Here is a 288,358-nt window from a genome sequence, read left to right as displayed (position 1 = left end):
ACTCGACCACTGAGCCCCCCAAAGCCCCCTAGAAAACTGGACAAGTTTTATGAAGGAAAAGTAGACATAGGAAAGGCAAAAGACTGCAAAGGGGTTTACTCTGAAGTTTGTTTTTTGAAAAATAAGCTAAGACCAAAAAGGCAACAGGCAGGTCTGCGGTAATGAATGAACACATTATAAGAAAATACATTTTACAATAATTTTTAAAAAGTGCATTGAGGATTACAAATTGGCGAAAATATAAAGGGGCAGCTACAGTAATGCCATTCTCGGGCACAATTTAGTGTAAGGATCTCATTAAGATTCATGTTCTGAAAATGTTTTATTTCTGAAACAGGCTCGGGCCTTTTATGTATAATTTAACGCCGGAAACCATAACAACAATAATAATGTATGGATAAGGAGAGTTTATCCTCTTGAACGAACAAATTAGGTCACCGCCAAGCAGTTTTATTTAACGGGAATCCCCCCGAGGTACTTTCATACTGAGAAGTGGCTCTTCTCCTGCTCAAGCAGGATGCTGATGAGGACATCCTCCTCTGCCTCCCACCTGGGAAGTGGACCATGAGTGGGCGATGAGACCCAGGGACCTGCTAACCCCCACCCACACCCCACCCCAACCACCACCTGCTGGTGTTGGCAAGCACCACCCAACCCAGAGTCCACCAGCGGCAGCCACCCCTTGTTCCAAGCCAGGCCAGGTCTCCAAGCTCTGGGTTCTGCAGCCTGTGCGGGTATCGGAGGCACACAGGCCCCCCCCCCAGCTCTCTGCTGTGCCACTAGGCCAGGTAAGTGGGGGGGACCTCCCGCTGGCCTCTGATTTATCAGGGGCCTTTAATAAGCGTCCATAGTAAGATCTCCGGTCTAAAAGCATGAACGCTGGGTATGCCTGAATGTAGGAATCCTTTCCAGGAGGGCAATAATACAAAGGAAACTGAAGTTCTCATTTTGACTCCCTGTGGGTGGGGGGTGCCTGGTCTTAGAAAAACCGGCCTGGTGCGGAGGGCTGGAGGCCTGGCTCCGGGAAGAACCTTGGAGGCCCTTCAGGGAGACCCACCTCTGACACCTTTGTCTTTCTTTGGAGCCTGGGCCTGGAACAAGGTGTGTGTGTGTGGGGGGGGGGGGGGCGTTGTTGGTGACGGTTTTTGTTTTGTGTTTAGATTTTATGTATTTATTCGTGCGAGACCCAGAGAGAGGCAGAGACCCAGGCAGAGACCCGGGCAGAGGGAGCCCGATGCGGGGCTCGATCCTAGGACCCGGGCATCACCTCCCCAGCCTAAAGCCGAGGAGGGAAATCCGCACTCGAGCTTCTTTGGAGCGGCCGTAACCCTCCTCACTGGCACCATCATCAGCGACGGCGATTCTTTAAAAAACAAAAACAAAAACAAAAAAACCAAAAAAGTGCATGAATAAAAGTCGCACCGAAAACAGCAGCGCCGCACGCATTCCTGCAGCGGGAACCGGTTCTTCCAGGCCAGCGGCTTTGCTCATTTTCGGTTTTCCTTTTGCAAGAGCTCGCCCCCCCACCCCCACCCCCCGACCCCCCCACCCCCGTCCCCGGGGCAGCTGCGGGGCTGAGCGCGCGGGGACCCTGCAGCCCCGGGGCCCCCCCGCCCTCCCCCCCGCCCCGCGGCTCGGGGCTCCCTGCAGGGCGCGCGCCCGGGGACCTGCGGACCTGCGGCCGGGAGTGCGCGGAGGGCGCGGGGGGCGCGGGGAGGGCGCCCGGGGGGAGGGCGCGGGGGCGTGACCGGGGCGCGGGGGGGCGCAGAGAGGGGCGCGGGGGGGGCGCGGGGAGGGGGCACGAGGGGGGGCGCGGGGGGTGGAGGGCGCAGAGGCGCGGGGCGCGGGGGAGCGCAGAGGGGCGCGGGGGGCGCGGGGAGGGGCGCGGGGGGGTGCGCAGGGAGGGCGCGGGGGCGCGGGGGGAGCGGGGAGGGCGCCGGGGGAGAGGGCGCGGGGGCGTGACCGGGGCGCGGGGGGGGCGCAGAGAGGGGCGCGGGGGGGGGACGCGGGGAGGGGGCACGAGGGGGGGCGCAGGGGGGGCGCGGGGGTGGAGGGCGCAGGGAGGGCGCGGGGGCGCGGGAGGAGCGCAGAGGGGGCGCGGGGAGGGCGCGCAGGGAGGGCGCGGGGGGTGCGCAGGGAGGGCGCGGGGGCGCGGGGGGAGCGGGGAGGGCGCCGGGGGGGAGGGCGCGGGGGCGTGACCGGGGCGCGGGGGGGCGCGGGGGGGGCGCAGGGGGGGCGCGGGGGGGGCGCAGGGAGGGCGCGGGGGCGCGGGGGGCGCGCAGAGGGGGGCGGGGGGGGCGCGGGGGCGTGACCGGGGCGCGGGGGTCCCGCGGCACTTTGCAGACCCTCCCGCGGCGGCCCCCCCGTCGTCCCCGCGCGCTTCTTACTGAGGACGCATCGCGGTGTCCTTTTGGGTCTCAAGTAGCCTCCCTTGGAAGGGTTTGGGGGACGCGGTGGTCGGTGGGAAGGACACGCCGCCTCGGGGCTCGTCCTGCGGCCCCCCCCGCCTTCCCGGCGTCTGCACCCCCACCCGACTGCGGGGCGCCCGGGGAGCCGGGCCCAGAGCCCGAGCCGTGGTTCCAGGCGCGGCGGCTCCGCTCTCCTGCCCCGGGCCTGCAGGGCGAGGGCGGAGGGAACGCACGTTCCGGGGCCTGCCCCCTGCCCCCTGCCCTCCGCCTCCCCCCCGCACCCCCCTGCAGACCTGCCCAAGGACCGTGCGGGGGGCGGGGGGGCGCCTCGAGGCTCGGTCCCGCTCCGCCTGGGCCAGGCCGTTAACTGCCGGTGCCTCAGTTTCCCCCCACGTGAAATGAAGATAACAGGGTGGCGAGGAGGATGGAGGAGGATGGAGGAGGATGGAGGAGGATGGAGGAGGATGGAGGAGGATGGAGGAGGATGGAGGAGGATGGAGAGGATGGAGGAGGATGCCTGGGAGCCTGCCCGGAGCGTAGCACCCCGAGGGCGAGGGCATTGCCGGTTGTTGTTACCTCCTGCGGAGACCGAAACGGAGCGGTTTTGGTTCCGGATTCGGATGCTGATGGTTCCAGAAGAGAACTGTTGGATTCGGCCTTTTTTTTTTTTTTTTTTTTTTCTGTCTTACTGTTCTGCTGCTCACACCTCGGTTTCTTCCTTCCTTCCTTCCTTCCTTCCTTCCTTCCTTCCTTCCTTCCTTCCTTCCTTTCTTTCTCTTTCTTTCTTTCTTTCTTTCTTTCTTTCTTTCTTTCTTTCTTTCTTTCTTTCTCTTTCTTTTTCTTTCTTTCATTTTCTTTCTTTCTTTCCTTCTTTAATTTTCTTTCTTTAATTTTCTTTCTCCTTCCTTCCTTCCTTCCTTCCTTCCTTTCTTTCCTTCTTTAATTTTCTTTTTTTCCTTCTTTAATTTTCTTCTTTCTTTCTTTCTTTCTTTCTTTCTTTCTTTCTTTCTTTCTTTCTTTTTCTTTTTTTAGATTTCATTTATTTATTCAGGAGAGACAGAGAGAGAGAGAGATCAAGAGAGAGGCAGGGCCCCAGCCAAAGGCAGACACGCAACCACCCAGCCATCCAGGTGCCCCCCGCACCTCCGGTTCTTTTCCCTTAATATTTACCTTTACATAAGCACTGACACTCTTTCACATCTTTTTCTTACTGGGTCCCAGATATTGCTCTATAATGTCCTTCTATCTCTTTTTAAAAATTTTTTTAAAGGTTTTATTTATTTATTCATGAGAGACACAGAGAGAGAGGCAGAGACACAGGCAGAGGGAGAAGCAGGCTCCCTGCAGGGAGCCCCATGTGGGACCCAATCCTGGGACTCCAGGATCACACCCTGGGCCAAAGGCAGGCACCAAACCACTGAGCCACCCAGGGATCCCCTTTCTGTCTCTTTTTTGACTGAGGGAGACACTGAAAGGCTGACTTCTATTGTGTTCACTCACCATCATAGTGAGCCAGGTGCTGTGTGTGTGTGTGTGTGTGTGTGTGTGGAGGGGGGGCAGCTCGCAGGGATCCAGACACCAGAAAGAAGCTGTGCCTGTCCTCAGGGAACTGCGAAAGATGGAAAGACAAGGAATAAGTATTAGAAATCCCAGGCAGGGGGTGCTCAGGTGGCTCAGTCCATTAAGCCTCCTGTTCTTGATTTCTGCTCAGGTCACTGATCTTGGGTTGTGAGGTCAGGCCCCCGTCAGGCTTTGTGCTGGGTGTGGAGCCTGCTTAAGATTCTCTCTCACCCTTTCCCTCTGCCCCTACTCTTCTCTAAAAAAATTGAGAAAAAGAAAGAAAGAAAGAAGAAAGAGAGAGAGAAAGAAAGGAAAGAAAGAAAGAAAGAAAGAAAGAAAGAAAGAAAGAAAGAAAGAAAAAAGAAGGAAGGAAGAAAGAGAAAAGAAATCCAAGGCACAGTGGGGTGAGTGCAGGTGGGGAGCTGGCCAGGTAGGCTGTTCTGGGAGATGTCAGAAATGTGGGGTCTGGAATGCACAGACTCCCTGGGAATGCGGCTGGGCGAGAGACCTGGGAGGGAAGGGAACAGCAGCCCGAGCAAATCTGTGGAGGGGGACAGGGAGCCGACGGTTGGGGAAGCATGTTTTTTCCTTTCAGCGCTGGTTTCAAGCCTCCTGTTGCTGAACAGTAGAGGATGGAGCCCCGCCTGATGCTGAGTAAAGGGCACTGGTGGTGGGGTGACCGTGAACAGGGTGAGGTTTCCCAAGGTCTGGTGAGCATCAAGAGGGGTTTTATTAATGTTTTGGTGGGCGCCTGGGTGCTCGGTGGTTGACTGTCTGCCTTTGGCCCAGGGCGTGACGCGGGGGTTCCGGGATCGAGTCCTACGTCGGGGTCCCTGCAGGGAGCCTGCTTCTCCCTCTGCCTGTGTCTCTGCCTCTCTCTCTCTCTCTGGGTCTCTCATGAATAAATAAGTAAAATCTTTTAAAAAAATGTTTTGGTAAAGTGTGAGAGGTGAAAGGTAGGGAGATTGTGGCTGCCTGGGCTCTGGGTGGGGGACTGAGGTTGCAGAGGGGACCCAGGGGACCGCTGGGGTGCTGCTCCCCCTGGGTTGTGGCCGAGTGGGGTGATGATAAAGGGATGAGACAGGGAGAAAGGGAAGAGGGACTTGTGTTTTCATTGCCTCTGGGCTTCCTGTTCCCTGGAAACTACTTTCTCATAGAATTGGTATCAGACAATGTGTCCAGGTTCTAAAGTGAACTCATAAAGTCCATTTAATCCACGGCGTTTCCCATCGCATCATAGCACATAAAGCCCGTTAATCCACAGCGTGTCCGAGCATACCACAGTACAATTGGTATGAATTACCAAGACCGTGTCTCAGAATTTAATGTCTGTGGGAAAATTCATTGCAAATTCCGAGTAATGGGCTAGGACCATGATGGTCAGCTGGGGACTGTCTGCTGTGAAACAGTTACACGGTGTGCCCAGGGAATGTTTACCTGGGGAACACCTGTTCTGTTGCAAATGGCCAGGTATCATTTGAGTTGGCAAATGAGAAAGGAAATTTCTTTCTAGTAGCTTATGTTCTATGCTTTTTATGGTTTAGAATTTAAAAGACAAAGCAAAAAAAAAATAAACAAAAAAAAAATAAAAGACAAAGCAAATATTGTTCTTCTGTTACGTTGGCAGATAGTAAATTGTTACCCTTAAAACTGAAGAGGGAATATACTTCATTGTCAGCATCTGTTTCAGTGGCAGTTGCTGATCGTCGGCCCTTTTAAACTGGTCCTGGGATGGTGTTTCCGTCCTGGGATTTTTAGAATCAACGAGTAGTACAGCTCTGAGAGGTCACTCTTAGACATTTGTCTGGATAGGAACTGCAAAGAGCTCCATCATGGAGTATCTTAAAAAGCGAGTCCTTGGGACGCCCGGGTGGCTCAGTGGTTGAGCATCTGCCTTTGACTCAGGGCCTGATCCTGGAGTCGCGGGATCGAGTCCCACATGGGGCTCCCTGCATGGAGCCTGCTTCTCCCTCTGCCTGTGTCTCTGCCTCTGTCTCTTTGTCATGAATAAATAAATAAATCTTTTTGTAAAAAAGGCGAGTCCTTTTGAATAGATACAGCATGTCATTTCTTACATCATCATCACCTTTGTGGTTGTCATTATAACCAGCAGTAACATCGAGCCCAACATTTATGAAATGCTTACTGTATGCCCAGGACACCATCTGAGAACCTCTACCTTAGGGTACCTATTACCATTTTGTAGCAAAAACTAGTTTCTGCCAAACAATGCCTGGGAGAACTGCATTAGCCATCATCTAAGATTTTTTTTGTCAGTCAACAAATGTGGACCAAATTCTGCCAGACACTGCGTAATCAGTTCTGATTAAAATCAAACCCTGGAGGCCCCTGGGTGGCTCAGTCAGTTAAGCTTCTACCTTGGGCTCAGGTCATGATCCCAGGGTCCTGGGATTGAGCCCCGCATCAGGGCTCCCTGCTCAGCGGGGAGCCTGCTTCTCCCTCTCCCTCTGCTGCTCCCCCTGCTTGTGCTCTCTCACACGCGCTCTCTCTCTGTCAAATAAATAAATACAATCTTTAAAAAATTAAATAAATAAAATGAATCTCTGTTGTCCTAGACCTTAACATTGAAAAGGTACATATTTAAGCTAATAATTTAGTGAATCATTCCAGGTACCCAAAGGGCTATACAGGGGTCGTGCAGAGTACAGCTGCATATGGTAGGGGATTTGTTCTGAGGGGAGAGCGGGCAAGGAAGGTTCCTCCAGACATGATGGACAAGGCAGATGAGCAGGAGGTAGCCAGGTGAAAAGACGGAGCATGAGCTCCCCGAGGGAGTAGAGTGTATAGAGGTTGAGGGGTGGGTGAGAGCGTGATGTTTGAAGAACTGAGAGGGGTCAGATACAGTTGGAGGTGAGAAGTTCCTGAGAAGCTGCTGGAGGTGATAGGAGGCTGGAGAGATGATAAGCGTCCGACTCCCTGGAGGAGCTGGATCTCAGTACTGAGGGCCTGGGGAAGCCATTGCAAATTTTGGAGCCGAGAATAATCAGATCTGCATTGTCTGATCAGATTTGTATTGTAAAGATTGTCACTTTGGCAGTGGAGAATGGACTGGAGGGGTCAAGAATAAAGGGGTAGATGTGTCCGGGTGAGATATAAGGGGGTCTGGACTAGGGTGGTGACACTGGGATCAAAAGGAGCTAAGATTCACTACATACCGCGTTACACCAATTCTGAAATGTGTATGTGCATACAGGTCATATTTTCGTATCTGAAATTGTGATTAAGGTTTAGATTTGGTGAAAGTGTCTCTTCTTAGAGGTACACAAGACAAGGGTGCATCCAATAATCAATGGCTTCCCACGTTAGATGAAATACGGTGTGCAGGAGATAAAACCTGCTGGGCTTGGTGGTGTCATGGAGCCCAAGGGGCCAGGGGTGTGAGCAGCCAGTTGAAAGGTGGGGTTGCAGTTCCAGGAGAAAGGGCTTTAGGGGAACGGTTTTATTCTTCAGATTTTTTTTTTAATTTGGCAAAATCCAAATGAGAAAAGCCATTGGTTAATATATACCAGGAGTCGAGTTCACGATTTTAAAGACTATGAAGTAGGAGGATGTCTAGGTTTTAATTGTCAATCCTAATTGTTGATATTAAATTGCTTTTGTTAATATTATTAAATGCTGTTTTACTAATTGCTAATATTACATCGGTTTCGTGTCTAGACCTACCATTTCCCAACTTGATTTCTCTTGATCTCCCTTTAAGGCAGTTTATTTACATTTCCTGCTGTAGTTAGTTAGCATTCCTTTCTATCAGTTTTGCTATCTGTCTCTTGAGGACAAGATAATTTGTACATGACAGACCACGTCATGTACACCAAATATTTGTTGTGTTGGTGTCTTTATGGCTCAGTTGTTCTGGAATGTCCTTCCAGACAAAGCAACCACATTCAATATAATATTCGTAAGGAATAAGGGCTCATAGCAGGTAAACCTTGAGCAGATTTAACTGTCTTCCAGTTTCTCCAGCTTGAAGGACATTTTTAGCTGAAAAACAACTGCAGGTAATAGTTGTTAGTAACCTGACTAGGGAGTTTAGAAATTCTGGAGGCCCTGTCCTCGACTTGCCTATGGCAAAATTTTAAACATTGATGGCCAATGTCTTCCCTGCCTTGTACATGGACCTGATTGTACAGCATTAGACCGTACCTCTGACCAAACAGTTTTAATTTAATGGTTAGAAATTAAATGTCTAATATTGTTGTTTTGAAGATGATCATATGTATTCACTTTTTTTTAAATCTATTTTTTTAAATGCATGTGGCATTTTGGACAATTTCCAAGTGCTTTCCTTAGCTATGGGACTGGCCTTACAGTAGACCTTGGAGGTTAATCTATAACCACTGTGGGCATCTGTGAAAGGACATTCTTCTGATCTGTGGCTCCCGTTTGGGGAGGATCATCGGATGAGTCTCTTACATTGTCATTTATTTGTGGGGACTGGAACTTGGGAACTACAGCTGCATGTTGCCTGGTCTTATCCTGCTCAGGGGGGCAAAGCAATCTATGGGAAAGGGTAGAGCAAGGGGAGCTCTACTTGGAGGTCCATCTGAGTGAACAGAGTTCATTTGTCTCACTTGGCTGGAAACTGAGTGGTGTCTGACTTTGCTAATTCAGGGCATGGTTCAGGCTCTCTGGCTATTGGAGGAGTGGGGCAGAGGGAGAGGAAGAGAATCTCAAGCTCCACCGTGGAGCTTGACGAGCAGCTCGATCTCACAACCCTGAGATCATGATCTGAGCCGAAGTCAAGAGTAGGACGCCGAACCAACTGAGCCACCCGGGTGCCCTGAGAGACCAGGGACGTTACAGAGTAAAGCAGTATGAACTGCTGAGAGTGGTCAAAGCAGGCAACACGCCTCCTCTGATATGGCTCTTTGGCCCGTGGCTATCGATAATAATTCAGCAAATCCTGTCTTTGTTCAGATGCACACCAGTATGTGTTCTTAAGGGGAATAACCAAGATTAATTTATTTAGAACACAAGGAGTCATTTTATAAGTCAGATGATAATGTTTATTTCTTGAAACCCGGCGAAGGCTGATCAGATCAGTCCCTAGATGCACTGGGGGGGGCGGGGGGATTACACATCACATTGCATGTCACTCTTTTTATCTATAGCTTTAAAACAGAATATTATTGTGCTGGCGATTTCATATGCTGTGATAGGCAGAGTGCCTAGGCAATAAGCCTTCCTGTGATTTCTACTCCGGCACTTGCTTTTAGGATCTAGGAGAATGGGAGCTTTTGGCCTCTGATACATTATCAAGCTTTCTGATTGTGATCATTAATAATAAACATCTTGGGCTTTTATTGGATAATTTAAAAATATATAAGTACTTGAACACTGAATCTTTATCTTGGCTGTTTCTTGAGAGTACTTACCTCATTGATGGTGATTCATGTTTATTATTAACTAAGTAATAAAAAATTAAAAGCATTTTATAATAATGAATAAATTATTTTTAATGAATGTATAAAAGGGATTGATGTTTGCAGTAGACAAAGAATTATGGCTTGATATGGTGTACAGGTGGGAAAAAACAGTCCCAGGATGAAAGGAGAGAGGCTGCCAGGGGTTCTGCTCTAGTTTCTTGGTGACATTACCAAGATGATCCTCCCTTTGACACTGGTCTAGCCTCTGGTTCCGTCAATCGCAAAACAGCCGTGGAGCAACTCTGGTGGCTACGTAAAGCATTTGCTAGTTCAGGGAGGCAGATCCAAGGACCTTCACAAGGGACGCAGGGCGTGACCCCGGGCTCCTGGAGAGGGGCGAGTGTATACACTCTGCCACAAATACGGTACCTTGAGTGCGTAGACAAGGAGGCCCTGCAGGTACACATAGCCTCTCATGCCTAGTGTGGTGGACAGGCTCAGATTTTGTGCTAAGAAGCCCTTTCCCGTGCACGGGCCCAGCTCCCATCAGGTGACACACAGAGCTCAGGCCGCGTTTCAGCTCCTACTTTTCTCCTGCCCAACTTACTTTGCAGCTTTAGAGATGGGGAGGGACAGAAAAGGAGGGAGAAAGAGAGTCCCAGGCAGACTCTGCGCTGAGCACTCAGCCTGATGCAGGCTTGCTCCCCATGACCCTGAGGTCATGACCTGAGCTGACACCAAGAGCCAGGTGCCCACATGACAAAGCCACCCAGGTGCCCCTGGAATCACATCCTTGATATTAAAGGTATGTAAAGTTGTTTTATTTTATTTTATTTTTTAAGGCATAGCCTTTTTTTTTTTTTTAAGATTTTATTTATTTATTCATGAGAGACACAGAGAGAGAGAGAGAGAGAGAGGCAGAGACACAGAGGGAGAAGCAGGCTCCATGCAGGGAGCCCGACGTGGGACTCAATCCCAGGTCTCCAGGATCAGGCCCTGGGCTGAAGGCAGGCGCTAAATCACTGAGCTACCCAGGGATCCCCCTGTAAAGTTGTTTTGAAGCGGACACCAGCATGGTTTAATGCAGGTCCCTTGCTGCTAGGATTAAACCTACTTTTCTTAACTTGATGATATGCAAGTACCTTTTTTCTTTGGTCTTCTGTTCTTAGGCTTTTCCTCAGCTAGTCCTTCCTGGGGTGCATGCCACCCTCTCACCAAAATGCGCAACCTGAGGTTCTCTACACCCTGTGGTTTATGTTCAAACAGTGCAAAGTGTATCAATGCCATGCCATGCCTTCCTTTTTTTTTTTTTTTTTTAAGATTTTCTTCATTTGGAGAGAAACAGACAGAGAAAGCACAAGCAAGGATGAGGCACAGGGAGAGGGAGAAGCAGACTCCCTGCTGAGCTGGGAGCCCGACGTAGGGCTCAACTCCAAGACCCTGAGATCATGACCCGAGCCAAAGGCCGACGCTTAACCATCTGAGCCACCCAGGTGCCCCTCCATTTTCTCCTTTCTGAATGGCCCAGTGCCAGTACTACTTTCTCTCCCAAACGTCTTATGCCTTCACCCTGCTGTGATTTCCCTCCTCTGCATTCAGGTAGTTTATGGTGTGTATAATATATTAAAATTATTTATATTTCTTTTTTTTAATGCTCAATGAGGATAATGATTTTTTTCTTGCTCATCTTTCTATTTCCCACAGTGCTATGTTCTTTAAATATCATAGAATTCAATGTGCTAAGAAAATGTGTCCTTCAAGGAGGGGGGGGGGGGTCTTCTCTTTGCCTGGAATGTCCCAAGCCACTAGCTTCCTCCAGACAAGCAAATTCCTACTCAGCTTTTTCTGTTCTCATATTTTCCCAAATATGAAGCCCACGATATCAGCCAGCTTTGCCTATGTTTTGCTGCCATAACAATTCCAAAAATCCTAATGGCTTACAAGAACAAAAACTTAATTTTTAGGGGATCTAATTCAGAATTCTATTTGAATCTGTGTCTTCTGAATTGCAATCCCAATTGCCCAAGTAAATGTTGGTTTGCTTTAAAAAAAAAAAAAAAAGAAAAGGCTTATTTTTTCCTCATATTATGTGCATGTTTTCTTCTATTTGCTCCACGTAACTTCTTCATTTGGGAAACTTAGTTGAAGGACAAAGGGCCTTAACTTTCCTGAACAAACTTCAAGAGATGTAGCTGCCGCTGCAAGTAATAACTCACTTGCTTTTTCATGCATTCATTTAATAACCGTTTTTGGAACATTCCACCGTAAGTCAATCATTGTGGAATTCAAACATGGGTAAGGTACAGTGCCTTCCTTCAAGGAGCTCAGAGTCTAGAGGAAGGAAAGGACAAATAAATGAATAGTGATGGAATATGAGTAAGGTTTTGGCTTGGTGGTGAGCAACAGAGGCACATACGAGTGATTTAAGGCAAGTTGAATTCTTTTTCTTGGGTAGTCTTGGCTGGTAGGGCAACGTGACTCCATGACACCCTCACGACCCAGGCTTCTCCAAATTCCCTGCTCTGCATGCCTAGGTGTGGCCTCTATCCTCGTGCTGCAAGATGGGCCTGGGGTTGCAGCAGGATGAAGGAAGGGACAAAACAGAAGGGAGGAGAGTGTTGTTTTGTTTTGTTTTCAGGTTTCTGTTTACATTCCATTGGCCAGAGGGTAAGCACATAGCCACGACTCATGGGAATATGGGGAGGGAAGGGGCATATCTTTTTTATACACTTTTATATATAAAAATAAAATTTGGTAGCAAACCTTTATGTCCATAAGACAAACCTATTGTTAAGCGTTAGCAAGTTCCTCATTTTCTAGCAAAGAAAATTTGAAACAGACAACAGCTGCCCAGTTACTGAATGGTCGACTTAAAATGAGAAATACTAGTATTTTTCATTACACCATGTCATTTCTCTGTTTTTTAAAAAAATATTTTATTTAAATTCAATTTGCCAACATATAGTATAATCCCCAGTGCTCATCCCATCACATGCCCTCCTCAGTGCCTGTCACCCAGTCACCTCATCCTCCCACCCACCTCCCCTTCTGCAGCCCTTTGTTTCCCAGGGTTAGGAGTCTCTCATGGTTTGTCTCCCTCTTTAATTTTTCCCACCTTTCCCTCATGGTCCCTTTCACTATTTCCTATATTCCACATATGAGTGAGACCATGTGATGATTGTCCTTCTCCGACTGACTTATTTCACTCAGCAGAATAGCATCCAGGTCCATCCACATCAACTTAAATGGTGGGTAGTCATCCTCTCTGAAGCCTGAGGAATATTCCGCTGTACATATAGACCACATCTTGATCCATTCATCTGTCGAAGGACACCGAGGCTCCTCCCACGGTTTGGCTGTTGTGGACATTGCTGCTGTGAACACTGGGGAGCAGGTGTCCTGGCGTTTCACTGGATCTGCCTCTTTGGGGTAAATACCCAGTAATGCAATTGCTGGGTCATGGGATAGCTCTATTTTTAACTTCATAAGAACCTCCACACTGTTTTCCAGAGTGGCTGCACCACCTTCCTCGGCCCATTTTTAAATTAACATCTTAATTTTCTTTCTTTTTGTTTTTAAAACCATCTTAACCATTTTTTTAAAAAAAAGATTTTATTTATTTATTCATGAGAGACAGAGAGAGAGAGAGGCAGAGACACAGGCAGAGGGAGAAGCAGGCTCCGTGCAGGGAGCGTGACATGGGACTCGATCCCGGGTCCCCAGGATCACACACACCCTGGGCTGAAGGTGGCGCTAAACCACTGAGCCACCGGGGCTGCCCCATCTTAACCATTTTTAAGTGTACAATTTTAGTGGCATTTAGTTTGTTCACATTGCTGCATTTCTTTTCCTTTTAATCAATTGGTAAAATTGCTTTATATGTAAAGCACTCTAAAAAATATTTGGCTCAGTCGGCTAAGCGTCCAGCTCTTGGTTTCGGCTCAGGTTGGGGGCTGTGGGATGGAGCTCCGCTCAGGGGGAGTCTGCTTGAGATTCTCTCCCCCTCTCTCAGTCCCTCCCTCTAACTGCTCTCTCTCTCTTAAAAAAAAGAGAGAGAGAGAGAAAATTATGGTATGTATTTTCCTGGTCTTTTGTATTCAGTTAATTTCCTTTGTGATTCTTAGATTTAGAAAGGATTCCCCCACTTGAGATTAGGTAAATTTTCATGCACTTTTTTCTCGAAAATTTTTGTTTCATTTTAAAATTTCCTTTTATTTTTAAATTTCACTATTCAAATGATTTATTTTGGCGTGCAGTGAGAGTCTAAGTGGATTTCTTTCTTGGCATAGAGTAGGTGCCACTCGGTCCTGTGCATTCTAACGAATGGGTTAGAGAAGGATGCATTTCCCAATAAGGGCATTTTGGACATTTGTAGGGGCATTTTTTGGTTCTCCTGATGATGGGGGCAAGGACTGCTGGCATTTGGTGGGCAGGGAATGAGGATACTACACATCTTGGCCTTTGTGGGACAGTTTCAGAGTCCACTGTCCTTTTGAACATCCCACTGGATTGAACACATTATAAGTATAAACCAATAGTACTTTAGTATGTAATAATACTGAAAAGTCTCACAAAATTATGACAATGGCCAGTAATACAATATCGTTTTATTATGCGGAGGGATGATTACATGAAATAAAGACATTTTCTTCTTTCCACCCTCAGCTTTATTGAGGTATAATTGACAAATGCAATCGTAAGATATTTATTTATTTATTTATTTATTTATTTATTTATTTATTTATTTATTTATTTTAAAGATTTTATTTATTCATGAGAGATGCAGATAGAGGCAGAGACACAGGCAGAGGAAGAAGCAGGCTCCCCACGGGGAACCCAATGCGGAACTCGATCCCAGGACCCCAGGATCATGCCCTGAGCCAAAGACAGATGCCCAACCACTGAGCCCCCCAGGTGCCCCCAATCGTAAGATATTTAAAGTGTACAGTGTGGCGATCTGATATACATGTACATTGTGAAAACATCCCCCCTCGTGTCAATGAACACACTCATCACCCCACGAATTTACTTTTTTGTGTGAATAAAGACATTTTCTCAGTATCGTTGAATAATACAATGTGTGCATCCTGCTTGTTCAACGCAGTCTAGCGTTTCTAACTGCATCATTAGTTGTGAGAGTTTCTTTCTTTCTAAAAGATTTTCTTTCTTTACTTGACAGACAGAGAGAGAGCACAAGCAGGGGGAGAGGCAGGCAGAGGAAGAGGGAGAAGCAGGCTCCCCGATGAGCAGGGAGCCTGACTCGGGGCGCCATCCCAGGACCCCACGATCACGCACCGAGCCAAAGGCAGACACTTAACCCGCTGAGCCATCCAGACGTGCCTGTGAGATTTCTTTATTTTTTTATTTTTTTATTTTTTTTGTGTGAGATTTCTTTATAAGCAAGGACGCTGACTGTAAATGTGCAGCAGAGGATTGTGATTCCTTTAAACGTTCTTACAACCAAATGATTAAATTCGTGGAGACACGTGAATTTCAGGGATTGTATTGGACTTTATTAATAACTTGTTTTAAAGTATTTCATTTTGGGCAGCCCCGGTGGCTCAGCGGTTTAGTGCTGCCTTCAGCCCGGGGCGTGATCCTGGAGACCCAGGATCGAGTCCCACGTCGGGCTCCCTGCATGGAGCCTGCTTCTCCCTCTGCCTGTGTCTCTGCCTCTCTCTCTCTCTGTGTCTCTCATGAATAAATAAATACAATCTTTAAAAAAAATAAAATAAAATATTTCATTTTATTGCCATGCTATGTTACATTTCCAGGGGGAGGGGCATTGTCCAATGGTAAGAAACCTATAATTGTGAAAAATTTCATAATGAAATTATGAATATCGAAGTTGCTTCTTCTTTTTTTTTTTTTTCTTTTTAATAATTTCAGTCTTTCCCTGATACAGTGCCTGGGCGTCTGTATCACACCACCCTTCTGCGGGCTCTCACATCCATCTTCCCTTTTCCACGCCACTCTCCACACGGAGGATCCCTAAGCTCTAGCCACTGCATGTAAGCCTTGATATGTGGTGGGATTTCACGAAAGGACACATGCCTGCTATGATGCCTCGTCACTTCCTTGCCCCGTGTCAGAACAGAAGTGGTCACTTGGGTACTGCACCTATAAACTAGGTCCTATTCATTTGCGAGAAGATCGTTACCAACTCCTTTTTCCTACTCGGGTGGTTTGAGATTTGTCTTGGCAGGTTTTTTCTCCTCTATTTGAGACCATCCCTCTCTTCCTCTTAGCATATACAGATTTAAGTTTGTCTGTTACCATGTGTTCAGACACTCGATTTTATTCTAGTGTCACCTATCTCTGCGTCTTCACCATCCTGTGTCTTGTATCAATTGGCTTTTTATGCTTTCTCGCTCTTTTTTTCCCCCCAAGTAAACTCTATGCCCAACGTGGGGCTTGAACTCACAACCTTGAGATCAAGAGTCAGATGCTCAACCAACGGAGCCAGCCAGGTGCTCCTTCTTATATTCTCTTACATCCAAACTTACTCGGTTTAAGTAGGGGCAAGCATCGGACTCATTGTATCTTCTCATGTAGTTATGCAGCTCTGCATTTTAATACTAAAATATATTTTATTTTGTTCTAAGTGCTTTAGGGTACTATTGGAACAGTGTATATTTTTCTGAAATTATGTGTATAGGTTGGCTATTTTATCCAGGAGTTGCATTTGAGGATGATATGGAGACCTAAAAATCTTTGTTATCTTAAGAGATTAGGTTTGAAATGGTTGGGATCACTAGGGAAATGACAAACAGAGATTTTTTTTGGTAAGTGCATAGGTTGCTTGCCCATAATTAAAAAGAAGGAAAGTCATAGCTATCACTTTTGTGGCACTTACTACGTACCAGGCACTGCTTTGTTTTATGTGCATTAACGCACATCTCGTAACAACCCTATGCAGTGGGTGCTATTATTATCCACATTATACAGAGAAGAAAATTGAGGCACAGAGAAATTAAGTGACTTGCCCAAGGTCACAGCTGGTAAGTGGCAGAGATGAGATGCATTGAGGGATTATTATTGATCACAGTATGATCAAGCAGCTTGCTCAAAATTACACACTTTGGCAGATCCTGGATTCAAACTCAGGCTCTTAGCCCCAGAGGTTATATTCTCAATTACCACACTGCTTGGTCTCTGGCCAAGCTCTACTTTATGTTTTTTGTTGTTGTTGTTTTTTAAAGATTTTATGTATTTTTGTTGGTTTATTTGAGATGTTATGTATTTATTCATGAGAGACACACAGAGAGAGGCAGAGATGCAGGCAGAGGCTCCCACAGGGATCATGATGTGGGACTCGATCCCAGGACCCCGGGGTCATGATCTGATGAGCCAAAGGCAAATGCTCAACCGCTGAGCCACCCTGGCGTCCCAATTTTATTTATTTAAAAGAGAGGGAAGAGAGAGAGAGAGAGAGAGAGAGCCCAAGCTGGAGAGGGGCAGAGGGAGACACAGAGAGAGAATCTCAAGCCTCCTTTACACTGAGCATAGAGCCCGATACGCGGCTCGATCTCACGACCTGACATCATGACCCGAGCTGCGATCAAGAGTCAGACACTTAGCTGACTGACCCCCCAGGAGCTGCATCTGCTTTCTAGCTTTTTGCCATCAAGCTACACTAACTTTGCAAACAAACAAAATTCTCTGGATAGACAACCAAAGAGGTGTCTTTTAGAGAGATCATATTATGTCATAAGAAATCTTTGATTTCTTCTTTTTTAACTATTGTCACCGTTGAGCTATTTTTGGAGTTTCTAGACTGCCTGGGAACTTACAATAGTATAAAAGCTGTAGCAGCAGCTTGAAAGGTCTTGTAGTAAGTTTTGAAATTTTGCAGCGAAGTTCAGAGAGAGAGAGAGTAAGGAAGCGGTCGGACATGGGTTCCCCAGTAACGGGACACCTGGGGACCTGGACCGTGGTCCCTTTGCCGCCGTTCTTCTCTCAGGCTGGCGGCTACAAGCAGGCGGCTCGGAGCAATAGCAGAGACGGTGATAAGCGAGGAGGAAGGGCACGTTGCCATCGACGGCCAAGCTCTTTTCCGTCGTCATCGGAGAAACCCAATATTGGGAGGCACATGACGTTGACCTTCAGGTGTGTCCCTGACATGGCAAAAGGGATGCTTTGACGTTTTGCTTCAGATTTTGAGCTTAGGAAACTTCCTCCCACATCTTCCTTCCGCTCCATTTTTGAAGCCACCTGGAGGGGGATCCTCTGCCCCTCGTCCTCTTGTCCAGGGCATTTGTGCATTTGTGAGCCTGGGTTTCGTCAGGTGCCCTGTGACGCCGGGCGTCCTTCCCAGGCCTCCAGTGGCACCTGCGCCTCCCCCGAGCCCTAGGCTGGTGCCCCCTCCCCTGACGCCACGTTCTGCACCGCCCTCCCCCGATGGCCCAGTAACAGAGCGTCAGGTGAGAAGTGCCTCAGTTTCCCTTCCTTCCACTTGCAAACATGTGTTTTCATCTATTCATCCCTCTCGGCTTCCCCTCCTGTTGCTGAGAGAGCAGTGGCCCTGGACCCTTCCAAGACACATGACTCCCCCCTGCAGGCTGTCAGTCGGCTTTTGCCGTGGTAACGGCAACCTGCAATCCGACGCCACAGTTACAACCTTCATTTCCCTTTCAGGGTTTTGGGCCTGGCCGGGCTGGGCTCCAGGCTGCGGCTCTGCTCAGGTCTGTGCCACTGGTCTCGCTGGGGTCCCAGGCTGACGGGCACCTGCTACCAGGGCCCCAGTGTTCTCACGGCGGAGGGCAGATGTGCCAAGGGAGCAGTCCCTCCACGTCCCTCCAAGCCCCTCCAGGTCCCTCCATGTCCCTCCAAGCCCCTCCAGGTCCCTCCATGTCCCTCCACATCCCTCCAGGTCCCTCCAGGCCCCTCCAGGCCCCTCCATGTCCCTCCAAGCCCCTCCAGGTCCCTCCACATCCCTCCAGGCCCCTCCAGGTCCCTCCAGGCCCCTCCAGGCCCCTCCAGGCCCCTCCAGGCCCCTCCATGTCCCTCCAGGCCCCTCCACATCCCTCCACGTCCCTCTACATCCCTCCAGGCCCCTCCAGGCCCCTTCAGGCCTCTGCTGAGAGCGGTGCGTAGTCACTGTCCCCACATTCCCGGGGGCGCAGCAAGTCACGCCCCAAAGCCAAGGGAGAGGACGCCACCTCCGCCCACGGGAGCTGCTGCTGGCCCGGGAGGCAGAGGGCCGCCGCCTCCTCTGGGATCTGGGCCCCCCCCACCCCATCCCCTGGGCACGGACTCTGACCTGCCTCCTGCCCCTTTGCGTCTCTCTCTCCAACCCTACGCCGCCTAAGTCACTCCTCGGCCTCAAGGAAAGATTCCTGGCTTTTATTTATTTATTTTTAAGATTTTATTTATTTATGCATGAGACACACACACACACAGAGGCAGAGACACAGGCAGAGGGAGAAGCAGGTTCCATGCAGGGAGCCCGATGTGGGACTTGATCCTGGGACCCTGGGGTCATGGCCTGGGCTGAAGGAAGGTGCTACACTGCTGAGCCCCCCGTGCTGCCCGATTCCCCCTGTCCCCCTGCCCTGCTGCGGTGCGTCCGTGGGCCCGTCCTCCGTGGAAGGCGCCCCTTTGGGCCCTGCGTCCCCCACCCCCCGGGTCTTGCCCCCCTGGCGCCGCCCCGACGACAGCACACAGTGTTCTGAAATCCTTGGATACAACTGCAGATGAAGATCTTATGATCCTTTATGTGCCTCCCCCCACCCTCCTCCCTGCCACTTACGAGTCTAAAAAGCCAGAAGTCAGTCTGGGGTGAAACTGGAGTAATGAGGGGGGCTGCGGCTCTGGAGCTTGGTGGATGTGGCCTTGAATCCCAGCCCCACCTTAGTGTGAGGGATGCACTCAACCCTTCTATCCCTCAGCTTCCTCATCCAATCAGTGGTAAAATATTACTTCGAATGTTTGTGTTGAGTGCCAAGTAGGACTTTTATAAAGTGCCTGATGAAGAGTAGATTCTTAACAAATGAGACCTCCCCCCACCGCAACCCTTGCAATCCCCGCCCCCTGCTCTCTGTGCCCTGGTTGGCCGTAACAGTTTTCCAAAGTCAGATGTCCTGAGAGTTTGAAAAACCTGGAATTCCTTATTTTCTATTAATCCCTCAGTAGTGTTTTTGAAGTACTTGAACGTTGTGCTGCTGTTATGCTCAGTCAGCTAGAGAGTGATAGTTGGAGTGAAATGGGAGTTTACTACGGAGATTAATGCAGCTGTTGGAACCAACAGATTAGGCCTACGGATTATAACACTGACAGGTCTCAGACACACAGAGCATAGTAAAAAAATAAGAAATAGAATGTAGTATATAACCTAATGCTATTTATATAGGTAAAAATACATGCACGTTGCTAGGAATTCATGCTATAGAAATAGAAGCACCCGTATGTTGGATTCATGCACACAAATACTCTTTGCAGCTTCATTTGTCATAAAAAGTCATAAAAAACAGCACAGGGGTACCTGGGTGGCTCAGCAGTTGAGAGACTGTCTTTGGCTCAGGGCGTGACCCCGGGGTCCCGGGATTGAATCCCACGTCGGGCTCCCCACAGGGAGCCTGCTTCTCCCTCTGCCTGGGTCTCTGCTTCTCTCTCTCTGTGTCTCTCATGAATAAGTAACTAAACCTTAAAAAAAAACACACACACACACGCAAAAAACTGAGCACAACCGAAATGCCCATCGGTAAAGAATGGTTGAATGAATCCCTGAACACCTATCCCATGAAGTATTACGCAGCTATTAAAAAGAATGCATCACAGCTGCATCTACTAACTTGGAAGGATGACCACCACCTATTCTTAAAAAAAAAAAGCAAACTACAGGGAGGTGGATTTTGAATCCATTTTCATTAAAGTTAATCTCTCTCTCTCTCTCTCTCTCTCTCTCTCACACACACACACACACACACACACACACACACACACACACGCATCCACTAGTGTAGGCTTTTGAATAACCCTGGAGAAATACGTGGTGATAGACCCTATCCCTGCTGTTAGCAGTCATCACCTGCTGGGGGTGCAGGGAGATAAGAAAAAAAAAAAGACTATCAAAGACTAGGAAAAAAGTTCCATCATAAAAATGTCAAATAAAAAGTTAGGACACAAAGACTATCTCTGAGGTCACTTCCAAGGTGCAAACAATGAAAATGCAAATGGACAAAGACCAGACTGTGACTAGGATAGAAGAAAATCTGGGTGAGGGGATTAGGAGCAAAAAGAAAAGAATCCGGACACCAAACAGCAATATTTCGATATCCAAGCGCAGGAAATAAACAGGGAGCAGCTTCGGCTCGCTGCCTGCGGGCGGGAGGAGCGGAAGGTGGGGGCGAGCAGAGAGGTCCGGGGGGATTTACAAGAATTGAGGAGAGGGCACGGGGCTGGGGCCAGGGATGATGATGTGCCGTAAACTGAGGCTGAAGGTGAACTCGACCCTCTGCACCTGGGGTCAAACAGTCAAATCAGAACTTGCCCCCAGAGTGGCTGATGGGAAGAACCCACACGATTAGGCTCCAATCCTGGACGTGAGGGTCCACGTTCCCACGGAGCATAATTCAAAGTTGGCCTCAGGGAGCCAAAGCCCCAGACCAGTGGGGCCTGAGGTTCAGGAGGCGTCTGAGTGTCGCTCATATCCCGGGCACGGAGTCCCCAGCCTCGCGCCAGGGCCTGGTCCGCTCGTCGTGACCAGGGGGGACGGAGCCCTCAGCCCCTCGGCGGCCGGCTCTCCCGAACTTTCTGGGCGATCACTCTGGGAAGGATATTAGCTATTGATTAGTGCCCTTAAATAGTGGCTTTGAACTTTTGGAATTCAAATTAACTGACGGTCGAACAGAAGGCCGCCACGGAATTTTTACAGCACCGAGTCGCCTTGTCCCTAGGAGTAACCTAACTTCGTCCTTCCCGTCATGTTCCCCGGCCGCGTCTTTCCCGCAGCCCCGACCGCACTTACCTTTTGGGCTTTGAACCATGCCCCAGCGGATCAGTAGTTTCATTTAGGTAAACAGTTTCCAGAAACAGATTGAGCCGCGAGCAGACAGCTTGTTTGTGATAACAGGCCCTGCCTGCCGGCCCATGTCTGAGCCTAATGCTCTCACGTCGGCGGGCGCCGGGAGCCGACGTCCCCCCTTTGTCAACTGTCCCACAGATGCGGTGCCTCGTCTCAAGGTACAAGTCAGGTCGTGCACACGAACGGGGTTCGGCCAGGCCTGATCGGGGGGCGGGGAGGAGTCACACCTGCCGCCGAGTGGTTGGTCCCAACCCTGGACCTGAGCTCCCCGGGTCGCTGCAAGACCAGTTGACACAGTTGCCATCCCTCTGCGGGACCGCGTCCTATGCGATGGCCCTCATTAGAGTTAATGAGCTGTTAGCATTTCCATTATGGGATTTTTTTTTTTTTTAGGGTTTATAACCTGGTAATAACAATAATTTGTCTCAGCCTGAAACTCCGGTAACAGGCGACAGCCCCGCCAGTGCTTTTGCTCTAATGTTGCTGGGGTGGGCCGGGGTGGTGCTGCCCATGCGGGTGGCAGACCCAAGGGAACGTGTTTAGGAACTAGAAATCCTCTCCTTTTCTTCCTCTTCTCCTCCTCCTCCTCCTCCTCTTCCTTTCTTCTTCTTCTTCTTCTTCTTCTTCTTCTTCTTCTTCTTCTTCTTCTTCTTCTTCTTCTTCTTCTTCTTCTTCTTCTTCTTCTTCTTCTTCTTCTTCTTCTTCATCAAATTGGGGGCACCTGGCTGGCTCAGTCAGGCGAACATGTGACTCTTAATCTCCAGGTGATGAGTTTGAGCCCCACGTTGGGTGTAGAGATCACGTAAAATAAATAAATAAACTTAAAAAAATTCAAATTGGGCAATAACTCTAATTGGTGTCAGTAAAACATTGCCAGAGATGAGAGGATCCCTGAGAAATGCAGATGAGGTGGGGACGCTGCAAGGGGGAGACCTGCGGGCACGTTGGGACCGGTAGTCCGAGGGGCAGAGGTAGAGGACGCAGCTCGGAAGCCCCAGGGCCCCCATGGGCTCTGCAGTACCTGGGCCTGGCTACTGGGGGGCAGACAGTCCCCTAGACCTTCTTAGCTGCCCAACTCACAAGGGCAAGGTAGCCGGGAAGCCCCGCATTTTCCAGTGGGGTCCGTGAAGGATTCCAGTTCATCCCAATACCTAAGGAGCCTGGGCTCGGAGAAGAGCCATCAGTATCCTCCAGGCCCCCGGCGGGTTCTGTTTGTCTTCCTGGCCTGAGGGGCTCGGCCTGAGAGGCCTACACACCCAGGCGGGCTTTCTGCTTTACAAGGTTGCAGGGGCGCCTGGGGGCGCAGCGGGTGAGCGTCTGCCTCCAGCTCAGGCCGTGACCCCGGGTCCAGGGATCGAGTCCCACGTCAGGCTCCCTGCAGGGAGCCTGCTTCTCCCTCTGCCTGGGTCTCTGCCTCTCTCTGTGTGTCTCAGGAACAAATAAATATCTTCAAAACTAAGTAAATAAAAGAAAAGAAGATTACAAGGACACCTGGCTGGCTCAGTCAGTATAGCATGTGACTCTTGATCGTGGGGTTGTGAGTTCGAGCCCCACATTGAGGGTAGAGTTTACTTAAAAAAAAATCAATGAAGGGGGCTCCTGAAAATAAATAAATAAATAATAAAAAATAATTTTAAAAAGGGAGGGAGGGAGGGAACCTAAAGGGATTATGAATATGGACACACAGGGACGCGAGAACTCTATGGAGTTCCCCCTTGAAGTTCTATGGCAGTGAGAGGCCCAGAGTCCTGTGGTGCCCAGACGATGAGGGGGTGTCAGCAGCCCTGGCGGGCTGAGGGGTCCTGGGTCAGCCTGCAGAGGAGGGCCTGACGAAGGAGCGGCGATGGCCTGTCTGGGCCGTGCAGACCTACGCTAGGTCTGGGAGCTTCTGAGACTGCAAAAAGAGAAAGATGATGCTGTCAGGACCGGACTCCTCCTACCACCTGCTAGCTTTTTGGGGTAAGAGGTGCTAGAGTCAAAACGGAAACCTGGAATGACTGAGGACCCAAATCCCAGGCCCAGGTTTGGAAGGACCGGGAGGTTAGGTTGCTCCTTTGCCCGTTCACCGATGTCCTTCTGAGGAGGTGCTGGTCTGGCTCCCGGGGGGGACGCTCCCGGTCCCTTGCGCGTCCAAAGACATGGAAGATGCCCTTAGCAGGAGGGTCCCAACCTGACTGAGAGTTTAAAGTCTAAATCTGAGTGTTGAACAATCTCGTGTGGAAGAAGCATTCTAGTACAGAAAGAAGAGTCACACAGTCATTTATTCGGGAGCACCGGCTGCTGCCATTCGGAGCCCTCGTAGAGAACACATTTATGTTCTCCGACGTCCTTTGCTTACGTTGTCTTGGTCGGTTCAGAGGGTGATGCAATATATGATAGACTGGGAAATAGCAGACATCCATCTCCACGGGGCCGGGGCCGAGAGGTCCCAGATCGACGTGCGGGCGGATTGAGGGTCCGGTGAGCCCCCCTGCTGCCTCTCGCTGGGCCCCCCATGGGGCAAGCAGGGGGATTCTGGCCTCCTGTAGCAGGGCCATCAACTCCACTGTGGTGTCCTACCTCGGGACTTCAACCTCCCACAGGCTGCACCCCAAGGACCATCACCCTGGGGACTTAGGGCTTCGACGGATGGATTCTAGGGAACGTGAACATTCAGCCCATAACGTGTACGTGCTAATTACATTTTCTTTCTTTTTTTTTTAAGATTTTATTTATTTATTCATGAGAGACAGAGAGAGACAGAGAGAGAGGCAGAGACACAGGCCGAGGGAGAAGCAGGCTCCATGCAGGGAGCCCGACGGGGGACTCGATCCCGGGTCTCCAGGATCACGCCCTGGGCTGAAGGCAGGCGCTCAACCGCTGAGCCACCTGGGCTGCCCTGATTACATTTTCAAGTAGCTTCCACTTCCCAGTTTTAAAATACATGCTCCTCCCCCAAAAATAAAATAAAATAAAATAAAATAAAATAAAATAAAATAAAATAAAATAAAATAAAATAAAAAAATAAAATAAAATAAAATACATGCTCCCCATAGAGCATTTGGGAAAAAAACAGGTGACGATGAGAAGGAAGTAAAAAGAGCTCACTCTCTGGCCTTTTCCTCTCTCGTAGCTGCAACTACGGTTAATCACTTGTTATATTTCTTTCCCTATTGGGCGTAGTTTTAGATGACATGAGATACTATCTTTATTGCAGTTAACTTGGGATAACCAGAAAAGTACAAAGAAAATGATGCTCGCTTTTAATGCCGGTACCGCTGTCAATGCAGTCTTTCAGTTTTCCCTATGGAAGATCTCAGGCATATATGACCTGTTGATGTTCCGGGGTGCTACGGGGCGGCCGGGCCTCCGTGTGTGGGTGTGGGCCACTACGTATGTGTGTGTGCTTCTGTCTATACATACACAGACACGGGTGGACACACACGGGTACCTATGGGCAACACTGGGATTATCTTACAAATTGAACATTTTGTGTGCTGCTTCTGCTCCTTGCAATGACCTTGGGACGTGTTCCTATCTCTGTAGACGCTTTGAAACTTCTGAAGAAGGAAGCAGAACAGTCTCTTAGGTTGCCCTCAGCTGTCAGGTCTCTAACACATAGTAAGCACTCAGGACATACTGTTGGGGGGATGAATTATTTGTCCAAGAGAAGTAGACCTACCACGGGGGCAAGGAATTATAAACCTTACATCTCACGGGACTTGACCTTTTAGGCCATGGGATTTATCATTTTATTTTCTTATTTTTTAAATATTTTATTTATTTATTCATGAGAGACACAGAGAGAGAGGCAGAGACAGGCAGAGAGAAGCAGGCTTCATGCAGGGAGCCCGATGTGGGACTCGAACCCAGGACCCCGGGGTCATGCCCTAAGCTGAAGGCAGACACAACCGCTGAGCCTCCCAGGCATCCTGGGGTTTATCATTTTAAACCTAAAAAGGGAGACAGGCAAAAAAACCCACCTTTTGGTTAGAATGTAGGTTCCTGATGATCAGGTGCACTGTCCTTCTCACCTGCTGCAGACTTTTCCTCATTTTCTGTTACTCTGGTTTGTCTGCCCAAAAGGCTGCCTTGGTCCATGGCGAGCGCCGATCATTCTGGACTACCAGGCTCCACGTCAGGAACGTGGGAAGGAACGCTTAGTTGTCTTGGGCATGGCCTTCTGGGCGGAGGACTATAAAATGCTGGCGTAAGGAAATTGTCTTTGGGGCGATGTGGCCCAATCAGTGTGTTGGGGGGTGGGGTGGAGCTGTTATTTTGTTCCCTCCTTTTCCCCATCCAACATGTATTGAGCACTTACTGTGTGCGAGGGCCAGAGGGTGTAAGATGGAAAAGGCAGATTTCTCCCTCAAGGGTGAACATTATCCATCAGAGGTGACAGAAGTAAAAACCAGTAACTGCAAAGCCCAGGAAGCAGGTGAATATGCACCGGGGCAGAGAGGAGAGAATGATGAACCCTGCCCGTGTCAGGCGGGGGGCAGCCTCGAGCTGTGGGGAGGACAGCTCAGAGTGTGCTCGGGGCGGGCTCAGTCTCCGTCTACCTCCCGGGGACTCGGGGACTCGGGGACTCGCTGTGTAACCAGGGACAGGAGCCCGGGCATCCTGCTGGGTCCCCACTCCCCATCTCTGTCTGCATCCAGCAGGGATCCAGCCCTGTTACTCCTGGGATCCCGCTATGTTTTCCTTAAGTTTTAAGATCTACCTCATATCTTATTATTTTCCTTAGAAAATGACGAATATTCACAATTACCTTTAAGAGCAATGGCTAATACTTCCTTTCCTTTCACAAATTTTGGGTGTTAACCTTCTTCAAAGGTTTTAAATTGCATTTACTCATTTAATATTTCCTATGTATATTAAGTATCTTGATCAATGGATGAATAAAGCATTCCCGAGGGCCTAAACATTAGATATATCATTAGATATATTGGAAATCTCCAGAGAGAGCTCAGTGTAAAAGGCCCGTCTCCCCTGGTGGCCGCTGCCAGGACACCAGCAATCTTCAGGGTAATTAACTTTCTTTTTTAAAGCTTTATGTTAGGCCGCCTGGGTGGCTCAGCGGTTGAGCATCTCCCTTTGGCTCAGGTCATGACCCTGGGGTCCCGGGATCGAGTCCCACGTCGGGCTCCCCACAGGGAGCCTGCTTCTCCCTCTGCCTGGGTCTCTGCCTTTCTCTGTGTGTCTCTTGTGAATAAATAAATAAAATCTTAAAAAAAAAAAAAAAGCTTAATGTTAGCCTGGGGAGGGGGAAGCACCGTAAGGAAGGATGGAGGGAGCTGGGAAAGGCTGGAAAAGTTACACTGAGATGCTGGGGGACGAGGAGGAAGGGCAGGAAGGATGAAGGGAAGGAAGAGAGATTATAAGCTGCGGTACAGTTTTAAGAGTTTTCCCTGTCAGTTTTCTAGGGAAAATTAGTATCATTTTCCCTAACAGCCCTGCCTTAGTATCTCCTTCCCACACCCACCCTCCCAACGTCCCCAACATAATCCCTGGGTGGGAGCAGCTCATGGGAAATGCAGCCCAGACACACTCAGCAGGGATAGATTCAGGGGATAGCAGCTGGGATCATGGGTCAGTCACCTCTCTGGGATCATGGGTCAGTCACCTCTCTGCCATCGGAGATCCAAGAGACACATTCTCTCTGCCACCACCTCAGCTTTTCGCTTCCCATTTATTTTGTTTGTTTACCTTTTATACAACAATCCGTATTGTCCTCGTACCTGCTCTTTCCTTTCATTTTGCTTTCTTAAAATATAATCTCAGTCGGTATTTCCAAGACCTCAGGACTTTCAAACCCATTTCACAGTTTTCCACATCCCCTCTGGAATTTTTTAATGGTGTCCCCTTTGTGAGAAATCTGATTAAGGAGAGATTTTTAAAAAATTTTTTTTTTTTTAATTTACGATAGTCACAGAGAGAGAGAGGCAGAGACATAGGCAGAGGGAGAAGCAGGCTCCATGCACCGGGAGCCCGACGTGGAATTCGATCCCGGGTCTCCAGGATTGCGCCCTGAGCCAAAGGCAGGCGCTAAACCGCTGCGCCACCCAGGGATCCCTAAGGAGAGATTTTTAAGTAAGAAAAAAATATTTTGTGTTGGTTAGGGATTACTAAAGAGTATTTAAACATTATATGTAAAGATATTCATTATGTAACTATAAAACTTGACATTTTCCCATTAATAAGTCACATGCTTAACTTACGTTGTTAAAGCACTTATAACGAAAAACGTGATTTGATGACAAAATTTAAACTATCGATTTATGTTTGATTTGGGGACAAAATGTACATTAGATATGATGAATAAACTTAACCACACCTAATACAGGTTAAAAACTGCCTTCGAGGCCGGATGTTTGGAATTCTTATAGTCTGCACTAAAATTAGTTATTCTTATCATCTGCTTTATTTCTGAACGACAAGCTAAGAAAGAAAGTTTCACGCCACTGTCTGCGAGGGCTTCCACGGGGCCCACGCGGGTAGTTTTAATTCTCCATAAACGGAGAGCTAAATTGGATACCATCACCTTTCCCTCTTTTGCCACTGGCTTTTGAAAACCGGAAGCATCTTGGTGTGTGTATTAGAATTCCGATCAGATTAATGCAATTTACAGATTTAATGAAGAGCATCTTGAGATAAATCAGCAGAATTAGTATCATTTTTGTGCTTTCTTACCATCTTCCTTTTTCCAGAGCTGCTCCTTCTGCCTCCCCCCGCCTCTCACTCCCCAGGGGGGCCACAGCGGGTGCCCAGCTTGCCCCCCAGTCCTGGGCGCCCTTGGATGCTGCTTCTCCTGCCGTTGCATTTCAAAGAGGGCAATTTGGAAAACTCATTTTCATTACTAAGGTGGTAAAAGCCGGTATTGAAAGCGGGTGCCCCGCCACCTCTCAGGTGGTCAACTCCCGCGACCCGCAGGGCCACATGCCCCCATTCCCTCCCAGCCTTCACGCTGCCCGTCCTGGGCCAGCAGAAGTGCATGACTGGCCTGAACCAAGGATGGGGGTAGGTCCTTCCCCACGCTAATATTTCAGATCAGGCGAAGCTAAGGTGGTGTGTGAAACCACAAGTGGTTAAGCTCAAAGCCGGGCAAGTCTAGCTCCATATCCCATTACTGACTTCATTTATCACATGACTTTCTTCCAAGTAGAGACCTGGATGTTGGAAAAGGCTCTATTCCTTTAAACAAGCTATTCAATGTCACTGTTGTGTCCTTACAGATAACAATGACAGCGACCATAATACCTTTAATAGAGGATTTGCAGGCAACCTTGCAATAACTCCACGCTCCCCCAGGGGTCTGGAAGACAACAGGTTGGCGATGACTTATCTAAAAAATGGATGGACAGCAAATACTTCAGGCAATGCTCCATAAATATTGTTTCTCTCTGCAGAGCTTGCGAAAGGTATTAATGGCCGTGAGTCTGAGATGATATTTCCTGATAAGAACCTGGAAAGCAGCTCTTCCAGGTAGCTGGGTAAAAGCAGAAGAGTTGCCAGATGAGGGTTACCTGGATGTGCATGTGCATATTAAACAGGCAAAAATACTTGGAAGGTAATTCGGAGTAATGCAGCATGCCTTCTTTCCCTTTCTGAATTATCACAACCACACCTCTTTCTACCCATTAATATTGCTAATCAGCTAAAATAACCACTCATGCATAACCTACTATGAGGTATGACATGCAATTTTGAAAATTAAATGCACATGCTGATACGTAACATGAACTCCTGTACACTGTAAAATAGTAACAGATGGAATCCTACAGGATTCAACATTTGAAGTTCAAAACCAGTGATGTTGTAAGCAAGAGCAATATTTCACCATACTATTGGTAGAGGCTCCCAGTGTTTTTAAAAAGTCGTTCCTCTGGTAGTCAAGAAAATTAATTTCCAGAGACGGCCAGTCTGCACAGGGTGCCTCAATCAACCCGGGCAATCGTGGCCTCCTTCAGGCCAATAGTTGATTATAAGCAGTTCGCACCTCCAGATGCCAGGGGCTGACTCACTGCCCTCACTCACTCTGTGATGGACACAGAAAGGCTAAATGGGATGGGGCACACGCGTCATGCAGGGAGGCAAGAAGGCATGCAGGGAGGCAAGAGCGTCATGCAAGGAGGCATCTTCTGGTTCGTAAAAGACCAGAAGATGAACCCCAAAGGGCTTTGTCTCCTCAGCGGGGTCTCAGGTCCATTCACAGTCTGAGACTGTGAAGTTGGTCAACTCAACCCCAAGAAAGTGGTTCCAGCGTCTGAGCGACAAAAACTTCAATGTGAAAAAAGAGGGTTGTTACACCACGGCCTGTACTCCAAGCCTCCTTCATCTTCTCTTTAAAGAAAGATTTCTGCTAAATGTCTCCTTTGGTTTTCTTAATTTACATTAGCTCTTTCAAAAGAGAAAAACAAAGAGCTATTTGTCTCTGAAGGAATGAAACACCCAGGTAAGCCCAAAACCAACAACCGCACCAACATCTGTGAGCTGCATAATCGATTCTGTGATTAGGCGGAGGAGAGCTCTGCACCCACATTGATTTTAAAATGCAAATCTGAATACAGCTAATCTTCACATAAATATAATAGGGATCGCATCGATTTTTTTCCCCTCATGATCATACGAAAAAATTAACTAAAGTGATGGTAAAGAAGTAGCATAATGTTATTTTAAGGTAGACGGTGATAAGTTAAAATTGCATATTATAATCTCTAAAATGAACACACGTACACACACACACACACACACACACACACACATGCAATGAGGGAGAGCTACAAGTCAACAGAGGAGACAAAATGAAATACTAAAGAATACTCAATTGAGCCAAAAGAAGGCAAGAAAGGAGGAAGAAAGGGACAAAGAACAGGTGGGACAAATAAAACAAAGATGGGAGACTTGAATCCAATCATACTAAAAGCTCCAATCAGGGTCATAGTAGAAATTCATGCGAAAAGTTTAAGTAACAATGACACTGACCGCCATTTAACGTGTTTCTATTTATTATTGTTTTTTTTAAAGATTTATTTATTTATTTTAGAGAGAGAGTGTGTGTGAGTGGGGCAGAGGGAAGGTAGAGACCTCAAGCCAACTCCAAGCCCAGAGCAGAGCCCGATGCACGACTCGAATCTCAGGACCCAGAGATTATGACCTGAGCCAAAATCAAGAGCCAGACGCAGGTGCCCCTTTATTTATTTTTAAGTTTGTTTGCTTGTTTATCTGTTTGCTCTCTACACCCAACGTGGGGCTGAGACCCACCACCCTGAGATCAGGAGTCCCATGCTCTTCCAACTGAGCCATCCAGGCGCCCCTAACATGTTTTTATTTAAAATAGATAGTTTTAAAAAAATAGGTTGTTTTTATTACATTTTAATGTGCAGTTGTCTCACTTTCACATGTGTCACTTGATAACTGACCCCACATTGAAGGAGAAAAATCATTGTTTTGGTTTTTTTTTTTTCATTTGTTTATATTTAAGTTCGATTTGCCAACTATAATATAACCCCCAGTGCTCATGCCATCGCGTGCCCTCCTCAGTGCCCGGCACCCAGTCACCCCATCCCCCCACCCGCCTCCCCTTCTGCAGCCCTGCGTGTGTTTCCCAGAGTCAGGGGTCTCTCATGGTTTGTCTCCCTCTCTATTTTTTCCCACTCAGTTTCCCTCCTTTCCCTTATGATCCCTTTCACTCTTTCTTATATTCCCCGGGTGAGCGAGACCATGTGATGATTGTCCTTCTCCGATTGAGAAAGTCACTGGCTAATTCTCATCTCTGGCTCCATCGGCAAAGTCGCTCAGTTTTGAGTAACAGGGTGGGTGCCCCCATGCCGAGGCCACCCGTAGAACTGATGGATTATTTGGCTAATGGGTGCTGCCTTCATCAGGACGCTAGGAACTTGTAAAGATGTGCACCGGCCAGATGTGCACCGGCCAGAGCAGAGATAAGCGATGCTTGCATATTCTTTTCGTCCTTCAGGCTAACTGCCCCCCTGAGTCTGACACACCGACTTCGTGCTTCCAAAAAGGAAGATTAAGCAAAGAAAGGCCAAGACGTTAGTCACACACACACGCCCATAGAAACCTCAATAAACTGGACGTGAGCGAGAAAGCTGAAACGATGTCTGTAGACCCATACCTATGCATATTTCACAATCGGAGCTTCTGGATCTCAGGAACACAATAGCACAGCAGCATTTTTATGGCAAAGCAGCCTGAATTCCTGTGATAAATAATTCTCAGTCCCACACAGCAGGAGTCTTTCAGAATCTCTGCTTTAATAACAGGAGAGTTTAATTACAAAGCCAATGAGTTATGATCGACGCTCCCAGCCTCCTCCACCCCAGCTCCCAACACCCGACACCGCAGCTGCATACACAAGTACGGACAAGTGTATTTCCCTCTTGTTTTGAAGGGACAGGAGAGGGACGGGAGAGGGACGGGAGAGGGACGGGAGAGGGACGGGAGAGGGACGGGAGAGGGACAGGAGAGGGACGGGAGAGGGACGGGAGAGGGACGGGAGAGGGACAGGAGAGGGACGGGAGAGGGACGGGAGAGGGACGGGAGAGGGACAGGAGAGGGACGGGAGAGGGACGGGAGAGGGACGGGAGAGGGACGGGAGAGGTCAAACACTGTGCGGCTCAACGTCCTCGGAGAACTAACACTTTGCCCAGGGAGGACCTTTGGCTGCAGAGGTTTTCGCTAACAAGTAATCTAACCTCGAGATGTAAGAGATACTTTATTAATCAGTTAGTGATACGGAAATGGATTTTCCTCCTAGGGCTGTGACATTCGCGACAACGTGTGTGCCATATGAAGCCATCGCCCGGCACCTCAACTTTGAAAAGAAATGGGATTTTAGAGTTATGGCTTCAGTACCGGGGTACCCTTCCCTCCTCACACCCCCTAGGCTAGCCCTTTGGTCCAAACCCCTGCTGTCCCCTGCCTAGATTCTTGCCATCATCTCCTCACAGATTACACCGCTTCCACCCCTTCCCCTCACACAGAATTCTTACCCCAGGCCCAGAGTCAGCCTCTACAAATGTCAAGTCAGCTCGTGACACTGCTAGGCCCTGCGCTTCACGCAGTCTTTAAGTGGCCTATGAGGTGCCACAGAGTGACCTCACACCCTACTTCTCCATCCACCACCCACTCATTCCAAATATCCTAGCTGCACCAGCTTCTCTGCCAGTCTTTGACTGCATGGACGCATTCCCACCTCAGGGCCCTTGCAGAGGCTTGTCCTCAGATACCCATATGACTCATGCTCTCACCACTTCAAGTTTTTATGTCAAATGTCTCCCTCTCAGAGGCCTACTATAACTTTCTTAAATTGCACAGCAGCCTTCTGCTGATTTATCATTATAAATCATGCATATAAGAAATAAACCATATTTAATTTGTATAATATTTTTTTTTTTGTTTGGTTTGACCCAACGAGTTCCTGATAATCTTCATAGGACTCTTGGCCGCTTGATCTTCTGCTTGCTGGAAATAGCGTGGGAAACGGGAGGCTTACTTGCACCTGGCCCTTCTTACTAGTCCTCTTGGGCCGCCGGAAGACGGTGCCACAAACTGGGTGACTTAAACAAGAGACATTTATTTTGTCCCCGTTCTGGAGGCTGGAGGGCCACCGTCAGAGCGCCAGCAGTGTTGGCAGGCTTCTTCCTAGCTCGTAGATGGCTGCAGAGGGAGGGAACTCTTTGGTGTCTCCTCCTCTTCTTCCAAGGACACCAGTCTCATCGGATCAGGGCCCCTCCCTATGACTTGAGTTAACCCTAATGACTTCTTTAAAGCCTGTCTACAAATACAGTCACACTGGGGGGTTAATGTGCGAATTTTAGGGGGAACACAATTCAGTCCATAACACCTTTTTAAAAAAAAACACACACATTATTTATTCGAGACAGAAAGAGAGCGTGAGAGTGAAGGAGCAGGAGGATGGGTAGAGGGAGAAGGAGAGAGTCCTCAGGCAGAGGCCTCACGGAGCGCAGAGCCCTGCTGGGCCACGTCTCAGGACCCCGAGATCATGACCTGAGCCGAAACCAAGAGTCCGTGCTCAGCTGGCTCAGCCACCCAGGCGCCCCCAGTCCATAACACCTTTTAAATTGAATTTGTATTTTTTAAAATAACATTTTGTTTCTCATTGATTATGATACTGCATCCAAAAAAATTATACTGCATCTACCCCCTCATGATTAAGTGCTTACTATTTTTAAAATATCTATCTATCTATCTATCTATCTATCTATCTATCTATCTATCTATCTATCTATCTATCTAGATATCTTTAAAGTAGGCTCCATGCTGGGCCAACATGGGGCTTGAACTCATGACCTGAGATCAAGAGTCAGGTGCTCAACCGACTGAGCCACCCAGGCACCCCCAAATGACCTTATTGTTCATATCAAGAGCTGAAAAGTCCTCAATGTAGAGGCAAATGCACCATGACGGTGGCAGCACGGTGGTTTAGAGCACAGACTCGAGCCAGATGGTTAGAGTTTCCACCTGACTCTGCCATTTAGTAGCTGTAGGTCTCGGGTCATGTTACTTAACGTCTCTTTGCCTCAGTTTCCTTATGTGCAGTGTGGGGATGCTGGGAGTGGTTCTACCTTATAGGAAGGCGATGGTTGTGACAGTGGAGGTTCAATGAGTTCGTGTGTGGCAAGCACCCGCGTACTGATGCGACGTTCACCCTGGAAATGGCATTTTACGTGCGGGTAGCAGCGTCCTGTGTCTCCATAGCACCCCCGTGAGGCAGGTAAGGGCCGGGAACAGCGGCTGATGCTTCTGTCAGTTGGGAGGGACCGCGCTGCTCTCCAAGAAGGAGCTGGCTGCGAATCCCGGAAGCACCTGGCGGGCAAGGAAGGGTCACAGGCCCCACATGTGTCACCTGTCATGTTCAGGCTTCCTGAGAACCCGGCATGCGGACAATGGTCAGCGTTGAGACAAAAGCCTGCAGAGCTTTCGCTGCGAGCTCGAGGGAGGGCTCAACGGCCCAGCCTGGAGAGGACGGTGGCAACTCGGGGGGCTTCCTGGAAGTGGTGATGTCTGAGCTGAATTTTGAAGGAGTAGAGGTGGGAGAGAAAGTGCTTGTTACCACTGATACCCTGATAGTGTCTTAAAAAGCTTCAATAGTGCTTCCTCGGCAGTGGAAACTCCGGTACTGGAGTTAGCAGTTGTTGAGAACAAAGGATTCCAGCGAACGTGGTGGGCATCATGACGTCGCAGGCTGTCTTAGGGAGTAGGTCAGACGCGTGGCCCTTGCCTTCGTGGGTGAACGAGGAACACGGGACACCAATCAGAAAAGTGGGAGGACTGTTAGGGGAAGCGTAGGGCGCTCTGGTTGCACACAGCAGGGGTAGGTCGTGGAAGCCTTCCTGGAGGAAGCAATGGTGAGTGATGAGTTTCTCAGGAAGAGGAAACCACACAAGCAAACCTAGAGATAAGATGGGACATTTTATTAAAAACAAAAATGTTGATAGTGGCCTAAGGTGGCTGAGAGATGAGGCCGGTGAGAGAGGTAGGCTGGGGCAGTGGAGAGGGTTGTAGGAAACCATCTGAAAGGAGATTGGATTTTAACCCCAGGGCACAATTGGAAGCCTTTGAAAAGTTTTTAGTCTGGCGGGATGGGGGGGCATGATCAGATTTACATATTCACATAATCACTGTGGCTGCAGGCAGGAGAATTGATTGGGTAGCTGGCTGTGCAGGCATGGGAAATGTCTAAAAACCCCAAACCTACCAACCTTTTTTCCTTGACTTGAGACACTCTAAAGCCATAGTAAAGAAAATTTCAAAACAGGATGCTGAAAAGAAACAGTACCTGCAATTTTATCGCTTTAGCTAACGTTCTTCTCTCTTCCTTCTTTTTTTTTTTTGCATTCTTTTCCTCCTTGCATATTCATTTCCCACAGAGTCCCAGTGGTGGTGTGAGGCTTCCTTGGCATTCATTAATCATGGCTTAAATAAATCCCAGCTGTTACTCACCCTGGAGCATGCTAAGGAGTTGCCAAAATGGGAAGCATCTCAACTGTAAATCAATTTTCAGTGGTGGCTCTCATTTGTGACTTTGAATTGGGGGCTTTATGTTTGATACCATTGTTCGCCTTCTCTGTTCGCAGGAGCTTGGTAAGTCCCCTCAAGCTGGGTGGCCCTGGCCCCTCACTTTACCTTAGACCCAATCGCTCTAAAGCACGACCAGCTGTAATAGTTTAAGTGATGGTTCAGCTAGCATTTGCTCCCGCCTCTCCGACTCTGGGCAGAGTGCACCTCCCTATCTCACTGATCCTGGACTTGGCCACGCGACTGGCTTTGGCTGAAGGATCCCTAGTAGATGTGGCACCAGCTGGGGCCTTACGTGTGCCTACACGCCCGACCGGGATCCCAGGCTGCAGAGAGCCACTCTGAGAAGTACACACCCTGGATGACCGCGCAGCTGGGGAGGATGAGACACATGTGGAACATGCCCAACAACAGCCCAGTGCAGGTGACCTGTGGCTCTAGAAGACTCACTTAACGGAGCCTAGCTTAGACTCCTCAAACTCAGCTGTCCTAGGGTCTGTTTTATAGCATTATGGTGACAAGAGCTGACTAAATTAACTGTGCCTGATGGTCCTCAACCAAGGCTCCTCGGAGAGAATGTTGTATATGTCAGAGTCTGCATAACTTTTTTTTTTTTTTTAAGAGAAGGAGCAGGGAGGGGCAGAGGAAGCAGAGGAAGAGAGAGAATCTTAAGCAGGTTCCCGTCCAGTGTGGAGCCTGATGTAGGGCTCGATCTCACCACGACTCTGAGATCATGACCTGAGCCGAAATCAGGAGTCAGACACTTAACCAACTGAACCACCCAGGTGCCCCAATAAGGCTATATTTTAAATTAGTTTAGCCACTTTTTACGATATAGCACTATGCATTTATACAACACATATCATATCAAACCTTCATTAGGGCCAAGCACCATGGCTGTAAGAGTGATAAAAAGCATAGCTCCTGAGCTCTTAAACTTTAAACCCTAATGTGGAGAATGGACTTAAATGACCATATAGGAGACTCTGGGTGGCTCAGCGGTTTGGTGCCTGCCTTCAGCCCAGGATGTGATCTTGGAGTCCCGGGATCGAGTCCCACACTGGGCTCCTTGCATGGAGCCTGCTTCTCTCTCTGCCTGTGTCTCTGCCCCTCTCTCTCTCTCTGTCTCTCATGAATAAATGAATAAAATCTTTTTAAAAAGTGACCATATAAATAAATTGCATAATTACAAATTGAGGTAAAATCCTTTGAACTCAGTTCTGCAGGTGCATAAACAAGAAAACCTGAGCCACACTGCAGGTCTGAAGGTCTACTATGAGAATCATGGACATGAGATCTAAAGGATGAGTGATAACAATAATACTCCTGGTAATACCAATAATAAATATTTCTTTTTTAATATTTCTCTTTTTAAAAAAGATTTTTATTTATTTGACAGAGAGAGAGAGAGCATGCACAAGCAGGGGGAGCAGCAGAGGGAGAAGAAGAGGTAAGCTCCCCACTGAGCAGGGAGCCTGATGATGGGCTCCATCCAGGGACTCTAGGATCATGACCTGAGCCGAGGGCAGGTACTTAACTGACTGAGCCACCCAGGTGCCCCAATAATAAATATTTCAAAAGAGCTCATTTGTGACTGGATCCTGCTGCGAAGGCTTTAGAAATATGGACTTACTGAGTCCTCATGGTTCCTCCTGTTGGTTATTAGCCCAGCAAAAAGTAGGAGTGGTAGCTGTGGCCAGGTCCTCAGACTGAAGAAACATCATGAGGAAGGAAGGGCCTTGGAACAGGTGCGAGCGTGGCACATCTGGGCGTCTGAAAGGCACACGTGGGCAGAGAGCCCCTGGGACGAGATGAGATGGTGGGGTGAAGAGTCAGCTGTGGAGTCCTCTATGGGCCTTGCTAAGGACTTTGATCTTACTGCTGAGAACAACGAGAAAGTCACTGAAGGGTTTTAGGTAGGACGTGGAATGGGTGATATAATCAGGTTAGACTCGAGTACAGAGAATTCCAGCTGTTGAATGAAGAATGGACTGAAAGGGCCTAAGGGTGGGAGGTGGGAGGGCAGTGAAGGGAAATCAGTAAGAGGGGGATCTTGATAAACCAGGTGTGAAATGATGCTAACAGGCTAGAGTGATGAGCATGGACATGAAGAGAAGGGGACATATTTGAGTGATAATAGGGGATAAAATCTGCAGGGTAATGATTTTTTTTTTTTAAGATTTTTATTTATTTATTCATGAGAGACATAGAGAGAGAGAGAGGCACAGACATAGGCAGAGGGAGAGGCAGGCTCCATGCAGGGAGCCTGGCGAGGGACTCGATCCTGGGTCTCCAGGATCACACCCCGGGCCGAAGGCGGCGCTAAAACACTGAGCCACCCGGGCTGCCCAGGGTAATGATTTAATAGAGACCCTTCGTATTATTTATTAGCTTCTCTGTTGAATATCAACATTTCACATCTATCTGTGCAATCCCCGTGTTGGCTTCCCCGTGGAGCCCCAGGGCTCGGAGGAAGGCATGGCCTTCTGGTTCAGCAACTCCTCTTCTGAGGACGGAGAGAAGACTGTTCACCTATGAGTGAAGCCTGGCACCAGAGGCCTTGAAGGAAGTCAGTGACCGGGTGGACCGCATTTTGGGTTTGCACCAGTGGTCACCACTTGGATATAGGAACTTGACAAGTGTTAAGTGTATGACACTTCACAGTTTAGGTATTGAAAGCTTTAACCATCTTTGAAATATTATCATTTAAAATTTCCATGAGGGGCTCGAGGACTTAGCATGGAGAATACTGAATAGGCTTGAAGGATGTCTTCGGTGCCGGGCCCTCCCACGGTGATTGAGGATGGATTTCCTGTTGCTTTTCCAAGGTTTAGGAGGGTATTAGGCCCTTCTCTGGGAACTAAACTTCTGTTCACTTAATTTTCCCTAGTCTTAGAAGCTGTTCTAACCTAGGTGCGTGTTCGACACCCAGAATGAATACAAATTTAAGGGAGTTTAAATGTATTCTGTTCACCTCCTCCACGTAAAGAACATCTGTTTCTGGTTTTAAATGCCTGTGGGGAAATATTAGAATATTTCAGGTGATAAGCAGGTAGGAATACTTTGCTTCTGGTGGGCTTTTCCTGAGCATTTTAAAAACTGAAATTTCAAATGGAGTGATTTAATTGTAATTCAGAGATACCAGTACCACTTAACATAAAACCTTTGAAAAAAGCCTTTTAAGATAAAAAATGGTAACATTTCTAACATATAAGGCATTTTGTGTCAAAAATGTAGTTTTACTCTTAAGGTGGGTTATTATTAAAAAATGAGGCACAACCTTCCAGTTATAAAGTAGATAAGCCATGGGACGTACAGTATGTACAATACAGGGACTATGGTTAATAACACCGTATTGCCAGGAAAGACATTTATTACATATGGGCCTCGTATATTCATGTGCGTATTAGTTTCCTGTGACTACTGTAACTAAGTACCACAAACTTGGTGTTTTAAAAACAATACGTATTTATTCTGTTACGGTTCTGGAGGTCACTGTCTAAAATCAGTTTCACCGGACCAAGATCAAGGTCAGCAGAGTTCAGCTTTCTCCAAGGCTCTAAGGCACCATCCACTTCCTTGCCTTTTCCAGCTTTCTCGAGCTACATTCCTTGGCTCGTGTCCCCCTCCTGGCATCTTCAAAACCAGCAGGACAGCATCCGCGGTCTCTGACTTCGCTTCCTTCTTCAGTCACATGGCTTTCTTCTCGTCTGTGTCAAATTTCCCTTTATCTCCCTCTTAGGAGAACTCTTGTTATTCCATTTCGAGACCACACTCCTTTTTAAAAAAATTATTAGTGGTAAATTATTTCAGATACAACATCAAATTATAGGTTATTTTAAAAATAAACATTGGATATTTATGTATTAATTGACCAGTTGCTTAGTCATTCATTAATTCGTTCATCCCATGGGTATTGAGAACCAACTTTGTGCTAGCTCTGGGCAGTCAGCAGTCAACCAGACAGGCAGAGATAAATAAGTAATAGGCAATAATTGAATGTGTTATTCAGGTTGTGGTAAGAGCTCTGAAGGAAACAGCATGATATAACAGAGAGCAAATGCGCAGGTGAGGGTGGGACGGGCTCCATTTTAGGCACAGCCATCCTGAAACACCCATGGAACCAGTCATGTTTCCAGGAGAACTGCAAACTCCAGTGGTCATGGGGTGGGAGGGAGTTGTGTTCAGATCCAGCCGTTCATCTGTCCATCTCTCTGTACTTTTCCACCGTCCATTTATTTATATACTTTCCCTGTCAAAAATCATTTCGGATGACTTATACATATACACCACAGTATAAAAAGAATACATGAAAGAAGAGAGGGCAACTAGAAAAATAAAATCAAGCTGGGAGATTAGCATGCAAAATGCATGTGTCGTAGTCCATCCACACCCTTGCGAGAAGTAGTCTGCAAATGCAGCTCAGAGCCTCCTGGCAGAGAACAACGATCACTTCAGTGATCCATGGTGTGCACGAGAAAAAGCAAACTATTTCCTTTACTCCATGACATATCAGATAAAGGGCTGGTATCCAAGATCTATAAAGAACTTATTAAACTCAACAGCAAAGAAACAAGCAATCCAATCATGAAATGGGCAAAAGACATGAACAGAAATTTCACCAAAGAAGACATAGACATGGCCAACAAGCGCATGAGAAAACACGTCACTCGGCATCAGGGAAATACACATCAAAACCACCATGAGATCCCACCTCACACCAGTGAGAATGGGGAAAATTAACAAGGCAGGAAACAACAAATGTTGGAGAGGATGTAGAGAAAGGGGAACCCTCTGCACTGTTGGTAGGAATGTGAACTGGTGCAGCCACTCTGGGGAACTGTGTGGAGGTCCTCAGAGTTAAAAATAGACCTGCCCTACGACCCAGCAACTGCACTGCTGGGGATTTACCCCAAAGATACAGATGCAGTGAAACGCCGGGACACCTGCACCCCAGTGTTTCTAGCAGCAATGTCCACAATAGCCAAACTGTGGAAGGAGCCTCGGTGTCCATGAAAAGATGATGGATAAAGAAGCTGTGGTCTGTGTAGACAATGGAATATTCCTCAACCATTAGAAATGACAAATACTGGGATCCCTGGGTGGCGCAGCGGTTTGGCGCCTGCCTTTGGCCCAGGGCGCGATCCTGGAGACCCGGGATCGAATCCCACGTCGGGCTCCCGGTGCATGGAGCCTGCTTCTCCCTCTGCCTGTGTCTCTGCCTCTCTCTCTATCTCTCTGTGACTGTCGTAAATAAATAAAAATTTAAAAAAAAAAATAAAAAAAAAAAATAAAAAAAAAAGAAAAAAGAAAAAAAAAAAAAAAGAAATGACAAATACCCACCATTTGCTTCGAGGTGGATGGACCTGGAGAGTATTATGCTGAGTGAAGTAAGTCAATTGGAGAAGGACAAACATCACATGGTCTCACTATATGGGGAATATAAGAAATAGTGAAAGGGATTATAGGGAAAATGAGGGGGAAATTTCAGAGAGGGAGACAGGACATGAGAGACACCTAACTCTGGGAAACAAAGGGTAGTAGAAGGGGAGGTGGGCAGAGGGATGGGGTGACTGGGTGATGGGCACTGAGGGGGCACTTGAGGGGATGAACACTGGGTGTTATGCTATATGTTGGCAAATGAACTCCAATAAAAAAATATACAGAAGAAAAGAAGAAGAAGAAGAAGAAGAAGAAGAAGAAGAAGAAGAAGAAGAAGAAGAAGAAGAAGAAGAAGAAAGAAGAAGAAGAAGAAGAAGAAAGAAGAAGAAGAAAGAAAGAAGAAGGAGGAGAGGAAGAGGAAGAGGAAGAAGAAGAAGAAGAAGAAAGAAGAAGGAGGAGAGGAAGAGGAAGAAGAAGAAGAAGAAGAAGAAGAAGAAGAAGAAGAAGAAAGAAGAAGGAGGAGAGGAAGAGGAAGAAGAAGAAGAAGAAGATGAAGAAGAAGAAGAAGAAGAAGAAGAAGAAGAAGAAGAAGAAGAAAGAAGAAGGAGAGGAAGAAGAAGAAGAAGAAGAAGAAGAAGAAGAAGAAGAAGAAGAAGAAAGAAGAAGGAGGAGAGGAAGAGGAAGAAGAAGAAGAAGAAGATGAAGAAGAAAAAGAAGAAGAAGAAGAAAAAGAAGAAGAAGAAGAAGAAGAAGAGGAAGAAGAAGAAAGAAGAAGGAGAGGAAGAGGAAGAAGAAGAAGATGAAGAAGAAGAAGAAGAAGAAGAAGAAGAAAGAAGAAGGAGGAGAGGAAGAGGAAGAAGAAGAAGAAGAAGAAGAAGAAGAAGAAGAAGAAGAAGAAGAAGAAGAAGAAGAAGAAGAAGAAGAAGAAGAAGAAGAAAGAAGAAGGAGAGGAAGAGGAAGAAGAAGAAGAAGAAGAAGAAGAAGAAGAAGAAGAAGAAGAAGAAGAAGAAGAAGAAGAAGAAGAAGAAGAAGAAATACTCCATCTTGAGAGCTGAGAAGAACTTCATGGAGTCTGTCGTGCTTTGTGCTTGCGTCATCTTGGCGAAGCCGGCGTCCTCTTCCCTATGTGGCTCCAGGTGGAACTGGCTGAAAGTGGTGCGAGATTTTCAGGGTAAAAGTGAACCAACCGCCCTTACCCCTGTAGGTCAGCAGAGCCGGGTGCGGGGAGGGACGCGCTTGTGTCTCCGACCAGCTGAGAGGACAAGAACGGGTCCAGGCCGGCCGCAGGGGCAGCGACAGAGGCCTCGTGGGATTCCCCGCCAGCTGCCCTTCCCGCCTGGCTCCGGGGGTGCAGGTGTCTGGCTTCTAGAAGCGCCTGGTGCGGCCTGTCGGCCTGGACTGCGCCCTTGCTGGCTGCCCCGTCAGGCCTTGGCGCTCGTGGCGTCTCTCACCGGGTTGTTTCCTGACCCGAGGCTCACGGGGACGAGCCTGCTACGGGGGCATCGTGTGGCACAAACATCCCACAAACATCCCCCCAGTGGGCGATGGCTGGGGATCCCTCCCGCAGAGTGAAGGCCGCGAGCCACGGTGGCGGGGCCGCCATGGAGGCCCGAGGTGAAGGGCCCACGGCGAGACGCCCCGGCCTGCCGTCGGCGGTCGGGACCTGCTGGCCTCATGAGCTCATTGGGCTCTCAGAAAGTGGCTGTTGTGACTAGAAAACTGAATTTTAAGTTTTAGTTGATTTTAACGGACTAAAATGAAAGTTAGAATTTAAAAAACCGGGAAGGGATCCCTGGGTGGCGCAGCGGTTTGGCGCCTGCCTTTGGCCCAGGGCGCGATCCTGGAGACCCGGGATCGAATCCCATATCGGGCTCCTGGTGCATGGAGCCTGCTTCTCCCTCTGCCTGTGTCTCTGCCTCTCTTTCTCTCTGTGACTATCATAAATAAATAAATATTTAAAAAAATAAAAATAAAAAATAAAAAACCGGGAACTCGAGTCTTACTGGCAAACCTTCCAGTATGGTTCAGAACAACCTGAGTATGTGGATCCACACCTCAGCTTCAACTTTTATGAGACCTAAATACATATGCATAATTTCTGATGAAAGTTGATAGTTCAAGACAGATTTTGAGTCTAAAATACACAACACTGGGCAGCCCGGGTGGCTCAGCGGTTTGGAGCCTGCCTTCGGCCCAGGGCGTGATCCTGGGGTCCCGAGATCGAGTCCCACCTCAGGCTCCCTGCGTGGAGCCTGCTTCTCCCTCTGCCTGTGTCTCTGCCTGCCTCTCTCTCTCTCTGTGTCTCTCGTGAATAAATAAATAAAATCTTTAAGAAGATAAAATAAAATAAAATAAAAATAAAATACACAATAGATTTGGTATAAAAAATCATAAAATACTCCGTGAATTATTTTTAATATAAATCCCTGTTGAAATAATATTTTGGATTAAATAAAATACAATGTAACATCTTGTGTGTTTCTTTTTACCTTTTTTTTCTTTTTTTTTCTTTTTTTTTTTTTTTAATGTGGCTATAAGAAAGTTTAATATTATGTCTGTCGCTGGTATATTTCTCTTGGACAGTGTGGCTCTGGAACTTAAGGCACCAGCACAGCTGAAGGGACTTATTTGTACACCTGGCTGCTAGTGAAAGGGACGGAATTACTTATTGGAAATGTGGCTGGAACGGGTCTGACGTTTTGGAGGCCCACGAACTCCAATTCTCCTGGGCCATCAGTTTATTTTATTTTTTTAAAGATTTTATTTATTCATGAGAGATGCAGATAGAGGCAGAGACACAGGCAGAGGGAGAAGCAGGCTCCATGCAGGGAGCCCGATGTGGGACTCGATCCCGGGTCTCCAGGATCGCGCCCTGGGTGGAAGGCAGCGCTCAACCGCTGAGCCACCCTGGCTGCCCAGGACCATCCAGTTTAAACCAGACATTGTCATTACACTGTGAGGAATTCTTTTTTTTTGCTAAATCTATGACACGAGCGAGAGACCAAAATACAGGAAACACAGCAAACAGTGGAGGCCAAGACGGATATCGACCCAGCTCACTGTTTTTTTAGGAGAAATCTTGCTGGAGAATCTAGATCTTCATATTCCTTGCCGTTTCGGGCAATCTGCATTCGGAGCAGTCGTTGCACTTGGACCTCCGATTGATCAGGTCTCCAGGGAATCTCTCAAAATTCTGGGTGTAAAAAGCCTTTCTTTGTTGGAAAGAGAAAGAGGCTCAGGACGTTTTGATGAATGCTGATATGAAGCAAGCACAAGTTACATGCAGGTAGAGCTCCTCCGGGCCTGTGGTATTGACTAGAGTTAGAGCAGCTTCGGTAATGTCGCTACTTTAATTGGCACTTGCGAGGGTCAAACTAAGGGACTTATGAATAAGCACATAGCTGGTGCGAGCTTCCAAAACTTCCTGCGTTCATCAACAAAGATGCTTTTTTCGGCCCATCCGGCGCCGAGCCCTACACGAGGTGGAAGCCGGAGGGAAGGGGTGAGGGGTGGCGGGTGGGTAGGGTCTGCTGTCTGCTTGAGTTCTCCGTATGGTCGCTGGGTTATCAATCATTGAAGGGAAAAGCTCAGTCCTTATGGTCCCAGCGGAAGCGCAATAAATAGGAGCCAAAGGAGAAACGTAGAGGAGAGGAGATTACAACACCTACGAGGAGTAATCTAGGTGTTCCCTGACATCACTAATCTTTCATTTGGCCTCTTTACGGTGCTTCTCATTAAAAGAAAACCATGAATAAGAGCGAACTAGGACTTGACCGTCAGACTCGGGGCAGAACCGCTTATGATGAATGGTAGCTCTTTGTGGAAAGTGCTTTATGTTACAATTTTAAACTTACTTCACTGAGGATTTCAAGCCTACAACGTATACTTGATCCACGGGCTTCAGCCTTTTTTGCTCCTCAAATCACCTGGCCCCCTGGGGGCAACAGAGGTCACTCTGAGAAATAGATTATTGACTCGTACTGAAATACTCCTACCAGAAATGGTCAGCCTGGGTCAGCTCCGGTGAAAGGAACCTGGTGTGAATCCCAGTCACTTGGAAGAGTTTTCGGAAACACAAAATTTAAGCAATGCTAGCGTGTTCCCCAATCACTACTAAACAAATGCCTTCAGCAGGAAAATGGTTTTCTTCAATTCACCATGCTTCTGGGCAAGTTGTGGCCTCCTTTCTCTCCTCCTGATAATAAGTAAGTCTACCTACAAAGGCGCTGTGTACCCTTAAGGAGGCAGAGGACTGGCTTGAGCGTTGGCTGGTAGCCGTAGATGATGCCAAGTCTTGCATTTTCTGTCGGCAGAGGAAGAAGAGCTGTGGGACTGGTTCCGGAGCCCCGCCTTAGCTCGTCCTGCTCGGGTAGTTTCCAACTGTGCATATGCCCTTGTAGCCTTCCTGGGACAGGGGTCTGCAGCCATCGGCTGGTCTCCCACGTGAAGAGTGTGCGGCTGCGGGCCTGCGAAAGGAACATGTGAGCTTCCTTTTCTATTTTTGTCTCTTCCCCATTTTATATATTTTTGCTTGCTTGTGTTTTAGGCCGTACCTAGCCTCGTGGTAGAGGTTCGCCATCCCTTATCCACATCTCTGGTGTCCAGAAAGCTCCGAAATCCAGAAGTTATTTTGTAATTCAGTTGAGGACTCAGCCCGCACTGACCTGAATCCATAGGTGGCCATGTATAGCTCATATTTAGCACAACGACTTCAAATCATCATCAGATGAGCCATTCTGTGCAGACGTCTTGATGTGTTCCCCTATGGGGTGCTGTCCTAGGCCCTCCACTGGGGACGTTACACAATGTAGGTGTGTGTACTTTAGCACCTTGCCAAAATCAGACAAATCCAGAAGTGCATTTGGTTCTGAGGATGTTGGATGAGGATCTGGGACCCATGGTCGTATGTGATTTATAGACGAATAAATATACATAAGTTGAGGGTTTAGGCTCAAAAGTGTTTTCCTGATAAAAGCTTGCGATCAGAGGATTTGGGAATCCACCACATCAGGCCATAGTGACTCTGACATTGACCGGGTCAGGATGTGGGCCTCCTGACTCACCGGGCAGGTCAGGGCAGGTTCCACGTGGGGAGACTTTTTCTGAGCTCCCTTGACGACCGCCCTAGGTTAAAGAGAGGTGGGGAGAAGGACAGATGTGACATACAAACCAGACAGAATGAAAGGTTCTATTTCCTTTTGGAAGAAAAGTCTCATGGCCTACAGCCCCAGTAGACATTTCTTCGGATGTGGAACTAATGGCAGAAATCTAGAAATTTGTATTTATTTTTAGCCCTGTAAAATATACTTTTTTGATAATAAAAATTTTTAAATCACATTTTAGGGGCATTTGGCTGGCTCAGTCCGTAGAGTTCACGACTCTTGATCTCAGGTTCCTGAGTTCAATCCTTAGGTGGGGGGGCAAGAGAGTTCACTTAAACACATTTTTTATTTAAAATAAAGAAAAATCATGTTTTCAATAATGATTGTTTGACAATCAATGGAAGCAGTCATTCATATATTGGTTATGAGAAAGGACACGGTGAGAGAGAAGCGTGGGTCTGAACACTAGGAATTAAGTCGAGATTTCCCGTCTATTCACTGACACCACGTAATGATGAAATCACAACTGTGGGGAGAACCCAAGGATTGAAAGACGCGCGAACAAGTGGGACAGCACCCCAGACGTTTTGAATTGGGCCCCCTCCGCTTTCTCGTGAGTCCCCGCAATACTCAGTCGTGCACCCCGCGCCCCGCACGAAGCCTGGTGCCCTCGGGGAGGTGTGGCCCTGAACTGCTGCATCTGCCGTGATGCAAAGGTGCGAGGGTGCAGCGCCCTTTCCACCAGGCCGGGGCCTGTGGCCCGGGATTTGCTGCACGACAGCAGAAGGGCCCAGGAGCCCGCGCTCGCCGAGCGTTTCGGTCGACTCTGGGGACACCGAGTGTCACTGTGACTCCAGTAAGTAATGCCGGTGGCACAGGTAGATGGATCGGACAGGCCGAGGACCGCGAGCGGCCGGCCGCTTTCCCCGACGACGGCCATCCATCAGCGCCCGGGCCTGCCGAGCCGGAGAGGCTGACAAGGGAATAACATCCCTTTCTCTTCCATCGACAGGGGCAATAACTCCTCGCTCCCCAGGGACAGATTGTAAAAGCCAATAGCCAGGAGCTGTGAAGCAGGGAGGGTGGAAGGATGGAAAATTAAAGAGGGAGGGGAAATTTTGCGTAAGGCTCCGGCGAGATGGAATAAACCATCAAACGTCAGGCTTTTAATTGCCTCGCGTTGGCTCGGGGCTTCGCGGATGTTCGTCTGGAGCCGGAGGATTTGAAGGTGATTGTGGAGCCCGCCCGGCCCCGTGGCCGCGTGTCTGTCTTGGCAGCAAGGGCAGCGGGGCAGCGGGGCGCCGACCCCTGGCGACCGGGGAGTTCGGAAGTCACCGTGGAAAAGTCCACGGACAATGTACGTTTAAAGGTCTAGTGACAACGGATTTAAAGGTCTCTCTGAAGGGGGACGCGTGGCCGGGCGGGCGGGCGGCTGTAGGCTGATGTCTCCATCTCCCGCCGTCCCGCTGTCACACGCAGGCCTGGCCAGGAGGCCCCCGGCTGCCCCCAGCGGTCCCCGGTCGCGGCCCCACGCCAACAGAGGAACCTCCGGGGCCCTGGTCTGGCCGAGAACCCAGGAGTCCCGGGGCCCCAAGAAAGGTGGGACTTCTCAGGCAACTCAGGCCCTTGGGGACGCCGCCTGGGACGCCTCCCGCTCCCTCGGGGACTCCCACCCGCACTTGTCTCTGGGCTCAGGCTGGTGTTTAGTTAAATCTCCCGCAGACTCAGTTGGCTGAAGGTGACAGAAGTACTCACTCGGGCTCAATGAGAACTGGAGGCGACAGTAAATTTTTCAGGCAGCGACAGGAGATCTTGTTATAGGAGTCAGAACGGGGGTCAGGGCAGAGCCTGTTGATGATTGAGGAAAAGAGAAGTAAATTCATTCTGCTCCGGGCACTTTGTCAAGTGCCAGTAGCTTACCATTGAGAACTAGTCACCCGTTCTAGTCTTATGGCCCTAGAGGTCACTCGTTGGGTATAAATCACAGCACCGCATAGGCGCAGCAACCTATTGCCACTCGGGATGAAATAAAAAAGAGGGATGCTGCTCTCGGGATGGAAATGACTGCGAATATCCCACCACATGTTGCTGTTTAATGCAATATGTGGTTAGATATTGATCCGCCGAATCAAGTCATTAAAATGTGCAGTTTTTGTTTATTGGAATGAAGCAATTAAATGGTCCAGTTATGCCAGACCTTACCTTTTCTGATGAAAACTATTGATTTCTTGCCACAGCTTTATAAGCGACAATGTTTTTGATTACTCTTGACAAACCTCCTTGGAGTGTTAATTAAAATTGTACCAGATGAGCAGGTGTGGGAGATCATTAGATCGCCCGGATCACACGTCTACACTTCATATTCTGCAGCCTTGCATAATGAATAGGGCACAAGAGGGGAAAAACAATATCTTCATCAGCAGAATTAGCATCTTCACTTTTTAAAAAACTAGGTGACATTACATGTTATAGTACAGATGCTTCGGAATTATTGGCTCCCTCCCACCACCACATTCGATCAAAACGTGCTTCTTATGTTTTGCTTTGATTTTTTTCAGTACCTAATGAGTTGCTGTTTTTGTTTCCGAGGCAGCAAATACTTAAACACATATTTATACGGAAAATTGAGGAATCAAATAAGGCTCTTCCAGTGCTTATGCAGATGAGGCCATGAATATTAATACGATTCCATTTAACACTTTAGAAATCCCCTCAGAAAGATACCTTCAACACGATCTGAAGAAACATTTTACTACTTGTTTTTGGGACCCGTATGAAATACGACCGCTTAGGAGGAATATGCTCTCTCGAAGCCTACAGTCTGTTAATTTATAATCGCGATTGTAAGATTGCTATATTTTAAAAATTAAAAATACCCCGTGGTAATTTACAAAACCGAGGTCAATAATATTCATGTTTTTTAGAAACAGATGATCTTTACATGAATGCTGTTTGTTACGAAGCTTGATTTAATTACTATTATTTCATCAATATAGGCATTGAGGCGGAGCTTTTCCATTTTTGTTGTAATGCACAGAATTTAAGTCATTGAAATTAGATTTCAAATACTCTGGGATCTGGCGTCTATATATAGCAAGGCAGCTTGTATTTCTCAGATTCATAGGCCCTGAAAAGAACTTTAAAAGGTCATCTAATCCAATCCCCTGCTGCCAAAGTAGCTGTTTAAAAATGCACTATTTTTCATTAGTCTGGAATTTTAAAAAGGATTAATGAATTTATAAATGTATTATTTAAAATGTTCTGATCATGTATATCTAACTGGAGCTAACCGTTAGGCTTTGAAATGATGTGGGTTGTTGTTGTTTTTTTTTTCCTTTTAAATCTCAACCTCTCGCCATAGAATGCTTCAGGGTTTACAAAGCGCTTTTCTGTTTATATTTTTTTCATTTGATCAACAACCAAGTTTTATATCTCAGGAAAATGTTTTATAATTTTTTAAATGAATCTCTGGCTCAGTTTACTCAACTGACTTAATAATATTTATATGTTTTAATTCTTTGAAGCTATGTTGTTGTTTCCTAGCCCGTTATGGATAGCTTCTGGAAAGCATAGGTAAACCCTAAGCTATTCCTTGTATTTTGTAGATTTGGGGAGGGGGGCGGATATGAAGTGCATATAAGAGCTTCGATATAGTCCATTAGTACTAAAAACCCCAATCCACTATTTCTAATAAGTCGCACAAATAGTAACTATACCAACCATTTAAGCAAAATACTATGAATAATAAATATGAAACAGCATTGCAGGATCTTAGAATTCTAACGTTAGAAAAATACCTGCTTATTTCTACATAATAAGCTACCCCCAAACCTAATGGTCTAAAACAAAGAAATTACTTATTTCTACATAATAAGCTACCCCCAAACCTAATGGTCTAAAACAAAGAAATTACTTATTTTGTTCATGAGTTTTCAGTTTGAGAGGCGTGGGTTCATCAGCCAGGGCAGGTGGCCTTAGGAGCTCGAGATTTTCTTTCTTTCTTTCTTTCTTTCTTTCTTTCTTTCTTTCTTTCTTTCTTTCTTTCTTTCTTATTTTATTTATTTATTCCTGAGAGACACAGAGAGAGAGGCAGAGACCCAGGCAGAGGAAGAAACAGGCTCCATGCGGGGAGCCTGATGTGGGACTCGATCCTGGGACCCTGGGGTCATGACCTGGGCCCAAGGCAGATGCTCAACCCGTGAGCCACCCAGGCGTCCCAAGGATCTGCTCTCCAGATGGCTCACGCAGACGGCTTGTGAGGTGGCACGAGTTGTCATCTGAGGAGCTCACTGGGGGCCTCGGGCCAGAGGCTTCTCCCTGTGGACCTCTTCGGAGCCTGCTTGGGTCACCTTCCAGCATGGTTGCTGGGTCCCATGGGCAGGTGTCATGAGACAATAAGGCAGAAGCACATGGCATTTAAAAATTCTATCCTAAAAATAAATTAAAAAATAAAAAATAAAAATAAAAATTCTATCCTTAGAAGTCACATAGTGTCACTTCCACCATATTCTTGGCTGAGGTAGTCAGAGGGGTCTGCTTAGGTTCAAGGAGAGGTTTGCTGAGGTTCCCTTGAAGCGAAGAGCATCAGAAGAGCTTGTGGAATGAGAGATGTGGCCGTCTCTGGAGGATGCAGTTTGCCACAGAAACCACTTGTTCAATCCCTTATTTGTGACAGATACGATTTTGACTATGGTCTGACCGATAAAAAGTAAATGGAAAATCCAACAAGAGTCTAAGAATTTATCTGTAGTTATGCCTTAAACAATATGCTTTGTGTTTTATTTCAGAGAAAAGAGCATAAGGAAGGAAATTATTTTTAAAAGACTTTATTTATTTATTTAGAGACAGAGAGTTGGTGTTGGGGGGGTGGACAGAGGAAGAGGGAGAGAGCAAAGCTCAAGCAGACTCTATGCTGGGCATGGAGCCCAACACGGGGCTGGATCTTATGACCCAGAGATCATGACCTGATTCGAAATCACAAGAAGACACTCAACTGAAGAAGCCACCCAGGCATCCCAAGAAGTATACTTTTTAATGATGTGATAGAATGAAAGCACTTTGAGGGACGCCTGGTGGCCCAGCAGTTGAGCGTCTGCCTTCGGCTCAGGGCGTGACCCCGGGGTCCTGGGATCGAGTTCCACATCGGGTTCCCCATGGGGAGCCTGCTTCTCCCTCTGCCTGTGTCTCTGCCTCTCTCTCTCTGCATCTCTCGCAAATAAATAAATAAAACCTTCAATAACAAAAAAAAGAAGAGAAAAAGAAAGCACTTTGAAATCTATAATCTCTAATGACGGACACAATGGGAAAGAAAAAGCACAGATTAAAAAGATAACAGTAACAATAATGATTTTTTCATTAATATCTGCCTCACCATCCTTTGAAAATCAGTTAAGTTCTGATGAAAAGGAGCCTCCCTGTTTCAGAAAATTCTAGCTATTTGGTCCATTCTCATTGCTGCTGTTGCTTCCTTAGAAACTCACAGTGTCCCTTGCCGTGGCAATCGTACTCGATGTTTGCTGAAAGTTGAGATTGCTGTGTGCTGTGGAATTCCGTGTTCGGGATCTTCAAGCCTTCTCTCCTTCATTCAGTGAATACTTACTGTGCTTCCATAGCAACGTGCCAGGCACTGCTCTAGGCACTTCAAGATGGTTTTCTCAGACTGTTACCTGTGATGTACACGGTTACGTTAAGTATAGATTTTATTTAACTAACGTAATACACTTCTCTGTGATCTTTTCCTTTGAACTGTTGAAAAGGGTCCCTTTGTTTATTTATTTATTTATTTATTTATTTATTTATTTTTAGAAGATTTTATTTTATTTTTATTATTTTTATTTATTTATTCATGAGAGGCACACACAGAGGGAGAGAGGCAGAGACACAGGCAGAGGGAGAAGCAGGCTCCATGCAGGGAGCCCGACGTGGGACTCGATCCCGGATCTCCAGGATCACGCCCTGGGCCAAAGGCAGGCGCCAAACCGCTGCACCACCCGGGCTGCCCAGGTCCCTTTGTTTAATTTGTAATCATGAAAAGAATTAGGAGGTTAAGGCAATTTTTGGAAGATACTGGAAGTTTTATCTTGCTCTTGTGCATAATGAACCCATAAAACATAATAATAATGAAACTTAGAATGTTTGGTATGAATTGCTCACTAAAACATAGTGATCTCTGTCCAAAAAAAATAATGTGTTTAGCCCTTTATTAACGCATGTTTAAAACTCCTGTTGTGGGGTCCTTATTTGCCAAGATAGCAACCCCATACTGTCAATTTTTCAGAAGAGGTTTTCGAAGGATGGTTTTCCAGCCACCATTTGTTGAAATACGTTGCCTTGGGGTGGGCATCGTTGCAAGCGTGATGCCCTTTAGTCCTTAGACAAACTGTGCCGATGTGTTACTTCCCCATTTCGCAGGTCAGCCCGTCTCTGCTCATCAGCATTTCTTTTGCTACAGGCTTCTCCCTACCTGTATCGCGCCCCGTAGGAAAGTGCAGCCTCTGTGGAACTTGCTAGAACCCCGTGTTATCTAGATCATGTGTCCCGGGTTATAGAAATTATAGATTTAAAAAAAAAAAGAAATTATAGATTTCACTTAAACGCATAGAATTTCTGCCCCTCGTTTCTCCTGTTCACTGCACTCTGGCAGTACTCCACACGTGAGAGGGGATTTTTTTTTTTTTTTGCTTGTATTTTTTTTTTTTTTTAAAGATTGTAATTGGACAGAGAGGAAGAGAGTGTACACAAACGGGGGAGTGCAGCCAGGGGTAGGGGGAGAAGCAGACTCCCCGCCGAGCAAAGCAAAGCAAGGAGCCCGATGTGATGCGGGACTCGACCCCACGACCCCGGGATCCCAACCTGAGCCGGAGGCGGACGCCTGACCAACTGAGCCACCCGGGGGGCCCCGAGAGGGCATCCGTAGGTGTCCAACGGGAGCACAGGAGATCAAGTCACGACGCCTACATTATCTGGTTTCTGTGTCATCTGCAGGGACGTGAAATTCCACTCACCAAACCGTTTTAAAGCGACACGGTCCAAACGAACAGCAACGCTGAAGCAGAGTTTTGACCTGTGGCCCGTGCAAGGCCGTGGCCACGGCTGCAGGGGTGCAGGGCTGCGGGGGCTCGGGGCTCGGGGCCCGGGCTGGGGGGGTCTTGGGAAGGGCTCGCCCAGGGCGTGTGTGCGGTGGCACGTGGCCCCGCGTGCGCGGGCTGTGTGTGTGCAGGCCCGGCCCTGCAGAGGGCCTTGGGGGCAGGTGCAGGGGGCTTCTCGCGTGGGGCTTTCCCGGCTTGTGGGCGGCCACGCGGCCTGTGAGCGGAGCCGAGCCCGCGGCCACCTCTCTTGTCGCCTCCCAACCGCCGAGCGGCTGCCTGCGGGGGCTCCGGCATAGCTCCCCTGACCTTTCAAACAGAGCAAAACTCTCCTTTGATTTAAAAAGAAAAAAGCCGGAGGCCTTTGGCGCGGAGCCACGAAGGATGCAGGCGCCCGGGCTGCGATCTCACAAAATCTTCCACTGAGCACCCGCGGCCGGGAGGCCCGAGCGGCCCGCTTGCCCGTGTCCCCATCGATCAGCTGTCACCGGCGGCAGGCAGCGGCGGGCCAAACACAATGGGACATCCAGATGGCCTAAACAAAGCGAACAAATGTTCGCTGCTATTAAAAGCTGTTTGCATCAACTTCCAGGATTTCATGGAGTGAAGTTTATATTGTGTCACCGGCGGAGGTGCTGGGCCCCGGCCTCCCAGAACCGCCTGCTGCCCGGCGCTGTGGCCCGGCCCCACGTCGCCCCACGTCTCGAGGCCGAGGCCTGCAGCCGCCGGGCCCTTTCGGGCCTTGCAGGGCGTCGCCCCCAGCCCCGTGCTCCCGATCGCCCCTCGCAGCCTCGGGCCCAGACCCCATAGACCCCAAGCAGCCCCTCCTGTTGGCTGGGTGGCCCTGCAGGGACGGTCGTGGGCTCCTGCCCGGGCCGGGCCTCCGCCTGGCTGGCTCCTCACTGCGGCTCTTGTGCTTTCTTCCTCTGGGATGCTGTGGTACCGGGTCCTGATTAGGGGGATTAATACTCCCGAGGCGTAGACCAACAGTTCTCCGTCTTCTTCCTTTGACCTCTTGACGGCATCCCCCTTTACAGATTCCAGACGCGCCGCCCGCCTCGTTGACGATTGTTGTGTTGCCATTAATAATGGTGCTAACATGAAGCATGTCCAGCTTCTTTCTTGTTAAAGAAGAATCTGGGAAGACTGTCCCGGTGTTTAGGTTCGTTCATCACTACCAATTTCTCTTGTCATGACATAGCTAAAACATAAGCAAATCCTCAAACCACGCCGCTTAGTAATTTGCCTTAGAATTCAAAGCATAGAAAGGCCTGAAAAGACCCTCACACGGGCAAGCTCCGCGATGGATTCAAATAATCGTTTTCACATAAGCGGGTGATCCTAACACAATCTGATACTGTGTTTGGCTTCAGTTTTATACGTTTAGAAAATAGTTAAACATCGTTTGTTGTGTCATCTCCAAGTTGCCGCGCCTCAAAGTTTCTGATGTATTTTTAAAGACGAGCGAGCTCATAAATGATTAAACTCAAGTGTTTAAGAAAATATGACTTGTTGGCCTATTTCCTTCAGAAATTAAGATCAAGATGAGTTTCAAACGCTGTCATGTGGCATGACACAGGACTGAATTTTACTGATGGCATGTAACGTCCTCAAAGAAAGATTGATACGGGGCCATTACGGACACAGGAAAGATGGGTTCACCTCTGCTGCGTGGAAACGCTTTTCTCTCCACGATTGTCCTGGTAAATCAGATCATTTCAATAAATTTGATAAGGAACAGGTTTTGATCTTCTGTATTTTTATGGGGTTATAGACCTCCTTTACACGATCACATGAAATTCAAAGTTTTGGCTCCCATGTCTAAGTGGAAAGAAAAATATATCGCCCATAAAAAGTTAATGTGGAACAGTATATTTCACGTACACGGTGACACAAACACGCAAGACACGTGAAGGCCCTCCTCTGGCGAGCTCTGAAGAGTTGGAGACTCCTCACTGACAATAGTGTTGCTAAAAGCTGTGTCGAGGGACACCTGCGTGGCTCAGCGGTTGAGCATCTGCCTTCAGCCCAGGGTGTGGATGATCCTGGGGTCCCGGGATCGAGTCCCACGTCGGGCTCCCTGCATGGAGCCTGCTTCTCCCTCTGCCTGGGTCTCTGCCTCTCTCTCTCTCTGTGTCTCTCATGAATAAATAAATAAAATATTAAAAAAAAAAAAAAAGCTGTGCCGAGAAGGCAGCTTGAAAACAACGAAAAATATCATCGGCGCCTCTATAACTTGGGATTCGAAGGCAGTTTTAGTGGCTGTCGGGGCGCACCGTGTTCCTCGCGGATGTCTGGGGGTGACTGGATAGGACTCTGAAAACTACGGATGGGGCAGATGTGAAGATAAAAAGTGTAACAAAGCAAGAGCTTCGGCTTTGCCAAGGGTCAAGCACCTTGCCCACTTTGAACGAGCCACTCGGGCCTGCCTGTCAGTCCAAAGGCGAGCTGCTCCGTTTCCTGTTTATGCGTGTGCAGAGCTCCACATCCGGGAGCTCGCCTCCAGCGGCAGGTTTTTCCGCACCCCCCAGGAGATCTTTTCCTTAAAATGGCTCATTATTTATCATTTAAGTAAGCCATTGGAATTTTGTTAATTCCTGTTTTACTCAGCACATGCAAAATGCTATCATTATCTAGGAGAAGGTAATGCTCACTCGTAGCTGTTGCCCACACTACTAATTAAGTGACCTTTGCAAAACAAACCTGGTCAGGAGTCTAGGAAATAGCAAAGACGGGTGCCAAGCTTGTCAGCTTCCAGGCCTGGGGTGAGCAGCGAGGAGAACCTGCCCGGCTCCTTGAAGAAACTCCACTCCCCTGGTCAAAATCGAGGGGTCTCTGTAGCTTCAGCCAAATCCTGAACCAGCTGCAGCTTCGCTCGCATCATCCTCATGGGTTTTGCCACCTTCTACCTCCCCCGTGTCCAGAATCTTCGCTATCCACCCCCATCTGCGCTTCTAGTGTGACCGTAAACTAGTTCACGTTCCGGTATAAACGACAGTTGGCATAATAGTCGACCTTTCCAAAAAAAAAAAATAATAAAAAAAAAATAGTCGACCTTTCCTAGGGCTGTTTGTATTTTCACGAAAGCTAAGATTCTAAGCTAAGGAAATACAAATCTGGAATTTTAGGCTTCAGCTAACCTTGTGGGAGAGAGATTTCCGGGGGCATCCAGAACCTCCCCAGTGCCCTGTCATCGTGTCAACCAAAACATTGTTTCTCCACAGTCAGATCTATTTTGTATTCTCTTGTGTTTAGCAGGTCGTGCGGTATACTTTTTTAAAAAAAAAAAATCCAATTTAGATGCAAAGTTTAGACTTCTGTACTAAGAAGTCTATTTTTTCCTCTGTAAATCTGGAGACCTTATTTCTTAATTCTATCACAACAGAAAGGACGTCTTACTTTCTTTTTCTTCTTATTCTTCCTAAAACACACATATCTTTTCCAACATGTTAAAAATCGTAAAACCACTTCTGTGAATTTTATATTGTTTGAAATGTTACTGACTTTTAAAGAAGCCCCTGTGTTTAAGCAAAAAAACTTAAGTGCCGCCGAGTTCCCAAATTTCCCCGGTTCATTTATTAGGCCCGTCAGCGGGCCGTCGGTGTCAAGGACATCAAACGTCACTCAACTATTGGAGGAATAAAAGTATAAAATGTAGAAAATAAGTGGTGATAGGTCTTGTTGAAAAGCTGACACACATGAACATTCTAGCTGAAGACGGTTGCTTATTAATGCTTTTGATTCTATAACATTTGCAACAGTTATTTGTAGCTTCCGCCTTCGTTATACACTAAAGAGGAATAATTTTGCGTTATAGTAATTGATGGAGAAATCTTTCAACACGTTGCACTCTGATTTATAAAAGAGCACAAGATTAAAGTTGGAAGATTGGATTAATCTGACACTAGGTTTCCCTATAACACACCTGATATATGGTGTGATACCAGTAAACATGTAATAAAAAGTCAAGGGAGTATACCCCAGTGTAATTTAAAAAAAAAAAAAAAAGAAAGAAAGACTTTGTGGCTTTGTAAAGAATTAAAAATCAGCACTTACTTACCTGATTAAGGCTGACACAGATCCAAATCTAAACCTAAGACTTTACAGGATTGAAAAGCTTGTAGCTGGAATATTATTGCACTTCGTCATGGATTTTACGGGGCCTTGGGAGCACAGTAATCAAAATCTGGAGATCTGTAAGGGGTCTTCTGGTTCTAACATCGTGTGACTTGGTTACTTTCTCAAATTTCTTCTGCTTCATCTTCAGATATACACAGTCTCTTCCCATGTGTCCGTGTTGGACCAACTTTTCCTCATTATCAACAGCTTGAAGCTATTGACGTTTACAATACTGGACACTCCTGCCTACCTGTGCTGCCCGCCCCCTCCCCCTTTTCTTTTCTGAACGAAAAATTTCCTGAATTGTTCCAGTTCTGTGTGATATGGCTAACTGATGAAGAGGCAGTAAAAATTCAAGAGCTAAGCTCGTGCTTCACAATCAGCCATATTTATAAACATAGCTTTATAAAAATAGGGCATGATATTCCGTTGGCCATAGAATGACTAAACACTTAAATCCTTGGAGAATCGTGCTCGGGTTGTGCGACGCATCAGCACACATGTTTTATCTATCACTGAAAGAACATCCCATTTAAGGCTTTTCCCCGTGGTAATCAAGGTGAAAGTCAGAGAAAAATTATATTCCCTTCAGTGGGTCCATCCAGATGAGCTCAATAGTTTTAGAAGAGTAACCTACTGGATCAGTTCCTTTCTATGATAATATCACTTTAACTAAATTTGACTTTCCCGATTCACTGCCAACATGCTTGTTGACTCTTTTCTTGAGAAAATCTTGACTTCTAATAACTTTTGCATGAAGGCAGCAGTCTACTATTTCTTTTATTATTATACATTATCTTTTTTTCAGTTGCTTATTATAAAGATTATTATAAGATTTAATTGGTTCAGGACTCACAATTTCCACAGATTTTTTTTTTTTTTTACTGATTTGCTAATGTGTTAGAAGCTGTAAAATAATTTTAGCATTCAGAGGTCAATTCTTATGAATGCTTGGTTCTCCTACCCTTGCTTGTAACATGGGGCACTCTTTGCCCTTTGGACAGCCCCGCATTTTGATGAATTCATGTGGTCCACAAGTACTTATTTAGGCTTATTCTGTGCCATTCGTTGGGGACATGGGGTATGTCACAGTTTAGGGAGCCTAGTATTCCATAGGGAGGCAACGAACATTCATATTATAGTGTGAAAAGCAAGATGAGCTAGAAAGGGCTGGCTTTTAATATCTGGAAAAGTCAGGGAGAAAGCGAAACTTGGCTGAGTCTTAGGGTATGAAGGTGAGAGGGCAGTTTAAGGAACGAACCACAGTGCACGTGGGAGAGGAGGGAGAAAGGGGTCGGCCAGTATGGGGGGGCCTGGACCGTGAAGGCTATTTAGGCAAAATACACAGCTTCCAAAGGGTTTTAGGTGATCACATGACATGATTAGAAAGGTGCAGAAAGAACTATACTCCGTGGGTTTGAGTCCTTTCCTCGTCACCTTGAACGCCTCTGTTTTCCTGTCTAGGAATAACTCTGACTCAAAAGGTTGTCGTGAGGATTAAAGGAGTTAACACGTGGAACATGCTTTAGTAGTTCCTAGTACACGTGCTCAATACATGCTCAGGATTTGTTATTGTTTTAACTCTGGATTGGATGGGGACAACTGGGGGCAGGAAGCTAACCACTCTTTTATGTTAATCCAGGGGATAAATGATGGAGGTATGAATTAAGGCAGTGGAAGGGGAAGGAAGAGGGGTACATTATGGGGATTTGGAAGGAACAGCAGCAGGATATGGTGACCGACTGAACAAGGTAAGAATGAGGCAAGGATCTCCTGGAAGAGAGGGAGGGGACGAGGATGGCTCAGAATTCTGGCAAAGCTGTTTGGACTGGTAGTGGTATTCAGCAACTGAGATGGAGAATATGGGGGTGGGGGGCAGGGGTTTGAAGGAAGTTAGGGAATCCGATTTACCTTTGAAGCATTGGTGGTGCCTCATTAAGCATCCAGACGTGTGGGTCTAAGCATAGGAAGGAGTTTCTTGCTGAAGAGAGCAGTTGGAGCTTCTAGGTGGCAACTGAAAGCACACGGGGAAGTTCAAATACTTTGGGCTGCAAGTAACTGCAGAAATCCAACTCAAAATGACTCAAAACTCAGAAGAGATTTGTTAGCTTGGAAAAGTCAAAAAGTCCTAAAGGAGGGTGAGGTTTGTTTCGTGTGAGGCTCCAAACTGGCTTCTCTGACATGCTGTGGCCTCTGCCTGCTTCCACATGGTCTTCTCCCCTGACTAATGGCCAAAGGCTCCATCGGCTACGGGCCTCATTCACGGCCACATTCAACAATGTCCCAAAGGGGCACCTTGGGGGGCTCAGTGGTTGAGCATCCCAGGGTCCCGGGATCGAGTCCCGCGTCGGGCTCCCTGCGTGGAGCCTGCTTCTCCCTCTGCCTGTGTCTCTGCCTCTCTCTGTGTCTCTCATGAATAAATAAATAAAATCTTTTAAACAATAAAATAAAAATGCTGGTCAGACACATGGACTCACAGACTTCTCATAAAAATGTCTCCCTCAAGAAGTCCAGCGTCTGGCCACGTGAGTGTGGTTTCTGTTGTGATTGAACACATGGAAACAAATCACAAGAGACTCTGAAAGCCACACACCATCCTTCTTTGGCCAACGGTTTCTCTCTCCCCGTTGACCGACGTAGGAGCTGTGCGGAAAAGAAGGACGCCTGGCAAGTCCCCCAGCAGGTGGTCATCAGCCCACATACTCTAAAGTTGGCTGAGGGCAAAGTCCCCGGAGGAATCAGACTTAGTAAGATGCAGGCGATCCTAAGGGGCCTGGACCTACCTCAGGAGTGCTGAGGAGCACGTGCTGGCGGCCGAGAGACTTCGGCTCAGGCCCCTGTGTGCCACTTGCTGAGCGCGAAGCCTCAGGGAGCCTTAGCCTCCTCACCTGTGGATGGTGACACTCGTCAGGGGGCGTGACCCACAGCGGCTCCTGGGCAGCCTCCACCGGAGCCTCACACGCACGGGACCCAGCATGGAGGGAGAGCTCAGTAAATGCCGATTAGCTTTAACACGTGACCTAACAAGATTTACGTAGCTGCAGAGCACGAGGACGGTTCGACTGAGTTTGGACACACTGATTTGGAAGAACCCAGCGGGCAGCCAGGTGGAGGTGACCTGTGGGCGGCTGGTACACAGGCCCGGGCTCAGGGCAGAGGGCAGGAGAGACAGCACTGGGCCTGGTGCGTCCTACACGGCGAACCAGAGTGCGATGGGGCCGTCTCTGACACTAGCTCCTGCTCAGGTCTTGAATTGGGCTTAAGGTTTTCACTTTAAAATTTCTGGAACCTGGGCAGCCCCGGTGGCTCAGTGGTTTAGCGCCGCCTTCAGCCCGGGGTGTGATCCTGGAGTCCCGGGATCGAGCCCCACGTCGGGCTCCCTGCATGGAACCTGTTTCTCTCTGTCTCCCATGAATAAATAAATAAAATCTTAAAAAAAAAAAATTCTGGAACCTAATGTGGTGCCGTTTGGGGAGCGAAGCCGAAGAAGAGAATGGGTTGCGTTGCTGGTTGGCGACGTGAGGAGGCACCTTCTGGCATTGCTTTAAAAATGTGAATCATGACAAAAGCCCCGACGAGGAGGTGGTGGGTGAGGAGGTTGGGAACACGTGTGTCTGACCTGCTGAGGGGGGCGTGTCGCTCGGGCACCGCGACAGCTCCTTTCTCTTCTGGACGCAGCTGTGCAGGCCTGTCTGTCTCTCGAGCTGCTCGGCGGCTTAGGCCTGGAGGCGTCCTGGGTCCTCTGTGGTCCAGGACCGATGCATCACTCTGGGCAAAGCCAACGAGAACGACAGCAACAAGACAAATGATCAAAGGCTCACTCTTTTGTGTTCCTTCTAGGCTTCTGTTCAAAAGGTTGCAATTCTCGAAATACCATATTTTAGAAAAAAAAAAAAAACCCGGGAATTTCCTATTCATTGCACCTTAGCTTATAAAATGAGAAGAACTTCTTGCAGTTCAAATGTCTCTCATCAGATTTGGGCATAAATAGACTTCTCCACTCCCCACTGACGACTGTGTGAGGAACAGCCCCATGATGTGATGGAACTCCATTGATTTTTCATAAAAGTTTAATAAGACGATACAGGTCAAAAGCTTTGCAAAGTTTGCTATAAATTTTAGTGAGGAACTGAGCAAGATGTAATTGGATAAGAAAATGGGAATGAGACTTGTATCGTGCCGCGGAGATAATGGGAGAATAATGAGAACCAGTACCCCCTTCACCATTCGGGTGGCATTTTCCTAAGTAGACAGCTGACCCCCTAGTCAACCCCTTGTCACTGAGGACTGAATACATTCTGTGAGCCACTGGTTATTTGAATACCATTTAAGTTGATCAGATACATTTTAGGAATGCGGGTAAGATAGGACAATCGGTGCGCTTTGTATCTGCCTCCACTTCCAGGTCGTGTTTTGGGTTATGTTGTTTCATATCAAAATGAAGGATACTGTAGGTTATCTTTCTTTTCTTTTCTTTCTTTCTTTTTTTTTTTTTTTTTGAAAATCAGCTGCTCAATTTCCAGTAATTTATGTAGTATTGATTTACTTTAAATTTTCTAAATCAATGCAAATTTATTTCATTTTTATGTGAGATGCTATCTCTCTCAAATGATGGCTCTGCTTTTTCACTTCATTTAAGATTTTCAAAGTCTGTGTTCCTGCAGTAGCTTTAGAAATGATACCAACTCTAGCATCATCATCATCATCATCGTCACCGTCATCATCATTATTAAAAAGCGATGATCTCCTTAAAGACCTCTGGATAGTATCTGCCATTGATTTAAATTTTCTTGCTCAACAGTGCACACTCCATCTAATCAATCTGTTTATAATCAATTGAACGTCATGGAATATCACAAACTAACGATATTCCTTACGACTATGTTTCTGAAGAGGCCCAGAAAACACAGACTTTAACATTAGAATTAATTTAAGGTTCATTTGGCCCTATTACTTTCTCAATTGCCACGAGAATTCTTCCTTTCCCTTGTGGACGAAATTTAGGATTGAGTTAGATGGATGATTTTAGAAGCTTGTCTCTGATATGCACAAAGCAGCTAGTTCCCATTCTGGTTTAAGAGACCCGGACCTAAATGAGACCAAGAGGGAAAAATGATGCAGGCAAAAACATTTTCAGAAAGCAGCCTTATAATTTAGGATACCAGTAAATTACTAGGAAGTTGTGCAACCACTATTTAATGGACACGAACTAATTATAGCCCAAGAGTGGTGAGTCTCATCCTGCGGATATACAATATAATTCCTTTTAGAGAAGCAATAACATGTTGTTAATACCATGCCATATTAGCTTATATACCCAAAATTTCAAAGAGGTTTCTTAAAAGGGGGCATGGCAAAGAACCAGCATGTAGCGATCTGAGCCTTGGACTTTGAACTATCCTGTGCTAACCCTTTTGTAAATGGATCCACGTAACTAAAAATTCTGAGCCACAATTCCCTGCCTTGTGACATTTGTATCCCTGTAACAGCCACTTTTATTTACTAATGACAATAATAGCGACAAGAGCCAATCATTACTGAACCTTCTCTTATTGCGCAGTGCTTTATATAGCGTAGCTCATTTAGCCCTGCCCGAAATTTTGAGGTACTATTAGTCCATTTTTTTTAGAGATTTTATTTATTTATTCATGAGACACACACACACACACACACACACACACACAGGGAGAGGCAGAGACACAGGCAGAGGGAGAAGCAGGCTCCGTGCAGGGAGCCCGACGTGGGACTCGATCCTGGGTCTTCGGGATCACGCCCTGGGCCGGAGGCAGCGCTAACCCCCTGAGCCACCCGGGCTGCCCTAGTCCATTATTTTTTAACACATGGAAAAAACAGCAGCTCAGAGAGGTTAAGGAAGTTGCCCGAGGCCACACAGTTAACAGGTGGGGGAGGCTGGATTCCAACCTAGGTTGGCCCGTGCAGTCTCCCTCGTCTTCGTCTGCGATGCCTAAGACATCCGTTGTCAGTTTGGGGGCTCAGTGTGCTGTGATTTCTCCCGGACCCTGGAGCTCTCAAGGGTATTCCGTGATCCCAGAAGGCCGGAGGCACGATGCCTCTAAGCTCTAAAAGAGTGTGTTTTGCACTTTTGATCGAAGGGTGTCCTGAGAGCAGGGGTTTCGCAGCAGTGCGTGTGCTTAGGCCCCGCAGGTGATCCTGGGGTTCCCTCAGGTCTGCCTCGCGGGAAGCCTATTCATTCGGATGTCGGGTTTCTGCCTCATTAGCTCCAGGAAATGGCTGAGGTGCCGAGACCCGAACGTGCCGGGGATTCCAGGCGCCGTGGAGAACTCCAAGTCCCCCTGGGTCTCCTAAGAACTCGGCCTCTCGTCCGGAGCTCTTTTAGCCGAGACCTTCTTGCCCGTCGTGGGTGCTGATCGCCTACGGAAGCGGGAGCTGCCTCACGCCGCTGGGGCCGCCCCCCGGGTCGTTCTGCGCGCAGGTGCAGGTGCAGGTGCAGGTGCAGGATCCCTTCTCCAAGGAGCGCTCCGCCTCCGCCCGCCAGCTCCTGGACCATCACCTGTACGTGCTGAGTGTCACGTCGAGTCTGTTTCCTCCTCCCGGAGTGTCATGCCCTGGGGTAGTCCAGGGTGGTTGGGCGAACAAAAAACACAAATGAATGATGTGTCGATCAGTAGTAAGTAAACCTAGCGATTTTTCTAGCTGATTTATTTTTATTTTTTATTTTTATTTTAAGATTTTATTTATTTATTCATGAGAGATACACAGAGAGAGATAGAGGAGGAGGGGGAAGCAGGCTCCCTGTGGGGAGCCAGACGCGGGGCTCAATCCCAGGGCCCCGTGGTCACGCCGTGGGCCAAAGGCAGCCGCTCACCCACTGAGCCACCAGGCGTCCCCCCACCTTCAGCCTCCAGTGTAGGAATTCATCACCCCTCATCTGTGTACACAGCAAAATACGTAGACATTTAGACGACGTATTCACTTGCCCATTCCGCAAAGGTGTGGTGAGGCATCTACTGTGGGCCGAGCGCTACTGGGGGCCGGGTGCGCTGGTGAAGAGGATGGAGCGCCCGTCTCGGTCTTGGGAAGGGGCCTGGGGAGGACACAGACGTTGGAGCACCGTGTGGCCAGTGGTGTGACGACGGGAAGCGCAGCAGGCGGTGGGAACACAGGGAGCAGCGTGTGTCCTAATAACAGGCTGGGCCCTCCCAGGGGGCTCTGTGGGGTAAATGAAGCCTAATTTGAAATTCGAGGTACTATGGGACGTCTGGGCGGCTCAGCGGTGGAGCATCTGCCCTCGGCCCAGGGCGTGACCCCGGGGTCGCGAGTCCCAACTCGGGCTCCCTACAGGGAGCCTACCTCTCCCTCTGCCTGAGTCTCTGCCTCTCTGTGTTTCTCATGAATAAATGAATAAAATCCTAAAAAAGAAAGAAAGAAAGAAATTCGGGGTACGAGCAGCGTCTGGCCAGGCAAAGGTTGGTAGGAGGCTGTTCCAGGTGCCGGGCCTCGGGGACGGAAGGTCGGGAGTCGCGGGACAGCGAGGCTTGGCCGGGGCTGCACGTCACTGTGTTGCTGCGACAGCCCGGGGGGAGCGGGATGTGCCCCACGACCCGGTAAAGCGACGCCGACTCTGTCCTGAAGCTCGGCGCTCCCCGGCCCCGTGTGACACGGGAGCTTCAGGCAGGTGGCCTGGTGGCATTCGTGCACCTTGCAAATGCTCAACACCAAGGGTCTAGTTCATTCCCGTCACCTGCACGGAGACGTTTTCAACTTTGAGAAACAGCCTAGGGGATGTCAGGAAGGATTAGGGAACCGGAGGGGAAAGGAGCGTGCAATCGGGCAGTTTTATCCCGATTGCACGGCGGGGCGGGGGCGGGGGCGGTTACTGTATCCGAGGGGCCAATGTTTAGGGTCGGAGGGAGGGCGCCGTGGCTCCCGGGGGACCCTGGCGCTTCCCGGGCCTGTGGCCCTTGTTTTCAGTAACTGATCGCGGCGCTTCTGTAAACAAGTTATCTTGGTAACAAAGGACACCAGGGCCGCAGGAAGGAAGGTCAAGGAGAGACTAGCGTGGCCGGGGAAACGTAGAGGGCCTGACCACATCTCTTTTTTCCTGGGGACAAGTATTGTGCCTCAGGAAAGCGTCACGTGGCTGTGCCCGACCCCAAGCGCCGGGGCTGCTATTGTTTGCTGGGCCACGCGGTGGGCGGCGGGCGGCGGGCGCTGGGCCGGCTGGAAAGTGAGAAAGGAAAGGGATCCGCTCCTCGCACATGGGGCGAAAGGCGACATCCTGACCCCGACGGGAAGCCCGTGTGTGTGTGTGTGTGTGTGTGTGTGTGCGTGTGTGTGCGTGTGTGCGTGTGAGTGTGTGAGCGTGTGTGTGCGCGTGTGTGTGAGCGTGTGTGTGTGAGCGTGTGTGTGTGCGTGTGTGTGTGCGTGTGTGTGAGCGTGTGTGCGTGTGTGTGTGCGTGTGTGTGTGAGCGTGTGTGTGAGCGTGTGTGCGTGTGTGCGTGTGTGCGCGTGTGTGTGAGCGTGTGTGTGAGCGTGTGTGTGTGAGCGTGTGTGTGAGCGTGTGTGTGTGCGTGTGTGTGTGTGAGCGTGTGTGTGAGCGTGTGTGTGAGCGTGTGTGTGTGCGTGTGTGTGTGAGCGTGTGTGCGTGTGTGTGTGCGTGTGTGTGTGAGCGTGTGTGTGTGAGCGTGTGTGTGTGTGTGCGTGTGTGCGTGTGTGTGTGAGCGTGTGTGCGTGTGTGTGCGTGTGTGCGTGTGTGTGAGCGTGTGTGTGTGAGCGTGTGTGTGTGCGTGTGTGTGCGTGTGTGTGCGTGTGTGCGTGTGTGTGCGTGTGTGTGCGTGTGTGTGCGTGTGTGTGTGAGCGTGTGCGCTGTCCTCGTGGAGCCTGAGTGCGGGCGACCAGGCCGGGGAAGGCGGCCCAACGGGCCCAGTGGAGTTAGGCCGGGCGCCCGCTTCCTTGTGCATCTGGCTAGATGGTTTCTAACCTTCTAGAAACAGGTGACAGGTTCCAGTGGAGTCGCAGGGGACCCTCCCTGAGATGTCCCCGCCTGAGGACGCGGTTTGGCCGCGTGGATGCTGAGTGGCCAATGCGTCCTCTCGCGCCGTGGAAGTTCAGCGGCCCCCGGCCCAGGAGGCCTTGGGGAGCTCGAGGCCCAGCGACCTGGGGAGGCAGCGGGGGTCGGGCTGCGTGCGGGGCGCCAGACGCTCGGGAGGCTGCGCGACAAGGGGGCTCGGTACAGATTCCGGTGCATCCCTGATTCCTAGACATCTTTCTCATAAGAATCCAGACGAAAATGACCCAGTGTCTCGCAGCTGTTATCTGTGCGTGTGTTTCACGCCGTGTGCGGCCTTGACGCGCCGGGGGCTCGGTCGGTGAAGCGGCGGCGTGACCCGGGTCCCGGGGCCGAGCCCTCCTCGGGCTCCCTTCCCAGCACAGGAGCCTGCTCCCCCTGCTGCTCCTCTCCCTCCCTCCCTCTCAAACAAATAAAATCTTTTTTTATTATTTTTTTATTTTATTATTTTTTAAATAAAATCTTAAAAAAAAAAGAACCCCAAACGTGTGCAGGTCTGTGCCGTTAGGAGACTCTGCACATACCTTTCTCAGCGTGACGACCACTTCATACTGTCTAACCCCATAAGAATAATACTGTTACTCTATTGATTCAACTCAAAACATTAGAAGAAATGATCACTGTGGGCTCGTGGAAAGAGCCTGATTATTTCATTGCCTGATGAGGGGCCTGGGTAGCAGAGCTGCCTCGTCTGCGACCCACCGGCCTGGGCCGTGCATGACGTCAGGACACCGGCGATGCACGTGTGGCCCGAGACCATCTTCGATCTTCACAGCCCATTAGGCTTTCCACCGTCGATCAGCCGTGCTGTGGAAGGTTGTGCAAGAGAAGCTCAGGCTCCCCGTGGGGACGGCTCCTGGGCCCCAGGCTCTGCTGTCGCACCCACCCCCCCAGCTCCCGCGGCTACCCGGAGCACATTCAGATGTGCCCAGGGGGCGTCCGAAGTTCCTGAAGCTGAAGTTCTCGGGCAAACCTTAGAAAGGGCGAGTGACAATGCGAAGTAGCAAGTGACAAAAGCCAAGGGAGAGTCAGCATCAGGTGAGGGAAAATCACCACAGGCTGTGGGAGGTCAGGAAGGCTTCCTGGAGGAGGGGGAACTTGGGCTTTTATTTTATTTTATTTTATTTATTTTATTTTGGGGGGCTTGGCTTTTTTTTAAAATTTTATTTATTTATTCATGAGAGACACAGAGAGAGAGGCAGAGACCCAGGCAGAGGGAGAAGCAGGCTCCATGCAGGGAGCCAGACGCGGGACTCGATCCCGGGACCCCGGAGTCACGCCCTGAGCCAAAGGTGGATGCTCAACCACTGAGCCCCCCAGGTCTTGGCTTTTAAAGAAGCAGCAGGACGTGGCCCCGCGGCCAAGATGAAGGGGAAGCCAGTCTGGGCCGAGGGGCGCCCCCCATGCGATAACGAGCCCCTCCCAAGGTGCTCAGGAGCTGCAGGCACTGCTTGGAGCCTCATTCCTAAAACCAGGGGTCGGTCTCTAACCTCTGAGGCCCCCGGTAGCTCGATGGTTAATTGTGGTTGATGAGTACCCAGGCTCCCTTTCTCTAGAACAAACTACAAAAACACATTTGGTCCAGGCTGTGGTCAGCGCAATCTTATCACAGATCTCACACTTCTGAGCGGCGGATCTCCGTCGTTCTTCCCCTGTCCGGTGCGAATCTTCTCGTCTCTTCTCCAGGCCTTTTCTTTCTCTATCTGCTGATTGAGACGAAATGATCATTTAGCGCAGGGCAGGAAGCGGCAGCTGCTGACTCATCGTTTCGGGCCTAATCTGTCCTCCCGCAGCTGGCGCCCTCGCAGGCCTTCAGCCGGGATGAAGAGAGAAAGCGCATTCAAACCCGGAGCCAGGCACTTGAAAGGAGAGAAGGCCTTCCTGCCCGAGAGGTGCTCCGAGGGCCTGGCAGGACAGATGGCAGCCAGGGCTGTGTAAGGGGCAAGAGCTCCCCTCCGCAGAAGCGGACCGGATGCTTCTAGATTTCACGACATGCCAAACACTGAGAGTAGAGAAGTGGATTTGAGAAATTTCAAAAATATGCCCCCACCTCAGCCCAGACCTGAGTTTCCCCTCTCTATAAATGACATCAGTTCTGGAGTTTCTTAAGGACTGAATTTGAAACGTTGAATTCAAGGGCCTGTGGGTATTAGAGTATCAGGGTCCACTTAAGAAGGTCTGCTTTGGGGTCAGCTCTTCGGTTCCAATGTCTTATTCCCCCGCTGTGTGTGTGTGTGTTCACATAAGGGCATGTTTGCTCTTCAGACCAATCCCAAGTGAGCAGAACTCTTGGTAGAGAGTTGGGATTTGCCATGAGGCTCTGGATTAAAAGATTTTCTGGTTATCGATTCAGTGATTGTTGCAATGGGCACACTTACGCTACTCTCACTTCTTTGCCAAACTCATTGTGCTAAAAAAAAATAGTGAAGGCCAGCAAGGCGGCCAGGTGGAAGTTTTGAGATTTAGATTTCAATCCCTCTGACGTGTTGGAACTGTCTCATGGAGAACCTACGTCTTACATGCAACAACAACAGCAACAACACACACACACCCTGAGGAGGAGGAGAAGGCAGAGATCCAGGCCGTTCACACGTCATGTTTAATAAAGTGAACTTGCCCATAAGTTTACTGAAGGACAACAAAGTGCCCTGGGGTGGGTCTAGGATTCTTAGGAAAGTTGGGTAGAAAATGCTTGAATGGCCATTAGGAAAAAACAACAACAACAACAACAACAAAAAATAACTAAATGCCAACAAACCAACCTACACGTGTGCAATTATAACGTTAGACTGGAGATCCTTGCAAAACTTACAGAATCGTGCATTCGGCAATGACATAATTTTTTGTGAGATTTGGATAAGGCACTTTAACTTAGGAGCAGGGCGTATAGTAAATAGTGGAGGAAGGACAACCAAGGAAACATCTTGGGGCTTATCAGGAGAACTTGCATCCTCGTATTTCCTTTAAACACATATTTTACTGTGGAAGCCTAAAAAAATCGTATTTACAGAGAATAAGTTTAAAAAATACAAAACTTATCTTGATCTTTCTAGCTGTTGCTATGGTTTGGAGTAATACATCATTAAAGCCATGGCACTCCAATGATGTATTAAAGTAATATATCATAACAATGCCACGGCTTTGATGATATATTAATGTAATACATCGTTAAGGCGCCATTGGCCCCATGATGTATTACTCAAAACACTACCAATTGGTTAGATCAACACACAGGGACTTGTGTGTTAGGGACAGGAGAATGGCAAATGATTTTGGACCAAAACGCAATTGAACTTCTCAGAGATGTCTCACCCACAAAAGCAGTTCTGTAAGATTGGAGAGGCTTCAAAGGTTCACTCGAGAGTGGTGGCGGTGAATTGCAAGTGAAGGGCAGTAAAGACATCTGCTCTGCCTACATTAGGAACCTGCGCCCGGGGCCAAGTTTTCACAGGGGGGAAGAGGAACAGGCCTACGTTTTGCCTAGCAACTAGCCATGTGCTTTCGTTGCATAATCTCATTTAATCCCCACTGAAATGCTATAGGATATTATTAACTTGATTTTAGAGATCAGGAAACTGAGGTTAGGGAAGCAAAGTGAGGTCACATAGCGAAGAGGTGGCCGAGCCAGGATGCGAGCCCATGTCGGCCTAACTCTAGAGCTGGGTTGGGTGGGTTCATTCTGATTTTGCAGGTTCGGCTCAGGGCACTTATTTTTTTCTATTTCTAAAGGGAAATTAGAGCATGAGCTCTCTTCCCATCTTCCCCTTTCACCCTCCTTACCCTCCATCCCCCTGTCTCTCCAAGTTCGAGACAAGGCATTTGGAAAGGCTTAGGCAAGGCTTGATAGGCCCTTGGCAGCTGTCTTTTTTCCTCAGGGTCCTGCCAAATGGCTGATCCATGGTGGAGGGAGGAATGGCCCGGGAGGGTGGTTCTGCTAGTGACCAAAAGCTTGGCTTTGCCCCTTCGTTCTACTCGATAGCCTCCTCCCCGGCTTCCAGGCTTCTACTCTTGCTCCCACTACAAATCCATCCTTTACGCAGTAGCCAGAGTGATTACTTTAAAATGCAAACCCTATCACGTCACCGTTTTACTTAGTTCTCTGCAAGGGCTTCCCTCTACTCTTAGAATAAAATCTGAACTCATAACCCTGGGTCCTGAAGCCCGGACACTGGTAGGGCTGCACCGATCTTCTTTCTCTCCTTGATGGACTTGGTGCTGCCTTAGCTGATCTTAACCAGCTTGGAATGGCTGGTTATTTCTTGCGAGCTGCCACCTTAGAGACAGGCTCTCTCAGATCAGCCCGTCACCCTTTACCACATTTCCCTACCGTTCCCATCTTCTCACACCCCAATATTTGATTGTTTACTTCTCCGTTTATTGTCTCTCTCCTGGAACTCCCCCGTGGAGAAAGTCTAGGCTTTGCTTCTTGTGTTCCTGGCTGTAACCCCAGCCAGGAACCCAGAGCCTAGGACAGAGCTTGGCATACAAGAAGTGTTCAATAACAATGACCCAAACCAAAGACTGCACGGTTATTGATGGATTAACCCACAGGGAAGACACTATTGGTGAGGAGTTTCAAAGATGAGGTGGTACAGGTCTAAGGGAAAAAGAAGTAGATCATAACAATACATCAAGGGGCTGAGGGAGACTCTTGAAACAACCCAAACAACTCTTGAAACAACAACTCTTGAACTAAGAAATGGGCCCTTTGTACGGCGGTTAGGAAAAAACGCTGGACTAGTATTTGGTGAAAGTCAAGGCAGACCATCCACCAAAGTGCAGGCCTTCGTCCATGCATGATCCACTCCGTGACTCCGGGAGGCATGTGTCACGTGTCATACGGGATTATACTACGTTGGGTTCAGACGGTCATATATTTGTGCAGAATTTGGAAAAGTGAGAAATTTTAACTGCCACCACTCACACTTCTCAGGTTGGATGATGTTGGAGGAGCTGTAGATATTTCCTATTTATAAGAATCAGGGGTGTTCTGTATTTGTACGTTTACATGCTCGTCTTAAATAAGAGCCCCTAAGCTGTGTCAACTTTGGGCTCCCAAAACGTAGATCCACCTCTGGCTGAAAGGATATCATAGAAAAGTTAGAATGGGAAAGAAGAGTATGGTTGTATATGGATATCTTGACCAGTCCAGATGGTAGAAAATAATTAATGTTAAGTAATCCTTTCCTTTTACAATGGAAAGGAATGGTTATGGGGTTTTTCTGGTAACTTATTATAACTATTTCTTGTTAGAGAAAGAGGTCAGAGCCTGTGGAAAAAGTAAGAAGTTTCTGGAACTTTCTTCTTCTTTGCAAGTCATCTGTCCCTTGTCCTATTTTCTTGGGGTCCTGTAAGGCAATCCACTTTTTAATCTCGGATGAATGAACTCACATAAGATGTTACTGATATAGTATATCACCCTTCCCAGAAGTATTTGTGGTTAGGGCAGTCCTCAAGGGGTGATCATTAGAAGGGGAACGCAAGAAGCAGTCAGACAGCCCTCAAATTAAGGCAGGTCTTGATTGAACTGGCTCTTCATTAATAAATTAACTAATCAAGCCAATATTTGTTGAGTGTCTTCCATGTGCTAAATTTTGGAGATTTAATGGTGATGCACATCCGAAGCCGTCTCTGTTCTCATGGTACCTGCCGTGAAATCCCTCCCCCCGCCCCACCTCTCCCTCTGCAGATGAAGGACCAAGATAGTGCAGACCTAGACACAGCTTGGCAGACAGAGTGCAGACAAGATTTCCTTTGTCAGGGGCCCTGGGCCAGGTTCCTTTGTGCACAACACAAACACAGTAGCAGTGGCTCCGTTCACAGCTACACAAAGCACATGAATCAAACAACTATACACTGAGCCAAGGCTTGGAGGCAAAGGTAGAGGTTCATGTGACCAAGAACCTTGCCTGCACCGGGGCATCAGTAAGGGCTCCCTGAAAGGCCGACCCTGACACTGAGATTTGGAGGATGAGAAAGGGGGAGAGCCTGAGGGGCAAGAGGGCAGATCTGGGGTAGGTGTGAGACTTGAGAAGGGCACCAGACAGAGAGCACAGAGCATGTGCAAAGGCCCGGAGGTGGGAGGAGGCATGGCAAGCTTGGGGATTTCAAGAGAGCCCGTGTGGCTGGAGGGCATGGAGACGACCCGGCAACCGTTGTAGAGTGGGGCTGTGGGAGAAGGCAGGGCCAACGTGCTCAAGGCTTGGGGGGTTCATCTTGGGAACAAGGGGATATTTTATGAAGAGTTTTAAAGCAATGATGATATCATACGATCTGAATGTCAAAAAGTTTGTTCCAAGTTCAGTCAGAACATACGGGGGACGGAGAGGTCATAGGGAGACTAGATGGAGGCTCCTATTGTAGTTTAGGTGATAGATGACACTGGCTTGTGCTAGGAAGGTGACTCAGACAACCCCTTTCTCTTCATTTTGTTACACGTCACCGTGTTTCTGTGTGTCCTAGACTCTTTCCTAAACCTGACAGTCAGTAACCCTAAAATAGTGAGGATTTGAATACTGTTTTCTTAACCAGAATACTTCTGGTTAAGTGTTATAATATTTTCTCCATATTTCAAATAAAGTTCATTTGACTTATCTCACTTTTCCCCACACAATATCTCATCTTTTAATATGTACTTACAATCGCCTGGTTAATCATAGAAATTCTCTTTTTGAGGCACCTGGGTGGCTCAGTTGGTTAAGTGTCTGCCTTTGGCTCAGGTCATGATCCCGGGGTCTGGGGATCGAGTCCCATGTCGGGCTCCCTGCTCAGCAGAGTCTGCTTCACCCTCTCCCTCTGTGCTCTCTCTCTCTCAAGTAAATAAATAAAATCTTAAAAAAAAAAAAAAAAAAAAAAAGAGGAACTCCTGGGTGGCTCCATGGTTGAGCACCTGCCTTCAGCTCAGGGTGTGATCCTGGAGTCCTGGGATCGAGTCCCACATTGGGTTCCCTGCAGGAAGCCTGCTTCTCCCTGCCTGTGTCTCTGCCTCTCCCTGTGTCTCTCATGAATAAATTAATAATATATTTTTTAAACAATTTTATTTTTATTGTTTATATTACGTAAAAATGTCCATGTTAAGATGTATTAGTTATACATACTGACACATAACAAAATCACCCCAAAACTTGGTAGTTCAAAATAATAGAGCATTTGTTATCTCTGATAGCTTCTTACAGATTAGGAACATGGGAGAGGCTGAGGTCCTGGCTCAAATTCCCTCAAGGAATTGAAGTCAAGATGTCAGTTGGGCTGCAGTAGCTGAAGGCTTGACTGGGGCTGGAGGAGGGAGGCTCAGTCCTTGGTCACATGGGCCACCCTACAGAGCGGCTGGAGTGTCCTTACAACATGACAGCTGGCTGCCCCCAAAGTGAATGGTCCAAGAGAACAAGGGGTAACTGCAGTGTCTTACAATTTAGCCTGGCAAGCCTCACGCCTTCATTTCTACAATGTATTTCTACAATAACCTACTGGTTGCACAGTTGAGCCCTGTCAATGTAGGAGGAGACCAGAGACTCCCTGGAGCTCGAGACCCAGAGGCAAGAATCATTGGGCGCCATCCTGGAAATCGGTAGCCATACAAGGTGGAGACATGACGTGTACACCTCACACGTGCACGGAAAATGCGATTGGGCAACTTACCTATTTTCCTCTAAAAATTATGTCTTTAGGAGTCACACTTCAATTTCCTAGTTTACTACTGGTCATGGTTAAATGATCATGTTTTATGTGTCGTTTACAATTATTGCAAGATGTAGAGAAAAGGCTTGACTTTTTTGTAAAATAAGAGAGTCACAAAATTCTAGTGTGCTTTGGAAAACCTAGCCAGCCTTAATTAACAATGAATAGCAATTGCTTGTGCAATATATACAATTGGAGTTCACTTTGGTAAATAAACCAAATGAATAATTATTTGTGGTTATCGAGGGGACTATTTAGGAGCTCAGAGGTGGTGGGGGGTTGTGTGGGGTAAGGGCATGATTCCTGAAGAGATAAAGCATAAAACTCATGGAAATAGAAGGAGAGTGCAAGAAATATGGCAAAAGAATTGAATGTCGTGGTTAGCTGCTAAATGACTTACACAGGTAATAGATGCTGGGGGCTTCATAGGAGGAGAGGATGTCTTTTTCCTTTTTTCTTTTCTTTTCTTTTTCTTTTCTTTTCTTTTCTTTTTTTTTAGGATTTTATTCATTTATTCCTGAGAGACCCAGAGAAAGAGGCAGAGACACAGAGGGAGAAGCAAGCTCCCTGCGGGGAGCCCGATGTGGGGACTCAATCCTAGGACCTCGGGGTCACACCCTGGGCCACACGAAGACGCTCAACCCCTGAGCCCCCCGGGCTCCCCGAGGAGAGGATTTCTGTAGGAGAGAAGGCTGGGGGGCTCGATGGAAGTGATAGGCTTTGAGCTGTGTCTTATGGGACTGAAGACAAGTGATCAATTCAAGTAATCATCCACTATTTTATAGGCCACATGTTTATATTTTATCTAGCATCAGGCTACAATGATAGAAAATGATTTCTGCCTTCAAGATACTTTCAGTCTAACAGTGATAGAAATAAAAGTCGAGCAAGTTTGGCAGAAGATGGAATAGTACAAACCGTCGTGCTACTGAGGGAGCCAACTGAGCCCGTTTGCTTAGAATGGGCAGTTTTGTGAGTAATAAGGAGTCCGGGGAGAGGAGGGCTAAGCGGCTTCTAGGTTTTTTTTTTTTATCCTGCAGACAGTAAGGAATCATTCGAATAGTATAAATACATATATATGTTCTTTTTGTGCTCTCACCACGGCTGCCCATCATCCTAAGCCCGCATTTAGCTTTTGAGGAAGGTTAGGTGATTGATTCTAAGTCTCGCTGATTCCAAATCCCACGGACTCGGGGAGTGGCTGTTCAGGTGGGACGGAGTGGGTGGGCCGATGGGAGGGAACCCGGGCAGCAGGGGGTCGGGGCTACACGGTCGGGGCCGCGGGTTCAGGGACCATCAGAGAGAACCCAAGGAAACGTCGCTCTGAACCACACGGCCCTCGTGAGAACCAGACCACGAGGTCCACACGGTCCCCGACGCTCCTCCTTGGGCTCCTTGGGGCCGTGGGGCTGGCAGGGATGTCGCGGGCAAGAGGAGGAGTGTCAGCAGGGCCGCTAGTGCTACTTTTCTTCTGGGTTTTCCGATTCCTTCATTTTGCACCTGCCGTTGAGGGTACACAGGCCGCCGGGTGCGACCCGGAGCCGCGCAGCCTGCAGGCCCTGAGGTCCCCGGGTACCCGCACGGTGTGACAGCCGGTGCCCCTGCCTCGGTCCCGGCCAGCCGGTCGCTGTGCATGGGTCGTGGCAGGAGGCGTGTCCGGCCCCAGCGACACGCGGTGCCATTCCCGGGGCCCCGGGCACGCTGCATGCACGGGCCTCGTTGTCGCTGTCACCTTTGGACTCGAGCCTTGTTGGCGGGCCTGAGTCTGTGGCGGATGCAGCAAGGGAGACCGGTGTGTCCTGGGGGAACCCGGGGGGGCCCCCAACTCCCCCAAGGTTTGTGAACTGTTGGAGGAGTGGGGCTGCAGTGCACGTGCAGAGAGCGAGCGAGAGGCCTGCGCAGGATGCCCCGGGCCACGCCGAGTGATGGGGCCCTGGGGTGCCCAGTGTGTCACCGAGCCTTGCGAGTGATCGGTGGCCCGGGGGTCCCTGAGGTCACCTCCTCCGGCCGCACTCCAGGCACACCGGGTCCATGGGTGGGTTAGGAGCTCCCATGGAGTAATGAGCAACGAGCACCCCGACTCGCAGGCAGTGGGGTGATGGGCACCCGCTCAGAGGACGGCCGTGACCCGGGTGCAGAGTCCTGTGTCGGAAGAGGCTGGCTCCTGGGCGGTGACGGCGAAGTGGCCCGAGTGCCACTTGGGGGGCCTCGAAGCGCACTTGCTGTGTGTCCAACAGAGGACCTGAGACGGCTCGTAGAACTGAGAACAGAAAAGGAGACCTTGAGAGGACGAGCCATTGGCACGTGTTTAAGATTCTAAAGCCCTTTAGGCGCTGGAAGTCGCTTAAAGAAGTTAACACATTTTTTTAAAAATGAAGAACAAGAAAAAAAAAATGAAGAACAAGGAAAATAAAGAAAATAAATGGGGCTGATCACTTAATTTCTTTCATCCTTCCAATACCTGTCTTATTCTAGTAAATAGTTTAAAATCAAGTGTTTGAATAACAGAGTTCAGTAAGGGTCTGTGTGGTTCTGCTGTGGAGGTCTGACTGTGGTCTCTTGGGCTTTTTAAAAAAATTATTATTGTTTTTTAAAGATTTTATTTTATTTATTCATGAGAGACAGAGAGAGAGTGAGCGAGAGAGAGAAGCAGACATATGCAGAGGGAGAAGCAGGCCCCCCACAGGGAGCCCGACGCAGGACTCGATCCTGGACCCCGGATCACATTCTGAGTCAAAGGCAGATGCTCAACCGCTGAGCCACTCAGGTGTCCTTAAAATTCATTTTCTAAAAAAAATTAAGATCTATCTATTTATGAGAGAAAGAGAGAGAGAGAGAGAGAGAGCGAGAGAGCAAGCAGGGGTGGAGACAGAGGGAGAGAGAGAGAGAATCCTGAAGCAGACTCTGGGCTGAGCACCAGCCCGAACAGAGGTCGATCCCAGGACCCTGAGATCATGACCTGAGCGGACACCAAGAGCAGGCCGCTTAGCCCACTGCACTATCCAGGCACCCCAATCTTTTAGGTTTTGCAAAAGCCGCCATATGGAGAAGGGTTGGTTGGGGCTCAGGAATCTGTGGTTTCAGGTTTTCCATCCCAAAGTCTTCACCATTGAAGAGGCCCAAAATGCAAGAAAAAAAAAAATGGGCACAAGGTGCTGTCTGTTTTACACAGAGACACTGCTGGGATATTGAAAATTAGAGTGATTGCCTCATGCCCCAGAAATGTCACTGAGCTTCTACTCCCTGCTGGGACAGGGGTCAGAGGATATGGAAATTATAGGCAGGAGAACGGTGAAAAAGAAAAGTAGCGCTGCCTGGGCATGCACACTGCTGGGCACTGGCTTCGAAGGCAGCATGGGCACCGCCGCCTGTTGCAGAGAAGCCTAAGGTGCTTCCATCTGCCAGGACTTTGGGTCGAAACTGATAGAAGCTTAACCGAAATCAGCACGAGGAAGGATGGATCTTATCAGCTCATGGAAAGTCTAAGACTACGGAAAGGCAATTGGAAAGGCTTCTGCGCGCTGGTCCAGGTGCTCGTGTCCACAGGAACGTGTCTCTCATCACAGAAGTTCTGATTTCCTCTGTTTTTGTTTCATTTTTCAGACAAATCTCTACCCAGGTGGTGGCAGCAATGGCCACAGCAGTTGGAGACGTTTGTTCCAGGAGCTCTGCACTCAGATGGGGAAGGGCTGGCCCTCAGGGGCCCTGGCAGAAGGCCTGGGGGATGCTCTCGGGGCCCATGCCTGGCCCAGCGAAGCCATCACGACGGTTCCTGGCCAGGCCAGACTCAGTGTCCACGCTTGGAATTGGAGCCAAATGTCCAGTTCCCCAGCCTGCACCTGCAACGTATGGACTGAGGGGTGGGAGGACGGTGGTCCCCCTTCCCCACAAAGTCCTGCTACCCAAAGAAGGGGAAGGGGATTCTGGGCAGGTGAAAAGAGCAGTCGTGCACCAGCGTCCTCACGTCCACGGGTCCTGTAATCTCCACACCCGCAGCCACGGTGCAGGCTGGCCACGGGGCGCCATCCCCCAGGCGTCAGGCTGCACACACTGCTGTTCCGTGACATTCCTTCCCTACAGTTTCTCAAAGCTATTTCTTGTTTTAAGTAGGTTTGTAAAAAATTATAAATGTAGGGGCCCTTGGGTGGCTCAGTGGTTGAGCCTCTGCTTTTGGCTCAGGGCGTGACCCCGGGGTCCCGGGATCGAGTCCCATATGGGTCTCCCCGTAGGGAGCCTGCTTCTCCCTCTGCCTGTGTCTCTGCCTCTCTCATGAATAAATAAATAAAATCCTTTAAAAAATTATAAATGAAAAAAATTATAAATGTAAATGACCATGATACAACAAATTTATAAAATGGAAGGAAAGATCTGTCTCTCATCCCCTAACCACCAAATCCCTCATCCCTAAGGTGACCCAAATTGTACAGCATTCTAGAGAGTTTCTAGAAAATAGATATACAAATACTGAATTTTTCCTTTATTTTTAAACAAGTTATAGGACATGCATAAGCGTCTCCAACTTGTTTTTTCACTTAATAACATTCTACATCCTTAGCATCTTTCCATCTCAGCACGCAGATTTTTTTTTTAGAGCTGTATAATATCCCATTAAGTGGATGATGCACTATGCATGATTTATTTAACCATTTTCCCTTTAATGGACATTTATGTTACATTCACGGTTGTATTTCAAACAATTCTGTATTGAGCATTCCCGTACACACAGCTGAGCGTGCTTTTGCAAGTATATCTGTAAGCTAAATCCTTAGGAGTGAAATTGTTTGCTCGACGAGTAAATGCACGAAACTGGGTAGGTTTGGCCAGTGATTGGCCGAGTGACTTCTGAGGAGGCTGCACCTGCTTCATTCACACCAACAGCATTAAGAGAGGACCAGTTTCCCGCCACTCAGTCACCCCCGGGTGGCAAAACATTTCATCTTTCATTTTTCCTAATCTGACGGGTGAAAGTGGTATACCGTTGTTTTTATTTGCATCTTAAAATTAGAAATGAAGGGGGCCGCCGGGGTGACTCAGCGAAGGCGGGGTGGTTGGGCGCCCGCCTTCGGCCCAGGGCGTGATCCTGGGATCCCGGATCGAGTCCCAGGTCGGGCTCCCTGCAGAGAACCTGTGTCCCTGCCTCTCTCTGGGTCTCTCATGAATCAATCAATCAATCAGAAATGAAGCTGAGCATCTTTTCCTATGTTTAGCCATTTCTGTTTAATTTCTGTGAACTTAAAATCTGTTCTTTTTGTTTTTTAGAGATTTTATTTATGTATTTATTTGAGAGCAAGCGAGCAGAATGGGTGAGGAGCAGGGGAGCCTCCCGGGGGGCTCCCGGATCATGACCTGGGCCGGAGGCACACGGAGCCCCCCAGGCACCCTAACATCCATCCTTCGTCCTCGCAGGAGAACACGAGTGGTTAGGGGACTTCCGATGCATTTCCCCGTCACCGCTCACTCACTCTGGTCTTGTGACACAATCCGCAGAGCGTCGCCGGGCCCTGGCCCCGGGTTAGAGCTGCCAGGCGGCCGCGATCACCTTGTCCCTCCAGTGTCACCTGCAGGTGAACAAACAGGGCTGGGGATGCATCGTCGCCGACGAGGGAGCAGGTCAACCCCAGAGCACTGGCGCCTGCGGTGTCCCCCAGGTTTGGATCCCGCTGCTGAACCGCGTGGGGCACTCGGTCGTGACCTGAAAGCGCTGGCGGGGATCTATCTCCTAAGGTCCCCATGAGCTTCTTAGGGCTGTAAGCGCGGGCCATCGGCCGGGAGCACCTGACGGGTCCTGGTCCCCGCGGCCGTCCGGGCCTGGCCGTCCGTGGGCCCCAGCGCCGTTGAAGCCTCACAGGAAAACCTGCTCCTGCCAGTGAGCGGCTCAGGGAAGGGGGGCTCCTCGCGCTCGGTGACCCCAACTCCCGACAAAGCAGCTGGGAAAGTCAAGTCTCCCTCCTGCCTTCTCTTACAGTTTTCCTGAATCGAATAATATAATTAAATAGTCACAGGAACAAAACCTTCTAAAACTCTGTAACGTGTTCTCCTCTTTCCAGAGCTATCCCAGATTCCTCATGAAGTTGTACCCCCTTAATTTCCATCTTGGATTTCAAAGTTTATCTTTAAAAAAAAAAAGATTTAATTTATTGATTTGACAGAGAGAGAGGGAGAGCAAGCCCAAGCAGGAAGAGTGGCGGGCGGAGGCAGGGCGAGGAGCGGCCTCCCCGGGGAGCAGGGAGCCCGATGCGGGGCTGCATCCCAGGACCCGGGTATCCTGACCTGAGCCGAAGGCAGATGCTTCGCCAGCTGGGCCACCCAAGCGACCCCAATATTCCTTCTGAGACTTTTAAACAATTACTAAAATCTGAGTTTGTCATTAGGAGAACTTAAAGATGAGAATTGGTCTGGCATAGACTTTAACCTAAAGTACCCTAAGTACATAGGTCCCAGGCTTCACTGTTCCCAGTGAAGTGTACACCACCTTGTTTTTTTTTTTTCCCATATTGAAGAAATACAACTTTCTATTATTCTTATAATTTAGGTACATCTTGGTCTTCTCTTCTTAAATGAATTTTTTTAGGGGCAACCTGGGTGGCTCAGTCAGTTAAGCATCTGCTTTCAGCCCAGATCATGATCCCAAGATCCAGGGATCGAGCCCCACATTGGGCTCCTTGCTCAGTGGGCGTCTGCTTCTCCCTCTCTCTCTCTGCCACTTTCCCTGCTTGTGCTCTCTCTCTCTGTCAAATAAAATTTTTAAAAATATTTTTTAACTAATTTTTTTATTTAAAGAATTTATAATCTATCAGCTATGAAGCTATTGATATAATTTTCCAATTGATGGAAAAGATATGATTTTGAAGAAAAGAATGGAACAAGGCAAAAACAACCGGCAACTATCAAGCGACTTAAACTATGCATTACCAAGTCATCTATATTAGGAAGCAAAAAAAAAAAAAAAGTGAAGTTCAAATATAGAAATCAGATATGTGTGTATTTTAAATACTATAATTAATAGAAAATGCTTCAGTATGTACTCTCAATTTTTTTTTTCAGCCAAATGTCCAAGCTCAGACTGTAGTTCAGCTGGGACTCCATACTGAGGGGCCTAAGTGTACTATTTCTGTTTTTTGGAAGAGTCATTTTATTTTTTTTTTCTCCCTTTTTTATTTCCAGGTTATGTTCAGCTAATTATTGAAATGCTGAACATTCTGTCCTACTGCTTGAAATTTCTTGACTTCTGCGTGGGCAAAGGGAAGCAGGCATAAGGGAGACGAAGGAAATTCTCCTGGCACTCTTTTATTGACCTTCTCTCCAAGTACACTCATAAGAAATTGCATTTAAATAAATTGAATGCTACCTTTGGCTTCAGCTAAATGCAATTTGGAACTAGCTTTTTAAAGGACTAACAAAAAGTGTTCTTGCTTTCAGAAGTTAACTTTCTATGAAAATGGTGGCAAAGATAGGGTGTTTTTTTTTTTAAGATGGGGTGTTTTTAATACATATTCAAGAGAGCTGATTTCTTTTTTTTTTTAAGATTTTATTTATTTATTCATGAGAGACACACAGAGAGAGGCAAAGACAGAGACACAGGTAGAGGGAGAAGCAGGCTCCGTGCAGGGAGCCCGACGTGGGGCTTGTGGGGCTCGATCCCGGGTCTCCAGGATCACGCCCTGGGCTGAAGGCAGGTGCTAAATCGCTGAGCCACCTGGGGATCCCAAGATTGCTGATTTCTGATGAAAAAGCTAAGGCTGAGGCTGGATGAAGCAAGGGAATCGGGCACTGCTCTCCTGGGCTGCTTCTTAGGGACAGAGCCACAAAGACTGAAGAGCTGACCTGGGAATTGTGGTTTCTGCCACCAAAACACTTAAGACAAAGTTGTGGAAATATCCCTATTAGTTACTCTTCCCTCCCTCCAAGAAACACCCAGTGGCCAGATTTATCAAGGTGCTGACAACTGAGAGCTGTCACCGATTGAAGACAATGGGGAAATCCAAAATACGGGGCCAGGGGGGTGGGGGGCTTTGAATCCCCACAAACAGAGGTAAAGCTGGAAGGGAATTATGTACTGTCGGGTAAGTCAAGGCAACCAAGGTGTTGTAGGGGCGCCAGGGGACCCTCATTAAGGGAAATGTATGCTCTTCTCTCTTCTGCAGGCTTTCTTTTCTTTTTTAAAGGCAGGGGCACGGCGGGAGAGTGCTGTTATTTAACTGGAAGTGCATCCAAAAGTTTGTTCTTAAATGATTTTTTTGATCAACAATTATCCGTTTAAAATGTACAGTGTTGTAAAATTAAAAGCAAGTGTGCTGCACCGTATTGCCTGTGGCGATGGTGAGATCAACTAGGCTGAGCCTGACCGTGGGTGGTGTCACTGGAGCCCCAATGGGCAAGGTGTGGAATAGTGGGGTCAGGAATGGATCCAAAGTGACAGCCAAGGGATCCCTGGGTGGCGCAGCAGTTTGGCGCCTGCCTTTGGCCCAGGGCGCGATCCTGGAGACCCGGGATCAAATCCCACGTCGGGCTCCCGGTGCATGGAGCCTGCTTCTCCCTCTGCCTCTCTCTCTCTCTGTGTGTGTGACTATCGTAGATAAAAAAAAAAAAACAACAAAAACAAAACAAAACAAAACAAAACAAAGTGACAGTCAAAAATGAATCTGGGGCACCCCTGCATGGCTCAGTTGGTTAGGGGTCTGACTCTTGATCTCAGCTCAGGTCTTGATCTCAGGGTTGTGAGTTCAAGCCCTGCCTTGGGCTCCACGCTCGGCATGGAACCTACATGACACCTCCCCCCCACCAAAAATAAAAAATAAAAAACAAAAAGTGATTTTGTATGTTTTTTTAAATTTCGAAGCTTATGCTCTTTCTTGTGACTTTTCCATGACTCTGTGTATGTGTGTGTGTAGGTGTGTGCAGAGCAAGTTGAAGTAGGGGTGGTCATATATACACCTTTAATCATCAAAGAAAGTTTAGTAAAAAGGTTAGATGTGAGGAATGCCTTAAAATGTGGACAGGCTTTTTTTTTTTTTCATTTAAGTTATTGTTTTAAAATTATCAAATTTTAAATTTTTTTTTTTTTATTTATGATAGTCACAGAGAGAGAGAGAGAGAGAGGCAGAGACACAGGCAGAGGGAGAAGCAGGCTCCATGCACCAGGAGCCCGACGTGGGATTCGATCCAGGGTCTCCAGGATCGCGCCCTGGGCCAAAGGCAGGCGCCAAACCGCTGCGCCACCCAGGGATCCCTAAAATTATCAAATTTTAAAATTTTAGGGCAGCCTGGGTGGCTCAGCAGTTTAGCGCTGCCTTCAGCCCAGGGTGTGATCCTGGAGACCTGGGATCGAGTCCCACATCGGGCTCCTTGCATGGAGCCTGCTTCTCCCTCTGCCTGTGTCTCTGCCTCTCTCTCTCTCTGTATCTCTCATGAATAAATAAATAAAATCTTAAAAAAAAAAGCCCGATATATTTCTTACTAAAATAATACATGTTCTCTGCAGAAAAATTAGAATTTAATAATAAAAAGGGGGGAAAATCCACCCAGAATTGTGCCACAGAGAGCAGTCTCCTTTTAACAACTTGATATATATCTTTTAAAACCTGATTTCCTTTTTCTAGATAGAGTGATGGGTAGATAAATGGAGAGCGAGAGAGAGAGAGAGAAGAATGAGTATGATTATATCAGTGTATAATATAGAATATAATATTCTTTTTGTTTCTTTGTTTTGTTAACATTACGTCATGGAAGGAGTTCACAGATTTTGACGGGTGGAGAGGGCAGAGAAATTTTCAGCAGAGTAATGGTTTAACAAGGTCATGGATCCAGAAAGGATTGTAGGATCTGACTCATAAATAGTTGTGCACTTTGGGTTCACATTCAGGGTGGGGGTGAGGGGGGGTGGTTTGGAGCCAGACTTGCAGGGCCTGAAACTATCAGACTGAAGAGTACAAAATTTATTTGGTAGAGAAAGTAAAACCATTAAACCATTTTTGAACTCTAAAGCTCTGCCTTGGAAGCTCTGCTTTAGAAAGGTTAATTTGGGGACCATATACCGAATGGTCAGGAATACGAGGAAATTTGAAGGCTGCGACTTGTTAGAGGGCTCCTCCAGGGGAGAGGAAGCGGGAACAAAAACCTCCTGGTGACAGTAGGAAGACAAAAGAAGAGGCCGGAATAGGAGGACCTAAGGGGGTAGCTGGGGAGTGGACTCGTGTGCATGGTGGGGGAGGAAAAAAAAAAAGAAAGAGGGCTGCCAGGGATGGGCTGTCGGGAGTCACAGAGATATGATATGGCAGGAAGAGTTGACCCCAGGAGCAAAATGATTCCATGTTGACTTTGGGAGGCCAGTGAGACACCCCAGGTAGAGGTGTCCGGCAGCGATCACATATGCGGATGTGCGGTGGAACGGCGCAGGTCTCTCCGTTACCCATAAAAAGCTCCTCAAAGCCAAGGGTGGGCGGTGCCTTAAAACCATCGGTTTGAGTCTTCCATGTTTGTTGCGCTTTCTAAAAAGCCGTCTCTTGTGGGGTGTCCCTGCCATCCACACAATCTGCTTAATGATAATGCCCACGGGTCATATTTAACTGAGCTCCGCCCTCACATAAGTTGACCCTAATTTCTAGATCATAATCTCATTCTGAGATTCTTTTCTTGGAGTTAAGTTGATTAATTTTGTTCGTTTTGAAAATAGCAGAGTGGCTGAATCCGAATCGTATACCTAAATGAGAAGGAAATGACATCATTGGAACAAAAAGAGGGGAGGGGTGAAAAATAACTCTGGTTTGAGAGCCAGACGGTCCACATTTGGGAACGATCGTGTCCACTTCTCACTCTTCCTACTACAACATACCTCGGCTAACTATTTGTGAAAATGACAAGAATCCTATTCCAAGTCATTAAAAAGATTTCATGCTATGAACCCAATGTTCAATGGACCATTGTAAGATCTGAGGATGTTTATCGGCGTCAACCAGGAGGATTACGTTAACTCTTGTAAGGCCTGGACTAGCTGAAGACAAGCTGTCAGACGCTTTCATGGTATCTCGGAAAGATGATCCTTCTCCAGGTATTGTTTTCCGGGCTATCAGCTGTGTGTACTCCACCTAAAGGCTGAACCACGGAACCTAGAGACCAGACTTAGACCTTATATTCCAAAAGTCTCTTGATTCTGTCCATCTTCACATTTTCCCATTGTTACTGCTCTCAGATTTATCCCCATGCCCGTGACGCTTCCTGACTTTGACTATTGCAATAGTTGAACTGGCCTCTCTGCCTCTAGTCTCATCTCCGATCCCTCCTCCTTGCTGCCAGCATGATCTTTCTAAGACACAGCTCTAGAGGATCCCTGGGTGGCTCAGCATTTTGGTGTCTGCCTTCAGCCCAGGGCGTGATCCTGGAGACCCGGGATCGAGTCCCACATCGGGCTCCCTGCATGGAGCCTGCTTCTCCCTCTGCCTGCGTCTCTGCCTCTCTCTCTTTATGTTTCTCATGAATAAATAAATAAAACCTTAAACAAAAATAAATAAATAAAACACAGCTCTGGATATGACATTTCCCTACTCAAAAATCATAAACATTATTTATGATAGTTAATATATGGAAGCAACCTAAGTGTGCATTGATAGGTGACTGGATGAAGAAGGTGAAATGTATGTACACATGGAATATTACTCAGCCATAAAAACGAATGAGATTTTGTCACTCACGATAACGTGGATGGACACAGAGGGCGTTATGCTAAATGAAATAAGCCACAGAGAGAGTGACAAGTACCATACGATTTCACTTTTATGTGGAATCTAGGGGCACCTGGGCAGCTCAGTTGGCTAAGTTGGTCTGACTCTTAACCTCAGCTCGGGTCTTGGTCCCAGGGTCATGAGTCCGGGCCTTGTGTTGGGCCCCGTGCTGGCTGTGGAGCCTACTTAAAAACAAGTGAATATTTGACGGGATGAACACTGGGTGTTATTCTGTATATTAGTAAATTGAACACCAATAAAAAATAAATTTATTTTAAAAAAACAAGTGAATAAACAAATAACAAAACAAACTAACAGCAACAACAAAACAGGCTCGTAAATGCAAAGAACAAACTGATGGTTGCCAAAAGGGAGAAGGCAGAGGATGGGAAAACAGGTGGAGGGGATTAAGAGGTACAAACTTAAAAAAAAAAAAAGAGGTACAAACTTCTACTTATAAAATAAGTGTGGGGATGCCTGGGTGGCTCAGCAGTTTGGCGCCTGCCTTTGGCCCAGGGCGTGATCCTGGAGTCCCGGGATCGAGTCCCACATCGCGCTCCCGGTGCATGGAGCCTGCTCCTCCCTCTGCCTGGGTCTCTGCCTCTCTCTCTCTCTCTCTCTCTCTCAATGTCTATCATAAATAAATGAAATAAATCTTTAAAAAAAATAAAATAAGTGTGGTACAGGCAGGAATGAAAAAGTACAGTATAGGAAATAGAGTCAACAATATTGTAATGATCTTGTATGTATGGTGACAGATGGCAACTATAGTCACCGAGATGAGCATTTTGTGAAGGATGTAACTGTTGAACCTCTGTTCTACACTGAAGCCAGTGTAGTGTTGTACGGCAGCTGTATTCCAATTAAAAAAAAAAAAAAAAAACCTTGAAAACCTTTTCCGCCCTTGCCGTGTTTACAGAGGAGAGCACACATGCCCTCGCACGCCAGGACAAGCCCCGATTCCCCGTCCTTAACACCAACCTCGCGAGCGATCACTGCCTCTCACGTTGTCCGCACTCGTCGTACCTCCACGCCCCTGCAAGCACGAGTCCTGCTTGGTGATACCTTCCGTTTGGAAAACTCCTCTTCGTTCCTCAAAGTCCAGTTCGTAGGTCAGTTCTCTGAGTCGGTTTCTTCTTCCTCTCTCCCTGGTGGCTGAATAAAGTCCTCTCCCGTCTCTGTTCACTTCATTATGATCCGCCCCGGGCGGTGGTCCGTGGTCCGTTGTTGCAAGTGTTTGTCTCTGGTTAGGATGTGAACGTCCCAGGGGTACGAACTGTGTCATACTTATCTTTTCACCTTTTCAAGAAACATAAAATAAGGGTTATTCCTTCGGAGTCAGTGTCAATCTCTAGCTTGGGGTTGGCTATTTACAGGGCAAACTGAATGGAAAAGAGAGGAGTTCCGTTTAACAGCGACCACACGTATTTATAACTCTCCTATTTCTGCGATCAAACTGATATTTTACAGACTGTTCAGAAAATAGAAGGTCATAAAATTTTCTTTTTCTCAATTCATTGTTACTTCCAAAGTCTCCCCTCCCTTAACATTCCTTTTAACTTTGTTCTTCAAAATGTCATAAAATATATGGGTACAATTTCATATCTTATTAAACCTAGGAGAGTGAAAGTAATTCAGTCTTTATTTATTTGTTTTTTGGTGATTGGGAATCTGTGATGAGTCAAGAATCTTTAAAATGTTGGTCTCTCTTGCTCTGGTAATCTCTAGTAATCTGAGGAATCAACCTTGAATACGGGAAAATATTTTTTTTGCCGAAAAATGTACAGAGTTTGCCCAGAGATCTGTGGCTGTCGTAGAGGCACGTCACGCCGCGCTCCCTTGGAGAGAGCTCGTTGCAGGAAGAGCAGTTGGCCCACGGCCTCCGGCTGCTGCGCCTTTGGGATCCAACCCAGTGTTCACGCCAAGGCCCCTTTCTCCCCAGATCGCTCGGCCTCGTGACCTGGCTGAGGCTTTCTCGGAGCAGACGCTACACTGCAGTTCAAGGATATTCTTACCCAGTTTTTCCTTCCCTCTGTTCTTCCACAGATGTCAGACCCTTGTTCTGCTCAAAAAGCTTTTCCAGGGCAGCCGGGGGGGTGGGGGGCTCAGCAGTTTAGCACCTACCTTCAGCCCAGGGCGTGATCCTGGAGACCCGGGATCGAGTCCCACGTCGGGCTCCCTGCATGGAGCCTGCTTCTCCCTCTGCCTGTGTCTCTGCCTCTCTCTCTCTCTCTCTCTGTGTCATGAATAAATAAATAAAATCTTTTTTTAAAAAAAGCTTTTCCACTTTATGCCTGCTTCTCTCCCCTTTCTCCCTCACAGAAGCTCCCCCGGGAATCTCCGGCCCTTCCCAATCCGTCTCGGCATCGGCCTCCCTGAGGACCTAAGCAGGCCGACCTGCGGCCCCAGTGGAGGCCACGAAGCCAGGGAGGGAGACGGAGACATTGAGGGAGGACGGATGGCAGGGCGAGTCCCCTCCCCGGGGTGGGGGTGCCAGTGTGTCTGTTGGGCGGGGTGGAAGGGAAGCGCGGGGCCGGGTGACCCAGAGGGGGAGGGAGGGCCTTTTCCCTTCAAAAAAAAATCCACTAAAGGATTTTAATCAGAGAAGATGCTCAGATTTGCATTTGGAAAAGATGATTCTGGCATCTTTGTCTCGAAGGAAGCAGTTTGGCCTGGTCTAGATGCGAGCCTCCGGTCGTCCAAACTGGGGCGGTGGCGGGACACGAAGGTGGAGAGGCACATTTGTGAAATATTTAAGAAAATCTCGGTGATGACCGGAGACACGGAGATGGCAGGGAGGGCGCCTCAGTGCCCTTTCCCCTTTGGCCGCGACGACCAGCTGGGTGGGCGCCACACGGTGGACTGGGAACTCTGGGTGGGAACCCAGGGGGAGGCAGGGCCCCGTCCCCCGGATTCGGGGGTGCTCAGGAGCTGACGGTGCGGGCAGAGGCAGGCAGGCCTGTGCAGCGAGGCCGGGGTCCCTGGGCTGGGCACCCCCAGGCCGGGGTGGCAGGGAGGCCGGCGGATGCCCCCCACCAGGGCTGGGCCGCACAGACTGCATAGACCCGCGCGTGTCTGGGCCCCATATCTTCCTGGTGTGTCTGCACGCGTGACAGGGCCACGGATGCGTCAGCGGTGGAGGTGGCACCGGGCCCTCCCTCCCCACACGGAGGCCCGCGGGGCGGGGGCGGCAAGCAGCACGCGTGCACCTGTACAGGGTCTTTCTCTTTTCTTTTCTTCTTTTCTCTTTTCTTTCTTTCTTTCTTTCTTTCTTTCTTTCTTTCTTTCTTTCTTTCTTTCTTTCTTTCTTTCTTTCTTTCTTTCTTTCTTTCTTTCTTTCTTTCTCTTTCTCTCTCTCTTTCTCTCCCTCTTTCTTTTCTTTTTTGTAGGTTGTATTTCAAGCCTGGCATTTGTAGAGCGGGCTGGCAGCGGGGAGCTCAGGCAGGAGGTGACACTGCGGCTTTGAGGCAGGATTTTCCCTCCTCCCCTAACCTTGTACTTGCAGTTAAGGCCCCTCGCGGTCAGGACGAAGCCCCCCGCGTGGAGGGACGGCGTCCTAACCCCTAGGCTGCTGCTGCTGCTGCTGCACATTCACATCGACAAAGGCCCTTCACAGCCAGCTGTGCCTGAAGAGGGGGACCCCGAGGTGTCCAGGACACACGGAGGAAGGGCTGTGCTAAGTGTGAGGACTCGGGGAGGGCGCTGGTTACTGGCCTTTCTGGAAGGTCTAGAAGAAGGTTTTGCAACCCGGAAAAGCCTGAGCAGAGAAGGACAAGGGCCCGCAGCAGAGCATCTTATGGCTTTGGAGGCCACATGGCCCCCCGCCCCCCCACTTTTTTTTTAAGATTATTTACTCATGAGAGACACACAGAGAGAAGCAGAGACACAGGCAGAGGGAGAAGCAGGCTCCATGCAGGGAACCCAGGTCCCCGGGTTCACGCCCCGGTCCCCCCTTCTTCTGCCACCCACAGGGGAGCCCGAGTCCAGGGTGGCCCCTGGGAGATGGGGGCTGTGTTCAGGGCCCCCTCCCCTGGGGGTAGGGAAGTAGAGCAGTGGGGCCTGGCAGCGGCCCGATGCCCTGCGCTGGGCCACCCCCCAGCCCTTCCGTGTTCTAGACACTTCCACCGGCCTTGCCCTCGTATTTCTGTACTACTTACTTCCTGGCCGGAGGGCTGTGTTTTTACAGTGACTTTCTAAATTGTTCGCCAGCTCTCGCCACCCCTGCTGCGATTCCCAAAGGAAGTGGAGAGTGGAAGCCGCGGGCTGGAAGCAGGAACAGCCACCTGGGGGGAAACACAAGTAAAATCGCCCGGATCCCTGGCCTCTCTGGCCGCCTCAGTGTGCTGATGCTCTGACCGTACCAGCTTGCTCCCGAGTGGGCATCTGCCCCCGGCGTGCAAGGACCAAGTGTCAGAGCCACGAACGCAGGGAATCAAAAAGCAGCACCCTTGGGCGATGCATACACGCTTCTGGGCTTTGGACCTCAGTTTTCCTGTCTGCAAAGTGGGGAGACGACTGCTTCCTGAAGGATTCAGGGTATTACGGGAAGCAGAGCAAAGGAGCAAGAGCAAAGCCATTTACTAGGAGCCGTTACCACAACCTGGGGGGGGGGGGAGGGGGGCCGCTGCCAGAGGCTTGGGATTTTTTAAATTGTCATTCTCCTCCTTTGCGGAGCCTCCAAACGCAGGGCGCCCCGCCCGGTTAGCTGGATGGGATAGGATGGGAGAGGATAGGAGAGGATAGGATAGGAACGCTGCCTTGCCTCGACCCCCCCGCCCTCCGCAGCCTGAGCCCCGCCCTGCTGCACTAAAACCTCCGGGGTGGCCGCTTTTTAGCCACGAGGGCCACACAGCGGTTTGTGACGGAGCCTCGGGGGCTGCTCTCCCTCCAGCACTGCTCCCCTCCCGCGGTGCTCCCCTCCCCTGCTGCTCCCCTCCTGCGATGCTCCCCCTCCAGCGCTGCTCCCCTCCCGCGGTGCTCCCCCTCCAGCGCTGCTCCCCTCCCCCGCTGCTGCCCCTCCTGCGATGCTCCCCGTCCAGCGCTGCTCCCCTCCAGCGGTGCTCCCCCTCCCGCGCTGCTCCCCTCCCGCGATGCTCCCCCTCCCGCGCTGCTCCCCTCCCGCGGTGCTCCCCCTCCAGCACTGCTCCCCTCCCCCACTGCTCCCCTCCTGCGATGCTCCCCGTCCAGCGCTGCTCCCCTCCCGCGGTGCTCCCCCTCCAGCACTGCTCCCCTCCCGCGGTGCTCCCCCTCCAGCACTGCTCCCCTCCTGCGGTGCTCCCCCTCCTTCCGTGTTCCCCCTCCCGTAATGCTCCCCATTCCGCAGTGCTCCCCCTCCAGCTCTGCTTCCCGCGCTGCTCCCCCTCCCATGCTGCTCCCCTCCAGCGCTGCTCCCCTCCAGTGCTGCTCCCCTCCCGCGCTGCCCCCCCGCCCCCCGCTCCCCCGCCCCAGACAAATTGCAGCTCGCCGGTCTGCAGGTTCATTTTACTGGCTTCTCTGCGAACGGAGGCCAAATTGGTCTTTCACTTCCAATTTGGAGGCGGCTTCCGCGTTGGAAATCAGAATTATTTGCCCTCCTGTGCACGCATCACGCCGGAGACTCACAGGGATTCCAACTGCGCCAGAAGCGTCAACAGGGTCTCAGGGCAGCAGGGGTGGGTCCCCGGGGCTCACCTGCTGGCACCTGCCCCCCCTCACCCCCGCCCCCCCGCCCCTGCAGGAGGCAGCCAGGAGGACCGGCTTTGCATCCCCGTGAATTGTTCTATCCGTTTGGAAGTTGTGATTTTTAGGGCAGCGGTGGTTTTGCATTTGGGCCTCACGGTCCTACCGGCGCGTGACCTGCGGCAGCGCGGACACTGTGGTCCTGGGAGGTCAGCGTCGTGGGGGCCCGGGCAGGTGCGGGTCTGCGCCTCCCCAGGATCCCCGATGCCCGCAGGCCTCCCCGTGTGACCTCGGGCTCAGCGGTGGGGCCCCTGCCTTGGGCCCAGGCCGTGACCCCGAGGTCCTGAGATCCAGTCCTGCATCCACTCCCCCTCAGGAGCCTGCTTCTCCCTCTGCCTGGGTCTCTCTCTCTGGGTCTCTCAGGAATAAATACATAAAATCTTAAAAAGAAAAAATGTGTACTTTCAAGTCCCAAATCGGAAAGAAGCTCCCGGGCTGCTGCGGCTCCTCAGAGCCCTGCACCCCCCAACCCCCAGCCTGCCCCCCATGGCGCCCTCCCCCTTCACCTCCACCTCCCCCACCGCCTCTGGCATCCAGTCACCCCGAACAGTTTGCAATTGCAGAGGGATTTACGAGCTACCAGGCCTGCGCTTGTGCCCTGCACTTCCTTCCTTCCAGGACGTCTCTGCTTCTGTGTCCTCTTCCTTGTGTGTACCCCCCAGGGAACTCACAGCTCCCCTCCCCGCCCTTCCTCCGGGTGCCCGAGGGGCCTACGTGCCACTGCACCGTGGCTGCTGTAATTGCTCATTTATCTAGTTGCTCCCTATCAGTCTGGAAGATTCCTCACAAGTGGAGCTGGCTTCCCTCTCTGAACCCCAGCATCGAGTCCACGGTGGGATCCTCTACAAGCCCTCAATGAATGTTTCTTGAATAGACCATTCCTACCTAGTTTCTACACTTGACCTACAGAGGACATCTTCTAGCTCATCGCCTCCTAGCCCAGGTTCTGAGGTGCCAGGGCTCCGCTCCTCGGAGTGAGACCCCAGGGTAGTAGCCCCTGCATCCGCTGGCAGCTGGGTAGAAATGCAGAGCGGCCACCCCATCCCGAACCTGTGAATCGGAATCTGCATTTTCAGTAAGATCTCCAGGTGACTGTTTGCACCTTCGTGTTTCAAAAGCACTGCCCAAGACCACCCAAAGTAGCGCAATTTTGTTTCTTTTAAAACACTCCTGGAATTTAGATTTTTAACCCTTCACCTGGAGTAACAGGATACTACTGTAAGCTATTTTGTAAAAATAGTTTTTTACTAAAGCTGTAATATGCTAAATTTAGGAGTAGTTTTTAATGAAAAATATAGATTATCATTGATAACTGATACTATTGCAGATATAGGAAATCTCTGTCTGTAAAAAAGGACATGAGACCACACGGGTGAGTAAAGTATAACAAATAAACCAAGTTTCTTCCCAGGAGCGGCCTAAAGAAGGCTGCTGATTGGAAAAGGAGGCTAGACAATTTGTCTTGAAATTTTATCTGTATGACAGCACATACTTTTGCTTAGATTATGTTACCAAGTTAGCATATTATTTTTCGAAAGATACATTTATCTACATTTTATAAAGGATTAAGGAAATGTCAGTTGTTCATAACAAGGAATGAGTTAACTTCCTTACCATTTTTTTTTTCCTGTAAAACCTCACATCCAATCCACCATCAAATCCTCCAGGCATTACGTTTGGAAGGTATCCAGGACCTGACTGCGGCTCACCACTTTTCCCAATACTACTTTTTTTTTTTTTTTTTTTTTTTTTTAAGTAACGTGGGGCTTGAACTCATGACACCCAGCATCAAGAATCACTTGGTCTACTGGCTAAACTAGCCCAGTGCCCCTTCTCAGTACTGTTTTTGTGGGGTTTTTAAAAAGATTTTATCTATTGATTCATGAGAGACCCAGAGAGAGGCAGAGACACAGGCAGAGGGAGAAGCAGATGGCCCACAGGGGACTCGATCCCAGGACCCCGGGGGCACAGCCTGAACCGTAGGCAGATGCTCAACCACCAAGCGACCCAGGGGCCCCTCCCAGGACAGTTCTAACCCAAGCCACCTTCTTCTCCTGTCTATTGCTACAATAGCCCCCCCCCAACCCCATTTGCCCACTTCCTGCGACCACCGCCAGTGGGTTCTCCACTCAGCTGTCAGGTCACGCCATCCGCTGCCCCAGATCCCCTGATGGCTTCTTGTCTCCCTCTGAGGGACCCTGCAGTCCCTGGCACGGCCTATGAGACCCTTCCCTGCTGTCCAACCTAATCCCTTCTTGCTCCCTGTTCCGTTCACTGCCTCTGAGCCCAGCCTGCAATGCCTCTGCCTCAGGGCCTTTGCGCGGATCCTTTCCCCGGGGCCGCCTTTCTGGATGGCTTGATCCTGCTCTCCCGGGGTTTGTCGCAAATGGCCGAGTCCTTTCCTGACTGCGCACGGCCCACCTCTCCCACCCTGACCAGTTTCAGCTCAGTGCTCAGCACCATTCCCTGACATAGTACACATTTATCATTTGACCTATTTTTGTCTCTTCCTACTCAAATTCAAACTCCATAAAAGTAAAGGATTTGTTCTGTTCATGGCAATATCCCTCGTCGCTGGAACAGACTAGCACATAATAATTGCTTAGTAAATATTGGGTGAATGAGGGTGAATGACTGCAAAAAGCAGGCATCGAGGGGTGTCATGGGTAAATTATTGGGGCATGGCTCGAGTCCATGGTCATCATACCTGACGTTACCTACGCGTGCTCGACTCTTTCTTTGCAAAATTGAATGCCAGCGTTGCTAATAAACTGCAACATTGTCAGACGATTAGGTCTTTTCTTTCCTTACCAATGTCGGATTACTCAGAAGACCACATGTGAGAAGCGAGAAGAAGAGAGCAGATAGTTCTTAAGTAATTATTTGTTCTCTCTCTCTCTCTCTTTTTTTTTAAGATTTTATTTATTCATGAGAGACACAGAGAGAGAGAGGCAGAGACACAGACAGAGGCAGAAGCAGGCTCCACGCAGGGAACCCGATGCGGGACTCGATCCCGGGACCCCAGGATCACGCCCTGAGCCGAAGGCAGGTGCTCAACTGCTGAGCCCCACCCCCAAGGATCCCCTTGTTTGTTCTCTTTATGATTATATCCTCTGTTTATTCGCTTTCTCTCCCGTTTTCCTTTTTAGACTTTGGAGTCTGTGCCAGCTTGAACTGATGGGATATTTGTTGGAAACGTGAAAGTTGTTTTTTTTTTTTTAAGTGACCCAGGCCTGTGTACCAAACCGTTAGCCTAAACCAGGGATCAGCCAACATCTTCTAAAAGACTAGATGGTAAATGTTTCAGGCCCTTCAGGTAACGTGTGGTCTTTGTTGCCACTACGCAGCCACCGTAGCGTGAAGGCAGGTAATGCCTAAATCTGCGTGGATGTGTCGCAACAGAAGTTTACAAAAACAGGCCTGCTGGATTGGGAGCCGTGGCGAGCTGCCCCTGGTTTAGCCCTAAGTCATGTGCTTTAGACTGCAAGTCCTTGAAGGCACGAGTGGCCTCTAATACATATCTTAGGTACAAAGTAATATCTGTTAAATACAGAAATAAATACATAAGCCCTAGGACAATTCCATTGGTAATTTTATATTGGATGCGGCTCGTGACAGGTGGTGTGCTTGGTGCTTGGTCCTTCCACGGTCCAAGGATTTGGGGTTCCGGCACTTGAATGACAAATCTGTGAGGCAGGCAAGTGACCCTTCATGTCATCACTCCTGAGACATGTCTTCACAGCTAAACTTCTTTCAAGTCAAGATAGTCCTACAGTGATATCGGAGGCGTGTTTCCTTTCCAGTGGTACGTAAAATGACGGTGTGTCTCACAATTCATGTGTGATGATTTGATATTAAATTTGAAGAAATAGGGTATTTCTCACTTGCACGCTCAGGTCATAGAGTGACCAAAGAACATACTCACTTAGGCAAGAGCTGGGTTGCTTAGGATGTGAGAAGTACAAGGGCTCACGAAGCTAATCGCATCTGTATCTTAGGTGCGAGGCTTTAACTTTCAGACGACGCGAACGTTCACGGTGAATTAATAATAAAAAGTCAGGTAAGGGTTTCGTGTTTTGGGTGATAATGGCCTTCAGAAACGTTTCCTAAGTCATATTTTCTTTGTTCCAGATAATCAGGAATCCGTTGACGCTGAAATTATCCGCAAAAGGGCAACTTTTGATTGTTAGACTGTCTTTGAAAGCAGTTACAGGAAAAGCCAGGAGGAAGACTTTCCTACAATCAGGACACGTATTCCTTCTTCAAGGGGAAAGACAGACCATCAGTACTGCTTTTCCAATTATTTGTGTTTTCAAATATACGTCAATCCCAAGAAAAGCAATTAAGTATTTGACTCAATCCAGGAAACGTTTCCCGAGCACCTCCTGTGAGGAGGTACGGAGTTAAAAGAAGCTCAAGCCGGAGCAGGCTCGGGTCCCTGGTGGAGGACCCAAAACTTCTTGATGGAAGACACAGGGAGCCTTCAGGAGGCTTCTCGTTCCTTTTCTATGCACTGGAGCCCTGGCATCACCCTCCCAGGCCGCTGGGAGCTTTGTCACTGATCTTTGGTGAGCTGTTCACTCAGAGAAAGTAAGGAGGGAGGAAGGAAAGATCGCTCCCCTCGGGGCCTGCACCCCCGCACCGCGCCCGCAGCCCCTGCCCCGGGCTGGATAAAGCTCCTACTTATTTACTCTCCTCTGCTCGAGAAAGTGCACGTCTGAAATTGTTCAGAGATGCAGAGCAAGATTCAGCAACTGGGAGCCAGGTCCTAGCTGGTGCAGGGAGCGGGGAAACCTGATTTTCGGGTGGTTGGCAACACAGTGGGAAGTGGGGATGGGCAGCGGGGAGAGGTGGGAGCCTTCCTTGCTGCCCTCTCCCCCCCATCACCCTCCATCCCGGGGAGCCTGATGGTTTTTCTGGGGTGTCCCCAGATATGCAAGTGGCAGACGTGCTCCTCAGCCCATGGTGGCCCCGCACCCACATCCACACTTGGAGCCAGGGGCTGAAGGAAGCCCCGACCCCCATGCCCTGAAGTCACAGACTCCCGTGTAGGCCCTGATGGGATGACAGGAGCTACTGTGACCCCTGACCCCTCAAGAACTCCCTGACGGAGAGATGGGGGTGGGGGGGGGGGACAAGGTGCCTTTATCCTGCTTGGAGAGCTCAGAAGCAAACGTACAGGATTAATAACAAGTATTTTACCAACGGATTATAAAATAAGCAGGCTTTGAGTTTCCCCATTCCCCTGCAATTATGATGAATGACGCTCAAACATAAAAATATCTGTAGTCCCAATTTTCACTGAAGTCCCTTCCTTAAGATGAAAACAGTGCTTACCCACCGTTGTGCTTTGGATCCTTCCTCGAATCTTCACATCTGTTAGGAGGCTTTGTTGCCTATCAGATTATATTTGGGAAAGTTTTCCGCAGCGCTTCAAAAACAGGAAATTGGCATCTCTGTGGATCGTAAATCAAAGTTGGATGGAAACCCCCCTCTTCTGACTTGCCGAGTGCCAGCTAAGCTCCTGCGCACCTCGTGAAAATAAACGCAGGAAGTTCTGAGGATGCTTCTGCAGGGCTAAAAAAAATTACATATATATAAAATCACTTGATATCAACTCCCAACACATTGATACCTTATTTGGCCACAGTTTTCCACAGAATGAGGTAATACAATGACAGCTGTAATGTTAGGAAACGGAATGACACTTCTTATCGTTATCTGGTTGACCCTAGATGACATGTTTTTCTTTATTCAGTGTAAAGGCCTCATCCCACCTCTTTTTTTTTTTTTCTCCTCCTTTTCCAAATCCCTCCATGTTTTGAGCTCGTACTGTTGTCCCTTCGACGCCCTTGTTTTCTGGTCTCTGATGTGTCCTGTGAATCTCCCCTGGCTCACTAGTCGCCACTTCGCACCTGTCAGTAGTCCCCTACTACTCAGCCTCTTAGACCTTTGTAAGTGGCGTCCAAATTTAAATGTTGCCCTTTCCCTAAAATTCTCATCGACTAGAACATTTCAGGCACCAGCATAGCTGGATACGGCGTCTGCCTTGTGGTGTTGAAAATAAACCAGGGGGGCGCCCGGGTGCTTCAGGCCACCTGCTCCCCGCTCAGAGGGGAACCTGCCTCTCCCTCTCTCTCTCCCCCCGTCCCTCTCTCTTTCCCTCTCTCTCCCTCCTTCTCTCTCTCTTAGATTTATAAGAATAAAATATATAGAATAAAATAAATAAATAAGAATAAAATATTCTTATTTAATAAATAAGAATAAATAAGAATAAAATATTCTTATTTAATAAATAAGAATAAAATATTCTTATTTAATAAATAAGAATAAAATATTCTTATTTAATAAATAAGAATAAATAAGAATAAAATATTCTTATTTAATAAATAAGAATAAAATATTCTTATTTAATAAATAAGAATAAATAAGAATAAAATATTCTTATTCAATAAATAAGAATAAAATATTCTTTTTTTTAAAGATTTTATTTATTTATTCATGAGAGACAGAGAGAGAAAGAGGCAGAGACATAGGCAGAGGGAGAAACAGGCTCCATGCAGGGAGCCCGACTTGGGATTCGATCCCAGGACTCCAGGATCATGCCCTGGGCCGAAGGCAGGCGCCAAACCGCTGAGCCACCCAGGGATCCCAAGAATAAAATATTCTTATTTTAAGAATAAACCCCACCAGATCCTCCTTTGACTTCTCTTTACATTAAAATGAAATGAAAAATAAATAAATAAATAAAATGAAAATGAAGCAAAAGTAAACAAACAGAAAACTAGGGATGAGAAGTAGGTACCACTGAGCTACTTTCATTTTTGTGCTTGGTTATGCCAAAGGGATCATTTTCACTTATTTTATTTCATTTTAGTTTGGTAGGCGCCACAGCCAGTGCGGAGCCCAATACCTGGCTTGAACTCACAGCCCTGCCATTGAGACCTGGGTGCAGATCAAGAGTCCAAAGCTTAACTGACTGAGCCATGCAGGCACCCTCCCCTCCGCAAGAAATGATCATTATTATTATTTAGATCTGTATTTATTTATTTATTTGAGACAGAATGAGGGAGCACAAGCACAAATGGGGAGCAGGAGACGGAGAAGCAGGCTCCCCACTGAGCAGGGAGCCGGATGTGTGCGGGACTTGATCCCAGGACCCTGAGATCATGACCTGAGCCGAAGGCAGACGCTTAACTGGCTGAGCCCCCCAGCTGCGCCCCAATGTGATTATTTTTAGAGATGTGAAATAATCACGTGCTAACTGTGTTTCCCTGCCTTTTCTTTATAAATCTATTTCACCTGAAGTTGGGAGAAGGGAGACTGGCCTCAAAGAGTCGGGCGGTTATGCCGATGAAGTCGACACGAACTTCGGCCGTTCCTCTCTCCACATTTTCATAGATTCTGTATGAATCCAAAATAAAATACATGGCTCTGTGGTTGAATGGCTCAGGCGGCGCTGGGCTGGGTCCTGGCGCGGCCACTGGCCAGCTGTGAGGCCTTAGGAGGCGCGCAGCACGCACCCTGCCACCCACTCGGGCCACGCTGCAGGGCTGGGGCGTGCAGACAGGGCAGGTTCACTGGCGAGGGCCCAGCGCTCCTTGGCCCGATTCTCATAATGACACCGGGGGTTGGGGGGTTGCGTGTGGGCAGCCGAGTCAGGAGAGGGGCGGGCTCCTCTTCCTCCCACGGGGGGTCACATCCCACAGGGGTCACACGCTTTCAGGCTCCCTGAAGGGAGGGGGAGGCTGAGGGCGCCCCGGCCGGCAGTGCCCAGGGAGCCTGGCTTGAATCCAGGCCACACAATGGCCAGAGGAACATTTGACACTCGAATAATACAAGGCCACGGGCGGGGGGCGGGGGGCAGGGGGGGCATAGAACCTGTTACGGCAACACCCGGGGGCAATGGCACACGCGCTTCCACACTTATTTATAGCAGCTCACTCCACCTCCCGAGCAGAGAGCTTTTGCTAATCCTGATTTGTTTCTGGGGAAAATCCTTGGACAAGTGTATTTTTTGTTTTGTTTTGTTTTTTTTGTTTTTTTTTAGGGGCAGGAGGGGACGAGCAGATGGGGAGGGAGAATCTTCAGAAGGCTCCACATGGACCGAGAGGGTGTCATGCTCAGTGACATAAGTCAATCAGAGAAAGACAATTATCATTGATCTCACTCATATGGAATTTAAGAAACAAAACAGAGGATCATAGGGGAAGGGAAGGAACAGATAAAACAAGACGAAGTCAGAGAGGGACACAGACCATAAGACACTCTTGATTGTAGGAAACAGGGGGGCGGAAGCGGGTGCCCGTCCGGGAGGGCACGTCGTACAACGGGCCGGGTGCTCGGTGCAAGTGCTGAATCACTGACCTCTCCCTCCAAAACCAATAATACACTATTTGTTGATTAATTGAAGTCAAATTAAAAAATAATAATAATAATGTAAGAAAGAAAAAAAAAAGAAAAAAGAAGGCTCCACCTGACACAGGGCTCAATCTCCCAACTTTGAGATCACGACCTGAGCCGAAACCGAGTCGGACGTTCACCACTGAGCCCCAAGATTTTTTTTCCTTCGTCATAATTTTTAAGTTGAATTTAGTTAATGAGATTTTTTTTTCCCCTTCAATAGTGAATGCTTTTGTAACTGGGCCTTCGGCAGTGGGGTGTGAGTACAAATGTCAAGCACGGAATGTTTTTTGCTTCATAAGCATTATTGCTTTGGAGTCACGCAATCCTCCAAAATGAATGCACACAGGATGTCTTTCGAGTCGTTTTGTGATAAAATAAAGAGGTAAGGGGATCCCTGGGTGGCGCAGCGGTTTAGCGCCTGCCTTTGGCCCAGGGTGTGATCCTGGAGACCCGGGATCGAATCCCCCTTCGGGCTCCTTGCATGGAGCCTGCTCCTCCCTCTGCCTGTGTCTCTGCCTCTCTCTCTCTCTCTCTGTGTGTGACTATCATAAATAAATAAAAAAAATTTTTTAAAAATTAAATAAAGAGGTAAGCTACCAGTGAAATGTTGTTCTAAGAAAATTAGGGTAGCCCTTCAAGTTACAACACGGTCAGGACTAAAATTTGGGCAAGACTTGGTGATTATGAGGAGGTTTCCTGTCAAGGTGGTTTGCAGAATGGGGGCGCCTGGGGTGAGGAAGTGAATACGACGTCTAAATGTCTACGTATTTTACTGTGTACAAACATGAGGGGTGACGAATTCCTACACAGGAGGCTGAAGGTGTCGGGACACCTGGTGGCTCAGCGGTTGAGCGTCTGCCCTCGGCTCAGGGCGTGACCCCGGGGTCCCGGGATCGAGTCCCACATCGGGCTCCCCACATGGAGCCTGCTTCTCCCTCTGCCTGTGTCTCGGCCTCTCTCCCTCTGTGTGTCTCATGAATAAATAAATAAATAAATAAATAAATAAAATCTTTTTTTTTTTTAAACGATGGTGTACAGAAAAAAGTTTTCACCCTAAGTTCTCATTTCTGTGAGACTCAAACAATGTTTAGGTGGAGGCTGTTCCCCAGGCACTGAGCCCTCAACACCTGTTTCAGCTCTCGGCGGTTAGAACCGGGCTTCTTCAGGCTCTTGTTGAGAAAAGAAAAATGTTGTGATTTTGGTGCCATAATTAAAAAAAAAAAAAAAAAGTGTTTGCCACCATTGTTTCTTTCTTTCTTTCTTTTTTTTTTTTTTTTCAAGATTTTATTATTCATTCATCCGTGAGAGACAGAGAGGCAGAGACACAGGCAGAGGGAGAAGCAGGCTCCATGCACCGGGAGCCCGACGTGGGACTCGATCCCGGGTCTCCAGGATCGCGCCCTGGGCTGAAGGCAGCGCTAGACCAGTGAGCCCCCCAGGGATCCCCCCATTGTTTCTTTTGAACGCTAAAGAGAATGCTCGTGTTGTGGGATGAATGTCAATCCTGCAACACGCCTGGGCTGTGCTTTCAGGAAGGCCCGATTGCTAAGAAAGAGGTTCACCGTCGGGGTCCGGCCCCGCAGAGCTGCGTGGACCCCCGCGCTGGCCCTCAGCAGCGTTAGGACTTGGGCCACGCTGTTCAACTGCTGTGAGTTTCAGGGTCCTTGGTCATAAGCAGGGTCGTCCTGAGGATTAAATGAAGTCGTTTTTGTGTGTTAGGGTAAATGTGAAGCTTCTGAAACCAAAAAGACCCCAAAGTATGGTGGCTTAGCTAAGAACAGTGTGTTTCTCTCTTATGTAAGTCTTGTCGCCGGATGCCACTCAGCAGGCCCCCGAGGGACCCAGGTCCTCCTACCCTCTTGCTCCTCGGTCCCCTGGGGGTCAGGATTGCTGCCTCTCCTGGCCTCCAGCTGGGGTTGGGGGGGATGGATAAGGACCATGGATAAAGTCCAGGTTGCGGGGCCACACCTCGCTCAGAAGGGGGGGAAATGTAGCCTCTAACTGGTGGCCACGTGTCCGGGAAGGATGTTGGGGCGACAAGATGGCTCTCAAGTGTGTCATGCCAGGTAGCGTGTAAGCAGAGGCTGCTGTTTTCATGAATTATTCCTTTAAAGAAAGGTGTATTTATTTATTTGAGAGAGAGGGAGAGGGAGGGAGAGCGCTCGTGCACCCAGCGAACTGGGGTTGGGGCAGAGGGCGAGGGAGAGAGGCAGACTCCCAGCCGAGCGTGGAGCCCGATGTGGGGTCGGTCTCACCATCCTGAGATCGTGCCCGGAGCCGAAATCAAGACGCGGACACTTAACTGAGCGAGCACCCAGGCCCCCTCGTATGCGGCCTTTGAATGCATTTCCTTAACTACGTCATTGCCTGCCACATAGTAGAGGCTCAGCTGCTATTTTTCAGGTGAGAACTACTGGATTAATAAATAAACTGTTGGGAGGGGGGCTGGGAGGGTGGGGTAAGTGGGTGCCCGGCAGGCGGGAGGGCTCGTGAGGGTGCGGGCACCGGCTGTTGCACGGGCCTGCAGGGCCACGCAGCGCTGCCTCTGAAACCAATAATACATTCTCTGTGTTAATTAATTGCATTTGAATTTTAAAAAATCAAAAATTGTTTTTCTTCCAGTTAAGGTTCTTTTTTTTTATTTTTATAAATTTATTTTTTATTGGTGTTCAATTTGCCAACATACGGAATAACACCCAGTGCTCATCCCGTCCAGTGCCCCCCTCAGGGCCCGTCACCCAGTCACCCCCACCCCCGCCCTCCTCCCCTTCCACCCCCCTAGTTCGTTTCCCGGAGTTAGGAGTCTTTCGTGCTCTGTCTCCCTTTCTGATATTTCCCACTCATTTATTTATTTTTTTTTTATGGCTGCGCTGGGCCTTTCTGGTGAGGCCTCTGCCATCTGCTCCCTTCGGCCCGATGGCGGGGACAGCGGGGAGCCGGGACGGGGAGCGAGGCCCAGCCAGGCCGCAGGCTGAGCCCCGCTGGCCCGAGGGCCCCTCCGGTGAGGGCACAACCAGCAGCCCCCGGCCACGAGCTCCACGGCAGGGGGTGGAGGAGCATTTCCCAGGCCGACTCCTCCTTCCTCAGTCGCCAGCCACCGCGAGGACGAGCTGGTCTCCCGTGTTTGGCAGCGGATCTCTCGCGGCCTCGGGCCTCAACACCCCAGTGAGCGTCGGGCATTCCCGTGGCCCACGCCGGGCCCGGAGCCGCTGGATCTTGCCCGTCAGGATCTCCTCGTGCGCCCAGACTCCGGACACTCAAGCACGTTTTCCCGGAGCGGCAGGCAGCGAGGGGAAAGAGCCTTCCCGAAGCCCTGGCCGGGCTGTTGCCACGGCAGCCGGATCGCCGCGCTGCCAGTTGTGGAGCGTCCCCGGAGGCCCCGGGCCACAGGCGTCAGGCCAGGGTTGGGGGACGGCTTCTGGGGACGACAGCCCGACGGAGTTGGCTTCGTTTCTGGGAAGCTTTGACTCTGGACCTTTTGCATCCCGCTCTGCCACCGCTACCCGCTCAGCTACCGGGGCCTGCTCCCGGGGCCGCAGGCCGCGCTTCCTCGGCCTCCTGCCGCTCTTCCCTCCGATGCTGCCCACGACCCGGGCGCCTGGGCCGGGGGGTAATGCCAGCTCGCTGCCTCCGTCCTCGGATTGACCACACGCTCGGGGCGGCAGTCGAGGCCCAGTCACACGTGCCAGCCATCCCTGCGGGACACGGAACTCATCAGCCCCACGGAGCTGGGGTGGAAGAGCGTGTTGGAGGGGCCCGGGTGATCTCGGTCTGGGCCCCACCCGAACGCCTGGGGCCAAGGACACAGCCGGGAGCGAGCGGTGTCCCCAGTCTGCCCCGGGCCCCTGGGCGGCCTTGCTCTCTTCTCCGCCCGGCCAGGGGCTTCGAGCTGTTCCAGGCACTGCCCTCGCCCCAGGCTCACCGTGGACAGGGGCGACCCTGGCAGAGAAACGTCAGAGGCGTCGGGCCTAGAAATGGGGTCTCTGGGCTTGGCTGGGGAGGGGCCTCGAAGGGTTGGGGCAGCGGGAAGCTCTCTCCACGCCGCTGGGAGTTTGCCAAGGCTCCGGGGGGCGCCCTGGAAGCTCCCCGGCGGGAAGGAGCAGGCTGTGTCCGGGCGGCAAGTAGCTCAGGGCGGTTGGTGCGCTTGGGGAACACAGTAGGGAAGGGGGTGCCGCGTCCCAAAAGGCCCGAGGGGGGTCTGAGCGGGCAGGCTGGACGTTCTTCCTGCAGACAGCGGGCCTCGGAGGCCTGGAGGGAGGCCAGGGGGCCACGAGCTCGGCCCTGGGGGCGCTGGCGCTGGGGCGCGAGCCTGCAGGGCGTTGAGGGGGGCGCCAGGGGGCCGCGGAGGCCGTGGAGCCCGAGGCCTGACCTCACCTGCAGGGCCGGGAGGAGAGGGCCCATGGGGGGGGGGTCCGGGCAGAGGGGCAGGAGGAGAGCAGGCCTGGCCCAGCTTGTGGGGAACCTGGGCGGCTTCGAGCCCCGCGGCTCAAGTGCTGGAGGCCTGGGCCCCGCGGACCTGAGGCCCCCGGAGCTGAGCCGGGGCGACAGGGGCGCAGGCTGCTGCGGGATCAGGCGAGGCCGGGGTCGCCATCTGCGGCCCATCGAGCTCAAGAACCAGGTGCAAATCAACTCTCAACACATGGTCTCCTTCTGGCCCTTTCTGACTGGGGTGGTCCTTTTTTTTTTTTTTTTTTTTAATTTATTTATTTACAAGAGACACACAGAGAGAGGCAGAGACACAGGCTCTCTGCAGGGAGCCCGGTGCGGGACTCGATCCCGGGACCTTGAGGTCACGCCCTGGGCCCAGCCCCCCGGGGGTCCCTGACTGGTACGGTCCTGAGGACAGTTTCAGATCCGGGGTCCCAGGGCCTCTGGCCTGGCCTCTGCCATCCATCCCGGGCAGCCTGGGGTCTGGAGGACACGGGCCTCGGCTCGAGTCGGTGGACACGGTCCAGCACACCCGAGTCTACCGGTTTCTTGGTGGTTTAGTGTCAAACTCGTATCGGGGACACTCAGTGATTAGTCTAATTACACTTCTTTTTGCCTCTTTTCCTCTTTTCCAGCAACAATCAAACACGCAACATTTCATAGATTGGTTCTTAAGTCTTTCTACAAACCAACCACAATTACTGCCTGACATGTCACCAAATTATTAATTCCTAACTTAACATATAACAAATGCCTATGTGCAGCAGTTAAAGGAGTGCAAGAGTATTTATTTTGAGTGACTCAACTATACACTTCCTGTTCAGTGTTAAGGAAAATTGGTCCTTATTATTCCAGGGAAATGTCAAGATCGCTAAGTATCGTAGCATTTTGACCTGTGTTATGTCGAGCAAACTCTCCACATGTTTCTCATAAAAATATACATCAGAGATGGTTTCAAACTGGATGTCAAACTTAGTTAAAGGTATAAACCTCTTCAAAGTTATTGTGAATATCAAATATAACAATCAGACGCCCATCAGCGTGGGCCACTTTTTTCTTAGGGGCTCCAGCATACTGATGGATTTAGCAACTTCGTGAGTGTTATTCTAGGTGACGGAATGGGGCCTCTGCTCTCATCGGGATGACCTCTGCTGGCTGCTGGATTGGGCTTTGGGGAAACTCCGTCTCCACCAAATTTTTAAAAAGTGTGTATAACTGGGACGCCTGGGTGGCCCAGTGGTCGAGCATCTGCCTTTGGCTCAGGGCGTGACCCCGGGGTCCTGGGATCGAGTCCCGCACCGGGCTCCCCGCAGGGAGCCTGCTTCTCCCTCCGCCTGTGTCTCTGCCTCTCTCAGGAATAAATAAATAGAATCTTTAAAAAAAATGTGTATAACCACTTCTAAAAACATTTAAAAAACTGACGTTCTATTCTTGCTGGACGTGGACCTGCGATGATTACCTGGGCTATGCGTATGTAAGAATGCACCTAAATGTGCACTTTTCTGCATGTAAGTTGTAGCTCAAGTAAACATGAACACGTGTTTTCATATTCCATGGAATGTCAGCAAGCACTTTTTTTTAAATAAAGTTCGTCCTGGTAAGAGGTTGATGAGGGAGATGCATTTTATAGGCCATTCATTAGTTGCTTCAAAGCCTTAGTTCCGTCATCTAGCAGACCCTAAGTGGGGTGTTTTGAATCCGACTCCTTGGTATCTTTTTTTAAATTTTTATTTTTATTTATTTATTTATTTATTTATGATAGTCACAGAGAGAGAGAGAGAGAGGCAGAGACATAGGCAGAGGGAGAAGCAGGCTCCATGCACCGGGAGCCTGATGTGGGATTCGATCCTGGGTCTCCAGGATCCTGCCCTGGGCCAAAGGCAGGCGCCAACCCGCTGCGCCACCCAGGGATCCCCATCCTTGGTATCTTTTTGATGGACCATAAGAAAAATCAGAGCCTTCGTGGCAGAGGGAGGAGGACTCCTGCTTAGCTGGGGACGGCAGACGTGGCGGGAGAGAAGATAGCTTTCCCTGCATCACAGTGTTTCATAAGCGTATTGTCTTGTGGCTCTTGGCAAATTGCAGAATCAAAATATACAATTATATATTATTATTTTCTGGGCAGCCCGGGTGGCTCAGGGGTTTAGCGCCGCCTTCAGCCCAGGGCGTGATCCTGGAGACCTGGGATCGAGTCCCGCGTCGGGCTCCCTGCGTGGAGCCTACTTCTCCCTCTGCCTGTGTCTCTGCCTCTCTCTATGCTTTTGTAAAATAGAGGTATTTATTTATTTCCAAATGGATTTTGTATGTATTCTCTTGTTTTAAACATCCCCAAAGGACTCAATGGTGCTGAAGAAGGCTAATTTCTAGGATATAGACATGTTACTTTTTAGGGTTAAACTCCAGAAAACATAAAAAAGGCTTTTAGGCTTCCATGTTACTGGTATTTGTACACTTAGCTGTGATTCGATGCCTGATTTTATCCACCGTCTTTTCCTTTTGAAGCAAATCCTAAGTGTCACCCTGGTTTAGAGACAGTGTGGTGTAAGCATTTTAGATTGTGGATTCTGGAGCCAAAATACCTGGGTTGAAATCCCTGCTCCATCACTGGCTAGTTTCTCGCTCTGAGCAAGAAACCCTAAGAAGATCATACTAATACCAAATAGAGCTGTTCTGAAGATCCCTCGGTAGTTTTTAGGGCACAGGGTAGACAAAAAGTTGTGTCTTTAAGACTTTCCTGCCAAAAAAAAAAAAAAAAAAAAAATTTCCTGCCAATCCGTTACCACGGTAAATAATGTAAAATGCCTTATTTGGTGTGTAGAGAGAGGATGCACAGACTGTTTAATGCTTCGACTATCCATCCAAGGGCACGACTACCCTAGCTACTATCTAGAGAGGGGAACGTGGCCTGTTCCTGTGGAATCCTGTGGAATTCTTTGGACTCCACGCCTAGTCAAGTATTTTAACTGCTTGGGAGCTTCAGTCTCTCGTAGAATGAGGACAGCATATAGACTTTTAAAAATTATTAGGCTGGGCATATCAATATTTATTGAAATACTGAAAAAAAAAATCCATTTTGTCGAGAAATTCCTGGCAAGAACTGACAATGACAATATGTATTTCACTGATACAGTAAGAAAACGCCAACAAGTAACCGACTTCACACTCTAAACATTGCGTGGATTCAGGTCCAAGGTAGCTGCAGATCTGTAATACAAACGTTCAGACATTACAGATTGTCTGTTTACAAACATAGACCAACTATAATAAACCAGGCTAAGCCGAAAACGCTTCTATCTGAGTCTGCTTTTACTAATAAATCCCGTGATTGATAAGGCAGTTGCTAAAGAAAATGTCTCATTCCAGACTGGTTTAACAATGGACACTAGAGAAATTTCATTTGCCAACTTTGGATGGGCCACAGCCCGGTGGCCGAGGTGCGTTCCTGTTTTTTATCAACTTCCGATCTTGATGTCACCAGGAGTGTGGATGCGACTCTCCGAGTTGCCCGTCTTTCTAGGCCTACTCAGGATGGAATTTGCTGGGTCAACGACATTCCAGTATATTTGACATTTCTTAGGTTTAATATTCAGCGGAGAGTACTACAGTTATTATTTAAAATAAGAAAACACGGACTTTCAGAATCAACCTATTTAGGGGTGGGTTTTTTTTGTTTTTTGGGGTTTTTTTTGCAATGCTAAAGACCCTCCAAATAACTATTCCACGAATCTCATAATTGCCGCCACCCATGTTCCACATAGAGGGCGCCAACTTTCGGTAACTGTTGACGACAGCCATTCCCCTCCACGGGTCTTCTGGCCAGCGCGGGGTTTTAACCGGGGAGAGTAAGGAGGCCGCCAGTCTACTGAAAGCTTTGGACACGGACTCTGATCAGCTGTGTTTCATTGTCCTTTGAGCCACGGTTACAGGTGACTGAGACTTTGCACGAGGAGCTGTGGACACTTCAGCTTAGCCAATGTGTACCCTTCACGCGGACGAATATTAGAGGCGATTAAAAAATAATAATAAAATAATCCTTTTTGTACACACAGACGTAGTAACTAATATCTTTGGTATACAACTTACAACGCTTGTAAAGGAAACCAGGTAAGACTCCACCCTTGGTAAATTTACTTGAAAACAGAGGAAACTCCGAGTCACATAATTTACAATAGATATTAAATAAACTACAGCAAGAATTATGAAGATTTACAGACATTTAATCAAGTGAATGATTCTTTTAATTCATTAAGACCCTTCTCTGTCCCTGAACTATGTTCCACTAACTTGAAGACATGCTACAGTAAACACATATATTTGGTTTCTTCGGTCTTGGCTATATCTTATACAAAGGTGAAACCAAGGAACAATAAATTAGCATCGTAATTGTCTACAGTTGAAACTATGATATACAATATAAATAAACTATTCAAAAGCCCGAAACATTTATGAAAAGAATTAAGGGACTAGGAGATACTTTTAGTTTTTACAGTTTTTACAACAAGTGATTGTGCCGCTGATAATCTCAAAGAAATCAAAGTCTAAATGAGATTCCCGCTGTTGATTTTAGTGTCTCACGACATACAATAATTAAGTACTGTTAAAAATAATTACCGATCAGAAAAATAACATTAAGGAAATTACTGCTTTCGCTATTTTTTGTCATATCACAGTTCCCCGCCCTCCCCCCCCCACCGCCCCACAGGACCTAAAGAATGTAAACACTATCTTTTATTTGACTTTAAAGTATTAATACTTTATTTCAAACCAATGTTGATCCACATCTGCACAGCTACCTCTCGGAATTGTGAAATAAGGCAAGACTTCCATACCTGTGGCATTGCGTGTCAATAATACTGCTAACGTTGTTTTGGAGGATTTGTTTTGCAATTCTTTGTCCTTCAGTGTTTGTTCTAGAGCAGACTTTGGTCTAGGACTCAGGTCAGTATCACGCTCTTCCTTTCCCTTTCGGGGAAGGTGGGAACTGCTTTAGCATCCTTCCAAGTCCATATGTGAGCATCACTGCTGCCGTTCTACGTCTAGGGGACGTTCAATCGCCAACAAGCAAGGAGACTTGGGGCAATTTATTAGCTCACCCTTTCCTTTCCTTTTGCATAGCTTAACATGCTTCAGCTTTAAACTACTTAGCACGGTGACTACTTGACATCCCAGTAAAATACATTTTGGGTTTTCTTTCTAAATGAACTACAAACGTCGATGGCTAAAAAGACGGAGGTACCCTAACAAGCCTTCCGGCAAGAGATTTCTATGAAGTCGGACGACGCCAAAGCCACGTCTCAGTAACAGTAGCAGAAATTAAGGTCTAGCGTGCCTTAGCTATGGAGCATTTGCTTTAGGTTTGTAGTCCTTTCCCTTAATATTGATTAATGCTTCTAGAAGATCAGAAGAGGGATACTGCCTGCTTCTAATTTATTTTTTTTTGACATTATGAACACATGACAAAACAAACCAGAACATATTTAAAATGGCAAGCTAACCTATTCTAGACTGTTCTTATCAGCTGTTTGCAGGTCTAAGACACAGACATTCAAAATTAGGCTTTTCATGATTTGGTGGAGCTACTAGTGGGTGTGGCTGAGCACAAGCCCATGATCACAGGACAGAAGGTGCTGGGTCCTTGAAAGGAAGAGGGAAGGAAGGGCTAGTACAGGTGCAGCTGATGGGTTTTTGAGTTTGGTTCAGCTTAACCATGGAGGCATTTCCGTAAGCTCGAATCCCCTGCTGTATAAGCCTAATTAATAACACAGATCAGTTCCTAAATTTCTTCACAGCGGAGATCGGTTTAAATATACAAGAATAGTTCCGTCCGTTGTTATTCTGCTATGGTGTCGGTATCCACCCGTGAGTTCAATCCACTCCAGTCACAATGTCTTTTATGTGGAATCCTTTGGGGATGTGAAGCCTTTGATTCACAGTTTGCAGATACAAATACCCTGATACGTCATTTACTTGCTATTAAGTATTTGATTATTATGCCTTTTTAAACTCAATATCCTTACACCAAGTCTTTAATTAGCGTTGCTTGGAGCAGTTCAGAGTATTGTTTCCTTCTTTTTTTCTTTTTCTTTTTTTTTTTTCCTTTCTGTCTTTCTTCCTGTTCCTCTTCCCTCCCTCCCAGTATCTTTTTCGTTTTGAAAGCAGAGCTTCGAGGGCTGGCAACCTAAGCTCTTTTTGCATGCAACATTTCAATGAGGAGGTTGTTATAGGGCACATCCCCGTTCAGGTGCTTATAGTAGAGGTATTCTTCAGCCTGCATGCTGATGGCCCGGATTTCAGGTAGTCGAAGAAGTAGCTGCCCAAATTTCTCCGTTTGCTGTGGGTAGTTGCACATTGTATAGTCCAGCAGGGCGGCATTGACTTGTTCCTGGACACCTTCTACCAGCTGGAAGTTCTCAAGGTTTTTGACATCTGGATTTAAAAAAAAAAAAAAAAAAAAGGCACGCTATTTTAATGGCATTTTAATTCCTGTTTACCACAGCAGTGTGTTCAATTAATGGATGTATTTTCCCCCTGACATAAAGCATACTTTATAAGCTGCTGAATATTCAGTAAGCCCCACTCACCAAGCTTCCTGGGAAAAGGATCACAAAAGAGCTTTAGGAGAATGTCTTGTTGAAATTCTGCATATACCTCAAATCAATTAGACACCAATGGATTTCGAGCAAGGTCAACTCTTTTCATATCTTACAAAAGGGAAGGTTTGAGGATTCCTAAAGTAGAGGGATCATAATATATTGCCAGCAAATGAGTCCCTAGAGAAAGACCTATCTTAACCCAGTATATTACACAATTCATATAATTCTGTATTAATTTTTCTGACCCAAGGTGAAATCTGTGTCCAGGGTATGATGTAGTTAATTCTAATAAAAAGTGACAGGGTTCTTGTTTCTGTTTGACATTTTCTAAATGATTCTGAAAGCCTTTGACTTGTCTAGCCTATGCTAATGAACCATCTGGTACACTCCAGTGACTGCCGAAGAATATTCGCTACTGGGAACCCTCTAAAATATATATCTCAGTGACTAATGATCTTTATCAAATGAAAGCCTTGTCCTTTCGCCAGAATCCGCTCCAGGATGGCCGGTGCCCTTTAACCTGAACGGAGGGTCTGACACTCTCCTTTCCTCGTTTTTCTTCTGGTCTGGGGTCCCTCATCCAGAGAAGAGGGACGTGGGCGATTCATTCAGCCTAACTCCGGTGATCATCCAGCTGTTTTAGGGCATCTGCCCTAGAGGTCCTCATAAATATTGAATGAGGGGGAAACACAGAGTCAAAAGCGGACAGACTGACACTTACACAAATCCATACACAGACAATGAACAAGGGAAACCGGTTATGTTGGACCTTTCTCTTCTGGAGTTTATTTAACGTTAACTACGACTTTTACATAGTGTGTATATAGAAGACTCCGGAAAAAAACAGATAGATACGCGTGTTTACATCCATCCATGCTAGGAAAGTAAACAGATGCAGCACCCCTCCGGCCCTGTTTTATTTTCTAATTGGACAAAAATAAATAAGAGTGATTCTGAAGAAAACCACATAATACCATGATTAAAAGGTTAAGTGCACCAAACTCCGTTACTAGTTACCATAGTAACTCACACCCGATACTTCTGGCTCTCAACTTGGCGGTTCAACGTAGCCTGCACAAACGTGCGTGTCCACTTTGGGATCTCCGAATCCTTTTTTTTATTTTTTAAGATTTTATTTATTTATCTACGAGAGTCACAGAGAGGGAGGCCGAGACACAGGGCGAGGGAGAAGCAGGCTCCCTGCGGGGAGCCCGATGCGGGACTTGATCTCGGGACCCTGGGGTCACCGCCTGGGCCCCAGGCAGACGCTCCACCGCTGAGCCCCCACCCCCCGTGTTCCTCTGCAAATACTTTTAGTTGCGCGCCAACTATACTCAAATAAAAAAGTAAAAAAAAAAAAAAAAAAAAAAGGAAACCCACACGAAATGGTTACCTCGCATTTAGTATTTAAACATGTCTGGGATGATTTTAGTGTTTATATTCGGAGCCATAACTTTGCATTAAACACATGTCCCCTTCCCCACCCCCAAGTCTCTGTCCCAAATTAAAAACAGTGAGGAATTCGTACTGAAATAGGTACATTGTGTGAGCACTGGATACCACAATCTATTTCAAAGTGCGATGGGTGAATTAAAAAAAAAAAAAAGTGATGGTTAACGAGCTGTACCAACAGGCAAATGCTGCCTTATGTGGAACCGAGCCTTCTTGCGCCTTTAAACCGGCAGGCAGGTTGTCCACCCAACTTTCTTTCTTTCTTTTTTTTTTTTACATACGTCCCACTTTATGGTTAACACTTTCCATCGGGTTTAAAAGATTTTAAGAATGATCTTAAATTATTTAGAAGTACTGATAGATGTAGTTACATTCGGTTCACAATCACAAAATGTCAGCAATTGGAAAAACAGCACCGCCAGGCTCTAGGACAGAATTTAGCTTCCCGCCAGCTTTGTCCCCCGTGGTGCATGTTGTCTCACGGGCTCACATTCAGGTCCTTCGTAAAGGCTCACGGCAGAGAGCTAATAGAATTTTTAAATAGCTCATCTGGGGGCACCCGGGTGGCTCAGTGAGTTAAGCGGCTGCCTTCGGCTCAGGTCATGACCCCAGGGTCCTGGGATCGAGTCCAGCGTCACATCGGGCTCCTTGCTCCGCGGGGACCCTGCTTCTCCCTCTGCCTGCCACTCTCCCTGCTTGTGCTCACGCTCTTGCTCTCTCTCTTCCCCTCTGTCAAATAACTAACTAAATAAAATCTTTAAAAAGATAAAAATTGTTCATCTGAATTCTGGCAAAATTTCTTGATGCTTTTTCTTTTGACCCTTCATCCAAGCTTGAAAAGATAGAACTCACCTTCCTCTCTGACATACGACTAGGAAGTTGAAAAGGAAAACAAGCACCTTTCTGTATTAGAGTGAATTAAACCCAAATCCAGCAAAACCACTGGAGTGGAGCAGTACTTTATGCTACAGTGAAAGACACTCTCACAAGCAAGGGAAGCCAACAACAGTCATAGAGATTAATAGGGAGGATGTAGGAATTTCCACAGTATAAAAATGGAAGATAAATGAGTAACAGTCTTTTTAGAAAGTTGTTTTTGAAACTTTCTTTTTGCGATAAATGTATTTTTTGAGAACTAGGTTCTACCTTCTGTGGTAAATCATGCCACTCTGTTAAGAAAAAGAAATCTGTTAGAAAACATAAAATAAAGGTTAGATCATTAGTCCTTGTTTATGTGTTTACTGTTATCACAGAATGATCATTTAAAGTCTTCAGATTAGCGTGTGCCGGGTAATTTCTATAAACACTGGCCCAAACTGGTACCTTTCCCCTAAAAGTTTTAAAATATATGCCATTTTCTTTCTGGAATAAGTATACAGGGGTCCCATACTCTGGCCCTATATATCATTTTCCTCTAAAGTTCATCAGAGTTTAATTCACACGACTGATTTAATTTTCCCAAAAGCTATTTTTAAAAAATATTTTATTTATTTATTCATGAGAGACACAGAGACAGAGAGGCAGAGACACAGGCAGAGGGAGAAGCAGGCTCCATGCAGGGAACCCGACCGCGGGACTCGATCCCGGGTCTCCAGGATCACGCCCTGGGCTGAAGGCGGGGCTAAACTGCTGAGCCCACCTGGGCTGCCCCCATTAAGCTATTTCTAAGAATTTCTCACTGAATCTAACAAAAGTTATGCTGCTAATAGACTTAGCGAATGTCTGTTCTGTTTCTCGGTCTATAGAGACAATTTGTAGTAATTTGGTATCAACCATCCTGATATCTAAGCTATATAAGGTTTAAAAAAAAAAAAAAGAAAAAGATTCTTATTGAATTACTCCCATTTACTGACGGATCATTGCTCCGCTAGTTGACTCTACTTTCAGCGCTCAATTCCTCTCGTTGCATTTTGCACTGCTTTAGTCCATTTCCCTAGTAGGCTGTGGGCATCTTGGCGTGAGGACTCTGTATTAGCCAAAGCATCCCCGGAGAGTTCTCCGATTAATGTTTGCTTTATATTATTGATGTATTTGTCCAAGATTGATATCACTGCGACATTACCTATTACATTTAAATTGTTAAGTATCCTATGAGCCAATTCCCTGCCTTTTTCTAATTCAAAACTGGCTTTCAAAAATTGATTTATACAACAGATTTCTCCCTGAAATAAAATATTTAAAATGCAATAGTGTTTTCTATTTAAAGAATCCTGCGTGAATCCTTCTGTGGTCCTAATAATCAAGCCTTAATTTACATATTTTGCTAATAAGGATTTTTACTGGTCAGTTTAGCTTTGAGGGAAACGCGCCCACGTCCTCATATGGATTTGGAATCCTGAGCTCCTGCACTTCTTCATCTTTGGCCTGAGAGGCGGACCTTAGTTTCTCTACTAAGGTCGAGATGGTTCCTAAGGCCCTAAAAGCAATAGAGAAGGTAAGTGCCAAATTCCTCTTTTCTGTACTTCACTTGTATTTACTTTTTAGCAAGAGTCCAGAAATTAAAGTGTGCTCTCACAATACTCATGGAATGCGTTTTTTAACAAGATTTGATTCATTGATTCATTGATTGATTGAGAGAGAGTGGGGGAGGGAGGAGGTCTCAAGCAGACTCCGTACTGAGCACGGATCCCAGCTCAGAGCTTGATCTCACAACCCTGAGATCATGACCTGAACTGAAATCAAGTGTCAGATGCTTCACCAACCGAGTCACCCAGGCACCTCAGGAAACTAGTTTTTACGCTTACTCATGTCCTTTTGTGAAAATTCACGCATGAAATACATTTAAAATCTTAAGCACTTTCTCTGGGATGTTCCTCCTATAAATCAAGCCCTATTCCACAGTAAGTAATGAATGGCGGCCGGCACACTTAGGAGTCTAAACTCATCTATAACACCAAAAATTCAAGAATGAACGGATATTAAATTATATGAGAAATCAGAATTTGGAAAAATTGCTACATGTTCTGGAGCCCTCCATTATCTGGAGATATGTTTTTGAGATATGCTGTTCAGCTCCCATATTGAACACTGTTTGTACCATATTCGGATTTTAGAAAGAGACTCAGCTGGAAGAGGGAAGATTGCCGGGAAACCAAATTTCGCACCAGTTCTTCCGAGGTGTCTTAGGCTGGATCTCAAAAAAGTCTCCTGCATTTGACCCTCCAGATTCTCCGCTGAAATTTATACAAGCTGCATTTTAATGCAATTTTAAAAATACAAGTTAATGAACTCTATCATGGCAAATTCAGAGTCAGAAATTGTAGGTAAACAGACAGAGGCCTCCCCAACCCTTTCTCTATGGCCTTTAAATTTTGATGACCAGCAAAAGCATTTTGTGCTCCTCCTCTAAGTATCAATCTCTTATCATCTATTCTACTTTATTCACTCAGGGACTAATTACCAACTTTTTATATGAAGCAGCATTACGATAAGCTCACAGTGGCATGCTCAGATTTTTTCCACCCTTATTGGAAAGTAAACCCTTAGGTCTTCTTGAATATATTACAGTGCTGGCTTCTCAGTCATACACAACACTCTGAAGCGGAGGATACTGATTTCTGCCTCTCTGGTACCTGCCACATGGCACAGCCTGTAAATCTTCCTGTTCAGCACTTTTTTTTTTTTTTTTTCTCCAAGGGATGGGTCCTTTGCAGAGCAAAGGGGCCGGGGAGTTGGGGGCGCTGGGGGCTCACATGGAGTGTGCTGTCTTTTGCGGAGAAGATAATTACCTTTGTTAATTTTCCACATATGGGAAAACAATTTTATCTTGCCCTTTAAAAGGTACGAATGTGGGGGGAAAAGAGGCACCACTTTGCACCTGGAGAACGCGTCTTTTCCTTGAGGCTTGTGGAAGGAGGACGATCCGTAAATTGGTATACACTTTGTCCTCAGAAGACCCTCCTCCTCTGATAAGCCAGGAACGGAGAAAGGAAAGGATTCTTTCTGTGAGGGATTAATTTTTAAAATTATGCTTTAAAAGGCTCTCTTTAAATAATTTATACGCCTAATTTCGTAAGAACTTTGAGAGCAATCTGCCAATTCTTTTCCCATGAACAAAGTTCACTTGACAAAGAGTGAGGGCGCTGTAGGGGCTGGAGAAGCAAGGACAAGGTGTTTTTAGTGCTGATGTCCAAGATTAAATTCTATCCCGTTTGCAGCAAAACTTCCAACTCAGGATTTTAAATTCATCACCGTCCCCTCCAACAACGTGCTTGTGCGCCTATGCTGATTAACCCGAGAGCTATTTTTAGCAACTAGAATATATATGATTCGGTGCCTTCATATGCAAACTGCTAACAAGAAAATGCAACTCTTTGGCAGGAGCCGTGTGCAGGACTGCGGACAAGTAGCATATGCATTATTTATGTATACACAGAAAGAACAAGCCCTCACAACTCCGGGTGCTTCGGAGCTTCCAAGGCACGCTAACATGCATTATTGATCATCTTACACCTTTATGTATGTGCGGTATATGGATTCATTCATTCACTCATCCATTCATTCACTCATCCATTCGCCGTGACAGCCCTGTGCCGGGTATTGAAGACACAGGAATAAAACCCACGATCTCTGTGTCAAGTAGTTTATTTCATGTACTACAGGGAAGCAGTGGGTGCCCTGGGCACACTCAGGATGAGCAGCTGACCCAGGGCCTGAGGGATAAGAAGGGTTCCCGGGGGGAAGTCGCAACTGAGGGGTCTTGAGAAATGAATCAGAGTGCGTTGGGCAGCACATGGAGGAAAAGGCCAGGGATGTGGGGCAGGAAGTTTCCTACAGACAAAGCTTCAGGGACGGGGAGCGCAAAGAGGTTCTTGGAACACGGTAAAGGGGCTTAACTGCGGGGCGGGAGGAGAGTAGAGGGGCGGGATAAGGGTGGGCCATAGAGCTCCAGACTGAAGGACATCACATGTCACAAAGAGGCTGCATTTTGTTCTGAAAGCAACACAGAAGCCCTGAACGACTTTAAGAAGGGAACGTCAGCCCTCTGATTTAGAAAGAGCGCTCTCCCAGGTGTGGAGAAGGGGTGGGCATAGGCAGGAGGGGAAGGGGCGGCCGTCATGGGAGGGCAGGCAGGAGGCTGTCCCAGGAATCGAGGGGAGAAGCCCACTGGGCCGTGGGGCTGGGATGGACTCGAAAGGCAGCTGCGATGGCTGGTGCACCGGGGCTTGCTGGCCTCGTATTAATCGAGAGTGGGAAGACAGTGAAGGTCCTGGGTGACTTCTGAGTGTCTGTCAAGGGAGGAGGGTGGTGGCTTTCCTTTTGGCAAGAGGCACAAGAGCCTATGAGAGGTATTTAAAGTCTAGGTAAAGGGACGCCTGGGTCAGCGGTTTAGCATCTGCCTTCGGCCCAGGGCGTGATCCTGGAGACCCGGGATCGAGTCCCACATTGGGCTCCCTGCATGGGGCCTGCTTCTCCCTCTGCCTGTGCTCTGCCCCCCACCCCCGTGTGTCTTTCATAAATGAATAAAGACTGATATAAAATTAAAAACATTAAAAAAAAAAGTCTAGGTAAAGCCATGTTGAACTTTAGGCAACTAGTAGATACGGAGGAAACGGCAGGAAGTGAGGGTCCAGATCTCAGCTGAGAGGCCTGGCTGGTGGCCTGGATTCGGGACTCCTCAACGGATGAAATCCTAGGGGTTGGTGAGAAAATGTTTAGAGAGAGAAAGGGGCCTAGTGGTGGGATTCTGGAGAAGGCTAACTTTAAAAAGATTCTTTCTTGAGAAGGTATCACAGGTGATACCTTGATATGAAGACTCAGAGATTAAATAGCTTTTCTAAGATCTCAAGTAAGCCAGACCCGGGGAGGGAGAAGCTACCATTTCCAAGCCCTGGTCAATGTGCACAGGGTTTTCTACGTGTTTCCTCATTTAACACCGTAAAGGATCTTGTGGGAAGGTAGTGTTCTCCTCACTGTCCAGATAAAGAAACAGATTCACACGGGTCACGTAACTCCGTCCTCAGCTACTAAGACGCAGATCCGGAATCGTAACCGGCTCCCTGGCTCTAGAGCTCTCGAACCCTGGGCCCAGTCCGGCCGGGATCTGCCGCCTGCTGAGGATGGAGAATGGGATGTCCTAGTTAATCAAACAGTTCATTTTCTAAAGGGTCTCATAATACACGAGCGGTTTCCAGAGAATTAGGACGAAATAATATGCTATTGACATTTATATCGATATGGCTCATCCCTTAATTTATCCTTGATGATGCTGAAGGAATTCTAACATCTTCAGTGCCACAGATCATTGTTATAAATCGCAGTTGCCACGGAGGCAGGGTACGACCGAGTGTCATGGGGTCTTTTCTGGGCAATCCCTGCGCCGCCCTTTCCACTGGGACTCTAAGGTGGAGGCGCTAAGAAATAACAGTGTCTTTCTGCTTCATAGCTGGCATTTTGGAAAAAGGGTTCAGTAGGGTTCCATTTACATAGTTAAAGAAGCACTTGATTTTGTGATTATAATAATATCATTCAAAAGGAATTTGGACTGATTTCATCTCACTGACCAGCCCAGTCAAGCAAGTCATTCAATCCCTCCATGCCTGTGTTTCTATCTGCAAAATATGGGAAATAATTCTCTTAGGATCCCGGAAAAGTAAAATATGAATTAAACACAAATAAACTTTAGACATGTACCAGTATTACATACTCACACAAGGTATTATTTCTTAACATTTTTGTTTTGTTTGGTTTTTAAAATTTTATTCATTTATTCATGAGAGACACACAGAGAGGCAGAGACATAGGCAGAGGGAGAAGCAGGCTCCATGCAAAGAGCCTGATGTGGTACTTGATCCGGGGACTCCAGCATCATGCACTGGGTCAAAGGCAGATGCTCAACCGCTGAGCCACCCAGGCATCTATTTCTTAACATTTTAATGATAAAATCTGAAAATTTTACCAATAAAACATACTGATAAAATCTTAAAGTTTGCAGATTAATCCATTTGCTTCCAGCCATCTGCTCATTTTCCCTGCCACGAAGTTTCACAGAAAGAACCATCTCTGACACTGCAGTTTTCCAAAATTAATGGAAGGCACAGCGACTACTTGAAAGTTTTTTCCACCCTCAATCACAAAGAATATTCCAGAAAATGGAACCGATTCTGAAATTTCAGATAAAGACTTTTCATTCGGTTGTACTGATCTCGAAGTCCAGTTCCCCCAGCCTCACACACGGCTGCCAGAGAAGCGCAGGCTCAGGAAATATCGTCCCATCAAGAACGTCATCTGGAGCAGTGCCTGCCCTTTTGTCAATTTTTTTTGTTCATGCTATGTCATCCCCAAGAGGCAGAGAACATTTTAATTTCTCCCTAATTAAATGTCTTTATTTTGGGTCTCAATTCTGTCTCTAACTGTGAGATCATGAGTGTGTCACTATTTGGGGCCTCACGTCTTCCTCACCTGAGAACTTCAAGATGGGCCATGGTCTCTACTGTCACCCGCGGCCCTAACAGCCCTAACAGCTCGCAAGTGGGTGACCATAAAAGGAAGATACTGGATCGTCAACCAACAGGCACAGGCAGTACCCTGCAATCACCCCATTAGGCCATCACCAGCTTTTCTGCTCAATGTCTGCAAAGTACATCAATTCTCCAAGGTGGCTTTGGGCCCAAGTGACCAATCATTTCTTTCTTTCTTTTTTTTTTTTTTTTTAAGATTTATTTATTTATGATAGACAGAGAGAGAGAGAGAGAGGCAGAGACACAGGAGGAGGGAGAAGCAGGCTCCATGCCAGGAGCCCCACGCAGGACTCGATCCCAGGACTCCAGGATTGCGTCCTGGGCCAAAGGCAGGCGCTAAACCACTGAGCCACCCAGGGCATCCCCCGACTAATCATTTCAAACGTTGTTCAGTACGCAGCTAGGCTTTGACACAAGGCGCCCAAAGAAACACGGCACCGAACTCATGGACGTTAAAGCAGCCCCCTCCTTGACGAGGAACAACGGAGCTGCTGCACGCATGGGAGCAAAGCTGGCTCAAGTGTGCAACCAACTCCTGCGGCCCGACACGCGCCAGGCGTCCCTCCCTGGGTGCACAGAACATGGAACTGAAGACCAAAGCCGTCACTTACCTATTTTGAACAAAACGCTGGTCCGTGAGTTTACACACAGTTCCTCCTCAGAAGGAAACCGAGATCCTCTATCTTCACCTGCCTCGGGAACCCTCCTTACCTGCCTGCCTCACTCCTCTCCCGCCACACTGGTCGTCTTGCTGTTCTTCAATACCGCGACTTTCTTCTGCCGTAGGACCTTTGCACCTGCTGCTTCCTTATTCTGCGTGCTTCTTCCCCCGGTGCAGGACTTACGGCCTCACTACACTTTGGCCTCAAAGAAGTCTTTGCTGACCACTCCCTCTGCAAAAGCTCTGCCTCACTCTATCACACTCTGTGTCCTCACTCTGCCTTATTTTTCTCTAAAATATATATCATGGGGACGCCTGTGTGGCTCAGGGCATGACCCGAGGGTCCTGGGATCGAGTCCCACACCAGGCTCCCCGCAGGGAGCCTGCTTCTCCCTCTGCCTGTGTCTCTGCCTCTCTGTGTGTCTCTCATGGAATAAATAAATAAAATCTTTAAAATAAATAAAATAAAATGTATATATCAAAGAGATATTTGTATTCCCATATTGGTTCATAGCAGCATTGTTGACAATGGCGGAAAGGCAGAAAGAAGCTTTGGCTGAAGGATGGCTAAACAAGACGTGGTCTACACATCCAACAAAATACTAAGAAGCCTTAAGAAGGAGGGAAATTCTAACAGATGCTGCAAGGACATTGTGCTTTGTGAAATAAGCCAGTCGCAAAAAGAAAAATACCATGTGATTCCACTTGTCTGAGGCACCCAGGAGAGTTAAATTCATAGACGGGAAAATAGGATGGTGATTGCCAGGGCCTGGGGGTGGGGGGTGGGCGGGGGAAATGGGGGTTGTTGCTTATGAAGTACAGAGTCTTGGTTCTGCAAAGGTGAAAAGCGTTGGGGAGGTTGGCTGCACAAGAACTTGCACAAGTGTTAAATGTACTTAACACTCCTGAACTGTACGCTGGCAGGTGGCTAAGATAATACACTTTCTGTTACGTGTATTTCACTGCAATTTAAAAATTAAAAAAAAAATTTAAGATTTTACCTATTTATTCACAAGAGACACACAGAGCGAGGCAGAGTCCCAGGCCGAGGGAGAAGCAGGCCCCCTGCGGGAGCCCAATGCGGGACTTGATCCTGGGACCCGGGGTCATGGCCTGGGCCGCAGGCTGACGCTCGGCCGCGGAGCCCCGGGCGCCCCTCACCACAATTAAAAAATGTTAACTGGAGTATGGGCCGTGAGGGTTTCGACTCGGTACAACGAAGGCTCGGGCAGCAGCACTGAGGCAACAGGCAGGCCACCCGGGGCAACAGGCCGCAGGCTGCCGCGTATCCTCCTGGGACGCCCTGGGACGCCCGCGGCCCGCGGCCCAGCCAGGGCACCGCCCAGGCTCTGCTCCCCTCCCTCCCTCCCTAAGCCCAGCAGCCTCCCCACTGCTCGTTTAGGGACCGGACTGTGGATTCTTCGAATTTCTCAAACTGCCAGCTACCTCCGAGCATCAGGCCCTGGGCCTTCCCCGGCCTCCGAGGCTCTGCTCCGCAGTGGGCCGCGGCCTAGAAGCAGGTGGCTCCTCGCCCGCCGCAGCTCCTGCGACAGCAGTGTCCCCGTGCTGGCCACCTCGCATGTCCCCCCGACACCTGCATCACCCCACATCATCGCGGGAAGAAGGGCGAGCGGAGCTGCAGGGTATTTGGAGGCGGAGGAAAACCCCAGTCACACGACTTTTACGGCAGTGTATTGTTGGAATTATTCTACTTTATCATTAGCTATTGTTGTTTATCCCTTACTGTGCCTAATTTGGAAATGAAACATTATCACGGGTATGCATTTTTGGAAAAAAAATGTAGTATATGTAAGAGTTTGGTACTATCCACAGTTTGCAGCATTCACATCTAGGGGTCTCAGAACACTTCCCCCCATGGATCAGGGGTGGGGGGACCCCGGTAAACATGTGAGGAATGAACAGTTTTCTTGATTAAAAGTCACTTTGCCCTAAACCAAAACTTTTTCTTTTTGTTTTCTCTCTCTCTCTCTTTTTTTTTTTTTTTGCCTTTGACATACTACTCTTCTTCCGTAGCAAATTCACGGCAGACTTTATTTTTGTTTCGCGCGGAATTATTTCACCACAGTGAGCAAAAAGCACCAAGTCCATTATGTATTGTGTTTTCTTGGGAAAGATTCAAAAGGGAATTTTGGCTGCGTGCTCTGACTGTAGTGCCAAGCCTGCCCGTTTTTCTTGAATCATGTGGACTTTTCTATGTGTAGGATCTTTAACTACGTTTCACACATTCGCCAGCTCCTTCAGCGACCCATACTGAGGGCTGCAGAATCGCTCCGGTGCTGTCGACACAGCTGCGAACTGGGCCGCTCTTCCCCGGGGCGAGTGGGCAAATCAAACTCCCCATGTCTAAAACTGAGCTCAGTCTCTCCAGTTTTCGCTTTCTTTATTTTTTAAAAGATTTTATTTACTTATTCGTGGGAGACACAGGGAGGGGGGCAGAGACACAGGCCGAGGGAGAAGCAGGCTCCCTGCAGGGAGCCTAGCGCGGGACTCGATCCCAGGACCCTGGGGTCACGGCCTGGGCTGGAGGCAGACACTCAAGCCCTGAGCCACGGTGCCCCTCTTCGTTCTCCTGGCCTAGCCCTTCTCCTAGGACTTTGCGCTCCTTTTCAAATGTCACCAAGCAAGATAATTATAATGAAGAAGTGGCTGACTTAAAGGTGAAGTGGTCTAAACTTCATGAACAAATTCTAGATTTGGACGTGACGTGGAAGAAGATAGTAAAATTTTTGAATGAAACACTGGAGAAGAGTGAGATACAAAGTGTAAATGAAGACTTAAATGATATATTTCAGGCTGCAAAACAAATAGAGTCTACCAAAGCAATGAAGAATTATGGGGTTGAGACCTGGAAGCATACGTAAACCCAGAAAATGTGATTCTGGTGTTTGGGCCACTTTTTCCTAGAGGTGACTGTCCATTCCAGAAGAGGAAAGCTGGATGGAGAAGAGGAGAATGAGAAGAAGAGAAGAGCTTTTGACAGATTCAGAGCACTAAGATGACAAAAATGACTAAAATTGCCAAAAGAGGAACTAGACAATCTGAATATTTGACTGAAAGAAATTGAATCTGTAATTAAAAACCTTCACAAAAAGAAATTTGTATACCTTGATGGCTTTCCTGGAGTATGTCATATAATGTCATTTAAAGAGACATGAGGTTATTACTGTAGATTAAAGGTTACAAGCAAGCATATAACAATTAAATGTAATGTATTCTCTTTGATTGAATGCTGAATTGGAAAAAAATAAAGATATTTTGGGGACCATTGTAAAAAAAAAAAATTCACGTTTTTATGACAAAAAAAACCCTACGCCGATCACTGGGCCCGCATCTCTCAGGAGCCAGTACATCGCTGCCTCCAGGAAGCCCCCCTGGGAGCCCGTCGGTTGGTCCTGTAGCACACTCCGTTTGCCTATCCCAGAGGTCGTCCGGCGGTCAGTTCTGAGAGCAGGGACAGGTCTACCTTGTTAACGGTGACCCCCACCTCCTGCCCAGGCTTCGCCCAGTGCCTAGACGCTGTTTCACGCTGGTCGAATGAAAGAACGTGCTGTCACACTATCCACACATCAATCTTCCCCTCTGGCTCTGCAAGCTCCTCCGGGCACTGGTGTGCACCCCGCGTGCCCCACTGGGCTGTGGTCCCTCGAAATGCAGTGATCCCGTCCCACGTTTATCTCCCAAGCACGCGAGTCCAGCACCACGCGCACGAGTCGCCCAGTACATGTACTGTTAGGCTTGCTAACGTGAACGAAGCTCCCATGAATATAAAGCGGATGCAACTTAACCCCCAAGAATATACTGAGCCCTTATATGTGCCAACCGTCCCAGCTATTCAACGCTTAAGTAGTTTTAGAGTTCCTCACCTTGTTACATTCGTAACCAACGTCCAACAGGAGAACACATTTCCCATAATTTATGTCTAGAAAAAAGGGGATCCCCGGGTGGCTCAGCGGTTTGGCACCTGCCTTTGGCCCAGGGCACGATCCTGGAGTCCTGGGATCGATCCCACGTCGGGCTCCCTGCATGGAGCCTGCTTCTCCCTCTGCCTGTGTCTCTGCCTCTCTCTCTCTCTCTCTCTCTGTGTGTCTATCATGAGTGAATAAATAAAATCTTAAAAAAAATGTATCTCTAGAAAAAATATAATTTGGGGCGCCAGGGGGGCTCAGTGGTTGAGCATCTGCCTTGGGCACAGGCATCCTGGGATCGAGTCCCACGTCAGGCTCCCTACATGAAGCCTGCTTCTCCCTCTGCCTCGGTCTCTCTCATGAATAAATAAATAAAATCTTAAAAAAAAAAAAGTCTAATTTGATTCAAAATGGAGTTGAAGGACTTAGAAGGGGAACCACGCGGTTTGTCTGTGTTACGGAGCCGTACTCTGCACCTGTCGGGCTGTCCCGTGTGGAGGGGCCGCCTCAGCGGACAGAGGACATCTTCACATGTTCCTCCTAAGTATGAATTTGCAGTTTGTTTTCCCAAAGTCTTGGGGATAAAGACGAGGAAGGAAGGCTCTACTAAAAAGAGTTATTTTAAAAACATGAATTAAAATAGATCCTAGGTTTCATCAACCTCTCCATAGCAGATGATCGCAAAAACCACATTAAACCGCTTGGAGAATGAAAGGCAAAATAGAAGGTCTCTGGCTGGGAACTGCTTGAATATTTGGAGTCAGGGAAACAACATCTGAAGGGGCCTGGGATGAGGCAATGGTCTGGCTCCCCTGCAATTTGAAATGAAGCCGGTGTCACAACCGACTTACTACAAAGGGCAAATATATACAACGTTCGGCAATAGGTAGCTTTTGCAGCGCGTGACACCCACAGGTGCAGCTGCCCCGGCCGGCCTTGCAGGTCAGGGTCCTTCTCTGGTTTTAGGACCATCTGTCCCCTCAGAATATAAAATGTCCACATTCATGAAAAGCAGTGCTTCTGCGAGGAAAGCTCTTCCCTCCGTTCTTGTAGTCACGTCCTGACACAGTTTTTTGATTCCTAAGTTTGCATTTGATTTCCATCCAGGGACTTTTGTGGTTTTTGCAAAGTTTTCTTATTCTCTGAGAATAAGATATGAGGTTCAGTTTGTTCAGGTGGCAAGTGAAGACTATGAATAAACCAACGTTATCATATGAAAGAGAATTAAACAGGCAGATCCAAGTGGGGATATATTAAGCCAAATTTAAGCTCCAGTTGTTGAATTTAGCCCGTACTAGATGTCTGGTTTGCCTCGGGATAAATTCAGCTTTCCAGCTAATCGAATGAGGAAAACTGCCTCAGGTATGATAAAATTTACAAGAGAACGCTGTCGAGCAGTTCTTGTTAAAAATATTAGCTTAAAGGCATTCTTATCGTCTTTGGGATGAAGACTGTATTTGCATTTAATTATTTGACTTCAAACTTTTATGAACTTGGATCAAATATTAGCTTAGCCAATTAAAATATTATTTTGTGTGAGCGTGGCTAAGCGCCCAATGCAGTTCGACTTACTTAGCGTCGGTCGTGATCTACAACTTTCTTATTGACTTTGCCGAGATTATTATTTCTAAGGGGTGAGAAAAAGGTAACATTTACGAGTTTGCATGCACGCGGCGTACACAAGGTACTGTGTTCAAAATAAATAGGTGAAGCCTTTCTCCACGCTGCAGCATTTGTCCAGAAGAAAAAAAAGATATAATCGTCTAGATATTTCCACTCCTACAATCAATACTCCTTCATAATTCAGCATCTGAGATAAATCCTTTTCTTTAAGGCTACGGCTGGTGGTCCACAGGCCGCAGTGCAGTTGCGTTGCCCGGAGCGGCTCGGCGGTCGGCTTTGCTGCCCAGGGAGGCGGGCAGGGCCTGTCCTCCAGGTCCCGGAGGGCACGGGGGGTACTGCTCACGCAGAAGAGGGACAGGGCTGAGAAGGGGAACGGTTTATGGGAAGCTAAAGAGGAGCAGAACACTCTTGAAAACTCTTTTCAAGGGACACCTGGGCACCTGGGGGCTCAGTGGTTGAGCATCTGCGTTCGGCTCACTGGGCCCGGGATCGAGTCCCACATCGGGCTCCCCGCAGGGACCCTGCTCCTCCCTCTGCGTGTGTCTCCGCCTCTCTCTATGTGTCTCTCATGAAGAAATAAATTAAATCTTAAAAAAAAATATTTTCAAAACGGAATTATTGAGAAGAGGCATTCAACAGTCTCTACCAAATGGTCAGTTTATTGTATACAACTTCTAGGACTTATCCCTCGATGCCCATTGTGGATCGGACAGGAAACTCATAGTATCTTTCGGTGAACTCAGTCCTCTGGCACCAAGGCCATGAAATGGTAGGACTCCCTAGTGCCAAAATGACGCCGATGTGGCCATCACTGTCCTGCTGTGCTCCCAATCCCAAATCCCCCAGGTAATGTGACCCTTTGGGGGGGGGTGCAGGGCATCTCTGCAATGATTTGCTTGCAATACCACCTATGGACATGTACCTGGTATGATCAGATATGGATGAAGTCAACAACCGGAGAACCAGGGCCTCTCCGGGTCTAATTTCACTCATTTCAACAGAACTTTGAAACCGAGATAGGAATATAATATGCGTGTCATTTTAAAGAGTAAGTATTGATTATTTGAAAAGAATGAAACACATTATAGTCAAGTCAATACAAGGATGTATACAGAGTATGAAAGTTTGCCTCCCAAGCAGCAAGAAACATCGAATATGGAAAACATTACCACAATGTTCTACGGTGTTTATTGTTGGTTCACTAATTAAAACTCAACACTTGACCACTTGACTTCTAGGCTAACTCAGACACTGTATCGAGGTTTTAGTTTTGATTGGAAGTTTACAGATGTTTGTCTGTTTCACACTCTGAGAACTCATGAGAAATTCTGTCTAAAACCAGCAGCAGAAGCAGAAATTCAGGAAATTAACAGTATTATTAATGTGTCGTTTATTTTAAAGTCCAAGTTTCAGACGTTTTAAGGCCTTTTAAGGCCTATATAATAATGTAGGCTTATTGAATATTACAATTTTAAATACATGTTAAATTCAGCTTTTTCTGTTGCCAAGTTGAATTGTTCTGAATTAGAGAGATTTATTGTAGGCTCTGTGTTGGTCTGTTTCCACTTGTACTAAAATGTAACATCACAATTATTAAAATTCTTGCAGCTCTATGCTCATGAGAACCGTTGGTTATATATGCCTGTTCTAATATCCAAGACCACTCTGCAAGATCTAGATACACTAGTTACTTATTATTACATCATTTCCCTTGGCTTATTAATATCCTGCTCAGTAAGATCAGAAATTGAAATGAAGGGGGAAAAAATCATTCAGATGACCAATACTTATTCTGAATTATTTGGACTATAAAAAGAAAAGGGAGGTCTTTGGGGTGAAGAACTAAGACGTAAGGGAAACTGATGACCCAACAAGATCATTAAAACCAAATACTTATCAATTTGGAGGACATAAATTAATAATTCATCCAATTGCTCAGGGATATGTATTTGTATGTGAAAGACAGAAAATCCATATTACCAATTTGTTTTGTATTTGCTTAACCATGTGGCAGAGAAAATAACAGGAAAGATTAGTCTAAGAACTTTCAAGAGCTTCAAATATTTTGCAAAGGAAGTCATCTTTCTTTGAAGTGCAACTGTGGATTTTGCTAAGTCAGATAGTAATGATACTAAAATATCTCAGATCTGATCCTATTTGTTTTATGAAATGCTATACTCAATTCTAAGCCCTGTGTAGGAAAGGAAAGAGGAATACCCTTTCACACCCAGATATCATTAACTTAGCAGTCAGAAAATGTTTACGCTCTCGCAGTCGCATTATAGCAAACTCTTGATTATTTAGGGGAATTACTGATTCTTGAATTTCCACAGTTGGGAGAAATGAAAAGAGGTGATTTTAGATCTGTGAATACTGTGCTAGTCAACTGACCCTGGAAAGAGGAAACTGCTCTTAGTGTCAGTTTCCTCATCTTTTAAAATGTATTTGGGGGGCGGGGGGAGGAGGCGCATCTCCAAAGGCAAGAGAAACAAAAACAAAAATGAACTATTGCAACTTCATCAGGATAAAAAGCTTTTACACAGTAAAGGAAACAGTCAACTTACTTAAAAGGCAACCTACAGAATGGGAGAAGATATTTGCAAATGACATATCAGATAAAGGGCTGGTATCCAAAATCTATAAAGAACTTATCAAACTCAACACCCCAAAAAACAAGAAATCGCGTCAAGAAATGGGCAGAAGACATGAACAGACATTTCTCCAAAGGAGACAGACACATGGCCAACAAGCACGTGAGAAAATGCTCCGCATCACTTGCCATCAGAGAAACACACATCAAAACCACAATGAGATCCCACCTCACACCAGTGAGAATGGGGAAAATTAACAAGTCAGGAAACAACAAATGTCGGGGAGCATGCAGAGAAAGGGGAACCCTCTTAGACTGCCGGTGGAGATGCAAACTGGTGCAGCCACTCTGGAAAACAACTTGGAGGTTCCTTGAAAGGTTAAAAATAGAGCTACGCTATGACCCAACAACTTCACTACTAGGTATTTATCCAAAAGATACAAACGTAGTGATTCAAAGGGGCACATGCACCTCAGTATTTCTAGCAGTAATGTCTACAATAGCCAAAATATAGAAAGAGCCCAGATGTCCATCAACAGAGGAGTAGATAAAGATGTGGAGTGTGTGTGTGTGTGTACACATATATGATGGAATATTACTCAGCCATCAAGAAAGAATGAAATTTTGCTATCCGCAACAATGTGGATGGAGCTAGAAGGTATTACGGCAAATCAAAGAAAGACAAATACCATATGATTTCACTCATTTGTGGAATTTAAGAAGTTAAACAGATGAACATAAGGGAAGGAAAAATAAAATAAGGTGAAAACAGAGAGGAAGGCAAGCCAATAATATATAGATCCTTAACTCTGGGAAACAAACTGTGGGCTGGCTGGAGGGGAGGCGGGTGGGAGGACGTTCACTGGGTGAGGAGCATTAAGGAAGACGCTTGACATAATGAGCACTGGGAGTTATATGCAATGGATGAATCATTAAATTCTACCCTGAACCTAATAATATACTGTATGTTAAATTGAATTTAAATTTAAAAAATTTGGGACCCCTGGGTGGCTCAGTGGTTGAGCATCTGCCTTTGGCTCAGGAAGTGATCCCAGGGTCCTGGGATCGAGTCCCATGTTTGGCTCCCTGCATGGAGCCTGCTTCTCCCTCTGCCTGTGTCTCTGCTTCTCTCTGTGTGTCTCTCATGAATAAACAAATAAAATCTTTTAAAAATTAATTAATTGATAAATTAAAAAATTTAAAAATGAAGTCTTAAGCTAAATATGTATACACGCGCACACACAGTAATTATTGTGAAGTAGGACAGTGCGTCTGCTTCATGAGTTATCTCATCTTCCTCGGGGGAGGACTTTGTTGAACATGAAATCTCTCCACCCACCTGGTGCTACTGTAACGGAAAGCTCAGCTCTGGTTCTTCCCGGGCACGAAGCCTCTGCGGGGTTACGCACACCCCCGAGGAACAGTGTTAATACCCGAGGCGCCCTGAGAGCACCGCGGCCCTCGGATGTTCCCGCAGCGCAGGGGACCGCTGCATGCCCCCTAGGAGGCCCTCGCTGGAATCTGCCTGCAGGACCCTGACTGTCTCCTGGGGATTTTCAAACTTCAGTATCCAGGACGTGAGACAAAACACCAAATGCCCTTCACGGGAGCCTCACGGTGGCTCAGCGAGGAGACCCACATCAAGCTCCAGAACAGCCCTGGACCTCTCCTACTTTCCCAAAACGCAGTCGGTATTCAAACAGCTGTCATCTTGTGAAGTTGAGGATTTTTAAAAACATGTTCGAAACTGGATTTTTGGATCATCTGTAGATTCAGTATTGTCCTTAAGCTCTCACTAACAGAGTCAGAGATAACTGTTTTAAGCTCCAACACAGTGATATTCGCCAATTTGCAGCAATCGGTCAGCGATGGCTTCAGAGTCCCCCCACTTTTATGGGAGGTTCTTCTGTGGACAAATCAGAGTGAGGCCCCCGTTGTGGTTGTGAGGAAACCAAGGGGCTTCCATTTCCCAAATTTTAAAATAAACATTTCTTCAAAGCATTAAACACATCTTTAAAAAAAAAAAAAAAGATTCTTGATATGCTTGGCTGTCTTTTTCCCAGACTACTGCATAATTAATAATAAGTGAAAACAGTATCTTTTGAGGTTCACTTTAAACTCTATGAATGTCATCGGGATATAAAAATATTTCTATTTTTTAAAAATAAGATTTTATTTATTTATTTGAGAGAGAGAGAGAGAGAGAGAGCTCAAGCAGGGGGGAGAGGGTGGAGGGAGAGGGAGAAGCAGACTGCCCGCTGAGCAGGGAGCCTGATGCGGGCTCGATCTCAGGATCCCGGGATCATGACCTGAGCCAAAGACAGACGGGTAACCCACGGAGTTCCCCAGGGACCCCTAGGAATATTTCTTTTAAAGATGCCTAAATCTTAGATTGCATGAGGTGAACAGAGCAACTGTTTACCCTTCCTGACACTATTTCAAAGCAAACAAGTCCCTCATCATCCAACTGGTACGTAACCAAGAACACTTATTTCTCTGATTAAAACAAAAGTCAGGGCAGCCCGGGTGGCTCAGCGGTTTAGCGCTGCCTTCAGCCCTGGGCCTGACCCTGGGGTCCCAGGATCGAGTCCCACGTCGGGCTCCCTGCATGGAGCCTGCTTCTCCCTCTGCCTGTGTCTCTGCCTCTCTCTGTGTATTCTCATGAATAAATAAATAAAATCTTAAAAAAAATAAGAGTGGAAAGGAAGTCAGCTGGATGTACAAAAATATATGTGATCTTGCAACAGCTGCCTAAGCATTTTGAGTTTGTGAACTAGGGGACATTTATATTATTACTGATGGCCTACTAACCAATAATGTCAGCTAAGACCTTCATTTTTTTTTAAGTAAACTCTATGCCCAATGTCCAATATGGGGCCTTCAACTCATGATCAAGAGTCACAGGTCTACTGGCTGAGCCAGACAGGTGCCTCCGCAATGAACATTTCTTCAGCGTCTTCCTGCCATTTCATTTAGTACATAAGACAATCTGCTGGGGTTGATACTGCTTTTATTACTATTCCCAGTTTTGTGCTGGTTGATGGCAGAACTGGAGACTGGATTAGAATCCAGGTCCACTGGATTCTAAAGTTGTGCTCTCCATGCCCGTAACACCCATTTTGTGTTCTGGAGACTGCACTTTGGGCGGGAGTGGAGGTTGGGGAGAAAGCTCCCAGGCTGCACTTCCTTCCACCCTCATGAAGCTCTGCTGAGTCTCGCTTCCAGAGAGGTGAAGGTACGTATCTCTCTAAAGCCCCGTCTACCAAGCAGGTCCCTCTGAGATGCACAGATGTGCCAACACTGATGGGTCAGTAAAATAAGACATCTGTTTAAACTTCTGAAAAAGCTTCCCACCCCCCAGGCAGAGACCCCGACGGGGAGGGTGTGGGTGCGCTCAGAGACAACCCACGTGGGCATCGGCGCATGGACCAAGCAGCTTCCAACCACATGTCCATGATCATTTCCAGGACCCTCCCTAAGTGTTTCGTTGGAACCGAGTCTTTAATGATCAACTTCCCTATTTCCAAGTGTGGGTAGATCCCTCGAGCTCTCGGGTGTCACCCACTGCTCCGTGGTGACTCACGTGGGCCAATGTTTACTACTATTTGGTAAAACAGTGCAAGGCCAGCAGGTTCCCTCCCACGTTGCAAGGCTTTCAGCTGTTGTGGGCCGGAGGCTGTTACTCTCTGCCTGAGTACAGGCCTGTGCCCTCCCTGAATCTGCCGAGGGAGCCAACAGCCACCGGTGAGTGGGAAGTCTGGGACAGGAAATGCCACCACCCGTGAGGCAGGTCACAGAACACTCCCGCAGCACCAAGGACTCTTCATCGTGCTTCCACACACGTACAGCCTCGGGACTGTGAGACAAAAATGAAGGGACTACACACCGGGGAGCTGAAGGAGGCAAGAGCAGACAGGAGCCCCTGCGGATACAAACGTATTTCTGGAATAATGCAGCAGAAGGTATAAATACACTTGTGAAATAATAAAACTATCCACAATTATGCTTTCTTTAATAATTTGCATCAATAATGTACCCATTTTGGGATGCAACGGGATCACAGAATATTTATTGCCAGTGTAATTCTGGGACAGATTTTTTGACTCATGGACTTCTTTCATTTTTTCTTAATTAGGAAGAAAATTCAAATCTTATATGATTAGAGAAGAAAACAACTGTGATCACAGTTGTCTTTGCTTAGTGTATATTTGATTTTCTGCTACTAACCTTTCTTTTTCTTTCCTTCCTTCCTTCGTTTTTCTTTTCTTTATACTCTCCCCCTTTCTTTTATTTCCCCACACATCGCTACTTCATTCTTCCTACACTCTCAATTCCTGATTAAAATGTATTCGTTCATCATACATATTTAAAGAATGTACTGAACTCCTAGGACACGTATAGATATGTCTGACCAGCAACCTCTTGATGGGGGAGCCGTATGAGTTGACGGGCAAATTTGCTGTCATTCTGGATTTCCCCATTAATTTGACCCTACAGGGCTTAGGATGGCAAGGTTGGAAAGCCCCCTACTGTGCGTAATATCCTGCTCTGGGCTTTCCTGCTGGAGTTCCCGCTCGGTCTGTGGGGTGCCAGGGCAGCACTGGGCCACGGCAATGACCACAGGGCCAACATCCTCCTCGGCAGCTCAGGGAAAGCACCAGGTTGTTCGGCATTAAGGTTCAAAGTGTCACGAAAGGATTTCTTTCTAACTATGTAAGACAAAATATGCGGAAAGAATGCGCTTCTGCTGCCAGATGACAGAGCCATTAAAAAGAACACGAGTGAGCCACACAGGGAAGAGTTAGCTTAGTTCACAGAGACTCTGTAATCATGCCTGGTTGAAAACCATCCAAATGATATCCTATTATTTTTAGACCTCCAATTATAGTTAGGACAACCACATCTGAAGTAGGTTAAAAAAAAAAGGAGGAGGAAAGAAAAGAAACACCTCATGTAAATGATATGCAAAACATCAACCAGGAAAGTGGCAAAAAGAAATAAATGAGAGCAAGGATGTAATTAGGGATTGCCATTCTATGAATTATCTCGACAGTTTTAATCGTTAGGGATATTGGCAAATAAAAAGGCCAACCTGGTGGATGGAGCTGCTGTCTGAGTAGCTGGGGAGAGGCGGATCTTCCTCTGGGGCAGTGGAGCAGAAGGGGAGCGAGCCTGTTGCTCGTTCTCAGTGTCCTCTGGCTAACTAATCTTTTCACAGTCCTCGTGGAGCAAACCTTTCTGAACATCAAACACTGAATGTAGCGCCCGTAGCTGAATGACAGTTCACTCTTTTGTCAGAACGGCAAAGGGAAATTAAAAATGCTTACATCATTCCTGGTTGCAGGAAAACACGGAAGGCAAAAACATTTTTTTTTAAATTGGGAAAAATAGGAAAGAAAACAATATTTGAGAAGCTCGTCATTGAAAGAGTCCTCCCCCAAAACAAAGAAACCCCAAAGAAGTCAAACCACTTGCTCAGATTCATCAGTCTTTTTAACTGGTTTTGTTTGGGGGGGAGGGGGGTATGTCTTGCTGCTCAAGGTTATTTTCTTTGTTTAATATTGTTGTGATATTTCCAAAAATATTTTGTAGTTCGTGAAGACTCTCTCACACGAATGCAAAAATTATCAAGGCCCAAGTTTCTCCTTTCTTGCTAAATATATCACATCTCAAGACAACTTTTATAACTGGGGTTTGGAACTGGATCGTAATAGTGAGCAGTGAAAAACCTTTGCAGGGGATTCCCGGGTGGCTCATCGGTTTGGCGCCATCTCCAGCCCAGGGCGTGACTCCGAGGTCCCGGGATCGAGTCCCGCATCGGGCTCCCTGCATGGAGCCTGCTTCTCCCTCTGCCTGTGTCTCTGCCTCTCTCTCTCTCTCTCTCTCTCTCTCTCATGAATAAATAAAATCTTAAAAAAAAGAAAAAAAGAAAAACCTTTGCAGAACTCTTTACCCTCAGTAAGCGGCCAACACTTTACCTACATACCCGGATACATTTCACCGTGTGTAGGTTTTGGGAATTCAGTGGGATTTACGATCTCAGGTGGTTCGGATTCAGACCTGTTAGGATCCGCGTTGGCAATCTCTTCTTGGCATCCTCCAAATTGATGCTGAAATGCTAGACAAGTCCTGAGGCCTTGACAGCCCCCAGACTATCGGCTCAAAGTTTTGTTTTTCAGCATTCTTGATTTACATGCACTAATTGGTAGCTAATGTGCTCCCAAAGGCAGATAAAGGTATTTGTTGCTTTAAAATCCTGTGTGTGTGTCTTTTTTTTTTTTCCAACATGTGCTTTGAAAGAAAATTAAACTCCGCAGATCTGTGCATCTAGGACTCCTGGGTCTGATGCAGGCTTTGGCTGCGACCCCCTTTCCCGGCCTGGTGGGGAGTGCAGGTGATGGGGGCGGGGGGGGGACATGTTCTGTGAACAGACCATCTAGTAGCTGGGGAGCCGGTGCGACAGTGACCGTCCAGAGGGCCTCGGGAGGGCAAGGGCCAGGCGCAGCGCCCCGTGATCGCTTCCCCGCCTCTGGGTTCTTCCATTTCGCATCGAGTCAGATTTTTTAAACTCCCTACACTTGGTTTGTCGAATTCCACCATTTGTCATTTAGTCTGCAAAGAGCCGGTCACGTGCTGTGCACCTGCCACGGGTGAGCATCTAACAAGGTGCGCGCGGGCCGCCTGGGCTCTTTACTTGATGTACACAGTAATGAAAGCTCCCTATTGATTTTTCTGTAGCTGCTTGTAACTATTATAGTTGATACATCAATAGAAAAGGAAAGCACAATGTTTCATGGGAGGCAGAAAATCAGAGAATACATGATGCCCTGACAGTAAATCATGGCATAATCTTAGGAGTTGATAGATGGTTACTGCTAACTTGAAACCCATGGCTTTCCTGAAAAAGACTGTCCTATAATCGCCCGATATGTCCTAACAGACTGACTGCCCAGAATAGGGCTAAGGGACACGAGACAATGTTTCATCTTCTAAAGAATGCTCCCTCTCTCCCTCTCTCTCTCTCTCTCTTTTTCCCCTCCCAGGGAGGGTGAGCGGGGGACCTTACAGCCAGGTGGTTTGCAGTCAGGAAGACCATGTTCCTCCTCCCTCCTGAAATGTCATAGACTCAAGAAAGCTCAGAGCATAGGTCCTTTCTGAGAACAGCAAACAATAGGGGGAGAAACGAGCTACCATTAACCCTGAACTCCCAAGGGCCTGGAATGAAAGAGCAGACTCCAGGGGGACCTGGGCGTCGGGAGCGGGAGTGCTCTTGGTCTGGGGTCTGGGGTCTGGGGTCAGGGTGCAAACGAGGCCTTTGCCGGCAGCAGTTGCTGCCTTCTAAAAAGTTACCAAGAGTCTACGGCTCGTGGCTGATGCTCTTAGGTGATTAAAGGTTCCCTGAAAAATGTTTCGGGCACCAGGAACGCCGGCAATCTGCCTTACAAAGCCTTTAAAAGAACCTTAAATCAAGAAGTAAGACCTGCCAACTGGCGTGCCATCCTGAGGGGTCTCTCCCTCTCCTCCCACCGCCGCCTTCCTTACCGAGGCCTTCCCCGCATTCGGACCCAGTGTTAACCCTGAAGCAGTTACACCCCTGCCGTACTTCTAGTGTTTAAGCCATTTTACAAGCATCTTATAACCTGTCCATTAATTACTGGAGCTTTGAGCATTGTTGGAAGCTCGCCCCCATCAAATGTATTAATTATTTAACAAGGAGCCATATTTTTAAGTGGTGCTGATGATCATTTAGAGTTTTACTGCTATAAACATAGAGGCATTAAATATAAATGATACTTACTAGTGTCCAGGATTGTTTTTCTCTTTACACCAGACTGATGCTCTAAAAACAAGCTAGCGATGGATAAATCGGTTTATCTATTAACTCTTTGTATGAATAGCACAATTTCATTTATTTCCTCCACTAAGTATCTACCAAAGATGACAAAATGTGGCTTAACTTCTTAGTTTTCTTTAAAAAAAAAAAAAAAGAAAGATTTTATTTATTTATTCATGAGAGACACACACACAGAGAGAGAGGCAGAGACGCAGGCAGAGGGAGAAGCAGGCTCCATGCAGGGAGCCTGATGTGGGACTTGATCCCAGGTCTCCAGGATCATGCCCTGGGCCAAGGCAGGCGCTAAACCACTGAGCCACCCAGGGATTCCCCACTTCTTAGTTTTCCATTTGATTCTGGTTCCCTTTTAGGTGTCATTCTAGGGACTGAGTGAATTGGGATAACAAAAAAAGTATGGGAGAGAATTATTCAAATTGCTTAACAGGGCTTCTAATCAATGAATATTCCTTCTTTCCTTCCATCCATCCATCCATCCATCCATCCATCCATCTGACCATCCTGGGTTGCTTGAATATCTATGGTGAGCCAAGCTTTGGGGTTATGGATTTTAAACAAATGGTGCAAACTCTAGTATAGATAATCACATGGCAATTACTACATGGAGGTAAGCATTAAAACGGCATAGGGAAATGCAGCAAGCATCTTCAAAGAAGCAACATTTATTTAAAAAAATTTTTTTAAAGATTTTATTTGAGAGACAGAACAATCATGAGCTGGGGGTGGGCGGAGGGCAGAGGGAGAAAGAGAGCACACCTCCTGCTGAATAGCAAGCCCAAAACGGGGCTTGATCCCAGGACCCTGGGATCATGACCTCAGCTGAAGGCAGATGCTTAGCTGACTGAGCCACCTGGGTGGCCTGAGAGGCAACATTTAGACAGGCCCTAAATGATCAAAGGAGTTCACAGGTAGAAACAGGTTAAGTTATATAGGCAGGGGTAAGTATCGTATGATTAGTATTATATTAAGTAATAGAGGGAATGTAAAAGCAATGCTGAATGGGCTTCGATTCACTGAGAGGCTCGCGGTATCTGCCCTTCTAGCATTAAGGTACATGCACACTGCCAGCAGGTGTGATTTTCTCAGTATGCACCATCATATTGCTATCAATGGCCTCGGATGCTACTCCTGACAAGTGCCAGGGGCTTCTGAGCATGGACCTCTCCCTCATAGAAAGGTCCTTCTTCCCTAAACTTATCTTCTCTCTGGCACTTTCCGATGTGTTGAAGGAGGGGGTGCTGAGCTGAGGGCTGCTGGGAAATACCCGTGACTCAGTGGGTGACAGATTGACTTGATGGGTCATAATTAGAAATGAAGAGGCTTCACTTCCACTTTCTCCTGTACCTGAAGATCAATTTTTATAGATTATTTATTGAGGTAAATAAAATGTATTAAAAAAGGGAAAAAAATACTCATGCAGAAACTTATTTTAATATACGTTATCAGGAAAAAAATAAAAAATAAAAAAATAAACGTTATCAGGTTTTCATTTTTAAAAATTGTAGGGGTTTTTTTGCTTAACTTTACAGTTCATGTATTTTCTCCATTTTTGATTCAGACCTTTCCCCTTATAGATCAGTGCTTCCGTTTTTTTTCAACTCTATAGTACTGCTTTCTCCCCCCATTTTTGAAAATCCTGTTTTTCTAACATGATTAATAAACAAGTAATTAATCAACTTCTCATTTTTTATATCCAATCAAAACATATATAACTGCCAATCAGATATCTATTCAGCATGAGGCAATTACTGGTAGGTATATTGACTTGTTACAGCTATGTAAAAACTAAAGAAATTTTGTGTTATTTAGCATTTACAACCTTATTGTAGACACATATGCAATTTTAAAAATGAATTTTTGAAAGTATTAACAATATCTTGGGCAGTTTGATCATTAATTGAGTTTCAGCTCCAATTTGGGAACCATGATTCTCAGAGATCCACCAGCAATTTGCATACAGTAGTGACTTAACTATTCCCCAGTTTAATTATATTTGATATCTAAAAGCCCGAAGGATTTTTTTTTATGATTAAAAATTACATCTTAAATAATATCCTAAGTTGCTTTAGAAAAAGCTCTCCTACTTTGAGACAGAGATAAAGAATGGCAGGTGGTTTCAAATACTACCTACTGATGGCTATTTATATAGACTGTTAAAAATTACAGCTGTATCATGTTAAAGCAAACACACAATAGAGCCTTTTGCCTGTCTCCACAGAATATTTCCTAAAGTAGTCTCAGTTAAGTGTTCAGAGCAACAGTCTCCATTGAGGAGGGATTCAGAAAGGCAAACCATTCTTTTCCCTTATTTACATTTGGAGCGCTGTAGATAGCTCATATTGACTGAAGAATTCTCCGTATACCAGTGCAAACCTCACGGATGTATTTCTATAAGTAAATTAAGAACACAGGAAATTCATTGTTAATATTCAGCAACCTTGGTGTGCCTCGGTGGCTCAGTCAGGTCAGCATCTGACTCTTGATTTCAGCTCAGGTCATGATCTCAGGGTTGTGAGATAAGCCCCACACTGGGCTCCATGCCTAGCGCTTAAGATTCTCTCTCTGCCTCTCCCCACCCTCTCTCTCTCTTAAAAAAAAAAAAAAAAAAAAAAAAACGAAAAACAAAATCAGCAACCTTATTAATACACAGTAATATAAAATCTTAGATTTGAGTAAATTTATAATTTCTTTTTTCTTTTTTTTTTTTAATAAATTTTTAAATTTTTTTTTTTTAATTTATTCATGATAGTCACAGAGAGAGAGAGAGAGAGACAGAGAGAGGCAGAGAGAGAAGCAGGCTCCATGCACTGGGAGCCCGACGTGGGATTCAATCCTGGGTCTCCAGGATCGTGCCCTGGGCCAAAGGCAGGCGCCAAACCACTGCGCCACCCAGGGATCCCCAGTAAATTTATAATTTCATTTCATTTATATTTTTATTTTGCTGTTTATTAAAGTACAAGGTTTTGTATGTGGGGTTTACATATAGTATATTCAATAAATTCTTGAAGAATGAAATTATATTTGATAATGATCTTTAGTAAAGCTTATAATCATTTATGCAGTATATTTATCCCATAAATTTATGTGTTTTGAAAGTTCAAACTTCTGAAAGCAGGACAGACATCCTTATCTGTATGGTAAACTGTGTTCTTCTAGTATAGCATATACTAGAAGATATATGCTCAGGCCCTACTTGCAGTCACTTCCATTATTTGGGGCATCAAGTCACTCAGAAACCTGTAACAGGGGGACCTAGTGTGATAAAACATTCCAAATTTCTAGAGGGAACTGAATTTGATAGTGGTCCTCTTAATTTTAAAAGTTAGAGCATCTTCTTAAAAAAAAAAAAAAAGGTCCAAATTTTATTAATGGGCCACCAGTTTAAGACATTTAAATAGTTTAGTATTTTTCAGACAAAGTGTGGTGAAATAACTGCTCCAGACTCATCTGAAAAGTTGTTAAAATAGTGACATTATTCAGGAAATTCTGGCCATTATTATCCACACCACACCCCCTCGACAACTTTAATGAGCCATCTAAGTTTAGAAATTACTTTTAAAACCTAATATGCTGGAGCACCTGGATGGCTCAGTGGGTGAGCATCTGTCTTTGGCTCAGGTCGTGGTCCCAGGATCCTGGGATCGAGTCCCACACCGGGCTCCCTGCAGAAAGCCTGCTTCTCCGCCCCTCTCTCTGTGTCTCTCATGAATAAGTAAATAAAATCTTTTAAAAATAAATACATAAATAAAACTCAACATGCTTGAGAATCACCTAAAGAGATGGTCAAAATGCAGATTCTTGGGCTTTATCCTTAGATATTCCTATTCAGTAGGTCTGAAAGAGGCCCCTGGAACTCGCTCTTTTCATAAGGACCCAGGTGATACTGAGGCAGGTGGTCCATGAACGGTGGCCTAAAGTAACATCGTACTACACATCATAGTAACAAAAACAGCATTTACACAAGTCCTCGGTATACGAAATGTGTGTAACAATGTGGGATGGTGGCTAGAACCTGGGCTATGGAGTGAGCCAGATTGGCCATTAGCTGACCCTATGGAACTTACTCAAGTTCAATTTCCTCAGCTATGAAATGAGCCAGTTTTAGCTCACATCATAATTACTGGAGGAATTGCATATTGATTGCGACGTAACTAAAGTACACAGTGGGCACCTTCTGGCACACAGTAGTTTCTTAAGAAAAAATACTCTTTACTTTAAGTCTTTGAGACTGGGTATGATGTTCTACAATGGCATTTTAGATTATGGCAGATGGACAGTAGAGGTAGAAAAACACAAAGGGGTAATAGGAGAGAAAAATGATTTCCCAAATAGGGAGTTGGGAAAATCTCTCCCTGAGAAAAGAATGGGTTTGTCAGAGCTTGAAACATCAGTGGAAAGCTTTGAATGACATTTCTGGAAAAGGGGAAGAGTAAGACGCAACACAGGTTCTGGGCATATCAAAGGGTCGAGTTTGCTTCAGAAAACAACATGCTGAGGAGGGAGGGAGTAGAGGACGGTGGGACATGAACCGGAAAGGTGAGCCGGAGTCTCACCGTATAGGGCTACGGCTTTCTGTAGCTGTGTGTGCACATGTGCGCGTGCGTGTGTGCAGTGGAGGACTGTGGGCTTGCCAGGATCTTTAGAAAGAGAGGAGATCTGGTGGGCTTCAGTTGAGATGTCTCAGGAGTTAACATTGTAGCACACCCTTTCTGTTCCAAACACATCAATGACAGAAAACTATAAAGAGAGAAAATGATGATAGACCCCAAAACAACATTTGTGCGAGAAACAGGAGATTGATGCAGGGCAGTGGCCAAGGTTGTCATGCTGAATGGGAGCTGGAGTCCATCTTCTAGAGGGTTGTGCATCAGGCAACCAGAAGTAGGACTGGTTTGAAGTCAAGGTAGAGAGCAGGGCTATAGCAAGCATTCTATTCCTCTGCCCCTCTTGTGAAAGAAAGCTACAAAAAAAGAGAAACTATTCCTAATCTACTGTCTGAGTTACCTATTTTTTGTAAACCGTAGAACTAGGGAAGGAGCAGGGCAAACATATATCCCTGGATTGGCACTGAGGCAGGTGGCCTGCTGTCTCTGTGACCTGATCTTACCTATCTCCAAAATCACCACGTGCAGAGCCCTAAATGTCGTTATAAAGGCCTGACTCTGACCTCAGAACCTTGTTGTGTTAGATGGAAGCAAATACCGAAATGCTGAATAAAAAGGAATGAGAACAAAAGCAACAAAACAGAAAGACACAAGGACACTAACAGCCACCAAAAATCTCACCCAATACAAGTTTGCACATCATTATGTGAAAAATCATCAAAATGTATACTGCTAAGGAAAAAGCCAACAGAACAATTAAGACCTCAGTTTACTCCAGAAGAAATAGTTTCTATGGAAGATTTGGATGCAAACTTCAAAATTAGTCTGCTCAGAATATTCAGTATATATATAGGGGCACCTGGCTGGCTCCATCAGTAGAGAACGTGCCTCTAGATCTCTGGGTTGTAAGTTCAAGTCCCATGTTGGGTGTAGAGATAATTTAAAAATAAAATCTTAAAAAAAAATAATGTTCAAGAGATAAAGGGACACCATTCATTAAAAAGAATAATAAATTATGTAACTGCACAAGCAAAAATTAAACACTAATAGGTACACATGACAAATAACCTGATAGAAATTTTTAAAACAAAACAATAATTATTCATACAAAAAATGAATTGATGGGATATATATATATACATATGTAACATATGTTAGACTAGATATATATATATATTAGACTAGATATAGTTGAAGAGGGAATTGGAAGATTTCTTTTTAAGGTACGCTCCATGCCCAATATGAGATTTGAACCCACAACCCTGAGATCAAGAGTCTAATGCTCTACTGACTGAACCAGCCAAGTACCCCTAGAAGATGTTATTAACACAAAAAGCAGCACATTAAGATGAGGGTAGTGGGGTGAGAGGCATAAAAAGGGCACCACAGAAGACAGATTGAGAGGCTCCAACATGTCAAACAAGAGTTAGCAGAGCAGTTCACGCAGAATATGAGAACAGAATAACAGAATATCCCACTACCCTCCAAAAAAATGTGTACTTCTGGAATAAATCTTTACCTAGGCAGCTTGTACTGAAAGTATAAGATATCAGCAATAAAGAGAAAAGCCTAAAAGTCATTGGGAAGAAATGGCAGTAGACATTCAGTAGACCTCTCAAGTGTTCAGAGAAGATACTGTCACCCTGAAGTTTTATACCCAACTAAACTATCATTCAAGATGAGACAAAATTGTAATCATTTTCAAATAAAGAATCAGCAAACAGATCAAACTCGCAAGATGCCTGGGTGGCTCAGTAGTTGAGTGTCTGCCTTTGGCTCAGGGCATGATCCCAGAATCCTGGGATTAAGTCCTCCATCGGGCTCCCTGCATGGAGGCTGCTTCTCCCTCTGCCTATGTCTCTGCCTCTCTCTCTGCATGTGTCTCTCATGAATGAATGAATGAATGAATGAATAAATAAATAAATAAAATCTTTAAAAAAAAAATACCAAACAGATCAAACTCACCTCTTAAAAAACAGATCATTAATATGTGCTTGTTATACCACCATACAAATGCATTCCGGGGCATTTACCCAGAGAAATGAAAACTTATAAAACCTGTTCATGATCTTCATAGAACATTTATTTGTAATAGCTCCAAACTAGAAACAACCCAAATATCCTTCAACAGATGAAGAGTTAAACAAACTGTAGGGGACCCATACCATGGAATACAATACAGTTATAAAAAGGAGAAAACTACAGATACACTCATGGATGGATCTCAAGGGAATATTGTTGAGTGAAAAAAGCCAATTGCAAAAGGTTACAAACTGTATGATTATATATGATGTTCTTGAAATATCAAAATTCCAGAGATGGAGAACAGATTAGTGGCTGCCAGGGGTTAAGAAAGGAGAAAAAGGCTGGTGTGGCTATAAAGAGAGTGCCAAAGAGTTTTGTGGTGATAGACCACAACTGGTGGTTGTGGTCACAGTTGGTGATAGATCAACACCAACTGTGTTGGTAGCTATACAAATCTATACATGTGATAAAACTGTAAGATCTACAGGCGAACACAAGCACAAGTGAGTGCATGTAAAATGGGTGATATAAGCAAACTGAATAATGAGTAAGTTCTATGGATTCTACTAATGTCATTTTCCCAGTTTCTATATTGACTGTAGTTATATAAGACATTACTAGTAGGGAAAACTGGATGAAAGGAATGTGGGACCTCTGTACAACTTTTCTTTTCTGGCAACTTCCTGTACGTCTATAATAATGTCAAAATTAGAAGTTAAAAAGAGATTATAGACTGGATTAAAAGAAAAAACAAACAAAACCCCACACGAATTCTAGTCATATGGAAACCCACCCAAATCATAGAAAACAAGAAACTCAACGGACTCAAGTGAGTAAGCTGAAAATAAAGAGATCAGGAAAAAAACATGCCAATATTCATTTCAAAAAGCTGTTAAAACTCTCTTAATATCAGACAGCCGATTTTAAGATAAGAGAATTAAAAGGGAAAAGAGAGACACTATAGTAATATAAGAAATAATCCACCAAGATGATATTACATTACCAAGAATAATATAAGTAAATAAAACTTGGCTCCTGAGATTGTTTTTTCTTAGTACATAGACCACATTTATGAAAATTAACTGAAGATAACACCACAAAGGAAGTTCTAATATGATTATTTCAAAGAATTAATAATATGCACAGCCTTAAACTGCAATTAATGTAGAATCCAAAAATGAAGATAGTCTAACTGACCAGTTGTTTAGAAATTTAAAAACCCATTAAATTTTAAAACCATTAAATGAATTATGGTTTAAGAAAACTGATCACAACAGAGATCGCAGAATATTTAGAACTGAATATAGGTCACCAAATAGGACTGTTAGCTGTGAACAGCTCAATTTTAAGAGAAAACTCCACTCAAGAAGCTAGAATGAGAAGAGAAAAGTGAGTGATGAAGAACAGCATTTATTGAAATGGAAGGCAAAGAAAAAAATAAAGGATCACCAGGGCCAATAGCTTTTTGTTTAAAAAGAACTAGTTAAAATAGACAAAACTAGTTAAAATAGACAGAACTTTCATAGTAAATTGTGAGAATTTAGAAGAATTCCCATTGGAGATTGGAATAAAGCAAGAGTGCTTGTCACTGCTTCAAGTCAATACTGTCTAGTCAACAAAATAAGACAGGGAAAGGAAATCAGGAAGACAAACGATAAATCTGAATTTGCAACTATGGTTGTCCAAGGCCCAAGGGAAGTAGTTCAAATGAGAGAACTCAGCAAGTTTGTTAAACACAAGTTAAATATATATTCAAAAAATTACTTATATGTATATTAACCAATTGCAAGATATACTAGAAATAAGTTTGCACTCATAACAAATTCTATAAAGTAATTAGAATAAATTAATAACAAATGATATCTCTGGAAGAACATGACAAGGCATTACTGAAGCAGCTGTACCAAAGTGCACATGACTAAAGGAAAGATAAACTACGTTCTTGGAGGGGAAGAACTCAATTCTGTGAAGATAATAATGCTCCCCACACTAACCTCTAAATACGGTGAATTCTATTCAAATCGCCTATTTAGCTTCTTTCTAGAAGTACAGCAAGCCAATCCTAAAGTTCATATGGAAAAGCAAAAGCACAGAAATCATTATTTTGAAATGCAAAGTGGGAACAAATGCTCAACCAGATATCAAGATTTATGAGAATACTTAAAACATGTGGAATGAGCACGGTGACAATCAAATAGACCAGTGGAATAAAATATAGTCCAAGAAGAGACCCACACACATAGAGATGTTGAGTATATACGAAATGTGGCATTAAAGATAGTGGGAAAGACAAGCGCACTGACTACCTGTGAGGAAAATAAGACAAAATAAAAACCACAATAAAATAAAAAGCAGATCTCTCCCTCATAGTAGACACAAAAATAAATTCTGGGCACGTGAATGATCTAAATTTGAAAAGCAAGGTTTTGATATATTTGAAAAAAGGCTACAGGTGGATCTATTTTATGATCCCAAAGATAAGAAAGGATTCCTTAAAGAAGCTACAAATGTAAAATAAATAAGTCCTGGGGATACAATGTACAGCATGATAGCTCTAGATAATAATGCTGTATTGTGTATTTGAAAACTGCTAAGAGAGTAGATCTTATTATAAGTAGATCTTCTTATAAGAAAAATATTGTAACTATATATGGAGATGGATGTTAACTGGATTTATTGTGGTGATCATTTTGCAATATACACATTCAAATCATTATGTTGTGTACCTGAAACCAATTAAAAGAAAAGGCTACTGGGGATCCCTGGGTGGCTCAGCGGTTTAGCACCTGCCCTCAGCCCAGGGCATGATCCTGGAGTCCCGGGATCAAGTCCCACATCGGGATCAAGTCCCACATCGGGCTTCCTGCATGGAGCCTGCTTCTCCCTCTGCCTGTGTCTCTGTCTCTCTCTCTCTCTCTGTGTCTCTCATGAATAAATAAATAAAATCTTAAAAAAAAAATTTTTTTTAAAAGGCTACAAAAAGCAACAAACAAAAAGGAAAATATTGATGAATGCAGCTACTTCTGTTGATAGAAAAGATACATAGGAAAATGAAATGAAAAGCCAATTATCTTTTCTTTCCATCTACCTGCCTACCTACGTAGCTATCTACCTATCTATTGAAGAGGTCCCTTCAAATCGGTAAGAGAAGACATACATCCCAATGGGCAAAGGACATGAATGGGTAGTACTTCAAAGAAACAAAAAAATTCTTAATCTCACTGGTAATCAGAAGGCAAATTAAGACAGAATAATAATGGATTTACTTATAGTATTGATGATGATACTGGGGACCCTCAGTTACTGTGGACAGGAATGTAATTTGGCACAGCCACTGTGGAAAACAATTCGGCTATTTCTAGAATTCAAAAAAAAGGTTACCCAGAAATGTATGGACAGGAAGACATGTAGGAAAATGTTCCCTCAGCATTGTTTACATAATAAATACCCATCGACTGGAGAATGAATCAATACATTGTGGGGTTCATCATATAATGAAATACTACGGATCAGTGAAAATGATGATTCAGGCTCTGGATTTCTTAAGGAATTCAGGGCTACATGAATCAAACTAGAAATCTGGAAAACAGAACATGGAGCAAAGAAAGGTAAATTAAGATGTCTTTTAATCCTGAAAAGCCTTATTCTTAGGTAAGATAAGTTTCTGCAGCTACCTCTTTGTAAGAGGAAGTTCCTTGAGGTTATAATTAGAAATGATACTGTTACAGTATTCATGGGACCCCAATCCCTTTTGATATGGGTCATCCTGGAGAAATGCCAGCACATGTGGTTATCCAATTTGTCCTACAGTTTCTTGTGGTGAGGACTAATAATAACTTTTCAAGTAATTTTAAAAGAAATCGCTAATTAGTAAAACTCTATCTTAACCATGAGTATCAAGAACATACTAAAGCTTACATGCTGAAACTTTTATTTGGGCGTTCCTAAAATACTTAAAAACACGCACAAATTCATCGTTAAATTTGTTCCGTTTCCTATTCTTTCATTATACTAAGCCTCGTCCTTTTAGTTTGAAGCTAGCAATATGAAAAAGGAAAAAAAAATGGAGAATCTGTTAATAATCCAAGCTGAGCATCTCCGAAAAAATAATCAGATTCTGTTCATAGTAAAGATGTGTAAGAAGATAGGAATTTGGACACCAGATGCTTCTTCACATTACAATCTGCATGGAGTCAGCATGAACAGTAAGTACCTATAATTTCAACAGTGCTTTCTGACTTTACGGTGATAAAACTTGCAATCCCATTACCAGTTTTGGGATTGGATGTCGTGGATGAAACCACCCTGGGCAGTCTTGAGTGGGATGCTGGTGAGGGGGCATCGCTGCTAACCATTAAGAAGGGACGTTCAAGAAAGATCTAGAATGATCAGGTTTCCTCCAGCTTCCTCCTAAGAGGTCTACTTAGAATGGGTTGTTTCCCTTATAAATGACAAGCGTCTGTATAGTGCTTGATGGTTTGCAGACTGAATCACTTCATCAAAAAAGCAGCAGTGGGCAGCTGGAGCGGCTCGGTGCCTACCTGTAGGCCACTGCGCATATCGGCTCCCAGCCTTCGCTCAAGAGTGACCGGAGCAGCCAGGTGATACGCTCCTGTTCCTGAAACTAGTTCTTTAGCTGGAGTTTTTCATATGTTAGGTAATTATGGATTTTTTCCCAGAATAAATTATCTTTCTTAAAAAAAAAAAAAAAAAAAGTGGAGTAGTGGAGAACAGCTGGAGTTTGGAGTCGGAAGTGTGGGAGTCCCTGTTCTACTATTTCCTGGCCGGGGGATTTCGTGTAGGTTTGACATCTCTGTTCTCCGAGAAGTAAAATAGGAAGGGCTACCTGCTTGTCTTAAGGTTTGCCCTGTGAGGATGAAGACAACCTGGAGAAGGTGCTCGGCTGAGCCCTCCCCGTGCCTGTTACTCCACTTCTAGGGGGTAGAGCCTAGAACTCTGGACTCAAAGTGCCCCATCTTAGAACTGTGCAAATGTTTTAAACACGCACAAGTTCACGCTTCAGTATTCACTCCTTTTCCCACCTCAGTCCCTTGAGTTTAAAGCCAGTAATAGGAGGGAGGGGGGAATCTGCTAATGTTATTATTATGATATAATTATTAATTATTATTTTAATCACACATCATATTGTTTTGCTGAAAGTGTGTTAAATAAAGTAAAAAATTAATTTCTCTAAAAGTTTGCAGTTCTCACGTTCCAACAATCGCCTTGGAAAAATTAAGTCACCCCAGGACGTCAGTTCCCAAAGAAGCAGACACGTCCTCTGAGTGAAACCTTGCATTCTGGATGTCTGAAGTCACAATTTCTATCTAATCATTAGATTTAGAAACTGTGCATTAGTTTAAAAGTAAAAACTTCAACTTTTTAAGGTAAGGTTAACTCTAGAACATTTACGATTCCAGAGAATTAGAGGGAAAGAGTTGCAGAATTTCTGGCATAAACGTTCTCCAGGGGGCAGGTGTCCACCTGGCCACTCCACCTTGTCAGGTCTTCATCTTCATCTAGGGCCTCCCCAGCCTAGAAAGAAAACTCATTATTTATTATTTGACTTTGGTTTGATCTTGGGATTCGAGGTAGATGAAATAAAGGGAAGTGGCTTGAGTTGGCTTCCTCTGACATATTTCAAGATATCAAAGGCAATAATGGCTCCTTTGGTTAGTAGATCAAAGATTTTAAACAATGACTTGGTACTGAATTAATATAACAGCTATTGCTGACACAAGGAAGGCCTTTTTCGTATAATCTGTACACTGAGGGATCCCTGGGTGGCGCAGCGGTTTGGCGCCTGCCTTTGGCCCAGGGCGCGATCCTGGAGACCCGGGATCGAATCCCACGTCAGGCTCCCGGTGCATGGAGCCTGCTTCTCCCTCTGCCTGTGTCTCTGCCTCTCTCTCTCTCTCTGTGACTATCATAAATAAATAAAAATTAAAAAAAAAAAAAAAAAATCTGTACACTGAAGATCATAACTGAGAAGACATATTTTCCGATAAGGGACCCTCCCTCTAGGACGTCAGCTGATATGAATACGGATGCTTTGAATGATAATAATTTATTGATACCATGTGCTCGATGTCGTGCTAAGTTCTTCACAGCAACTACTGCATGTAACCTCTCCCGACAATCTTTAGGTAGGCCATTATTATTTCAATGTTACTGATGGGAAAACCAAGGTGACCTAAGTTACCTAAGGATGCAAATAGGGAAAAAAAGAAAAAAAAAAAAAAAGCTAAATTCAAGCCTGCCATCTTTGTCGCTCAGCCATATGGACAGTAGGAAACTAGTTCTGAATGCCTCCCCTTTTCCTCTCTCGCTACCATGTATTATTCTTCTAGATCCAAACTCTACGACTTCCTTTCCTGTGTGGTACGGAGAGAGGACAAGTCTGGAATCAGAAAACCCAGCCTGGAGCATGGGCCCAGACTCCTACCCACTCCTTGGACACGTCAGCCAAATTCTGAATCTAGTCATGTTCCGTAAAATTACTGTAACTTTTAAGATTATATGTAAAAAGTATTTTCTTTTCTCTTAAAGATTTTATTTATTTATTTATTTGAGAGAGAGAGAGCGAGTGAGCATGGGAAGGGGGAGGGAAAGAGGGAGAAGCAAGGTCCCCACTGAGCAGGGAACCCATGCAGGGCTTGATCCCAAGACCCCAGAATCATGAGCTAGGCGAAGGTAGACACATAACCAACCGAGCCATCCAGGAGCCCTAAAGAGTACTTTCTAAATAAAAATTTCTACAAAAAAAAAAAAAATTTTCTGCAAGTAAATCAGAGAATGGCAGTTGCAGGGGTATGGGAGGGGATGGAAAGTTATTATTTAATGGGTGCAGTTTTCATGCTGGAAGATGAAAGAAATTCTGGAGATGGATGATGGTGATGGTTGTAAAACAATGCGAATGTACTTAATGTCACTGAGCTGTACACTAAAAAAATGGGTAAAATGGTTTATTTCATGTTATATTTATTTTACTACAACTTTGAAAAATAAATGAAAAAATCTTAGAAAAAGAAGTCGTACATGGATAATAATACCGGTATAATGGTCATTTTCTCTTAGGACAAATAGTAGAGAGAAAGGATTATTTCAAGTACGTTATCAATTCTTATTTATTACCAAGACAGGAACACAGAACTAGAAAGTGGCCGTGCCCCACAGGGATGAGGCCACACTGTCCAAGGTGGGGACGGCATGGTCACTCAGGTCACACTGACCTCTCTGGATGGCACAGAGCACCATGACCCCGGTGCAGCTGAGAGAATCCGAGTGTGAGCAACTGCGGGCCAGATGTCCTCCTCCAAAGTTCAAGGCACCCAGACACGGCACGGGCGGCGGAGCCCTGACGTGCTAAAACGCAATGTGCATGCTTGGCTCTTCTGGGAAATTATCTTTATGCATCACAATGATAACATTTTTAGATTTAGTGGAAAAGGATGCCCAGCCCCTCCCAAACTACATCTAATCTTAAAAGTGATGCAAAACTGCCGTTTCAGTAATTACTGAGATCCACGTCTGTGCTCTGTTCCTGTGTGCGGGGTCTAAGCACTGCAGCGCGAGCCCTGGCTCCACATGACTATGCGCAGGTCACTCGGTGTCTGTAAGTCTCAGTTTCCTTATTCAGAAGCAAGAGGTGGTTGCTAAAATTCTAGGGTTTGGTGTCTGTTCAAGGCTGAGGCCAAAGTTTCTGTCAAAAACCTGGGTAGCAGGCAGCCTGGGTGGCTCAGCGGTTTAGTGCCACTGAATGTCCCAGAATCGAGTCCCACGTCGGGCTCCCTGCATGGAGCCTGCTTCTCCCTCTGCCTGTGTCTCTGCCTCTTTCTTTCTCTCTTTCTGTGTCTCTCATGAATAAATAAAATAAATGAAATCTTTAAAAAACCAACAAAACCTGGGTAGCCCAGGCATGAGGGTTAGGTGCCAGAGCCCCTACCGAGGCTCCTGGTGACCCCACGCACAGTGTCCCAACTCTTTTCATGCCTCTGATCACTGTTAGATTTGTAGAACACGAGGGTAGGGAAGGTTTGTTTTTTTCTTTTCCCCCTAATGTTTACATAATCTCTACACATGGGGCTCGAACTTACATCCCAGAGATCTTGAGTCACACACTCTACTGATGAGTCAGCCAAGTGCCCCAAGAAAGACTTTTTCATTGACAAAATAGGAGAGATGAGACGAATATGTGGACGGAGCATGCTTTGGTTCGGGGGAAAGAGGGAAAAGAAGAGAAAGGAAGAGAAGAGAAGCAGTGGCCTATTCGTCATGCAGCGTTGCAATGGCGCGTCGTGTTTTAGACTCCCTACTTGATGCACTGTACCTCTTCCAGAAGGGTCCTCCGGGTCCAGAGTGCCAAGTGGACACTCAGATGTTGGGGAATTCACTATTTCAAACTGACCCGAAAGGTCTTTAAACTTCCTATTTGTTCCTGGTTCCTGGCATGAATTGGTCTGTTTGGAACGTAACCCTCTTAACCAAACACGGCCAGAACTCAAGACTGGACTCACTGGATTTTACCAGGAAGCTAGAAAAAAGGTGTAACAAATTCCTCAGATTGGAGTCGCTGAGTGACTCCATTCTAGAAAATACCCCGAGGCCCTGGGGTGTCTGTCCAGTTCACTGGTGTGTAGGATCTGCGAGGACTACGTTACCTAACTAGCCTTCTTCTGAGCGTGCACTAGTACAGCCACTTCATTCCACGATGTTAGAGCACCTGGCACTGGTTAAGGCAGGGAGGGGCTGTCAACCAGAGCAGTCAGCAGTCACGTCACCTTCCTTGTTGGCTGGTCCCGGACTGCCAGGCCCATACATCTCTGAAAAACCATCTCGCTAAATAGCAGTAGTTAGCAAAATGACAATATTAGCGTTAACAGCTAAAAAATAATAAATATTTTTCGGCATAAGCTATTCAGAAATACGCCTAAATAAATGCTATTTGGGCAATTATATTCCTGGGCCAGCAGATAACAAATGATAATCACCTCTTCCACTGCTGTAAATACGTATTGATTAAGTTCAAAGTTAGGACTCCAAAATGAATTATATCTGGTCATTGCTAAACTGCTTTGCTCACTGAAAGAAAAAAAAAAAAATCCACACAACACCTATTATACTGCATTTAATTAAGACAAGCATCAACTTTATGTGCCATTATTTGCTTCTGCCAAATCTCTATGGTGTAAATATTGAACGGTGGCATCCCCTGAATGCTAATCAATCTTCTCTGAATTTCAAATGATTACATAAATTTTAGGAAATGCTTATTTGCCGGCATTACCCTCAGCTGCATATATATCAGCCAGGCATTAGTATGAAGATATGCATAGTTTTTTGACAAGTGTCTAGTGAGTGTTTTCCTAAATTAGAATATCATATATGAGGAGGTAAGAGCTGAGACCGCATGCTAATTGTCAGAAGAACCCTGGGATGCCTCTTTTGCTCATCTGACTTCATGAGCAACAATTTAACCAATGCACTTGGGTGAAGATGTGAGATGAATGCACCGCATCCCTAGGCAGGCCGGGGAGCGCGGGCGGGCGGGTGTGCGCGTGTGTGTGGGCAGCACCCGCACCGGTGTATGAATCGGAGCGGCTGCAGCAGGCCATGTGGGGGTAGGATCGCACTGAGAAGAAGGGGAGAACGAAGCAAATACCGTGAGCAATCTCAGGAAGGACAATTACCCCATAATGGGAAGGCCGATGTTTGCGGCGTGAAGACCACCCCTTATGCACACTGTTGTGCTGGTTAAAAACTCGAATTCATATCCGGACACACATCGCCATGCACAAGTACAGTTTCCTGCTAGGGTCCCACCCTTCTGAAGTTTTCCTGGCGGGAGGCGGTCGACTGAGGCAAGGGAACGCCCCTGTCGCTTCTTCAGGTCACCTGTAGGCTTGCGTTGTAGCCACCCGCACCCGCACCCGCGCCCGCGCCCCCATCCTGACTTATAAAGCGACCAGTCAGTCCATTTCGCTTTAGGCGCTGCAAACGCGGCGTCTGATCAGTGACCAGCGGTCTCTGCTCGAATTGGAAGCCTCTTTCATTAACTGGCCTGCACGTTGCAAAAGAGCAAAAGGCAAATTCATTTTTCCCTCTGCTCCCGTTGCTGTCGCAGGCAGCCCCCACCCCTCACACCAACGGGGACACTTGGTCTGATGGCAAGAAACCTCAGACCCGGCGAGTTGCTGGGCCTCTGGAGAAGTGGCGGAAATATTCATCCTTTCTTTTTGTGACATCCTACATTCCCTTCTCCCATGGTGTGTTCTAGGACATCCCTGGGGCGTGTTCTAGGACATCCCCGGGGTGGGTTCCAGGACATCCCCGGGGTGGGTTCTAGGACATCCCTGGGGCGTGTTCTAGGACATCCCTGGGGCGTGTTCTAGGACATCCCTGGGCTCCTGCGGAAGCCGGAGGCGAGGGAGCAGGGGGATGTGGACACGCGCGCTCCCTCTAGGGCTCCGCAGCTCGGGAAGGGTGGGCAGGGGAGTCGAGAGCCCAGGCCGGAGCCCAGGCCGCACCAGAAGGGGTTTCCTTTCACAGGACCACCCCGTAACGGGCCAAACACCAAGCGATCCTGCGAAAGCACTTCGTCGGCACAGGAGGTGGATTCTGAAAGCCCTTGCTGTGATGGGCCCTGCAGAGCCACGCTAACCACTGGCCTGGGGGTCGAGCTTACTGTGGTTTAGGCGCCCAGTTTCCCTTCACCCTCCTGGCGTGACGCGAGCCTTCCCCGGCGAGCCGGGCTGAGGCGGGGATGCACGGAGCAGGCTCCCTCAGCACAGGGCAGGATAGGCCGGGCCTGGCAGTAGCGTCATCACAGTCTTTCCTTCTTTTTTTTTCTTTCTTAAAAGACTTTATTTATCTACTTGAGAGATAGATGGAGAACAAGTGGGGAGGGGCAGAGGGAGAAGCAGGCTCCCCGCTGAGCAGGGAGCCCGATGCAGGACTCACATCCAGGGCCCAGGGGTCAGGACCTGAGCCCAAGGCAGACACTTAACCTACTGCGCCACCCACCTCCCCATCACAGTCTCTCCTGCTGAAAGCAGAGTCTTGCCTTGAGGCACCCTTAAGGCACCCTGACCAAACTGCCATGCTTTCAGGGTTATTTTAACACAGATCTTTTATATGCCATCCTTAATGACCGCGTGTCTAATATTCCTACAGGTCCTTGCTGTCTCTTACTATCGTGAGATGTGAGATCAACAGGTGCTCTGCAATTCTTTACCCATGTATAAAACCTTCATTTTTCTTTTTCTTTCTTTTTTTTTTTTAAGATTTATTTATTCATGAGAGACACAGAGAGAGAGAGGCAGAGACCCAGGCAGAGAGAAAAGCAGGCTCCCTATGGGGAACCCGACGTGGGACTCGATCCCAGGACCCTGGGGTCACACCCTGAGCCAAAAGCAGAACCTTGGCTCAACCACGGAGCCACCCAGGCATCTCAAAACCTTCATTTTTCAAACGAAGTGTATATGTATGTATGCCAGTGCTCACAGCAGAGACAGTTCCCCACAAGGGACTGTTTGTGATCCAGCCTTAAGCTCTGTACAGAGGTGGGAACTTGGGCTTGGTTCACGCAAAGCCCATCTCCCTGTTGCCATTTTGCTTTACCAACTACTCTGCAGTGAACTTTAAGGAAAAAAAAAGATTCACTGATTTATTTGAGAGGGGGAAGAAGAGAGAGTTTTAAGGACACTCTGGGCTGAGTGCAGGACCCCACAATGGCTCAACGTGTGGCTCAATCTCATTGCCCCAAGATCACAACCTGAGCCAAAACCAAGAGTCAGGCACTCAACTGGCTGTGCCACCCAGGCACCTCTGCAGGGAGCTCTGACACCGTGTCTTGGCCAGGGTCTGATACTGAAAGCCAGGAGGAGAAATGTTACACTTAGAAAAACAAGGGACGCCTGGGTGGCTCAGGGGTTGAGTGCCCGGGACCCCAGAATCATGCCCTGAGCCGAAGGCAGACACTCAACCACTGAGCCACCCAGGTGTCCCAGAAAAAAAATTCAAATAAAGAAAAAACTACCGATGATATCAAAAACTAAGCCTATTGGAAAGTCATTTGCTGAAAACAAATTTCATCACCTAGAAGACTAAATTCATCCACATTTTCCAGCCAGTAGACATGGCGATTTTATTTACTATTAACAATGTCAACATCATAATGCATGAGCAGAGTATGGTGAGGTCCTTCCGCAGAGTGGAAAGTTCTACCTGAAGGCAGAATTGACCAACTCTCCCCACCAAGGAGCTTTATCTCCCAGACCTCATGGACACCTTTGGCTCCTCTTTGTCTATCTTAGGGTTTTTATTGCCAATAACCACCAAAAGGGAAGAGGATGGTCATCAAGTTACGTTTATTCATTTTTTTCCCTTTTAACATTATAAAGAGCTCAAATAGATGACAAAACAGGCAAACAAGTAATGAAGGCTTATGATCATTTAACTTTCCTAAAGTCCGGCGAATAAGCCAAAGAAAATGCCAAAACTCACCAATAAACCATAAGGAGGAATTCTTTGGAGAGAGAGATACTGAAGTTATGAGACAAATGCTTTCTACAAACTTCCTAAATCCCTGAAACCCAGAGTTCACGTTGTCATGAAACAAACAAAACCAACTTAAACAACTTATGATATATTTCAAAGCCAAGCAATGTAAAAAGTTTTATAATTAAAAAAGTTTTTTATAATTAAAAGTTTTATAATTAGTATATTCAGTGAAGATTAGAAATTCACATTTGGTGGTTCCTTTTTTTTTTTTTTGGTGGTTCCTATTTTTATCCAAGAGAGTTTGGGTTTTGTTTTTGGGGGGGTTTTCTTGGGTCTATATTCCTCCAGTAATTGTCCTAATTCTCTACATCATTTTGCCTATATAGTATTTATGTAGTATTTTGAAAATACTTGGTTGATGAGTTCAAATGTCACTGAAGAAGACAATGTGATGCCGCAGAGAAAACACAGCCTAGCATTTGGGGATGTTAGTTCTAGATCTGGCGCTGCCTTAAAATGTTGGGCAAATTACCTAGTTTTTACAACTACAAAATGGGAGGGAGACCATCTCTAAGGTTAAGAGAGAAACTAAGGGATTTACCCACCGGCAGATGTTTTATTAACACTATCAAAGAAAGCATTGCTTCCACTTCCTTCTACAGCTTATTTTGGTATCGGACACTCTGAGTGTCTTAATTCAAATAGAACCTAAATGCCTATCATCAGTATCTAATTCCACTCAATATTTCATATTCACTAAGAAAGACTCTGTTTAGTCTCTATTTCTTTATAAGAATCTTTCATAATGTGAGGACATATCCTTACTTTCTTTAAAAAAGATAAATTCTCTAATACCTATCCATAGGATCCATTTGCTAACCTGTTTCTTCAAATTTTGTGCCTGTATTTTTGTTGTTGCTACTAATTTTTCCAGTTCCCATTACCTTTTTCTTAACTTAGAAGTTTGAATGAGAAGCCTTCTTTCATTCATGAATGCAATAAATATTTATTTATTTATTTACTTACTTATTATTACAGGCAGTGTGACCACAGAGAGGTCATATTTCTATTTTTTTTTTTCTTAAGGATTTTATTTATTTATTCATGAGAGACAGAGAGAAAGGCTGAGACACAGGCAGAGGCTCCATGCAGGGAGCCCAACGAGGGACTCAATCCCAAGACCCCGGGATCACGACCTGAGCTGAAGGCAGACGCTCAACCATCGAGCAGCCCCGCAGGTGCCCTGTAATAAATATTTATTAAAAACTTATATGTCAGGTGGTATGCTAGGAGGAAAACATATGGTTCCTGTGTTCATGGACATTCTAGTTTATTAATCTGATAGATAAAAAGCCTTTGCTTCATTAAAAGTACAAGAGCGACCGTAGAGCTTTTTTTTTTTTTTTAAGGTTAAGCCTTAGATTTTTTTTTTTTTTTAAGGTTAAGCCTTAGATATTTAAAGTAGCTACAACAGACACAGGGAAACATACTTTGTTCTGCCTTAGAAGTATTTCATTTTCTCCTTCCAAATCATGATTTCAAATCATGATTTTTAAGGCCTGAAAATGTTATCCTTCCATTTTCAAAACCCCTTCCAGTTTGTGGATCGAGTCACAAATAGACCGTTGTGTCCTGGGACATTTCACCAATTGCTTGGATGTTAATTTACATTGGAGATAACATGTTTAACTTTTTTTAAGTCAAGGAGTTGTGGCCTGACACTGAAGAATGCCTGAACCAAATCTGGAGATGAAATCAAACAACTCTGCAGTGAGTTTTGTTCTCGACTTAATGCCCATTGCACATTCAGCGCTTCTCTATCGAAAAGGCTCAGGTGGCAGTTTGGTAGGGCAGCTCGTAGGCAGCGGTTTTCCCAGTTGAGCCATTTCCCCCAAGGCAAACACCACTCATCTTCCCTGGGTTTGCCTCCATGAGGAGGACTCTTGCCTGGATGTGTGATCAAAATTCAAAATTTGGAAATTTGATGTGAAACAAAGAGCTACCATGATGAACAAAGATCTGATTTTATCCGGCCATTTTAGCGTAGACAGGATTCCACCACTATCAAGAAGTTGTACAACATTCCCCAACTACTATTAGCTCCCAGGGGCTGAAAACCTATGATCTTGCATTCTGCTTGGAACAGACGTGCCATTCATCACCTACTGTTAGTCGTGAATAGTCTTTCTAGTTTTTCTGCAAGTTCACTTTCCCAAAGAGCTAACAAATGAACATCTCCCCTTATACACTGGGAGAATGCAAACTGATAACAGAAATGATTTAATTTTGAGGAAGTATCAGCTAGAGAGTTCTCTGCAAAAAAAACAGCCTCAGAAAACTAACCTGCACTTAAGATACGACAACCTACTATTGACAACCACGTCACAAGCTACTTTGGTAAAAGTTTTGTTTTGAATTTAAAATTAAGTAAATCCATTTATCTATCCTTTCTCATCAGTAAGATTTTGTTAAGCTTCTACTGTGCAAGGTGGTAGAGACCTGGGACACAGAGAAAAGTGAAGGGCAATTTCTAACCCCAACGGAGACCCAGTCTAGAGCACCGTCCGCACAGAAGCAGAGCAGAGCAGCATCTTCCACCCATTTCAGTGCACTGAGAGGGCCTATACTTGGGGCAAATATTAGCTGCTTTTTACTCTGGAAAAATCCCCTCAAAGAGAGTAACAATCTCTTTAACTCAGCTGAATATAAAAGAATGGTTTGAGAAACACTGGCAAGTCAGAGAAGAGAAAAATTTACAACAGATCAAGGACATTCATTAGGAGAAATAAGATACAATATTCCTATAGTCCTTCCTCTTGCCACCTGGGGTATAACAAGTCCAGCGGCATTTGGCCACTGAGTCTGGAGGCTGAGATAATCCAAAGGCCAGAGTCACATCTTAGTTGGCACATTCTCATGACTCGCTGCTTTGAGCACTTAGGCCACACTAACATTCCTGGTGGGCATTAACGTGGAATGACGCTACTCAGGATGCTGCAGCTCAAAACCAGGTGACCACTTCCCAGTTCTGCATTTATTTTCAGATCAAGTTTGTGGGAATGCCGTTCATCTTTTAACGCACGCAATAATGACATTATTTGAGGATCATGATTCCACATACTTCTATGAGATTTATTTCTGCCTTGTTAGTGATAAGCCAATGTAGAATAGATCCTTCTTTACCAAGTTATCAAAGGGCTCAAATTATATATTCTCATAATTAAGAAAAAATTTTAAATTATATATATAAATATATATATATTATAATTTATATAAGTTTAATAGGACTTTAAGAAAATATTACTAACAGACTGGGCCCCCAGAGCCTACTATACTATATACAGAAACATTCTGAAAGAAACTATATACAGAAACTCTTAATGAAGAGGGGACATTTTTCTACTTTTTCTTCTTTTTTACAACCAGCTTAAGCAATTGATATCTGTTCCTGGATACAATTCGAGGAAGGAAAACAAAAAAAAAATCAGGCCACGGAATGGAAAATGTTTAAGTCAACCATATATGTAGTTTCAGTCCTATCATTAGCTTTTCATGGAATCAGAAATCAAGTTTGGAAAAGAATGACTTTTAGGAGGAAAGGGAGGAAGATTGTTACCAGAATTTGATTTGACTCAACTAATGGGCTACTGCGCCTCTAGAGTTTTCTCTTCTGGTTCAAGCACCCAGAAATCTGAGACTCATGCAGGAAGGACCTCTTCCTCCTACCTCTGTCACACCCTGTAGCTTGCATCTTGCATCGTCTGATTTGTTTACGTCAGCACATTCCTATCTCCGTGGAGTGTTAAAACCACCCCAGAACAGAGTTCCCAGCCCTATTCACCTCCAGTCCACTTTCCACATCACTACCACATCACTACCAGAAAAGCAAATCAACTAATGTTACCCGCACCTCACTCCTTTTTAAAAAAGCATCTGGCTCTACCTGCCAAGTGCCTACAGAGTGAAGATCACAGCCGCTCCTCCTGTGAACCACCACATCCCCAGAGCCTCAGCACCCGACACATGGTAAGTGCTCCCTACATGTTTGTAGAATGCCTTGAGGCCCTCCGTGCCAGGCTCCTGCCCACCCCTCCTGCCATCAGGCCACACTAGAGGCTTCCCTCCAACCATGTTGATCCCCTCCTACTCTAGACCTCGTCTGGCTCTCTCCCGCCTTCATGCTTTTGCACCAGCCATTCTTCCAGCTGAGAGTGTTGTCCCCCGAGGGCTCACGTCCTACTTGCTCTCACCAACTCCATCTGTAAAGTAAACATGGTCTCATCTCCCACCAAGAGGACACTGCTACAGTCCTCTCTCATCGCAGCCCCTGATCTCTGATCATCCCACAAGTCCTTATTTCCCTCCAGGATCAAAGAGGCTCAAGGCGGGGGCAGGGATCAGAACGCATCAGTTTTCAAACTTGGAGGGAGATCAGTGCAAAGCTCATGAGCGGTTGAGACAACAGGTTCTGATTCTGGACTTGGGCTCAGCTTTCAAGGGTGGCTGTGCTGTGATTCCAGGTCCATTACAGGCCAAACAGGTGTTTGGGGACCTGATAGTGAATTACCCACATATCTCAATAAAGTTGCCCCCCCAAAGGTTATTTGTCGCTTGGGAGGGGGGTATTTTCCATATGCAAATTGGAAACTCCCTGAACCCAGTTACCATTTCCTTGCTTCTTTAAACATAAACTCTTGATAAACAAACAAACTCTTGGCCCAAACTCTGTTTACCTCTGATATGAAATCTATGTTTTCTTTTTTCCTTAGACAATAAACAGGCGTAGTTGTAAGGGATGTGGAGTTTGTTACTCAGTGGTCGTCCCCAGGCTCCTGACACAGTCAACACACTCAAATAAGAGTGTGCGGTTGAGGAGGTTCTGGTAAATACATGGTTCAGGATGAAATACATGGTTCAGGATGATAATTTGTGAGGTTCACAGATTGAAAGCACTTCAGAACCCCCACCTAAGTTCCTACTTCCATAGTATCGGCAGACAACGTGATAATTTTGAAAAATGACAAAGGGAAGATAAAAGTGATGAAAGCGAAACACGGCCCATGGTTAATGTCTACATCTTCAAATGTAATGCAGTTATCCAACTAATTTAAAATACCATTGAAGTGAGATGGCTCTCTTTAAATATTTTATCACTGAGATGCTGTAAGATTTCTTACACATATATTACCACTTTTTCCATTTAATTACTGATCAAATGTGCCAGTTGAAAAAAGACTAAGGTCTTGCCATAAATCAGAATGATTTTTGAGATTATAGCAAGTAGGTCTGTGCTATCTTCCTCTTGATTTTCTAAAAAACTGTTCATGAGGAAAAGATGTAGACTTACTTGAATAGAACTTTCCTATTTATAGTGGTTAGTACAGAAACCACACAGGATCCAGTCCTGGCATCGTAAACCTTTGAACACTACATCTATGAAATTCTGTTGTCTTTTCAAATTTTCAGTAACATTTCTCTTTGCTATATTTATCACATTTTCCAAAATATGAAAACGTTCTTTTTATTTTAAATGTTGACTACATGTGAAAAATTAACTCTGGTTCTATTACTTCAAACTATCCCTTTATTAGCAACAGTTGTGCGGTGCTGTCAAGAGGAATTTTAAAACGAAAGTACCAAATTTGGAGAGTAGACACATCTGTTTTACTTTGCAGTTTGTTTTATTGTTTTATTTCTTAGGCTATGAATTCACAACTATCTTATAACTGAAGACTAAAGAAAAAACATATGTTGGTAAATCTGATTTCTGCATTTTTTTTTCATTCAGGGGAAGTTGCCTCCCTCAGCTGTCTGCCAATACGTAATAAATGGACTTGGCAAAAAGTTTATTTAAGTTGGCTTTATTAAGCCAACAAAATGCAGAAATCAAGTATGGGACAGGCAGAAAAATCTGTTCCTTTGAAGTCAATAAAAATCCATCTCCTTAATCCTTTTTTTATTCCAAGCAGTGGTGATTTTTCTCAACTGACTCACTGAGAACCTTGATTTAGCCAATCTGTCTTGCTTAGTTATCTTTCTTCTCCAAAGCTTTCCTAAAGAAGCATCCTTTCCCCTTGACAACCATCATCTTTTATACTCGCATAGTGATGCATCTGGTTACAAACATTCTCTGGTTAATCCTGATAGAGATTTAAGAAACAGGTTTTTAATTACTATCCATATTTTACAATAAAAGCAGCAGTAGCTTGCAAGCTCTAACAAAAGAAAAGGCACAGAGAAACCATCAAGAGCAGAAAGGACGGCGACAATTTGATACCATGCGTCTTTCCTAAGTGAGCTCCATTCCCCCTTGGGCTGCTGCCTTCTCATTATGTCCATTATGGGAGAAACTTCAGGACCCCAGGCCAATAACTCCTTTTCCATGGCCCAACCCACGTACTCCTGGGCAATGAGTCATGGCGAAATACATGCGTAAAAATATATTCACATTTGAAGATTCTGCGATTTGAAAAGGAAGGCATTACCTTGGTAGAACAAAAGCACGTATGGACTTCAAGACACTCAGAGTTTGGCACCATCTAGTAACAGTTGGTTGTATATAGTATGAGAAAAGGATTCCTTACCTAAACTAAAGAGCACCAAGAATTTCAGACACACAAACTCTCGTTGATCAAACTGTAGAGAGCGAAGCTTTGCCACTAACTCCTGTGCATGACTCATGAGATTGTTGAGGGTGGCCCCGGCTTGGGATGCTATTATAGAATAGTCCACCTGCAACACAGAATCAGTTTTAAGGACTGTCAGAATCAGAAACGAACAAAAGAATCAGAAACCAATATTTTTATTTGAAACTTTTAGGAATTGTGGGTAAAACCGGATTGCACTTTAGATCTGGAATGGAGGGGATATCCCCCATGACAATAGTTTGAGACATGCTGTCATTCTAAAACGTATCACAATTATTCTGATAAATCTAATCATTTCGATAAGCTGTGTAGGGAACAGATTTTGGCTACCTAAATTTTACAGGTATATGTACCTTCATCTTTTTTAACTGTGAAATCACATTATGGTGTAAGGTTCAGATTTTTAACTCTCACAAGTAAGTTTAAAAAAAAAAACAAAACTATACTATCCATAAGAAGTGAATCCAGAACGGCATTCTCTGCACACATGATGACATCACCTTGTGCGTGAGGGAAGTGAAGGCAGAGATGGGTTTCCATTTTTATTTTCTTAAGAGACCGTATTTTAAAGCAGTCATTGTTGAAGAATGCATGCTTGTGGATGATGAAAGACTCGCATTTAGATTATTCTTTAGCTGGCTGCTTCCTGAAAAGCAACAACTACTAACTATTTTCATATTGATTATTAACACATTTCTCTCGGAAGACAGCAATGATGTTATTAAGAAGAAGAAGAATTTCTCGATTTGGAAAACATAACAAAAAAGGGCTTATTTTCTCCTTCATTTCAAAGAAAAGGTGCTGCAGTGCACCAATCTTAGATTATTCATGGGGACATAAAAAGTTCAGCTTATAATAATAAGTTAAGATGTTGGGATGGCTGTCAATGATGGTACTGGCTTTGCTGCTGCAATTATAGCATAATGGGAAAGCCCAGTTGGTACCTGATGCTCCCATCCTTTTTGTACTGGAGAGCTCTCAGGCAACCAGATACTCTTTTAGGTGCATTTAATATTTGCAGCAGCAGCAAATTTGTCTGGGAGGCAAGTCCTCATCTGCCACTCACCCGGAGCAGACTGTATTAAATTTTTATATTTATTGACATTTCATTACCATAATTGACTGCACTTGCTTCTCTAGGAGAAGGCACAGGGCTGCCTCCTAAGCAGGAGAACTAGTCCCTAGAGTAGAATTTGCAATTAAAAACAAGGCAGAATGGATTTTTTTTTATTGTGTAAATATGATGAGTTGAATTTTCGGCTTTAACTAGAGAATACTGGGTGTACAGAAACCTTTTCCAAGAGTGAGAAAAATTATGAGTCAGTGGAAAGACGACCCCCAAAGGTGTCAATCAGTTTATATAGAGTCAACTATGCATGAAAAAGCCACAGTTAGTGTGTGTTCTAGGTTTGCTCTTGTATCAAGCACACAGCACTGTCCTACCTGCTTTGTCCAGGTGCCGGCATCTGTCCACTGAATTCAAACATCAAGTGCTCTAAGAATGCCTTTGGTTTCTGTTCCAGAATATGTGAAAGAAAGGTCCAATACACAAGCAACCTGACCCCTTGCTGGGGACAAGCAGATGAACACTGTGGGACACATTACGATGGCCCGTGTAGCCCCCAAAGGGGTGTCTCAACTATCCTTTTGCCAGTTCTCTTACAGGAGCACTACCTATGCCAGGTTAGTTCTTCTTAGTTGAAAGTGGTGCCCGAGCCCTAAATTCTTTAGAAACTATACATGTTCTAACTGCCCCCGGATAATAATAATAGAAATCCTACAGAGGCAAACAGGATAGGTAAGTGGATGACAACAGGAAGGCCCTACAGGGTCATGGAGGCGGAAGAAAACTGGGACAACACAGGAGGAGATCTGGGCCAAGGCGGCCACTTACAAGCAGAGCATCTTGGGCAAGTCATGTGGAGTCTCCATTCCTTAGTGCCCTGATCTTTAAATAAAGTAGTTAAGCTAGAGGATAATAAGGTGCCCCCACCCCCCTTCTGGGATTATCAGGAAAGGACAGTACTTGCGATAATACTACCAATTTAAGCTTGGAATCACTTGTTGCAAGCACCGCAGCGGTAGCTTAGAATGCACGCAGGACACGTTAGTCAAAATCAGTGAAGTGAAGCCTTCAACCAGGAAAGTGCACTTAAATAAACCACAAATATGCTGGCATTAATTAATTTGTCTTAGGATAAAGTTAACTGAGTTTTGATATATGTAAAGCTCTAACGGGTATGCAGTAAGTTCAAAAGCTAGAATTTCAGGCTCAAAAAATGTGGTACATCGTTAACCAGAACCTCATGCTTTAAAAGACGGGTTAATTTAAATTCGATATGTATGCGGTTCCAACAGGTGTGTCGTAATAAGTGCAAGTCCTAGAATTTTATACTTGAAAATAGAGTGCGCGATCCCCGAAAGGAACTGAAATTGTTTCATAAGATTCTATTTAGTGAGCTCTCTAGTGAGATGAACTTCAGGAAATCAATTGGCAGACCAACAACTTTATAGCTATACATTTATTTACATGCTAATTTGAAAGCTCAAACATGCTTATTAAATGGGAGCCCCGATAACATTTCCTTCAAGGATAATTTATCAGATTGCATGGCTCTGAAGGAGGATAGGTGATTTATTCCTGATACAGCACACAGATCTGCAACTTCCTTACATTTTATTACAAACATAATTATATTTTCATTGTTGAATGCAGAGTTTGTGCTCATTTCAGGAGCAGCTGGCCTTGTCTTTTATGTACTTAGTAAAATTAATTTATTGCTCTCTTACATGTAATCTTTGTGCCATTAAATTCAAGGCAGATATTGAAGAAATACTATAAGCCGATGTCCCCTTTGGATAAATTTCACTCATCATGAAGGTAGAAACAGTTTTAGCTAAATTGCTTTTAGTTCTAATAACTGAAATTTTTGATGACTTGTACATTGTAAGATGCCTGTCATTTTAATATGATACACAATAATAGGAGATAATGAATAAGTTGCCAGTAGACCTTTCCCTTAGGATGATGTTACAGTGGCTGTTAATTAGCTACAATATGCAAATACTAAAGTGATCCCACTTCAAAACTCTATTGTTATTTTATATGTGTGTATATAGATATATATGTATCTATATAGATATAAATATATATAAATATCTATATATACACATACACACAGATATATTTCATTTTTTTTTAAAGATTTATTTATTTATTTATGAGAGAGAGAGAGAGAGAGGCAGAGACACAGGAGGAAGGAGAAGCAGGCTCCATACCGGGCGCCCGACGTGGGACTCGATCCCGGGACTCCGGGATCGCGCCCTGGGCCAAAGGCAGGCGCCAAACCGCTGAGCCACCCAGGGGTCCCCCACACAGATATATTTCATGTGCATGTTACTTTAAAAATACCAGATAGAAATGAATTCTTGTTATAATTTGAAGATTTTTAAAAATACAGAACCAATTTGATATTCCTAATAATATTAATACTAATTATTAAGTAGGTTACTGATAACACTATTAGTAATATTACTGATAATCATTATTCCCTTTTTGCTTAACAAGATTATTTAACATAGGCTTATACAGATGTCTGATTAAAAGACATAATGAAAGCATTGTAGCTGACCTCAAGTGTAAGTAGGAAATTTGGTGTGAAGCACCAAATCCTCATTTTAATGCTAGGTAGTGGTGCCCCGGGCTGTTCTTTGTAGTGGGATTATTTCAATTACTCTAGTTCTCGATGAACTATGAAGGGACCCAATTCTGCAAACATTTATGGAGCCGACATAATGTGCTGGGCACCACGCTAGCCACTGGACTTTTGAGAAAAGTTGTGCTATTTTGTCTTAACTTTCTTCTTTCTCTTCAAGCTCCAAGTAGCGGTTCCCTGGAGACCCTCCCCGTTTAAAAAAAATTGTGTCTACTCTCTTTCTTCCTTCTCTGTCACAATAAATGCATCACATTATTTACTATGAGCTGCATTCAGGAGGAAAATGTCAAGAATACTGGGCCAAGCAGCACCTGGGGCCTTGCATTCCTTACCCTGGCTAGCAAAGTTGCTCTCTCAAGCATTGTGCGAACACTACGTGCATGCTCAGGCTGACCCTGAGTCAGGACTCTAGTGCTGATAATATGGACTGAAGCATATTTAATATTGCTACTTCGTAACCTTAAAATGCTCAGCATAAACACTCTCATTTATTCTAGAAGAAATCATCACACCGGGCAGTTGAGAAAATTCTATAAGCAACCCTGGAAATTTCTTTTTTTTTTTTTTTTTTAAATTTTTGTTTTGTTTTGTTTTATTCATTTATGATAGTCACACAGAGAGAGGGAGAGAGGCAGAGACACAGGCAGAGGGAGAAGCAGGCTCCATGCACCGGGAGCCCGACGTGGGATTCGATCCCGGGTCTCCAGGATCACGCCCTGGGCCAAAGGCAGGTGCTAAACCGCTGTGCCACCCAGGGATCCCCAACCCTGGAAATTTCTAATGAATGACTGGGGAGTACTGTGTTTTTCTTCTGGTTGAGGCTGAAAAAGGTGGTGGAGTTTAAAGTTTTATCCAGAAATTCCTTGTCCACTGCTCCTCTAAGCCCAGAAGGATTTAAGCACTGGTGTCTGTCTCAACCTGCAAAGAGTTTGGTCCAACACCGTCCCTTTAGAAATAAGGCACTTCCAGGCGGCTGGGGGGCTCAGCGGTTGAGTGTCTGCCTTCGGCTCAGGGCGTGACCCCGGAGTCCCGGGATCGAGTCCTAGGTCGGGCTCCCTGCATGGAGCCTGCTTCTCCCTCTGCCTGGGTCTCTGCCTCTCTCTCTGTCTCTCATGAACAAATAAGTAAACACTTTTTTAAAAAAAGAAAAAGGCACTTCCTTCTAGATATGGAATCTGGGCAGCATGGAATGCCCATCTGACTCCCTTTGCACTTCCTCCTCTGAACCTTCCTTCCACCTTATCTGAACCTGTGTCATGCGGCCTACCTGTGAAAGTGCACAGTGCACAGCACTAGGCAAGGCTCAGTCGTTAGATGATAAATCACTCCTCTTATCACCACTGAGTGCAGGGCTGTGTAGACTGCCCCCCCTCATCTTTGACGTCCCTTCAATGATTAGGCCTTTGCAAATATTGCTAGATTAAATGAATCAGGTTGTTTTTCTCCTCTAGGGGAGCGTTTAGCTGCCATTGGGGTATTTTGCATGTTCCTTTGAAACAATGCTGTTTAATTTTCTCACCATGATATCCACATCATGACTTGAGGCCTCTATATCACTGTCTCAAAGTTCACACGCTGCACAAATCTGTGGTAGTAGGTCAATGTGTTTCGGTGGCAGATGGACTATTTCATTTAGGAAAAAAGTAAGAAAACTCCGCATTTAGGAAGAAAACTCAACAGAAACAGTTGATTTAGGGTGTTGGCATTATGAATGACCCTTTTTCTTCTTTGTAGCATTTTCTTAATGCAGAAATGATTTTAGAACATTAAGTGATAATCACTATCTCTAGTGATTTATTCTTACTATGTGTTTATAATGTCACACCAAAAAATACATATATATCAATAAAACAAAAACATTCGGGCAGCCTGGATGGCTCAGCGGTTTGGCGCCTCCTTCAGCCCAGGGCCTGATCCTGGAGACCCGGGATCGAGTCCCGCGTCGGGCTCCTGCATGGAGACTGCTTCTCCCTCTGCCTGGGTCTCTGCCTCTCTCTGTGTGTCTCTCATGAATAAATAAATAAAATCTTTTAAAAAAATTCATATATATATAGGCTCAATAAAGAAGAAATGAATGTTTTGCTTGGAAGTTCCACAGAAGCTGCCGTGCATAGAAATTATACGTGAAGACCAAACTGGGAGCTTATGGTGAAAGCAAGCTCTGCAGCATCTGAGAGTCATACAGAAAAGCAGTATGGTGCGTTGGTTAAGAACACACACTTTGGGAAGCCCGCATGGCTCAGCTGGATGATCACCTGACGCTTGGATTCAGCTCAGGTCATGATCTCAGGGTGGTGAGATCGAGCCCTGTGTCAGGCTCTGTGCTCAGCGTGGAGTCTGCTTGTCCCTCTCCCTCTGCTCCTCCCTTGGCTCTTTCTCTCTCTCTAAAATAAATAAATAAAGCCTTTAAAAAATGCGAACTTTGGCACCAAGTGGCCTCGATCAGAAAGTTCCACCTTTTTTATTAGTGTGCTTTGACCTTGCCTCACCTACTTCACCTCTCTTTGTTCTCGATTCCTCATCTGTAAAATGGGGATGATAATGGTAATAAACAGCACTTTCTTCATAGGGATGCTGACGTCCTAAATGTCAGCTTCATGTTAGCTTAGTTTTGACAGCTTCTTATCTTCACGTCCGCACTTTACCGAACTATTCCTCGTAATTCCCATCGCACTTCTCAGAGGCAGATTCCCCAGAGCCCTCACTGGAGAGGTGAGGACACTGCAACTTGAAAGGTGAGGGCAGCTCCCCAGATGGCGGAGCTCGTAAGCTGTCGACTGGGGGCTCGGACACAGGTCAGTTCGATTCTAAACTAGACTAATGTGTGTTACACACACACGTGTGCACAGCATTTTCGTAGCAGAGAGCAAGCAGCCTGCACTGGGAATGAAAATATACTCCACCTATAGTTTGATTGTTGTTAGACTATATAGTAAAAGAAAAGTTTGCTCCTTTTTTTTTTTTTTTTGCTTTCTTTAACTACCTTTGAAAAATCATATCTCCTCACCCCCCTCGGGGTGACTGGCAGGCTCAGTCAGTTGTGCGACCAACTCTTGGTGTCAGCTCAGGTCGTGATCTCAGGGCACTGAGATCGAGCCCCACACTGGGCTTTAAGACCAATGCAAAGTCTGCTTTTCCCTCTGCCTCTGTTCCTCTCCCTGCTCTCACATGCTCTCTCTTTCATAAGTAAATAAGATCTTAAAAAAGAAAATCATTCCTCTCCCCCCAGAATATTGCTCTACTCTTACATTTCATACAGTCATTTCTGTCCTCGTCATTATTTTAACCATCTTCCTAAAATTAGCATGCTTCAAATAATTTATTGCTGTTATTGTTGTTTTAACAACAACAAAAATATCTAGGTTTGCCCACACTTGCAATCAGAGAGGTATTTACCATTCTAAGAAGATTATACCTAGCATTTTCACGTATCTCCCCCTGCATCTTGGGGTGGGAAGCAGTAGATGTCTACTGCAGTGAAAAGCAGCTTCTTAATGTGTCTCAGCCTCATGAAAGCAACTGGGAAGGTATAAGAAGGTACAGATGAGATGTAGGAACACCTTGGGGATGAACACTTGGGGTGTGGAGTCCAAGTTAACTTGTTTTAATTAAGCTCTTAACTTAGGATAGGATGGTTCTAATTTAGTATCAGCAACTAATATTTATCATGCGCCTAATATATTCAGCACTAAATAGGGGCCATGGAGATGTAGATGTAAATTTTGTCTAGGACTCCACATTCAAATATCTTTCTCATTCTGTTGCAAAGTTCGCATGCTTTTGAAAGGTCTTCCTTATAGTACTTCTTTCACTTTTATTTAAGAAATTGCAAGATGGGGGCACCTGAGTGGCTCAGTGGTCGAGCATCTGCTTTTGGCTCAGGTCGTGATCCTGGGATCGAGTCCCTGCATCGGGCTCCCTGCAGGGAGCCTGCTTCTCCCTCTACCAATGTCCCTGCCCCCTCTCTGTGTATCTCTCATGAATAAATAAATAATAATAATAAATCTTTTAAAAAAAGAAAGAAAAGAAATTGCAGAATGGGGGTGCCTGGGTGGCTCAGTCAGTTAAGTATTGGACTCTTGGTTTGGGCTCAGGTCATGATTTCAGGGTCCTGAGATCAAGCCTGCTTAATAGTCCCTCTCTCCTTCACAAAAAAGAAAAGAAGAGAAAAGAAAAGAGAAAGAAATTGTAGGAGTATCTCCCTACTTGCTAGATGGAATGCTGCCCAATTCATGAATCACTCAATAAAGCCAATGAAAGAAAGAAAGAAAGAAAGAAAGAAAGAAAGAAAGAAAGAAAGAAAGAAAGAAAGAAAGAAATTACAGGAAGCACAAAATGTTTTGTCTAGCCTATTCCACAAAAGACAATACAAGGTTTGTTCCATCATTTTCATAAATAAGAATGTCTGGTTATAATGCATCATTACTAGGCTAGCCATGGGATTGGAGGGAAAAAGGTAGGGGAGGGGTTTGACCGCAATGAGACTTGCTCTACAAGGGCAGAGGAGGGAGCTAGAAGAGGCTGGGGGGCGGGAGAGGTGTGAGGGAAGCACTAGTTCTCCACCAGGGACTTCTTTATTCTGCTGTGATGGCAAAACATGAAGTAGCAATAATTGATACTAAAGATGATAAATACCATCTATTTCTGACTGTTCCTGGTTTTGAAAATCAGACAGACAAGAAATGCACTTTCTCTACTTTTTAAATGGTAATTACCTTTAGCGGGGGACAGCACTTAAGGCAAAATGAAATGTGAAATAAGGAAGATTTCTAAAGAGCAAGGATGGAAGTGCTTGGAGAAAGAACGGCACAAACCCATTTGATTTCTGAGACTCAGAAGGAAATGAAATCAAATTAATTTGTGGGCTGAGGCTCCTTCTAATGCAGTTCCTCGTTGGGCAGGGGTGGGTGGACTGGGGGAGGGGGCTGGGAGGCACACCAGGGATTAAACTCTAGAAATGGGTACATTTCCTCCCCGAGACTTGGGTCACTGGGCGAAAACACTAAACAAAAATTTGAAAGTACAGGCAGTCAAGCCCATGGGACTTTATTTTCTCATCTAGAAGGCTTTTCTCATGAGATGTACAGAAAGCAGGGACCAGACAGTGATGGCGATGGTTGAATTGATCCAATTTGCAGAAACTCTGCGATCGCACTCGCCTTTAATTTGATTGGGAAAATGTGATTTATTAATAATACAGCAAATGGTGTGGAGACAGCCTTTCATTTTCAAATATGCACTGCTGTGGTTTCACAGCACATAAACATTTACTGCTGGATGTAAAAGACCACGGTGCCCGAGTACTGAAGTACGGGAGTACTGATCGCTGCAGCGATGCCTGAATAGAAATGACCCAATGGACTTAGGGCATCACTATGTTCCATGCATTTATTTTAATAACACATCAGTTATCGAATGAAGGCTAAGAAATGGGACGGACATGCCAAAATCCTATAAAGTTGGACCTAGGCGCATTGAGTACTTTCTGTTCCCCAGCTACCCATGAGGCCAACAACTATCTCTCCTCCTTCAAGTCTTTGCTAAAAGGTCACCTCCTCAATAAGACGAAACCAACTACTCTTATTTACACTACAAAGTCTTGGGTCACAGTGCGACATACACCCGTGGATGTGAGCTGATTCCCTTTTACACGGCACTTTCTCTTTTTCCCTTTTCTTCTTTTCTTCAACAGCACTTTGACCTCTAACACATTATACGTGTCTTATATATAGGTTTGCTATGGGATTATTCGTTACGGTCAGCTTCTCCCTGCTACGATGTTAAGTGTCACGAGGAGAAGCGTCCTGTTCTGTGTTGCTCACTAGTGCACGCCAAAGCCCTAAAATAGTGACGGGCAACACTACTGGATATTCAATAAATATCTGTTGGCTGACCAGATATCTACTCAGAAAGGAGGAGGAACTAACAGTAATTTTTTTTTCTATTTTCCCTTTAAATGATGGCTGGCTCTTAAAAATTGGAACTCTTATCCCTTTTCCCTTGCTTGCCTTGCTGCCAGCTATTTAGTTTATATATGATATTTGAATCGGTCTCTTCCACCACTACGATGCCAAAATAGTAAGGATTCCACAATTTATAAGCTTTTTAAATAGCTGATAAAACAAGTGTGGTAGATGCAGAAACTTGAGGAAAAAACGCTGGGTACTAATCATGAATTCTGATTTAGCGGTTGTTTTGACCCTTCAAAGCACAACTTTCAATCCCAGCAGAGTGAAAGCAGCAGAATGTTTGTGATTATGTTTGCTTTTACAAGTTTAACCGTAATCATCAGTGTAGGAACAGAGTGCACCAAGTCAGCTTTTCTAAATTATTTGCAGCCAATCTTTCCCTTTCAAAGCACCAGAGTGCTTCTGACCTAGTTAAATTCCTGCCATTCTGAACATGCTTAATAAAAAGACATTTTTGGGGGGCGGGGGGGGGGGTCTCTCTACTCACTTGTTGCCCAGTAACCAGGAAGATTGACCCTTCTTTTCCATGTACCACTTGTCGGTAAATGTGGTCGAGAATTAAGAGCTCACTCCAGCAATTCTGGAGCAGCTTCATTTGGTCATCAACCTATAAAAGAAATAGAAATGAATGACACTGTTATTCGCTACATATTTTTTTTTTTTTTGCTTCTGCATAATTTTCTACCTAAGAGTACTCACTATGAGCAAGACGTCTCCGCCAATGGCCGTCATAGCGCAAATGCTCAGAAATTACATCACTGCTCCTGAAAATCATTATTTTCATTTGGAGAAATACTTTTTTAGGCCACATATGAATACTTAAGAGTAGTATTTATAATCAATGAGCTGCTAGGAAAAGGCCCTCCATTAGATCGGTCTGACATTAACAGCGCTATTAGAGTTTGCTTGTGGGAGGTACGGGTGCCTCACACCGTCCTCAGTAGACCCCATTAGAATGACCCCAAATAGCCTGTGCTTATGTATCTAGAGTTGAATCCATTGACCCACAGCTGAAATAGTATATAGATATTAGCAAGCTAGCAAATTGCCAAACTGAGAAGATTTATATAAAAGACAATTAGCATGCCAGCACCGATGGCTTCTAAAGATAGAGGCACATGCCATTATTTGTCATCCGAGTTCACTGGAAGTCCAAACTGTGCTAGACTTTGAACAGAACAATCACCAACCACGGTCTTGAGGCTAATCTACATTTGCTTTATGATTCGGACAATTTTCCCACAAACTCTCTAAACGTTCAATTTCCATAACTGGAAAATGAACCAAGAACATGACCTCCCTCACAGGACTGCCATGAGGATTAGAATGAAATGTGCTGTGCCATAGTGGGCATTTTATTCTTGTGTCATCTCGTTCTCCAGGGGACCACATTCTTCAGTGACAAAAACCACACTCGTTTCACATACAGTTCACATCATCGATGGTCTGAATGTGAAGAGCATATTGATCCATTGCCATGGCTACTTGTAACAACAGTTCGCTCTTCATTTTGTAATAACCACCAGCCAAAGACGCTGTTTTTCTCCACATGCAGTGGCCATATTTAGATTTACGATACGCATTTATAGAAAGGACACCTCATGGTGATATGTTGTGTAGTAGTTTGCTAAATTTTTGTATCTACTCTCTCTCTCTCTCTCTCTGTGACTATCATAAATAAAATTAAAAAAAAAAAAAAAAAAGGGGATCCCTGGGTGGTGCAGCAGTTTGGCGCCTGCCTTTGGCCCAGGGCGCGATCCTGGAGACCCGGGATCGAGTCCCACGTCGGGCTCCCAGTGTATGGAGCCTGCTTCTCCCTCTGCCTGTGTCTCTGCCTCTCTCTCTCTCTCTCTGTGACTATCATAAATAAATAAAAATATTAAAAATAAATAAAATTTTGTATCTTGCCTTAGATTTGTTGGACAGAACATGTCTTTGAAGTAAGCAGAACTGGTACCATTTTTTCCACTTATAGATGAGAAAACAGGGCTCAGGCTAAAAAATTCTCTTTCTCTCTCATGCTCTAGGCTATCTCCAAATTACAAGAGGTGTGAGAATTTTCTAAATGAAATTAATTTGACTTACTTTTAACAAATTAATTTAAGTGGCCATTCCACGGAACTCTGGATAGCTGGCTGCTGCTTAGGAAGTTAGCACGCATCGATCTTTTTTTTAAGATTTTATTTATTTATGCATGAGAGACAGAGAGAGAGAGAGAGAGGCAGAGACACAGGCAGAGGGAGAAGCAGGCTCCATGCAGGGAGCCCGATGCGGGACTCGATCCTGGGTCTCCAGGATCAGGCCCTGGACGGAAGGCGGCACTAAACCGCTGAGCATTGATTAGCAGTGATAGGAGCCTGTGACTAACTTTATTTCCATGAGTCCAGGACATAGTGATCGTGGTCAAGAGAGCATTGAACTCATAGTACAAAGAAGGATTCAAGACACAGTTTTCGACACTTTCCAGCTGTGAGAGCTTGGTCAAAGCACTTAATTCTCTAAGACTTATTTTCTCACCTAAAAATACATGAGATAGGTTTTGTGAGGATGAAATAAAGAGAGTGGATGGGAAATCCCCTCTGTAAAGTAAAAAATAGCACACAAATGAAAAAACAATAAACAGAGGGCCCCTGCCTCGTGATACCACATTGCTTCTGCGGAGAAGGAGAAAAGCAAGAGTATTAAAACTACACAAAACTACAATCAGGCTCTGGGATCAGGAAAACACATCCCCCAACACCTCCATTAGAAATAATGTGAGGGGATCCCTGGGTGGCTCAGCAGTTTGGTGCCTGCCTTTGGCCCAGGGCGTGATCCTGGGATCGAGGATCCAGAGCCCGGGATCGAGTCCCACATTGGGCTCCCGGCATGGAGCCTGCTTCTCCCTCCTCCTGTGTCTCTTGCCTCTCTCTCTCTCTCTCTCTCATAAATAAATAAATAAATAAATAAATAAATAAATAATAAATAAATCTTGAAGAAAAAAGAAAGAAAGAAAGAAATAATTTGAACCAGTTAGTTTCTTCTGACCAAAAGAATTTCAATCATGGGTGCCTGGCTGGCTCAGTTGTGCGGCTGACTCTTGGTTTTGGCTCAGGTCATAATCTCCTGGGTCGTGGGATCGAGCCCCGTGTCAGACTCTGCGCTCGGTGGATGTCAGCTTAAAGATTCTCTCCCTCTGTCCCTCCCCCTACTCTCTCCCTCTGTTTCTCTAAAATAACTGAATAAATTAGAAAAAAAAAAGTATTTCACTCATTAAGTAAATAGATAATTTTTCAGAACTGATTATTTGGTGAGCATGAGTGCCAGCATGAGTGCCAGAACTGATTATTTGAGAACAAGACAAATGCAGGCTCTACATTGTGAAAATTACTCTCCCAGGGGACAATGCTCACCCCAACACTCCTTAGTGGTTTAGTGACAGTAGGAGGTCATGTTCTTCTCTACGGGAACATCTCCAGTGTTGTGCGGTGTGACAAGTCAGGCTTTGGGCAGCAGTTGATGTGAATCCACCTAAATGTGCCCCATAAACTGTTGTCACAAGGTGCTGGGGCAAATGTCCCCAAAACATACATGTTGTAGCACCCAGGGAAGATTCCAGGAACTGTCTCTGCAGATGCTTGGGGTGACTGCTAAACAAAGTATACTTTGCTCTACTGGGTTTTATCATATTTTATTCCAGCAAACACAGGATCAGCATCTTGCTTTAAACTGATCACTCTGTTATGGCAGTTTGGGTCCACTGTACATTTTTTGGGTTTGTGTGTATGAGAGAGAGAAAGAGAGAGAGAGGAAGTTTTGGTCATTTAATTATCACTCTTTTGAGGAAAACCTAAAATCCTCCCCCCACCGAGACTGATCCCAGAAACAATTATTATACACGTGAATGTTGGAAACAATTTCAAAATGGGTGGGGGGGATACAGACTCCTCAAAGTGCATTTACTGCTCCCATCTTTTGGAAAGATGAAAGAGCCGGGGGATTATCTGCTGGCCACACAGAACAGGAGGAAAGGGGAGTGAGAATTAAAAGAAGCATAATTTTGGGAGCTATTTCATTAAGCGATTTCTTCCTCTTCATTTGCATATGATGCACCTTTATTTTCATTTAGAATGTGACAGAAATATCCCAGTTTTCCAGCACCAAGCCATGTTCCAATCCTAAAACAGAATTTGACTTCTCCCGGCCTTCTTCTCTTTGGGGATGTTGAAGATACTTCTTCCAAACAAAGGTTATATTTTGTCTCGTGGTCAGAAAGAGAATGGGGTGTATCATTTTCAGATTTTTATGCCTAACTCAGTGTGTGTGTGTGTGTGTGTGAGAGAGAGAGAGAGAGAGAGAGAGAGAGAAACAGAGACAGAGAGAGAGAGAAAGAGAGAGAGAGAGAGAGACGGGTGCTGGCCAACTGCCAAGGAGGAAATGCAGTTCCTGTTTTCACGCATCCTCTCCACGTTTCTTACTAAGGGGCGGGATATTTTTTCATCCCCCCCTTGTGTCCACTGCTGCCTACATCCAGAGGCAGTAAGAATATAGAAAGGCTTTTAAAATCTGCATATTCCCTGGCTCCTCTGCTGCTTCGGGAATTGCAAGAATGGGTGAACGTGTCCACTTCCCATATTGAGCGGGTGGCTTGTGGCTTCTTATTTTGTACCGTTGTCCGCCTCGTGGTTTCCGTGGTGGCTGATGGAGGACCACGCCTTCCGAGGTGTCTGACGGAGGATCGGGGCTTCCGTGGCAGCTGACGGAGGACGGTGCCTTCTGTAGCGGCTGACGGAGGACGGCGCCTTCTGTGGTGTCTGATGGAGGATCGGGGCTTCCGTGGCGCCTGACTGAGGACTGCGCCTTCCGTGGTGTCTGACGGAGGACGGCGCCTTCCGTGGTGTCTGACCGAGGACTGCACCTTCCGTGGTGTCTGACCGAGGACCGCACCTTCCGTGGTATCTGACCGAGGACCGCACCTTCCATGGCTCCTGACGGAGGACGGCGCCTTCCGTGGTGTCTGACTGAGGACTGAGCCTTCTGTGGTGTCTGAGGGAGAACCCCGCCTTCCAAGGCCTCTGATGGAGGATTGGGGCTTCGGTGGTGTCTGACTGAGGACTGCGCCTTCCGTGGTGCCTGGTGGAGGATCAGGGCTTCCGTGGTGCCTGACCCAGGACCGTGCCTTCTGAGGTGTCTGACGGAGGACGGCGCCTTCCGTGGCGTCTGACTGAGGACCGCGCCTTCTGAGGTCTCTGATGGAGGACCGTGCCTTCTGAGGTGTCTGACGGAGGACGGCGCCTTCCGTGGTGCCTGACTGAGGACCACGCCTTCCATGGAGCCTGATGGAGGACTGCGCCTTCCGAGGTCTCTGACGGAGGACCCGCCTTCCGTGGTGACTGACTGAGGACCGAGCCTTCTGTGGTGTCTGAGGGAGAACCCCGCCTTCCGAGGCCTCTGATGGAGGATCGGGGCTTCCGTGGTGCCTGACGGAGGACCCCTGCTGTGACCTCCCGGTTTTCTCCAAGTACCGTAATCCCTGTGCCTCCTCCGCGCTCTGCGGGGATGGGGTGGGGGGACTGTACAGTCAGAGCTCCCACAGGCCCTCCCACAGCACCCGGCAAAAAAAAATTTTTTTTTAAATATGCTTTTTTAGTCCTGCTTGCTGCCGTCGCGTCTGCCCGCGCCCCCTGAGCACCGGCGCCCGGCCTCCGAGGGGTCAGGCCCGCTGCACTCTGCGGCCCGTGCAGACTCGGGGCTCCGCAGTCCCCCTTCCCGAGGGGCCCGACGGCTGGGGCGGCCCCGACTGCCGGGCGTGCTACCCCTCCTCCCGGGCACCGGATGCCTGGCTCTGACCGTCGCTGAGGGGCTCCCCTCCCACGGGCCACTTCATCAGTCCCCACACTCGGTCATGCCCTGCGTCCTGTCGTCCTGCAACCGGCGAGCGTGCAGCAGCCCGGCCCGGCGCCAGAGGACAGGTGAGGCCGGCCCACCTCGGGAGAAGAGGAGCTGCAACTTCCAAGGTATTTTTTTTTCCCTTTGGAAAACAGAGTTAATGTTGCCATGAGAGGCTGGGCGGTGGCAGGGGCAGTAACCACCACTTCGGAGTGGGCTCCCCAGGTTTGTTTTTTTTTTTAAATTTTTATTTATTTATGGTAGTCACACAGAGAGAGAGAGGCAGAGACACAGGCAGAGGGAGAAGCAGGCTCCATGCACCGGGAGCCCGACGTGGGATTCGATCCCAGGTCTCCAGGATCGTGCCCTGGGACAAAGGCAGGCGCCAAACCGCTGCGCCACCCAGGGATCCCGCTCCCCAGGTATTAGCGCTGCAGGTAAAGCACCTGGGGCGGCCCACGGAGGCGCGTTCCCATCGGGCAGCCACACGGCCTCGGACAGTCCTGCGTTATCAGCTATAATAGGAGGAAGGACTTATCTCAGAAACCTAGTTACTCATCACAGAAACTATTTATCTCGACGTTGCGACGAGCGTGTAAAGGTATACAGGCCCCAGACTGTTGAGGCAGCACACTTCCCACCACCCAGAGTGTGTTAATCATTAGGAGCGCGTGCTTTCTCATCAGAACAGCGAGTGTGAGCAAACAATTAGAAGAAGAAAAATGTGTAGAACTCTCTCAAGCGGGCATTTAACTTATCAAAACCCTTTCTGTTGCCCCCTCCCCTTTAGCTTTTAAGAGTCTGGCCAACTGAACCCGTGACTTCAATCTCCTTCCTGCGGAGAGGGGTGGGGGGATGTGAACAGTTGACATCACGAACCACTGTGGTCAAACTTGAAGACAGACATACTTAGGGACATGTTCTACCGACACAAATGGGTGATTTAAAAGTGGAAGGGAGGGCAGCCCCAGTGGCACAGTGGTTGGGCACCGCCTGCAGCTTGGGGTGTGATCCTGGAGACCCGGGATCGAGTCCCACATCGGGCTCCCTGCATGCAGCCTGCTTCTCCCTCTGCCTGGGTCTCTATCTCTCTCTCTGTGTGTGTGTGTCTCTCATAAATAAATAAATAAAATCTTAAAAAAAAAAAAGTGGAAGGGAACCCATTCCTTACTTCTGATCATGAAGTCTGGGGTTCTTTGTGGAAAAAACTGAGGGGACACAGAGTTCAACTAGGACACAATCCCTGCCTTCAAGAAACCCACAGCCCAGGACAGGAGGCGGAAGTATAAGTCAAGATAAGTCTGTCTAATTGCATGTGCAGAAGAAGCTGGGGAACACTTTACCCTGCTTCACCTCCTAGGGGGTCAGGGAAGCTTCTCAGAAGAGGGCACTTATTTTTTCTTTTTCTTAAAACATTTTTATTTATTCATTTTATTTATTTATTTATTCATTCATTCATTTTATTTATTTATTCACGAGAGAGAGAGAGAAGCAGAAGACACAGCCAGAGGGAATCTGCAGGAAGCCCATTGTGGGACTTGATCCCAGGACCCTGGGATCACAACCTGAGCCAAAGGCAGACGCCCAACCGCTGAGCCCCCCAGGTGCCCTGAGAAGGGCACTTAAATTCAGGACTCAACCTTGTAGAATCACTGAACTCAGGACCTCCTGATAGAACAACTCTCGGAACAAAGTATTCTTAAGTGATGTGAAGATTCTTCACAATCATTACAAATAAAGTCCAGCTATTATTTCGTGTTTTGCTTTGTTTTTTTTTTTTTTTTCTCTTTCTGGCAAAAAGAAAAATAAATCCCTCTAAATGGACCTCCATTTTTTTTCAGCCTCCTTTTATGACAATTGGTGGCATTTATCAAAGCGTATTCAGAAGCACGGAGAGAAAAACCAAAACCAAGACAAATCAAAATCAACTTTCCAAATCTTAATGAGAACCTGCTCTGGGCAAGGCTGACACACAACTACTTTAATCCTTTACTGTTTTTATAAAGAACACTGCTGGTTATCTGCAGCCTGTGTAATAAACTGCTACAAAGTCCAAGAAGAAATGATTTCACATTAGCAATGATTAAACAAGCACTAAAAACAATACTGTACAAGAGAAATAACAGCCAGTAAAACTCCCCTGTCAATTGTTGCAATACCCCACAGATTTATGACCAGGAGCTGCCTCTGCTTGGAGAGAACCAAGCGCTCGGTGCACTTCCTAACTGGGCCGCGGACGCTCCAGGACACAGAGATGCGCCCGCCAGCGCTTAGCCAGGGCTCTCGGCCCCTCTCTGTGTTTCTCCAGGGGAGAGGCCAAGGATTCTGCTCTCCTGTGACCTAACTTTGCAGGTGACGGAAGCAGGAGGCAGAGGGGTTTCACTGTATGACGTCCGCCCCATGCTTCCCGTCCACGCTCGGGTCACCTTGCATCTTGGGCCTGCCCAACGGCCCACAGAGTCCAGGATCTCAGCAAGTCTCCTTGCTCCTCCCTTTTGCTCTAATTCACCATATACACGGTCACCACAGATGCTGCTTTCAGAAAGGGAGAAGCACATAGACACAAATCCCTGGACGTGAACCTCTTCCAAATTCCTCAGATTTCTCCCTTCTGAGATGGCCTCCAAACCTGACCTCCCTAACCGGAGCACGCGGGGAGCAGTCACCGACCAACGTGCCCGCCGATCCTTCAGCCTAGGAGGCCTGGGGTGTCCAGAAACCGAGGGAGTGACGAGAGGTAGATGGCTGTCGTACAGCTGACATCCCTAATCTCCTGGGGAGTGGGGCCGCCTCAGACGCGCCCCACCTCCACATAATTAGGGGTCAAGTGAAAGAGTGTGCGGTTGGGAAATGAGTAAGAGCTGTCAGCACAGGGAGAAGACGGAAAATAAAACAGACCGGCCTCTACTTCTTGACCACTTAATCCGGAGTCACTCCGCAAGGCAGTCAGAGGCCCCAAACCAAAGAACCCCAAAGGGACCCACTCTGTGACCCAGGGTCCAACAGCAGGCCCTCTCAACCACGATGGGTCATTACAAACAGGCTCAACAAATCTGCTGTTTAGGCAGTCAGGGGATGGTGTGGTTTGTGTTAGAGGTCTTCCATCGCCAATTATATTTCTTTCACAGTCTAACGCATCCAAAGGTAAGTTTCATTTATCCAGAACATTCATAGGCCTGGCGTACCTTATTTCTCAGGGATGTCACATGCGGTATTTTTACTTTATTTTATTTTATTTTATTTTATTTTATTTTATTTTATTTTGAGTGAGAGAGGGAGAGATTGAAAAAGAGCATGTGTGGGAGGAAGGGCGGAGGGAGAGGGACCAGCAGACTCCCCACTGAGTGGCACTGGATCCCAGGACCCTGAGAGCAGGACCTGAGCCAAAGGGACACGCTTACCCGACTGGCCACCCAGGCACCCCACATGCAGTATTATTTTGTACGAAGATGTGCTAATGCCAGATAATCTATATGAGTTTTTTTCATTTATATAAATGTGAGCTGATTACATACGTAGGAGACATCTTTGAGGTTTGGAGATAATATTGCACAGTGTATGTACATGTTAAATATCACTTGAATTACATATCGCACTGACAACATAATGGAATCCAGCCAATTTCTTTCACGTGGAACAGTAGCTATAGTCTCAGAATTTGTCAAACCAAAGGATAAAATTTTCCCAGCTTTCATCTCTCGTTTTTTTTAAAGATTCTATTTATTTATTTATTTATTTAATTTATTTATTTAGTATGAGCAGGGGGAGGGAAAGACGGGGAGGGAGAAAGAGAATCCCAAGCACACTCCCCCCTGAACCCGGAGCCCCACTTGGGGCTCGAGTCCAAAACCCCAATATCATGATCTGAGCTGAAACCAGGGGTCAGATGTTCAACCGACTTGAGTTATATATATAACTCAACTTACTATATTGATTTATTATAACTGAGTTATCTTACAGACGTATGCATAAAATGTCACATGTCCTTAAAATATCTGAAGCAGTTTTTATGTACACATAATAAAAGGTGAATGGAATAAATAAGAAAATGGAGATAAGAGGAAAATAAAGGTAAGATAACAAGCTGAAGCCAAGACTAGGCTCAGTCCCTAAAATCAGCTTCATAAAGCTTGTTTCAGTTACTGGAAATGGGCCACAATTTGGTTCCTTGCAGGCAAGGCACCATTACTAACATGATTTGTAGAATGCACGCGATAAAAATCAGTTCCTTGCAAAGCAGCCTATCTTCGTACTGGACCCCGAGAGAAGTTTCTCTGTGGGTATTCCGAGGAGGAATTCTAGGTGCTGCAGTCAGCGAGGCTCCGACAACATCCTCAAGCACGCACAATATTTAGCCTTTCAGAGAGAGTTCCTTTTAAAGCCAATGGCGACGTTAAGAGGCCACAAGAGAGCACAAATTTCTTTTTTTTTTTTTAATTTTTTATTTATTTATGATAGTCACAGAGAGAGAGAGAGAGAGAGAGAGAGAGAGAGGCAGAGACACAGGCAGAGGGAGAAGCAGGCTCCATGCACCGGGAGCCCGATGTGGGATTCGATCCCGGGTCTCCAGGATCGCGCCCTGGCCCAGGCGCCAAACCGCTGCGCCACCCAGGGATCCCCAGAGCACAAATTTCTAATGGTCTGTTTTCCAAAGAGAACCTGAGACAATCCAGAAACGGAGAGAATGTCTCTATTTTAGGCCCCTTCCTTAATAGCACAGTTCAGGACCATCAGACCCCGTGAAGGAAGTGTGTGGGCTTTGCAGCGCGGAAATGTAGGTTCTTCTCTTGGCATTCTCGCCATGAGACTTTTGGCAAAGATTTCAAGCTCCTTAAACCTCGGTTGCTCTCCCAGCCATCGTTTTCGCTAAAAGATAGAGCTGTGAATGTGCCCCGCTCAGGGACTGGCACACGGCAGGCAGACACCTTAAAGACGCTGGTTGGACCCAGCTCTAAATACATAAAAGGAGGCCAACTACAGGAGATGCAAAATGAAGTGCAAAAGAACAAATTTCAGGTGATGGAAAAGGTTGATGAACAAGAAAACTATTTTAAGGCACATTAATGTGAAATATTTTCCAGTGCTTTCTCTAGCTGGGTGTTGTTTCATTTATGATCACAACCTGGTTGCTGTTCTCTAGCTCAGAAATCTCCTCTGTATAATTAAGGCAATGTTCCTCACATGTCCTGTCCTCACAGGCGGGTATTATTCAAGCAATGAAGACAAAAGCCTTGAAGGATGAATATATTTTCTTTTAGCTTGGTTGGAATGTTCAGAAAGCATCCGTGAACAGGATTATCATTTTCGGAATATTCGGATCCTTCATTGTCCAGACGCTGCCTTAAAGGCAACAATGCCACCAGCCACAGAACCCAGGCATGCAGCGGGCCCATTACCTGGACATGGGCGATGAAGGCCTAAGTTGAGGAACGTTGTGGCTGCCCCACACCTTGTGAAACGGGCACGTGTTGAAATCCTTGGCATGAATACGTGTGGGGAAGAAACGGAAAAGCAGAGGATATTCTAGTGACCATGTTCTGTGACTCCCTTAAGGTCTTAAACGTAACTTCTTCCTTTGTAGACTGCATTTCAAAGCCAGAAAAAGAGTTGTCAGAGGCTAAAATGTCCTTGGGTCCTTTGTGGCTCGCTGTTTCAATCAGGCAGTTGGCCAAAGAAAGGAGGAAAGAACCCAAGTGGCCTGAATATCACTCACCAAAAATACAACTGAAATTAGGGCAGAGGCAAAAAGGAGGTCCCTAAGGACCATCCAGTGATGGGAACTCACTGGGCACAAAGGCTCCTGGGAGAGTTCCTCCACCCAGCCCCCCAGCGACATGAGGACAGCATACTCTCTCCACACAATTTACATGCTCCCTTTAGGTCACAGAGCCCAGCGTAAGGTCAATCCACGCCTTCCGAGGTACTCAGAAATGGATTCACAGGATGTGCGGCAGCAATTGAGGAAAGAGCTCCAGGAGTCAAGGGTCAGCCCCCAGAGTGGGAGGGTTATTGCTAGGTAAACCACGTAATTTCTGCTTCGTGAAAAATCTCTCGATAGTGTATATAGGGAAATAAATACTCATTTCAGCATTCCAAACTCAGTGCACCAGCAACACTAACAGTTCCTACCTGATGTCCTGTCTGGGACCCTAGGAGTGGCATCCCCTGGCACTGAGGTGAGGGCACCCCCATACTGATACTGTCTGAATCCTACATGGTCCTAGGAGGACAGTAGGTGCTTAGGTAATATTTGCTTGATCAAGGCTGAAAGGACCTAGCAGCCATTTGTAGTTCAACTACTTTTGTTTTACAGAAGAGGAAGCTCAGGCCAGGTGGGCTGTGATGTAGACAAGGTTACTCAGGTGCCAGAAACAGAATAGGAATCCAGGTATTCTGAATCCTAGCCCAGTGCCCTATGACTATGCTTTCTTCACATAGGAAGGACAATCATATTTTTTTTCTCTGGAAGTTTATTTCTTTAAATAACACTGTCTCAATTTCTTTCTTGCAAGGAAGTAAATTAATGGTGATTTGATTTATTTCAAACTTGGGGCACCTGGGTGGCTCAGCGGTTGAGCACCTGCCTTTGGCTCAGGTCATGATCCTGGGGTCCCAGGATCAAGTCCCGCGTCGGGCTCCCCACAGGGAGCCTGCTTCTCCCTCTGCCTCTGTCTCTGCCTCTCTGTGTCTCTCATGAATAAATAAATAAAATATTTTTTTAAAAATCTTATTTCAAACTTAAATAAGATTATGACTTCAAAAATAAAGGCTTTTGGCAATACAAAAACATAAATAACGAATGATATAACCTTGGAATTGTCTGGACATAAAATCTAGATAGATGATCTTTCCTATTTTGGGGGAACGACTGTGAAGGTGACTTTGATGGAAGATGAGTTAAGATCAGGCATTTACTTAATTCCACGGGGGTCTGTTTTATGCCCCGAATTAGGTAAGAATGAGGTTCTTCTGGGTAAACTAGAATCAAGATAGAGAAGGGAACCAGTGAAATAAGATTACACGCCCTTCATATTTTGGAAAATCTACAAATTATGATACGATAGACTAGATTTTTCTCTCAAGCTGTTTAAGCAAATATTAATTTGATTTGATCCCAAGGCCTTTTTCCTAGTAGCCCACATATAACTTTATCAGGATGTGTCCATTTGGTCACAACAGAATGGGTGGCAATCTGCCAGCAGTCCATGGAAACCACCTTCTCCCAGTTGTGCTTGCTGGAGCGACATTTGGGACAACCTCCCTCAGAACCTTTGGCCCTGTAGTGGTGCACCGAGCTTCTTGGTGCCTCCATGTGCCATCAGCAAAAAGGCTTGGTGACCATTTTCTGCCCTAGCCCCAGGCCCTGAAGACCGAAAGGCCATCGCAAAACTCCTGGTTGCCTGTGTCCTACTACAACTGCCTGCAGCTTGGCAGGGTGGAGTATAGGACTCCTGAGTCTCACTAAAGGGCCGAAACCTAGAAACGAAGAACATTACTGCCATGGAAACACTATTCACCAACATCATACAGTGCTAATTTTGATCAATTGTTTAGTTCCCCAGATCTGGCCATTTAAAAGGGGTAAACATTTGGGGCACCTGGGTGGCATGATCAGTTGAGTACCCGACTCGGTTTCAGCTCAGATCCTGGTTTCATTGGTCGTGGGACCGAGCCCTCCATTGGGCTCCATGCTCAGTAGGAAGTTGGCTTGGGGATTCTCTCCCTCTGCTACACTCTCTGGAGAGCACGTGGGCATTCTCTCTCTCTCTCTCTCTCTCTCTCAAATAAATGGATAAATCTTAAATAAATAAATAAATAAATAAATAAATAAATAAATAAATAAATACAAGGGATAAACATCCTACACAAGCTGCAAGGAAATGTTCCCATGAGGCCAGGACTCTGTAGGTCAGTCCCAAGCCAACCTCTTTCTGTCTTCCCTTGACGTAGTGTTTCCTTTGATCACTCTTAGTAAACTCTACAACTCTGGGGTTTCTATCTGAATATAATGATGAAAGACAGCAAACTGAGATCTCAGAGACTTGATGCCTAGCACAGTTATCCTGACACACAGATTAGAAGTTGCTGCAAAGGTGACTGAGATGTGAAATCCAACTATTGAATTCCACATTCTTCATTACGCTCGTTGTTAAAATGGGAGAAAACCCTTTTGGATTGAAGAACTGCTTCTCTAATGGAGGTAAGAGAGGGTGGGGAAGTAAGCATCCTCAAAAAAGGGAGAATGAGGGAACCCTATTCCATCTCCATTGCCTCTAGGTTTCACAGACTGTAAGTCAAACTAAAACACAAGCAGAATGAATTACTTAAATTGAGTATTAAGTTTGGGTCACAAAGCAAGTGGACAGAATATTTATTTACAGTTCTAGAAAGAAAGGATTTACATTTTCCACACACAACACTGTTTTTTGAGAGAATATTCTTTGGATAAAGAACTGCATCTGCTCGTACAGACCACATTCTTGACGGTTCAAGGACATGCTGTGTCTACGGAGTCAGCTCGTTGACTATTTTGCTGTAGTATAGTAGGCTGGCTGATTCAGATCAAACAAAGTAACTCAGCCAACTCATGAAGTCGATTAATTTTTTAATGAACAGGCCAACAGTTTCCAGATTGTATAGAAAGATACAGGCCTAGAGATGGGTTACTGCAACACATCAATCATACAGCAGTTCTGTTTTCACACAGCTGGTCATACAATTAGTGCCGTATTGTGTTTAGTATCAAGAAAGCTGTATTATGGTGTGGGTGGAGCCCCGATAATTGGAATAATAAAAATGCAGCAACATGAGCATAAGTTTTTTCAATTAGTCCATCACGTGTCCGTCCCTTAATGATGTTGGCCATTATACACAAGTGAGAAAGCAAAGGGTTTCCAGGTCCAACATGCACTGTTTTCCTATTATTTCTTTATGACCATTTAGGACTTTTGCCTGCCAAAAAAATATTTCTAAAAACTTTCTTGAGTGCAATTTGGAAGCTGGAAGATACCAAATAATAATCATAACTCATTCATTGTGCATTCCTAAAATTTTCCACCAATGCAGGGTCTAGCCGGGTGCTCAAGGTTAGCTGGATTTGTGCAGCACTGTCCTATCCCAGTTCCCTGAGGCCCCATTCAACTTGGTCTGCAATGCCTGCTCATTTCTCACTAGCAGCCTACACATGGCATAGTAGTCTGGACGTCTCACTGCTATTTCAATTGCTCAAAAGGAGATCACGCAGAGCCTGCCTAGGGGGTAAAACTGTACCCTCTTCCTTATTGTGACCACCTGGCTTCAGAAAGGAAGGGGGCAGAGAGGTATATCCTAAGATGTGTCATCTTTACAAAGCTCTAAAGAGGCTATTTTTCATAAGAAAAAAATTATTATATTTTAACACTCAAAGTGGTACTTCATAGATGTAAATTTTAGAAAGGCCCACCCCAAGAATGAAGCATAATTCCATTTTGCAAAAGTTTGGCTAAGTCTTCTTCCCTCAGACTCAAGCTTCGCTCTTTCAAGGCAAAATGTGGTTTGCAAATAAGGAAAATGAAGTCTAGGGGAAGTCTACAGAGCGCAAAGCCAACTCTCATTGCTGTGCATAAGCACTGTGCTGGGGCTGGAAGGGATTCAGGGATGAAAAGGAAACACTTTTCAAGGAGCTTACAACCAAGTGCAATGAAAATAATGAGGTCGGGAGCCGTGGGGGCTGCGGTTTTCCCAATACCCACAGTTTCTCTTGGAAACCATGTCTAGAAGTTGGAGGACTCTGACTGTGCTTCTGTCCAGCCTTGATCTGGAATCTACTCGTTTAAAAAAAAAAAGCGAATATTGCTTGTTGGCTTACTTCTACCTCACTTCTAGAATTCGCACGGCCCATTACTTGATGGAGGAAGTACACAAAGGTCACATAGACATTTTATGAGCTGGATTCACCAAGCCCCTACTTCCTCAGTGCTTCTGCAATGAAAGGAGCACCCATATATATATAAAGGAATGGCAGCCAAGTTTGACAAGAAGGAACACAGGGTGACTCCCAGGTCCTAAAGATGACACTGAGCAGGTGTCTTTTAATTCAGAAATGAACTTGGTAACATCACAGTTACACTTTAAAGCAAGGCATCTGCCTACAACCGCATACACGGAATCCCTACGTTGATCACACATGGTTTATAAGAACTACAGAAGGAAAACACCACTCTTCATAGTAGAAAAGCAATCCATTTCTTTTAAAACCCTTTTCGCAGAGGAACTGATAAGCAAGCAGAAGATCCTAACATGAGGAACCACAGGACTCCCTGAACGAGGATGTTCAAACCTCCACCTCTTGCCATGGGTGTGGCCCTGCTGGAATCGTCTGGCCCAGAGAGCTATCCATCTCCATTCACACACGAGCTAATCAGTTCAAGGAGGGAAGCGCCAATGAGCTCTCAGATCAATATGGTGAAGTATGGAGATTGATCTTCTCCCGGAGTGAGTGCATTAACGAGCTCCTCCGTATGACCTTTGCCCAGTGGTACAAATTAGACTCCACCACAAACCACATTCTTGAATGGAGACCTTCAGTCTTGGCTTGCTTTTAATAAAGCACACTGTAGGCAGACCTCAAAGAGGACTATCAAAAATTATAGTGCACTTCTGTACGGAGTAGGAGGTCTTGCAGAATTAGTATATTATGTTTGAAATTATGGAGCAAGACAGCATAAATGCATGCTTTTAAAACAAAGCATATTCCTTTAAAAAGCATGTTTCCTTTCTTCTTTTCTTTCTTTTTTTTTTTTTCTTTTCGCTAACGGTGCTGTATATCTTTCCAAGCAGGATGTCCTACTAATGGCTTCATTTCACCCCCTCTTAAAGAGTTCAGGGAGATACAACTGTGCTCAAGATCTATGCTTCACGAACTTGGAGACGCCTACAATTCACCTGGGAATCTTGTTAAACTGAAGGTTCTGATTCAGCAGGTCTGGGACCAGGATTCTACACACCTAACAAGCTGAGCAGTGAGGCCAACGCTGATTGAATAGGCCACCCTTTCAATAAAAAGCTCTAGAAAATTCCAACAAATATCTATCCCCCCTGCCCAGCACATGTGTATGTGCGTGTGCAGAGACATTGTGTCACTCACACATCAATATTTTAGGCACAGGAATTTGGTATGAGAATAATCATTCTAATGGCAGAGAGTAAGAGCTTTGGAATCAGACAGATTTGATGCAAACCCAGGCCCATCAGAGGCCAAGAGATTAAATGTAACTTTGGGCAAATGATTTAAGTCCTTGAGTCTTATTCCAGCTTCAATCAAATTCTAATTAACATTGGGGCACCTGAATGGCTCAGTCACAGTTAAGCGCCTAATTCTTGATTTTAGCTCAGGTCATGATCTCAGGGTGGACTCAGCAGGGAGTGTGTTTGAGATTCTCTCTCTCCCTCTGCTCCTCCCCTCACCTCTCATGCTGTTTCTCTCTCTCTAATATAAATAAATAAATCTTTAAAAGAAAATTCTGGTTAATATCGACACTTCCTGTTTTTGCACCTTGTTGTAAGAGTTAACCGAGCTAATACACACACAGAACCTAAAACAGGCTTGAATTCAATAAATAATAGCTATGATTAGAGTACATCACTGTTCTTCCATAAAAAGTCAGATGGAGTGTGATAGAACAAAAAAGAATTCAACACTAAAGGAAAATCAAAGCAACAGCTCTAGACTTTTGCTTGGATGTGGTGTCCCTGCTCATTTTTTCTTACCGCTGGGGAGTGACCAGACAGAAACTGTAGCTGCTGGAGGCCCGGAGGGATCCTGACCTCAAAAGATGAGCACAATGATAACCAGCTGCCCTTTTGTGGTGACTTAAAGTGGCCAACAGTCACACATGGGGAAAATGTGTGCCTGTTTGTCAGTGACCCACATATATACATACACACACACACACACACCTGTGCTGCCCCCAGCCCTGCTGATTCCCCACCCCTGCCCAAGGAAGCAACTTCACAACCACTGAGAGTCGGACAAGGGTTTCTATCTTGTGCATCTCTCTTGACACTCCATTTACTTGCTGGTTTGAAAATTCCAATTTGGGAACTGCATTCGGTTGACATTCAAGCTTTAATCCCTATGAAGGAGTAAGTACCCATGAAGGCATCAATATTTAAATCAGTGGTTTTACAAGTGTGGTCAGAGGATCCAAGAGGTTAAAACTATTTTCCCAGTTACACTAAGCTGCCATTTTACCCTTTTGACCCTCTACCTCTCAAAACTGTACAGAGGCTACAGGATGTAATAACATCATCACTTTGGTGGCAAATGAATTGCGTGCTTGTGAACTCTCGTGTTCTACCCACTTCTCCTTTTTAACTCCTGCTGCATTAATGTTGATAGTTAACATGCACAAAAACTATAGGTCTTCAAGAGTGCAAAGAGTCCTGAGATCAAAGTTTTAGAACCAGTGCTTTAAAATCAATATCAATTATATCATATTGAATTTCTGACAAGTTAGCGATTTTATGGAATAACTACTGAGTTCAGAACTCTGTGCTAGGGTTTAGGGAAGAAAATAGTGTTAAGTAAGGGATGGTGGCAAACTGGACAGATAGACACATAAACAAGTAACATGGAGGAAAGAGGGTATTAAGATCAGCATAGGCCCCAGATTTTGTCAGAGAGTCCTAATTTCAAGTTATCCCATGACTACATTTTGACTTCCCAAATCACTGGCTTTGAGTTTGGTGGTGGTGGAATGGATATCTCTCTCTCTACATATAATACATAAATAAATATACATATATATATGCACTAAACTAGAATAATGAACAAAATACTATAGTAATATAGGAAAGAGAGTGATTAATTCTGGCTCAAGCAACTGAGGAAGTTTCTTGGAATTGGTATTTGAGCTCAGCCATGTACGATAAATGTTCTGAAGGGTACCTAAGCAAAGAGAAGAAGGTGAGCCAAAGAAGTGAGGGCAAAGATGAGTTAGTTTGATGTATCTGTAGTCAAGGAGTGGGAGATGAAAAGGTGATGGTGACAGGATACTGTCTGAAGAGTTTTAACTTTTTCTGTAGATGCAGTGAAATGCTGAGAGTGCCTTGATTAAATCAGAAAGCCTAGGGTAACAGCTGGAAGGAGTGTGTTCTAGGAGAATACAGGATAGGAAAAGAAGCCTCTTGGAGGTGATGTTGGTAATGCTGGTGATGGACATCCATGCAATTCAGAATGCTACTGTGGAGTCTGGGGAGAAGGTAGGGCATAATGGTGAAATCTCAAATAATGTATAGCATGAGCAGTGAAGGGAACCAACAGCAGCTAAATTAGAGAAAAATATCATTTAAAAGTTGGGTAGATAAATAAATAAATAAATAAATAAATAAATAAATAAATAAATAAATAAATAAAAAAGTTGGCCAGAGGGAGAGGAGCCAATGAGGGAGCCTTGCATGGAAAAATCAGAAACACGGTATTACTGACCAAAAGTCTATTTCAGAAGGAATGTCAAGGATGCAGGATTGAGAAAGAAGGTGTGGATGAGGTTACTCATAGTGTTTGAGAATCCAAAGAGCTGTTTCCCATGGAAAGTGGGAGTACAGCCTCCTGCTGGCCCCATTTAAGAGCCCCCCATTCCCCACACCCCATCCCCCATCCCCCACACAAGATTGGCCCTGGAGACACCATGAAGAGGAGGTAGAGCAGCAGGCATAGGAACCATGTTGGAAAAAGCAGGATGGTGAAGATGAGGAGACCTGCTTATAGAGGTCATTGGTTTTAACCCTTGTTGGAGGGGAGACTTGCACATCTCTGTGACGGATGGGACTGAGTGGAAAGGGAAGAATAAAATGCCGGCATGGCATGAAAACAATGATAGAATTGAGAAAGCGAGAGGAGCAGTTCAAGGGGGAAAATTGGAAGAGAAGGAAACCCTCAGACTCCATAAGAAGAAGGGCATTATTTCTTAAAAGTAGGCTCCACATCCAATATGGGGCTTGAACCCAAGGACCCCAAGATCAACAGTCTGAACCAGGCAGATGCATCAGAAGGGGCACTGAACTCAGCACAAATCTGGACCTCTTTTGAGAATGGGTCTTGAAATAGAAAAAGAAGAAAAAAAGAAAAAGAAAGAAGAAAAAAAGAGAAGAAAGAAAGAAGAAAGAAAGAAAGAAGAAAGAAAGAAAGAAAGAAAGAAAGAAAGAAAGAAAGAAAGAAAGAAAGAAAGAGAGGGAGGGAGGGAGGGAGGGAATGGGTCTTGAGAGGGTTGTGTGGCTGTGTTACGGCAGGAGGGAGTAGGTGTTGGTGTAGGAGGGATAGGAGTGTGTGTGTACACATGTGTGCGCACATGCATGTGTGTGGATGGAAGAGGGAGTAGGTGTTGATGGCAGGGAGTGTGTGTCTGTGTTGGTGCAGGAGGGAGTGTGTGTTCATGTGTGCATGGGTTATCTGTATTGGAAGAGGAAGGGTATGATGTGGCAAAAACAGAGCAGACACAAGTCAGAGCTCACAGAAATCACCTGACTGAAGCTCCTTCAGCTCCTTCAGAAACTAAAGTTTGCCCAGAATTTGTTTCTTTGTTCCAAATTTTAACCCAGGTCAGGGTTATAGAGAGAAAAGGAGACTCACATTGTTGAGATTTTACTCTCCTTTGGGGACCTCTATTAAGGCACTCATCATATCGTTAATGTAATTGTCTGAGGGTTTTTTTTTTTTTCTAAAAGTTTCTAGAACTCATTCTCTCTCCACTCTCATACCTTCCCATTAATAATAGACATAATTATTTGACATAAATAAGCCTCAGGCAACATAGCAATAGAAGGAAGACAGAGAGTCACTGAACAAACGTGCATGAATTGGACAGGACTCCATCCTGACTCCAACCAGCACTTCAGTGCCCTTATCACAGAGTCACATTAGAGACACTGATCATCTCACAATCTACTCCCTCCTTCCTCATCTTCCGCTGATGATGAGGCATTAAGGGGCCTTACGTCAGGCCCAAGAGAAATGGGAGAGTTATAGAGACTTAAGAAAACTGTGACGGGGTGCCTGGATGGCTCAGCTGCTGGAGCGCAGACTCTATATCTCTGTGTTGTGAGCTCGAGCCCCATGTTGAGTATGGAGATGACTTAAAAATAAAACATCATTTAAAAAAAAAGAAAAAGAAAACTGTCTCATAAAATCCTATTTAACTATAAAGCAAATATCAAATGCACAAGAATAAATTTATTTGTTGGTTTGAACAATGAATTGTGTTGGTCTTTACCAGGTGTTTCTTCAGAGTAGAGTATCTGAAATATAATTCTTGCTTTTTGGTAATGTTGAGATCCAAGTTAAGGAATAGCATTCTAGCATCTTCCCCCCCAAAACAGAATAGTCACACGTATTTTCACACACATGTCCTCCTCTTTGAGAATAGAGACCATTTCTTTTTTTTTCTTTTTAAAGAGAGAGCCAGAGACAGAGAGTGTGCACGTGTGTTGACAGCAGGGGGCAGAGGGAGAGGGAAAGAGAGTCTCAAGTAGACTCTGTGCCCTGTGTAGAGCCCCAAGTGGGGCTCGATCTCACAACCCCGAGAGGCCATGACCTCAGCTAAAATCAAGAGTCAGACGCTCAAGTGACTGAGCTACCCTGGCCCCTTGGGTAGAGACCATTCTACTTTATCTCTTATTAGGTCCTGGGACCATGTATTCTGTAATTATCACTTAATTTTAAAAATACCGTGTAAATTATACATCTTCCCTATTTTATAGACAGGGACATGACAGGTAAGTCACTTTCCTAAGAGCAGTGGCCAGCCAGTAGCCAAGCTAGCATCAATTAAGATAAGAAGAAACTGGTATTTCCTAAACATAGACCCCTGGAAACTTGATTTGTGTTAAATCCTTTACCTCCCATAAAACCTCTGAAAGAAATAAGTGATGCTCTGTTCTACAGATGAGGAGACTGAAGCTTAAAGAAGCTAATAGCATCCAACTGGGACGGGCCCCACCAGCTCTGGCCCTCCTGCCACCCCCAAGAGGGGGGTGTTACTCCCAGGACAGAACCTGGACACTTCCGCCAGCCCATCTTCCTCGTCTTTTGACCTCATGTAAGACTAAGACTGCTCACTGTGTGGCCCTGGGACACAATTCTTAACATACTACATTTGAGCCGTGTGAAACCACAGCATTATTTTGTGGGTAGAAAACTGGACCCTCTTTTGGTGAGTCTATATGTTTTCTGTTACATTTTGTATTCAGGGGTAGAGTACCCTATGACACTTTGTGGTGTTCTGCCAAAAATATTTGCTATCACTGCACGATCAAATCAGTGGATTTGAGAGGTTACTACAGAAGGATTAGTGTATTTTTTTTAATGAAACTGCACAAGATTAACTCATTAATTCCCTAAGATTAAATGGTACATCTATGAAATTTACACACATAGATGAGCTTCACTGAAAATCTACAAATGGGTTATATCACTTAGCTGTAATATGAAAAAGGATTCTTAGAGATTCTATCAAGCCTTAAAATCAGTCTATTCATACGATTTCCACCTCTTCTCCGTGATTAGTTAACCTACATAAGTTACTACCTACATAAGTTTTTGAAAAAAATCATTCTTCTTACTCACATTTGTTCATTTTTTTCTTTGACTCTGAGCTGCAGAAAGGAACACTAATAAAGTAATCCTTGAAGATGACCAGGGAATGGACTTGAACTCATGATATATGTGGAGTAGAACTGGTTAAGTCTCCTGAAGGCTCTAACGGAGGAGGAGCAGAAATATCCCATCACCTGCAGTTTTCAAGGCTAGTTTGCTAAATTACAAATGTTTCCTATATGTTGGCATAATTATTTTAAAAACATTTATAATCACTACAATATATGTAAAATAAAATATTCTCCTTGAGAAAAGAGGTTTTGTCTATACTTGTGCACAATCTCAAGTCCTAAAAGGTTAACGGGCACAGAACTGACACTTGATAAGTATTTACTGAATGAGAGGAATCTTAAAAATACCTGACCAGGGGTCCCTGAGTGGTTCAGCTGGTCAAGCTTCCTACTCTCGCTTTCGTCTTAAGTCATGATCTCAAGTGGTGAGATCAAGCCCCATGTTGGGCTCTGTGCTCGGCAAGGAGTCTGCTAGATATTCTCTCAAACTCTCTCTAATAAATAAACACATTAAAAAAAATACCTGACCAATCCTCTGGTAATTATATTCTATACATATCACATCAACTGCATAGATATAAGGAAATCTAGAGGTCACATTGCTTCAGTAGGTACTCGTGATCACACATGTGACCCAGGGACATTTAAAAGACTATACAGGAATCCATAGAATGCATAAAAATTCTTATCATCTTGTCATTTGAATCCATTTAAAAACCATGTATACTCACATATTTCAATTTTAAATTATTTACAGTGATAAGAAAACTTAAAAGAAATGTCAAATGAGAATCACACTGAGAATTCCTTGGATAACAAATGAGAATATTTGTTACTTAAGGAGAGACAGCTGGTGGGGCGCCCGGGTGGCTCAGTCAGTTAAGTGATTCTTGATTTGGGTTCAGGTCATGATCTCAGGGTGTGAGATGGAGCCCCACTTGGGCTCTGCACTGGGCACAGAGCCTGCTTAGGATTCTCCCTCTGCCCTCCTCCCTCTCTCTCTCTCTCTCTCTCTCTCTACCTCTCTAAAAGAAAAAAAAAAAAAAAAGACGAGACAGCTGGAATTAATGGTTTAGGATGAACCGAATTGATTTGAATTTCATAAATATAGTCAAGTGAACTATTGTGCACATTTCTTTTTAAATTCCTTCTGACTCTGGCCTATCATGGTTGTAGGTAAACCAGTAAAAAATAAATTGTTCAGGCAGTGATAAAATACAATGACAATAAGGTCACAATACCATTGTACGTTGTTTAGCTATTCTGATAACTGTAACCTATTGTCTCATTTAAAGTTACTATTAAAAATCTGGGTTTTGAAAAACATCTCAAGTGGTAGAAAAATTGTGAGTTTTTACCTTTAAGTGAAAACAAGTGCCATTATTTTTAAAATGAGGATTTCACACTCCAAAACTTTCTTGACTGAAAAACTCAGAGACATCTAGTCTGAGTTGAGTTTCTTAGGGCTTATGTTAGAAGGGGCATCCTAATTCCAGAAAAAAAAAAAATAATAATTAATGCTTTTCAGGTAGGTTGAATACATTTTTAGATTAAAAACTGATTAATAAATGTAAGAGTTTTGTAGATTCACAGCAGGTGTTTCGAGGGCTTATGTTGAAAAGCTGACAACTAATTATAAAAGCCTTACTGGACTAATCAATTACTCAGATCAACATTAGGTGCCTATTATGTTCATAAACATGGGAATTATATCTCCCCTAAGTAAATGCTAAAATCACGAGTCTAAAACATTCTAATGTGAAATGTGAAGGTATAGCAGTCTTAATATATTCTTAAAACTCCTTCCAAATAATGAATTGATTTTTCTGTGTACATTAGACACATGAAAGACATTTTTTCTGTTTCAGCTCGAATCCTACTTTTGTCATTTGTTTTATATTTTTACAGTGACAAATGTCAACCACATCATTAACTAATACAAGGGGCCCTGGTACAAAACATCATATATGATATTCTCATAACAAAACAGCCACTTTTTGTTCTTTAAAGAACTTTTAGAATTGTATACATAAACATGATCATAATTTTTAGAGGTGTAAACATGTTGACTTTCTTAAAAGTACATCGGCTGTACCCAACATCATTCCCCTAATCCGGAGATTTTCCTAGACTAATAACGAAAATGTCTTCTTACAAACAGGCTTTTGAGGAGCAGTTGCCTGTCAAATATATGCTATTCCTTCCCTCCAATGAGAGCCCTCCTTCCCGGGCATTTAGGGAAAAGGCGAGCTCTTAAATAGATTCAAACCATAGGAAAACCCGAAATAGATGCAACCAGACACCTGCTGACGAACAGTGACAAATCCCACTGACACTGCAGTGACCCCCAGTTAGTCAAGATTTAATTAAGGGCATAATTAAGTCAGTGGAACAGAACACTAATGAGTGTTTTTTTTAATACGGGTAATTACACGTAAAAATACAAAGTGCGATGGAGACTTAAATATATCATTAAAATGAACGGTATAGAATAGCAAACAGAGAAGTGTGCCTCTTCTATTGCTGTTTAAAAAAAAAAAAAGTTGAATAAGTCTCAGGTTGAATAATACTCAGGCAAGTTTATGTTGGCTTCCCGCTGGGAACATTTGTTATTCTAATTTTGCAACAATAAGCGACTATGTGTATTGAGATCCTGTTTTCAATGCAGATTCCATTGGCTTTGAAGTCTTTCTGCGTTTAGCATTTTGTCCAACTGCAAATGAGCAATTAAGAGACTGTTTGCAAGTATTTGGCTTCCTATGGATCAGCCTCTGGAGGTGTCCATCTGAGCCGGCCACTCCGACAGATGCAGGGGACTGGCAGGGGACTGGCAGGGGACTGGCGTTATTTACTAATTCAGAATGAGCTTCCATTATGTCAGACCCTTTGACTGGATCTTTGCTTTAGGCAAAGATGACATAACCCCCAGGATCCTGGTCTAGTGCCTGGGAAATACCGCAGCAGAAGGGCAAATTCGACCGAAGTATGAAGTTGGGAACTTTTCAAACACGAAGAACGAAGTATTTGGGGGTCACAGGCACAAAGGCCTAAAGCAACCACGTCACGTTCTGGGATTGAAAAGCGTTGCCTGTGTGGTTTGGGACTTGCCCTTCTGCCGGGATGATTTCATCCGTGGGACCCCCAAGTGGGGGCTTGAAGTCCTTGGCAGCCTTTCACCCATTTACCCCAGCAACAAGTGGAAAAGCAGATTCTCCTGCCTGCCAACAGTCCTCACTGAGCTCCCTACAGAGCGAGGCACCGAAGCGTCCCCTTCACGAGGAGCGGGTCCACGTCCTTCCTGCAGGTGTCCGCACCTGGCCCGTCCCCGCTGCTGGCTCACCTTGTGCTTTACAATATTCCAGAGAAAAAGAAAAGGGTGAGCGCCTTTAACGAGCCAATGGCCAGACCCCAGGCCTCCCCGCACCCTCCCGCCAGGGCCTCTCTTGGCAGACCCCACGCCCAGGACCAACTGCTGATAAACACCGACGTGTCCGTGATGATAATGGAAAGTTCCTCCAAGTGAGGAGTCTGCCCTCGACAAGGCTATTCTGGGTACAAGTGTCCACAGGCAGATGGCGGGGGGGGGGGGGGGGGGGGGGCTCCCTGCACGCCAAGGCCCGGGAGGGAGCTCCCCGGCCTCGGACAGGGAAGCACGGGCTCCTCTTCCCTGGGGGCCTGTCAAAAAAACGTCGCATTGTCTCTCGGACCGGGCCGCTGCAACAATGCCCGGGAACCATAAAGTCACAGGTTTCACAAAAACACCCCGAGCCCCAGCTGCGCCCTGACCTAGAACACCTGCACGAGGGCACGTTCGGATGCCGAAGACCGTAACGGATGTTCACTCCACGAACACGTGGAAGCAGGGGCGCGAGGGACGACGTGCGACGACTTTCTAAAGGCCACACGAGGTTCACTCGAGGGGCTGGTTCCACATCGATCTAGTGACCAATTCGATTCATCTGTAACGTCGGAGCCGTGCGACACATTTCTGGTGGCGCTGCCCGGCGGTCCATGTGGGGGCAAACCAATCATCTCCTTCTGCGGAGCTTCTTTCCCCAGCTCTTGGCCCCCCCTGACCCCAAATCACCTCAAACCTTCTGAAGGCGACAATAAAATGGAGTAAGCCATCCCTGCAGAGCTTAAGGAAGGAGGCAAAACACAAAGTCAAGAGCGGTTTGGTGGTGTCTCTCTCTCGTGGAAGCCACTTCTGAAGACCCTACTGAGCTCATCTCACCAGAATGACACACATCTGATTCCCAATATCCCTTTCACCCCCCCCCCCCCCCCTTTTTTTTTTTTTTTGGTGGGCAAGGCCACTCTTATCAACTTAGGTATGAATGAACAGAAGTGTCTTTCATCCCCCACTTGCCTCATGGTTCAAAAGGAACTACTAAAATAGCAGCAACAAAAATCCAACAGCCTGCCAACGGGCTCACACACGTCCCATTCTTAAAGGCATGTGAAAGGTTGGAGAGCTCAGCAAAATTTTTATGTACGGGAGCAGGCCCAAGGAAAACTCACACGCCATAACCAATTGTGGACAGAGGATCATCTATCAGCAGACAAATGCAGGAACTCCAGAATGTCTCTCCTCAAATGAAATAATATATCTTTGAAAGCCAATGCCCGTTTTAGGCCCGAGGCCCATATATCAAGCCTGAGAGGCTTGTGGAATCGCTCCAGGGCCATTAACCCTCCACCTGTTTCCTCTTGTCCTTCAGGATGAGACCCTGCCCTTGATTTTACTCCCTTCCCCTGTTCATCTTCCGACAGAGTGTAAATGTAAAGCAGCGGGCCTGTGAAATAATTCAAAGGCAATGGACCAGGGGCATGGTTACAAATCTCTGCCACTGGCACTGTGACTTATGCAGGCAGTTTGTCACACATGAGCCAGGTGACCTCTGTGACATAACAGAGAAAAATATCGCCAGAGATCAAAGATGGGATTCGGAGCGCTCTAAGTAACTCTGCTCCACAGAGTGTGAGCGGGTTATCTGGTATCCAAGGATTTCCCCTTAATACCAAGAACATTTGTTCTAGTGAAATAGAAAAGGTAGGCCCGGGACTCCCTCATTGAAATCATTTCTGTCAAGTAGAACTGGGGGCTTCCCTGTAACATCAGGATTAGGATTCCTGTTTTCTCGGTAACGCCGTAGAGTTGCTGTGAAGGCCAGAAATGGGCAACAGAAATCTATCTAATTGGACCTTAATACAGAGAGATGAATAGAAAGAGAAAGAGAGCCCATGAAGAATTTCCAGCTTGAGAATTTAAAAGCCCGAAAATTTAAAATTTATGGAGGCAAAAAAGAAATTTTACGAAAGCGCTTACATTTTCTAGGTGAAATAAGTGGTTTCGTAAATTCTTGAGACTCAACACGATTCGTTAAAATGAATCGCACATGTTTCGTTACGTGTTATGCATTAAAAAATGATAGTAACTGAAGGAGCAAATGAGATCCTGTGTAGGAAAGTCCTTTTAAAAATCTAAAGCTTTCTCCAAATGATAATTTAGGAAAATGTAGACTTGCCCATGAATGGTTTAAAAAACACAGAAAGAGAGAGAGATGTACGGGAAGGAAATGAGCCATTCACATATTCTTAAATCTGAATTGGGTTTCTACATCCCTTGTTTGTATTTATTACTTAAATGATGACTTTCTCCCGTCACTTTGTGTATTCCAGTATTCCCCAGGCCCGTTATTATTTCTTTGGGAGGGGTGTTTACTTTTGAATTCTTCACCAATTAAAAACAACAAGAATCACAACAATGACCAGTTTGGGTTTGCTGATGCTAGAAATGCAAGCATACCTTAGTTCCTTCGTTTCCTGTCCCAAAGCAAGGACTCTGGCCAGGATATAGTGGCATCCTTTGTAACCCTATACTCTAGCTGCGCACACACAGTATTTCTTTCAAGCACTCTACAGGTCTTCCGTTGGCCAACTAACGTGTGTTTTCATTCTTCAAGCATGCTGACACCAATGTCGAATTTCTAACTTAGAAAGGTTAGAAGGTAAAAGCCATCGACCTTAGAAAAATAACTGCAAAGTTCAGATGCTGAAGTTTGGAACCATTTTAAAATATGTCTTCAATCGCCACAGAAACATGAGGATACCAATCTTCTTTAGAGAGCCACCGGGTTCTTAACCTGGGACCACCCCCAGACTCCCAGGGGTCTACAAAGCCCTAGGATTGTATGCAAAATGTTCTGTTTATGCGTTTTCCTGGGAAGATTAATAATAGCATCCATCGGATACTCCAAGGTGTTTGTGGTCCAAAGAAATCCCTAACAGTGACTGCTAGAAAGTAAAATTGAAGGTCTCAAAGGTTTTATTACTAAACAAGAATCAAAAACTGTGAGAGCCTCAAAGAATCGTAGAGACCATCCATCCAGCCTGACCCATCATCTTGTAGGTGAGACAAAGAAGGCCAAGCAAGAGAAAAAAGGCACAAACCACAATTTATTAAAGCGATGGTTAGAGGAACTAGAACTCCAGACTCTTGCTTCCTAGTCTAGGAACCTTCCACTACATGTGAATCTTTCCTTTGGCTGTTGTTTAAACGTCAGATTTTGTTTCACGTCTCTTAAAATAATTTTTCTGTGATGTAGAAACCTAATTATAAGAGATACCTGTTATTTAAAGGAACATAAAACATTTTATAATTATGGCCTTAGGCATCTGTTGTTATGAATAAACATTAAAAGACTTTCATTTGTGGATTAAAATTTGTTTTTATAAAAACGGCACTAGAATGATAGATATTATGCTTTGAATTCTTGTTAGGTTTTCTTCCTGAAGAGGATGGTTCGTTTATGTGTCCTATAATACGCTGGGCCTAATTTTTAAGTAGCTTATTGTGCCTATTTCATTGGGAGCACATTTGAAGTTTCTCTATAAATTAGTATTTCATTTGTACATATAAATCCACCGTCTCTTCTATGTTATTGGACTCTCCTTTGTAATATTCATGAAAATTTCAAACCAAGGTCATACACTGCCTATCAATAAATGTTTTTTTTTAATCAATAAGTGTTTCTACTTAATGTTGGATTATTTTGAATTCTCTATGCTTTCCAAATTATGAACAAAAATACTTAACAAGGCATGTCAATCATTTACCTGAATTCTCAACTAAGAGTAAACACTTAATATTTTCAGTAAACCTAAATGAGGCACTCCTTTTAGAAGGAAATGCTGAACCAAAAAAAAAAAAAAAAAAAAAATGGAAAAGATAGTCTAATAGTAAGTTATCCTAAAACTTTTAATCCACTAATGTTCTATGATTTAAAACAAATAAAATATGGTTAGGCCGCAGCCAAAAAAAAAAAAAAAGAAAAAAAATTCCTGGGCATGAATCACTGCTTACATTCTTTTCCATCCACAAACAATTTCGTTTGGGAAAGTTGCCACATAGTATCGACAGTGACAACAAATGGCATTGTCCCGTGAACATCTGTTTCCGACTCCCACACTGATACTGCAGGCTGAGTACTTAGGAGTTAGTTGGTCTTCACAAGTTGCTGAGCCACAAAGGAACTGGAAATCACTGGTACGTTGAGGTTTTATTATTGGAACACAGGAAAACTTTATCATCATGCTGGGAAGTTCTGTATCTTTTGAAATATTGGAACCGGGGTTATGTTAGCACATTAAACCATGCGGAAGACTACTTCTGAAGAAAAGGGAGAAAAAAAAATTGTTTCTTGTCTATTATGTCCTTGGGTTGAGGTTCCCACTCAATCTTCATATAACTTCCTCACCCACCCTCAACTGAAAACTACTTTGTTTCTTAAAGATGTTATTGAGTTTAGTTTCTTTTTAAAATTAAAAGAACTGAATACCAAAGAAATTCTAAGCCAAACACGGTAAATAAACACTATTGTTTCTTAACCGAAAAAAAAAAAAAATCAAATGAAACCAGAAGAGCTTTTATATACACTTGTACTTGTTCTAAATTCAAACTACCATGCTTAGGTTTTCTGAAAATCTGGTTACAGAAGGTTCAAAAAGACTCCTGACTGGTATATCCTCACCTTAGTCCAAAATGATTTTTAAAAAAAAAGGAAGGCAAAGAGCAGCTGGAGAAAAAGCTAATAGGAATGGGATAAATGGGAGAGGTGGACACAGGACATAGACATGGGACTTTTGCCTTTGCAGTGGAACGTATAAGGATATGGTTTATGCTAGCTCATCAATAACCAAGTGCATAGGGCAGATTTCTGCTCTATTTTACACTTTTTCTCTGATTGGCATTTACTTTTAACAAAAGCAATCATGGAAGTGGAAATTACCCACAACAGTAATTCTAAATCAATGTCTGCTCAAATTACTTGCACACTCAAAATTAATTTGCATATTGCTGAAGCAAAGAGGCTTCCCTCTTTTCTGTGGTTAAAAATGGGGTCACATATTTAGGAAGTGCCAGGTGGGATGTGCAATCAACATCTGACTTGCGTGTACTTTTTAAACGTTTCATTCTAAACAGACATTGGAACATATTCTAGAAGATATTGTTTGTCTTGTTTGACATTGCATATAGCAGGCCCCCAAAAACATTGCTAAATGAAATAATCACAGAGCTGTCTCACTGATCATTGGAAAATAATAAATTTCTACTGGAGAGGGGCAATTCTAATACTTATTTTCCCTACAGGATGATCTCTTTCATCAGAATACACCTATAGTTTGTGAATAAGTAATTGATGTTTTTTAAAAAAATAATCTTATTACTAGATACCACTTCTGTGTAATTTCATAACCTGAAAATCACCAAACCATGACTATATTTAAAAAATAATTACTACCGTAACTACTTATGGGAAAAATATTCACATGTGGAGGAGTAAATCTTCATTAATTCTGCTCTCTACCTATTATAAACAAAAATTTGTGTTTGAAATTTGTGTTTCTCTCACTTTCAACTAGAGTTCATAATCGGTTCTCAAATGATCTTACTCATAATTTAGTTCTCAAACAGAAACAAATGAATAAGACAATCAGAAACTCGAAGTAGATCTGTCATGTTCATGCATGTGAGTGCTCTTGTTATAAAAAATAAAATAGAAATGTTTCCCCAATGCCCGTTACACAGACACAACCCCTCTGCCCTGTGTTCTCGCACGGATCAACTCTATGATACATTCTTTGTAAATTCTGATTATGCGTTCACAAGCCTGTCCCTCCTGCCACGGGTGGCTTGTGAGCAGGGACAAGGTACATTCGCTACATTCATCAATCGGGGAACTGCGGCTCAGGGTTATATATAAAAGGCTTTGACCAAAGCCATAGATAGAGCTCACTGGTGGCCCCGGTGAAACTGGGACCAGGCTGCCCAGCGTGTACCCCCCACCTTCCAACTTGAACCGCACTGATTGATCATCCATAGATGTCATCTGATAATAACCAAATAAGTTAACAAAAAGGCAAGCCATCAGTGCTGATTTTAGTAAGGAAGTAAAGATAAAATTCTTCATCACACCTTGTGTCACCCAGAGGAAACATCGGCCTGCCAATTTTACAAACATGCCAGTAAAAGAATTTCCTTGGCAAACAGACAGCATGGAAATGTCCTTTTTAAAAATCAATTAACCCCCTAAATTCATGAGCTTGCTAGAAACATTTCCTATGCCATGGAATACAAGGCTCACTGAGATGCTCTTCCCCTTTCTATTTCTGGAATCTTCTTTTGTTCATACATGCTAATAATAGTGGCAGAGTTGGGGGGTTATTTATAGTCCAGAAAGCAGTATGACTCTGTGAACACTTTATTCATTTATATTTCCTGTGTTTATTGTTACCTTACCTTTTTGGTAATTTAAAGTGTTCCTCCAAGATTTTATTTAGTAACAAATTACCTGTAAATAGATTTTCTTTTAATATATAAAAGCCTATATTTAGGCTTGATAAAATATTTTACTCCCATTTCCGTATTAACTAAAAACAGATTTCGACGTGGGGGAGGGGCATAAAATGTTTCCCCGAAAATTGTATATGAAAACTTATTATTTGACCTTTGGGTGTTTTGATTAAAAGATTTTCATGTGTGTCATGGTTCACACATTCTCAAATCACTCAAATTTCATCTTGCTTTTGAAGGAAAATTGCTATTATAGCTAATCTACCGTTTATTTATTAATCAACAGACTATAATTTTAAAAGGTATCTGATTACTATGCAATATGGTTAGGAACTTTAATACTAAAAAATGCATACTTCGTTCCCCTCATCCCCAAACTGCTTTCTAGAGTAAGTGGTGATACCTAGGAATCTGCTTTGAAGCTAATGGGTTTTCTGGTATAAGAAGCATCCAAAAGTGGCAAGATTAATTTTGCCAGATTTACTTCTGCTATTCCTTCACCTTGATTTTTGATAAGTTACTTACATCCTGTCCCTTTGTAAGTACTTCTTTATCAACAGTTATGCCAAACACGGAGCAAATCTTCCCCACATGTAAGGCAATAAAAAGTATATATATTGTCCAACCTCAACCAACATCCCATATCCATACAGCAGCCTTTTATTACACAGCACATGCTGTTTTATCACAAATTCAAACTGAAGATGGTTTTTTAAACTGATCGACTTTTTTAAGCTGATCAACTTTTAAGATCTTCAGGGAAAAAAATCTGTTAAATATTCTAATCGGCTCCACCTCAGAGTGAGATGCTGAGTAACACAGGTGGTACAGGCACTTCTGCTCTCACTGAATATCAACTCAGCTTTTCATCACAACCTTAAAATCTACTAGAATGGAGATAATTAGGTTTTTTTAAAATCTGAAATCGTCTATTTAGAAAAACAATCAGCATTTAATTATAGCATTCAATCTCAAAAGCTCTCTTTGAATAAAAATATTTTTTATTCCTCTGCTCTACAACTGATCCAACTAAGAGGATCAGGGAAAGTGGGGGCAATTATGTAGATGTTTATTCACTAATTCTCAATATGGGATAATTTAACAACTGGATTTGCCCTACACTCAAATGTAATAGAACAATAGAGTCTGGGCGCCGTTGTCAGTTTAAGTGCCTTTCAATGTGTTTTTACCTAATGTTTTGTTTTGGTAAAGTTAAAGCTAAATAAATACTCCTTACTTCAGAAACCTTTGTGAAATATTGCATCTGTGCAGCAAAGTGCTTTCAAGTCTAAGGTAATTATTGATATATTAAGTTTTTTTTTCTACTTCCTCAGGTGAAGTAGGATAAGGGCTCAAAGCTGTAAAAAAAACCACAAAACTTCAAAAGCAGCTGAAATAGTATTTTGTGGATATGAGTTCCCTTCTCTGAAAGTGTTTTGTATGGTACATTTTATTTAGAAATCGAAGAACAGTAATCAGAGTGGTTCTACATAGGATGCCACTGATCCCTAAACTCTCACCAGTCAGCCATCAGGGTAAGTAGTCCACCTCATCAAAGGATATCTATCTAGGAAAAGTAGGAAGTTTGGTTCTCATTTCAAAAGATAAGTATGCCACCACGTTTCCGTCATTCCCTATAAATTCTTCCAGAATTCTCCCATTTACTTGATGGCCAACACACAGACTGACACTCTGCTGAACCTCATTTCTGCTCATGCTCATACCTAATCGGGCGGGCTGCCTTCTCACAGAGCCAAACCCAGCAATTCACACCAGCTCTAATTCACACTTGTTTATACATTCAATTTTTAGAACACTTTCTATTAAATGTTATGATGCAGAAAGCACCTATGAAATCTCCTGCTTAGGATCCCTGGGTGGCTCAGCGGTTTAGCGCCTGCCTTTGGCCCAGGGTGCGATCCTGGAGTCCCACATCAGGCTCCCGGCATGGAGCCTGCTTCTCCCTCCTCCTGTGTCTCTGCCTCTCTCTCTCTCTCTCTCTCTCACTCTATGTCTATCATAAATAAATAAATCTTAAAAAAAAAAATCTCCTGCTTAATTATTTTATTGAAAGGATATTCTTGACTTGTAGACTACTTAGAAATAAAAACCGCAAGACACTAGCAAAAATACGTCTTGGTTCCTAGAAGTTGTTAGACGGCCTTCTTGCTCTCATTACTTTTCTTTTTTTTTAGGTTTATTTATTTATGAGAGAGAGACGGGGCAGAGACACTGGCAGAGGAAGAAGCAGGCTCCGTGCAGGGAGCCCAAGGCAGGACTCGATCCTGGGACCCTGGGATCACGACCTGAGCCAAAGGCAGCCCAACCGCTGAGCCACCCAGGCATCCCAGCTCTCATTACTTTTCACACCAAAAGTCCGCGCAAAGGTGCTCTCCTGTCCATTCATTTAATTAACACATACTCAGGTAGCCCCGGTGGCTCAGTGGTTTAGCACCAGAGCGTGATCCCTGGGATCAAGTACCACATCAGGCTCCTGGCATGGAGCCTGCTTCTCCCTCTGCCTGTGTCTCTGCCTCTCTCTCTGTGTGTGTGTGTGTGTCTCTCATGAATAAATAAATAAAATCTCTAAAAAAAAATTAATACATACTCCTTTGGTGCCAATATTTATTTATTTATTTATTTATTTATTTGAAAGTGGCTGACATGGAATCATAAAATATTTAAAGTGCATATTGTGATGAGTCAACAAAGATATACGGTATGAAAGAAGTGCATGTATTTGTATATGTGAGCAAATCAGAAGACTTGTACCTGCACCTAATAAGCTTCAGCTACATAAACCTTCCTGTGTTCGGGCACTTTCTAGGCTCTCCATGGATCCAAGCAATTGTACACACAAGATCTGTGTTTGCAAAATGTGCAAAAGAGAAGACATTCATACATTCTCTTTCATCAAGAAAAACTTCCTAGGTGATCCTTGGATGTTTCAGTGGTTTAGCACCTGCCTTCGGACCAGGAGGTGATCCTGGAGACCCAGGATCGAGTCCTCCATCGGGCTCCCCGCAGGGAGCCTGCTTCTCCCTCTGCCTGTGTCTCTGCCTCTCTCTGTGTGTCTCTCATGAATAAATAAACAAAATCTTTAAAACAAAACAAAAAAAATCAATATAAGAAAGAAAGAAAGAGGGATCCCTGGGTGGCGCAGCGGTTTGGCGCCTGCCTTTGGCCCAGGGCGCGATCCTGGAGACCCGGGATCGAATCCCACATCGGGCTCCCGGTGCATGGAGCCTGCTTCTCCCTCCGCCTGTGTCTCTGCCTCTCTCTCTTTCTCTCTGTATGACTATCATAAATAAATAAAATAAAAAAAAAAAAAAAAAAAAAAAAAAAGAAAGAAAGAAAGAAAGAAAGAAAGAAAGAAAGAAAGAAAGAAAAAAGGAAGGAAGGAAGGAAGGAAGGGAGGGAGGGAGGGAGGAAGGAAGGAAGGAAGGAAGGAAGGAAGGAAGGAAGAAAGAAAGAAAGAAAGAAAGAAAGAAAGAAGAAAGAAGAAAGAAAGAAACTTCCTAAACTGTGTAAACTTCAGGATCCACAGAGCTGGAGTCTATCTCTGCTGCAAGTGACCACTGACTGGAGCTAATATATGAACTGGCAAGAAGTTTTTTCAACTGCAAAGATATCAGAGAAAATAATACCACTTTTTTTTTCTCCAATGCCTAGAAGTAAGTAAGGCGCTAAGTAATGGGAAACCAAGACCTTTTGGAATATCAGAAGATTGAAGGATTCTAATAGATAAAGCACTCATTACTATTAACAGGGTGATTAATTCTAGTGTGACATATTCATGATCATCTATAATTTTGTAATGAATCACTGGATTATTTTAAGATTATTTATTTATTTATTTATTTATTTATTTATTTATTCATGAGACACACGGACTGAGAGAGAGAGAGAGGCAGAGGGAGAAGCAGGTTCCCTGCACAGAGCCTGATTCGGGATTCGATCCGGAATCCCAGGATCACAACCTGAGCTGAAGGCACAACCGTTGAGCCACCCAAGCATCCTGAATCCCTGGATTTGTCTGATAATCCAAACACTGCCCACTGCTCTGCACTGGGCAGAGAGAAGCACTGACAAGACCATCCCTTCTGTAGTTGATGTTAATATAGAGAGATAGTTGAAAAGTTTTCAGAAGGACAAAGTCAACTTAAGGATTGGAATTTTATCCTCATTAAAATGGACTATGAAGGAAAACAAACTGGGCCTATGTCCAGGCACTGATTCAAACTTTGGGTCAAATTCTTCTCAAGAATCCATACTAAGGTAAGACAAAATACTTTTAAAGGTCACATTCTACACCTTTAAAACAAGAGATCCAAAGTTCCCATCTTCCTTCAGCTCAGAGCCAATCTTAGAACAAAAAAGTCATGTGGGACAAGCCCTAAATGTTCTCAGCTATTAATTTCCCTGTATGCCACTCAGATCGAATTTTGCAACCTGGTCAGTTTGGTTAGCATAGAGATCCATTTTTTTTTAAAAAAAGATTTTATTTATTTGAGAGAGCGTGCACGCATGCATATGAGCAGGGGGAGGGGCAGAGGGAAAGGGAGAAGCAGACTCCCAGTTGAGCAGGGAGCCCAACGCAGGGCTTGATTCCAGGACCCAGGGATCATGACCTGAGTGCAAGGCAGACGTTTAACCAACCGAGCCACCCAGGTGCCCCAGGGATCCAGTCTTATCAAGTCTGGGGATGCCTGGATGGCTCAGCTAGTTAAGTGTCGACCCTTGGTTTTGGCTCAGGTCATGATGTCAGCTGAGATCAAGCCCTGTGTCAGGCTCCACACTGAGCGCGGAGCCTGCTTAAGATTCTCTCTCCTTCCCAAACCCCTCCTAGGCACTCGCTCACTCTCCCTAAAAAAACAGACAACTGGGGCAGCCCGGGTGGCTCAAGAGGTTTAGCACTGCCTTCAGCCCAGGGCATGATCCTGGAGAGCCGGGATCAAGTCCCGCATCAGGCTCCTTGCATGGAGCCTGCTTCTCCCTCTGCCTGTGTCTCTGCCTCTCTCTCTCTGTCTGTCATGAATAAATAAATAAAATCTTTAAAAAAAAAAAAAAAAAACAGACAACTGTTAACAACAAAACCGGAACAAGACTCTTCTGTCTGAATTACTGAAACAAGTTTGGATCTCTTAATGACAATATTTTTAGGTTTTCATGAAGCAGCTACTCAACAAGTAATTAAATGAAAGGTTAGGATCAAGTGGAGGGTAACCTCATGCTTTGACCATATTGACAGACCCAGAGGGAGTGACGTGATGAGCAAGAAAAGGTTTAAGTTGTATATAAAAGAATGTCTGTTAAGCTCTGAAATAGATTGCCAGGATGGTAGAGAATCCCTCCCTTTCAGAAGAGCTTGAATTCTTATCTGCATAGGGTGGGTTAGCTGTGTTCTCTTGAATAAAAATGGGGATCTGGGGATGTCTGGGTGGCCCAGCGGTTGAGCATCTGCCTTGGGCTCAGGGTCCCTGCATCAGGGTCCCCGCAGGGAGCTTCTCCCGCTGCCTGTCTCTGCCTCTCTGTGTCTCTCATGGATAAATAAATAAAAATCTTAAGAAAAAAAAAAGGGGGATCAGAATAAACCAGTAATTCCCAAAGAGGACAACAAAGGACCAACTCTGGCATCTGAAACTATGTGTTCAGGGAGCTCTCTAGAACATCTGCAGTCCTTGATAATAGAGATTCTGGTTCCCCCTCTCAAGAAAGGGCTCTCAATGGCTTAAGTCAAAAACCGGTATCTTCTTGTCTCATCTTTTCCTCTCAAAACCCTTTTTGGCATGTTCTGGCAGCTTTGTGCCAACATATATCCTGAATCTATCCACTTCTCCCCATCTCCACTGTCACGGCCCTCTCTAAGTCATCATAATAGCTCTCCAGGCCTGCTGGATCCCCTACTTCCCTTTAACCTATTTCCCACCTGCAACCAGAGCACCATTTTTATAATGAGGATTTGATGGAGTCAGTCCATGGCTTAAAATCCTCCTATAATTTCTTGTTCCAAACAGAAAAAAAAATCTAAGCCCTCCATGAGCTGGACCACGTGAAATCGTCTTACTTATCGAGACGAACTTTCCCCCTCAATCACGGATTTCTATGCCCTTTGGCTCTCCTCATGCTTCTTGAAAACACCAAGCTAGTTTCTACCTCAGGGCTTTTGCACTTGCTATTCCTGGACCTGGACTTCTGTATCTCCAGATTTAGCAACATTACTTCTCTACTGCTAGAGATTTTAGCTCAAGTATCAGCTCTTCATATCACTTCTCTGATACGAAGAGCTCCCTCCCTCCCCATGCTCCACTTACTCTTTTACGCTATCAGTTCTCATTATTTTTATTGGCTTGTTTATCATCTGTTTCCCTTCCACGAGAGTGTGAACACTAATAAAAGCGGTGCCCTGGTTGATCTTGTTCACTACAACGTCCCCTGGTCTGGAAGAGGACTTGGCAGTGTGGGTATGTGGTGAACATATGCTGAGCGAAGGAAGGAATGATTCATCAGGCTGGAGCTAGGACCAAGAATAAGGAATTTTAAAAGCTTGTGTGTGATCACTTTAAGTACATTGGGCCAGACAGCCCCTCTTCAACTCTTCAATATATAGTTAAAAAAAAAAAAAATATATATATATATATATATATGTAAACTGGAAGGCTGATTTTGATGCCATTAAATCAATGACTAAGACAGCAACAGATCAGTCTGAGGTTAAACTTCAAAGAAAAAAAAAACAACCACAAAACATCCTGGTCAAAAAAATATGTTATATTGAAGAAATAGTAAAACAGCATGTTTATTTAAATTAAACATGAAACAAAGACCAAGACGTCAAATACAGACATGTCACCAATAACTGAAATTCACCTAGAGGCAAAAGGCCAACTTGAAAGAATAATGAACATAATTAAGTATGTGAAAGATATCAACCATGTACCTTCTTTGCAACAACGACAAGAAAATTTAAGCGACACCAAAAAAAAAAAAAATGCACTACCAACTAAATGCTGGGGAACAAAGGAGAATCTAGACAAAACCAAAATCAGGAAATAACACAGTTCATATATGTCCAACAGTCGCTATGGTGTAATATTTCCAATCTGCCCAGATCTCCTGTACTTAACCTCTGCTGGTGGCTTCCCCGCCTTGAATAAAACCCAGGGAGGAGGAGGACCTGACGTGGGTAGCCCTGCTCACCTAGCGGTAGGGGGTCTGGCTGTACGTCCGGCCACTTCCCGACACACTCAGCCCTCAGCTGCTGGAGTTATTCACAGTTCCCCAGAAGCATGATGCCAAGGCCTCCGATTTTTGCACAAGCTGTTCTCTGCCAGCAACGCCTCCCTGACCCCCTTACTCCCACTTGCTCATCTGGCCCCACTCGGAGACTCCCTCTTAGATGTTACCGCCCCTTCCAGATCATACCCCACCTCCCACCCCAGGCTGGACTTGGTGCCTCCCAAAGAGCTTGCACTACACTCTGGGCAAATCTCTCTCCGTTTCAGTCATTATGGGATTTAAAGCCTGGTTTCTCCAGGGTCGATTTGTTGTCTTTGAGAATTAAATTTTATTTTTCAGTTTAAATAAAATCTTAAACGTTGGTGTAAGCAGAGTCAGGATCATTTGCATGCCCATCACAAGGACTTGCCCACGATTTCCAGGGTAGGATCTGCCATCGTATTTTAGTGCTGTTTTAACACCAGTGAATTCTACTTCAACTGAGAGAAGTGCCCTGGAGGGCTTAACGTGTAACCAGTGAGGACTGCTTTGGTTTTTACCTCTAGCAATTTAGCCTCGATGGACACACAGTAGGGGCTCACTAAATGTTTGATGAATGAGCTAGTGAACAAGTGAATTAATGAATATATAAAACCGGAATCTGACCTAATCCAACATCACAACAAATTATTCATGCCAGACGTGTTTTAGGGGCAGGCTGAGAGTGTGATTCAACCCTAAAGAAAGATGCTAACCTCCTGGTGAGATGCAGACATAGTGTGTTTTGATGCTTTTCAAGAGCTACTACCTCGGTTGCACCCATTCAAATATATGGCTGCAATGAAGTTATGTTTTCAAGACTGCAACATTTCATTGATAAAACCATAAAAGTAATTCTCGATGGTCAAATCAAGGCTCCTTTAAAAACACTCATAACCATGAATCCCAACACACGAGTGCAAAATATGAATGCCCTTAAAGCAAGTCATTCCCCACGAAAGTGAACCGGGGCTATTTTTTTCACTGTAAATGCCTGACTCGACTTGAACCTAATGTAAACAGCAATACGATTGTGCCCAAGCAGCCCCCTCCGCCTTACTTTACGGATCCAGAACGGTTTTTTTTTTTTTTTCTCCAAAGCTGGAGCAAGAATCAATTAAAATATATAATAACGTGTTAACTAGCTAATACAGCAGTTTCCGTTAAGAGGCATTTCAGGCGTCTGAGTTTTTAAGCAGCAGACCTGTTCTTTCATTCGCTCTGTAAGATCTATAATTGAAAGAATGCCATGAGAGACGCCTTTCATCAGCTCCCTGAGTTACATTTCCCACTTTGATAACTGTACAAGGAAAATCTAAGGCACTTCAAGCTACCCAATTACATCTGATTAGCTAGTGAAAATAATGTAACAGCTTTTCATCACCCAAAGGAAAACTTTTGAAGAATTCTATTGCCAACACTTCTGCACAAACACTGATCTCTATCATTATTTTACAAGGGGAAATGGAGTATTTAGCATGTTTCTTTTTTTTTAATTAGGCAACAAGTAAAGCCTCTTGTTCATCACGACTTCAGATCAAAAAAAAAAAAAAAAAGCACAACTGTGATGATCGGATGTGTGTGGTAAAGAAGCATTTGTGGTGATTTCAGTGTAGGCAGGATACAGTGGTCAAAATAAAACAACAGGCCTTCGAATGAGCCAACAGTTCAGAGAACATGTCTGAAAACAGGATATGCCCTCAAAACTCTGTGATATATACACACAAGACCTGCCAGGGAGAACCACTCGGGTGCATGGGATTCTTTTCTAGCGACTGAACGAGGGTGTGTCTTGTATAAAATCAGGAAGACGAACCGAGAGGGCATTTAAAACACCATTCTGAGGATTGTCAGATTACCAAAAACACATATATTTAATGCTGCTTAAAAGTAAAGACACGATGCCTATGTGCTGCCTTCCCCACTGAGGAGTCTGGCTCCCTCCGAGTCTTGAGCGCATTAATTCAACGCATATCCTGTGTCTTTACTACGTTTCATTCCCATAAAAATATGTTTTTAATTTAAAATGAAATAATTGTACTGCTCTCCCAGGTAAAATACTCCGTCAGGAGGGTATTTAGAAACGGGACAGTCAATTCCCAGGAGGGGGTCTTGCTGTAGACTTAAAACCAACACCACGAACCCCTGATGAAAGGCCAGCTACATGCCCGCTCCCAGGCCAGCGCCTTCCGAGGCCCGGGTGGGAGGTTACATTCCGCCTTTGCAAGGCTCTTATTGCACAATAAAGGACAGACTTTGGACCTATTGGCCAATTTTTCTATCTGTCATGTAAAGAAAAGGCATTCTTACCGAATTAGATGTTGGATCCAGTTCGGTTGTAAAGTTAATCCCGAATGTTGTGTAACCCTAGCGACGTTTCTAAATAATTCAAGATAATGTGGTTTTCTTTGAAGTTTTCTGAGAGACGTGAACAGCAGCAGGACCCAATAGTTGTGTCTACCCCAAACGGCACACGGTTTCTGGCTGTGCCTTCAGAGTACACCCTACACGAAAAATGCACAGACCTGGTCAGGGCAGGTCAGAAGCGTCGCACTCGAAGTCGATTTCCAAGGAGGAGGTTAAGAGTGAGGCAAGGACTGGCAACCGTCGGTGGGACCGCGGGGCTGCGGCTAAAACCCAGGCAGAACCGCCTCGCCCTGTACAGAAGCCCTCCCTACTACTAGGCAGCAGCAGAAGCTCAAGCTGTGCTTGTGGCAGAGCCCCAGGGCACACGCACGGGCACACGCACGGGCACACGCGGGCCCAGCAGTCTCTTCTGACCATTTAAGCGGACCTGCTACCCCGCCCCCCCAAGGAAACGCCACCGTGTGGAAGTCACTTTGCACCGTGGGAGGCCCCGAGAGAAGCTCCAACTACTACCAATGAAGACACCCCATTCTAGAGCTATCTACCCAACTCTCTCTGGCTTTCTCTGTCCAACCTTGGACCTTGGGCGTTCAGGTTGTCCTCCTTGCTCCACATTTCACTTGAACGGAAAATGCAGAGGCAGCCCAGGCCAGGGGCTTCGCAACCATATGGTCTCCGAACCACAATCCCGAAAAAGTACAGTAATCCCCCCCTTAGCTATCGTTTTGCCTTCTGCGGTTTTGCTTTCTCCAGTCAACCATGCCAGGATGCCCAGGCCACTGCCCGGACTTCAGCTCATCCCGTAGGCACTTTGTGCTCTCCCTCCGGCCAGTTAAGAGCAGGGAGTACGGCACAGTAAGATTGAGACCACAGTCCCGTGACTTTTATTACAGTACATCGTTGCCATTGTTCTCCTACTATTACTTGTTGTTAATCTCTCACTGTGCCTAGTCTGTAAATTAAACGTTACCATGTAGGAAAAGTAGCGTATGTAGGGTTGGGTACTATCTGCAGTGTCAGGCAGCCACTGGGGGGTCTCGAATCACACCCCCTGCAAGGAAGGGTGCAAGGAAGGGGAATTACCGTAATGGCCCTTAGGAAGCCAGAGGCTCAAGAGAAGGAAGAAAAGTAAATTGCATAAGAAAAGAGAAGAGAGGACGCCTGGGTGGCTCAGCCGGTTAGGAGTCTACCTTGGGCTCAGGTCCTGATCCCGGAGGATCCCGGAGGATCCCGGAATCCAGCTCCGCAGCGGGCTCCCTGCTCAGCAGAGTCTGCTCCTCCCCGTCCCTCGGCTCCTCCCCCCAGTGCATGCTCACTCTCTCTCTCAAATAAATGAATAAAATCTTAGGAAAAAAAAAAAGGCAAGAGAAAAGGAGCCTGGACAGAAAGAAAAGGAGGGATGGAATGAAGGGGAACGGAGAACAAAGAAATGGACACAGAGAGGGAGAGCGTCCCCCGGATGCCGGCCCGGCCCCGTTGGGCTTAGCCTGGTGCCCAGAGAACCTGGAAGTGTAGACGAAATCCGGTTTTTAGTATCGGTCATTTGAGACCCGGCTGCTGGACGAGGCGACGCCGTGAGCGGCGCTGCTCCCGAGTGTGGGAGGTGTTCTTGGGTTACGATGAATGTCTTTAAAGTGAAGAATAGCTGAAATGCCCCATTTCTATGCAGCCATTCTGCAAATGGATGTTGAGCCCTCAAAGCTTTGTATGATCTACTTCCCAAGCTGTAGAAGAATAAGTCAGAGCAAAGTCATTCTTCACTTATCTTGGAAAATAAAAAGACCAATTTTACCTCATAGGTTCAGAGGGCAAAGTCCTTCAAAAGTGTGTTAAGGGGTGTCACACGTGAGTCATGTCTCCGGAGTTTTTTTACCCATTACCTGACTTTGACAGTGGATACCGCGTGCAGAGAGGGCCCCAAGAGGCCCACGGACCAAGGACCAAGGGAGCCCCACGTCCCCGACAATGAGGAACCGACCCTGGCAGACTTTCCACAAGATCTGGGAGCGATTTTTGTGCCCTGCTGGGCGAGGGCAAGTAAGGCGGAGAGCAGGGCCCCGCTGTTCTCCGTAAACAGGGGTGCAGCTGCTTCAAGCCGACAAACTGATGCAACTGTGTCCAGTGATTATGCAGTAGGAGCTGCTGCTGGACACTGGAGGGGGGGCTGGGCGAGCCAACCTAGGACCCCAGGTACCCCCAAGGTGGGAGACCACACTGCCACAGCCTGTCTGACCACCTCATCCTTCGCCCCCTGCAGGCAGGTGCCACAAATGGCCTCAGAGGCCCTGGAGGAGGTCTCTGCCCCCATGGTCAGCCCGACACCCTTGTGGTACCAACTCAGTGAACTGTTCAGTACTTTCCTTCCTCCAATGTCCTCCTCTAATAAAGAAAAAGAAAGGGGAAGAAGGAAGGAAGGAAGGAAGGAAGGAAGGAAGGAAGGAAGGAAGGAAGGAAGGAAGGAAGGAAGGAAGGAAGGGAGGGAGGGCCTGGATGGCTCCGTGGCTGGAGTATGGGACTCTTAATCTTGGTGTTGAGTTCGAGCCACATCAGGTGCAGAGATTACTTAAAAATAAAATCATAGAGGTGCCTGGAGGGTTCAGTGGTTGAGCATCTGCCTTCAGCTCAGGTCATGATCCCCAAGATCCTGGGATCGAGTCCCACTTCGGGCTCCCCACAGGGAGCCTGCTTCTCCCTCTGCCTGTGCCTCTGCCTCTCTCTGTGTCTCTTACGAATAAATAAATAAAATCTTTAAAAATATTTTTTTCAAATAAAGAGAAAGAAAAAAGAAAAGGAATTTATGTATCCTTGGGCCAATTTAAGATAAACTGTTCTGCACAGTTTAAGGGCAAGAGAGATCCTTTAAGACCTATTGTAATGGAGTATACAGATCTGGGCACCATGATAATGGCAATAATCATAAAGTACTTTACAGTTTACCAAAGACTTCCATGTGCATTTGGAAATTTTTTTTTTTTTTTTTTTTTTTAGAGAAAAAGAGAGCATACTAGTTGGGGGGAGCAGGGGAGGGAGGACACAGAGAGAGAGGGAGAGAGGATCTGAAGCAGGCTCCAGGCCCAGCTAGGTGTGGGGCTCGATCTCACAACCCTGAGATCATGCCCTAAGCCAAAATCAAGAGTCAGACGTTTAGGAAGCCTGGCAGGGGGGCTCTGTGGTTGAGTGTCTGCCTTGGGCTCAGGGCATGATCCCGGGGTCCCTGCAGGAAGCCTGCTTCTCCCTCTGCTTGTATCTCTGCCTCTCTCCTTATGTCTCTCATGAATAAATAAAATCTTAAAAAAAAAAAAAGTGGGGTGGGGGAGGTCTGGGTGGCTCCATGGGTTAAGCATCTGACTCGACATCGGCTCAGGTCATGATCTCTGAGTTGTGAGATCGAGCCCCGCGTTGGGCTCCACGCTGTGCCTGGAGCCTGCTTAAGATTCTCTTTCTCCAAAAAAAAGAAGATTCTCTTTCTCCCTCTGCCTCTGCCTCTGCCTCTGCCTCTGCCCCTCCCCACCAAAATGATAAATAAAGGCAGCACATTTGTAGTAATCAAGTAAGCAACTCAATGTCTCCGTGGGCCACTGTGACCCCAAGCACGACAAGGGTTGGGCAGGCACGTCCTCTGCAAATAGCACACTGTGTGACAGCAATAGTCCAAGTCTTTACTCAAACTCTTTGACCAAAGCGAGACCTTATTCTGTGCTCACTTCGCAGGGCCGTCCTAAGGAGCAAACCGGAAGATGGCCTGAAAGCACCCAGGGCTACGGCAGGCGAATAGCGGCACCAGAAAAGGGGCTTCTCTTGGCCTTCACCACCTGACCTGGAGCACAGCAAGGACAGTGTCGGTTTTCTTCCTAGTCTCACGGTTCGTGTTCAAACTCCTGATGATGGCCCAGCAGCTAAGCGTGGGATCTCTCGGGTGTGGTTGGCTATTCTCATGCTCTCCTCGTGATTCTAGGAGGTAAGGAGTAGATTCATAGGAGCAGGAGGCTCATCTGTGTGTGAACAAGCAAACCCGGTACGCAGCTCTGACCGTCACTCCCCACGCTCCGACCAAACACCCTGGCTTCCCGTGGAGGGGGACGCTGGCGTGGAAACTCCAAGTACAACCACCGCCCTGAAACCGAGCTCAGGAACTTAAGAGTCTCAGCGGAGCCTGCAGCTGATAGACGTACGCTCACGGAATAAAGCAAAGTTAATACTTTTAAAAAGTAACTACAAACTGGGGCGCCTGGCTGGCTCAGTCAATAGAGCACGCGACTCTTGATCTCAGGGTCGTAAGTTCGAGCCCCGTGTTTGAGTGTGGAGCTTACTTTAAAAAAAAAAGTCATCACAAACTATTAGGACAGGGATTGGCAGGAACGGGGTAGGGAGAGGCCCTTGACTTCGAAGGACAACAGGAGGATCTGAGAAAGTGATAGATTGTTTTATATTTGACTGTACACTAAAGGGTCAGGGCAGGGAATAGAAATCATACCTTAATAGAAAGAACTAATACAGAGCAGTTTCAGGGTGCCTGGTGTACCTCCAGGACGTCCCTGTAAAGGACAGGGAAGGTAAGGGATACCTACCTCTGCCGTCAGGTGGGCATTTTCAGCCGCCCACTAAAGAACTAGCCATGGCAGTAACAGGTATTGATGGAGAAAAGTGAATTCATCCAGGGCACAGTGAACAAGATTAAAATAATGGATTCCTGGGGCACCTGGGTAGCTCAGCGGTTGGGCATCTGCCTTTGGCTCGGGTCATGGTTCCAGAGTCCCGGGATCGAGTCCCGCATCAGGTTCCCAGCAGGGAGCCTGCTTCTCCCTCTGCCTGTGTCTCTGCCCCTCTCTCTCTCTCTGTGTGTCTCTCATGAATAAATAAAAATTAAAAGAATAAAAAATGGATTCCTGAAGTGACAATAGACAAGGCACCATCAACCAGACCAGGTAGGCCTGGAAAAAGTCATGGAAGCAGATGTCCGACACCCCAAGAGACCCGGCTGTCAAAAGCGCCAAGTCTAATATTCTCTGCAAATTCACAAAGTCAGAAGAAGAGTTCCGGGCCCAGCCCTCTGGTGGAAGGAAGAACACCTGTGGCTTCCTCATTTCCTCGCCCACCCACGGAGGACACAGATGCTATTCTGCTATCTTTTGATGAGTAAGTCACATGGCGATGAACGTTTTCATGCGCCTTCAGAGAGAAAACAGACAGACAGACAGACAGACAGACGACTCTTCTTGAGTGGAAATCGCTTTGCAGTTCCTGCGGGAGTAAGCGCTTTGCATCCAGAGCGATGAGAACCCGGGTTCGTGGAGTGGCCGAGTCCAACTCTGGGAAGCCACGGGAGCATCTGGGGGGGGGGGTGCTGGGCCTGGACAGCAGGGGACACGGGGGGTAGATGGGGGGACACGGGGGGACCCTGTGTAGGCGCTTCCTCCACCCTGCTCCCCCACATAGAACAGGGCCCCGCGAGCTTACTGAAGAACCCTTGAAATTGGGCCAGATCCAATCAAATCTCAGACTACAAACCTGTATTGGCCGGGAGAGGTGAACAAAGGCCCGGGAAAAGGGCTCTAAAATGTTCAAAATACATAAATAAAAACTCTGCCCAGAAAGCCTGTGTGATGGACCAGAGAAAAAGGAAGGTTTAATCCTACCCCAGCCTCCACACGTTAGCCCAAGCCGCGCTCCGAAACCGGCTGCGGCAAGGCTCAATTCCTTTGGCACAAACTCCCTGAGTCTCTGAGACCTATTTTCCACAGAAACGCTAGTTATGTGTTTCAGTCAGGATTAATTTAGATTTTTTTTTTTCTTCCTACATGTATCAGAATCATTCATCGAGGGGAAGTTCTTCTATATCCATTCCCAGAATCCTCTCAAGACATCTGGTCTCATTAGAAGATCAAATAGATCCTCCAGATTCATTAGTTGTTCAACAAAGTGGGAATTAGTTTCTCACTGCTCCTGGGTGTGTGAGATATTGAAGACCGAGATGAGAGAGAAATAACAAAGAAAACCTACGATCGTCTTGGACTCCCAAAGGCAGGCCTTTCAGCAGCGCGAGCAGGTCCTGGATTTGCTCTTCATTTTGGAAAAGACAAGGGAAAAAAAGTCAGGAGTACGGGCCATTAGAAGACAGATTTGGTTTAAGGATGGGAAGGTGCATGGGACTTAGGATACGGCCTCAGAAGACACCTCTAACCCTCTGCCTGGGTCCCTGCCTCTCTCTCTCTCTGTCTGTAATGAAAAAATAAATAAAATCTTAAAAAAAAAAAAAAGGAGACACTTCTAATACCTCCGTAATGAGGGGCTCGTCCACCGCCTGACCGCCCCCCGTTCCCTGTCTCTCTGTCCTTTCACAAATAGACCTAAAAAGTAGCCCAGGCCGCATCCGCCGGCAGCAAGCAGAACCCGAGATCTAATCGTATTTAGCCCCTTAAGGGCGGAGCACAGCTGCTGCTGAACCAGAGTCGGTAGACTCTGTGCAGAGGCCGAGGTAGTAAGGCACGCTCCGGACACGCTTTCAAGGCTCAGAAGTGCTAGCTGGTGGGTCCACTCTCCTGAATGATGCCCCAGCGGCCCGAAAGAATTATTGTAGCTTTCTGAAGTGACTCATTCACTCCCAGGGGGTCGTCTGGGCTCCGAGAAAATCTGTCTCACTGATTATTAGTGATTTAGTAATTGGATGGTAGTGATGGACTTTCTGATAACCTAGAGATTTGCTTTAGCTTCCCTGGCAAAGGCCTGTGTTTTCAGAGTCAAAGGTTACACTGCCTGTTTGTGTGTGTGTCTTGGGGGTGGAGAGGGGGAGTGGACAAAGTACTGCTTTCCTGAGCCTGAATCGGCCAGTCCCCATTCCGACACTTAGCAGTAGCTGTATCATCTTGGGCCAAGTCACAGTTCCATTCCTGCCTCAGTTTCTTCACTATGTAAAAGCAGGAGGTGGGTCAAATGATCTCCACCATGTCTTCTGACTCTGGAAAATCTGGTTTCTGGGAATGGAGTATTTTTCAATGCACACGTGCTGTTTTGAAAGCTACTAGTTTCAAAAAAAAAAAAGAAAGAAAGAAAGCTACTAGTTTCATGGTATCAGTGTCATCTTTCTCAGGCCAGAATTTTGGGTTGGAATTAGAATTGCCCCTTCCGGGTGTACAGAAAAACGAAACAGCTCACTGATGTGTCCTGCATCCCTCCCCCCCAATCATCTTCCAGCTCTTAAACTGCACAGTTCCTAGGAGTGGACTGTCTTTTTTTTTTTTCTTTTGAGCTGTTTATGTGCCATTTCATTAACTGTGAAGTTGGCAGCTGTAATTTCCTTTCTCATTACAATATTTTGAATAGGAACCAGAGTATCTTTCTTGCACTTTTTTTTTGCATGTCAACAACCCATCAAACTCACTCTGGCCTTCTGTTCCCTTCAAAAGTAATCAGATGAAACCTGTATTCTCTCTTTTTATACCTGGTGGAGAGTGTAACTTGTCTACTTGTAACTTGTAGTGTGCAAGGGGTCATTTGCAAAACTGCCTTATTATCCTATTACTTCTCCAGGAACAAATATGGGACTTTTCATCTTGGGGTCACAGAGGTATAAGCAATCTGTCCCATTAGTATATCACTTGGTGGGCATTTTGCTGTGAAGTTAACAAGAAAAAGACAAAGGTTTAAAGGGGAGCATCGATCTTCCCAAATATTTAAAAATCGCCACTTTTGTAAGAAGACAGGGTAAGGACGGGGCTGTAGGTTCCAGGGAGGTGTTGGAGGCCAGGCCAGAGGAAAGAGGCCTTTTCAGGACTTGTTCTCAGCAATGCCAGGTAGGCACGCCCAACGGAGGGCCCACAAACCCTTCTCCGGAGCAATGCTGCTTGAACTGCAGGTCATGCCTCATTAGGGGGTCATGTAACCAATTCAGGGAGTGATGACCGGAAATTTTTTAAAACATGAAGTAAATGAGACGAAAGCAGAATAGAGTAGAAGGTATCAGTGTGCATGGCATCAGGAGGCCACACAATGTCTAGTCAAACTCCGGTTCGGGGTGTGTGTGTGTGTGTGTGTGTGTGTGTGTGTGTGAGAGATAGAGACGGAGGTCTGTTTCGATACACCAAGCTCCAAGGTAAAATACGTTCTTACCCCAGGTCACAGTTTACAAACTTGAAAGCCACCGCCCTGGAGAAGTGCATGGCAATGCCCATGTCTCAGTGTTGCCTTCCAACCACTTGCTCTGTTTTGTGGCAAAGCAAATTTATAAACGAAAGTAAAAGGAATCATGTGAACAGTCACCTTCCAGTTCTGTATTCACACTGCCCCTAAGTTCTTCCGAGCTCTACTTTTTCTTCTCCGAAGACTACGTAGGTTGAATCACGCTTTTCAATGTAAGCGCGAGGCAAACCAGAACGTGGGTCGAGTTTCTCTTTCTTTCCTGGAGGGCACCTTCCTACCCCCTAGAAGCAGCCCCGTCAATGTTTGTACTTTCTTTCCCTTTCCTTTTTTCAGAGTCTTCCCATGACAGGCTGACGAGGGCACTAAGCAGCGATGTAAATGATGATAATGCTTTAATACGCCCCCTTCCCAAAGGATTTCTATTTTAGCCAAATATGAAACCTCACGCCCTATAAAAGAATCTTGTAGAATTTAGCTGCAGGGGGAGGAAAAGAGACATTTGGAGAGGAAGAGGGCTTTCCTAGCACTCTTAAAAATCCTACCTGTGGCTGTCTATGTTCCCCTCAAAAGTTTCCTTTTCGACATGTAAACGATACGCATGATTTCTTTCCCTGTGGATTGATGAAATACAACTTCAGCTGTCTTTCTTTTTTAAATAGATATTTATGAAACTGCCTTATCACAAAATCTTGGAGAGGAAATATTTTTGGGTCTTACTCAACTTTGCATTCCTCTTAGACCCAATTCACTCTCTGGCAAACTTTACCTCCTTAATTTGTAGTAGGTATAACTGTTTATTATATAATTTTATCACTCTTATTAACATATATGATAATATTGTTTCCCCATTGTCAAACTAGGAAGAAAGCACAACTGGATGCTTTTATGCTGACTATCACAGTATCACGTAAGGCCTCTACACACTCGTCATAAAATCACAATAATAATAATTTAAAAATGACACTAGTTGAGTATTAAATAGATGCCAGGCTCCCAGTATATTTTGCCCACATAGTCTCATTTATTCCTTGCAAAACCTCTTCAATGTAAGTATTGTCATGTCCCCCCATGCTCCCTGCACCATAAACACCACAAATACATTTTACAGATGAGAAAATTAAGCCTAAAGATCAACATCCTGCCTATGAAGACACAGTTATTGAGTTATGGCAAAGCTATAAGTCAAAGTGAGTCCATCTGCCTGCAAAGGTCAGTTGTGCTTTTCTCACTTGAACATTTCTTCAACTTTCCGTTGTATCTGGATTTTTATACCATTTTCCGTTCCATTTCAAATGCCTTACCAGTCGGCTGGAAGGACAAAGTTGGGAGTGAAAGAACACCAGGACGTTTTGTTTGTTTTGTTTTCAGTGAAAAAATGCTTTGATTATCATCGGGTGGTTATATGCCCAGAAAATACCTGGCCTGACTGTGCTAACTCGATGCATGCGGCGCATCCCCTGCAGCCCAGTATCTGTCTCCACCCTCAGTCATCTTCAAGTGGAGTGATAAAGGACAAGAGAGTAAAGAGCTGGATACGTTAACAGCATGGTGGTAGTAGTCTATCAACTTATTTGGATCTGTTCAGAGAACATTTTTGTTTCCCTGTACAAATCACGGTGCTTAATAAAGATTGCCGTGAAAAGCACTATCCTCCATTTGCACCCACCTTTCGTGCTCCCCAGTCCACCTACGCGGTTTCCAACAGCCACCCTATACATTTAAAGTCTGCTCTGTATTATTGTCCTTCTCTCAAAGAAGTTTTAAATCTCCTCCAAAAGTCCTAGGTGATCAGAAGCCACAGATCTTTGGCCACCGTGTCTGCCTCCACGACAGTAAAAGGAAGAAACTGATTTTGTAACAGATATACTGAGAAAGCAAATCCAGGATTCACCTTTGCTCTTCAAACAAGAATGAAACCAGTGACCACCAAATATGCTTTGGTAGCTACTCTTAGGTCCCGAACTTCGATATCACTTTCCCATATTAATTCAGTCTTAAGTTTCAGGAAATAAAATAATTATGTAGTTAAACAGAGATCCTTATACAAACATGTACTGTGTTTACAATGTACCAATCCATTAAAATCAACGACAGACATAGATTATGAGAACTAAAACCCGAGCCAAGTAGACTAGCACTCACCATGTGCCCAATCCCCATCCAATGACAGTAAACATCCTATCGGAATCTGCTCCGAAAACAAAGGCTTTACCAACCTAATGTCAAGGTAAACAGGTAGTAAATACCTATTTGACACTGCTAGCCAGTGGTATCATTTTCATTCTTTAGGGTCTAAACACAACTAAACATCGGCATTTTTTCTTTTAAATCGGCATCATTATAATACAGCTTTTTACTTGGCAATTCTTAAAAAAAGTTCACTGGGTGCTGGTTCACACCGACTTAAACTTTCTAGCCGTAAACCACCTGAGTTAAAGGAAGTAAGTGAAGACATTCTACTACTCAGAAACAAAAACAAATTTCCTGTACTTTACATGAAATGCCACACCACCCCCCCAAAACTAAGAGGTACGTAGAATAAAAAACCCCATAAAGTGAAGCTGCAATAGTCCTGAAGTCAAGGTCTTAAGATTCTTCTACTCTGCAAGTCATAGTAAGGAAAACATATTTTTAACACCAAGAACGTATGAAGTAGGAACAGAGTTAGATCTCCCTTGAAAGGGGATTTTAAGTGGTAACAGCTGGTGACATACCTTAAGTTCTCGGAAGAAGATACTACTCCTGGCCCACTCGACGATGGAGAAGAGGGTTTGGTCAGCCATTTTGCACATAAGCCCAAACGTGCTCAGCTTTTCATGCTTGCTTCGGTTGGCCTGCTCTTGCTGCAAATAGGCCATGATTTTGGCCTGGACTTGAGGCTCATCTGGCTCACACTTCAGAAGTTCCAGGATCAGATGGGGGATGCTCGCCGGGGAGCTTGTCTGGTAACTATCCATGTAGGAATAGCCCATTATGGACTCTGGTGAGCTGGTGTAGGGGTCTGGGTACTCAGACTTGATGGCCCGGCTAGGAAAGTGACTGTAGGTTTGGTAACCTTGCAGGCTGCCGTGAGGTGGCATTGTCATGCTAATGGGGGATGTTACAAAGGGACTTCTGTCATAGTCTGTAGGAGGCAAGGCAGCGTGGTTCAGAGGTAGGCCTTTGGAGGCAGAATGGATGTTCTGAATTGCAGAAGAGATGGTGAGCTCAGAGGGCATTGCTTGGATCACCTGAGACATGGCTTCTAGCTTAAGTCCATTGGCTCGGATGAGGGCTTTCTTCTGTTGCTTTAGGGCCCTGTCTCTCTTGTACATTGGCCCAAATTTATTCCTTCCCCCACGCATTCGGTCAGCCCTTACCGCTGTGGGGAAATAAAAAAAATAAAAATAAAAATAAAAATAAAAGGAGTAAGGGTATAAATAAGATGCAAATTATTAACATTCTCTACATCTCCAAGTATCTAGGAATGCTGAAAATTGACCACAGGTGTTAGGTGTGTGGTTGTTTGCATTACAAAAGCCCACAAAGCTTCCCCCTTCTTCCCCAAAAAGCCAAGTCCTCTTTATTAATGAATTCTTTCCTTTGAGTGTTTGTCATCAAAAAAAAAAAAAAAAAAAAATTATTTTGGATGCATAGGGACATAGTAACCCTTTAAATTTCATAAATTCATAATTTCATAAATTTCATAATTCATAATTTCATAAATTTCATAATCTTTCCTACACACAGGAGATAACTTCAGATTGCTAAGAAAGAGTGTCACTTTCTATTACCAGAATTCTCTTTACAGAAACCCAAAGAGCTAAGAGGAAAAAAAGACCAAATCAACCCATTTCTGGATCCAACTGTGAATAGCCTCCCTTAGACTATCTTCCTCCCTCAAAGCTGTTTTGCCTAATTTGCTGCAAAAGGGTTGAATACGTGCTCTTCCTGGAAAATCATTTTCACCTGGACTTGATGAGCACACATCAGATAACCACCAGTTATTGTTTCTAAGGTAAGGAGGACTGGACATAATTAAAGCAATTAATTTCAGAAGCTGTCAAGACAAGCCCACCATCGCAGCGCTGCGTGGACTCTGGGACCATGTCTAATAAGTGAGTTAGCAGTTGTCTCCAAGCCCATAGTGGCCAATGGCAATTAGAAAGAAAACAGTGACTTCTGACAGCTTCTGATGTGTTGAAATTGCTGGAGGTTAAGTTTTTGTGCTTTTTATCTTAGGATTAGTATAGTATTAAAAATTTATTGTGAATGCTAGGTATCTAGGATATTGTGCAAGTTTTTCATCTGGATGATAATTTATCGAATATTCAACTGTTCCTTATCACTGCTAAGGAAGTATAGTTTATAGTTATGCCCCACGAGTGACTTACTAATACTTTTTAAGGTAAAGAAATGCAACCCTTTCCCCTCATTAAAAAAAAAGAAGAAGAAGAAATCAAGTGAGACACCATATGAAACCACATTTACTTGTGTGTGTTTTGTTTTTTTCAGTAGGCTCCCTGCCCAGTGTGGGGCTTGAACTCACAACTCGGTGAGATCAAGAGACCCATGCTCTACCCACTGAGGCATCCAGGCATCCCATATTTATTCTTTGACATTTTACCTTGTGAGTCTCCTACTATAGTATGCATCTCCCACAATATTTGGCTGTTTGGAAAATAATAAAGTGGTTGGTAATAAAGAAATTAATGAGCATTTCTTTCTTGATCTCGTTCTCCATCTCTTCCTAAAGCAAGACACAGTTAACAGTTCTAATCATAACCAAAGTGGCTACTTATATTGGGACATAATCTACAAGCACTTCGGCAGATTTGCCTGAAATCTTTTGAGCATTTCTATCAAGTCTGAGAGCCACATAACAGGAAAGCTCCAAACAAAACTAGCCTGTGCCTCAACGATCAAATAAAATGCACACTTGTATGTGGCAAATAAGTGATGTGTATCCCTGATTATTTTTTATTTGCACTAGAGTTGATCTGTGGAAAGTCAGTAGGCTGGAGGCTAAAAAACAGCAACACACCATAATAGTCCATGAACTACAGATTATTTACAGTGATCACATAATAACTTTACTCCCTGCCAATCTGTACATTGTAAGTACCAGTTCTACTCTCACAACATAAAATTTAACATGGCTTTTGGGGAACCACTATCTTATTCCTGTCAAACCAATGTTACTGATTTAATAGCTCATTATTTTTCATGTTTCCTACTTTTCAACTTCATTTTGCAGCTTTCGTTATTATCTTAAAAAAAAAAAAAAAAAAAAAAACGTGTTTTCCCACATTATCAAAAATGATACTCTCCACACAAGAAACTCCATTTCACAATTAAAGGCTGTAATTCTTGCCCAGGAGTCATGAAATTAATAGTAACAATTGTGACAAGGGAAGAATTTAAAGGATTAAAATCAGACTTCTACTAGATTTTTTACTAGAACATCCTGGTTTGAAAACGTCAAGTATTTTTTTTTTTAAGTTTTGCAAATTTTAAAAATTTGTTCTCAGTTGAATCGCTTTAGTCTTGTTTTTATCTAACCAGGCCTTTTTATTTTTTTAAATATTTTATTTATTTATTCATCAAAGACACAGAGAGACAGAGAGAGGCAGAGACGCAGGCAGAGGGAGAAGCAGGCTACATGCAGGGAGCCCGATGCGGGACTCGATCCCGGGGCCTCCAGGATCACACCCTGGGCCGAAGGCAGGCGCTCAACCGCTGAGCCACCCAGGGATCCCTAACCAGGCCTTTTTAGTGTCAAATCCATCTGCTCCCCAAACTAAGAATTTTTTAAAGGTGGGGGGAGGGAAACTCCAATATTTATAAGTTTTTTTCCTAGTAGATTTCACCAGTGTTTAAATGATCCTCAGACTGTTCTGCTGACAAAACATAAAAAAATATCTTACATTATTGTCCATGGTGTTAAAAGACTAGGAAAATAATGTTACCATATTGGAAGTACAATGTTATTTTAAATCCTATGTCCTTGGAGAATTTTAACAGGCAGTAGTCTCTGGCAGAAACTTACCTTCTAGTTTCATTCCAACACTTAGACATTTTTGAAATCGACAGTAAGGACAACGCTTTCTCTGTGTTTTATCAATTTGGCAGTTCTGGTTTTCTATACATGTGTACCTTTTATTATTTTGGACTGTTCGCTTAAAAAATCCCTACAAAACAGAGAAAATTGTGAGACATATTATAAATCTAACACCGTCTCTTCCATTGTTTCATTTTAAGGAAATCACCAATAAATCTTTTCATTGAACCAATGAGCCCTTCCGTGGCTCTGTGGTTTGTCTTACACTTTAACAAGACCAACCCTCCAAAACAGCACTGGGCCAAAGTGGAGATTTTTCTAGTACTGGAGTTATATTCCTAGAATTACAACAAATCTTAGGAAGATTTGGATACATACCACTTCATCTCAACAGTCAGAGAAAAACACATTCTATATTAACCAGTATCTTTTTAAATCTGTTTTCTTATTAACTTCATATTCCAGAAAGTTGCTCATGGAGATCTGTACTGTTTGTAAGCAGTGTGATAGAATTTTAGTGGCAAACCATTGTAAAATACCAGTGGAAAATCTGAATAGCAAAACACCCCAGATTTTTTTTTTTTTTTTTTTTTTACAAATGTCAGCACTAGATATGTTAAAAGCAAAAAGATTTAAAGAGTAAAATGGGAAAGTGTTCATAATTCCATTGGAATACATTCAAGTTGTAACTCTGTAAAAAAAAAAAAAAAAAAAAAAAGGTGAAACTAATGGCAAAGAAAAGCATGTGTAGCAGAGAGCTAAATTTTAGCAGTGTGCTTTTCTTGTATTGCACCCAAAAGAATTTATCAAAAACAAATTTTTGTTAGCTTCATAATATAATAACAGCTTTACCAGGATGGTACATTCTTTATGTTTATCCTACTAGCCATAAAGTGAAACGATCTTACTTTGTTACAGAGAATGAAGGGATTTTTCCTGGCAAAGGTTTAAGTATTTGTAATTGAGCTTTCTACTTTAAAAAATGTTGAGAAATACCAAGTATCAAGTTGACTGGGAATATATCAAAAAGATCTAAGATAAATTCTTGATCTATGGTTGAGATTATTATGAACAATATAAGTACATTTTACATATTAAAACTTCTTGCATTTAAATAGGTCATATAATTTATTTATGAAAGCCACTCTTACTATAAACTGAGATGTGGTTTCTTATTCTTTATGATATAATTTCAAAAAATCTTAAAAACTGTTTTTGGAATAAATCAGGATAAAAATCACACGGTTGAGAATGTAGACTTTTATCTGTGGATAAAAAATGTTTAGACTCGCAGCACAGAATACCCTGAAGTTAAAATATATTTAGGAAATACTTTGTCATGTTCCCTCTCAAGAACAACGGTGCTTTAAATATATATAAGTCAAGCAAAATCAATATTTAGGACTGTTAGAAAGAGAAGTCTTTCTACAGATACATCACTTTACTACCATAAAATATTTTAAAGCCACGAGACTGGCAAAGTTTTCTAAACAGCATACATTTTTTTTTTTTTTTTTTGCCTTTGGAATTAAATCAAACACATATTTCAAAAAATCATCTCCCTAAGACTAACTCTTTCTCTCATTTTTAATTGAGTCCAAAAAAAGACAGCCTAAATTTAGGTCTAAAAGGTAATCCAATGGTTTATTTTGGTTTTGAACCTTCTATTTGTCACATAGCAACGTGTAAGCAAACCTTGCAGCTTTCACAGGTGAGGAGCCCATAATGGTATCCAGACACTTTATCTCCACACACCGGACAGAGCTCTTCAAGATCTTCATCGTAAGAGTAATTCACCATTTTAAACTGAGACACTGAAACAAAAGAAATGTATACACATAGCTAATTAATTCACTGGGTAGGTTTTAATCCTGCAGTGAGAAAGCATTTTGGTTAATTAACTGGTGGGCAAACATCCCAGGTACAATATAAAATAAAAAACACTTATTTTTAAAACACCTAGGCACCCTGAAAAACTATTTTTATGCAATGAACATACAACATCTTTTGGACTCCACCAGCGTGCACTTCACTTCCTTCTCTCTCTCTTTTTTGTTTTTGTTTTTTTTTTTTACTTAAAAAGAATTCCAACTTCTGTTGTTAAGAATTTCAAACTGCCCACTGTGGAACGCCTCCTTTCACAACCGCCCCAGGCAGCAAATCAGGATGGAAACGCGAAAAGGCAGAAAGGGAACAACCTGGAACTCCTCTTAACGCCTGCTGAAGTCAAGACCCCAAAGTGTCCCCTGCGCCCAGAGGAGGGAAGCGGGCGACACCCGCTCCGGCCCTGCGGGGGGGTCCGAGGCTGCCAGCCCTGGCTCAGCAGGCCCGCGGCTGCGACCTGCAAAGCCTCGCCGCGCGCCCTGAAGCCCCGGGCGCCTGCCTCCCTGCAGCGGCCGCCCTGGAACCACAGCCCGCCGCTCCCCACGTTCCAATCTGCTGGATTAATTGAAACCTTCAGCTCCGCATGGACAGGGCTGCTGTTCTGCATACTTCCATCTCTCCGCATTTGAAAATCTGTAAAAAAAGATAATGCTAAAAAGGAGGAGAAGAAGGGAGGGCGCCCGGAAGACAGAGAGAGAAAAAAAGAGGAGGATGCACAGGAGGGTCTGGTGCAAAGTCCTGCGTCCTGGTCCTGCGTCGCCCTCAAGTCAGGTCCTGCGATAAAGTTCCCACGGTGCGGATCAGCAGTGCAAACCGGCGACACCTCGAGACCCCTGCTACGCAGCGGTGGGGCCTCCGGGCGCGCGCGGCCCGCGGAGGGGACCCAGCGCCCGCCTTCCGCCGGACGCAGCCCTGCCAAGGCGCCTTTGCAGCTAAAAGATGGATAAGCCGCGCGGCCAGGGCAGTGGCCGGGAGACCCCAGGCCAACACCCGCCCCATTCCCCTCCTGGGACCCACGGGGGCCCCGTCTGGGAGCGCGGACGGCAGGCACCTGCGGCTAAGGGCAGGTCCGCGCGCCCCGCCACCGTCCCGCGAAGCCCGGGGTGCACTCGCCTCTCGCCCCTCGCTCCTCGCTCGGCGACACACAGGCGCACACGCACGGCCCAGCTTAAGTTAATCAGTGGCATTTGCAGGGGGCGGGGCGGGAGGGGGCCCGGGGGGAGGGGGAGCCGACGGCCGGACAGAAGTTTCCTCTGATTTGTTTACCAAAAAGGAAAGAGAGAAGTGGCCCCCACCGCATCCCCAAAGTTCCCGGCCACTCCATCACCGTAATGCGGCCTCTTTGCCCAGGACGCCTTCTTTTTCTGTGCCTTTTTTCTTTTTTTTTTTTTTTCCTTAAATAATAATAAAGTTCTTTTTCACTTTATGGATTCTGCAGGCCTCCGGAAGGGGCCCCGGGGGAGGCGAGGTCACCGGCACCACCGGGAGGCTGGAGGCCGCGCACCGACCGGCCGAGTCCAGACGCCTCTTCCCGAGAAGCCTGGGGCTTCAACCCGCGTGAGTGAGCCCGAGTTTGGGGACCCGGGGAGGGGTCCCCCGTGAACGATGTTGCGGTGGAAGCAGGCGCTTGGGGCTGCGAACGAGGCAAGTGCGGGGATGCAAGGAGCGCGCCTGCCCTACGAGGTCGCGCCCGGGGCTGGAGGAGCTCGGGGGCTTGGAGGAGCTGAGGGTTCCAGAACTCGGTGAGCAGCCCCAGCTCTCCCCCAAACTTGCGTGTGTTAGGCTTGGGGTGGAGGGGGGGGACTGCACTCTGTGTCCTTTTCTATTCCCCCTTCGCCCAAGAAAGTAAACTCCTAACTTCGCACCTACGGGGCACAGCGAGGCAAACGTGTGCAGGAGGATGTGGTGCCCACCGCGGGGATCCAACCCCCCAAAGGACCGGGGCTGGAGGCGGGGGACCCTCTGGGACAAAGACAGAGTCCGGGTGGCTGGCTGGGGCACTCGCCGCTGTGCAAGACCCGGGCACCTTTCGGTTCCCCAGGTGCTGTACCCGGAATCCGTCAGGGCAAAGGAGCCCCTGAATTAAGGAACTGGGGGGACGGGGCGCCTCGTAAAGCCAAGGCCGCGGAGAGGCCAGCGGGGAAACCCGCCCCAGCTGCGCGCGCTCCGCTGTCCCGAAACCCAGTGGCGGGTCCTCCTCCTGCTCGGACCAGGGCGCGTCCCCGCCGGAGGCCAGAGCCAGGGTGACGGCCGCGTCCCCAGACACTCTCGGGGTGCAGGCCGCGGGGCCCAGAGGCACGCGCCCGGCCCTCCCTCCCCGCTCCGTTTTCGAACCCGGAGCTGAGCGAGCGGCCGCTGCCTCGTCCCGCGCCCGGGCACCGCGGAAGGCCACCTGGCTGCCCGGGGGCGGGAGGTCGCGTCCAGAACGCCCCTCCGGGACTCTGCAAGGCCACGACTGCGGTGGCATTTCCCTGCCCCCGCCCCCGCCCCCGCGACCCTCGCTGCGGCCTCCCCCACTTCTGGACGCGGCGTCTCTCTGAGCGTCTCTCCCCGAGTCTCTCGGAAACGCGCGCGCGCAGGCAAGAGGAGCAGAAACTTTCCTTTTGGACCCAAGTTCGCGCCGGCCTCGCGGGCGCCCCAGGGCGGTCCCCCCGGCCGTCCCCCTCCGCGGCCGCGGGCGGGGAGTGCGCAGCCCGAGCCCCTGGCGCCGGGTCCCCCGCGTCCCCACGTCGCGGGAACCCCAGGGGCGGGCGACAGTGCCTGTTTGGGGCAGCCGGGTTGCTCCAGCAGCCACGGCCGCCAGCCCTCGAGCGAGCCTCGGGGACCCCGCCGGCCGCCAGCCCGAGCCGCAGCCCCGCGGGGAGACGTCCGGGCCCCGGGCCCGAGCGCTGCAGGCGCGCAGCCCACCCGCGCCGCGGGGCGCACGACCCCAACCCCGGCTGGGGCTCGGCCCCCCGCCCCCGGCCCCCGGCCCTTGCAAGGCGGCTCCGGGGGGTTGGGGGGACGGCAGGAAGCCCCCGTGCGCCCAGGCCGGGCGGCCCGCACATCCTGCGCGCGGGCAGGGGCGAGGATGGAGGAGCGCCGGTGACTTTTCCTAGCATTGTTCCCTCCCCGGCCCGGAGCAACTGCGAGAAACTTCCGAAGGGCTCGGCCTCCAGGGCTGCAGCCGCGGCTCGGCCAGCACGGCTGGCTCGGGGCGGCCGCTGTCCGCGGCGAGGAGGACCGCATCCTCCTCCCAGCTCCCGGGCCGCAGCCGAGGCCCGAGGCCACGCCGCGGCCGCGCCTCCCTCCACCAGCTCGGCCACGCTCGCGCAGGGGGCGCGCCTGGGGTCGCCTCGGTCCCCCAGTTGCCCGAATTGCCGCGCGTCCCGGCGACCGCGCGGGCTCTTGGCGGTGCCCACGCGCGTTCGGGCGCCGCGGAGCCGAGGCGCTGGGGGCCACCGCGTCCTGCCCCTGCGCTCCCCTGCACACGGGAGCCGCCGCTCTCGGTCCCCCTGCGCCCAGAGACCGAGGACCTGCTCGGGGTTCCGGGAAGACGCTCCATTTCTCCGAAGGATCTTCTTATTCCGAAGCCTGCTTAGCCCGAAGCTACCCCCCACCACCACCTCCACCCCTACCCCCGCACCCCGGGTTGCCATAGAGCTCGGAGCCTCGCTTTTTTCCTAATTAGAAGCGGCCAATTAGGCTCGGCTTGCAAAACCTCCGCCCCGCATTGTTCAAGAGCCATAAACTTTTACGCCGGCCGCCGCGGGTGGGGGGCCCGGGAGCGCAGCGCGCAGCTCGGGGGCGCGGGGCGCGGGGCGCGGGGCGCGGCGCCTCCTTACCTTGCATGTTCTCCGGCATCTGCCCCTGCTCCCCATGCGACCGCGCCAGTCCCAGGGCTTCCGTCTCCACTTTGGGCAGCATGACCAGGCGGCCGCGGGCGGGGGCGGGGGCGGGGGCAGGGGGTCGGCGTCCGTCCGGAGGCCCGGCCCCTGGACGCGGGACGGAGGGGCGCCGGGGGTGCTCGCGGGGCGGCCGCTCAGGACCCCCGAGCCGCGTCCAGCCGCGCAGCCCCAGAGCCGCCGGCGAGCTGCCGGGGGGCGCACGGCGGGAGACGCGCCGCGGCGAGGTCGGCGTCCCGGAGCCTCGGTCTGGCTCGGCGAGGGCGGCGGCGAGGAGGGCGCAGCTGCCCGGGGCGCGGGCGGTGGAGGCGGCGGCGGAGCTGCTGCTGCTGCTGCTGCTGCTGCTCCTGCTCCTGCTGCCGCCGCGGCTGCCGCTGCTCCCGGACGGCTCGGGCGCCTCCCCCCCGCGCCCGCCCTGTGGCTCAGGATCGCCAGGGGTCCCTCGCTCCCCGCTCCCTCTCGCCTCCCCCCGCCCCTGCCCCGCTCTCCGCGTCCCTCCCGCTCGCTGTCGCAAGTGTGGAGTTGCGCGAAGTTCCGACCGCCCTCTCCTGCCCCCGTCCTCCTCCCGCGCGCCCGAGAGCGGCCCTCCCAGCCCCGAGGGCAGGGGCGAGCCGGGGAGGACCGGGGAGGTGAGGAAGCCGGGCTGGGGGGGATGCCGGGGAGCGGGGCCGCGGGTTCCGGCCGCGGTCGGACAGCGGCCGCCAGCCAATGAGGACGAGGCGCTCGCTCCCGGCCCCGCGCCGGCCCGAGCTGGGCAGCCCGCCCTGCCCCTCCCGCCCCGCCCTGACCCGGGCGGGGGATGCGCGGCGGCCGGCTCTTCCCGCGGGCGCGAGGCGACCTCTGTCTGAGCGCCGCGGCGGAGGCGGGGAGGCCGGGCCCGCGAGGCTCCCGTGCGCGCGGGGGACGCGGAGGGACGCGGGGCGGTGCGCGCGGGGCGGGGGCTGCAGGGCCGCTTAGACTCCCGCCCGGGGCGCCCGGGGACACGGGGCCGGCCCTCCGCGGGCCCAGGGTGGCCTCTCCAAAGGGCCGGCCTGCTCCCCGGGGTCTCCCGGCTCCGGGACCCCCTGGGCCTTCGGTCCGCAAGGGCCCCGCCGTGGGCGCCGCGCGGCCCGGCTCCCCGAGGAGACCTCAGCCGCGCGGCCGCGAGCCCATCGCCCGGCGGCCGAGGAGCAGCTCGCGCCCTCTCCCGCCCCGCCAGCCCCGCCAGCCCCTCGGCTCCACCGCAGACGCCCCGCCGCCTCCCGCCCAACAGCGCGCCTGAATCTTGCTGAAACTGTGTTTCCACGTTCAATGCAAAGACCGGGGCGCGAGGCTTTCCTCTTTTGCATTCTGGGGTCTCTGGTGGGACAATCCACATGAGGCCCAGAGGCCCAGCACTTTAATAAAGTTTTAAAGAACCATCTGCTCTGTAAGCTCGTGGGCCACCAGCCCAGCCACATCTTCAAAGTTTTCAGATCTCATCCCAACGAGATGAAAAACATTTTTCCCCCCCCCAGCCTCGTGACTGCATATGAAATGCCTCCTATGCAGTGTCTGCTGTGAGATCGGGTAATTATCAGAGTCCACCCACAAGGGGGTGAATTTGAATCTCAAAAGATCTGAATTTATTCTATTTGAATGGCCTAGAGATCACACATTCAAACTGCCCGGTCCAGTATTTGATGAATTGAAAAACACTCCAATCATCGCCATGATTAGTCTACACTTTTATATGAAATGGGTTGTTTGTCACCCACTGGTGTCTGGCAATTCAGATGCTGTTGGCTCTCTAAATTCTTTTTTTTTCCTTTTTTTTTTTTTTTTGTCATTTTGTTCTTCCATATATATTCAGAAGCTAAGTTATTTAAATCTCAGTTTTGTGGCATCATCAAACTTCATAAAAATGTCTCGACTTGGGAGGAGGGGGACTGTCCCTGAGTTTGTAAAGTGCAGTGGGCTGTAGTTGCCAAAATTAGTGACCCTTGAGACGCTGGGATTTCTGTGATAGTACCAAGTAGCATCGTCGATCCATTTTCAATATTACTAGTTGCTTTAAGTACCATCGTGAATTAAGCGTACATACATATACGTACGTAGTTCAGAAAAGGAAAGGAATTAACTCTCAGGGCTAGAATCAGTTTGTGTGCAGTGCACTGTGGATTCGGATGAACTCTGAAAATCAGTTTATTAGAAAGTCTTAGGAGTGCCCTTCACTACAGTCAAAGAGCTTATGGGGACATTTATGTTGCACCCTCACAAACACCAGGCTGGCAGCTATGAGGGACTCCAGACTCTTGGTCCTCAGAAGAAGCTTCAGGCTCTCAGTGCCAGAGGGACAGTCCTCTGGTTGGTAGAGCTGAAGGAAGAAGTTAGGAGAGCTGGAAGTAGACAGGGCCTGACGTATATTTGCAGCATGGTGAAATGCTCGCCTGGACTTGAGGCAGAGCCTGACCCAGCAGGGCCAACTTTGTGATCACCTTCCTAACCCAGCTTCAGCCCCAGAAGGGGCGTTTTTAGACCCTACTAGCGTCCTTTCAGTCCAAGGCCGTCTAGTCTCACCCCACACAACCCAAACCAGGAGTGATGGTGACAAAGGGCCAGCTGACGTTCATTTATCCCCTCCCTAAACCAGAGGAAGGGGGAGGGTGCATAAGGGCTGGTTACAAAAAGCCACCCTCTAAGAAAAGTAATGCTCACTTGTATCACAGAGGACAGGTCCCAGGCGCCTTGCCTTGTTCTGAGACTCTAGTCCAGGCTGTGGCGGGGAACCCAAGGGGCACGGAAAGCGCAGGAGGTCTCAAGCAGAGAGAAAACATGGGTGCTCCCGGCCTCCTGCTCCAGGGAGAGAAGTGTTCCCCAGGGTCACCCTATCCCAGATCCTCTGGGGACGTCCAGAGCCCTGTCTGCGCTGCACAGGGCGGAAAAGCTCCCCCTGGAACCGGTTCTAGTCAGAGACCTGAGGGCACAACTCACCTTTTAGCGGTTTTCTCCTCAAGGAGTTTAGGGGAGCAGTAAGTACCCCCTACTCTGGGGAGGACACAGGGGGCGGGGTGGCGGCACCAAGGCTTCAACACCAAGCTCACTGCCACCCTGCAAGTGCATCCTCTCCCCACCCTCTCAGTCCCCTCGTTTTGAATGTTCTGGGGCCCTGACCCTCCAGTCCTGCTGGGCCAGGGCCGCACCGGAGCCACCGACAGCCTGCCCGTGACCCGGGATGGGCCTGGGCATCCCTACAACACCCTCCCGGAAGGAGAGGGGGGCAGGAGGAGGTGCCCCGGGTGGGCCCCCTGAGGATGGTGCTAGGTTGCAGGGGCAGCAGCGAGGAAGAAGAGCCAAGTGGCGGAGGCAGGGGGGAGGCAGTGGAGGTGGGAGCAGGGAGCGGGGCCTGTGTGGTCTCCACGTTCGAGGCCCGCGGGGGTCCGGACCCACCGACAGCCCTGCGAGCGGCTTGGAACACCGAAGCCCCCCCCTCCGCCTGGGGCATCTTAACCCGGCGTCTCGGTGGGCGCACATTTAGGGACCCCCCCACCCCCTGCGGGGGACTTAGCTGGCGGCTCAGACCACCGAGCAGAGGCCGGGGGCCGGGGGAGGCGGTTGCGGCCGCAGCCACGATGCGCATTCCCGATTGCGTCCCCGCATCCCTCTGCCAACTTCTGGCAAACTTCTCGCCTCCCCCGCGCCTCCCCCCTCCTTCCGACGAGGCTGGTCTCCGGGGCTCGTCCTTCCCGGTCCTGACTTTGTCTTAAAGCATTGATTGACGGTTGCAATTATAAAGGATGATGGCTCGGGGAGGCTCCCGCAGCCTTGATGAGCCCGAGGAGCGCAGTCCTGGCATATTTTATCCAGGCTCAGCGTTACGGGGCCGTGCGCCCCACTCAGCCGGCCCGCACCCCCCACCCGCGGGCGTGTCACCCGCCGCCTCTGCCCCGCGCCTGCATCTCAGAGCGCGCGGGAGCAGCCTGCCCTTGACCTGCCCCGGGCACTGCCGGCGGCCCCCGCGCTTAACGCGTGCAGGCTGCAAAGGGAGCGGGCGGAGGCACGGGGTTTTAGGACTGGTTCAGGTGCCCTGGGCTCGGAAAATACAGGTGCCCACGTAGAAGTGCCAAGTGCCACCCATCCCGCGCGCCCGGGTCGGGGGTGCGGGTGGGGGGACTCGCACAGCTGCATTCTTGGAGGCAATTTCCAAAGGCCTCCTCCTTTGCTACTTTTTGGTGTTTTTAAGAAACCAGCATCATTACTCTTCTCGTAGCGTGTGTCTAGCTCTCAGCCTCAGAAGAAACCTAGATTTTGTTTTTTGTTTTTGTTTTCCGAAAAAGTCTCCACCAAGTGGCCCGGATAGCCGGAGGTGAAAGAGAAGCGAGCTTATCAGCCTCCTGAAAACTCGGGCTCGGCCTCTTTTTCTCCGCCCCTCCCACTCCAAAATCCCATCAGAAGCCACTGTTGCCTTTCTCTGAAAATTAAGTTTAGCAAGAGTTCCAGAGTCCCGCTCCTGAGCCCAGGGCTGGCCTATACACCCCCCCTCCCCTTTCCAGGCTCCCCCAGCCGCCGCCAGAGCACTTTGTTTTAAGATGAGAGGGGTTAAATTTCAGCACAGACCTACAAATTACCAAGGGGCACCGTATTGGCCGAAGCTTTGAAAAAATAAACTTGAATAGGTGAGAAGTCTTGCCTAGTTAAAAAAAAAAAAAAAAAAAAAAGACCCTTTCCTGGTACATGTGTAAGTAACTACTTGAGACCTCATCCACCCCAGCCGGGAGGGAGAGCAGGAGGAGAAACTGCCATCAATTTAGACGCACAAGCCCGGGAAAGACGTGGGTTAGGGGTAGCCAAAGGGGGATTGATTCACGATCACTAGGAGAGGACCCCAATATATCGTGGTCCCAACTTCACTGAGGGGGGAGTGACAAGGTGAAGCAATTATCCAGGTGATCTGGGCTCCTCCGGCCCCTTCCCCCTACCTACCTCCCACCCTTGCCCTAAAGGAAAGGTGAGGTTTTCGGAGGGTTGGGCCTGGATTATCGTAATCTGCATCTCTGTAAAAAAGAAGAGCTTCCCAAGTAGACCTTTTTGGCTTCATTTTCTTTGGAGGCTATTGCCCCAACCCAGGGGTCCAGGCGCGCCCCGCTTTGGTGTAGCCGGTGCCCCTCTCGAAGTGGGCGGGCAGATCCGGTCTGGAGCAGGGCGCTGGCGGGGGAAATACCCTTGGGTAGGTGGTCCAATCTAATCTAGCTCTTCCTCTGTCATTGAAATGGAGATGCGGGTCAGCCCAGCTCCAAACTGCGAGACGCCACTGTCGGAGCCACCCTGTCGGTCCTGGGGACCACGCAGCGCGGGGAGCAGTGTTCTGCAGGTCGGAGGGGTGCATGCAGGGTCCCCCCCCCCCAGCCCCCACCTCGACCCGGAGACTGGGAACTGATCTGGGCCACGGAGGCCTCAGGGCCACCGTTGCAGTAAGCCCCGCCGGATTGCAGGGGACCTGAGGGCAGGGGCTCAGCGCCGTCGAGGCCCTGGCCTTGGGAAAGCCCCCGCGCTGGGGCTTCAGTTCTTGGGATCAATGGGCTCAGGGCTGGGTCTGTCCACCCCTGGTGGCCCGAAAAGAAAGGGGGGGCTCGCGGTGGTCTGCTCGCCCTCCCGCCGGCGGTGCGAAGGGGGCCCCAGGAGGGGGCTAGGCGGTTGCAGGCTTGGGGTGCTGGCGCCTCCCCCAAGCTAAGGCCAGTGTGATGAGTAGGATGCGGTGGCCCGCGATCGCACAGGCTTTGGACCGTCCACCCCCCCCCCCAGGGTTTCTCCTCTGGAGACTGGGGATGCGCGTGGGGCACCTCGTGCGGGCTTCCCACGGGGTTTCTATTCAGTCCAGGGCAGGTGGCCGCTGGAGCAGGTGGGCTTGGGGGCCGAGGCTGTGGACGGCCGGGTCGGGGCACAGGTCAGCAGCCACTGCAGCAGCCGGCGCTGCCTCGGGGACCACCATCTACCTCCTTAGGAACACGCCCCGGTTTGTCAAAAGCACCTAAATACGGGGGGTGGGGGGTGGCTGTGTGTGCTCAGAGTGCTCAGAGCACCCCGTAAAGAAAAGGGCCTTTTCTCTCTGAAGTCGGTCAATCATTTTGAGTGGCTTCTCTGCCCTCCGCTGACCCACCAACTCCATCACAAATAGATGCTCCCCGAATGTTCTCTCAATTCCCAGGTCTGTCAGCGGCTGTGGAGTTGCCAGCATACAGCCCAGAACTGCAAGCGAAACTCCCCCCCCCCCCCTCCCAGACTCCAGAGGTCCTCTCCAGGAACCCAGAGCCAAAGACCCAAGGTGCCTTCCTACCTGCTTAGCTCTGCCCCAAGGCTCTCTTCTCCCACCCTGCTCCACCCTGCCCCCTACGCCTCTCCCCATCCCACCCTTCTGAATTCTGCTGGGATCTGAGGTCCACGGTGCAATGAAAAGAAAGATAAAGAGCCAATTCCAAAACCGTCTTCTTAAACCCAAAATGCCTTTCGGAAGAAAGTCTGAGTAGATAAACATTGTTTTTAATCATAATTCCTTTATGTCAACAAAGGCAAATCATCACAACTTTGAGGAAAGAGCATGGATTTCAGAATCACATCCACGAGTTCTGTTAATAGTTCACTCCCCTGACAGGGCAAGTGATGTTGGGCAAATCACGTGACCTTTCTGATTCACTTTTGTCATCAGTAAAATTGTCAACAAACTTTATAGTTGCATGAGACAGTGCCGGTAAAGCAACATATCATGCTGTTAATAAATATCAGTTCTCCTCTATGTTCATCTCTTTTCCTCTAACTTTACCCACACTCCTCTTTCTGCAAGGAAAATAACTAGGGAGGGAATCGCTAACCATTCTAGAACCATTTAAAATAAGATCCTTCCAGTGGGAAGTACTTGCTAATTTAACTGCAGCGCTTGACATAGTCCTCAGGGACTTAATTACACCCTCAGATAAAGCTGCTCACCAAACTGCTGCTGTTCACCTGTATTCAGATTATTTGGAGTTTAAAAGTTAAGTGTGTCTTTTCTTACTTATTACGTAAAAACACTCATATCAGAGCTTCCCAAAAGACTAAAAAGTGGCAGCCTTTAATAATTTGTCTGGTCAGGTTGAGTCCACCTGGTTCTTCCAGGCCTAACCTCTCAAGCTCACACTGGTTATATTTCAACTCTTCCCCGGGGGCCTCCCCAAACATCAAGGCCCCCACACTCCAAAAGCTCCTTGAAGCCAACTGGATTTCTCACAGAAGTTTTTGTTCCAATAAGGTAGAGAGTGAGGCAGTGCAACCCAAAGCAGTAGCTTTATCCTGAGGTAGGTTCTAGTCTTGGGGAGCAAGATGTCTGACTCCTGCCCTGCATAAAGCATCCCTGGAAGTGCTTGGGGAAGCTGGGCCTCCAGGGGGGGGTCTGTCCCAGAGCCCTTCTCTAGCTCATCTCAAGTTCAATGCTGAATTTAAGATAACCCTAGACGTTGTGTCTTGGGAGAGGCGTTAAGTAAAAGAAAAAAAGCTCCACCAAGCCCCTCTCTCCTCTCTGCCTCCATAAGTCTCTCTTGGTTTATTAGAAGTGATGTAAGGAAATCCTTTGGCTCCAGTTAGAACTTGTAGATCAAGGTCAGCAAGGAGAGTTTGGGAAGCACCCTGTTGGAGCTGGGCTGAGGCAGGGAAGGAGAAGAGGCATCAGAGTTTAGCTTCCTGGAGGGAACTGGCTGCCTAAGCCCAGCAGCAAGAATCAGAACACGGATTTGGGTGACCGACGTTCCTAACAGCACTGCAAATAAAGCCGGCCGGAGTTTGGGGTGGCATAACAGGCATTTTCCACCGCATGATGTCTACTTTCAGAGATCAGTATGGGCACAGAGCTTACTGGAGGTTATTGCTGGAATAAAATCAGATTCCGAGAGTGCTAAAGGGACTAGATAACCAGCTTTATACAGTGTCTCAAGAGCGTTTGCACTGTGTCTCATGTACTCCTAACTATGCAGACGGACGCAACTTCCTGTGGACACTATACAACAGCATCCTGAATGGGTATAATGTCCATAAATGCACTTAATCTGAAGAATTACGTGAATTTAATACAAATCAAAGCAATAATGTTGAGCACGTTGCAGAAGAGTCATTAAATACTTGTTACATGACATGTTTCAGGCCGTTCAGATTTGGCTCTTTTGTTAATATGGACAAATACTTTATTCTTTCTTTTTCTGTTTCTCTCTTGTGCTCTCTTATGTTACTACTGTATATCATCAGTGAAATTGCCCCATTTGGGAAAAAGAAAAAAAAAAAAAAAAACCCACCTAAGCCAGAAACCAAGAACTTGGACAATGTCCCAGAACTAGTTAACTTTAAGGGAACAATCTGGTTATAACCCGAAGTCTGCTGCTTTTACACCACACTGTGACTATTTTGCAGGTAGGCAGAGGGAGCAATGGTGTCTTATTCCCACTTTTCTGTAGGAGTACAGACATCTGTACACAGTTTTCATGGAACCACCAGTGCGCAGAGAAGGAGAATGTCATGGCCACCCAGGACCCACAGAGGCAGCACAGAGGCACATGTGTTAGTACAACACAACTGAATTAATGTGGAGTGGGGAACCCTGAGTGATCTCTACCTGCCTTGGCCTCGGTCTTGTGAACCTCTCCCCACGCCATCCTGATGGGCCACCTGTGCCACTGCAGGGACGGGCACCCTCTACAGCTGCACCTGCGTATTCTTGTCGCCGGGCCTGCCCTGGCCAGTCAGAATCCCAGAGGCAACTCCTCTTAGGGCCGGGGTCAGTCCCAACTGTGCAGACTGAGGGCTCACAACGTCCCCTTTCTCTGGCAGCCCGTTGGGTGCCTGGTCTGTCCAAGAAGCCCCCAGGAATGACCTTGGGGGCCACCCCGGGCGCAGATGGAATCCCAGGTACTGGGAGGGAGAGCGCGGGGCCTGGACCGGCCCGGGCGAGCACCAGCTCCGGAAGGAGGTTTCTTTGACCGGAGAATTGGCTGCGATCTGCTCGTCCCGGGACCTGGGGAGCTTTAGGGTGTGGGGGTCGCCTCGCCGAGCGCCGCACCCCGGAACTTAGCAGGCCCTGGGGGGGCCACGTCGCGCAGGTTCTGGCCCTCTGGGACCCGGACGCCCCACGCCCGTGGGTTCCAGCCCTCCGCGCGCCCGGGGCGCACCGCCCTCCGTCCTCGGCCGGCCCGGCGGCCTGGGGCCCCGCGCGGTGCCTGGGACGCGGCGCGGAGACCGGGGCGGGGTCGCCCTCCGCGGGTCGCCGCGGCTCCGGAGGGGGGGGGGAGTCGGCGGAACTCGACCAGATGCACCACTTCGGGACACCCCAGCCCCGCCCCGCAGCCCCCAGGCCCCCTGCCCGCAGCCTCCAGGCCAACACCCCCTCGCAGCCCCCAGGCCCCTCCCCCCTGCAGCCCCCCAGGCTCCCCCAGGCCCCGCCCCGCAGCCCCAGGCCCCTCCCCCTGCAGCCCTCCAGGCTCCGCCCCGCAGACCACCCCCGCAGGCCCCTCCCCCGTGCAGCCCTCCAGGCCCCGCCCCGCAGCTCCCCAGACCCCGCCCCACAAGCCCCCTCGCAGCCCCCAGGCCCCCCCCGCAGTCCCCCGCCCCCACCCCGCGCAGCCCCAGGCCCCACCCCTGCAGACCCCAGGCCCCGCCCCCGCAGGCCCCAGGCCCCGCCCCCGCAGACCCCAGGCCCCGCCCTCGCAGACCCAGGCCCCGCCCCCGTGCAGCCCTCCAGGCCCCGCCCCGCAGCTCCCCAGGCCCCGCCCCACAAGCCCCCTCGCAGCCCCCAGGCCCCCCCCGCAGTCCCCCGCCCCCACCCCGCGCAGCCCCCAGGCCCCACCCCTGCAGCCCCCAGGCCCCGCCCCCGCAGCCCCCAGGCCCCTCCCGCAGCCCCCAGGCCTCGCCCCCGCAGCCCCCAGGCCCCGCCCCCGCAGCCCCCAGGCCCCGCCCTCGCAGACCCAGGCCCCGCCCCGCCGCTCCCCAGGCCCCGCCCCACAAGCCCCCAGGCCCCGCCCCCGCAGCCCCAGGCCCCGCCCCACAAGCGCCCCCCATCCCCATCCCCAGCCCCCCCCCCCCCCCCCCGGCCCGGCTCCAGCGGGCTCTCGCCCCGGGAACGCGCCGCCAGTCCCGCCGGGAGGGGGTGGGCGTGAGCGCGCGCGGCCGTTTTGCAGGCGAGAAAGACCTGAGATGCTTCGGTCTCTCTGTGACCTGCTTGTGCTCGCTTTTGCTTTTTATCTGCAGAGCAGCCGATTCTCTGTTGCGCTCTGATTGCTTTCCTCGTGTTTTCTTTTTCGTAAGTACAGATTTTTGGGGGCGGGGGTGGGGGGAGTCACCATTTCCTCAATGCATATACTATAGGGTGTAGTGGCCCATAAAAAAGCAATCTCTGCACTCAGTGGAGTCAGCTGGTTATCAAGGGAGAAGGAGGAAAAGCCCAAGCCTTGATTTGGCTTCTTGTCTCAGCAGCGGAGCTGACTCGGGAGCTCCTGACAGGCCCCTGCGAATTCGCAGGGAAATTCCAGTTCCAAAGCCCAAGAAAGTGCTACAGGAAGGGGCACAGGCCCTTCCAACGCTAAGGGAAAGGAAGGAGGGCATGACTGCCAGCTGACTAATAGTTACAGGCCACTGGAAATCACTTCCTTTTAGTCCTTTACTTTTAGGATTAATTGAATGTATTCTTGCTGTAACACTAACATTTTTTGTTCTTCTTAGAAATGAAAATTAGCTTTATTTACCTCCATTTATAAAAGCAACCCACGCCCATTATTTCGAGAAACAGATAATAACCCTTAAATTCTAATCCTTAACGATGGTGTGTGTGTGTGTGTGTGTGCACATGCATATACATACATATATATTTCCATATATATTTATTTATTAAATACATATATTGAAAATACGTGGATTTTGCGTGGCTTTTACTTATCAGAAAAACAAAAGATACTCTATAGTGTCTGCAATCAATGAGACACCATAGTGTGGTATGGCTTGAGGCTTTACGAATATCTGAAGCTATTTGTTAACGTTTGATCAATGATGCCTCCATATGGTTAGCTCGTTTCAAGTTGTTCAAATTGTAGCTTATTATCTCTGATTAGAAATTATCAGAAAATATTACTGATGAAATATATATATTATGCATGTTTGTTTCTGTTAGAGACTAATGAATGGACGTCCAAAAACAGTGGATATAATGAATAATATTGAAATACCCATTTGCTTTTTTTTAACTTTAAGAAAGATAAATGGGGGATCCCTGGGTGGCTCAGTGGTTTGGTACCTGCCTTTGGCCCGGGGCGTGATCCTGGAGTCCCGGGATCAGGCTCCTTGCATGGGGCCTGCTTCTCCCTCTGCCTGTATCTCTGCCTCTGTGTGTGTGTGTGTGTGTGTGTGTGTGTGTGTCATGAATAAATAAATAAAATCTTTTTTAAAAAAAGATAAATGTGTGATACATACATGGGCTTATGTGCTTTTAATAGACAATAGGAGAAGCAATGGCTTATAGTACTAAACATCAATGAGTTTAAATTACATGAATTAATGTAGTAGCAGAATAATAAATGGATGATAAATAGAGCAATTCCTACTTACCAATAGGTGCAAGTCCGTGCTTTAGAGAATCTTGCAAATTTCCAGTATCCGAATTAGACGACATTCTTAGTAAAACTATAGGCGATCCTTTGGTTTAACGCAGAAATCATTGAGTATAAGAAAAAGTGCAGCTTGTAAAATTTTGTAGCCCTTGGGAGGTCACACAAGACTACAGTAACCTTTAGTGAAAGTTAAAAAAGTAGCAAAAAAAAAAAAAAAAAAAAAAGAAATCTAAGAATTCAAAAAGTTACAAGTAAGTCTTTCCCTGGACTCTGTACTTTTTCCAGCATTAGTGGCCTGCTGTAAACCATGTATCCAGTTACATGATGGTTTCTAATCAGAAGAATGGAAACTTTTGATAGGCTTAGATGCATCACATGACTCTATGCTAGTTGATAAGAGGACCCTGTTATAAAGTGACAGCAAAAGAGATAAGAACTCCTGGCAGATAATGGCAAAGAAATGATTAACTCAGAAGTGGAGAGGTGCTATGCAGCACAGAGAGTGGAAAGTTGTAAAACTGAGGGGTCAGAAGATCATACTTGGTGGATAAAACTCCAAACCAACTTAAATCTACTAACTAAACTTAGGCTTGTGTCATACCCTCTTGATGTCATCACCTCTTTGCAAAGAGGAGGACAGGCGTAGCTCTTCTGACCTCTGTAAACATATTTCAGATGATAACATTAGGACACATTAATTCTTTAAATGATGACTAGAGATATGATTGACACTTTAAAATACTACAGGTAGCATTTCCAATCTTACGGTCATTTATTTAATCATGTGTTGTCAACCAACTTTTTAATCACACCTCTTCATTAGCTGCAGAGTTAATCTTAGTTTGTTTGTACACTGGTCAGTTGATGAAAAGGACAGCCTATCTCTTTACTCCAATAAAGTAAAAAACTTATACTTTGAGGTTAGTGCTGGCAAAGTGATGAATGTATAATACATTTTCCATGATTTCAAGTTATTATTCTCTGCTTGAATCCACAGGAAAAAATCTGGATTACTTCGCCATGAAAGAACTATTACTAAAATGACCAACAGTAGTTTTAGGTTCTTGTTAAAGATCCCTATTGTTCTTCAAGGTAATAAACTATGGATTCTTATAATAATGCATATCTTTTCCCATGTTGTGGAGCAGTTTGGTGTTTTCTTGTTTGTTTTGATTTCTCGAATGAAGCAAACATTTTTCCTATTGTATTTAGATTCTAGTTTAAAAACTCAAAATGTTTATGTACAGCATTTTTCTGTTTAGAGATTCTATTTAGAAAACTCAAAATGTTTATGTACAGCATCTTTCCCATCAAAATTATATTTTCTTGGATTAGATTTCACTGCATATAATAGAAAAGTCAGAATAAGGGTGGTTTAAATAAAATCTTAATTTTTCTCTTAGAAGTCAGATGTAGACAATCCAGGGATGGTACAATAGCTCTACAAAGTTGTTCAGAACCTGATTCCTTCCATTTTACTATCTTTTATCTCTTGTCTTCATGTTTCAGAATGGCTGCTAGAATTCCAGCCATCATTCCATACCAGGAAGCAGTATGGAGAAAGGGCAGAGAACGCATACTTCTTTTTAGGGACATTTCAGGAAAGTACCACATAAACACTTTGCTTATATCTCACTATGCAGAAATCAGATACATACTTACCTTTAGCTGCAGGGGAGGCTGGAAAGTGAAGTATTTTAGATGTACAAGCATTTCAAACTAAAAAGGATTTGGCGATTATAATTATCCATGTTAGTTCTTTGCTTTTTTCTTTTTTTTTTAGAGGTTTTATTTATTTATTTGATTAGAGAGACAGAGAAAGTGTGAACAGGGGGAGGGATGGAAGGGAAGGGAGAGAATCTCAAGCCCACCCCACTGTAAGTGCAGAGCCCCACTCGGCTCTATCCCAGGACCATGATCTCATAGTCCTCAGAAACCAAGAGTCAGCTGCTTAACATAATGAGCCACTCAGGCACCACTGCTGTTATTTTTAAATAATCAAACAATAGGGACACCTGGCTGGCTTAATGGGTAGAGGATGTGACTCGTAACGTTGTTGAGTATAGAGCTTACTTTTAAAAAAATAATTAAAATAAAAAAATATTTATAAAAAGTAATGAATAATCAAACAATAATATGGCCTCAATACTAGAAATGTACCTATAATATAGGTATGAAAGGATATATGACTGCGAAACAGCTCTTCTCTTAACAGTTAGGAGGACCCCAAAATATTTTCACTTCTGTGAATTATGAGTATTTACTGTATTCAAAATTAAAATTGAGAAAGTGAAAAGTTATTGATTTATAAATATACTAATTTATTTTTATTAAAACATGTTAATATGCATAACACATGTTAAATTAGAAATAACCGTTTTTCAAAATAAAATAATTCATAAAAAGCATTTTCAGAAGTCTTTTTAATGTCTCTCTATATTTTTTAAGGTTTTATTTATTCATTTGACAGAGAAAGAGGGAGAGAGAGCACAAGCAGAGGTAGGGGCAGAGCTAGAGGGAGAAGCAGGCTCTCTGCTGAGCAGGGAGCCAGAGCAGGGCTTCATCCTGGACTACGGGATCATGACCTGAGCCAAAGGCAGACACTTAGCTGATTGAGCCACGCACGCGCTCCTCATATCTACCTTATAGAAAGTTGGTTCTCATATCTGCTTCTGCGTTCAGCCCTTAGCAATATATTATCTTGGTTGAAGTATATATTTAGAAAATATGGTCTTCAAGATATGAAGTTAGAAAAAGGAGGACTACTACAATAATTGTAATAATTTTTTCAGATAATTATGGATTTTTTTTCTTCAAAACTACACCAAAACTCCACAAGTAATATCTTCTTAAAGATTAGTCGAAATGTGGAATCTGAAACCATATTGTGAACTTTCTGTGCTCTATGACACTAAAATTCATTGACTTATTTTATACTTCAAATACACCCTTTACCTATGCATGATTTTGTTGCATCTTACATTGGTAATTTGGAAAATGTAGGTTCATCAAATCTGACAAACTTTCCAAATGTCAGCACATTTCGTTATAGAGTATCAAAAATTCTATTTGTGATTATTACTACTGATCTCATCAAAAGTCTTTAAAATCCTGCAAAGCTGTCAAACTCACAGTGGAATATACAAATTTTCTTAAATCCAAATTTTCATTTGTAAGCCTGAATTTATCAATGGGGAAAAGTACCATCAGTCTGTTTTGTTTTTTTTTTTCCATGAAGTAACAGGTTCCTTCATATTTGAGAATTTTCTCCAACATACTCATGTCTAAATAACCACAGATTGTCTGTCTCTCATTCTTAAAATGTAAAAATAACATTCCATTTTAAAAAGCAGCTAGGTCAGCTCCCCATTTGAACAATCACATCGGTACTTTTCCTAGAATCAACAACCATGTTTTGACTTGAGCCTTTAATGTTACTTGAAGAACTTGAAGAACTACAAGCAGAACATTAAGGGAGAAATTCACGTCTTATGGCTCAGCTTGATTAGAGATGCGTTTTGCTTTATGAAGTAGCTGTCTTCTTGAAGGGTTACGTGGTAATTGCCTTTTACAACCCACCTCGTATATTCATGCCCTAGTTGTTCTATGGTTAGAATACAACATTTGGAATTTTTCATAAAACAAAATGGTCTGTTAATTTCATCTGTTTAATTTTTTTTAATTCAATTTAATTTTATTTTAAGATTTTATTTATTCATGAGAGACAGAGAGAGAGAGAGAGGCAGAGACACAGGCAGAGGGAGAAGCAGGCTCCATGTAGGAAGCCCGATGTGGGACTTGATCCTGGGACCCCACGGTCACGGCCTGAGCTGAAGGCAGATGCCCAACTGCTGAGCCACCCGGGTGCCCCAATTTCATCTGTTTTAAAAACACACTTTTGTATTTATATTTCTGTGAAATTGTGGGTATGGAAGAAATCAGAATTGAATTAAAATGGATGATTTCTCCTCTTGTCAAATACTATGAGCCCAGGATGCTGAAAAGAGGCACATTGAGATTCTATCTGTGAATAGAAACTTTCCTCTCATAGGCCCTCCCTTCCCCTTCTCCATACCCAACCGGGGGTGCCTGTCCCCAGTGTATTGTGAGGGATTCGCAGGACCTGGGGGAACTGGATCCTTCTCGCAGAAACCTATGCTTTTAGCTGTTCTTATGGCTTTTAATCTCTTTGAAACAAATGTCAAGATTATTTAAAAATATACCTCCACGTACCTTGGGGATACATTGTCAGTGGGTTAGAAGACTGGTTTCTGGATAAACAATTTTATTCATTGTCTTTGTGGCCATAAAGTTGGAAAACTCCACAATGTTTCTCTGAGCTTTTGAAACTCTTTAGATGGAAAGACTTAAAAAAAAAAAAAAAAAAAAGAAAGAAAAGAAAGACTTTGTGTTGGTGAGGGGCGTGCCCACGTAGTTGTATCTCTGGCCCAGGACCCTGGAAGAAAAGGTAAGTGAATAGAAAGGTGCCTACATATATCTAAAGGGACTATGTATGTTCCCTTAATGACCACATTATAATCTAATTAGATCAGTTGCTTAAATCAGAGTGTCAATGATGCGAAAGTCCGAATTTTTCATTCCTATGGAAGAAAAAGTTTCATAAAGGAAAAAGCCATTTGCAGGATCCCCCGGACACCTGTTCTCTCCAGCTAGCAGTGAGAGAGCAGGGCCTCGATTAGGAAGGGACGCCCACCTGCAGTCACTGTATGGTCAGTAAAGAGGTAAGGGACCTTCTCTGAAATCCCGATCGGATTAGGCTACTGGGTCACTTAGAGTATAAACGTATGCCTCTAGCGAGTTTCACTGTTAAATTTTAGATTTTATTTTATTCTTTTAGGTTTCGGGTAGAGAATTTGCTTCTATCAGTGATCAAAGGCCACACAGATACATTTTCAAACCTTCGGGTGGTCTTAAACAGTATTAACATCGACGCTTCTTTTGAACTAAGCAAATGGGGTGTGTATGTGTGTATGCAGGTCGTTTATAACTTCATATGTGGACTTTTGTTGTAACACAATTTCATACATTATGGAATAGATTTAGTAGTCATTGTCTGAAGGTTCACGTTACAGTTTATGATCCCTTTTTTTTCTTTGTTGTTTATTCTGAGTACTGTTATGTTTCCGTCTCTCCCTCTTGCCTTTCTTTATTTCAGTTGAAATATTGGAATATAACTTCCGAGTGAAAAACATGCTTTGTGGGGAGAGACCAGATGGAAGTGAAATAAGAATAAAGAAGGTTTTCTCTCTCTCCCCGTCCCCTGCCTTTTAGCTGTGCTGTTGGCTCCGAACCCGGCCTGATGCAGACTCCCCTCTGTATGGGATTGGGTGACTTGAGGTCTGGGTGAATTCTGGAAGTCAGGGTGAGCGGTGGCCAAAGCCGTGACTGTGCTCCTCAGGGGTGCTGGAAGGGTCCCCAGTTAAATATTCACACAGCCTCATCAAGGTGAGATTTTGTTGAAGAGACCTGCTCATGGAATGTGGGTAGTTTAAAACTGGTGCTGGTTCACACGAAGTGAGGAAATTGGTGACTCTGGCTGCCAGTGGGGCAGGCATTTGGTAAACATGCTGTTTTTTCCTCTGAGCTTTAAGGTCTTTTGTGCACATAACCAACCCAGTCTACTTTGCATTGACACCATGGTAGGCATTATTTAATTTTTTCTGCTAAATATATAGTGAATTTCAAAATATGATTTTTATTGACGCCCATGACTATTAATTTTATTTTGTCTATTTTTTTCCTTAAAATTTTACATATTTTTAAGTAATCTCTACACCCAACATGGGGAACAAACTAGAACCCTGAGATCAAGACTCACATGCTCCACCAACTGAGGCAGCCCGGCGCCCCAACCAATGACTACTAATTTTAGATGAAAATCCAGAAAGGCGGGGGCATCTGGGCGATTCAGTGGTTGAGCATCTCTGCCTTTGGCTCAGGGAGTGATCCTGGGGTCCTGAGTTTGAGTCCTGCATCAGGCTCCCTGCATGGAGCCTGCTTCTCCCTCTTCCTATGTCTCTGCCTCTCTCTCTCTCTCTCTCATGAATAAATAAATAAAATATTTAATAAAAAAAGAAAATTCAAAAGGGGCATATATTTTCATAAGCATATTTTATACCTGTAACTACTTGGAAATATATGGGTCTTCTTTTCTACATGCCAAAATGTTTAACATATTATTCAATTCATAAAATAGCATTGTCCATCAGCTTCTCAACACTCTGAGGATGCAATTGTGTTTCCCTGGGAGACCAAGCAGTTGTGCTTGGTGGATGCAACCTCTCCGAGCATGAGAACACATTCTGAGATCATGATACAAACGAAGGCGGTAGTTAAGAACCTGAGACTTGGGATCAGAAAGTTCACAACTCCTGTCCCTGCTTTGTCCTTTACTCAGGGGCAAAGTAATACTTGACTTCCTTAAGCCTTATAAATTCTTCAGAAGTGAAAATGACAACAGAATCCAATAGTGTTGCTGTGAGAAGTAAAATGAGATCATATGGGAATGCTCAGTGTCCTGACTAGGAAAGAGAAAGAGCTCGATACATATTTAAATGCCCTTAAAAACCAGTATGGACCGTGTGACTTAGAGTCCTAGGGGAGAGACATATCTTTCATTATGGAACTTTATTTTATTTTATTTATATTTTTTAAGATTTTATTATTTATTCCTGAGAGACACAGAGAAAGAGAGACACAGGCAGAGGGAGAAGCAGGCTCCCTGCGGGGAGCCCGAGGCGGGACTCGATCCTGGCACCCGGGATCAACGACCTGACCCGAAGGCAGATGCTCAACCACTGAGCCACCCAGGTGCCTCCTCATTATGGAATTTTTGCAAGTTTCTGTATTCACGTTTTGTCTTTGACACCTGTTCTGTCTGGTCACAGATACTACTTGACTCCCTATAGATCTCATATGATTCTTCTAATTTAATAACATAGAGTGATTTGCTTTGATTCTCTTCCTTTTTGTATGTGGCTCATAAAACATGTAACCACAAAAAGGTTGAATTTTATGATTTGTTGGCACACCTCTGATTGGACAGAATTATTTTACAAAATGTACCCAAAAGTTGAAGGAGGATGGCACCGCTAGGTTCCCAATAACTCCTACAGGAACCTTTAAAAAATATTATTTACTATTTGTCACTCTCTTACTTTTCTGTAGAACTTACTGGCATGCAGAGGAAATATTACATTAATGAGTTACTTTGGCCTTTTGAAGCTTATCTATCTGGTCAATTAAATAGAAATAAATACTCAGTACTTTGTGAGAAATGAACATATTTTTGTGAAGGAGGGAATGGAGTAACACTCGCGTGTGTTACCAATAACAGGTGCTCAGTACTCAGCCCCAGTGACACTTAAGAAGCAATTTACATTCCGACTCTGCTGGGGAAAAAACACAAAAACAAATGAAAACCTCAGTTTGGGGTCATTATTTTTCTCAATCAAGTCCCAGTCTAACCATTTCCTTTTGGCAAATGTGAGCATTTTCCACGATGGCTTTCTGTCTTAACCTCAGTATCCCACCCAACTGGGTAGATGCCACCCCGCATGGCGTACCTATAATGACTCACATTTTCAAAGATACATGTTTATAATGATAAAGCATTATTTGCTAACTGATTTCAGAAAGGATTTGTAAATGATTGACAGATAACTAATGAGTCCCCAGGCATCTTTGCCAAAATCCAAAAGGCATTCAACAATGTCATCTGAACCCATATTGCATGATGATGTTAAAGTTCAGTTAATGAGTTACAGTCTCTGTAAACTTCCTGAATATACTCTTCCAAGCCATTATGACACGTCTGTTAGGAACTGGTATTCTTGTAAAATGGGATTTCTGGTGAGCACTGCACATGAACATATACCAGAAAAGCCCTTCAAGTTTGTTTATGATTTGGGTTTATTAAGAACCAGCACCCGAAATTACTCATTCAAATCATTCAAGTGGACTGAGGCACCAGGTGTTGAGGTGTTTACAGAAGACAGAGATACTGAATGGGGTCGTTCTTGGGAACCAGTGCTTACTGGTACATCGTTGCTTGTATTTGTCACTAACAAAGATATTTGTCACTGATTACATGTAGGATCTGGGCTTGAGTTGGTGCTTTTCTTTTTTTTTTTTTTTTCAATCAGCTTCCTTAGCAACCCCCTAACTCCCAAATTATATAAGACGGTGGGATGGCAGATTTGGAAAAGAAGTGACAAAAGATTTCTTCTCATTATTTTTAATAACTGTGAGAAATGTGGCACCTGGCAGGAAAGATAAGTGACTTTTATGCAGTACTATTATGGCCAGGTAAATATTACTCACTTTTTATAGCACTAATAATTAAACAGAGGCTTAGTCAATCTTTTGGCAATTGAAATGTTTAAGACTTTACTCTTCTGTAGGCTTATGTTGAGTTCCCCACGTTTATCACAATCTGAGATCTATGTCTGATGACTTATGGTTCATATCTTTACTCAGAGTAAATGAAGTAAACTCAGTACCATTTTGTTTCCGTTTAAAACCTTTTAAAACGTTTAGGCAAATAACTCAATTATCTAAACTTTCTAGAAGAGGGATCTGTAGAGCATTTCAAGTGATTTCCCTAGGAATCATGTAATAATTATTTTTTTAAAAGGAGCCACAAAATAGATCTTAATTCATGAACTGAATGTCATATATCACCTAACATTGTCTGGTAGATCACGTGAATGAAATCGTTTTTTTTCAAACAATAGATGTTCCTTAGAATGGAATTTTTAAAAATATTTTATTTTTTTAAGTAATCTCTACACCCAATGTAGGGCTGGAACTCACAACCCCAATATCAAGAGTTGTGTGGTCTACTTACTGACCCAGCCAGGTGCCCCTAGAATGAAATATTTTATATGGCTAAATCTTTTATGTGGCCATATAAGCCTATCTTGATTGTGTTTCGGTTATTTTAATAGACATTGGTTTTTGTCCTCTCAATCCTTTTGTGGAAAAAAAATGTTTAATCAAAAATGATAAGGTAGGGGTGCGCAACTCTTTATCTTAGGGTTGTGAAGTTAAGCCCCTCATTGGGCATAGAGATGACTTTAAAAAAATTTTTTTAAATGATAGAGTGGAAAGGGTGCATAAATGCACGTATGTTATATGTACTTTTTAAGACTTTATTTATTTATTCATGAGAGACACAGAGAGAGAGGCAGAGACCTAGCCAGAGAGAGAAGCAGGCTCCCCTCAGGGAGCCCTATGTGGGACTCGATCCTTGGACTCTGGGACTTGATCCTGGGACTCCGGAATCACGCCCTGGGCGGAAGGCAGGTGCTCAACCACTGAGCCACTCGGGCATCCCACATATGTTATATTTTTCATTATGTTTTGAGCAAGAGAGGGTAAAACCTAAAAAAGAAAAAACAAAAGGATTACTCAAAAAAAGTTGAAGGCTCTTAGAAAGGTCACCTTATTCTCTATGAAACTGCAAAGCAAAAATGAGTTTCAAAGGTAATCTCACTTTTACCTGTTATTTTCATTACCATGAATCTAACAAGTTATGCTCTCGAGCATTATTTATTTACATACTAATACATTTTTAGATTTTTTTTAGTTCTTTTCAATTTCATCATGCCCCAATTGGAACTCCTTATCTTTCATTTCAAATGCCCCACCTTTTTTAATTTTGATGAATGACACCACTACATCAGAAATGTGGGTGTTACTCTAAAATCTCCCTCTGATTTACTTGCTGTGTCTATACAGGGACAAGCTTAGTCCATTCACTTTCCTTAACATCTTCACTGGCATCCCCTCCCCTCTAGGAGCGTCAGTGCTTTTGCTTTGCAACGTCCACAGCGAGAGCTTACTGGCTTTGAGCCAGAGGAACCTGAGATCCGGACAGGGCACATCATTGATTAACAGGGTGACCCTTGGTGAGCTCTCCCCTTTAACATCATTTCCTTAGCACGGGACCAGCATGAACCATGACTCTTGGGATGATGAGAAAATTCAGTGAAAACACATGTGACATGTCTAGGCCAACAACTGGTACCATGGCCTTCATCGTCTCTCACTTTGTGGTTTTCTAATGATTCCTGGTCTTTATTCTGGCTTAATCTAGGCTTTCTTCCACAATCAGCCTGAAGAATTCTTTTTTAAAAAAATTAATGATATTTTGATGCGTCAAATTCTTCGATGGTCATGCTCTTTAGGATAAAGCTCATATTATTTATTTATTTATTTATTTATTTATTTATTTATTTATTTATATTCACGAGAGACACACAGAGAGAAGCAGAGACACAGGCAGAGGGAGATGCAGGCTCCCTGTGGGGAGCCCGATGTGGGACTGGATCCTAGGACCTGGGGTCACACCCTGAGCAGAAGGCAGCTGGTCAATCACTGAGCCATCCAGACGCCCCAAGCTCATACTCTTTAAATTTGTTAGACAGAACTCTTTTTTTTGTTAAGATTTTATTTATTTATTCATGAGAGACAGAGAGAGAGGCAGAGACACGGACAGAGGGAGAAGCAGGCTTCACGCAGGGAGCCCGACTCAGGACTCGATCCCAGGACTCCGGGATCATGCCCTGGGCCAAAGGCAGGCACTAAACTGCTGGGCCACCCAGGGATCCCCAATACACAGAACTCCTTAGGATCTGACGTTAAAAAAAAAAAAGCAAAAATTCTCTGATCTATCTCCATACTTTCACATTCACTGTATGCTCTAGCTACGAAAAACTACTTGTAGTTCCTCAAAGCATCATGACGTTTCATGCCCCTTTTTATTTATCTCTTCATTCGTTCATTCATCCACCCATCCATTTGTTCCATCGACTAAAATATGCTGGAGCCTGTGGTTAGTCCTGGGGATACAGAGTCAAGCTCCCGGCGTTCCATTTGAAGAAAGAGACAAATGATGACAGTTGTTTATCAGAGCTGAACCTAGGACACCGGGGAGCCCCAAGGAGTCACTAATCCATCCTGTGAAAGGTGAGAGGAAGCGCCCCCGAGGAAATGGTGCTTGAACAACTTTGAGGGCGAGTTAGAGTTTGCCAAGTATCAAGGGTATTCCTGGGAGGAGGCCCAGGTAGCATGAGGGGCCAAGGCATGTGCCATGACCTAATCACGTTCATCCTGCTGGAGCTGAGCCAGGCTTGTGTTTTAAAATACAGCCTTGAAGTGCATCTCCAATAGTGGCACACGAATGCAAACAAATGAAAATACAAGGAATGGCCAGCAATTGGGGAATGGCTAACCATATCATAGTATCTCCACTCCGTAGGCTATCATGCAGCCATTAAAACTGGCTCCGCAGAGCCTTATTGGTCGGCTTGGAGGAATTTGTGTGAAGCATTTACTGTTGCATGAGCAGAGAGCAAGGTAGGTGTGTGAGTGGGAGAACCAAGCCACAAAGGAGAAAACAAAGCTTGGGAATATCATCACATTATGCAGTTACGTAAAAATCCGTGTACGTGGGGATATGTATACAAATTAAATAAGGAGGTTAAAACAACTCAGAAAATGCAGAGAGTATACAGGAAAGATGTACAAGTCACCTCTAATCCTGACATCTTGAGATCCTAATTATTATTTTAAATTTTATTTTGAAGTATTTTTTTCATCTTTTCATCTGTCTTGGAGTACTTAAATATAGATAGAGACAAAACTGGTGTGTCGTATTGATAGTTTCATTTTCTGTCCTTTTAGACATTAACCATTATATGATTAATATTTTTCCATCTTGTTATATGTTTTTCTAAAATATGCTTTTTAATTTTGGGCCACTGTCCTTCAGATGGCTCCTTCATGACTTCTTCTCCTGTGGTGGGACATTCAGTTTATATGTATTTTGTTGATTTAAATTAATCTTGTCACTTACTGACTTTGTTCATCTTTTGTGCCTCAGTAAAATGGACATAGTATTAGTATAGGGGAGTTGTGATGAATAAAGAAACTAAACTATATTTGCTTGGGCACCTGAGGGGCTCAGTGGTTGAGCATCTGCCTTCGGCCCAGGGCATGACCAGGGTCCTGGGATCGAGTCCCACGTCGGGCTCCCTGCATGGAGCCTGCTTCTCCCTAGGCCCGTGTCTCTGCCCCTCTCTCTGTGTCTCTCAGGAATATATTTGCTTATAGCTAAGCCTGGCACATCGTGAGCACTCAGGAAATGCTCACTCTTGGGAAGCTCTTTTAAACAGGATGAGCATTTCTTCTCTTCTAAAATGGAGAAATGAAGATGACAACGCCTACCCCCCGTCGCTGTTGTTGAGTAGTAACAAATGTGCTCCAGGGGGCTAACGTGCTACGTGACGCATAGCAGACCCTCAGTCCATTTTCCTGTCTCAATAACGTGCTCCTCGTCTGGTTCACCCAGCACCCAGCATCATAGGACTATCCCTCTCTGTATTGTGATGACGGATTGTCTCCTTTACTTGTTTGCTAGGATGAGAGTCCTGCATGTGTGTGTCCCCAGGACCCAGTGCAGTGACTGTCCCCCGTACCCGATGACTCACACGCTGTTGGCACTCAGCTCATGTCTGGTGAAGGAATAGCAGCAAGAAGGAGAACCTACGAGGCAAGTGCTTCGAGGCAACAGAGAAGAAAAGACCAAAGAAAAATGATGGTGGGGAATAGGATTAAACCGTCAGGGAAACAGAGAAGGTGAAGAAAGCGAAGATAATGTGAAGAAACAGGAGCAGTGAAATTGGTGAGGGTCTCTGTGGTGTGAACTGGGGGTGAGTATGTAGTGGGGAAAAAACATCAGAGGGAGGAGGCGCTCCCTGGCCCGCACGGTGCAAGGTGGGACAGTCTGCATGGCGGCTGGCGGCTAACTTCTGAGTCCCTGCTACTGGACTAAGGTCTGATATGATTTTCATTTAATCATGTCAAGCACCCTGTGTAAGTGCATTTATTCCTCCCTGGGGGAAATATCCCCCCGGACTATTTTAAGGATGAGAAAACTGGGGATCTGTGAGGTTGCGCTGTTTGCCCAGGGCCCATCAGCGGGTAAGGCGTGGGGCCCTGACTCCGGGGCCTGTCTGGTTCCAGGGCCTGCGCACTCATCACTCCGCTTTCCCCAATCCTTTACGGAGCTTGGACCAGACCTGCTTTCAGCGTTTGTCAAATAGGGTCAAGTGCGTCCTGTCAATCACCACGGTGAACTGCACAGCCAGCAGGGCCCTCGGTATTGTCCTGCAGTGGCCTGGCCTACGGTTACTGACGTTCCTATGGGGCCATCCAGTGATCTGTGGGGAGACAAAGCCCTGCAGTAGGAAACCAAGTCGAGAAGGTCAGACTGCCCCTGCGAGATGGTGGGAAGAGCCCAGCTTCAGTGCACCGAGCTGACGGGATGCAGCGGCCATGCCCTTTCTCATCCAGAGTCGTGAGCTTGCACCATCTGCAGTCACATCTGTCATCGCGTGGCTTAGGAGTCATCAGCGAAAAGAAAGGAAAATTGAGGGCCACGAGTAGAGGTGGGATGAGAGATGGCATTTTCCTATGCTCAGTGGTGGAGGGTAGCGCAGTGTTGACAAAATAGGCAGGGAGACTCTGACAAGGGAAATAGCAAAACCAAAATCTATTTTATTTTTAAACGGACTTATGAATCTGGAAATCTTCAAACGTTGAGAAGCTAAAGGTTAAAACACTTGAGAATCTATTTTTGAAATCCCAAATATGTGAGCTTCGAGAAAGCCACAGTCTAGAGTACCAGGAATGAAAGGACTGCTTTAAAATGAAGATTTGAGCTTTTATTTTATTTTTAGAGGTTTATTTATTTCTTTTCGGGAGAGAGAGAGAGAGAGAGAGAGAGAGCGTGCGAGCATGCGTGCACGTGAGCAGAAGGGGCCGAGGGAGAGGGAGAATCTCATGCAGACTCTGCTTTCGGTGTGGAATCTGATGCCGGGCTCCATCTCATGACCCGGAGATCATGACCTGAGCCCAAAACCCACAGTTGGCTGCTTAACCACCGGGACCACCCAGGTGCCCCAAGATGTTAGCTTTGGGCTTGAGGGCACCGAGCTTTCTAACTGCAGGGCCACAGTAACGCCCAGGGGCCGCGCCTTTTGATCAGCTCACTGCGGCGCATCTACAAACACCACATGTTCGTGCTTTCTTGCTGGCCCCGATTCTGCATCGTTTAGCTCTGAATTCCGAGTTGGACATAGAATTTTTAGGGGTTTATCATAGCTTTGCAGCCCTCCCATTTCTGATAAAATTGGGCTTTATTTTTCTTAAGATTTTATTTACTCGTCAGAGAGAGAAAGAGAGAACAGAAGGAGGGGGAGCAGCAGAGGGAGAGGGAGAAGCAGGCTCCTTGCTGAGCAGAGAGCCTGATGCGGGACTTGATCCCGGGGTCCTGGGGTCATGACCTGAGCTGAATGCAGACACTTAACCATCTGAGCCACCCAGGCGTCCCATGACTGAACGTCAGATCCTTGCAAAGAGGTCACCCAACTAGAGAAAGGTTGGAGGAATGTTTTCTCCTTCATTCATCAAAAGCACACACACTTTCACGTTCTCTCCCAAATTCAGGCTCGTAGGCAGTTCCTGTGGCCGGTTTGGGTCGTTTGCAGCTAATCATTGTCAGAGATTTGAAGTGTCAGTGAAGGGCAGCCCGGGTGGCTCAGTGGTTTAGCACCGCCTTCAGCCCAGGGCGTGATCCTGGAGACCCGGGATCGAGTCCCACGTCGGGCTCCCTGCATGGAGCCTGCTTCTCCCTCTGTCTGTGTCTCTGCCTCTCTCTCTGTCTCTCATGAATAAATAAATAAAATCTTAAAAAAAAGAAAAAAAAAAAAGGAGTGTCAGTTCATGGGAACCAGTGGTCTAAACAATTGACATTGATTTTCTTTTCATGGTGAGGCCTAAGGTAAGCTCCATACTTTGTAAGGTGGGATCGATGCCAGATTTGACTTCCAGTTTGACTATCCAGTCAACCTGAGGCATTTGACAAAGAAATTGAAGTGATTTTGGTCTCTGCCATGGAAAAAGGCCACAATTCTATAGTCTGGAGAGCACTAAATATTTTTTTCACACAAAATAAATAAAATAAATAAATAAATAAAAGAATACATTTTCATACAAAGTTTGTCAGCTTTTATGTAGGTACAAGAGTAGGCTCTTCTTACAACTAAAAAATAGATGAAAAATATATCATTAATCATCATTGAGCAACTCCTGTCCTCCTCTCCCTCTCCCTCCTTCCTGCACCCCCTTTTCTCCAGGCATATCTTTAGGTTAGTCTCCTTTTGAAGATTGATTCCCTCGTGATTTAGTTCAACTGCAAGCAAAAGAAAGCCCAGCCTGGGGACACCTGGGGGGCTCAGCGGATGAGCATCTGTCTCCGGCTCAGGGCGGGACCCCGGGGTCCTGGGATCGAGTCCCACATTGGGGTCCCCGCAGGGAGCCTGCTTCTCCCTCTGCCTGGGTCTCTGCCTCTCTGTGTGAGTCTCATGAATAAATAAATAAAATCTTTAAAAAATAAAATAAAAAAAGTATCCAGGGGGAAGCTGGCTGGGAGGAGACCCAAAACGTATGTGGGGCTTTGGTCTGTAGGATGTCACTTGAACATTCCTGTCCATGTTCTATCTCAGCAATAAGAGTAAACATTTAGGTACAAGCCGCCGTGTCTAGACACTGTGATAGGACTTAGTACGAATTAGCTCATTTGTTCAACAAGCTTGTGAGGTGAGCGCTCTTACCACTTCCGTGTCAGAGATGAGGAGCTGACACCTGGTGAGGCTGCGTGAGGCTGAGGACGTTGTAAATGGAAAAAAAACTGTTTCATCGGCTTTGCCCTTAGCCACTACCCCCTCCTGCTTCTGTCAGGAGGCTTGAACCTGCCTCCTCTGATAAAAGTTTTGCCTCATCCAGTGGTTTCACTCAACCTTAGTACCGGGGAACGTCAAAAAAAAATTCTGTGATTATTCATTTTCTCACTAGTGGTTTTCTGTTTGGTTTGGTTTTGATGATTATTTTGCATCTCACAACATCCCCTTCGTTTAAACTGGAAATCCAAGAGAGAGTCTGGTCAACACCTCTGACAAATACAGAGCCAGAAATCACACATGTACGTTGTGTGTGTGTGTGTGTGTGTGTGTGTGTGTGTACTTTCTGATAATGAATAACAGAGGCAATGATGATTATATTTGAGCACTTAAGTCACTGTTTTCCTAGAATACCCTTAAACACACAAATGTGTTTTTATTCTTGTATTCTAAAGATGTTTAATTAGAAAAGGTCAATCTTAATATCTAAATGACTTAGCAATAAAACCGGGCCACAGCCTGGAACCTGGGATGGCTAATTCCCAAAACTCGGGAAATAATGCAGATCAAAATTTGCAAGTGTGATTAAGCATTGGCAGCTTGCTTTATTTGATAGATTTGTTTTAAAAAATATAGGGGCGCCCGGGAGGCTGTGTTGAGCATCCAACTCTTGATTTTGGCTCGCGTCAGGACCTCGTGGGTCGTGAGATTGAGCCTCACATCCAACTCCATGCTTCGTGGGAAGTCGGCCTCAACAGCCTCTACCTCTATCACCAGGCCGCGCGTGCCTCTGTGCGCGTGCTCTCTCTCAAATAAAGAAAGAAATCTTAAAAAAAATTAGATGTAAATCAAATTTAGCAAAATAAAAACGCTGTATTTGCTGTTCAGCGCAAACTTATATTCCTTTCGTAAAATGGAAAGTGTTTTTTGCAGTGTGGATACCCATTCCCCAATTGATCCACTTTGAAGTTTGCCATTTTGCATATCAAGGCTGTGGTGTAGACCCTTTCTCCTCTTTCTCTTCTTCCATTTGCCATCCCTTTCCAACTTACTTTTTCTATGCTCAGTCACACACGTATTCACACAAAGTGCTTATTCAAGTAACTCTTCCAAGACTGATAGCCATACATCTGACACAGGGCAATATTCTAGAAATTTTTAGCTGCAACGGGGTATCTGGCTGGGTCAGTTGGAAGAACATGACTCTTGATCCTGGGGTCATGAGTTTGAGCCCCACATTGGGTATAGAGATGACTTACATAAATAAATAAATAAATAAGAAAAAAATTTTCCAAAACATCATAAGAAATAAATAATGAAAAATTGTAACTACAACAAAAGCAACCCCGTAGTCACATCCTATTTCCTTGGTCCCAGCTTCTCTTGTCCACACTGTGACTGTTATCTGGATTATCTGGCTGGACTCCTAGCAGCCGCAGAAAGTTTCAGCAGTTGGGCTGACTTTTTTTTTTTAAGCCAGGACCACTGGGTGGCTCAGTGGTTGAGCGTCTGCCTTCGGCTCAGGTCATGACCCCAGGGTCCTGGGATCAAGTCCTGCATCGGGCTTCCTGCACAGAACCTGCTTCTCCCTCTGCCTGTGTCTCTGCCTCTCTCTCTCTGTGTCTCTCATGAATAAATAAATAAAGTTTAAAAAAAAAAGAAATATATGTGTATGTGTATATGTGAGTGAGTGTGAGTGTGAATGTAGGCAGTCGAGTGCTGGGGTTCACTGGGCAGGCTCCACAGGCCAACTGCATTGATTCAAGCTCAGCTGACTTTGGGCAAGTTACTTAACCTCTCTATGCCTCAATTTCCTCATCTATGGGATAAGGATATTAATTGCACCTCTATTCTAGGGTCGTTGTGAGGATTAACTGAGTTAATTATGCTGAAAGCCTGGTACATAGTGACAATGTGTTTTAGTTATTACTTTTTCCCCATTGTTTGCTCACCACTCACATCTTCCAAGGGCAAAGTTTTTTACTAGCTCTAGAAAATTATTAAATATTGATTTGAATTGATTTTTTTAAAGATTTTATTTATTCATTCATGAGAGACACAGAGAGAAGGTAGAGACATAGGCAGGCTCCTTGCAAAGATCCTGATGTGAGACTTGACCCCAGAACTCTGGAATCACACCCTGGGTCAAAGGCAGACGCTCAACCGCTGAGCCACCCAGGCAGCCCGATTTGAATTGATTCTAACAATCATTTATTCATCTTGAACCTACGTATATCATGGGGTGCCTGGGTGACCAGTCATTTGGGCTTCTGACCCTTTTTTTTTTTTTTAAAGATTTTATTTATTTATTCATAGAGACACACAGAGAGAGGCAGAGACACAGGCAGAGGGACAAGCAGTCTCCATGCAGAGAGCCTGACATGGGACTCGATCCATGGTCTCCCGGATCACGCCCTGGGCTGCAGGCGGTGCTAAACCGCTGCACCACCGGGGCTGCCCTGGGCTTCTGACCCTTGATTTCAACTCAGGTCATCATCCCAGGGTTGAGGGATTGAGCCCCCATGTGAGGCTCTGTGCTCAGCAGGGAGTCTGCTTGGGATTCTCTTTCTCCTCCTTCTGCCCGTCTCCCCACTCACATGAGCTCTCTCTCTCAACTAAATAAATATTTTTTTAAAAAACCTACATACAGATTTATATTTAAAAAAACACCAAAATCCTAATATCTCCTTGGGTAGATGCTGGGAATTGCATTTGGTAAAAGCTGCTTTGCAGTCCTTCTTTTGACACCAAAGTTGATATGGCATAAAATGAAGTAGGGAGAGCAATGAAGTGGGGCAATTCTAGAAATTTCTTTTTCTTTCTTTCTTTTTTTCTTTCTTTCTTTTTTTGGTGGGTGGTGGGGTCATTGATTTTGCTGATTGGCTTTAGCTTGAGAGAACTAGGTGAGATTGGCAAAGCATAGAAGACATCCTCAGGGATCGTGGGCTTCCATCTATTTTACATCTATAAATACCGTTGTTATGTGTCCTATAGAATGTCCCCATCCTTAATTATGTGATCAATGAAGCATGCGAGATTTACCTAAGTTTAAAAGTGGAAGGCGAAAGGCAGAAAACTCTTTGAGAAATACTTGCACATGTGAGAAGATTAACAATATTTTCTTGAAGAATGAGTTTCAAAGCAACTTGATAACAAATTAAGACATTCTTGTTTTTATCTTATTTGATAACAGTGAAAGCATCATCAAAAGATGCCCTTCCCCCAAAAAACTGTTGGCCCAATTTAGGGATTCACAATACTTTTACCTCATCTTAAGCCTCAGCTGCATGACTCATTGTTCTAGAAGGTGGTTGGACAATTTTGAATTACTAGAAGGATCTGCCTTAGTCCTAAAGTCACTAAGAGGTACAAAAGATCTATTGTGTTGACAACTTTTGAAGTTTTATGGGAATTGCTATTATGTTGACACTTTCTAAATGTTTTATTAGATAATTTCAAATGTAATTTTCACATGCAGCTTCTTAAAGAAATAGAGTTTTCTAAAACCTTTTTGAACCCTGATCTAAACATCTAAAAACCTCTGGTTCAATTTGCAATAAACTTGTCAATTTGAAAGCAAATTCTTTTGTTATGCCCAAATACCGAGGAATAGGATTTCAAGAGCTTGCATATGAAAATTTTTGTGAAGATGTGTTTTTTTTTAAAATTTTTATTTTTTTATTCAACTTTAGTTCTCTCATCTCTAAAAACTGGTTGCAATTATAAACCTACCTTATCAGATCGCTGGAAGGGATGGTAGAGAAAAATGATTCCAGAGCCCATCAGGGAATATTTCATTACCTTTGTGCATTCAACATAAAAGTTATACTTTATAACTTTCAAGGGATGTTTCTTTATAGCTCTTGTAATTTACATTAAATATTTTAATGTAAATCACTTTTTGGTTTAGCTTAATTACATAGCTACAGACTCACACGGGTGTGTGTGTGTGTGTACCGAAAACATTTAAAATACTATCTTGAAATTTTACATTTTTATCACTTTGAAAACAAGCTTGTGTTGAATTTTTATCCTTGCTTTTTCCCCCCTATTTTAAATTTTGGAATAACACCTCACCTAATGTTACTCAGGATGGCTTGTTGATTTGGATTCTATGTGTTGTATATACTTTCTTCTGAGGTGTGTTCCAGGGAGTCTGAGGAACAGCCTTCTTTAGATTGCCAAGATTTCAACACTTCCCTTCCATTCATTGACACTCCCGTCCTACCATGAGGTAACGACAACTATTATTACTATTATTACTTAATGAGGTGGAAAAACTCAGGCATGAGTGGTTGTGTTGTGAAAGTCAGAGTAACAAATCAATAGCGGGTCTGAGATTGTGAAAGTGATGACCCCGAAGGAGGAATGGCCACATTCAGCCACCTCTGAATCTGATCCGGGGAAGACTACCCCCAGGTGACGGCCTCCCAGAAGCCGGCCTTGCCACACGGAAGGCCCAGAGCCTGAAATCGATTTGATCCATGTTTACACTGGCTTAATGTTAAGAACCTGGTTATTGTCTTTTCTTGTTTCACATCGGAAAGCCAGTGAATGCAGGTCCTCTCCTGACATTTTTCAAAGAACAGACAACTCCCATCAAATCTGCTGTTCCAGAACCACCCTGTAAAAACAGAATCCCTCTGCACTGCTAATACATTGAAGCGATTCAACTTCTCTCTAGTAAAAATATCACTTTTATTCCTGTGCTATGGATCTTTTTGGGGTTTTTTTTTGGCTTTGGATCATTGTTTGAGATATCAAGTATTAGGCTTTTGGGAAAGACCCCTCCAATTTGTTAATGGTATCCCCATAGTCCCCAAGTCCTCAAATCATTTTAGCAAGACATTAGCATGGTGTTCCATTTGGTTTAAGATTTCTCCTTTTTGGGCAGCCCAGGTGGCTCAGGAGTTTAGCGCCGCCTTCAGCCCAGGGTGTGATCCTGGAGACCCAGGATAGAGTCCTACGGCGGGCTCCCTGCATGGAGCCTGCTTCTCCCTCTGCCTGTGTCTCTGGCATCTCTCTTTGTCTCTCGTGAATAAATAAATAAAATCTTAAAAAAAAAAAAAAGATTTCTCATTTTCTGGGATGCTTGGGTGGCTCAGCAGTTGAGCATCTGCCCTCTGCCCAGGGCGGGACCCCGGATTCTCACAATCAAGTTCCACATCAGGCTCCCTGCCTGGAGCCTACATCTCCCTCTGCCCGTGTCTCTGCCTCTCTCTTTCTCTGTGTCTCTCATGAATAAATAAATAAAATCTTTTAAAAAAATGATTTCTCCTTTTCATTTTTCTATCATGAAAAGAAACAGAAACAAGAGAAGACCATGTGCCTATTCTTGTTCTTCGAGACCCAAGTGAGTCTTTTGGCACCAGAGACTGGCTAATAGCTGGGCCCATTTTCTCTCTGAGATAAGGCCAAGCTGGAGGGAGATGGCCAGTGCCCATGTTTGTTGTCTGTATAGAGAACAAAGCTCAGCACTGTAGCATATCCGGAACCCTCAATCTTTTCTTTTTTTAAAGACTTATTTATTCATTTTAGAGAGAGAGCAGGGAAAGGGGCAGAGGGAGAGTGAAAGAAAGAGTCTCAAGCAGACTCCCCACTGAGCTTGGAGCCCTGTGCGGGGCTCTGTCTCATAACCCTGAGACCATGACCCTGACATCATGACCTGAGCTAAAATGAGGAGTAGGATGTGTAGCTGACTTAGCCACCCAGGAGCACCGCCCCCCCCCCCCATGTCTCAATCTTCACAATATCTTGATTTTGACCTGATTAGTCAAAAGGTAGGCATAGATAAAATATCCAGAATGTGTAAGCTATTGAAGAATAAGCTATCTGGGGTTGTAAAAGAGGACAGCCTAGTACTGCAGACAAGTAGGCACAGTTGTAACTATATTTAGAATATTTTAAGATCAAAGCCTTCTTACTACTTTAGAAACAGACAAGTGTATTTGGCATAATTAAATGTATTCATAAAATGATCATTTCTGATTTATTTGAAAATGAAAGTCTTCAAAAACAAAGTAAAACAAAATGAAAGTCTTTAAAAATAATTCAGGACAAAAAAGCTCTCCATTTCCTCTATCTTTCTACCACTCTCTTTCATATTTTGACAAAATATAGGAAGCTCCCTGCATTCTCCTCCTCCAAATGTTCCCAGGTTCTTCTCTCCTAGGCTTTCACACCACTCATCATATTTTATCTCAGTTTTCTCAAGTTACAGAGAATATTTTTTTTAAAAGATTTTATTTATTTGGAGCACCTGGGTGGCTCAGCGGTTAAGCATCTGCCTTCAGCTCAGGGAGTGATCCCGGGGTCCCAGGATCGAGTCCCGCATTAGGCTCCCTGCAGGGAGCCGGCTTCTCCCTCTGCCTATCTCTCTCTCTCTCTGCCTATATCTCTCTCCCCCCAGTGCAGGCCTCGACCCCAGGACCCTGGGATCATGACCTAAGCCAAAGGCTGACACTTAACCAGCTGAGCCACCCAGGGGCCCAAAGATTTTTTTTTAATGAATAATTTATTAATGTTGAGATATTTTAGTGCCAAAAATAAGCAAAAAGAGAGGTTGATATCCTGAAAAGTTTTTAATTTATAAGAATTAATGATCAAGTTGCTGATATTTAGGATTTACTCTTTGGTATTAATTCATATTTATTGGGTAGCTACTTTGTGCCAGGCATTGCGTAAGGTGTCGTGAGCAAAGTGGAAACCAGAATGCAGCAGGGCCATGTCAGCACATGTGACAGCATTACCTTGGCCACCAATTCTCATCATTCATCACCTCCCAGAGCATCACAGTAAAAGTCTCTATATTTTAAAGGAGATTAAATCCTCTCCAATCGACTCTTTTTATTCATATTTAAGGAAACCCCAAGCACTTATAGGATGGTATGTGGTTACAGAAGTGCCTGCGACTTACGCTTTCAAATATAGAAGATGATCACTTAAGTTATATTGTCGAACTATTATTAAGTATTCAGTAGCATTTTGGGAGGTTCTATCAGAAACACAGTAGAGGCCTAAGACATTGTCCTTGCCCTCAAGGAAATTATAGCAATTAAAGACAGTCTTTTTGGGGGGTGAGGAGGAAGGTGGGGAGAGTTTATTTGGTATTTAGGTAAACTAGCTAATTTCTTTTGTATTTGGTCAGGACTCGGCATGAAAAATAAAATTTAAGTATACCCAAATATACCATTTACTTATTCTCATATATCTGGTTTATAATTTTTGGCTCTGAACGTATAGTACAATAATTCTTCATACAAATAAGTATGAATATAGACCTCTCTTATACCATCTAGATATATATGGTATATTAATAAGATACTATATTATACATATATAAAAATATATATTTATAAAAACATATTTACAAAAACATAATCAATTCCCACATCCAATTTTTTTCTGAGTATAGTTGACACACGGTGTTACATTAGGTTCAGGTATATAATATGGTGATTCAACCAGTTCATACATTGTGCTCCACTCACAAGTGTGGCTGCCACATGTCACCATAGAACACTATTACAATCTCTCATTGACTGTAGTCCCTGTTCTGTACCTTTTATCCCTGTGACTTATTCATTTCTTGATGAGAAGCCTGCACTTCCCACTCATCTTCACCCATGTGGCCCATCTTTCCACCTCTTTCTCTCTGGCAATCATCAGTTTATTCTTTGTATTTATGGGTCTGATTCTGCTTTTTGTTTGTCTCTTTCTATTATTGTTTGTTTGTTTTTTAGATTCTACATGTAAGTGAAATCATTTGGTATTTTTTTCTCTCTGACTTATTTCACTTAGCATAATACCTTCTGGGTCCATGCATGTTCTCACAAGTGGTAAGAATTCACTCTTTTTTATGGCTAATATTCTATTCTACAAACACACACACAGCATCCCCCATCTTCATCCATTCATCTATGGGTAGACTCCTCTTAGTTTGCTTCCATACCTTGGTTATTGTAAATAATGCTGCAATAGACTTAGGGGGTGCATGTATCTTTTCAAATTGATTTTTTTTTCATTTTTTTTAAAGATTTTATTTATTTATCCATGAGAGATACAGAGAGAAAGAGGCAGAGACACAGGCAGAGGGAGAAGCAGGCTCCATGCAGGGAGCCCGACATGGGACTCGCTCCTGGGACTCCAGGATCATGTCCTGAGCCGAAGGCAGACACTCAACCACTGAGCCACCCAGGCGTCCCAATTGTTTTTTCATTACTTTGGCTAAGTATCTGGTAGTGGAAACATTGGATCATATGTTTCTTCTATTTTTCATTTTTTGTGGAGCTTCCATGCTGTTTCCTACAGTGACTCCACCAATTTGCAGTCCTACCAACAGCGCACCAGGGTACCTTTTTTCCCACATCTTCAGCAACACCTGTTATTTCTTGTCTTTTTGATTGTGGCCATTCTGACAGGTAAAAGGTGATATCTCAGTGTGGTTTTGATTTGCATTTCCCAGATTCCGCACCAAATTTCTGTGTCTCAGTTACATAGGCTTTATAAATCTTAAATGCAATTGCTAGAATTGTCCTATATAGTCTTTTAATTAAGCTTTCACCTTTTCCAATTGTGTTCCCTTGTTTTTTTTTGAATCTCAAACATTCTTTTACAATCTGATACAAGCTTTGTATCTTTAATCTGAAATTTTTGACTAGCTGTGTTTAAACCAGTGTAGCCTGCAGATTTTCACTGAGCAACCTCCTGAATGACACACACTGCTGGTAATAAGAAGAACAAAGGAACACCTTATGGTCACATGGGGGACAATAACTTAATGTGATAAAAGCCACATCATATTACCTACGGGCTTCAAAGATTCCAAATAACTGGTAATGAGAGACGTTAGATGTGATATTAGTTTAAGAAATAAAAATTCCTATTCAGACATTATATTCCTATCCCTAAAGTATCCTCAAAAGATCATGGATATTGTTCGTTTGCAGTGTTAGTATTTGTCTTTTCCCACATGAGACAGATTAACCAGAACGGAAGTGGGAAAAGTGAAAGGCAGTTTTTACGTTGTGTGTTGTAGGAGGCAGGGTGGGTAGGTCTTGTTGTGTTCACCATAGATCTTTCCATCTTTGGGACCATTGTTTGCACACAGACCTTTCTGGGTCACACAGACCTTTCTGGGTCACCAGCAGCTGAACCTATGAGAGGAAAGATGAGAATCTTGAATGTAACTGGAACTTTTGCTGTAAAGGGAGCTGGTCCTGGGGAGTAGAGTCGAGAAAGCTTTTGCTTCAACTTCCAGTTTTAATTTGAGGCAAAGTTTGGGGCTCATGGCACAATGAGAGCTGTCTGCCAGACCTTTTTTTTTTTTTTTTTTTTTTAATCAATCAGACACATTGTTTGTTCCTCTGGGTTTGATAGACATGTTGTAATAAGGTCCTGAACTGCTCACTGCCTCTTTATGTACTTTCTGTCTAAAGGCTTGTTACTATTGTGACCTATATTCATGGAACCACAAACAATGGGTTTAACCATTAACTTTCAAACCACCTGTAAATGAATTCTTTTATAAGATGACAATTATATAGGCTCCCAATGGTTGCTTAGAGTGTCAAAGAAAAGGATTCAGGTTGAACTAGGTTATTAAGGAACTGGGACTTGATGGTTAGGATGCCCCTAATCTGAGCAGATAATTTGCCTTGGCCCGACCATGTCAGATAACACTGTTTAGCTGACATTCCAGTGTCCTTGAAAAACATAAGGCTTTCTAAAGTTGGTTTGGTTGAGAATAAAATTAAATTGTGGCAATATCTTATATTCATTGAGTAAAAACCCACAATCTATGCCACTATTTAGTGTCCATTAAGGCATGATTTGATGTTAGGTATCTCTCTTCTGGGCCTTTCCTTGTGGGCCTTGGGGAGTTAAAAACCACAAACGATACATAGTTTTCTCATGTCATCTAAAAGGCCAAAGAGGGTGACCAAAATCTTGCCCCCTCAGATTCATAATTATCTTTATGAATTTTTTCATGCTATTTTTAATTTAGCAATAATCCAAAACAATGGTTGCTTCCAGAAAACTATACAATCTGGTAATGTGGCATGCTTAATTAATTTTAATGATATTTTGTCCAAAATAGGGGGACTGCCATATTGAAGTTGTGAAACGAACCCTATTTGGATTGCACCTACACTGTTGGTAACATAGGACTTCATCTGAGGTTTTCCATAGTTTCTACTTTTCGCTTTTTTTATTGGGGTTTAATTTCCACATGCTATTTTGAATCACTTCAACTCATTCTATAGAGTAACTTTTTTTTTTTTTTTCTATAACATTAGAAAAGCCTTTTCCTATCCTTCTGGTAGATTAATTATTCTTCAGAATCTATCTGTAGGCTGGTTTAACCAACTGGCCTCAATTTTCAGATCAAGAAATAGAAACACAGTGAGACTAACTGATAGGTTCAGCACGATCTAGGAGTCAGCAAAACGGTCTCTTGGTTCCAATCCTGACTTCACTTCCTGAGCCATTAGGCAGTTCCTGAGTAATGACTTTTAAAGTGAATTCTGTGATTCACAAATATACATGCTGATTTTGATCAAATTATTTAATCTCCTCCATCGGTATTTTTACAAATTTATTGTATACGTGCCTCTTATCTAGCAATTTAACTATATAATGTGCCTGTGTTTCTTTTTTTGCTGGTATCTTGAATTGTTATTCTTTTTTTTCTTTCCTTTTTTTCTTTCTTATTGTTATTTATTCTTGTATATTTAAAATTGAATTTATTTATTTAAGTAATCTCTACATCCATTGTGGGGCTCACTCATGACCCTGAGATCAAGAGTTGCACGCTCTTCTGACAGAGCCAACCAGGCACCCCTAAAATTGAATTCCTTAAGAACGCCTGTGCCATCTGTGAACCTTTCAAGGAAGAGGACTGTGATCTATATTTCTTTGTAGTGTCTGTAATGCTTAGGGCCTTACATAGGGTCCAATCCCATGACCCCGAGATCATGACTTAAGCCAAAATCAAGAGTAGGATGCTTACCTGACTGAACACCCAGGCGCCCCTTACTACTACTACTACTATTACTGATAATTATGAGAGTAGACATTTCTCGATCATTACTATCTACCAGACATAGTTCACAAGGTCAATTCAATCTTTACATCACAACATCCCTATGAGGTAAGTACTGTTATTATTCTGTTTTACAGGACAGGGAACTTCATTTCAGAGATCCTAAGCAACTTACCTAAGGTCACAGAACAAGTAAATAATGAAACTAGTCATCAGGTGGTCTGATTCCAGGACCTGAGGTTTACTTGCCGGGAAGAAGACTATTTGGGAGAGAGTAGGGGATGGAGGATGCGGACCGTGGAGATAAGACTTGTCCTACCCTGGATGTCCTTAGAATTTTGTCAAGGGCAACACCTTTATTTATCTCCCTCAGTGTCAGCCTTAAGACACATGAAGGCATGTGGCGAGAAGAAATCAGGTCTTTCCAGACTGTACTTTTTATTAGCAATAAAGTTCTTGTTGCTTGGAAGTAGCAGTAAATGATCCCAGGAAGAGCTTCTGGTTGCATTTCTAATCCCACACCCAGCAGAGATGGCAGGGAAGACAAAAAGAGCTTCCATGATTAAGTAGCAAGACCCTTTCAGCTGGGCCTGAGAGTTCCAGCTACGGGAATCTTACGGCGTGGCCGAGTGGACGCAATCAACTCCGAGCACGCTCTTTCTCACTCCTGTTACTGTTCAACCTTATCAAATAATAACCAGAACTTGCCACTTGAGTCAGGTGTCCGGGCTTTTTTCTCCTTCTCTTTACTTCATTTTTGCTTTTTACTCCTATAAATAAACGTCCATCCTGAAGAGTTTAGGACAATTAGGTCAATTCACTGAACTGCTCACGTTTTTTCACTTTAAATTCAACTTTGGTTAAAATGTTCAAACCTGGGACGCCTGGGTGGCTCAGAGGTTAAGCGTCTGCCTTCTGGTGCAGGGAGTGATCCTGGAGTCCTGGAATCTAGTCCGGCATCAGGTTCCCCACAGGGAGCCTGCTTCTCCCTCTGCCTGTGTCTCTGCCTCTCTCTGTGTGTGTCTCTCATAATAAATAAAATCTTAACTAAATAAATAAATAAAAAAATAAAATGTTCAAACCTATTTGATCTGAACAAGACATTGGGCATAGGTTCTATCTCTTCCTCTTTTTCTGCATAAGGAAACAAAGCACAAATAATAACATGATCCGCAAGCAATGTACACCCAGGTAGTATGTGAACTGGGAATAAACCCAAACCACCTATCACTCATTTCACTGCCTTTTCCACCCCAAGGGTAGTAAAGAGTGTGCACTGTAGTGTGTTTGCTCTTCCTCTGTTTTGGTAGAAAGTCCCACTTTAATTCTTTCAGTATGAAGTAACTTCCTGTCTAGTGTGCTATGGCAGCTGCTTAGCAGCGTTTTCATGCCTACGGGAAGATTGTATCGCCCGGTCTTTTTTTTTTTTTAACAAATTTCCTCAATCTTTAAAAAAAATTTTATTTATTCATTCATGAGAGACAGAGAGAGAGAGAGAGAGGCAGAGACACAGGCAGAGGGAGAAGCAGGCTCCATGCAGGGAGCCCGACGTGGGACTCGATCCCGGGTCTCCAGGATCATGCCCTGGGCTGCAGGCGGCGCTAAGCCGCTGGGCCACCCAGGCTGCCCTGTATCGCCCTGTCTTCTACGAGTTGGGCATGGCCATGTGAAATTCTTTGACCAACAAAATACAAACAGAAATGACAATTACGTGTTACTTCTGAGACAAAACATTGGTTTAGTTGTCATTAACCAAAGAAGCTGTGCTTTCCAGATGATACAAGACGGTGGTGCTTATTTCCACCTGGACAGTTAAGTTGTTGCATTGAAAACAGTTGTCCCTGGAAAGTCACCCCGACACTGAGATACTAACCAGGTATTTCAGGCAGTGAGAAATAAATCACCGTCGTGTACACACACCAAGATCATAACCTTGTTTGGCGCTGCAGCGTGATCTAGCCTGTCCTAGTCATTACTACTGGGCTTTAGGAATCTACATGAACTGTATTAGTGAGCACCCGGGAGGGGTTAGGCATCATGGTATGTATTTGGGATTATGTTCTCATTTAATAATTTAACTTTTACAATGGCCCAAGTAAGGCACGTATCTATATCATTTGCAAATGAAGACATTGAGTCTCAGAGAATGTAAGTAAATTCCCAAGTTTACTCAAGTAGTAAGAACCAGAGTCACTCGAGGCATGTCTAGCTCTAAAGCTTCTGTTTGTTTGTTTTCCCACCACACAGCACTGCCTGACTTCGAGCCATGCTACTCTGAGTGCTTAAAAGTAGTAGTCGAGGGACGCCTGGGTGGCTCAGCAGTTTAGCACCTGCCTTCGGCCCAGGGCCTGATCCTGGAGTCCCGGGATCGAGTCCCGCGTCGGGCTCCCTGCATGGAGCCTGCTTCTCCCTCTGCCTGTGTCTCTCTGCCTCTCTCTCCCTCTCTGTGTGTATCTCTCATGAATAAATAAATAAAATCTTAAAAAAAAAGTAGTAGTCGAGGGGCGCCTGGTTGGTTCAGTTAGTAGAGCATGCAGCTCTTGATCTTGGGGTTGCAAGTTCTAGCCCCTTGTTGGTTGTAGGGCCTACTTAAAAAAAATTAATAAATTAAAAAAGTAAAAGTAGTAATTGATCCCGTAAGCATTTTACGGAGCGTCCACTGTGTGTTTATCACTCTGCCAACTGCTGAGTGAGCGATGCACCCTGTCTTTAAGGAATTCGGAATCTAGTTAAAGGGAGGTGAGCCCATGAAACGATACTGAACACTATGACGTGTGAGTCTGGCGTTAACCGCCTCTCAGCCTTGAATTAGGACTTGCAGGTTAGTTAGGATGTAGGTGGATGGGAAACATCGGGGAGACCTGTCTACACTGTCCACCATTGTGAGGAAAGAGTATGGACTTAAATAGCAGCCTTACTCACCACTGATACTTCTCTCAGTTCCAGTTCTTTCATTCGTGAGATGGGTCAGTGATAGTCTCACATCATGGGGTTGTGGTGAGAATTACATCGGACAGGGAGCATCACTTCCCAAAGTGATGGCACAGTGGGTGCTCAGTAGATATCAGCTGTCTTTTCGGGTCACCTGGCTGACCCAGTCGGTTGGAGCTCTTGACTCTTAAGCTCAGTTTGGTGAGTTTGAGCCCCATGTTGGGTGTAGAGATTACTTTAAAACACATACAGGGCAGCCTGGGTGGTTCAGCGGTTTGGCACCACCTCCAGCCCAGGGCCAAATCCTGGAGACCCGGGATTAGGTCCCACGTCGGGCTCCCTGCATGGAGCCTGCTTCTCCCTCTGCCTGTGTCTCTGCCTCTCTCTCTCTCTGTGGCTCTCATGAATAAATAAAATCAAAAAATAAAAATAAAACATATACAAATTAGCTGTGTTCCAATGTCTGGAAACAATAGGCATTGGCGTGAAATCCAACATGTGAGACCATGATATATGTGGTGATATCCATGGGCTTTGAGGGTTCCATTTAGGTCTGATTTTTTTCTTTGAGATACTTAGAAGATGAAACAGCCTCTTATGAGTGTGGTGAGCTCCTCTCTATGCTAAGTGCTTTGGGGGAACAAAGATGAACTAGACCCAGCCTCTCTGGAAGAGCTTGAATGTGTCCAGGGAGAATGGCTCAAGGGAGTCCCCACATGAATGACACCTCCTGAATGACAGCAGAGAAAGGACAAGGCTGGGGGGCGGGTGCAGAGGAAGGGATGACTGTGGTGCTGCTGGGCCCAAGGTGAGGAAACAGAACACAGGCTGAACGTAGCAGATGCCAATGGTGACGGCGGCGGCCGATTTTATTCTTGCCGTCTTTACGGACCTACTCCAGCAGCTGCGTGGAGGCCAGCCGCTACTCACCGTGTCCAACTTTTCCTTTATGAAGTAAAGCTGAGCAAAGAGCATGGGATTTTCAGTCATACTGATATGGATTCAAATCCTTTTTTTTTAAAGATTTATTTATTTATTTATTTATTTATTTATTTATTTATTTATGATAGATATATATATAGAGAGAGAGAGGCAGAGACACAGGCAGAGGGAGAAGCAGGCTCCATGCAGGGAGCCCGACGTGGGACTCGATCCCGGGACTCCAGGATCGCGCACTGGGCCAAAGGCAGGCGCTAAACTGCTGAGCCACCCAGGGATCCCCAAATTCTTTTTTTTTTTAAGATTTTATTTATTTATTCATGAGAGACCCCGAAACACAGGCAGAGGAAGAAGCAGGCTCCCTGCGGGAGCCCCAGAAGCTCAACCACTGAGCCACCCAGGTGCCCCCACGGACTCCCGTTTCATTAAAATTTGGTTGATTCGTTCATTCTTTTTTTTTTTTTATATATATATTTTAATTTTTCTTTATTTATGTTCATTCTGCTAAAAGCCTATTAATCGAGAGGGTGGCCTCCAATGTAACGCCTGGAAAGCCTTAGGATGATTGATGGAACACAGAGAACTAGCCTCAGTGTGAAGCTGGTCCTGCCAGCCTACCCGCCTCTGCCTCCCCACCGGAAGCCACCATCTGTGCTTCACTAGAGGCCACACACCACACTTGAACCAAGACAGTGGTTTGCCTAAGACTGGCATAGACTTGAAAGTTCTCCGGAGAAAGCCAATAAAACCGGCATGAATAAAATTGGGCAGGCTGCTTCTGACTCTCTAAAGTTCCTCTGGAAGGCCATAAAACAGGAATCTAAGAGATGGAATGCAAAGCAAAGCTGTTTTCTGGTTTATGGGACGGCAATACTCTAGAAATTCCAAATCTGGTTGAATGCAATATTAGGACTTTGCTCTGGGAGCAGCCTTTGATTTGTAAATATTCTTAAGGAGCTCGGGCCAATGCCCGCCAACCCCACGGAGGGGGCAACAGGTGGCCCCAATGGCTGAAGCCTGCCTCCCAGCCTCCCAGCCTCCCAGCCTCCCAGCCTCCCAGCTCGGTGCTTCCCCCAAGGACCTTCCTCCTACCTGCTTCTGTTCCTCCCTCTCAGTCAGAGGAGCCAGTGGGTCCAGGTCGGGGCCTGGAGGAGAAGAGACGTCACTGAGCACTTTGGAGTTTGAATGTGCGTTTGTTTCCTGGCTCCTCCCCTGGGCTCTAAGCTCCCTACAAAAGGGACTACAGGTGGGTCCTTTAGGGGAGAATCCCCTTGTTTAAACCGTGTCTGCTCAGGAGCACTTTTGGGAATTTTGTTCCCAGATTCTAACTCCTTGATGAATGATGGTGGTGCCAGTGCGCGCTTAGGCCTTTCTTCTCTTCTGAGGTCATGAGCTGCTGCTTACAGTGAAGCTGGGATTCCCTGGGGGAATATTTTTCTGGATGAAGCAAATGCTATGAGCAAGCGAGAACATTTTCATCCCAGAAGCACTTACTGAGTGGCTGTTCCTTGCTTGGAACGGGATTCAGGGTAAGGGCGGACACAGGGATAAAGAAGTCCCTGCCCTCAAACAGCCAGGGCTGGAGCAGGAGTGGGGGACACGCGCTGGAGAGCCGGTGCAGGCAGCAGCGGCCGAGTGCTGTGGAAGAGGACAGAGGGTTTACTTGTGTTTTTTTTTAAGATTTTATTTATTTATTTATTTCTGAGACACAGAGAGAGGCCGAGCCCCAGGCCGAGGGAGAAGCGGGCTCCCTGCAGGGAGCCCGACGCGGGACTTGATCCTGGGACCCCGGGGTCACGGCCTGGGCCCGAGGCAGATGCTCCACCGCCCAGCCCAGCCCTGGGCACCCACCGAGGATCTCCTTCTAGCTAGGGTTGCCCCGCGTCTTCGAGGGCATTCCATTTCCAGTGACCTCCCATTTCTGATAAACCGCCTGTTAACTTGCCCCGAATCTTCTACTGAAGTAGAAAAATTCCTGGAAAATCAGTGTCTGTGCTTTCGCGCCCATGGTATCTCCCAAACCAGCGCACCGACTTAGCAGAAGGGCTCAGTAAATATTTGTTCGATAAATAGATGAATGATCTGCAAGGCAACAAAAACTTTTTATAATGAGTCTGTACCCTCCCCTCCCTTTATCGTGAGTATTTGCAGTCACTCCCCAGAATGAAGACCAAACAGGATCATTAAAACCAGTTCAAATTTGAAAATTCCATAGTGGACACAAATTCCAGTCTGACGAGAACAGAGCAATATCATAAGGACTGTTAATGAAAAAAATATTTTTGGAAAAATTGCTCAATAGTAAGAAAATATACCTCCATGGGGACCCCTGGGTGGCTCAGTGGCTAAGCGTCTGCCTTGGGCCCAGGGCATGATCCTGGGGTCCCGGGATCGAGTTCCGCCTCAAGCGCCCCACTGGGAGCCTGCTTCTCTCTCTGCCTGTGTCTCTGCCTTTCTGTGTCTCATGAATAAATAAATAAAACCTTAAAAAAAAGTTATATATCTAAAACTGGAGTCAAATTTGGTGAGAATTTGTTCTTCCAGTATAAGGAGATCTAACATATGATGACTTTGATTATTGAGCACTGTTGTTCTAGAAATTCATAAGGTAATTTTGGAGGTTCTTTGGTATATATATTACGCAAAAAAAAAAAAAAAAAAAGGAAAATACTGTGTTTATACTGTTGCTGCCATTTTTCCCTTCGTGGATTCTAGAGATCAATTGTCTATCAAGTGATTAAAAAATGCTCTATTGAGTGATGTTAGACACGCAGTAGGTCATCTCTTACAGCAAATTCAAAGCCAAGATTTCCCTGTAAAGGGCAGTAAATGATATGTTGGTTCTTTGCAAATATCTTGTGCTTGGAAGACTGGGCTGGAATGTTCTCCAGCAACTCTCACTTCAAACTCACATTATTTTAGCAGTTAATAGAGGTTTTACTTAAATTTAAGACATTTTGTGAGACCTTCAAACTCTATTCCAGTTAATTTTTAAGTGCCTTGGCACAAATGGAACAACAAGAATGATTAGGTTCTAAGATCATACATATTTATGTTTCTATGCAAACTTTTAAAGTATTTCTTAGGATAGAATTTTTTTTTTATTTTGGAAAATTTGGATAAAGATTGTGAGTTCACCTTGGACACATTTGCCTTGAGATAATTGTGAAACACAAATCTAGATGTTTGCGTTTTTTTCTGTATTCCTTTTCAATCTTAATTTGCATTTTAGATCCTTATAATCACTATTAAAGACAAACAAAATAACACTGATTTAGCTTTAAGTGTTATATTTTAATTTTTCTTCTTTTTCTCTACTCTCATTTTGTATTTATAAAGATGTTTTAAGGGGCACCTGGGGGTCTCAGCGGTTGAGCGTTTGCCTTGGGCCCAGGGCGCGACCCCAGGGTCCAGGGAGAGTCCCATGTCAGGTTCCCTGCATGGAGCCTGCCTCTCCCTCTGCCTGTGTCTCTGCCTCTCTCTGTGTCTCTCATGAATAAATAAATAAAATCTTTTTTTTTAAAAGATGTTTTAAAATTTGCTTAATAGTCCACTATGCTTTTATTCCAGTATTTGATAATTTCTAACTTTCTGAGTACAGTAGTTTTGGATTATTTGCTATTTTGAATTAATATGCAATAGACCTTTTTCTTTTCAGATTTTATTTATTTATTTGAGAGAAAGAGGGAGAGAGAAAGTGCACATGTGCATAAGTAGGGGCTGGGGAGGGCAGAGGGAGAGGGAGAAGCGGACTCCTGGATGAGCAGGAACCCTGAGTTTGGACTCCATCCTCGGACCCTGAGATCATGACCTGAGCGGAAGTCAAGCGCATGACTGAGTCACCAGGCGCCCCTCCAATAGATGTTTTTATGACATCTTTTTTCCCTCTTGTTTGGCAAAGATTTCTGTATTTAACTGAGAGAGAGAGAGAGACAGGAAAGGGGCAGAGGGGGGAGAAAGAGAGAGAGAGAATCCTCAAGCAGACTCCCCGATGAGCACAGATCCCCATGCAGGGCTTGATCCCACGACTCTGAGATCATGACCTATGCCACATTTTTTTTCAAAGATTTTATTTATTTATTCATGAGAGACACAGAGAGAGGCAGAGACACAGGCAGAGGGAGAAGCAGGCTCCCTGCGGGGAGCCTGATGTGGGACTCGATCCCGGGACCCTGGGGTCACAACCTGGGCCTCAGACGCTCAACCCCTGAGCCACCCAGGCACCCTTGAATAATTTTTCATATGCTATTTTATAATTTTAATTTTCTTTTTTTTAAAAAAGATTTTATTTATTTATTCATGAGAGACACACAGAGAACAGGCAGAGGAAGAAGCAGGCTCCATGCAGGGAGCCCGATGTGGGACTCATCCAGGGACCCCGGGGTCACGCCCTGAAGCAAAGGCAGATGCTCAACCACTGAGCCACCCAGGCTGCCCTATAATTTTAATTTTCTTTTGCATGACTCAAGTATATGTCTTTTTGCTTTTTGGGGTTTTGTTACTCCTAAACCTTAAGATGAGATATTTATGATACAACGTGTTTTGAAATTTATATTGATTTTCCTCTGTAATCTTTTTATTGTATAGAAATTTAAATATTTTATCTTCGGTTATCTTGTTATCTTTTTGTTTGTATTTTCCTCCGTTTGTGTCACACGTTGGGAACATATCATTATCATTCTTCCAAAGATCTACTTGCCAATTTTAAATGATTTCAAAACTATTCAGTGTACTCTGTTTTGGTGTTTGATTTCATGCATCAATATAAATCATTGCCTGGCCTCCTTTCTCCTGGCTGTAGAGTTATCTAGCTATCTCAATACCACTTAAAAATAATCTTCCTTTTTCCATTGTCTTAGATAACCTATTTCCCCCACAATACCTTCGGTTATGTGACTGTTCTAATCAGTCAGGAGCTGTGATTTGACCATTTCTGTGGGGTTAGTGGGCCAACTGATACCAGGAATTCTCACTGTCTTGGGAGAGTCCAACATTTACAAAGAAACTGGTCACCCTGTGTCACAAGGTAATTGTGGGTAGTGCACAAAAGTTTAGTCTCACTTGAGAGCTATAAATCTTATCTTAGTAAATAAAATAAAACTGGCTAATGATCACCAACCATATTTTCTTCTTTCCTAAGAAAAAGAAGAGGGTGTGTTGGGGTTTCTAACAACAGCACTAAAACAGCTTTTAACCTTATGTCAACCAAGACAGGTTGTTCTCATTACACAAACACACCTTTCTCAATTTAGTCCTCCCGTGTTATGATTGTTCCCACATCTACAGGACTCCGTGAGAAATGATGCTGAAATACCTATTTGTTTGTACAGAAGTATTTGAAGGTGCTTTATTTTCCATAAGGACCAGGAGCTGGCTTTCCCCGAGGCACATCAGGGCAGGGTGGGTTCAGAGGAAATATACGCTAGGGCCAGTGATTTGTCACATAAATTCCAATTATCTGTGAAGAAACGTGGTGAACCAGTGGAGTGTGGAGTCTGGGGGGAGGCTAGTCTGGTTCGCCGTAAGCCATCGAATCATCTAGTGAACGTGAGGTCAGTGTACTTGTTTCTCGATTGGAAAGCTTTGCTTGGAGATAAATCTGGGTAAGCCGTAGTGAATAGAACTGAACCAGTTTTATGGTTTTGTTCTAGTTCGGTTGACGTAGAAAGAGTCGTGGTCCTCTGACCCTACGTACTTTCCTTACGGTGGCCACCATGGACTTGGTTGATGCCATTTAGTCAGAAATGCAAAGAGTTCAATGAACTGCATCTCCGTTCATGGGACTCCGCTTTCTTAGAAGGGGAAACTGAACTCTTGTGTTTGAGCTGTTTACACTTCCGTTTTGGAGACAAGACCTATGCATCTGAAACTCTAACCAGCAGTAAAAACCAGTTTTATGAATCAGAGTCAAGGGGCGCCTGGGTGGCTCAGGTGGTTAAGCATCTGCCTTCAGCTCAGGTCATGATCCTGGGATCAAGCCCCACATCAGCTCCCTGCTCAGAGGGGAGTCTGCTTCTCCCTCTCCCTCTCCCTCTGCCCCCCCCCCACCTTGTTCATGCTTGCTCTGTCCCTCTCTCAAATAAATAAATAAAATATTTTTTAAAAATAAAAAAAAATAAATCAGAGTCAAATAATGGAAAAGTGACTGAGTGAGCGTTCAGAGGGGAGACACTCATTGCTGGTAGGAGCAATCTGCAGCAGCTTCCTAGACAAGGTAGGACACAACTGGGTTCCAAAGGGATGGATGGGTAATGAGGTGGAAAGTGGAGAGCACTGAGGCGAGATGTGCCTGAAGAAAGACAAGGGGGTTCAGGGAGCGAGATGCTGAGGGAGCAGTGATGGAGCAAGACCGACTGGAATAGAAGAGATTAGACGGGGTGTTGGCGGGGTCACAGGGAGAGAGAGAAGCAGGCTCCCCACTGAGCGGGGAGCCCTACATGGGGCTCGATCCCAGGACCTCGAGATCACGACCGGAGCCGAAGGCAGATGCTCAACCAGCTGAGTCACCCGGGCGTCCCTCGGCAGCTCTTTAAATTTGAATGCGGATATCATTGTAGACACATTTGGGGTTTTGCCACTACATGTTTCTCGACTAGAGTTATAGTGAAGGGTTCATCTGGATTCTGAAGATCACGAGAGAGTTAAAAAAAAAATAAAGGAGCGCAGAGGATCCGGGGGGCAATGAAACTGTTCTGTATGATACTCTGGATACTGTGGATACAGGGACGTTTGTTCAAACCCGTACAATGTATGTGCAGCACCGAGAGGGAACGTGATGTCAACTACAAATTCTGGGTGATAATGATGTGTCCGTGAGGGTTCATCAATTTTTAACTGCTGGGGGGGTTGATTATAGGGGAAGCTGGCATGTGTGAGGGGAGGCTGTCCGCCCTACCTCTGTACTTTCCGCTCAATTTTGCTGTGAACTTAAAACCTAGATTTTTTTTTTAAAGCTATTAAAAAAAGATTTAGGGGCACCTGGGTGGCTCAGTGGGTGAGCTTCTTGCCTTCAGCCCAGGGCCTGATCCTGGGGTCCCGGGATCGAGTCCCGCATCGGACTCCCTGTGTGGAGCCTGCTTCTCCCTCTGCCTGTGTCTCTGCCTCTTTCTCTGTGTCTCTCATGAATAAATAAATAAAATCTTAAAAAAATTAAAAAAAAAAAGAACACAAGTAAGCAATAGACCTACATAGGCTTCTTTCTTTTAAAAATTCAAATGAAGATAAACAAGATAAAACTTTGGAAAGGCAGGCACACTTCTTAGGAGAAAGGTTTAAATAATTTGATTTTTCATCTGTGATTTAAAATCTCCTCTCTGCTTCTTTTCTCCTCTTATTTAATACTACACACTTTTTTTTTTAATACCACACACTTAGAAAAAATTTGACTAGCTATATCCTAAAATCACATTCCCATTATTAGTCAGCGGGGTTGTCACCCGTCAAATGGGCCATAAAATATATCACCTCAACCTCCAAGTCCATTTGTCCCCCCTCGTACGAGTTGATGGCCTTGTGCAGGCTACGGATTCCAGGGTTCCCGCTACCTGGGCAGGCACGGTGCTACCTTGGCAAGAAGATGGTGCAGAAGGAAGGACCTGGGCACCGAGCAGGTGGACGTGTAGGACCAGGAGAAGGTAGCAGGCCCTGCATCATTCGGGACAAGGCTTTTCTGACACCTTTTGTGTATGCTTTTGGATAGACCCCAGCTCCCCCGCTGGTCGAGGAAATTCAGGCTCCCGGTTCAGGGAGTTAAAAGATTTGTAATGAGACCTCAGAGGTGGCAAAGGACTAACTTCGTTTATTTTGTCTATCTGGTCTGTATCCCAGAACTCTCTCATCTCATATTTCTCGTAAACATTTTGACACTCTGTTGAATTTTCTCAAATTTCTTCCATCTGGAGAAGCCGAGCATTTATCAGACAACTGTAGCCAGCTTGTCTATCTTCACACCCGAACCTTCGGTGGCCCGACGCAGGAAAAAGTACTCAGCACACACGCTGTTGAGTTGGGCCATGCAGATTTTCCATATTGAAAGAACATTAAAAAAAAAAAAAGAAAGAAAGAAAACAACGGGAGCTGATACTAATGAACTACAAGGAGGAGTGATTCTCCCTTCGGCTGGCAAGATTATTGTTGTTGTGGGCTCCCCCCCCCCCCATGGGGCTCAGCGGTGGAGCGGCTGCCTTGGGCCCAGGGCGTGACCCCCGGCGGTCCCAGGATCGAGGCCTACATCGGGCTCCCTGCATGGGGCCTGCTCCTCCCTCGGCCTGGGCCTCTGCCTCTCTCTCCCTGTCTCTCATGAATAAATAAATAAAATCTTAAAAAAAAAAATAGACTATTGTTGTTGTTTATAAGGCACTGACCCTGGGCCGTGGGTGGGACAGCATCACCTGGGCTCAGGGTGCAGCCGGTGACCCAAGCCAACCCCGGGAGCTTGGGGTCTCTGGTGCTTCGGGCTTGCTCACCTGCCGCTCCTTCCAGAATGCGAGCACCTGATGCGGAGAGAGCCCCCCTCCCCCCCCAGGGCGTGGGCCTGTGGCCTCGAGGTGGTGTCCCTCTCCCCCGGATCATGCTTAGGGTACAGATCTCTTCGCAGCAGTAGCGCTTTCAGGGACACCCAACTAAATAGGCTCAAGCAGAATTAGAGAATTGTTTCATTTGTGATTCTCTTTCTTTTTAAAAAAGATTTTATTCACTTATTCATGAGAGAGGCAGAGACCCAGGCAGAGAGAGAGGCAGGCTCCTGCAGGGACCCCGATGTGGGCCTCTATCCCAGGACCGGGGTCACGCCCTGGGCTGCAGGCAGGTGCTCAACCGCTGAGCCCTCCCCGGGCTGCCCTGTGATCCTCTTTCTTGCTCTTGCTCCCCCCTCCTGCCCCCCATCTTCAATGTTTACATTACATTCTACCCTCACTCTAACATGACTATCTGAAGAGCTAAAAAGATACAGAAAATATTCTTTAAAGTATAAAAAAATATAATTTCACCATCAAAGAAAATCTGTATATAATGTGAGAATGTTTTTCTTCCAGCCCTGTTGGGGACATAAATGTCTTTTTGAGAAACACAAAATCCTTTGGTTTCTGTTTGTTTTCACTTGATATGTTACCAGGAATATCTTCTCCTGCCATGGAACATTCTTTGTAAAAATGGTTTTTGATAGTCACTTAATATTTCATCTTAGCAAGTTGGCACTACTGTTTTTTAAGATTTTATTTATTTATTCATGAGAGACCCACAGAGAGGCAGAGACACAAGCAGAGGGAGAAGCAGGCTCCCTGCGGGGAGCCCGATGTGGGGGCTTGATCTCAGGACCTGAGGATCACACCCTGGGCCAAAGGCGGCCGCTCAACCGCTGAGCCCCCCCACATATCCCGGCACTACTGTTTTAAAAACACATTTCTATTGTTAGGTTTTGGGGGCTATTATAAACAAGAACAAGAGGAGTAATCTTATACAGAAGCTTTTTGAGTTGTTGCATTATAAAGTACTAAATGTTTTTTCTTTAAGTATTACACATTTTTAAATTAAAAACTTTTTCTTGAAAATATTTTTGTATGAAAAAATTTGAACACAAAAGTTAGGTCCAATACAATGATGCCCCACATTCCTGTCACTGAGTTTCAAAAATCATCAAGATTTTCACAATTATCAATATTTTCCCACATTCATGAATGATTATTTTTCCAGGTAGTCACTAAAAAAAAAAAAAAAAAAAAAAAAAAAAATCAAGAAAGGTGTACCAATTTGTATTACCATGAGTTGCCTCAGTAAAAATACCAGTGTGAAAAACATAAATTTTATAGGCAAAACATTGTTTTGTTGTTTTGATTTGCATTTATTTCATAGCCAAGAGTTTGAAGATTCTTTCAAATTTTGTTTTCATTCAGTGTTCTTTTTGGATTGTATATTGATATCCTTTGTTCATTTTTCTTGTCTTGTATTGGCTTTTTTCTTGTTTATTTATTATTATTATTTAAAGACTTTATTTATTTATTCATGAGAGACAGAGAGAGAGAGAGAGAGAGAGAGAGGCAGAGACAGAAGCAGGCTCCCTGCGGGGAGCCCCATAAGGAACTGGGTCCCAGGACCCGGATCACGCCCTGAGCCCAAGGCAAAGGCTCAACCACTGAGCCTCCCAGGCGCTCTAGCTTTTTTCTTATTTAAAGGGATCTCTGTAAAAAGGGACATAAGCCTGTCTGTCATAAAGGTTGCAAGTATTTTCCCAAGATATTATTTGCCTTTTAAATGAATATGTATGCTCTTTTCTGACATAGAGCCATTTATTTATTTATTTATTTATTTATTTATTTATTTATTTACTTACTTACTTATTTATTGATGTTCGATTTGCCAACATATAGTATAACCCCCAGTGCTCATCCCATCACGTGCGCTCCTCAGGGGTCACCCAGTCACCCCATCCCTCCTCCCACCTCCCCTTCTGCAACCCTTAGTTCCTTTCCCAGAGTTAGGGGTCTCTCATGATTTGTCTCCCTCTCTAATTTTTCCCACTCAGTTCCCCATTTTCATTTTTAAGTAGAATCTACATATCAAAACATTTGTTAACTTCCTTTTTTTTTTTTTTTTTTAATACTTACATTATCTTTCCCCATTCTGGATTTGGAAAAGTCCTGTACTCAGTGGCGGTATACCTTGGTGATTAAGTGTGTGAGTCCTGGAGCTGTGCATACAGTTCAAATCTTCACTTGGCATTTACGAGCTGTGTGCAAGTCGCAGCGAGACCATTAACCCCCCCCCTTTTTTTGATACATTATCTTATTTTATTCAAATACCAGTCTGATCACACATGGCCCAAGAACACTCAAGTAATAAGCCACATAGAAAGAGATGTTAAAGATTGGTCTTCAAACATTATAGCCAATGATGGCTATAGCTTGCCTATGATCTCGCCGACCTCAAACCACATCCACACCTCGGTGGCCACCAAACCCTTCAGCAGAGCTTCCTCAACTGTGAGCTGTTGGAAGCTACCAGTTTGAGCACTCTTGACTACTTTTTTCAAACTCTGAATAGCTGTAAGGATCTCAGCAGGGGTTGGAGAAACCAGGTCAACCCTGGCACAGTGCCAAAATGTGGCCAATCGAGGCTTCCAGTAGGTCACAGCAGCTTCACCAGCAACTGAGCCTTCCCGGCAAGGTTATGGATGAACGAGGCCGAGGTTCCAAGATGGAAGTTCCATCGCCCCGGGCCCCATTAACCCCTCTGTGCCTCAGTTTCTTCATCTGTACAATGATTGTATGATTACCTACTTCATAAAGCTGATGTAGGGATTAAGATACTTTGAAACACAAGTACATGCTATGCAAATAAATATTAGCTATTGTTATTGTATATTTAACTCTTTAACCCAATTGAAGCATTGTGGTTTGTAAATAATACGTACAAAATCCTTTCAGGGGGATCCCTGGGTGGCGCAGCGGTTTGGCGCCTGCCTTTGGCCCAGGGCGCGATCCTGGAGACCCGGGATCGAATCCCACGTCGGGCTCCCAGTGCATGGAGCCTGCTTCTCCCTCTGCCTGTGTCTCTGCCTCTCTCTCTCTCTCTCTGTGACTATCATAAATAAATAAAAATTAAAAAAAATTAAAAAAAAATCCTTTCAGGTTATTACTTACACAAATCTTCAATATTTTGTGGTGAACAAAATTCAACAGATGAGTAAATGTATTTAAGAAATGATTTAAAAAGAACTATCTTACCCCTGCTCCCCATGAGATAGAATCTTTCTCATAAATCATCTTTGCATTGTAGAAAAATATGTAATTCTTAGAATCACATATTTTAAAGAAGAAACTTTACCTAGTACTAGCTAAAGCTTGTCATTCAAAATATTGGAAACTGAGGTGCAGAAAAGTCAGGATCTCATAACTGAGAATCAGCTGAATCGAACCTAGAACCAAGGCTTCTCTGGTCTAATTCTTTTCTAAGAGTAAAAAAAACAAAACAAAACAACCCCCCCAAAAAAAACCCCACAAAACCCCAACTGGTCTACCCATATATCCATAATTCATTAGAAATTTTGCTAATTTAAAACTTCCCAATTATTGAGGGAGGAGAAATTCCATTCCAGTGGAAAAGAAGCTGTTTATAGCCCAATTTACACAAAGTCAAGTCAAGAACCAAAGGAACTGGAAAGATCGACTTTCTCTTGAAATGGATATTTGAGGTCAAAGAAGGTTTTTGCACCTGAATTCTCTGGATATTTGCCACAATTCTTACTTTTGATTTGCTTATGAGGGATTTAACCCATTGACATGGAGCAATTGAAAAATGATCTTCAGGCTTCAGGCACCCTGGACCACCACCCAGATAATCCAGGTCCAGCGTTTGCTCCTCAGATAATAAGTGTCTGTTGGGCACCGTCCTGGGCCCTGGCCCTGCCGTGGGGAGTCAGGCCGACCGGCACAAGCTTGCCCTCTTGGAGC

At 45.8% G+C, this 288,358-nt stretch overlaps 1 protein-coding gene, 1 long non-coding RNA gene and 1 pseudogene across 6 annotated transcripts; 2 read left to right on the top strand and 1 right to left on the bottom strand.

Moving 5' to 3' along the window:
- Positions 1–107,128: 107,128 nt before the first annotated feature.
- On the bottom strand, positions 107,129–245,499 carry NR5A2 (nuclear receptor subfamily 5 group A member 2). 5 transcript variants are annotated; one of them, XR_005988781.1, is made up of 8 exons: positions 233,602–234,446; positions 229,589–229,707; positions 227,882–228,023; positions 224,568–225,214; positions 172,213–172,332; positions 161,978–162,125; positions 108,936–110,532; positions 107,129–107,310 (listed from the first exon to the last, which is right to left on the bottom strand). XR_005988781.1 is itself a non-coding variant. In XM_041760558.1 (8 exons), the coding sequence occupies exons 1-8, from the start codon at positions 245,291–245,293 to the stop codon at positions 110,285–110,287; spliced, it is 1,638 nt and encodes a 545-aa protein (XP_041616492.1). In that variant the 5' UTR covers positions 245,294–245,499; the 3' UTR covers positions 107,129–110,284. The 5 variants fall into 5 exon arrangements, 4 of the variants coding, with proteins under 4 accessions (XP_041616492.1, XP_041616484.1, XP_041616465.1 ...); XM_041760558.1 differs by adding an exon at positions 245,230–245,499 and having other exon boundaries at positions 107,129–110,532; positions 233,602–233,751; XM_041760550.1 differs by lacking the exon at positions 233,602–234,446 and adding an exon at positions 245,230–245,497 and having other exon boundaries at positions 107,129–110,532.
- LOC121473108 lies at positions 120,057–123,406 on the top strand (annotated as a pseudogene).
- A 10,277-nt stretch (positions 245,500–255,776) lies between the features above and the next one.
- LOC121499796 lies at positions 255,777–259,470 on the top strand. Its single transcript, XR_005990245.1, has 3 exons — positions 255,777–256,223; positions 256,516–256,613; positions 257,677–259,470. It is a non-coding gene; the product is annotated as an uncharacterized LOC121499796 (long non-coding RNA).
- Positions 259,471–288,358: the final 28,888 nt, after the last annotated feature.

The sequence above is a fragment of the Vulpes lagopus genome, chromosome 1, assembly GCF_018345385.1.
Source record: "Vulpes lagopus strain Blue_001 chromosome 1, ASM1834538v1, whole genome shotgun sequence".
Classification (NCBI taxonomy): Eukaryota; Metazoa; Chordata; class Mammalia; order Carnivora; family Canidae; genus Vulpes; species Vulpes lagopus.
This window is presented reverse-complemented; position numbering and strand designations above follow the sequence as displayed.

Bases quoted from the DNA above. Each gene is read 5' to 3' on its own strand.
- NR5A2 (XM_041760558.1), bottom strand. From the start codon at position 245,293: ATGTCGTCTAATTCGGATACTGGAAATTTGCAAGATTCTCTAAAGCAC. The intron at 229,708-233,601 runs GTAAGGAGGCGC...CTTTTGTTTCAG, and splicing joins GATGCCGGAGAACATGCAAG to TGTCTCAGTTTAAAATGGTG. The intron at 228,024-229,588 runs GTTTGCTTACAC...TCTGTTTTGTAG, and splicing joins TCACCTGTGAAAGCTGCAAG to GGATTTTTTAAGCGAACAGT.